We start from the raw sequence: 212,771 nt of genomic DNA on the forward strand, positions 1-212,771 counted from the left end.
TTATGCCATTTATCCCACCTGGAATTTGGATCCAGCCCACTGTCGCTAACATTGTTTTATTCCTATTTGGGGGTTTCCAGCTCCACTACTGTGCCCCCATCTTTTTCTTTTCTCCATCAAGGGGATAGTTCTAGCATCTCAGCCTGTCCACAGCCTGAGAGGTGTGTGTGTACCCACCTAGACTATTGTTTAGCTGGGAAGAAGCTCAAGAATTGGAACTTTACTAAGGTTCCTGGGGCTCCTGGGTGGGTGATCCACCCCTTACTTTGTGAAAGGAGCCTGACTGGTCCTGGAGGGGTGGACGGTTCAACAAAACAGGATGTGAACTATGGCAGATTAACATCCGAGAACTTCATTTACAAGGCAGGAAACAGATCTCGCTCCCTCTCTGTCCCTTCTGAGCCCCAGCCCCCTACCCAGCTGTCTTGACCCACCTCCTCCACCCAGGGAAGGGAGAGGCTTGGAAGACCTAGGGGAGAAAAGGCAACGGGGGAGATTCGGTCAGATCCAGGACTAGCACCTCCCAGACCGCTCTTCTGGGCTCCAACATCTCCTCCCCAGCCTCCTGCCTCTGGAATCCTCTAGCTTCAAATGCCAGCCCCCTGGCCATCCAGCCCTTTGAAATTGCTTTCTTTTAAACCTTCTGTCTCTCTGTGGACCCAGAGCCCTGCAAAATCCCAAACCAAGCACCCTCAGGGCAACACCAATGGAGAAGGAGCCATTGCTCTTCTCCAGGGCAAGGAGGCAGCTGCACGGACTGGCCCTCAGAAGGCCCGGGCCCTGTCCCTGCTCCTACTCCGGGCAGCTCATCTCTCTTGCCTGGACCTCAGCTTTCGCTTTGGTCTAAAGACATTAACATCGGAGGCTTGTAGCAAGAGGCCAGGATGGGAGAGGCCCATGCCCCCTATGAAGTGGCCTGTCTATGGACTCCAGGCCCTCTGCCCAACCAGGGGCTCTGGGCTTGGGTTTGGCTTTGGGTCAGGATGGGGCAATGTGTCTTAGCAACTTCCTTATCCGTAGCCCCACCTGCCTCTCCACTCTGTGTCACTCAGTACCCCCGGTCCTGAGCATGGAAAAGGCTGTATTTTGACCAGTTTTGCTCACTGACTTACAGGCAGAGTCACACAGGGAGATGTGCTCGAAGCTTTTCGTAAATGGTCCTCAAGTCTTTTCTTCTTGTGGAGGATTGTGGCTTGAATGCCGTGATTCAAGGTTCTGAGTACCTGGGACCAAGGGCAGTATAACACCAGTGGAGTGAGGTGGCTGGGGGTATGGACTCCAGGACGGGCCAGACCTAAAGTAGAATCCTGGTCCTAGAGCCCAGGGCTGGGGCTAAGGTGAGGCAAGTGAGGTGAATAACACAAGTCTATTGAACCTGTTGCCATTAAAATATATATATATGGCTGAGTGGCATGAGGGATCTTAGTTCCCTGACCAAGGATCGAACCCAAGTCCCCTGCATTGGAAGTGCAGAGTTTTAACTGCTGGACCACGAAGGAAGTCTGAACCTGTTGCTGTTTTGTCCATCAGAGATTTTTAAATTTTGATTTCAAAATATTGCATTAAAATATTGTCTGTCTTGGTTACCGAGTTTGGCGGAAAGTCAAAAGGTTTGTGTCCTAGGCTGCGGTTTGCCTCCCTCACCATAGTCCCAGCCCTGCTCTGTGACCTTGAGCTTTCTCAAGGTCACTTTCTGGGCTGTACGTTTTTCAGTGGAGTTGCCCACTTCACGTGGTTGTGGTGAGGACTCTGCACTCGGCTTGGTTCCTGGAGAATAGTGATTATGCCTTTCACATGACAACTACTAAGAATGATAGCCAGAGCTTTTCCTCTGGCAGGTTAGGCACACCCCCACCCCCCAACCCCCCCCACCCCCGCCCCGCCCCGCCCGCCCGCCAACCCCGCCCAGGAGTCAGCCCTCCGCCCTGCCCTTTGCCTCAGGCCTTCCTACCAAAACCACTTTTTAACAGGGCAGGGGACAAGGGATTTGGGCAATATGGGACAAGGGATTTAGGCGATATGGGCCGATATGGGCCAAGCTTGGGTGCTAATATCTTTCTGCAAACAGATGGGCCGGACAATTTGGACAGTTTGTGGGTTTCAAGGTCATGCTGCTGTCAATCACTTTTGTTGGTTCAGCTCAAAACCCCATGGAGCTCCTGAGACCAGAAAGAGAACATATTCTTTCTTTTCCTCTGTTCTTCTCTCCCTCCCTCCTATCTTCCTCTCTTCTCTTACCCTTGCCCCCCTCTCCTTCTCTTTCCCTCCCTTCCTCCTTCCTTCCTCCCCGTAAATCCTGCACACCGGAGCGCCATGCTCCCTGCTGGCGGTGTCACCAGGGCAAGATGGGATGGACTCTCGTGCCTCAATCTCACAGAGTGCAACGACGCCCATCAACCTAAATTTGTCTCCAAAGATTATTTCCCAATTGTGAATTCACATTTTTAAATTGCTTGCATTCAGTTCTAGGAACCTGTATAAAAAGCCAACCTAGATTTTTTTTCCCGTTTAATGATGATTTCAAGCATCAAAGTGTTTCCCAAGTAAAAAGAAATGCAGGCGAAAGACGGTTTTGGTTCAGAAGGATGAATGCAAGAGAGGGTTTTTGATTGGAGACACAGACCTGTGTGTCTGTCACCAGGCCCACCTTGGCGCCCGAGTTGCTGGTCTGCTTGCTGTCATGCACATGTGCTTGCTCTGGGCCCGGAGATCTGTGGGTCTAAGTTGGGAAGCTTGGATGAATGAGTCAAAGAGTAAGCCATCTCCTGCTGGACCCAGGGAACTCCCAGGACTCAATCAGTGGTGGCCTTTGAGCACTGCTTTCTCTTCAGGCTTCTAGAAGCTCCCTGCCAGGCAGAGCTCAGACATCAATCACCACTGGCTTGTTGCTACCATCCCTGCTAAACATCTTGTACAATTGTCAGACTCCAGAACCCCATCTCCTTTCTTCTGGCTGAGAAGATTGTTAGTTACCTGGTTTGATCAGAGTAGGGGGTGGCAGGGAGAGAACCAGTGGGGTTTGGGCTCTAGTTTAAAAATCTGGAAAGAGGCTGAAGTCAGTGGGGATTCAGTGTGAAAAGAAAGCTGGACCTACCAGCCAAGAAGTCTGTTCTGGTCCTGGCTTAGCCCCGGCTTCTCTGGCGGGAGCAGACATGTCCTCAGCCCCCTCCCAGTTTTGTGAGCCCTGTTTCAAAGTCGTAGTACCCCAGGACCCCGCTTGCTCCCACCTCCTGCCTAGTGCACATGAACACAGGCATTGCCTTCCTCCCACCTCCAAGGGAACTTCTGAGAATTTCAAGCTGACTGGGTGGGGGTCCAGACCAGCCACCTCTCAGAGGCTCAGGAGGACAGTACACATGGGCCTCTTTGTCTGGTTGACTCTCGGGTGGGGTTTGGCCAAGAAACCCAACCTGGAGGCGGAAAGGCGGAATGTTCCCAAATGCCAACCACCAGGGAAATGAGCAAAACCAGGTCACATCCCTGGTGAGGGCCAGTGTGGTGAGTGCTAGCGTGGCATTCTTTGGCACATGATCAGGAGCTGTCCCCATATCTGCCCCTCTTTAATTGAGAGGTGGCTTTTGGGGGGCAGACTCTGGGACACACAGTGGACCAATCACTGGCTTGGGGCCGACTCACTGAGTGAAGTCGGGCCCCTTCGACATCTCTTTTCCACCTGGGAAGTGGGGAGGATGGTGGAGGAGGGAGGTTAGCAGATGAGCCCTAAGGCCCCTGCAGACTGGAACCTTGGAGGGGGAGGCTCTGCCCTGGGTTGTGAAGGATGATCAAGGACCCCAGTTGTGCCTCGAGGTTCCCCCCAGCTCAGGCTCTGTGTGAGCGAGGACAGGCGTGTAGCCAACATGACAGGATACCTGAGAAGGCAGAATCGGACTGGAATCGGACCTGGGGCTTTGTGCAGGCTCAAATAATTCATGAGGAGGGAAGGACCAAGCTAGGGGAGGGAAGGAGGCCAGGATGGAAGGGCTAGGCTCCTCCTTGGCCTCCTGCTTAGACCTGCCAGCGGGTGGCGGTGTAGGACAAGGAGTCGAGCAACTCTGCTGCATGCTTGAGCCTGGCCCTGGACCACCAGCGGCTGGGGGACTCCAGGAGAGGGGGAAGGCGTGCTCCTGGTGCATGGATCACAGCCCCGACCAGCCCCCCAAGTCCCGTCCGACCCGCTGCAGAGGCAAGAAGTAATCAGATAGACGAAAGAGATTTCCTGCCGCGTTTTCTGGCCAAGTCCGTGTTTCCCCACCTTGGCCCCGTCCTTGGTAAAGCTGGCCTGGAGGGGCCACTGACCAGTGGGGCATCTTGCTCATTGCCGTGGCAGATAGAGCCTAATTTGGGATCTTTTAGGCGATTCTGTGTCCTGATGTGTACCCTCCTATCCATTGTGGATTTCAGAGCAAGAGAGAGGGCTCCATTCAAAATATCTTGACCTTCTTGGTGCATCTGGACACAAAGCCTCCTTGGAGCATCCTGCCCTCATCCCTCGACCTCCCTCTGACATTCAGTTGTCCCTCTTCAGTGTGCTTTATTGATAAGAAAATCATCCGCATTCCCCTGTTCTTTGAAAGTGCCGGAGTCTGCTAATCACAGGAGACACGTGCTTCACTGTCATCGTTACCGAAGTTCGCTTGAGAAAACATCTGGGGTGTGTCGGGGTCCTGACTCACAGATGAGGACACTGACACAGGGTCGCACAGAACACTCTCAGCGGAGCTGGGCGTCACGCCCTGGAATGACCACGAGCTCAGTGACCAGGCCCCTTGGGCTGGGGCGCTGTTCCCGGGGCTCAGAAGGCTGCAGGTGGGGATGCTTGTCTGGTGCATGGGGCGGGAGGGGGACTTTAGACCCTTAGGATGGGGTAGGGGTCCATCAGGGCCCCACTGATCCAGATTCCCGAGGGGGTTGGTTAGTGTGTGCGGCATTTTTATGGAATTAGCTTCTAAGGAGCTGCAGTGCTGGCCTGTGTTGAGGCTGGGGAGGCTGTTCAAGAAACTCCCTCAGATCTGTAGTCACAGACTCACTGTGTCTCTGCCAAGGCTGATGGACGACCCCGCCAGGTACTTGGCCTGGGTAGGGGTGGGGGGCAGGAACCACAGTGGATGTTCATACCGTGGGGCGTTCCACAGGCCCCTAGCTCTGGGCCCTGGGATCTTAGACCCATGATCCGGGGCCACTTTCCCTTCTAGAGGAGGAGACAGGCAGTGAATAAGGGCTCATTGCTTTGCTGAGAATAAAACAGGTTGGTGTGGGTTTAGCTGGGGGCTACCCCTGGTGGCTCAGAGGGTAAAGAATCTACCTGAGACGAGGGAGACTGGGGTTCTGTTGCTGGGTTGGGAAAGTCCCCTGGAGGAGGGCATGGCAACTAACTCCAGTATTCTTGCCTGGAGAATCCCCATGGACAGAGGAGCCTGGTGGGCTGCACTCCATAGGGTCACGAAGAGTTGGACACACACACACTCCAGGGAAGGCCTTTTGAATGGGAGACTTGTTCATATCTTTTTTTTTTTTTTTTTTTTTGTCCACACCACACAACTTACAGAATCTTTAGTTCCCTGACCAGGGATTGAACCTGGACCTGAGTCCTAACCGCTGGACTATCAGGGAATTCCCATAGGGGATATCTTACCCTTTTTTACTTTTTAAACTAATTCCTGATTTTATTTTCTTTTTGGCTGTGTCATGGGTCTCCTGGGGGTCTCCTGGGGTCCCCAACCAGGGATTGAACCTGGGCCCTGGCAGTAAAAGCCGGGAACACTAACCACGAGCCTACCAGGGAACTGCCTGAGGGGGTTGAGGGGACTTGGCGTTTGAGCTAAGATCTAAATGACAAGAAGGGGTGGGCAGGTGACAAGCTGTGGAGAAGGGATTGTGGGGAGAAGCAGGAACCTGATACAATTCTCCAGACAGATGATGGGGACCTGGAGATGAATCAGGATGTTTTTGGAAGTAACACTGACAGGCTTGTTGATGGATCGGGTGCAGGAGTGGAGGAAGCGGAGTCGTGACGGTTTTTGTCTTCAGCCTCTGGGTGGTCTCAAGTATGAGATGGGGGAAATGGAGGGCGAATCGAGTTTGGTGGGGAAAACAGAACCCAGAATTCTGTCCCGGCTGTGCTGGTTTGAGATGAATGGCTGACGCTTGAGTGGAGACGCCTGGCCCGGGGCGAGGGGCCTGGGGAGTCGCAGTTGGATAAACGAGCGTGGGATTCCAGGGAGAGATCCAGGTTGAAGGTCAGTGCTGGGACCCCTCAGACTAGTCAGGGGATTTTAAAGCTTGAGAGTTTGCCTGAGGTCTTATAGGCGCTGGTCGAGATGTTGTGGAGAAAGTCAGGGCCCTTAGAGAGCCTGAGGCTGATTCTCACACTGGTTTACCGGTTTTCAAATAAAGGCACAAGAGGAGGTTGACAAATAGCTCTTTTAATTTAAAGTAGATCGGTATCTAATTTGTGGGGAGAAACCAGAGGACCTGCAGAAAGATGGAGGTGCGAAGGGCCCCAGTCTGGGTGCTTTCAGCCCTGGAGGGCATTGTCTTTCAGGAGGTGGGAGGGGTGACCTTCCCAGGTCAGTGTTGGTGGAGGCGTCTTAGCCCTGAAGAGGTGAGGGCCCGCTCCAAGTAAGGAGCTTGGGCTCTTCCTGTCCTCAGGGGTCCCAGAGAGACAGTACTGCCATGGAGAGACATCAGGCATCCCCCAAAAGAAAACTTAAACCTCATGTTTGGAACACGAAATGAGGGCTTTCAAAGCATGATACTGTCACACTTTGTACAGCAAATACATGGGTTGTTTTTAATACTTGAGGACAGAGCCTTAGTCTGGAGCCTATAAAATCTGCCTTGAAACTCGAGTTTCTCTTATCAGGCTGGGGCTTGAGAAGCGAGGTAGAGTCCTGCTGGAAGAGGGGAGTCCCTAAGTGAGGGGTTGCTGGGGCTAAGGGGAGCGAGTATGGCTAACTCTAAAGGGGGGCTCTTGGTAAAAATAAGTCATCTAAGACCCGAATCCAAGGTCCTGGCTGAGGCAGAACCCACAGAACGATGGGGGAGTGTCTTGTGTGAGTTGGGGCAAGGCAGGCGAGTCCTTCAGAGAATTTTCTACTGCATCAGACAGGCTTTAAGGGTGGGTGTAGTTGCCCATCCTCAGGGTCCCCTGGCGCACGGCACACTCTTCCCGGTGGGCTTTGAAGGCTCTCTGGCGATCGGCCTCAGTGGGGAAGGTCGCGAGATGGGGGCCCACCTGTGGACAGAGGGAGAGCCGGTCAGCGGGCATGAGTGCTCCGGGGCTCCCCCGGGGACGCCCCATCCTTCCGTCTCTGATAATGAAAGTCACTGTCAGAGGGAACCAAGTGGAGGGGAAGTGCTGTCCTGGTGTTCCAGGGTGAAGTGGAGAGGACCCACCGTGGGACAGGGAGGGGTGTCAGAGCAGAGCTGCCCAGTGCCCGCATTTCTCCCTCTGTCTCGCTTGTTGCCAGGACGACATGCACTTGATAAATATCACCTGCCGATGATGGCGGTCACCAGGCAGTGGGACCTCTCAGTCAGCATCATCCTTCAAAGCTGATTCTCCACCATTAAAACCCAAAACGAACCGCTCTCTCCAAGGGGGGCCCGCCAGGCACAGTTGGGGCCCTGTCCGTCACTGTAAGACCATCTGACCTCCACCTGCATCCCCGCGGCTGACAGTTGGGCCAGAACCAGGGCCAGACCCGAGGTGTGGGGGCCTCTGCCGTTAAATTGTTGTGCAGCCAGTCTTTGGGCCAGTCTTTCCCTCTCGAGAAGTGGTGACCTGTCCCCTAGGTCTGCTGCAGCACCTCCAAATATATGAGAATCCCCCTCAAATGACACTTCTCTTCTAACAGAGGCACGGGGTGGAAAGGGTTCTTTCAGGCTTGGTTGTTTCAAGGTGTGCATGGTTCATTCATTCATTCAGGCCACACATGTTAACCACTGAGCACAGCTCTGTGCCAGGCACTGGCTCCCACAGTGAAGGAGGGGGACTCACTCTTCCTGGGCGGGGAAACGGTATGGGTGATGGCCACACAGCTGTTTCATGAGAGTCCGTGGAGTGCTTGGGGGCTGCGAAGAGCACAGAGAGATGGACTTGACCCTCCCCAGAGTCAGGGCCTCTCTGGGGAACACAGGGGGCTTATAGGAGGAACTGGGGGTTCCATGCTAAGGGGGCTGCCTGTGTGCTGGCCTTGGGGCCCCCCACAGCTCAGGGTCATGAGGGGACGTGGTGGTCCAGACGAAGGGTCCGCTGGAGCTGCTGAAGGCTCTGCCGTGACTTCAGGATAAGATGGGATCCACATGGCCAGCACGGCCACAGGCTCTCGTCAAGAGCCAGGCCAAGGGACCCCTCCCTGCAGGGGTTAGCTAAGACCACAGAGCTGCAGGCAGCCTTCCAGTGATAAAAGGTGAGAGAAAAGAGAAACGGAGAGAGGATGAAGAATTAAAAGGAAACAGAGGGAAGGCGGGCCTTCCCAGGTGGCTCCAGTGGTAAAGAACCCACCCGCCTATGCAGGAGACGTAAGAGACACCCGTTTTATCCCTGGGTCGGGAAGATCCCGTGGAGGAGGGCAGGGCAACCCACGCCAGTATTCTTGCCAGAGAATCCCATGGACAGAGGAGTCTGGTGGGGTTGCAAAATGCTGGACACGACTGGAGCAACTTAGCACGCACAGACACAGAGGGGAGGCGGGGAGGGACTTGCAGGGAACGTCTCTGTCCTTCGTGTCCCACACCCTGGTCCCCGGCAGGACTCACCGTGGCCTGGGGACCCACAGCCCCGGGGGGATGTCATGGCTCACCAGAGCTCGACCTCCTTGCAGACTCTGTCAGCCCCCCAGTCTCGGTCACAGGCTAGGGTGGGACACTTCAGGTCCAGGGAGACAGTGAGTCAGAGTGCATGCAGGGCCCAATGGCATCTGACTCCACTGTGTTCATTTTACAGGTGAGGAAACTGAGGCCCAGAGCAAAGTTGGTCCAGGGCCGGCCCCAAAGGAAATCAGGGACAGAGAAGCTCTGCCTTCGCACCCCCTCCCCCGACCCATGAACCCCTGGGTCCTAGCTTCTGGATTCCTTCTAGAATATTCTGCTATGGCTGCCACTCTGGCTGCGTCCAAACGGCACTGCAAAAACTTATTAGAAGCTGCTAAAAAAAAAAAAAGTCAAATGGTGATGAGTAGATTGAGTTAGCTATTCCAGGACATAAATCTGCATCCCTCATTCTCTGGGGGATGTGGGCCCTCTGGAGTCTCTGCAGAAAGCCATGACCCGCTCCTCTGGGAAAATATGTGCCCACGAGTCCTCAGGAACAAATAGTGCAGGAGAGTCATGGACACGCTTCCCCAGTCCCTCTGTGGACACTCGTGGTGGCATTTCCGGGAGCCGTCCCAGCTCCAGCCTCAGGCCTCCCGTTTCTGGGCCGTGCATCAGGGTTGTTCCCGGGCAGGGCCCAAGCCCAGGCCCAAAGCTCTGAGTCCCCCTGGGCGGGCCCTTCCCACCGTCACCGAAGGCCACTCAGGCCTAGGCTCAAGGCCTGGGGGTCAACTGATTTCCAGCAGCCACAGTCTTTCATACTTTTGGCTATACAATAGGTCTTTGTTGGTTATCCATCTTAAATATAGCAGTGTCTACATGACACTCCACAGTGCTGTTCTCAGCTCGGTCTCCAGTTTCAGGACACTTATCAAATGGCCTCACGGAAGGTATTGAGAAGAGAGAAGTTCCAATACTTCATGCAGGACAGAAGTAGCCGTAAACAAAAGGCCTTTTCCAGGGTCCATCCTGCATCCCCTCTGGCACGGGACAGGGGCTTGTAAACAGTGACATGTGTCTCCTGACACCCGTGCTTCCCAGAAGGCAGCTAGAGACACTCAGTAAGACCTCCTGGGCAGCCCGGCCGATGGAGAGGTCGGGCTGGCTTCCGTGGCCATCTGTGGCATCCAGAGCGGCAATAGTCCTGAGCCGGGGGCCAGCCGCCAGCCGTTCCTCACTGGAAGCACAGCTCTAAAGGACCATGCACCCCTCTGGCTCTCGTAAGGGACTGAATGGTGACCTCCCGGCCAAAGGCACATCCACGTTCTAACCCGGGGACCTGTGACTATGATCACTATTTGTGAAAGGGGGCTTTGTAGATATGATTACAGATCTTGAGATGAGAATTATCCCGAGTATTCAGGTGGGCTCTGAATCCAGTGACAGGCATCCTTGTAAGAGACAGAAGTCACAGGGAGAGGGGACGGCCATGTGAAGACAGAGCCGTAGGCTGGAGTGATGAGGCCAGAACTCGGGAACGCCAAGAGCTGCCAGTGACTGCTGGGGCGTGATGCTGATGGTGAGTGGTGCTGGTGGTGGGTGGTGAGTGGTATTGATGGTGGGTGATGTTGATGGTGGGTGGTGAGTGGTATTAATGGTGGGTGGTGCTGATGGTGGGGGGTACTGGTGGTGGGTGGTGCTGATGGTGAGGGGTACTGATGCTGGGTGGTGCTGATGGTGGGTGGTGCTGATGGTAGGTGGTGAGTGGTATTGATGGTGGGTGGTGTTGATGGTGAGTGGTGTTGATGGTGGGTGGTGCTGATGGTGGGTGGTGCTGATGGTGGGTGGTTCTGATGGTGGGTGCTGAGTGGTACTGATGGTGAGTGGTGCTGATGGTGGGTGGTGAGTGGTATTGATGGTGGGTGGTACTGATGGTGAGTGGTATTGATGGTGGGTGGTGCTGACAGTGGGTGATGTGGTTGTGTGCCGTGCTAGTGGCAGGAGGCTTGGAACGCTGGTCTCCTGAGTAGATGTCAGGGGGACCCAGGTCCTAGGTGCTGCTCAGCTTAGAGGTAACCAGGTTAACATTAGCACACAAACAAAAGAGAAGCCCAGGGGAAGCTCTCTTTTTCCTTCCTTGGAAACTTTATCAGGGAAGAAACATTCACTCATCCACCCATCTAAAAAGTATTTATTGCGCACCTATGTGCCAAGGACGTGCTCTGGTGTTCCTGCTGCCACGTGGCCCTGGTTTTCTACAGGGGCGTCTGGGGCACAAGAGGTTCGCCCCAGTGACTGACAACACACTCTGACACCTACTGTGTTCTCAGCAGCAGTGGGCTGACATGTGGGAGGCAGGCATTTAGTATGTGGTCCCTGCTGTTGAAGGATTCCCATTCCTGCTGGACTTTCTTCTCGGAGTTAAGTCACTCATGGGAGGGATGACTTCAGTCTTCCATGGGAGGGACCCAGGGGGGCACAGGTGAGAGTCCAGCCCTAGAACCCTGTAAGGTGGGGTTTGCACCTGCCCTGTTCCCCAGTGACCTGCAGTGCCTGGCATGGGGCCTGGCATTCAGGACATGTTGAAACAAAGTTGAAAAGACCGAACAAATGAGTGGATGAGTGAAGGAAGGAAGTGGGCGAAACTCACCGGGCTTCAGATGGTCAGGGAGGGCTTCTCAGGCCAGGTGGGACTTGATTACGGCCTGGGAGGATTGGGATGAGAGGGTGGGCCGGGGAACACAGCAGGGGAAATGGTGCCAGCAGAGGGGGAAAGTGACAATCAAAGCAGATGCTTAGTGGCTGGGGCTGGGGACTCTCCAGAGAGCTCACTCGAGCAGAAGCTTACTCCCCCGCCCTCATGGGACTGTTCTTTAGAAAGAGAAGTGAAAGTCACTCAGTTGTACCCAACACTTTGTGACCCCATGGACTGTAACCCACCAGGCTTCTCTGTCCATGGAATTTTCTAGGCAAGAATGCTGGAGTGGGTTGCCATTCCCCTTTTCAGGGGATCTCCCCGACCCAGGGATCGAACCCAGGTCTCCTGCATTGCAGGCAGATTCTTTACTGTCTGAACCACCAGGGGAATCCATGAGACAGAAGGAGAAGAGAAGGGGCCTGTTCTGTACCCATGAAGTCCCCAGCTCCTGAAGCAGAATACGGAAGTCCACGGAGAGGGGCGTTTCGGCTTTCAGAACACCAAGAGGCAAGTGCCCCTCCACAGAATGTGCCCTGGAGACCAGCGACTAGGACCTTGGGCCCATGGCTGTTTCGGTAACAGACCTGCTGTTTGCCAGGCCCGGTGCTCTTATTTAACACAAGCCTCAGAGCATCCACTGTTGTCTCCATCTTACAGATGGGGAGCCAGGGGCCCCAGAAGGTTAGGTCACTCGCCCCAGGTCTCACAGAACCCCAGAGCCGTGGGGTCATCCCGGCCCCAGATCCTCACCGAGAAACTCCACTCTCTTAACAAATGCCCAGGAAATGAGTCAAGGGAAAGGCCCTGCTAGAAACCAGGCGGCTCCCGCCCGGCTGCACGCTCTCTCCTCTGAAAATAGCAGCTCCGCCAGAGATGAGGGTCCTAATCACAAGTCAGGCCTCAAGCATGTGTGGTCACGACCCTGCAGACCCCTGGAGTCAAAGGATGAAGAGCCATGGAGCAAAGAATTCCTTCGGAGATGCTTCTAAATTAAGCCATCTGCAGTCTGTCTCCGCCTGGAGCTAAGAAACTGTAATGGCTTTGGCAGGAGACAGCTCTGCTGAATGGAGCTGAGTCGCTCTCAGGTCAATGCAGGTAAATAAGAGGCGAGTGCCACTGGCCTGCCAGCAGCCCTGGGAGCAGGATGGGCAGGTTGGCGAAGGTGCTGGTCCTGTTTGAATGGGGAGCATCTCAATACATTGCTCAAATAAGGACCAGGTGCCTGCACTACACAGGACATCCTGGGGACGTGCTGGTGAATAAGGCCGACCCACACGGACCCTGCGAGATGGCACAAGAGGCGGCTGCTAAACGCACTGTACATGTCATCATTTAATGGCAATTAGTAGCGCTGTGGACTGGGGAATTCTAAGTCCATCTAGGGGCAGGAAGGTCTTTCTAGAGAGGATGAGGGAACTATCCAGGAGAAAAGGAAGGCAAAGATGTTCTAGACGAGAGGGACCAGCCCAAACCCTGAGCAAACGTGGCCAAATGGGAGAGAATGAAAGCCAGTGAGTGTGGCTGGGGGACACAGAGACGAGGCCGGGGAGGTGAGCAATTATCACTATCAATCCTTAAAAAAAAGATTTGTTAGGGACCGCAATCCCCTGCCTGGATGATACCCTTTGCCTCTCTGCAACCAGATTGGAATAAAAGATTCCCAGAAACCTAGGGTTGGAAGAGACCTCAGAGATCAGTATCTCCAACTCTCCCATTATACAGATGAAAAAGCCAAGGCGCAGAGATGGGAAGTGATTCTCTCAGGGTCTCCGTGGTCCTGGGCAGAGCTGACACCAGGAGCCACTCCATCACCATTTCCTGAGGTCCCTGCCCCTGTCACTGTGGTCCCCATTCTGCCCCAGGGGATCTGGATTCCTGGATCCCATTTCCCAATTCATGTGAAAGCCTCTGTGCTTTTCTCGTCTGCTTTGCATCCGATTGATATCTTTAATTGTGCCTTTGACGTTCATTAATTTTGCTCTTGACTTTGTGGTTTCCTTCTTTGAAGTCTCTCTGTTGTTCTGTTTCCAGCATCTAGAGTTGTCTGCTTAGCTGTAATTGCCTTTTAATCTTTCTTTTTTCCCCTAATATTAACATTTATATAACATAGCATTGGCAACTATGTTTCCCGCTAAATTTTCTTTTATCTCATCTCACAAGTTTTGAGAATATTTATTTTTGTTTGATTCTCTTTTCATCTAATCTCCATCAAATTTCGTTTGGATTTCTTCTTTTGTCCTGAGGTTATTTATAAATAGGGTTTTACATTTCCAGGCAATTTTGTTAGTTACGTCTGTGACTGATTTTCTAATTTAATTTCTTTGGTGCCAAAGTGATCTGTGTGAATCAGATAGATTCTTTGGTGTTTGTTGAGTTCTTATGCTTGTGTGAAAAGTCTGATCCACTTTGGATGGAAAGTCACTGTGTGGAATAAACTGGTGCCATTATAGAGAAGATGCCCACGTGACCTGGGTTAGGGGATAAGGTGTGACCATTGCCCCTTCATCTGCATGCTCATTATTTCTCTTATTGAATAGTTACTGAGTACCCACTGTGTGCCAGGTGCTAGGAGTCAGGGAGAATTCAGATAGCCTCTGCTATCACGGAGCCAGGAAACTAGCAATAAAAATAGTCACCCAACTGCTTATTTGCTTATAGTCATGCTATTAAAAGAAGTATAGTGACTTCCCTGGTGGTCCAGTGGCTAAGACTCCATGCTCGCAGTGAAGGGGGCCCAGGTTCTATCCCTGATCGGGGAACTAGATCTCACATGCTGTAACTCAGATGCAACTAAGAAAGAAAGGAACATAATATGATGCCATTTACATGAAAAATTTTAAACCTACAAAATGATCCCCTGTGCTGTTCAAGCCTGTGCATGAATCTAGTTAAATAGAAAGAAATTGGGGGAAAGAATATGCCCAGAAGTCCTGCCTGGCCTCCCCTGTGGGAGAGAGATGGGAGGACAGGGAAGCAGAGAGAGCTCCGGTTTTATCTGTTCCCTTTTTGTCGTCTTAAGATGAAAACACTAGGGATGATTTTCAAACGGCATTTTGGAGAAGGAACTTAGGGCCAGAAGTTTCTCCCTCCACACACCCACAGTTTAGAGACTTATTTGTTGGTGATTTGTGTTGGATTCCATTTGAATCCTGAGTCTGGTCTCCAGGGTCATTACCAGTGGTGTGTGACTTTGGCCTGAGCTCCCAGTGGGAGGGGGCTAATCCTTGGGAATGATCTAGAGATTTTGATCACCACTGTTGAGTTCAAAAACTGAGCAGCTTTCCCACAATCCCTCTCACCCTGACACATCCTCCTAAAAGGGGCAGGGGGGCCCAGACTGCTTTCCCAAACCCCTCTCATGAGCCACACAATGATTCCCCAACTGGACACTAAAATCTCCAGTGCCCAGTCTGGGGGCCAAGAAGTCCGGGTAGAATCTGAGAAAAAATAGCTGAGTTAACAACAACAGAAAAAAAAATCTCCCCAAGAACTAAAAAAAAAAAAAAAAAAGACAGCTATAGAGATTTTAGTTTAGTTTTTTTTTTTGTTTTTTTTTTTAAGTGACAGCCGCTCAGGTGACTGGGAGAGAGATTTCACTTTAAAAGATTGAGAGGCTGTCTCCTCTAATGAGAGGTACTTGAAAATTATGGATCAGTCCCAGGTCAGTAATTTCTGTCAAGCTCGGGCAGCTGGAGGTCAGAGGCCCCGTAGAACACAAATCCATGTAGGATGTCGCTGGTGGAAGCGGTGGGTCCTGGACTCTGATGGAGCAGGTCTGCAGTGTGAGTAATTAACAAAGGCGGAAGTCTCTCCTGAGACATCTGGTCCCCTAAATTGTTATTCTACTACAGCTCTAATTTCTCTGTGGTCCAAAAATAGATGGAGCAAGGACACAGGGCCTGACCCGCTCTGCTGACACATGCTGTGTTTTCAGAGAACAGCCAAACCTGGGCTTAGAAAACAAACTTCCTGCCTGCCTGCAACATCTAACGTGGGACCGTGGGGAACCGTGTCAGGTGAAGGGGGAGGGGGCAAGGAGTCGGGACAGGGCATCTTCACTGACAATGGAGGAGACTGATTCTCAGGATGGTTAAGACACTGGCTCAAGGAGACCCAGCTTCTACGTGGCAAAGCTGGACCCGGGAACCAGGTTTCTGCTCCACAGACTGTGAAGTTCTTGAGACTCACTGGGGCAGAAGGAAAGACAGTCACGCACTTGTCTTTGAGCAGGAGAACCGATTTGCTATTTCCAGAAGCCAAACAAAATCTCTAGATCATTCCCAAGGATTAGCTAAGGCTAGTCGGCAGCAGTTGAGATCAAAATTGAACAGTGAATCTGTTTGCCAGATGCTGGTAGATAAATCATAGGGCAACCCCAAGGCAGGGTGTTTGAATTTTCTGAAAAACTCTGGGTTGGTGCCCATCTCTGCTCCTTCCATGTCTAAGTTTAATAGGCTCCAGGTAAGTGAAGCTCCAATACTTATAGCCACCTGATCCGAAGAGTCGACTCATTGGGAAAGACCATGATGCTGGGAAAGATTGAAGGCAAAAAGAGAAGGGGGCGGCAGAAATGGTTAGATAGCGTCACCAACTCACTGGACATGAATTTGAGCAAATTCCAGGAGAAGATCCCCTGGAGGGGGGCATGGCAACCCACTCCAGTATTCTTTCTTGGAGAATCCCATGGACAGAGGAGCCTGGCGGGCTACAGTCCAGGGTCACAGTCAGACACGACTGAGTGCCTGAACAACAACAACAACAAAAGTGGAGTCACAGTATCTCACCGGGGAGGCTGAGGACACCCCGGGCACCCCCTCATCTGAGGCCGTTTCTTGGGGCCCCATTATCCCCCTGTTCAGGGCTCCAAAGACAGAATCTGGGCGATGAGCACTCATCCGACTCCAGTGGGCTGCTTTCCCCCAGTTTTTAAAATAGCTTTATTGAGGTATAAGGGCTTTCCTGGAGGCTCAGCAGTAAAGAAGCCGCCTGCAACACAGCAGATGCAGACACAGCTTCGATCCCTGGATTGGGAAGATCCCCCTGGAGAAGGAATGGCAACCCACTCCAGTATTCTTGCTTGGGAAATCCCATGGACAGAGGACCCCATGGGCTACAGTCCATGGGGTGGCAAAAAGCTGGACATAACTTAGTGATTGAACAACAATAACAATTGAGATATAATGCATACACCGTAAAATTCACTCCAAGTATATAAATCTTTGCTGTTCACCTGAAACTAACATGACCTTGCAAATCAACTATACTCAAATATAAAGTAAAAATTAATTTAAAATTTTTTAAAGAAAAAAATAATGTTTTCTCCCAAAGAAGTGTATACATCAATGATTTTTAGTATATTCATAGGGCTATGCAACCACCAGCACAATGTAAGTTTAGAATATTTTCATAATTCTGGAAAGAAACCTTGGGCCCCTAGGAATTGCACACCACTTTTCCCTCCCTCCAGCCCCTGCAACAACAAATCTCCTCTTTGTCTCTAGGCATTTGCCCATTCTGGACATTCCCTGATGACCAAGTCATACAGTACATGGTCTTTGGTGATCAGCTTCTCTCATTCAGCTAACATCCTCAAGCTTCCCCTATGCGGTAGCGTGGCAGTTTATTCAAATGGCCCCTCTAAGGCAGTGATGGCAAGTAGGCAGCGCTCCCCATCATGATGTGGCCACATTCGGTCATAACATATTCTCAGGCTAAATAGAGGCTCCTGAAAAAGTGTGCTGTGATTGATTAGCAAGGTCTGCCACGGGCACGGGAGGGAGAGTGCGCCATGGATTTGCTCTAAGAGATCAAAACAGGGTCTCCCATGGTGACAAGGAGGCAGCACAAAGACTCAGAGCCCCGGGAGAAGACAGCCCTGTGTTCACCTGCCCTGAACTGTCTCTCTCCCTCTCGGGGCGACCTTGGGGCACCCTCACCCGGGATGGCCAGTGGGTAGGGCAGCAGGAGGGGAGAACACGGAGAACGGAAGAGAGGAGACAGAGGGACCAGCAGGAGGCTGGCGAAGGAGCCAGCAGGGACTCCCCAGAGTCTTGTTATTTACAGAGTGGGCCCCCCGCCCCGCCTTGGGCGTAGGTGCAGGAGACCAATAAGTACTAACACACGCTCCACAGTCATCCCACAGGGGATATCCCACAGGGGACAGCGATACGTGCCACTTAGAGATATTGCTTCTGCTTTTCAAAACCATTAAACCTTCATTTAGGATGCAGAGCAGAGGCCAGAATCGTGCTGGTCGTGGCTTTCCATGGGGCCTGTAAGTAGAGTAAGTTTCCAGTGATAAAGCCTTGAGTGTGGTTCTGAACTGTGCTCAGCGCCACATCTGCCCCAGCCTGCCCTTTTGTCCGGCACTCACGGGCTGGGCCAGCGCCCGCAGGCTCTGGGAGTCTGCCTGCCTCGGGGTGCCTCTGCAGAAGTTCCGTCCGGGAGGCCTGGAAGCCACCGAACCATCCGGTCATGTTGGCTCTGCTTCCTGCCTTCTCTTTGAAAGTCCCCAGGAGAAGGGTGTCAGGCCGGGAGCTGGTGTGTGGGGGCCAAATGCAACTCGGGCAGAGAAAGCCCCTTTTCCTCATCTCCACTGGAGCCCCCTACACACACACACACATGCACGCACACCCCAGGATGCAAATGATAACCGCAGAGCCATCACTTGTGAAGCTTGACAGAAAATAATGAGAAACACTAAATCTTTTATAAGGTCAACACTCGCCTTAGCCGAGCAGCTGTCAAACAAGAAAAGAATTTAGCGCCGGAGCCACGAAACTTCCATCGGCTCATTAAGCCCAACAGGGCCCGGGCCTGGCGTGGCGGAGGAGATGCGGGGCCTTTCCGTTTTGTGTCAGTAATTTGCGGCGGAGGAGGAAGAAGAAACAGCCCGCGCCAAAGGGGCCTGGGGGGTGGCTGGGGAATCGTTAGGACGCCGGGAGCGGCCCCGGCTCCTAATTGGAAGCATTGGGCATTATCAACGGAGGATTTGCCTCAGTTCCCTGACAGCTCGTGGGCCCAAAATGATCGCCCACTTGTCAGTGTAAAAGACCATTAAAAACAAACCATTTTGATTTAATTGGAGGCGGTGCACCGTGGGGCCAGGTGAGGCTGCTTGGTAGCCTGGCTCCCCCCAAGCTGCCGCCCCTCTCTCTCGGTGATGGGGCTGGGAGTGGGGGTGGGGTGGAGGTGGGGGCTGGAGGCGAGCGTTTTCCAGACTTTTCTTCACCTTTCAAAAACTGTCTGAGAAAGGACTGAATGGGAGACGGAAAGAGCTTCACAGTGGCGGCGAGGGCTGTTTTCAATGGGGTTGTCAGCATGCACCGTGACAAGCAGAGCTGCCAGGAAGTGGGGGGGTCTCCCCTTGCCTTTTCAGAGCTCAGATGATGGGCGTCTGCTTGGCACTCTTCTTCTGGGAGGTGGCCCAGAGGCGTCTGGCTGGAGTGGGGTCAGCCTGCGGGGGTGGAGGGCTATCCCAGCTGGACAGGTTCACCCACCCACCCCACTTAGACCTGTCAGGATGCGGATGGTCACGGTGGAGCTCTAACCTGCAGTGGACAGCGGAACTTCCTTTACTTTAAGTGACTTTTGTTTTAAACTCAAGCGAAGGAGGGAGTTAGGGGAGGAGGCGATGTGCTGATGGAGAACCTTTGTGAACAGGGCAGGCCCCAGAGACGCGGGTGCTCACCCTATGGAGGCCGTGGCGGTGAGGATGCCTGGTTGAGAACTGCTCATCGTCTCAGAAAGAGGAGGCCGCTGGCGGCAGATACTGACCTAAACTCCCAATGGGTCCTCCCATCAGCGCAGGGGCCTCCAAGCACACGGAGCATCTATCCGCTTGTAGCTTTCTGAGTCAGAGGGTAGACTCCCCGATGCCCGGGACTGCGCTTTCCATGTGGATACTCGGTATTGTGTGCACTGTGGGTACTTGATAAATATTAATTGGTGCCTGCCAGATCTCAGAGAGGGCTATATATTTGTGTATTAATCTCACCCCCCCTACCCCGGCCCCGCAAGCAGGGATCTCATTTGCTGCCTACTGCTTCCCTGCCAAGACAACATGAGCAGACCACACAGTGCTGGAGAGCATCTTCCCGAGGGCGAGGGGGGGGGGGTCGCGCCAGCCCATCTCTTCATAAACTTCTACTGTTCATCGTGATGAAGGATCAAGCTGGGAGGAGACACCAGATCCCTGGCGAGCACTGAATTCCAGAGCTTCCAATTTTGCTGCTGAGTTTAGGCAATGGGGATTCCTTAATTACTTTCTCTGGAAATTTACCTGACAGTGCTTTCCCAGGTAGCGGCAAGGTGGTTATCCAGGCGCATGGTTCCTCGGTTGACAGATTCTTTGATTTTGTGCTTGGTTGCAAATTAAGTCCTTTGCTGAGCTGTCCATGCAGTGCCCGTCAGCACTTTATCGCTTATTCATACTGGTTGTTGAACAACTCCTGTTGCCAGGGAAGCTGGGAACATACTCAGATGTGTGGTGTCCATGGCTCATCGGGGTGGGGTACAGGCTTGGTGTTGTCTTTCCCCTTTTTTCTTTTTAGAATAATAAGCTGGAAAAGTCTTCCAGTATCTTTTAAGAAGGAACAGACTCTGTGGTTGAGAAGGCTGATCCTGTTAAGTTACAAATAGGAATATTAGAGTTAAGGATTGTCAACTGGACAGCAAGGACATTGATGCCATATTCCAGACACTGTTCCTGGGAAATGTCAAAGGGCAGGGGACCTTACTTGACTGCTAGGGGTGCCCTGTGGACATTCAACAAATCCTGGCTGGATTATTGGATGGACAGAGGGATGGATGGATAGATGGATGGATGGTTGGATGGATGGATGGATGAATGAATGGGCAGATGGGTGGATGAATGGATGGTTGGATGGATGGATGGATAGATGGATGATTGGACTGATGGATGGATTGTTGGACTGATGGATGGATGGGTTAGGAGCCTGAGATAAGGCAACAGAGTCCTTAGACATGCCTCTGAGATTCAAATATCCTTAAAGATCCTCTCCATCTTCTTCAGCTAAACCTCTAAGGAGAAGGGGGTTTTTATTTTCTTCAATATTTGTACCCACAGTTTTGTTCAGAAATATGTAGAAAGGCAGTTCCAGTTGACAAATCCCCTGTGACGGTGGCCAAAGAAGAGAATGTAAGTTGAGTGGCAGGCATCATGGCATTCAGGTGACCCATGGTCCCTGCAACACAGGGTCTCACCTTCCAACATTCAGAACTCTGCCTGGAGGAACAGTCCAGAACCAGGACATCAGTGACAAAACAGTATCTTACTCCAGGTATTTGCAGGGCTGTTACTTAGAAGGGGAAGCAGGTGGCTCCAGAGGGTTCCAAAAGGAGAGACACGACCTGGAGGTGGAAGGAGGTAGAAGTGGGCAGAACGTCAAGTGGACCTGAAAAAGAAGCTGCTGTGGACTGAATTGGTTCCCTCTAAAATGCATGTGTGAAGCCCTGCCCCACAGGGTGATGGTATTTGGAGGTGGTTAAGTTTAGATGAGGTCATGAGGATGGGACCCCCATGATGAGATTAGTGCCCTTTTAGGAAGAGATGCTGGAGTGCTTGCTTTCCCACTCTTTGCTGTGTGAGGTCACAGTGAGAAGGTGGCTGTCCATAAGCCAAGAAGAGAGGCTCACCAGATCCTGTCCATGCTGGCACCTTGATTTCTAACTTCCAACCTCCAGAAATAAATATCCATTGCTTAAACCACCCAGCCTACGGTATTTTTGTAGTAGTGTTCCGAGCAGATTAAGACAGACCTCCGGGGACTTCTCTGGAGGTCCAGTGGTTAGGATTCATGCTTCTACTGCAGGGGGCACAGGTTTGATCTCTGGTCAGGGAACTAAGAACCTGCATACTGGGCAACATCACCAAAAAATAAAAAATAAAAGACAGACATTCATAAACCTTACGGCTAGTTAACTAACAACAGCCTGCCTCCAAGGGGACGTTCCTTTTGAACCCCTGGACTGCTTTATGTCAAACACATGAAAGGGCACTGCCTGGCTTGGTAAATATGCACTTTGAACACATCTGTGTAGGAGGAGATGATATTGACCCAGGGAGCTGGGGAGCTGCTTACTGAAAATGCAGGCTGGGCAGCTACCCCAGACCCACTGGATTGGGGGCCCTGCGGGGGGGCAGGGGGTGGACCTGGAATCTACATTTTAAACCTCTCAGAGGACTCCAGGCACAGCCAAGTTTGAGAACTGTTCTTCTAGAAGAGCAGATGGCAAAACCCTGTCCGGCCCAGAGATGCCACTGCTCCATGACCTTGCCCCAGCCAGGCCCTTGCCACATGCTTTACGTGCACAGTTGCATCTGATTCTGCTGTGATCCCCGCTTTACAGATGCAGAGGCAGGCTGGGTTCTGGAGCACCAGCGTAGTTTCCAAGCCCCATGGGTTCAGCCCTGTTACTGGGCTCTGTCTCTGCCTTGCACCGTTTGATACAACAAGCTTGAACCCCTGATCAATGGGCTCTTTCCTCTTTAGCCTTGGGGCCAAGCTGGAATTTAAAAAGTGCGCAGGGGGGCTGTCAAGGTCTAAAGGCAATCAGGGCAGTGGGAAGTTTTGTTTATATTGAGGGCTTCAGTCAGCCAGAGCAGGGCCAGCCATGACCCTCTGGACACCTATAAACACCTGAGTTCCTGACTACCCTTCACTTTCATTCCCAGGTCCTGCGTTTGGTCCTCACTCGTCCCTGACCCCAGTTGCAGGTCCTTAGTATTTATCAGCCCTTCCAGGGCCTGAGGCCTGGAGGTAGCAGGCCAGAGGGCTCAGCCACCATCCGCCACCTTTTAACAGCGGCCACTGAAGCCTCCAAGCTTCGATTTCCTCATCTCTGAGACACATGACTTATCCCTGTCACGTAGGGTTGCTGTGAGCATCCACACGACACAAGACCGTCCTTCAGAGCACGCAGGGGAGCCCCTCGGCAGCTCTTGGAATGTGCGAGCTGTTGCTGAGGGCTTTCTGCTGTCCTCTGGGAGCCCCATCTTCTTGGATGTCCTTTCCGCCATGCCTCCAGCCAGTGGACTTTGGTCAAACTACCCACATTGTCTGCACCGCGGAGACATCATCTCCCAGGACCCCTTTGAGCAGAGGAAGGGGAGGGGCAGAGAAAACATCGCTGTTGTGTCACTTCCTCCCCGACGCGTTGTGTGCTCTGATGTCCATGAACTTGGCACCTCCCAGGGTAACCAGGGAGGCTGTGTTTTTTGCTTGCGGCTCATGGATACGAGGACACCAGCCTCTGCATCCATCCTGCCTGACAAACTTCAGTTTGAATGAACCCCGAATTATCTGAGTAGGTGATTTGATCTACGACACCCTCCTGCTGGCCATATGCCAGGCGTCTAGGACCCCCGTTACGCCCGCAGCCTTGGTGCCAAGTGACAGAAGCTGACAAGTGGGGATGTGCAGAATTGAGGGATCCGTGGGAGATGGGGAAGGAGTCCTTCCAGAGGGGGCAGATGTTAACCTGAACGTGTTCTCAAACCCAGGGAGATTCTCTTTAGATCGCGGAGGATGGATTCTCTTACGGATGAGCTGGAAGAAGAAACCGGGGACCTGGAAAGTCTTATCAACTCCCAAAACTCAACATGAGATTCTAGCCATCTCCAGAGATTAGACGTATATACCTGATGTCAAAACAGGCTGGTCTTAGTCTATTTTCCAGCTGATTTTCAACACGAAATGGCAACCATCTTACGGAGAAACCTGAATGAACTTTTCGGCCAACCCAATATTTTGGCCACCCAGTGGGGGAGGGCGGAAGTGCCTCCTGGATTAAATTGCAAATTCCCGGGTGCTGGAAAGATTACAGGGGCAGCCAGGCTCGGGGGCGGGGGGATCCCCAGGTTTCAGGGCTGTTTCTGGTGTGCTGGCCAGCTCCCGCCTCCCCTACGACGCCTGCCACCTCCCTCCATGACCCGGGTGTGCCCAGACTTCGAGATTTCTCCAGCAGCACCAGAAATGTTGCCTCTGTCTCCTCTAGCCTGCCCCTGCCTCACCGTCCTCCCCTTTTCCACTTCTCCGCAGGCTCAGAGCTTCGGCTCACCGCGATTTGAGCAGCACTGTCACCTCGTGACCAGGTGCCTAAAAATTCTGCCTCTCTGAGGTGCCGGATTATGCAAAACCAATTAAGCCCCTGCCTTTATTGCTTCGGCGAGTCAGCCTTCCCGCATGCTGATCTGATTTATGATGGAGCAGGAGGTGGAATCTGAATTTAGGGAAGACATGTCAAGAGCATCAGGGCCTCTGAATCATTCTTCCCCTTGCCCCATCTCCCTGTGTGTGACATATTCCATCCCTGCTCTCAGTGCCCTACACGGCACCCTGAGATGATTCTTATTCCAACGCGACAGCGAGGCAGCGTTCTTAAAATACATCCCTGGTGCAGGGGCCTCGGGGAGGCCAGTCCACCTGGAGTCTGCCCTTCTTGGGTCAGCAAGGAGTGACTTCGGGTCTGGAGACGGTGCGGGCCCTCTGGAAAGAGGGCGGCTGCGGGGTGGACGGGCTGAGAGGCCGCCCTGGGGCTTTAACAGAGAGTTAACCTTCCAGCCTGCTATGATTTGTAAGAGAGCTTAAAGGTGGGAAAGAAAATCCTTTTCTTAGATTCAGCAGCTTCCACTAATCAGCTGCATCTCTGGGTGTCACTGCTTGGCTGACTGCTGAATTTTTTTTTTTTTTCCCTTCCTTGCTGTCTTCTGTTCTATTAGGGAGTCAGGGGCCCAGGAGACCCGAGGCAGGGTTAGTCTTCCACAAAGAGAGAAGTCTGATCCCAGCGTTCAGAGCACACGAGCTTGTAAATCAAACTGTTAGCTTAATAGCTTGGGCCATTATTCTAAAGCAGTGGGCCTGAAACCGAAAGCCAAATGAAAATATAGTCAATTTGTTCATACTTTAGTGATTGAATGACTATGTAATGTCGGCGGGGTATCGGGGCTGTAGCGGGCTTGGTGGGGGAGAGGCGGAGGGTTCAGGTTGGAGCGGAGACCCCTAGATGCTTGGGCAAATCCCCCTCTAGAGTGGATCTTGGCAATTATAACTCAGACGGGCATACAGGTCCAGACTCCACAAGTCAGCCACCTTCTTGGCTGGAGGAGAGTGCCGGCCTCTGACCTTCAGGCCTGATGGAAATCGCTTAGGGGAGACCAGGCTTCGCCGGCAACTCTGGGAGCGCTCCGAGAGCCGTGGAGAGGAATAGAGCTGAGAGGGGCTTGAGCAGAGGGACAGGCACCCCGGGAAGGACGTAGAGTCCCCGCCTTTTAAAAACACTTAAAAAATTATTTTATTATTCCCATTGCTATTTTATTTATTTTCATTTTTTTGGCCTTGCCATGTGGCGGGATCTTAGTTCCTTGACCAGAGATCAAACCCGTGCCCCCTGCATTGGAAGCGAGGAGTCTTAACCACTAGCCCACCAGGGAAGTCCCTAAAAAACATTAAAAAAAACCTAACTGGCTTTGTAAAAGTTACATGTACTCACTGTAAAAACGGAAACTGCAGGAAAGAGAGTCTGAGAAAATCAAACAGCCTCCAGCTCACCCCAGGAATTACTGCTGCTGCCACTTGGGGCCCCCCCTCCCGGACATCTGTTCTGGAGCACCGACCCCACGTGACGGATGGGTGCCTCCATTCAGAGGGTCACATAAGACAGGTTCTTTCCCCCAATAATATGTAGGCCAAGCAGTACTAAACCAGGGAAGTATGATTAAAATGCCAGTAAGTAGAGGGTAAAGTCAATATTTTCAATGGTGGACTTCCCCGGTGGTCCAGTGATAAGAATCCACCTGCCAAGGCAGGGGACACGGGGTTCGATCCTTGACCCGGGAGGACCCCACATGTCACAGGGCAGCCGAGCCCAGGCACTGCAGCTACGGAGCCCACAAGTGCTTTAGAGCCCGCGCTCGGAAACAAAAAAAGACAGCAGGGCGAGAAGCCCATTCACTGCAACCAGAGAGTCGCCCCCCACCCTGGTCGCCACACACAACGGCGAAGACCCAGCACAGCCAAACATAAATAAAATGCATTAAAATGTTTTCAGTGGCTGTGTAATATCGTGATGCTGTACATTGTCTCTGTAATATCTGTGTAATGTGTCGCAGCATATACTTAAGCCAGTACTTGGCCTGTGATGTCTCCAGCCTTTCACCATCGCTGTCAAGACCACCATAAATATAGGGGGCACCCCACTCCTTCGTCTTTGGTCCTTTATCATTAGTAGTCTTTTTGTAAAAGGGGATAAAACCGTCTGCTTTTCTTGATTTAATACCAGGAGACCAGAGAATATATGGTTCAGATTGGGTCGCTTTTGAGAGCAGAGGGGCACTTATTAATAATTCTGCCTCCTAACCGGCCCCAGGGAGGGCTGTCCTGGGGAGCCAGACCCCCTCCCTGCCCAGGGACACCCAGGGAGGCTTCCACAAAAGGCCGGAGAACAGGCTGGGCCAACTGGAGTGTGCACGGTGTTGGAGGTTTTGTTATGGGGGGTCATCCCCACCCCCAGACTTGGGGCTTTGCCAACTCAGGTTGACATCCCCCCAGCATTTCAGACTGAGAGAATTGGACGCCCAGGGCTGGAACGTCTCCGAATTTCCCCATCTAGCCGTCCACCTGCACAGTTACCTGTCTCCACCAGCCGTCTGTCCACCTTACTCTTCGCCTGTCGCCAGCAGCCCGATGGAGGCATGCTGTCAGCGCTGAGAACAGGGTCTGACACTCAGGGATGAAGTTTGTAAATGAATGAGTGAGTGGACGAGTGAGTGGGTGAGTGGGTGATCACCAGGACCATCCTCGCGGCAGCTGCCATTTTTGGCGGCTTGATACGGGTCGGTGCTCTGCTAAACACTGGGCACGTGTTCCCATCAAACACTCCCAGCAGCTCTGCCGACAGGCACAGGCCCATTTTACAGAAGAGGAAGCAGGACCTTGGACAGGTCAAGCCACACGCCAGGTCAGGAGTGGTGGGGTCACCACCCGGCGCAGGTCTAGCCGACCCTGGAGTCATGCACGCACAAACATACCACACCGCCCCCGTCTCCTGCTCTGCTGGCCCCCAGTGCACCTCGTGGAGGGCAGAGACAGCCCGGCCAGCAGGAACAGAAGGTGCAGGCCCCAAGCCCAGTGGTGCCCCCACTCAGGGACGAGGCGATGAATTCTTGTCCCTTCCCGAGAATGAGGGCCTGTCCCAGTTCACCCCAGCTTGGGGTCTGCACGCTCCACGAGCCCCATGCTTCCTGCCATGTGGCTGCTTGGTCCTGGAAGCTGGGGTTGGAAGAGACCCTTAAGAACCAGGGCCCCACCACCCCATTTTCAGGTGGGGAAACTGAGGCCCAGGAAGGGCCAGCCACTGGCCCAGGCCCGGGGGCTGGCTGGCGGCTCGTCGTGAGCATCCTGGCAGAGAGGCCACTCGCCAGCTGTCGGCCGACCCTCCCTCTGGGCACTGGCTGTCGCGTGGCGACTGCTGGCTGCACAGCCCAGGAGGAAGCCCTGGAACTCGTGTGTCTGGAAAGGGAGCCCCACCGAGGGGTGCTTCTGCTCTGCTCCCTCCCGCGGTCCCTCCGGGCTCAGACAGGAGGGGCCCTGAGTGGCACTGGTGGGGACGGTTGGGTGGAAAGCCAGCTCGCTCCGTACTGACCCGGCCCGGGAGCGCCCGCGCCCTGCCTGCTGCTTTTCCGTGTGAAAGGTGTTTAATTATTTCTGACAGAGTTCAGCGTCGACATCTGTTCGCGAGCGGGGAGAGTCCATTTAGGTTATCCATCACCGTGACAGATTCCACTTTTTTGGAAGCGCCTTTTCCTTTCATAATGGGGCCGGGTGGGGAAGGGGGGCAGGCGGATCAGCACAGACACGAGGCACAAAGACCTTCCCAGGGCCCCGACAACAACCAGCACCCCCTCCCCGCCCCAAGGGAGGAGCAGCTCTAGCCACGACTGGGTCCTGACCCTGTGGGTCCAGACCCTGCCGGTGGCTGCTGGGCTGGCGGGCACTGGGACGTTTAAGTTGGGAAGGGGGTCTCACAGGGCCTGTGAAAGGCTATTCGATTCTGTCCTCCTGGGCGGCACTGGCCATCCAATCATCCGATGCTTCACTCATTCTTCCCACAAACACTTACTGGTCACCTGTTGGGTGGCTCAGTGGTAAAGAACCCACCTGCCAATGCAGGAGATGGAGGAGACCCAGGTTCAGTTTCTTGGTGGGGAAGATCCCCTGGAGGGGGAAATGGCAACCCAGTCCAGTGCTCTTGCCTGGGAAATCCCATGGACAGAGGAGCTTGGTGGACTACAGTCCATGAGGTCCCAAAAGAGTCAGATACAACTGAGGAACTAACATTGAAAGTGTTAGTCACTGCTGGGTGTCAGGCCCCATGCTGGGCTCCTGGGACCCAGCGGGGACGCAATGGACGTGTCCTTGTGGGCTCACACTTTACTGGGGAAGATGGACATTGAACAACGAGTGGCCGTTAACAAATGAATTGCAGTGCAGCTAAGCGCCTCAAGGGGGCAGAAAAGAGCCCAGTGGTATCAAAGAGGGGACCTACCCGGGCGGGACTGGAAAGGATAGTGTCCTCAGGAGGCATCACTGCCCAGCCACCCAGAGAAGAGGCCCTGGACCAGGCAGGAACCCCTTTCTCTCAGGGCAAGTTCCTTCCCCTCTCTGAGCCTCAGTCTCCTCATCTGTAGAATGGGACCTTTGCATCTATGAGATAATGCATGTCTGGCACTTGGGACACAGTAGGAGCTCAGGAAGTACTTTTCACTGGTGGTATTTCCCAGCAAGGAGGGGGCTGAGTGTCTCGGCAGTGGCGGCAGCACCCTGGGGCTCTTGGAGCCTCTACGGGGCTGTCCTGGCTGGTGTCCAAGGACCAGCCCTGCTGAGATTCCTGTGGCTGAACTTCCAGAGCCCATGAGCCTCCCTGGGGAAGATGAGAAAACACCCTGTAAGCCCAGGTGCTTGTGTTTTATTCTACTTCGTGTTATTTCAATGGCACTGTGGGTGCCCTTGAACTTGGGCCTGGCCTGGGTTCCAGGTCCAGCCGCTTGAAAATGAACACCATCTCTGCCAGTCCTCCGCAGAAATCAGGTAATGATGCTATGTGGAATAATATGTGTAAATGACTCAGCATGAACACAGGGCTGGCATCACAGGTGGGTGGCCCTGTTCCTAACAGGTTTTTACAACAACAGTCTTAAGATCAGAAGAGACCTGTGCTCAGTTGAGTCAAATCCCCTCTCTTAGACTCATTGGAAAAGACCCTGATGCTGGGAAAGACTGAAAGTAGGAGAAGGGGGCAACAGAGGATGAGATGGTTGGATGGAATCATCGACTCAATGGACATGAGTTTGATCAAACTCCAGGAGCTGGTGATCGTCAGGGAAGCCTGGAGCGTTGCAGTCCATAGGAGAGTAGAGAGTCGGATATAACTGAGCGACTGAACAAGGAGAAGAAATAGAACTCATTTATTTCTGGATTTCTGCTCCTGCTCTGGGCCAGGCTGTGGGGGTACCTGCGGGTGAGACAGGCCTCCTGACACAGAGGACTCTGTGTTACTTGGGTGGGGCGTGTTGGACAGGGAGAGGGGCCCTTTCCTTGCTCCAGCAGGGTCAGGGGAGACCACCTGAGCCCTTTGTCCATTGCTTTGGGACCTATGTGTGTGCTTAGGTACTCAGTCGTGTCTGACTCTTTGCGGCCCCCTGGACTGTAGCTCGCTAGGCTCACCAGTCTGTGGAATTCTCCAGACGAGAATACCGCAGTGGGTAACCATTCCCTTCTCCGGGGATCTTCCTGACCCAGAGATCAAATCCAGGTCTCCTGCATTTGCTGGCGGCTTCTGTACCATCTGAGCCACCAGGGAAACCCCTGGGAACTATAGGTAGATTTAAAAGCAGAGACGAGGGGCTGAGAGGGGCTGGGGGTTGGCATTGTAGAGCAGAGTGCCAGCAGTTTATCTCGTGCCCAGGGGCCTATGGGTCCCATCCCTCCCTGGGCAGGGTCCCCAGGATGTCTGTCCCCCCGCCCCACCACGGACATCAAACATCAGGAAAATCAAAAAAAGAAGAGTGAGAGGAAAGGCGACAGAAAGAGGGGCCAGAAAGGAGGCTACGGGCCAAACGCCTGAGTGTGGAGATGGGGCAGGAGGGATGAGGGCGAAAAGAAGGAGCCTGGGGGAGGCGAGGGGTGCTGCCCAGGCTGGACGGGGAGCGGCAGTGGGCCCGCAGCACACCCCGCTCCCCTGCGCTGCGCGTGGCCCTGCCCGTGTGTGCGGCGACGGCCCAGACTGACGGGCGGCGGGGCGAATGGCCACTGACATATGCTGATGGCGGCCACTTGGGCAGGACATGGGCGCCGCATCAAGGGCGGCAGGCAGGCCTCGCTGGCAGCCTGTTCGGTTGCATTAGGCTCAGGAAGGCACGGCCCCCTTCATTGTCTACACCGCAGTTTAACTCAAACAAGCGGCTGGGCCTGGTCTGGCCAGGAACGCGGCTTTGTGTGGCTGTCTCCCTGGGGCCAGGCGCGTCCCTGGTGGCGCTTAGGAAGGGTTCCAACATGTTAGCTCTTGGTAGCATTGCTGTTGCTGTTGCGCCAGTCGAGGGGCAGAAGCCCTCAGAAGCCCCTGCCTAGAGGACAGGTAAAGAACAGAAAGCAGGGCATCCGCTAGGTGCGGGGCAGGGGCGATGGGGGCGGGACTGACCTTCTGGAAGTGAGGCATGTGCCAGAGGGCGTCCAGCCCCACGGGCGGCTTGTACTTCCTCAGCTGACTGCTCCGGGTCTCATAGAGCTTCCCAAGGATCACCTGCAGGGCAGAGAAAGGCTGAGGCCCGGTGGTGACTGGCTCCTGCAGAGGCCGGAGCCACAACGACAGGGCTGGAGGGCCTGGGGCCAAGATTCCTGCTGGGGCAGCCCCATGGGGCCCTTTCCCCCTGGTTCCCACCCTTCTCCCAGTCTGATTTCAGGGGACCAGGTGGACTCGGGGAGGGGACCATGGGGTGCAGAGAGCGTGCTGTTTTGGTTTCTAGTTCGACCCTAGAACTCTCTGGGTTCTGGAAGGCAGCTGCCTCAAGGGCAGGGACGTGTCCTCCTTAGCTCAGACAGCCCTGGTGGTTACCAGGGATGCCACCAGGTCTGAACGAATGAATGATTTGACGGGGCTGTTGCCATTTCTGGGAAGCAGGTCCTCAGCACGGTCTGCTCGTGGAAGAGAAAGGAGGACTCCTTTGAGAGGAGGAATTAGAGGGCTCAGTGGAGAGCCCTCGAGGTCTCTGCGGGTGCGATTTCAGAGCTGCAGAGGCAGTCCAGCTCCTCCTTAGCTGCACGCCCCGTACCCACAAACAGATGCTGTGAGCCTATGGTTAGGGACCCATAGCTCATGGGGTCTGCTGTGGACTGAACTATGTCCTCTCCAAATCCATAGGGTGAAGCCCTAGCCCCCAGTGGGGACTGTATTTGGAGCTGGGCCTTTAAGGAGGTGATTAAGGCTCAGTGACATCAGAGGATGGGGCTGTAATCCAATAGGACAGATGTCCTTATACGAAGCGGAAGAGACACCAGGGGTGTCCATACAGGAAAGGCCCTGTGAGGACGGGGTGAGAAGGCGGCCGTCTTCAGGCCGAGGAGAGAGGCCTCCAGGGCAACCGAGGCTGCCACCTCCACCTTGGACTTCCAGCCTCTAGGATTTCTGTGGTTTAAGCCACCCAGTCATACGTTGTCACGGTCACTCCAGCAGACTCACCCAAGGTCCCCGGCCCCCAGTTGCAGGATCAGAGGGGACTCTGATTCAATGTGTGCCCCTGGGGAACTCCATGCACAGTCAGACCTTAGTTCACAGCTGTGACCTTGTCAGAACTCAAAACCTCCTAGGGGAGTTAGCAGACAAATAGGGGGCTCTTGTTTATACCTAGAGCTAGAGAGTTGGAATTCTACACCTGGAGTGGGTGAGCTGGACGATGCGCTGGTACCCAAGTGACCCAAAGAGCATGGGCCACTGCAGAAAGGGGCATGAGAGGGCGACACAGGTCAGATGGTGCAGCCAACAAATAAAAGCTGACCTGAATTTAGCTGAAGACACCACCACCCTATTGAATCCCTTTTATTTTACTTTTTCTTAAAGATAGCATCTCTTTATTTTATTGATTTATTTTTTGGCCAAGCCATGTGACACATGGGATCTTAGTTCCCTAACTAGGGATCAAACCAGGGTCCCCTGCATTGGGGACATGGAGCCCTAACCACTGGGCTGGCAGGGAGCCCCTTTTATTGACTTATTTTGTTACCCAATTATATTAATTTTATTTAATGTGTCTGTGGATAACTTCCAAGCCCCTTGGATCAACTCTCCCCTCTGCTTCCTAGAACAGCAGCTTTGAAACTTCATCTCAAACCAAAGCTGAGAGGCTGCCTCACTAGGGCTTAGTGAGCCGGGCTTCAGAATTAGGAGGATGAAAGTGAGTCTTAGTGCCTTTCTCAACCTCAGTTTCCGCTGCAGAAAATGGGGTACAGATGCCTAGCAAACAGGTTCTTATAGGATTTGCTGAGTTAGCTTTGGGCAGAGTGTCTGGTCCTTGACGATTGCTCACTAAATGGAAGCCAGTTTCCAAGAATTTCGTTTGGGGTCATCACCATCCAAAACCCAGCACATCCTGAGCTGCTAAGAGACCAGTTTCTCCTAAGATGGGAGCAATCTGACCTTGTAAATCAACCATCTCATCAACCCTAACAGCCTGTGTGTCAGCCCCTCCGTGTTTTGAGGGTCTGGGTATTCGTAGCCCTTTGATAGAAAGCATCACAGTCACAGAGAATCTTGGAACAGAAGAACTCTGTGGTTGGTTTGACAAGTGCTTTTTGAGTGCTTACTATGTCCTGTGAAAGTGTTAGTCACTCAGTCGTGTCTGACTCTGCAACCCTGTGGACTATAGCCTGCCAGGCTCCTCTGTCCATGAAATTCTCCAGGCAAGAATATTGGAGTGGGTGGCTGTTTCCTTCTCCAGGGGACCTCCCGACCCAGCGATCAAACTCGGGTCTCCTGAATTGCAGGTGGATTCTTTACCCTCTGAGCCACCAGGAAAGCCCCCTTCTATGTCCTGGGAAGCCCTGACTATGTGCTGGCCCCATTCAACCCGACCCCCTTTTTTGCCCATCAAGGTCATTGAGACCCCAGTTTGGATGGCATCACTGACTCAATGGACATGAGTTTGAGCAAACTCCGGGAGACAGTGAAAGACAAGGAAACCTGGTGTACTACGGTCTACGGGGTTGCAAAAAGTCAGACACGACTGAGAGGCTGAACAACCATCACAGCGGCGAGCCACTCAAAGCCACAGCCCCCTGAGCTGCACCAGTCCCTGACCAGTGCTTGGGGTGGAGCCGCTGATAGTGGGTGATTACAGGCCAATGCTTTGGCCAACCGATGTGAAGAGCTGACCCCTGGAAAAGACCCTGATGCTGGGAAAGATTGAAGGCGGGAGGAGAAGGGGACGACAGAGGATGAGATGGTTGGATGGCATCATCAACGTGGGGGACATGAGTTTGAGCAAGCTCCAGGAGTTGGTGATGGACAGGGAAGCCTGGCATGCTGCAGTCTATGGGGTCCCAGACTGAGTGACATGACTGAGTGACTGAACTGAACTGAACAGGGTTCTCTGTTGAAACAGGAGGGGCACTGGCTACGAGACTGTCTCTAGATTCAGGAGATGTGTCCTCGGAGGCTCCGGATTCCATGGACCTGTGGCCCTCTGAGTTGTTGTGAAATAGCTGCTAATTAAGAACATGACTCTGGCCTGGAGCTCTCAGTATGAAGTAGCAGCATGTAACGGTAATGCTCCCTTGGAAAAAACTGGTCGTTACCATAGTGAGCTCTCTCTTGAGCTATTAATGAATAAACTAGTCACGGACTGCTTTTAAATTATTACTACAGAGACTTCCCTGGTGGCACACTGGGTAAAAATCCACCTGCCAGTGCAAGGGATACGGGTTCGATCCCTGGTCCGGGAAGATTCTACATGCCAAGGAGCAACTAAGCCCGCATGCCACAACTACTGAGGCTGTGTGGGGCAACTGCTGAAGCCCGCATGCCTACAAGAGAAGCCCCCACAATGAGAAGCCCGTGCACCACAACCAAGAGGAGCCCCCACTCACGGCGGCAACAGAATGCCCACGTGCAGCGATGGAGACTCGTGCAGCCAAAACTAGAATTAATTAATTAATTAAAAATATGTTATTGCAGTGCTCTGCTCTAAGTGGTTGTCTCTGACTTCCGACTCTCCCCACCGCTGAGAACAGCCCAGAGGGGCCTTAGGTGGAAATCAGTCTTCCTCTCTAGGGGCTTAAGCCAAAGTTGAACCTGGTCATCACCAAGACCCTTTCAGCACAGCACTGAGCAACTCGATCGCCCAGTCAACACCCTGCCTCGCCCACCAGCAACAAGCATGCACAGGGGGGCAGCCTCAGGCCTTGCCCCTCCACAAGCCTCCCCTTCCCTCCCCTCCCCTTCTGCAGTCAGCATGGTGTTTCCCCGCAAGCCTCCCCTTCCCTCCCCTCCCCTGCAGGGAGCATGGTGTTTACCTTTTGCTTTTTCTCCAGTTTAATGGCTTTCTGGGTGGCCTTCTGCTCCTGCACCCACAGCTGCTGGTACCGATGCTGCAGCAGATCAAAGAAGGGGGTGGAAGGCCTGTGGGGAAGAAGGCAGACGGGTTTGAGGTCCAGGAAGGGCCAGAGACCCCCCTCTCCTCAGAGGCTGCCTGCATGACTGTCAGGCCTGCGGGGAAGAGTGCCCTCCCCAAGGCTGTGAGAGCCTCTTTCTGGCTTTCTGCAGCCATGGAAGAAACGGGTGCCTTCTGTAAATCATTCAATAAATGCTTACTGCCCACCAATCAAGTGCTGGGCCTTATATGGTGACAGACTCTATCCTCGACCAGATTTAAGACAGACTCCTCAGACCCCTCCTTTCCATCAGGACTTGTCCTTGGGACCTATCTTTGGCTGGATGAAGTCAGCCTTAGCAGAGAACCTTGCTAAGCCAGTCCCCTCACCCCTCATGTCTCATCACCTTGGCTTGCCTTTACCAAGAGTCCTGTTAAGGCATTTTTGTGAGAATCCCCTACCTACCCTTGAAGTCTCCCCTTCGTAACTTGCCTTCCACTCTGCTCCTTGGGTAGAAGTTCCCATTCGTGTTGTATTAAGAACTGAGTCCAGCTCTATCCTGAGGTCACTTTCCCCTTTGAAATAGTACTGAATGAAATCTGTCTTTATTGCCTTCAGCCTCTGCTCTGATTCTCATTGGCAGGGGTCTCCAGCCAAGGTGCACATACCCTGCGTACAGCATTTTGCATACCCCACTCCTCACAACACTGTGAAGTGGGTATTATTAATACTATCACTCATCCTGCAGCTGAGGGGGTCAGGTCCCAGAAGAGTGGGAGCAGGGCTGTGTGTGAGGCTCTCTCAAGGCAACCTACTGGGTGATGAGGGAAAGAACTTTCCAGAAGAACCAAAGCTAATAAGACGCAGGAGGAAGGACAGAATTGAGGGGAAGAGCATCGTTACCTTGTGACTCCTAATGAAATAATGGATTTAGGTAATGAGCGATGATGAGGTAGAAGGCTGACGGGAACTTTACAATGGATGGCTCAGGCTGCAGCAGCTGAACCACAGGATCAATTTGTTCTTATTGTGATAAATGTGCAAAACATAAAGTTTACCCAAGCAATCAATCTTACCATCACTGAAAGTGACAGACATGGGACCAGGAATGATTTTTATTTATTTGGCTGCGCTGGGTCTTAGTTGCAGCATGTGGGATCTTCATTGCAGCATGTGGGGGTCTTCACTGCAGCATGTGGGGTCTTCACTGCAGCATGTGGGGTCTTCACTGCAGCATGTGGGGTCTTCTGAGGCAGCGTGTGGATTCTCTAGTTGTGGCAGGCGGGTTCAGTAGTTGCGGCAGGCGGGCTTTGTTGCTCTGCAGCACGTGGGATCTTAATTCCCCGACCGGGGATCGAACCCTCGCCCCCTGCATTGGAAGTGCAGAGTTTTAACCACTGAGCCTCCAGGGAAACCCCCTGGCTTCGTGTTTTATACAGCCTTCATGGTGGTATTTAAAGTCTTGGAAATTGTTGTCGGCCCTTAAAAATCGGGAGATTTTACATTTTAAAAGAAAACCAGCTTTCCCAGATTGTCCTGAAGATGTATATGTTCTGATCACATAGGTCTGCCTTCCTATGTGGCAACAGTTGGCTGGAGCTGAGTATCAGGTGTCATTTAGCCCAAGTCCTCTCTCTTCCCTACTGCCCTCTACTGCCTGCTGGGCCCCTCCAAGCGTTGGATTTTGTGGCCCCAGAAACAGACACAGAGCTGGACTGGACCCTAAACACCCACCCCCATCTCTCCCACCCTCCAGGCGGACTTCTCTGGGACCAGGCTGACCTGGGACTCCTTTCGAGTGGCGCTTCCTCGGCTTTGAAATGCCACTCGAGCTCAGAGTTCTCTTTCCAGAGTAGCCTGCAGCGCATCTACAAACAGTGGCTCTTTGTTTTCTGGTTCCTTTACCCCTGCGGTGACTTTTATTACTTAATTATTACACACCCCATGCTTCTGAGCAGCCTAATTTATAGCCGTGCTTTCTAATGACACGAGATGCGTAATCTCGCAAGATCTACCCCAAGAGGCCTTTCACAACAGAAAAGCTATCTTTCCAGCAGCCTCCTCTGCCCACAGCACCGCAAACCCACCCTCACGGCCCTCCCACAGCCTCGCTGACCGTCTTTGTGTCCTGTTTCGGCCAGCGGTTCTTATTGCTGGAAAGAGGCAGGGGCGGGGCGTCGGAGCAGAAGAGCTGACAAAGCTTGTAAGTTACAACAGCCCAGTCCCGACTGCCTGCTGGTGGAGGTCCAGCAGATTTTGCCCATTTTTGTTCTGGCTCATTCAATCGGATCACAAGCGGGAGAGGCTTGTCGGACATGGCGAAAACCCAGGATTTAAATTGTATCACGTCATCTCTTGCTTAAAATGCCCTCAGCAGCCTCCCATTTCTTAGATTCAATCTAGATTCCTTGCCAGAATCTGGCAAAGCCTCCCCTCCCCAAACTCCTCTCAGACCCTCAGCAACTCCTTTGCCTACAGGTCTCAGCTTTCGGGTCACCTCCTCAGAGGGCTTGCCCCTGACCAGTCCATCTTCCAACGGCCCTTGCCTGGTGCCCTCCCCTGCAGAAGCCCCCTTGCTAATTTGTCACTGGTCTATAACTGCTCTCGGCCATCGAGTACCAATGCCAGCAGGAATGGTTTGCTCTCCGTAATTATGCATTGTTGAAAAGGAGGGGGCGAGAAGAAGGGAATTAGTCAAAGAAAGAAAGATTAGGTGAACATTTTAGGAAATAAACTCTTCATAAGTCAGGGTAGTGTAAATCAAGCTATATGTGAGTTGTAATAAAATTGAGAGTAAATTGATAGAAATTATAATCTGGGAAAGGAAGGATAGTCTTTCTAACAAATGGCAGGGGAACAACTGGGCACCATGGACAAAACCAAAGAGAAACCTCTTGGCCCAAGTCTCATACTTTATACAAGAATTAACTCAAAACGGAGCATAGAGTTAAATGTGAAACTGTGAAACTTTTTGAAGAAAACATAGGAGACGTTGTTTGGGACCTAGGGCTTGGCTAGGTGATGCGTTCTCAGGCTTGACACCGAAAGCATGATCCAGCAAAGAAAAAAAAAAAAAGGTAAATTGAACTTCCTCTAAATTAAGAACTTTTGCTCGTGGAAAGAGCCTCTTGAGAATATGACAAGGTAAACCATTACTAGGAGAAAATATTTGCAAACCATGTACCTGACAAAGGACTCCTATTTCGACTATATATAAAACTCACAAAACTCAACAATAAAACAAAATGAAAACAAAAAATGACTGTATTAGAAAAAGGACAAAACACGAAGAGACAGAGGGTATATGGATGGCAAATAAGTACAGGAAAAAATAGTAACATCCTTCGCCACTGGAGAAATGTAAATTGAGAGCTGGATGACATGTCCCTTCACACCTATTGGTGCAGCTAAAATAAGAAATACGTAGTGACAGTGGGCCTTCCCTGGCGGCTCAGATGCTAAAGAATCTGCCTGCAAATGCAGGAGACCTGGGTTTGATCCCTGGATCAGGAAGATTCCCTGGAGAAAGGAATGGCTACCCACTCCAGTATTCTCACCTGGGAAATCCCATGACGGAGCAGCCTGGTGGGCTACAGTCCATGGGGTTGCAAAGACATAACTGAGCGACTAACCACAGTGATAATGCTCAGTGCTGGCAAGGACACAGAGAAACTAAACCTCGTACACATTGTTGGAGAGAGCGTAACATGGCATCGTTGCTCTGGAAAATGGTTTGCTAGTTTCTTGAAAAACTAAACCTACACTTACCATCGGAGCCCAGCAATTATGCTCCTGGGCATTTATTCCTGAAAAATGGAAACTTAGGTCTACACAGACACCTACACACCCATGTTCATAGCTGGAATACCTGTAATATCCCCAAACTGGGAACAACCAAAACACCCTTCAGTGGGTGAATAAACTATGGTCCATCCATACTATGGAATATCATTCTATAGTAAAAAACGAAAGGACGATTGATACAGCAACAGCTTGGATGATGTCAAGGCTGTTATGCTCATGGAAAAAGGCCAGTTTCACAAGGTCACATACTGTATGATTTCATGTACATACCTTTCCTGGAATGTCCCAGGGATCAGGGAATGGCGGGGAGAGGGGTCATTACACAGGTGTGTGAAGGGGTGTCTTTGAGGTGATAGAACAGTTCTCCATCTTGATTTGTAACACAAATTTACACACGTGATAAAATGCATGGACGCCAAATACGCAGACACAAACTGCTTGTAAAACTGGTGAAATCTGAAGGAAATCTGCGTATTGTATCAACGTCAGTTTTTTAGGGTTTTTTTTTTTTATGCTTTTTCAAATTTACTTAATTTGGCCGTGTCGGGTCTTAGACCCTTCATCGCATCGCGCAGGAGCTCTTCTGGAGCACGGATTCTCCAGTTGTGGCGCACGGGCTCAGGGCTGCGTGGGCTCAGTAATTGTGGCTAGTGGGCTTAGTTGCCTTGCGGCATGTGGGTTCTTAGTTCCCAGACCAGGAATCGAACCTGTGTCCTCAGCATCAAAAGGCGGATTCTTCACCACTGGGCCATCAGGGAAGTCCCAAGTTTTTAGTTTTGATATTGCACTATAGTTACATAGGATTTTATCACAGGGATAACAGAGTGAAGAGTAAACAGCAGCTCTCTGTACTATTTTTACAACTTCCCGTGGCTTTATAATTATTTCCAAGTAAAATATTTTCTCAAAATGCAATCGAGCATGCATGAACTAGCTTTCCAACTTCATAGAAAAAATATTACAATATTACTGTCATACAAAGAGGTGATCAAAGAGCTTGGAGCCAAAAAATGTGGGGGGAAAATGAATATAGGGTGTGGCAGGAAATTAATTTTTTAAAAATGTGTTATTTTTCTGGATTTTGTGGCTTATGATATTTGTCAGCTTATTTAAAATTTTAATTTGTTCTGATTCTTTTTCTCATTCTAATTAAGTATTCAGTTTTATGCCTAAATTTGTATTCAGGATGTTGAACTTTTTTTCTTAAAGAGAACCCCCAAATATGAATACGTTCCTGGTCCCATGAAACATGGAGCTGCCCTTGTGTGAAGGTAAAATGTTTCTTTTAATTATAAGAGAGTATTAGGTATAACTTCATGCTAATAATGTAAAACCAAAACAAAATAGGTGATTTATCCAGGAAAATTTAAAAGACCAAAGTTGACTGAAGCGCATATGTAAAACCTTAATAGAGCCACGGGTACTAGACCAAGGTATGTTCACGTGTGTGACCTCCTAGCCTTGTTGAGAACAGTATTCCAGGGCTTTCCAGAAGTTTTTACAAAAAAGCTTCCCACATCGTGCTATGATCCCAAATCGAGAGAAGGAAAATGTCTTGGTTAGTGTCACCTAGAAGAGCAAATGAAATTCTACTTGAGGGTGTGATGGATTTAGGAGTCTGGGATTGACATATAGACACTGCTAGGTATAAAAGAGATAACCTACTGTACAGCACAGGGGACCCGCTTAGCTCTGTGGTGACCTAAGTGGAAAGGAAACCCAAGAAAGAGGGGATATATGTGTGTGCGTGCTATGTCACTTCAGCCATGTCTGACTTTTTGCAACCCGATGGACTGTAGCACACCAGCTCCTCCGTCCATGGGATTCTCCAGGCAAGAACACTGGAGTGGGTTGCCAAGGCATCCTCCAGGGGATCTTCCCGACTCAGGGATCGAACCTGCGTCTCCTGCAGCTCCTGCATTGCCAGTGGATTCTTTCCCACTGAACCACCAGGAAAGCCAGGATATATGTATACCTGTAGCTGATTCATTTTGCCCTCAGCTAGGAACTGACACAACATTGTAAAGCAGCTACACTCCAACTTAAAAAAAAAGGGGAGGGGCCTAAAGACATGAAATAAAGTTATGCTTGAAAACTAACAAAAAAAAGGAGTACTAAGTGAAATATTACTCGATCAAATCGGGCAATGTACTAATACCAGAAGGCCCTCCTGTAATGCCCTCCACCCATGCTGGAGGCGAGGAGTGGGGAGCCAAGGAGGGGTCCCAGAGGGTAGCTCACCCCTGCCCCTTCCCGCTGGGCCTCCGAGGCGGGGAGGAAAGAGACTCCTTCCAGTGCAGCCGGAAGTTGCAATGCGAGGATTACACTAGGCTGGACACATTAACCAGTGCACTGACCTGGCCTTTTGTAATTGCAAGTGAGCAGAAGAGCCTCGGATGGCTGAGACTTCATTCAGGAAAGGCTGGGAAAGCAGCTGACCCTCAGAGCAGCTGTGAATAAGGCGAGGACGCTCATGTTCCAAAGTCCCTTGCCCCTCCCACTTGCGCACATTTATCAGGAAATATTATCAAGCTGCTAGAAAGAATGAAGCGGCCATACGAGTAATGACTCAGGAAGATCTCCAAGACGTAGGTCAAGTATCAAGAAAGAAGCTGGGGAGAAAGAGCCATACTTGCGTAAGTGCATCAACGCAGGTGTGAAGGGTGGTGAAGGACCGGAAGGAAGGCTGCAGAGGACGGTGCTGGGGGAGGGGGGCAGACGTGGTGGGCGGGGCAAGGGGCTCCTCCCCTCCAGTCTACTTACTGGTTTTATGTCACTCTTGAAAAGTGAAAGTAAAGTCGCTCAGTCGTGTCTGGCTCTTTGCGACCCCATGGACTGTAGCTCACCAGGCTCCTCCGTCCATCGGATTTTCCAGGCGAGAGTCCTGGAGTGGGTTGCCATTTCCTTCTCCAGGGGATCTTCCTGACCCAGGGATCAAACCCAGGTCTCCCGCATTGTAGGTAGACGCCTTACCATCTGAGCCACCATGTGCCTCTTATGCAACAACGAAAGCAAAAGAAGAAACCCACATCTGAGAGGTCATGGGACTCGGCGGGGGCCAAGGTCAGGGACAGGGTGATGGATCTAGGTCAGAACTGGATGCAAGTTCCTCCTCCCCTGCCCCCGCCATGCACAGCTCTGCCAACATCACACCGGAACTAGTCAGGCTGTTTGCTTTTTGCCTCTTTCATCATAATCAGATGGGGGTGGTCGGGCCTTCTGGGCACCGCTGTTTGAAGCGAAGTTTCAGCGTTTCCCTGTGTACTCGGCCCTTGAAGGATGCACCTTTTTTCTTGGCATTTAAAAGAATGAATCGATTTATTTTTGGTTGCTCTGGGTCTTTGTTGCTGCACGTGGGCTCTCTCTAGCTGTGGTGAGCGGGGGCTACTCTTCGTTGAGGCGCAAGAGCTTCTCATTGCTTTGGCTTCTCTTGTTGAGAAGCACAGGCTTTAGCAGTTGCATCACCTGGGCTCTGTCGCTGGGGTGCACAGGCTTAGTTGCTCCGTGGCACGTGGAATCTTCCCAGACCAGAGATCAAACCTGTGTCTCCTGCATTTGCAGGCAGACTCCTGTCCACTGTACCACCGGGGAGGTCCAGCATGGATGCACCTTAACAGCCATTTTTCTTATTTTTTTCCACAACTATCTTTTTTTCCTTTTGCTGCTACATTAAAACATGTTCAGGGTTGTCTTTTTTGTTTTAAAATAAACGTAGTTCTTTACAGTAAAGGAGACGTTTTTTCCACCTCAGAATGAATGATTTTTGCCACAGGCCGAGAGCCCCTGTGGTCACAATTACAGCCAGCCAAACTGCAGCTCTCTTTTGAGGAGCTGGAAGGGGTTCACTCAGAAGATCTCAATTATTTATCCTCACTAAATGAGACGGGAAAGGTGGGAGTGGGGAGGCTGAAGCCCAGAGAGGTCAAATGGCTGGCCCAGGGTCACACAGCACACTCGGCAGCCTAGCCTGGACCCCCACCCCCACCCACACCCACACCCCTCAGGCTACACTGTCTTCAGCCAAGAGAATGCAAACCCACTTCCAAACAGGCTCACGGGGCTGCCGGCTAGCGGACTGCAGATAGAGGCCAAATCCAGGGACCTGGCTACACTCCGGCCAAGACCCGCCTTTCCAACCACATGAGTCTGATGCTGTCCCTGTCAGCACCTGACCTGGCTTCTCTTTGCCCTTTGGGGTATTGGGCACAGTCTCCCAAGGCCCTGGCCTCGGGCTGCCGCCTCTGTACCCATGTCCCCCCCAGGAGCCTCCCCACCTTCCTCAGGTCACTCCATCCCATCCTTTAGGTGTTGGTCTCAATGAGATGCCCCACCCCTACCCCCAGGTCCCTCCCTGAGACCTCCCTTAGCATTGCCAACTTTGCCTTCCTAGCTGCTCTTTGCACTTAGGAAAGTTTTGTTTTTTACAAAAATATTTTCAGTGATCAACGGATGGATTCAGTGTCTGCCTTCCTGATTAAGCTCTGAGCCCCATGTGGCAGGGACTGTGGCTGGATTGTTCACTGTGCATCCGGGCTGGGACAGTCTGCACTTTGTAAAAATGCTGAATGGCCCCAGAAGCCTTTAAAGATCGTCTTCCTGAGACACTGACCTCCTCAACGCCCAGGAGGGAGGTCTGTGGCAGAAATGAGCTTTTCCTTAGGGAGTCCAGTGACGAGACAGGGGTGGCCTGAGTCCTACAGAAGGGGTGCAGGCGCTGAGGCCTCTCCATGGACCTCTTTACTCCTCTCCCCCTCTGTCTCGGGGGCTCAGGTATTGAAGCTGGCATGTCAGAGTGAATCCTGGCTCTGGAAAGGGGCAGCAGTGGCAGTTCCTCCCCGCCCCCCCAAGAACAGAGGGTGCAGTCAGGAGGGGTGATACAGGGGAAGAGGTCCCGTCCCAGGGATGAATTAGGGGACCCATGAAGCAGAAGATGAGGCTGAACACGGGTCCTCTGAGAGCCCAGTAAACCAGGGAAACCTGGGACCCTCAGAGCCATTCATTATGAATCTTGAGAAGCACGTTCGAAAGTGATTCGGTCTTCCATGTGGTGACTTTAAAAAACAGTCACAACCGAAAAGCTGAGCGTTATGTTTTATTTGGTGGGAACTCTTAGGACTTCAAGTCCGGGAGACAGCATCTTAAGTAACCCTGAGAGAACTGCTCCTAAGAGGCGAGGGGACGAAGCAGGTCATACAGGTTTTAAACAAAGGGCAGGTAGGCTGAACATCAGATGGTTATTGTTAACTAAAGGAAATAGATATCTCAAGTCAAGGAATTGAGTGCTTTTCTATGTGTGAGAAGATGCAAAACTCCGGGCTTGCTGAATTCATTCCTTTCATATGCATCTCAGCTCTCTGGGGCCAGAATCCTGCGTTCTTCACATCCTGAGCTTCCTTGAGGCTCACTGTAGGGAGTGGCTGCAGTCTGATGGCTGGCAGACGGCAGGTACGCTTCCCCTTTCTCAGTGCCCTTGGGGCTCAGGGGCTCGTATTGGAGCTGCAATCGCTGATGACTGTGGCATCCTTGTTTACTGATACAGCAGGAAATACTTCATTTCTCACATGTGATGCTGGAAGGGTTCCCCCAGTGTACTGGAGGCTTGGGGATGGAGGTTGGGGGCACTTAGAGGCAATTTGGAGCCCAGAGAGAGAGAAGAAGCAGGCTGGGCATGAATAAGCATCTGTGGAGAGGCCAGAAGGAATCAGAGCAGGTCCACACCAGCGCTGAGGAGCTTGGTCAGGGCAGGGGTCCTCCTGGAGGCAGGGGAAGGGACTGGCTACAAAGGGGCATGTGGGGGGCCGGTTCTGGGGTGATGGAAACATGCTATGGCTTCATCGGGTGCCCAGTTACATAAACTTGTCAAGATTCATCAAATTAAACATAGACCACATGATTATCTGTAAATTGTACCTCAATAAAGTTGGTGCAAAGAACTGACTCATTGGGAAAGACCCTGAGGCTGGGAAAGATTGAAGGCAGGAGGAGAAGGGGACGACAGAGGATGAAATAGTTGGATGGCATCACTGACTCAATGGACATGAGTTTGAGCAAAATCTGGGAGAGAGTGAAGGACAGGGAAGCCTGGTATGCCGCAGTCCATGGGGTTGAAAGGAGTTGGACACAACTGAGCGACTGAAAAGTTGTTGGAATCTTCCCTGGTGGTTCAGATGGTAAAGAATCCGCCTGCAGTGCAGGAGACCCCGGTTCAGTCCCTGGGTTGAGGAGATCCCCTGGAGAAGGGAATGGTAACCCACTGCTTTATCCTTGCCTGCTGAATTCCATGGATAGAATTCCATGTAGCCTGACAGGCTATAGTCCACAGGGCCACAAAGAGTCGGACAAGACTGAGTAACTAACACTTTCACTTTCAAAATTGTTTTAAAAGCAAAAACTGAGAAGGCTGAGGAAGTGGGCGTCATCACAGAAAGTCTTTGCCATAGTACTAGGGAGCTATGGATGGTTTCTGAGCAAGGGGAGAGAGCATGGTGACAGTCACCCTTTGGAGCAGTTGCCAGCGGTGGCGGAGTGAATTAGTGGAAAGGAAGGGAGTAGGATTTGAGGATCCAAGGCCATTTCAGGGGGAGGAAAGATAGAGCAGGAGGGCTACACACCTTGCGAATGAGACCTCGACTCTGCTCACTTACTCACATGTCCATCCATCCACCTGGCACACCCAGGAGCATTAACCGGCTCCTCGTGATGGGCCAGGCTCTGTGAGATGTGGGGACGTGTTCTCTGCACCCTGGGGTTTCGGGGCCTGCTGCAGAAGTGCTGAGATCCCCCACTGCTCACACTTCTGTCTGCTTCCTGGATCCTTAAGACAATATCTCTAGAAACAGATACTAACACCCTCTTTTCACAGAGGACAAATCTGAGGCCCAGAGAAGTTCACTGTCTTGCCTAAGACCACGCAGCCCCTGGCTGATATGTTGGCACTTGCCTGGGAGGTCCGTGAGCATATCCACCCTGCGGCTCCTTCCCCCTGCAGAGCAGAGAGCTAATTGCCAGTGCACACACGGCAGTAGGCGCTCAGAGGAGAGAATGGTTAATTGAGCAAGGGCACGGAACACTGAGGGCTTCCCAGGTGGCGCTAGTGGTAAAGAACCTGCCTGCCAATGCGGGAGACATAAGAGATGCAAGTTCGATCCCTGGGTTGGGAAGGTCCCCTGGAGAAGGAAATGGCAACCCACTCCAGTATTCCTGCCTGGAGAATCCCATGGACGGAGGGAACCTGGCGGGGTACAATCTTTAGGGTCTCAAAGAGTCAGACACAACGAAAGCAACGTAGCATGCATGAAAAAAGTCTCCTCTGAGCTTTTCGGCGGGTCTAAGGGGATGAGCAGGAGGTGACTGGGTGGAGAAATGAGTAAGGAGACTCCAGAAAGAGGGCTCGGTGTGAACGAAGACAAGGCATTGGGCCTGGCTGGCACCACACCTCACAGCCCTAGAGAGGCCTGATGGGCACTGGAGAGTAACAGGCATTCAAAACTGCCTCCTGGTTTTTAATGAGCACTTCCTACACCAAGCCCGCTGGCTGCACTTCCAACTGCAGTCCCCCTGCCTCTTCCATAACCTTGAAAGGGAGGGTTAACACGCCTGCCTTCAGGTGTGGAAAATGACATGCAGAGAAATCAAGCAAATGGCCCGAGGTTTGCTCACAGACATGGGGCGGCTGGGGGGCGGAGCCAGCGCCCCATCCGGATTCCCCAGCTCTGAAGACCCCGGGGTCGTGACAGTTAGGCTCTAAGTGATCCGTGCCAGCGAGGGCGCCACGAAGGGCTTCAACAAATTATTTGCTGATAACCTGGCAGGACCCTCTTGGAAAAGATCCTCACCAGCCTGGCGTTCACGCTGACAACAAAACCGTGTCAAAACCCAGTCTGGTCAAGTGGAAAATGGGGACTAAAATGAAATGAAATCAGCAGCTACTCGGGGTAGGGAGAAACCTCAAATTAGTTGCATCCGGCCCATCTTCCGCTACTACTTTGCGATTGATAACCCCCAGACCAGGGGTTGATCTCCCATGGAGGCACCTGGGGACAAGCAAGGGGAATGGAAATTACCATTTGCAAACATTAGACTGACACTTTGTGCGTGTGGGGGCAGAGAGGGCTGACAGCTCTGATTTGCCGCCTGTGGCTCCTCTCTGCTGAGGAGGGCTCTAGTGGATTAGAGGGGGCCCCTTTCATGGCAAACCCATCTTCATCTTCGCTGCTCATTAAAACTTTGTGGAGCTGGAGAAGTTGGCGGAAGGGAGGAAGCTGTAGGAAGCTTCTGAGGGACACGAGGTACACATTTGTTGAAAGGTGTTTGAGAAGGGAGCCTTGGGTCTGACAAACCGGATTTTAGTGCGGCTCTCCGTTCACAGTGGGCTAAAATAATTGGTCATCAGTGACTACTAATTCGGTTTAGTAGCCAGAGGCAATTTTTTTCTTCCTAGAAAATCAATGACAGCACGGAGGTCTGTTCAACGTGATTCCGCTCGAGACGGGTCCTTATTTGGCGCTTGATGCTTCTTCCAGTGGAGACAGCTATTTTGTTAAAATAAAATTAAAATCCATCTCTAATGTGCCAGCGGTCTGCTGCTCCCAGGGGTGGGCAAGGAGAGGCCCTGGCCCTGGTCACGACACAGCCGCGGGGACTCGGGAGTGGATGGTGGCTTCTGGAATGGGCCACACGTTCCCGGCTGGGTGTGAGGTTCAGAACATGCCGTGGTCCTTTGGAGGGTCTGGTTTTGGAGGAGGGGAGAGGCTGAGGGGCTGGGCATCTCTTGGCAGCTCTAAATCAAAACCCAGCCCGCTAGGGACAGCCAACTGCGGCACCATCTGAGGAGGCTCAAATTCTGTCCCACCTCCACATTGGATGTGTTCTAGGGCGGCACCGGGCAGTGAGGGGCCTCCCTTCTCAGCCTCACCTGAGGCTTCCTGAATGGGCCCATCTGTGTGGGCAGGTGGCCTCAGGGACCATGACTGGGCATTTGGCTGCTGCCTAAAGGGTACCACTGTTTCTTATAATAAGGGATTCTGGTTAACATGGCTTCAGTTCAGTTCAGTCTCTCAGTCGTGTCCGACTCTTTGTGACCCCAAGAATCACAGCACGCCAGGCCTCCCTGTCCATCACCAACTCCCACAGGCTACCAAAGCCCAGCTAAAGCCTTTTTCTTTCTTTCTTTCTTTCTTTCTTTTTTTTTTTTGCAATTGAAATTTTTTTTTTAAGGTCATTGGAGATTCACATGCAATTGTTAAGAAATAATAGAGAGAGGGAGAGGGGGAAGATATGCAGAGAAGCCTCAGTACCCCATACCCTGCTTCCCCCAGTGGTGACATCTGATAAAACTAAAGAATAGAGTCAAAACCAGGATGCTGACAGTGGATAATTCACCCATCTTCCTCTCATGGACCACACGCTTGTGGTGAAGGGGCTGGCGTAACTCAATGAAGCTATGAGCCACACTGGGCAGGATGGGTCGTAGTGAAGAGTTCTGATGAAACGCGGTGCACTGGAGGAGGGAACGCAGCCCACTCCAGTATTCTTGCCTCACGGACACCATGGACAGTATGAAAGGCAAAGTAACTCACACTCACTGGTGTGTTTGCTTGTATATAATTTCATGAGTCTATGGACTCACCATCACAGTCAAAATGCAGAACGGCTCCATCACCTCAAGGATGCTTACTGTTATGCTCTTATAACATCACCCATGTTCCTCCTACGCGGCACCCACGGGCCTAGGATGTGTTGTTTTCATCCTTACGAGAGGCTAAGAATCCATATTCCCAATGCAGGGGCCCAGGTGTGATCCCTGGTCAGGGGACTAGGTCCCATGTGCCACAAAGATCCCGCATCCCGCAACTAAAGCCCAATGCAGCCAAATGAATGAATGAATGAATAAAAAGAACCCTAGCAGATAGGAACTACTATTATCTCATCTTATCAATAAAGAAACTGATCGATACAGAACTATCAATACTGCTATTGAACTATCAATAAAGCATTCAATGAGGGCTTCCCTGGTGGCTCAGTGGTAAAGAATCCACCTGCCAACGCAGGAGACACAGGTTCAATCTCTGGTCTGGGATGATCTCACATGCCGCAGAGCAACTAAGCCCGTGCCGCAACCACTGAACCTGTGCACTCCAGAGCCCGGGAACGGCAACTACTGAATCCCATGTGCCCTGCAGCCCGGGTTCCACAGCAAGAGAAGTCCCTGCCAGTGAGACGCCTGTGCACCACAGTAAGAGAGTAACCCCCACTTGCCACAAAAAAGAAAAGCCCGCTCAGCAAACAAGACTCCGCACAGCCAAAAATAAATAAATAAATAATTCATTTAAAAAAAGCTTAGTGAGATGAAAAACTTGCTTGGGATCGATATCAGGCAATATTGCACTATGTGATTGCAAACAGACAGCCCATGATGTGATCACTCACCTAGATCTAGCCAGACATCTTGGGGTGTGATGTCAAGTGGGCCTTAGGAAGCATCACTATGGACAAAGCTAGTGGAGGTGATGGAATTCCAGTTGAGCTATTTCAAATCTTAAAAGATGATGCTGTTAAAATGCTGCACTCAATATGCCAGCAAATTTGAAAAACTCAGCAGTGGCCACAGGACTGGAAAAGGTCAGTTTTCATTCCAATTCCAAAGAAGGACAATGCCAAAGAATGCTCAAACTACCACACAATTGCAACTCACTTCACATGTTAGCAAAGTAATGCTCAAAATTCTCCAAGCCAGACTTCAACACTGTGTGAACTGAGAACTTCCAGATGTTCAAGCTGGATTTAGAAAAGGCAGAGGAACCAGAGATCAAATTGCCAACATCTGTTGGATCATAGAAAAAGCAAGAGAATTCCAGAAAAACATCTCCTTATGCTTCATTGACTATGCCAAAGCCTGCGATGGTATGGATCTCAACAAACTGTGGAAAATTCTTAAAAATTCTTCTCCAACACCACAGTTCAAAAGCATCGATTCTTCAGTGCTCAGCTTTCTTCACAGTCCAACCCTCACATCCATACATGACCACTGGAAAAACCATAGCCTTGACTAGATGGACTTTAGTCAGCAAAGTAATGTCTCTGCTTTTGAATATACTATCTAGGTTGGTCATAACTTTTCTTCCAAGGAGTAAGCGTCTTTTAATTTCATGGCTGCAATCACCATCTGCAGTGATTTTGGAGCCCCCCCCCCAATAGTCTGACAGTTTCCCCATCTATTTCTCATGAAGTGATGGGACCAGATGCCATGATCTTCGTTTTCTAAATGTTGAACTTTAAGCCAACTTTTTCACTCTCCTCTTTCACCTTCATCAAGAGGCTTTTTAGTTCCTCTTCACTTTCTGCCATAAGGGTGGGGTCATCTGCATATCTGAGGTTATTGATATTTCTCCCGGCAATCTTGATTCCAGCTTGTGCTTCTTCCAGCCCAGTGTTTCTCATGATGTACTCTGCATAGAAGTTAAATAAGCAGGGTGACAATATACAGCTTTGACGTACTCCTTTTTCTATTTGGAACCAGTGTGTTGTTCCATGTTCAGTTCTAACTGTTGCTTCCTGACCTTCATATAGGTTTCTCAAGAGGCAGGTCAGGTGGTCTGGTATTCCCATCTGTCTAAGAATTTTCCACAGTTTATTGTGATCCACACAGTCAAAGGCTTTGGCATAGTCAATAAAGCAGAAATAGATGTTTTTCTGGAACTCTTGCTTTTTCCATGATCCAGCGGATGTTGGTAATTTGGTTCCTCTGCCTTTTCTAAAACCAGCTTGAACATCTGGAAGTTCACGGTTCATGTATTGCTGAAGCCTGGCTTGGAGAATTTTGAGCATTACTTTGCTAGCGTCTGAAATGAGTGCAATTGTGTAGTTTGGGCATTCTTTGGCATTGCCTTTCTTTGGGATTGGAGGTGGAATGAAAACTGACCTTTTCCAGTCCTGTGGCCACTGCTGAGTTTTCCAAATTTGCTGGCATATTGAGTGCAGCACTTTCACAGCATCATCTTTCAGGAGTTGAAATAGCTCAACGGGAATGCCATCATCTCCATTAGCTTTGTTCGTAGTGATGTTTTCTAAGGCCCACTTGACTTCACATTCCAGGATGTCTGGCTCTAGGTGAGTGATCACACCATCGTGATTATCTGGGTCGTGAAGATCTTTTTTGTACAGTTCTTCTGTGTATTCTTGCCACCTCTTCTTAATATCTTCTGCTTCTGTTAGGTCCATACAATTTCTGTCCTTTATTGAGCCCATCTTTGCGTGAAATGTTCCCTTGGTATCTCTAATTTTCTTGAGGAGATCTCTAGTCTTTCCCATTCTGTTATTTTCCTCTATTTCTTTGCATTGATCGCTGAAGAAGGCTTTCTTATCTCTTCTTGCTATTCTTTGGAACTCTGCATTCAGATGCGTATATCTTTCCTTTTCTCCTCTGCTTTTCGCTTCTCTTCTTTTCACAGCTATTTGTAAGGCCTCCCCAAACAGCCATTTTGCTTTTTTGCATTTCTTTTCCATGAGAATGGTCTTGATCCCTGTCTCCTGTACAATGTCATGAACCTCAGTGCATAGTTCATCAGGCACTCTATCTATCAGATCTAGTCCCTTAAATCTATTTCTCACTTCCACTGTATAATCATAAGGGATTTGATTTAGGTCATACATGAATGGTCTAGTGGTTTTCCCTATTTTCTTCAATTTAAGTCTGAATTTGGCAATAAGGAGCTCATGATCTGAGCCACAGTTAGCTCCCGGTCTTGCTTTTGCTGACTGTATATAATCAAAGAATATAATCAATCTGATTTTGGTGTTGACCATCTGGTGATGTCCATGTGTAGAGTCTTCTCTTGTGTTGTTGGAAGATGGTGTTTGCTATGACCAGTGCGTTCTCTTGGCAAAATTCTATTAGCCTTTGCCCTGCTTCATTCCGCATTCCAAGGCCAAATTTGCCTGTTATTCCAGGTGTTTCTTGACTTCCTACTTTGCATTGCAGTCCCTTATAATGAAAAGGACATCTTTTTTGGGTGTTAGTTCTAAAAGGTCTTGTAGGTCTTCACAGAACCGTTCAACTTCAGCTTCTTCAGAGTTACTGGTTGGGACACAGATTTGGATTACTGTGATATTGAATGGTTTGCCTTGGAAACGAATGGAGATCATTCTGTCGTTTTTGAGATTGCATCCAAGTACTGCATTTCGGACTCTTTTGTTGACCATGATGGCTACTCCATTTCTTCTAAAGATTCCTGCCCGCAGTAGTAGATATAGTGGTCATCTGAGTTAAATTCACCCATTCCAGTCCATTTTAGTTTGCTGATTCCTAGAATGTCGACGTTCACTCTTGCCATCTCCTGTTTGACCACTTTCAATTTGCCTTGATTCATGAACCTAACATTCTAGGTTCCTATGCAATATTGCTCTTTACAGCATCAGACCTTGCTTCTATCACCAGTCACATCCACACCTGGGTATTGTTTTTGCTTTGGCTCCATCACTGGTCTCATCACCTCATGGCAAATAGATGGGGAAACAATGGAAACAGTGACAGACTTAATTTTCCTCGGCTCCAAAATCACTACAGATGGTGACTGCAACCATGAAATTAAAATATGCTTACTCCTTGGAAGAAAACCCTTGACAACCTAGATAGCATATTAAAAAGCAGAGACATTACTTTGCTGACAAACATCTGTCTAGTCAAGCTATGGTTTTTCCAGTAGTTATGTGTGGATGTGAGAGTTGGAAGGCTGAGCACCGAAGAAGTGATGCTCTTGAACTGTGGTGTTGGAGAAGACTTTTGAGAGTCCCTTGGACTGCAAGGAGACCAAACCAGTCAGTCCTGAAGGAAATCAACTCTGAATATTCATTGGAAGGACTGATGCTGAAGCAGAAACTCCAATCCTTTGGCCACCTGATACAAAGAGCCAACTCATTGGAAAAGACCCTCATGCTGGGAAAGACTGAAGGCAGGAGGAGAAGGGGCCAACAGAGGATGAGATGGTTGGATGGCCTCACTGACTCAATGGGCATGAGTTTGAGCAAAGTCTGAGAGATGGTGAAGGACAGGGGGCCCTGGTGTGTTGCAGTCCATGGGGTCACAGTCGGACGTGGCTGAGCCACTGAATGACAACAGGCACGTCTGGCCTGCAGACATGCTTAGTTTGGTCTTCATGTTTAAAAATTCTTGTTACCAATATATGCATTTTTAAGCCAGAAGGAAAAGCTCACATTAAAATCCCAGTGTCTGGCTTTCCTTAAGGAGGCATCAGATCATCTGATGACAGTGGACTCACATTCTCAACTGTCAGTAACTGGCTGGAGTTTGATGCAGTCCCCACCGCTCCCTATTGCCTTAACACAGGGCCAGCTTCGCCCTCGGGCCAGCCAGGCCTCTGCAGGCATGTGATGCTGTAGCCCCAGCTCCACGTCTCTTAAATAACAAAATTGCTTGATATTTTCTCTATCTTCCAAGAGCCCAAAGAACTTACTGATGAACTTGCACCATTGTTCTGACACAGCAGGAGGTAGAATTGGTCTCACTTAACATATGGGGAAATGGAGGCCCACGGAGATGGTAAATAATGAGCTCAAAGTCAATGAAGGAGCAGGAGAGCTGTGTTGAGTCTAGCGTTCAGGCTTCGAGGCCAGCTGTTCATCCTCTTTCTGCCTTCATCTCTGCTCCTGCCATAAAGAGGGTGCTGGGAGGGGCAGGCTGGGAGAAGAGAGGAAACCTCCCTATAGGAGGAAGGGGATGATGAGGCCTCTAGAGGAAAACAACGGCCAACTTGATCATTGGCCCGAGAGCATGGTGCCTGGGCCCCAGGACACTCCTAGAGACTCATCAAAAATGTTCTGCTGCTGCTGCTAAGTCACTTCAGTCATGTCCAACTCTGTGTGACCCCATAGACGGCAGCTCACCAGGCTCCCCTGTCCCTGGGATTCTCCAGGCAAGAACACTGGAGTGGTTGCCATTTCCTTCTCCAATGCATCAAAGCAAAAAGTGAAAATGAAGTCGCTCAGTCATTTCCAACTCTTCGAGACCCCATGGACTGCAGCCAACCAGGCTCGTCCATTCATGGGATTTTCCAGGCAAGAGTACTGGAGTGGGGTGCCATCGCCTTCTCTAAAAAATGTTCTAATTCCTTTTAAAATCAGAAGGGGAAAATAAAAGTAACACAGCCTGGGTTATATTCATCTTTATACCAACAAAGCCATAAAAAACTTTAAATTATTATTATTTTTTTTAATGGAGGAAGGGACTCATGAAGGCAAGAGTGCCCAAAGCCCGTAGAAGTCCTGCCCTAGAGCCAGACGCTGCATTTAATACTGTCTCTCCTCCCCTCTGTCTTCCCAGGTGGCTCAGTGGTAAAGAATCTGCCTGCCAATGCAGGAGACGTGGGCTGGATTCCCGGGTCGGGAACAGCCCTTGGAGAAGAAAATGACAACCCACTCCAGTGTTCTTGCCTGGGAAATCCATGGACAGAGGAGCCCAGCAGGCTACAGTCCATGGGGTCGCAAAGAGTCGGACACAACTAAGCGGCTAAATGACTCCCCTCTCATCCGGCTGAGGCCAGAGATTCTCTGTCTTGTGGATAAATAGGAATCATCCAGAGAGCTTATTGACAGAAGGGCAATGCCTGGGTCCCACTATCAAACAGTCTGACTCGCCCAGCTTGGGCTGGGACCCAGGCCTCTACATTGTTCCTGGGGTGAACGCCCTGCCCCCTGTGGGATGCTGACCATGTGGTCCTTGGCACTCTTTGGGGGGTCTACCACTCTAAGCCTCTTCCTTGCAGAGGCCCCTCCAGCCTAGCAGCCACCAGCACCTTGCCTGGGGTGGGCTGGCCATCCGCTCTGGTCCCAAGGGATGCCCGCAGCCTCTTTGTCCCCTCTCAACCCTACCGCCTTTTTCTTAATTGTCCCCGCTTGGCCTGCGGGCCTGTCTTTTCTAACTAGCCTGGAGGAAGGGGCGGTAATTGAGGTACAGCCTCTCTCCCTGGCAGGACTCTTAGAGTTAATTAGAGGAGAGGACCTCTGGGCTGGCAGTTATTTTTTAATTGTTTGTGGGTCCAACATAAAAGCTAATGACAGAGGAGGGAGGCTTAGTTAGCAGCACACTCCTGACTTCTAAATTTGTCTAAGAGGTCATTTGCAATTTGTTAACATTTTTCACGAGGGTGAATTCAATTAGCAGTCCCTGCACCGGTGCTCAGCAGAGAGTGACAGGATTGGCAGAGAAGCTGGGCCAGGCTTCCAGGAAGCTTCTCCCAGCCTTGAGCGCCTGAGCTGGAAACTCGGGAGCTCTCCCCACACCCCGCCCCCCAACACTGCACACCCCACTCCTGACCCAGCCAGCTGTGATTTGAGCCCCTCTGGAGAGAAAAGGCTCAACACAGCCAAATGGAGGAAATCACCTCTAGACAAGGGGTCCCCAAACTCCAGAATCTGACGCCTGATGATCTGTGGTGGAGTTGATGGAATCATCCCGAAAACATCCTCCTGACCCCACAATCAGTCCATGGAAAAACTGTCCTCCACAAAAGTGATCCCTGGTGCCAGAGAAGGTTGGGGACTGCCACTCTAGACTCCTAGGGAATCTGTGTGCAGGGGGATCTTGGCATCTGGGGAAACAGGTGAGCACCAGATAGGGGATCCCCACTAGGGAGTATGAGGCTGGTAGCGAGAGCACGGGCAGAAAGATCAGGCCTGATAGGGACAAAATAGGTAATTAAATAGTTAATCCCACTAGGGAATAGCAAATAGAAAAATGTAGGAGACCCCTATAAGTTAATGATCCTCGAGAAAGCAGGGTTGCTTAACCACAAAGTCAAGCAGGCTTGCTTAGCAGCAAAACCATGCAACAGAAGCACCGGCCCTGCTCCCAAACAATGAAAGAGTGGAGGTGTGAGACCTACATCCCACCCAGGGAGCTCAGTGAGTCAGTAACCCCTCAAACGTGTTCTTTGTCTCCTAAGACATGTTCTTTGCAGCATGCCCCCCAAACAATAAAACAATAGAAAAAAAGGCCTGCAACCTGCCCAATGGTGTCATCAGGATAATGCCCCCCCGACAAAAAAAACACACACAGGCTCTGCGCGCATAGAAAACAATCCTTTATGAGGACGTGACTTTTCAAAATGACAGACCCTCACTGTATGTACCGAGACCTGAACATATCTTTTCCAAAGTGCTATGACAGTCCCGGCCTGACCATCCAGGGAGGGGCGAGTAAAGTCCCCTGCCCTAACTGGAAGAGGAACTGGTGATGGAAATGTACATCTACTCAAGAGAGGCTTCTCCCCCTCCCCACTTCTTTGATTAGAAAACTGTGGCCCACTTAGTTAAGTTCTCAGGGCACGGGCATTTCTCGCCCACTCTCGTGGAAGCTTCACAGGCATGCTGTTCTAATGAATCACTTCTTATCTACCACTTTGCTTTCGCTGAGTTCTCTGCCCTGAGACATAAAGGCCTAGGGTACCGGAGGTCTTTGGAGCCCCTGAAATGACGCCAATCGGTTTCAGATCCACTGGGGTGTCTGTAAGCTGAGGGCGTCCCGCTTTGGTGTGGAAACTCTGCTTGTGGACCATGACCCCAAAGAATTCCACATTTCCTCATCATCATGGGAGAAGTGAGAAGCAAGCTGGGTGTCAAGTGGTGGGAAAGGGATGAGTCCACCGAAGGTGATTTGGACAGCGGACCTGGGGACTTATGCAAACATGCAGAGTGAAAAAGCAAGTCGCCATGCAACGAGATTTGAATGGTTTGCCTGCCTATGTGCTGAGTCACTTCAGTCATGTCTGGCTCTCTTTTCGAGCCTATGGACTGCAACCTGCCAGGCTCTTCTGTCCCTGGGATTCTCCAGGCAAGGATACTGGAGTGGGTCGCCATTTCCTTCCGCAGAGGATCTTCCCGACCCAGGAATGGAACCCACGTCTCTTACGTCTCCTGCATTGGCAGGTGGATTCTTCACTACTAGCGCTACCTTGAAACCATACTAAATAATATGCATTATTTATGAACATTTAAGGGTATAGCAAATATGTGAACACCTGGGGGGAAAGCCTGTTCCAGCCTCAGGATGGTCCTCAGGGGACAAAGGGGAGAGTGTGGGATTAGGAGAGTTGAGGAGGGGCTTCCACTTGTATTTGCTTTATTTCTTTAATAATGATAGTAATAGCAAAGGTTCAGGGACTTCTCTGTTGGACCAGCAGTTTAAAAGCTGCTTTTCAATTAAAGGGACTCGGGTTCAATCCCTGGTTGAGGAGCTAAGATCTCACACGCCTCGGGGCAACTAAGCCCGGTGCAACGAAAATACGGAGCCAGTGTGCTCTGAAGTCTGAGTGCCACAGCCAGAGAAGTCTGCACGCAGGACGGAGAGCCCGCGCTGCAGTGGAGAGCCAGTGCAGCCGAGAATGAGGACAATGAAGATCGGAAGCAAAAATGGCCAAGTGGGGCATGTGGTAACTTGGAGCCTGGCAGTGAGTTATGTAGCTGCTGAATTTCTCTATTTCTTTTTTTGGAGAACTTCCTCAAAAACAAAAAAAAGAAAAAGTTGGCAGAAATAGATGTCTGATTGTTAGGAAAGCATTTACACCCATCACATGTTGGCTGATTCCAACTCTTGACTGATTACAAAGCACTTTTATATTTTTCATTGAAACATAACCTGTAGCAAGATGCCAGGGGAAGCCATTATAAAATAATAATGTTGAAGGTGGTTTTCTCAAAGTAAAAGCGTTAGTCACTCAGTCATATCCAACTCTTTGTGACCCCCAGGGACTGTAGCCCGCAAAAAGCCTCTGTCCATGGGATTCTCCAGGTAACAATACTGGAGCGGGCTACCATTCCCTTTTTCTACATGGAGCGCTCCAGACCAGGAGATTGAACTTGCATCTCCTGCATTGCAGGCAGATTCTTTAACCATCTGAGCCACCAGTTTTTCTCAAAAGCCAGTATCTAAAATGCAAACCTTTCTGACTTTGTTTTAAGATGCTTTGGTGATTATAGTGGGTTGAGTGGTGGGTGGCCCCCCAAAAAGATATGTCCTAATTCTAAGCCCCAGTACCCAGGAATGTGACCTTATTTGGAAAAGGAGTCTTTGAAGAGGTCATTCATTAAAGACCTTGAGATCAGACCACCCTGCTTTCCTTGGGTGAGGCCTGTATTGCATGACAAGTGTTTCTATTTGAGACAAAGGAGAAGACACAGACACACAGAAGGAGGCCACGTGAGCAGAGATTGGTGAGAAGCAGCCAGAAGCCGAGGACACTGGGGCCACCAGGAGCTGGAAGAGACAAAGGGCTTGCCCTAGAGCCTTCGGAGGGGGCACAGCCCTGTGACACCCCGACTTTGGACCTCTGGGCTCCACATTAAAAAAGAATAATTTCACATATTTCAAGCCAGTGAGTTTGTGGTCATTGTTACAGAAACCCAGAAATAACAGCTGAAGCTCAGGGCCCAGCAAGCTGTGTCCAAGAAAGGGTTGGTTGTCTCCTGAGCTCTCCAGCCTTAGGGGTGGATCACCGTCATGCCATCAAGCTGTCTATTCTCTTTTAAATATTGGCATTTGGGGATATCCCTGGTGGTCCAGTGGCTAAGACTCTGTGCTCCCAATGCAGGGGGCCCGGGTTCAATCCCTCGTCAGGTAACTAGATGCCACACGGCTCAACTGAAGATCCTGTATGCCACAACTAAGACTCCTGTGTAGTCAGATAAAATTTTTTTTTTCAAGAAATATTGGCATTTTGCCTTATTTATTTATTTGGCTGCATCAGGTCCAGTTGCAGGTATGCGGGATCTTCAGTTGCAGCATGTGGGATCTAGTTCCCTGACCAGGGATAGAACCCGGGTGCTCTACTTTGGGAGCTGGAAATCTTAGCCACTGGACTACCAGGGAGGTGCCTGTCTATTCTCTCTTATGCAGTCAGTCAGCCAGCATTTATCAAGCACCTGCCACATCCCAGGCGCTGGAGGTAGTGGTGAGCAAAATCAGGTATGGCCCAAAGCCCCCTGGGCCCTCGGTCTTCCTCTGCTCCCCTCCCCTCTGCCCACCCAGAAGCAGAATGTGCTGGCTGCATGGCCATTTTGCGCAATCGTTGCCTGCTTCATTGTGTGTCTTCCCTCCTTCCTCTCTGTGTCCCAAATACCCAGTGTGACACGCCGCACGGGTGGGCACTAAACGAACCTGCAGTGCAGGGTGGAGGTAACAACGTGGCCTTTGAGATCATACCCCACTGTGACCACTTTCTGGCCACGCAATCCTGGACAAATGTGTCTGGGCCTTGGGGATAAGAGAGTCTTATCTGTAATATGGGGATAAGAGAGTCACTATTTGGGAATTCCCTGGAGGTCCAGTGGTTAGGACTCAGCGCTTTCACTTGTCAAGGTCTGGGGTCAATCCCTGGTTAGGGACCTAAGATCCTTCAGGCTTTGCAGTGTGGCCAGGAAAAAAAAAAAAAGTCATTACTTACAGGGCTGCTCTGAGGGTCACATAAGAGGAGGCACCTGGCCTCATAGGAGCTGCAGAACCAGAAGCTGGCATTACTACTCATCAGAATTGGTGCAGGGCACCAGGAGTTTCGGCATGAATGTCTGGCCACCTCCACGTGGCCTGCAAAGGGGCCTGAGCTGAGCCCTGAACTGGTCCTTAGCATTCAATGAATTCTTGGGCTTCCGGTTCCAGCAAGGAGCAAGGACAGGAATGATGCGTCGGGCTTGAGGCCTGGTTCTTGCTGTGGCCCCAGGCGGTGCTGGCTGTCTCCCCCATAGTACCAGCTTCTCCACACCTGTGTCGAGGTAACACTGCGCCATGAGAGGGGCAGAGCAGCTGCCCCCCAGCCACCCCTCTAATTATGTCAAGGCTGGAGGCGTGCAGAGATCCTCCGCCAGGCCGGGCACCGAGCCCACTTCCCACGCTTCGCCCACCGACCTGGGAGGGTGAGGCCCGGCTCTGAAAAAATCAAAGCAGGAGCTGAAGCCTGTGAGGTGCGACTGGGGAGGCCCCGAGGGGGAGCGGCCCAGCTTCGTTAGCGCTGACCCCGGCACGGAGCCGCTTCTGATGGATGAGGTTTGGGCGGGACAGGCCCCTGGGGGACAGCGGTCCTATCCATTATGGGCCCATCAGCGCCTCCTGGAGCCCTCTCTGCTCCGAATGCCGGGAGCCTCGGGCCGGGAATAAATCTTTGTCTGGGCCACAGGAGAGAGGCGAGGGGAAAAAAGGCAAAGCATGAAAAATGTCTCCTTCGGGCCCTGGCAACAAAGCCGCCTTGGAGGAAGGAGCGAGTGAGCGGGAGTCTGGGGAGATGGGAGGCGATGGAGCAAGAGGAGTCGGGCAGGGGGTCCCCCGAGAGGCTGGACTTCCAGGAGAGGAGGAGGGACAGAGTACGATCCTCAGATCACAAGGTCCCGGGCTATCGCTGCCCGCCTGGGCCCCTCTTTAGCAGAACTCCCTCCAGGTCAGGCCCAGGTTCTGAGCAGGAGGCACCCCTGTCGGGTTCAGTGTGGGGTGTCCCTGGCCCGAGGCGGGCTGTGATGAGCCAGCCAACACCTCCACCTTCTGAGAATCTTTTCCGGCCACTGAGTGTGAAGGTCCTGGAGTGAACACTCACCACCTGCGGAGGGACACAACCTCCCCCTCCACGCCTTAGTTCTTCGTGGGTGAATTTGTGCCGGGTTTCAGTGAGGATGAACTGAGTTATTCTGTGGAAAGCCAGCCCCCAGCGAGTGGTCCTCGGCCTCAGCTGGTGTTCAGAGACGCCATCCTGCTCTAAGGACTCCCCTCCATGCCTGGAGGGCTGCCTCTGCCTCCTGAAGAATTCAGCCCGCTGCAGACAGGGACTGTGGCTCAGAAGGAAACGTGGCACAAATCCTGCTGCAGCCACTGACCGGCTATGTGGCCTTGGACAAGTGAGTCTCTGGGCCTCAGTTTCCACGTCTGTAAAATGGGGACAATGGTCCAAACTTGACAGAATTGTGAGGATTTAATGAGACGATGCATGTAAAGCACTCAACATTATATCCATTGGCTGCTTAGTGAGGGCTCTGCAAATGTTAGCCACTGGGACTGCCCCCCAGACACACATACATATGCTGGTCCTCGTTTTATTTTCTGAAACCCCTCAGAGCAAAGCCCCTCCACTGTCCTCATAGCAGGGTCTCAGGATATTGAGGACCGTCTAAATCTTTTCTCAGGCAGCTGTGGAAGACCATTTCCTGCCATATTCTCTGACACAGTGATCTCCTTGCCCTTGTCCCAGGCTGATGTCTCCTGTCTGGACACTCTACTGGTTATAGGCCTTCCTCTGAATCTGTGATGGCTTACATTTTAAAATGATGCTACAAGAGTGACCTGAGTGGCAGAAGAGAATAGGAAGGTCACCTCCCTCATTCTGGACCTGCTACCTCTATTAATGCGGCCAAGAAACACATTTGGTCTTTGAGGATGCGTCATTGCAATGTGGATTCATAACATCCACCATAGGGGAAGAGAGCAGAGTCTGCTAAATCAGGGGTTTTCAAACTCTGGGATCTAATGCTTGATGATCTGATAAAAACAATAATAGAAATAAAGTACACAATAAATGTAATTTGTCTGAATCATCCTGAAACCGTCCCCTACACCCCAGTCTCTGGAAAAATGATCTTCCACAAAACCCGTCCCTGGTGCCAAAATTTTGGGGACCACTGTTGGCTAAATGATACAGGAATCTCTGGTTTTACCGTCTCATCTCTGTATCTCAGATCAACTTCCTCCTCACTGTGAATAATGTCTCAAAGCCTTAAAAGGCCCTGGACCGCATTTCTCCAGCAAATATTTACTGAGAGCCTACTATGTTCCAGGTTCCGACGAGAGAGTGGTGGACAAAACTGACAAGGTCCGTGCCCTCCAGGACCTGAGCACCTGATGAAGAAGTAGAAGACTATTTAACCACAGTTGCAGTCAGCATTGGGGAGCAGATTGGTGGGGGGCAGGTTGCCCGGTAGGATGACCCGGTCAGCCCAGCTCCCCGGCACCGGGGTCCTTGTGAGGTCCACGTGCTCCCCCTTGTGGTCAGCCTGGTTTCACTCTGCTGAGTTTTGGCCAGCGATAACACCCAGAACCGGTCTTCCCTTTCAAAACCTGTCTCAGATCCCTAGGACAGATGCTTGGGAAGAGGCTTATTATTATTTTATAGGAGTTTGGGTGGGTGGCTTGGATTTCGGCCTTTGGCTCTGGGAGAAACAAAATAACCCAGAGTGATTGATGGGCCCCTTGTAAATTTGTAAAATAAATCAGCTTGGCAGAGAGATTCAAAAAAACCTGTCAGGCAGCGAACATTTTTTGAACAGCCCGTGAAACTGCCTCCATCCTTCACATTTGTCAGTGTCAGGCTGATGATACATCTGATAGCTGGGCGCGCAGCCGCCGCGGACGGGAGGGTGGGCTGGCAGCGCTCCCCATCTTTCTCGTGTTTCTTGTTTTCCCGTGGTCTGAACACTTTCAGCACCTGGATTGGAGGGAGTCTAGGCTAGACTAATTGGTGGATGAGGTAAGAGTTCCACCCAAGTTGCTGCTGGCTTCATAGTCAGACTTCAATGTGGCCATGTGCTCGTACACTCATTCAGCCAGTATTTACTGAGGGCTTTTCAGTAAAGGCACTGGGGTCGGCACCAGGGATGCTGGGGCGGGAGGGGCAAAACAGACCTGGAGCATCCCGTGTAGGGCAGTTCTGGATGCCCCATCACAGAGCTCGTTTACTGGGACGTGGGCGAAGGCGAAGGCGAAGGGGAAGGGAAGTGAGATTCTCAAAGGGACATTCACTGGGCTCTTACGATGCTTCCCAGGTGGCACAGTGGTCAAGAATCCTCCTGCCAACGCAGGAGACCCAGGAGACTCAGTTTCGATCCTTGGGTCGGGAAGATCCCCCAGAGTAGGAAATGGCAACCCACTCCAGTATTCTTGCCTGGAAAATCATATGGAGAGAGGAGCTTGAAGGGCTACAGTCCATAGGCTCACAAAATAGTCAGACGTGACCAAGTGATGAGTGCGCACACACACACACAGATTATGTTTAAAGCTTTAAGAAAAATCCAGACAAGATGGTCTTCCTCATATATCCTCTGTCTCAGCACACCCCTCGTGCAGGAACAGCATCTCTACCCATGTCAGCTCCATCCTTATGTTTGCTGGGGAGGCAGCTCACTGCCATGGTCAGCATCACAGGTGGTGGGGCCAGACCAACCTCCATCCCACCACAGAGCAGCGGGGGCAAATGGCTTCTCCTCTTTGGCCCTCTGTCTCTTCTTCTGGGTGACGGGGATATAAGAGCTGTACTCACTGAGCTGTTCAGTTATTCAAGGAGAGAAGGCCTCTGCGGCGCTCAGCAATGCCGGGCACGGAGTGGTAACAATAATACTAGTTGCCATTGTTAGTTCAAAGCAGGGTCTACCCATCTTCCACCTGCTCATGTCAGATACTGGCGTGCAGGGGGCTGTTTGCTCATTGACTGAATGATGGATACCCCACTAGCATCCATGAAGGCAGAGCTCTGGGCACCCAGAATCTGCCCAGAGCGCCAGCTGCTGCCCAGCTCTCCCCTTCCCCCACAGCCATCCTTGTCTTATCATAATTGAAAATGTTGGACCAATTAGGAGCAGTAACAATTAAGATGTGCCGAGGGCATGTGAACATTTGCAAACACTTATTAAGATGCATCAATAATTAAGCCCTTCTTTAATGGTTACATTTCTGGCCTCCAGATGTATCTGTTTATCTTTTAATGGACCTGGGGTCACAGCGTGCTTTGAGATCTGTGTTATGACCTTACACGTAATGAGAATTTAAAATTCGTTTGGATTCTGAGTTTGACAGTGAAACAGCAGAGCAAGGATCCCCAGGCTTCTTTCCAGCTGCCTGATCCTAGAGGTTCGCTCTTCAAAGCCCGCCAGCTAGCCAGGGTGCAAATCCAGGCTCTGCCATTGTGCAGCCTTAGGGAGTGCCCAAATCCCCCCTTTCCAGCTTCCCAGGTGGCTCAGTGGTAAAGAATCGGCCTGCCCATGCAGGAGACACGAGAGACTGGGGTTCGATCCCTGCATCAGGAAGATCCCCTGGAGGAGGAAATGGCAACCCACCCCAGTATTCTTGCCTGGAGAAGCCCATGAACAGAGGAGCCTGGCGGGCTGCAGCGCATGGGGTCGCAAAGAGTTGGACACGACTGAGCACATACGCGCAAAGTGAAGAGAATGCTTCCTGCCTCGTAGGATTCATCAGTGGTTATCTGTGCAGGTAGCTGCCACGTTTAAGTTCAGTTCACAGCAGCTTCTGTTCATGGTGGCTCCTATTATCATCAGAGGATAAAAAAAGAGGAAGCAGGTAGCTGAATAGTCAAGATGACCTGTCTACACCAACAGCTGCAAACTCAATGCCTCCTGAGACCAGATGGGTCACGAAAATGAAAGAAGCCAGGCTGGGTGCAGGCTAGGATAGACAGAAGGGCACCCGTGGATTCTGCCCAGCGGGCGCTGCTGCTCAGTCCCTGCCTCCGGGGAGTGTAGGCAGGAGTGCAGACCCAGGATGCCTGGGCTTCTGGCTTTTCCTTGGTGGCTCAGTGGTAAAGAATCTGCCTGCAACGCAGAAGACCCGGGTTCAGTCCCTGGGTGGGGAAGATCCCCCGGAGAAGCAAATGGACACCCACTCCAGTATTCTTGCTTGGAAAATTCCATGGACAGAGGAGCCTAGTGGGCTATATAGTCCATGGGGTTGCAAAGAGTTGGACACAACTTAGCTACTATACTGCCTGTTTTCATATGAGATCTCCTGATTTTATTTTTATAAGTGATTCAAACTTTTCTGGCTGAGCTCTGCAGCATGTGGGATCTTCCAGCAGGGATCATACCTGTGCCCCCTGCATTGGCAGCATGGAGTCTTAACCACTGGATCGCCAGGGAAGTCCTGAAATTTTGATTTTTTAAATCACTGCCTGGGCCAAACGAACACCTCTGCAGGTTGATTTGGCCTCCACCCCTACTCTTGATCACGTGTCTTCATGGGCATCCTTTGCCAGATAATTGCTTAGATGTCCACTTCCTTCTAGCCGGAGGCTCAAGGATTGAAATGTACCTTTCTGATTTAGGGACAATCTGTAACAAATTGGTGTGGACTGGAAACCAAATCAGCTAACTGGAAAGGAAGTAATTGAATAGTCCCAGATTCAGATTTTGACTCCGTCTGGTGTTGAGAGGCCGAATGAGCGGGTGGGTGGAGGTGCACAAGGCCACTCAGGTCCAGTTATTTTGTCCATCGTGAAATGTATAAAAGGCCAGAGGATTTGATACTGGGGGAGGCAGGGGGCAGAACTGTGATCAGAGTGTTCTCTCACTTGGCGGTTAAATCTACAAACACAGCATCCCTAGCTTAGAGTAGGCCTCTCGTGTGTTCAGTCTGAAGTGGAACTTTATTTTTTAACATATTTGTACTTGTGAATAATCAGTAGTCATTTCTTTCTTTGCTTCTTTCCTTATTGGATCAAATCACCCCGACCACTCCTCGGGTAGTTGAGTGTAATCGGATTTGGTTTCTAACAGGCTTTTAAAGTAAAGAAATAAATACAATCAAGGCTTGTAAAAGGTGATCATTAGAGAATGGGCCTCGGTCCCATAACTTTAAAGTACTAGCCCCATTACGAGAGGGGGCGATGATTTTGTAACTGTTCTTGCACGGATGTTGGAAGGTTGAGGGGCTTCGTGGGCAGGTCGGGCGTTGCAGTAAAAGCTTTTCCAGCAGCCATTTAACCTCCATTTATGAAGAAATAAAATGAAATTGATGCCGATTTGGGCCTGCTTTGGGGGGTATTTTTGTTCCATAAAAGCCCTTTTGCTTGCAATTTGCTGAGCTGCCCTGTCACATCAGAAAGGGCCGCTGTTGATAAAGATAAAGCTTTATGGCCACGATATTTGCTGCTAACAGCAACCTAATGCAGCATTTTCATTTTTGTGCAATTAATGTTAACGTCTGCTACGAAAATTGTCATTAAATACCATTTTAAAATCCATTCAATTTGCATATGCAAAGCCCATTTACCATCACAGAAGATATAGCCGGCACTTCATCACGTCCTTTCCCTGGAATTGTAGCCACTCAGTTTTATAGCGATTTAAGATTTTTATATTGAAAGCTCGATGGTAATGGATGTTCTTTCTGAGCCCGGCTGACTTAAGCTTTTCCATTGTACGTAGAGCCACACAGCACCGGGACCGGACGCTATGGGAGGTCGCACTGTACCCGAAGAAAGAGCCCTGGATGGGGAGTGCTGGCCGGCCGAGATCTGACTTGGGTCTGGTCACACCCTGCCGTGTGACCTTGTGAAAATTTCTTCACCTATCTGAACTTCTGTTTTCCTGTTTCAAAGAAGGGCTTCGAACCAAATGATTGCTAAGGTGCTGTGTTTTAATATCTCATTTTTTTAAAATAAAATTTTCAGCTGCACCCCCACAGCATGCAAGATCTTAGTTCCCTGACCAGGGATCAAAACCATGCACCCTGCGAAGAAAGCACAACGTCTCACCCCCTGAGCCACCAGGGAGGCGCCTTGTATTTCTAAATGAAAGCACACCAGTTAGGAGTCCAGGCCAAGCCTTTCCGTGAAAAAGTTGTGTGAACTTAGGGAGGTCAGCTCATCTCTCCGTGGCTCAGCTGGGTGAGTAACCCTGCCTGCTTCCTGCACGGTGTTTGATTTACAATGTTGTGCTGGTTCCTCCTGTATGGCAAAGCGATTCAGTTGTGCATATATAACATATATATATTCTTTTCCATAATCTTTCCCATTACGGTTTATTACAGGATATCGACTATAGTTCCCTGGGCTATGCAATAAGACATTGATGTCTATCTGTTCTATGTGTATCTGTAATCCCAAACTCCTAATTTATGCCTCCTCTATCCCCTCTCCCCTTTGGTAACCATAGGTTTGCTTTCTATGTCTGGGAGTCTGTTTCTGTCTTATAAATAAGTCCATTTGTATCATATTTTAGATTCCACATATAAGTGATATCATATATTTGTCTTTCTCTGCCTGACTTATTCACTTAGTATGATAATCCATAGGTCTATCCACGTTGCTGCAAATTGCATTATTTCATTCTTTTTTTATTGCTGAGTAATATTCCCTTGTGTGTATGTATATACCTGAGTTGGGAAGATCCCTTGGAGAAGGGAATGGCAACCCACTCCACTATTCTTGCCTGGAGAACTCCATGGACATAGGAGCCTGGCAGGCTACAGTCCATGGGGTCGCAGAGAGTCAGACAGGACTGAGCGACTCACGCTAACATACACACATGCCGCGTCTTCTCAATCCATTCATCTGTCCATGGACCACTTCCAGATTGCTTCCAGATCTTGGCTAAACAGCGCTGCTACGGAACACTAGGCTGCACAGGGTTTTAATGATGATGGGATGGAACTGACATAGAAGCAGAATGTACCCTGAGAATCCCAGAATGCTGGTTACTGCTGTAACATCCTATTTACAGATGAAGGAACAGAAGTCCTAGAAGGAAAGAGGGTTGGGAATGAAGGCGTGACTAAATGCCCGGGCGACTCCTGGCTGGGGCTCCCCCTGGACACCATGCTGTCTTCAAGACACTGGTGACCAAAATGGGCCAGGCTAGTGACCACACAGCAGGGACTCTGCACTGCACCTTGCCTTGCCTTCAGAGACTGACTTGGGTGTTTTTTCAAAACGGGAAGAAGGATGATGTACAGATAATTAGTCAATCTGGCCCACGAGTGACTCTCCAGTGTGTCTCTAGCACCACATTCCAGGCCTTGAGGGCTGATGAACAGAAATGCATTTCCACTGAGAGAGAGTGGTGTGTACTCTTTGAGGCCAGAGAGATGGGAAAGCTTACCAAAGAGAGGATGCTGCATTGAGCTTTGATGAACAAGTAGGTTTTACCAGGTAGGATGGTGAGAAAAGGCAGAGGGAAAAGCATAAAAGTATGGTGGTGGACACTGTGGGAAACACGTCAGCTAAAAAAATAAATGTAGAATTGCCATGTGGTCCAGCAATTCCACCTGTGGGTATATATGCAAAAGAATCGAAAGCAGGGACTCAAGCAGATACTTGCACACCCACATTCATAGCAGCACTATTCACAATAGCCAAAAGGTGGAAGCAACCCAAATGACTATTCTGAAAGGACAAACAAAATGTGACGTAGTTTGGACTGTTATTTAGCCTTAAGAAGGAAAGGAATTCTGATCCATACTATAGCACAGATGACTCTCAAGTACATCATGCTAGGTGAGACACGCCAGACACAAAAGGACAAACACATATTACGGGTTAGGAAACTCTGCTGTGCTGGACAATTGCTGATTTTGCCTGCCGTTCTGTTCTGTCCTCATCCTTCTGGGTCAGAACCCCTCTTTCCACATCTTTTCCACCATCAGCCCATATAGATTGTGGAGACTGATTCCAAGCAAGCTCCCTCCAACGAGGGGCCAGGGGTCAGGGCTGACCAATCAGAGCCTCAGAATCCCCTGGCCTCAGTAATTGGTGCAGAGGGAAGACACGGTGACCCAGGCCTGGGCAATCAGTGTATTTTTTGATTTCTACTCGCCCCTGCGGTTGGGTCAGGAACAAGCACGGTACTGAAGTCTGACCAAAGAATCTTAACCTCAAGGCTTTTATAGTTCCTTTCCACTGAGGTCACTAAAAGCATAGGACCTAAGGATGCGGCTGTCCCTGGCCACTTTGCCAAGTGAGGAAGAAGCTTATCAGAGACTGGAGCCAAAACTGGTAAGCACAGCCAAGTCATGGAGAGACAAACAAGACATTGCCTGATTGCCTAGATCCAGCTATGCCTGAAGCTCTTCCCTTTCACTCATGTGAGCCAATAAATTCCCCATTAAAAAAAAAATCCAAGTTGTTTGAGTTGAGACTTGATTACATGCAACCACATTCTTTTATAGAATGTCACACATTCCAGAGTTGGGATGTGGGTCACATGTCTGCCTCTGAGCCGATCACCGTGAAGGTGGTTTGTGAAATACGCTGATTTCCATTGGCCTGGATCACTCACCCCTCCCTGGAGTCCAGAGTCCCACTCCCGCACTGTTCCTGACCATGAGCGCCCTATCACCGCCACAGTGAGGGGATGGAGCCTTGGGTACCAGCCGTCTTACCGTGCCCGGATCCCGAACGTCATATTTGGCGGGAGGGAGGGCGGCTCCTTCTTGAGGCGCCTGTCGTCCTGGTCACTGATGCGGATGTCGTTGAGCTGACGGTAGTGCACATTCTCCCGGGCAGTGACCAGGCCAGCCTTCACGGCCCCTCTGTTCATGGCAATATAATTCCGGGTCAGCTCGTGGGGGCAAGTCGGCTGCTGTTTAAACACGTTCCAGTGTCCAATTGCTGAGGGCGGGGAGAGACAGAGCCCGGGGCCACCAAAGTCAGTCAGGGAAGGAAAGCAATCGTGGCGTCTCTCTGGGAGGAAACTGGGGCACAAATGTCTTTCATTAACCCAGAACCGGTGGAGGGACAACCCTGCTCAGCTCCCCGGAAAGGGAGGGGCCAGGATCCCCAGATTCTAGATGGTGCCTGAGCATCCCTCACGGAGCTGGGCTTGCCTGTCCTTGACCCCCTCTGGGGCTTCCCTGGTGGCTCAGGGGTAAAGAATCTGCCTGCCAGTGCAGGAGATGCAGGTTCCACCCTTGTGTCTTCTTTTAGAAGATCCCCTGGAGAAGAAATGGTGACCCACTCCAGTACTCTTGCCTGGGAAATCCCACGGACAGAGGAGCCTGGCAGGCTGCAGTCCATGGGGTTACAAAGGGTCAGACATGACTTAGCGACTAAGCAACAGCAGCCGCAGGCCTCCTTTGAGCGATCAGAGGGCTGGTCCTGACCCTGTCCATGCTTGCAACTCAGAAGGTGCAGAGGACAGACAGTCTCCTGCCTGGGGACAAGGCTCCACACGGTCAGGGACCCTTGCTATTTCTCTGACACATTAGACCTGGACCCTGTGTGGTCCTGTCCTTTTCAGCTAAGCTGATTTGGAATCATGCTGCAGGGCAGACCCCTGACTCTTTTCCTGGAGCGTGGCCAGCTGCCATGTGGCCTGGTTAGAGGGCTCAAGTTCCTCTGGTGACCAAGGACGCTTGCTCACCTTCGGGGACCCCTCCATCCAGCCCCCGGATGTAGAGTCCATAATTGAAATTAATTCCGGGCAGACTGCAGCTTCTTTCCCGGGGCTTCCCGAGCTCAGCCTGTTGGGGAAGGACAGAGGGCACAGGTCAGGAGTGGGATCTCAGACCCAGGGTGTTACACTGAAATCAGTGGCCCCAGGACCTGTGGACGATCTCAGCGTGACTCGGGTGTGGACTGCCGACGCCCCTGAGACAAGTGCTAAGCGCTGTTGGGCATTGAGACACACCTTGGGGAAGTCTGCCGCTGGGCTCCTGCTCAGGGCCGGGTGAGGAGAGCAGAGTCAGGAGGACCCTGGTGGTAGCGGGAGGTTGGGACCCAGGCCCCAAAGAAGGAGGTAAGCATTGATGAGGCAGGAGAGGGCGGCACAGTCCCACGCCGAGCAGCCGCACTTGGGGTCCAGCCCAGATCCGCCCGCCTAGAGCTACACGTGATGTTTCATGGAGACGGATGGAAAGGCCTGGTTCACGGAGACTCCACTGGGGCCACAGCCCGAGGGAGGGGCATCTTCCTCCCTAACCCTCCACTCCTAGCTGGACCCTCCAATCCTTGTCCCTGGAGCTGCCTGAGGGTGGGGCTGCGGTGACAAGGCCCACTGTCACCCTCCCAGCGGTGGGACAGCCATTCTCACTCTGCGTCTCGGGTCAACTCCTCCTTGACCCCACAGAAGGGGTCTGCGGGGATGAAATTGCTCTGTGATCAGCCACATTGATTTCCCTATTGTACAGGTAGGGCAGCTGAGAACCAGAGCGGCAGGACCATGATCCTCAGCTCCTAAAGGACAGGGCCAGGTGTGACGTGCAGGCGCATTTGGCCTCGGGGTGAAGCTCTTTTTTTTTTTAAATGAATTATTTATTTCTTTTTGACTGTGCTGGGTCTTCACTGGTGCGTGGGCTTTTCTCTAGTTGCAGAGACCAGGCTTCTCATTGTCAGGACTGTTGTTGCGGAGCACGGGCTCTAGGGCACACGGGCTTGGAAGTTGTGATCCACGGGCTTAGGTGTTCCGAAGCATGTGGGATGTTCCCAGACCAGGGATCGAACCTGTGTCTCCTGCACTGGCAGACACATTCTTCGCCACGGAATCACCAGGTAATCCTGGGGTAAAGATCCCTCTTAAGCACGACGCTTGTGCTGCCCCTCTGTAGACGAGCAGCTAGCTCCCTGGGCGCAGGGGTCCTTACAGTGCTTAGAACGTTGCCGCTCTTTGTCAGTGGGCACCTGCTGAGGTCTGGGTTCTCCATCCACTTCTCTTACTTAGGCCTCACGGCTGCCCTGTGAGGCAGCCCATTGCTGTCCCCATTTCTCAGACAGGGAAGCTGAGGCACAGAGAGGTCAGACAGGTGGCATGAAGCCACACGGGAAGAAGTGGCAGAGCTGGGGTTTGAACCCAGGCTGTGTTCTCCAGCCCACATTCAGATCCGCCTGCTAAAGATATACCAACCAGGGGTGCCTGGCTCCTGGTGCCATCAGGCCTGGGGGCTGGGGACTTTATGAGCTGGGTGGGTGCAGCTGCTCCTCCCACCCCGCGGGCCCCAGGCTCCCAGTTGCAGGGTGTTAAACCCCCAGGACATCACTGCTCCAGCCTCACCAGACTGTCCGGAGGCTCTGCTCTCACCCTTTCTCCTGTCCCCTGTCAGTCTCTGTCCCCAAAGCTCGGGCTCCCAGAGACCTGGGCGCACAAAAGTGGATGGTCCAGGACCACCCGTAATGGCTCGTCACCGCCTCTGGAATAACCCCCTCCCTTAGCCCGGCAGTCTGGGCCCTGTACTTTCCAACCCCGCCCACCTCTGCAAGTTTGCCCCCAGTTCCCCAACGTGACCCTCAGACTTGGGCACAGCAGACCACTCCCCACCCTGAAGGGTCTGCAGGCATCCCAGTCGCGTTCACTCCTGCCTGCCTTCCCTTTCCCGGTTCTTATTCTTCAAACTCACTGGACCCTCCGGCTCACAGTTTCTTCTCCCTCCTCTGGCTCCAGTAACTCTCCTATATGTTGTGTTCATTTGGATAAGCTTCGAACTTAAGTGACCTCAGTTTCTAGGAAAGCACATGCAGGCCAGCCTGCCTGGATTATAAATCCCTACGCATCTAGAACCATGGCTTCTATCAGTTTCTTTTTCCCGGTAGCACATAATGAATGCTCACTAAATGCCTGAGATTAAAAACTGCCTCCTCTGGGAAGCCCTCCTGGGTTGCCCTCAGTGCAGACAAACTTCCTTGTCTATGGCCCCATAGGGCCCTGAGCTCACATTTAGGGTGGTCCAGCGGTTAAAGATTCTGTGCTTCCAATGCAGAGGGCATGGGTTCAATTCCTCGTCAGGGAACTAAGGTCCACCATGCAGCATGGTCAAAAAAACAACAACCATAAAACAAAAACAAGAAAGAGAATTACACACTAGAAACAGTAGAACTGCTTCAGCGGGGACGGGCTATGACAGTATGGGACTTGGTGGACAAGTCAGTCACAGAGGACCACATATTGTATGATTTTACTTCATGAAATGTCCTGAATAGGCCAATCCATAGAAACAGAAAGTGTGTTAGTGTCTCTGCCTACGGCTGAGATGCGGAAGGGAATAGAATGATTTAGGGGTGACGGTTAAGGGGTATGAGACTTCTTTCGGGGGTAATGAAAATATTTTGAAACTGATTGTGGCGCTGGTTGCCCAGTCCTGTGTATATGCTGAAAGCCATTGGATCGTATACTTTAAACGGGTGAATTGTATAGTATGTGAATTATAGCTCAATAAAGCCATTAAAGATTACAAAGTAGTGTAATTGGGTTATTAATTGTGTGGTGATCAGTTTAATGTCTCTCTCCCTTGGCAGACTGTCCGCTCAGTCTTTCTTCTTTCCTTCTCTCTCTCTATCCCTCCCTCCCTTCTTTCCTTTTCTTTCAAGGTTGATTGTTTTAAAAATAGACTTTATTTTTAGAGCAGTCTTGGGCTTACAGAAAAAGTGAGCAGAGATTCTCAACACACCCCACAGAGACTATTTATTTTCACCCCTGATTTTCAAAGAGATCAGCAGAGAATAGATACCAGTGAAGAGGGGTTGATCGAGTGAATGCATGAATGAGCTGCCCCTTTGGAGACACTATCAGTTCTTTGCTACCCACCGCCTCGCCATTTTTCTCCTTCTCCCTTCCCATCTCGGATCCCAGGCCTCGACCTTCCTCGAGAACTAGGAGCTCTGAGTTTCAGGTGGGGGCCTCAGCTGGGTGGTTTGTGTTGATTTCCTTCTACATGAGTCACTCCAGCCGTAGACAAAGCCCTGGCTCCTCATTTGTTTATGAAAATGATCTGCCCTCTCCAGTGCCGGCAAGGGAAGTTAATTAAAACGTGACTTCTCCGGGAGAGGCCCCGCCTCCCTCCCCGCAGGTGCGGGTGGGCCGACTTCCAGCTGGCAGACTCCGTGGCTGCCACTGGGCAAGGGGCGGTGGAGAAGGAGGCGGGGGGTGGGGGGGGAAGCGAGTGACACCATTTCCATGCTTTTTAGTGACGGTTGCCCAGGAACCAACAAGCGGCCAAAAACACTGAAGCTTTGGGCTGCAAAAATCATCCCAATGGGAAAGTCACTCGTTCGTTCCCTGCACAAATATTTATTTTGCATTTCCTCTGCACCAGGCTCTGTGCCAGGAGTTGCAAGGTAAACAAACTGCCCCCTGCCCTTATGAAATTCATTATCTTGCTAAAAGGACAAACTGAACAGGTAATGACAACCAAGGGCATCAGAGGGTTTGATAGCGGAGCATAGACTGCCTCTAGCTCTGAAAATGTGTGAGTCTATAGAGTGAGAGAAGGTATTTGCAATACATACATCTGACAAAGAGCTGTTAGCCATCATATATAAAGAGCTGCTACAGATGAATAAGAAAAAGGCTGCTGAGGCTGCTAAGTCGCTTCAGTCGTGTCCGACTCTGTGAGACCCCATAGAAGGCAGCCCACCAAGCTCCACTGTCCCTGGGATTCTCCAGGCAAGAACAGTGGAGTGGGTTGCCATTTCCTTCTCCAATGCATGAAAGTGAAAAGTGAAAGTGAAGTCACTCAGTCCTGTCTGACCCTCAGTGACCCCATGGACTGCAGTCTTCCAGGCTCCTCCGTCCATGGGATATTCCAGGCAAGAGTACTGGAGTGGGGTGCCATTGCCTTCTCCAAGAAAAAGGCAGGCAATCCTATAGAAAGACAAGAAAAGACTTGAATAGGCCCTTTATTAAGAGGATGCCAATGTGGCCAGGACCCCTAAGCCAAGGTGCTCAGCCTCTGAGGATTGCAAAATAGAAGCTCAGTGTTACTGGTAAAGGTGTGAAGTAACAAGAACACTCAGGTAGTTGGTAGGAGTATAATACGGTACAAGCACCACAGAGAGCTGTTCAGCAATACCCATTAAAGCTAAGCATATACCTACCAATAATCCAACAATCCCCTCCTGGACACCCAACGGGGATGTGTGCCCATGTCCACCCAAACAGATGTCTGAGAATGCTCACAGCAGCTTGATTTGTCATAGCCAACCACCAAAATGGCCATCCCAGCTGGATAAAAAAGTGGTGATGGATTCTTTCCATAGAATACTCCATAGCTGTGGTTCTTAACTGGGGGCAGTTTTGCCCTCCCAGAGGACATTTGCCCGTGTCTGGAGACATTTGTGGTTGTCACAGCCAAGGAGTCAGTCCTGCCCTCTGTCCAGTGGGTGAAGGCCAGAGATGCTGGCCAACATCCCAAGATGCACAAGACAGCCCCCACCCCCAACAACAGAGAGTCATCTGGCCCCCACGCCAGTGGGCTGAGGAACTGCCCACAGCAACAGGGATGAAAGATCAGCTCCACACAACCACACGTGGTTCTCACTCAAAGCGTGGGGTGAAAGGAGCCGGACACACAAGTTACACACTGCTTCACGTGGATGAGGTTCAAACACAGCACCACTAATGTCTGGTTTTAGAAGCCAGGAGGGTGGGTACCTCTGGGGCAGGGACACTGGCTGTAGGCAGCACATGGAGGCTTGGCGGTGTTGGTCCTGCTGCCCACCTGGCGTGGGTGCCCTACGAGGTCCTGTCCACTTCCCTCCTGCAAAGCCCGTTCGTCTGTGATAGTGGCCACATGTGGCAAGAGCAGTGGGTTCCTGATATCACCTTCATGCTTGAAATCCTACCCTTGGCAACTTAGTCCTTTAGATTCATGCTGTGTGTCTCAGAGCCCTTGCACTCACATAGAAACACCCTAGCTGTTGTGCAGTCGCTCAGTCACGTCCGACTCTTTGTGATCCCATGGACTGCAGCACGCCAGGCCTCCCTGTCCTTCACCATCTTCCGGAGTTTGCTCAAACTCATGTCCATCGAGTCGGTGATGCCATCCAACCATCTCATTGTTTGCTGCGCCCTTCTCCTCCTGGCCTCAATCTTTCCCGGCATCAGGGTCTTTTCCCCTAGGGAAATACCGCAGAGAAGCAGCGTATTCACCCACTACCAGCTAAGCTGCCCAATGAGATGGGCTAACTGGGCCCGCCCTGGTGCTACCACCGCCAACCACACAACATCGTAGTCGTGGTGACCGTAGGCCAGGCTCCATGGGGGCGCTTACCCCTTGTACCACTAACAGTTAAGGCAGCCCTGCAAACTATACAGCTTTTCAGGTGGGAAAGGGAGGCCTGGACAGCTGGACTTGTTTGCCCAAAGCTTCACCACTAATGAGAGGCCACAGCTGGATCTGAACCCACGTTGGACTCCACGTCTTTGCTGCCCCCTGGGATTTAGCATCAATTGCCCGGGATCCTCCATTGTCTTTTCCTGTGCACAAAGTCAGCTCCACAGACTGGATTTTGCTCATGTTTGCATGAAGGCCTCTACACACACACAGGACATGAGTAGCCTTCTGTCCAGGAGAGCCCTGGGCACAGGCACCATTTGCTGTATAGGCAAGGGGTGATGGGAAAAGCCATCATTTCAGTGACCTGGACACAGGACACCTAAGTCATGCCTGGGTCAGAGCTGGACAGGAAAGAAGATCCAGCTCTTGGGTAGGCATTTTTGGGGAGAGCCGATCTAAAAACTATTCCAGTGGGGCAGCCAGGGAGAACAGGAGTGCTGCCGGTCCTTTGAGAGGCTCCCCAGAAGCAGTAAAAGGACCAGCCAGAGGTGGGTTGGCCTGGCACCAACTCTGGGCCTCCCTCCCCAGTTTGTCCAGAGGGGCTTTCTAGAAGCCTACAGAGAAAAGCTGCCTGGTAGAAGGGTCTGTGGTTCCCTGGGCAACTCAGAGGACTGGTTAAGGACTGACAAACTGGTGCCCAGACGAGCTCCTGACTCTGAACTTCCAGACGCAGGCAAAAAGGTTGTGAACCCGCTGAGACGTGGTCACAAGTCAGCTCTGATTGGACACTTGGGTAAACCAGGCGCTGTTCGCATTCAGCCCAGAATAGGGCGAGAGCGCTCAGCTGGGACGTTCAAAGGTCCTGGGGCAAATGCACAGATGTTGGGCCATGTGAAGGCGGAGAGCACCTGCCCACACAGGGGTCCCCAGAGACCACCTTGTTCTCTTTATAACAGAAGTAAAGGAAACAACAAATTAGAGGGAATATTTACTGAGCACCAGCTACATGCAAGGCTCAAGTTATACCCTGTGACCTTGCTTATCAAGCCCTGTTAGTGAGCACTTCCTGTGTCCTGAGAGCTTGTTGCACTTCACCCCAAACTCTCCCAACCCCACTGGGAGGTTGTTCTCCCATTTGATGGGTGGGAAAACTGAAACTTAAAGAGGTTCCTACTTGCCCAAAGGCACCCAGGTGGAAGTGTGCAAAGTCGCTTCAGTCGTGTCTGACTCTGTGAGACCCCATGGACTGTGGCCTGCCAGGCTCCTCTGTCCATGGGATTCTCCAGGCAGAAATACTGGAGTGGGTTGCCGTACCGCCTTCCTGACCCAGGGATCAAACCTGTGTCTCTTGCGTCCACCTGCATTGGCAGGTGGGTTCTTTACCACTAGCGCCACCTGGGAAGCCCAGTAAAGGGGAGAGCTGCAGTTGACCTCAGCCCTCTGATATCACACTTCTGCGCTCACCCTCAGCAGCCCCTCACAACCACTCTGTAAGGGAGGTCACATTGTCCCCATTGGACAGATGGGGAAATCGAGGCTCAGAAAGGGATGGGATGGCAGACTCCTTTCACTTTCCACCGCCTTCCCCGCACCGCCCCGCGACACTAAGCCCTTCTTGTATTTCTCATTCTTATGGCTGACTTCGAAGACATCGCAAGCGCGACACTCAAGGTCTTTTCAGAGGCACAACTTCACTTTGCACAGCGCGGAACTGTGAAATACGGGCAGCTGTTCGGATCCGGGCTACTAGCAGCAACCCCTTGTCCTTGTGGTGGTTAGACTCAAGAGGCGAATGTGGGAGACGAATCCCCGCCCTGAGTCTGGCCGCCCTGCCCTTCTCAGCCGTTTCAAACTGCGCCTTTCTCGGAGTTTGCTCTGTCACAGAGTGGTTTGGCTGGAATACAGCTCTGGGTGACAGCTGTCCCCATCAGCAGACAGCTTCATTAAACCTCATTAAGATGTCACCGCTCGCTGCCTTGTTTCTCGTCTCCCAGCTCTAATTAAAACCATCTCGCTCCCCGTCCCAGGGGGTCTTGGGATTCTCTGGTCTCCTTCTTGCATGGCCGCTCCCCTCTGCTCCCCAACATCAAGGCACGCTGAGATCCAGGCCGGGCAGGCAGCCCCTGGCCAGGAAGCCCCCTCGGAGCGGCCTGTTGCCAGCCTCGGGACTGCTGGGGCTTTCTGGAGCCAAGTGCAGGTGGCAAGCACTGCCGGCAGGCTGCTTCTGGAGTCACCGGAGGCCCAGGAAGGAAGTACCAGGGGACAACTTCAAAAGAAGTGACTGGCCTTATAACCCGAGTGTGACGATTCTCCACCCCGTACGCTCTTAAAAAATCCTTAACTTGCCCCCATTTCTCACCTCTTACCAAGAGGTAAAAATGGGTGAAACTAACTGGCTCTGCTTCTTGGACGGTCTAAACTGGATCTCGCCCTGCACAAACGAGCTGGGGGTCATTTCCAAGACGGGTTTTCTGCCTGGGAGCTCAATGCCTGAGTTCCAGACCAGTCTTAGGTGCTCATCTGTGAGGACCGAGCCCCCTAGGCGAGTCACTCCCACCTCCTGGCAGCCACAGAACCCTGTGACTCATTAACCCTCTAGTCCAGAGTCTCAACTCAATGAACGCTGTTCGACAGTTGAGAAGCCTCCGCTCGCTTTCCCGCATCCTATTAAAGCGTAGTTCTGTGAAATCCCACGGTTATTGCCTGGTAGTTATTAAATAAATATCTGTATACGGCTCTGCCCACACCCGCGCATGCACACACATCCCGTCCTGCTCACGGAAGGGGAGTTCATTATTGTAAAACAACTTAAGATCCTCGAATGAAAAGCACAATATAAATGCAAATTGTGATCACGATTAGCATAGAGGATATTTATTTATTTCCATAATGAGAACTTCAGATAAACAATCATGTGAAATAAGGTGCATTATGCATCAAAGGACCCCGGCGTCATCTCAGAAGCCGGGTTCTTTGAACCGTGTGTGTATTGTGTGAGCAGCAGTCGAACATCGCGTTAACGCTACTAAAAAGCCACACACCAGAAGACCGCATCCATATATGATCAAAGGCATCTAAAAAAACGTTAAGTGAAAAAAAAATCAGTGGGATTCAAAAATTTGCATATACTATTGTTACAAACCCACAGAAAAGAATTCATTGAAAAAAAATAACCGGAAGTAAACATAAGAAGGTGTGTGTGAGGGTATGTCCTTAGAAATGGGGCCTTTGGGTGGGAGGCTAAGGGTGGGGGCTGGGTACTGAGAGTTTATTTTTATAATTAAAAAGGCAGAGTTAAAGCCAGTTTCTCTTTTCTGTGTTCCCTCCCGCCAAGCATCAGAGTTAGAGTTCTTCTCCTGGGTCATCACCACTCTGCTGCACATGTGTAGTGGGGCTTTCCCAGGCTTTCCCTGGCTTTCCCAGGTCAGGGGAGGAAAGGAGGGGAGAGGGGAGCCCCAGGCCCACAGGAAGATGTGGAAAGCCAACGTATTAAGGTCACAGAGCTGAGACCTTGCTCTGCCAGTTCCTGTGTGACCTTGGGCAAGTCACTTGGCTTCTCTGGTCCCCATCACTCACCTGTAAAACCTCCCTGACTGAGGACTGGAGCCCAATAAGCCAGTGGCCTCCATTACTGCTGTCACTGTTGGTGTTACTGGGTCAGCTCACCAGCTCAGGTCAAGGTGGGGTGGCCCGGGCAATGCAGACACCTCTTCAGGCCCCACTGAACCTGCCCAGCCACCCCATGGGCCCCTGCCTGGTTCCCATGCCCCGGGGCCACCTGTGTTTTGCTGCCTGGGGGGGTTCCTCCATCCTCCACCCCCCGGGGCAGCCCCGGCTCCCTTGGTGCTGCCAGAACCATCACTGCAGCTGATGTATGGCCCTTGGTGTGCGAGGCGGCCACGGGGATAGGGCCCCGGCGTGTCCTCCCCTCCCCCCTCGACAGCTTGAAACCAGGTCCTTCATTTGCATTTACATGATCTCGCTGTGCAGCTTATGAGATCGAGAGATTTATTTGCTACTTAGCTTGATGTTTGATTACACTCGGAGAAGGCAGCGAGCAGCAAAGTGCACGGATGCCTCGCTCTGAGCCCACGGCCTCGGGGGGCCAGTAACTCAATAGCGGGTTTAGGTGGATGAGGGGGAAACGCTGTGCGTTTTAAAAAAGGCAAACATGAGAGGTTGGAAGGAACAAACACCATGATTTGGATTTTTTTTCTTTTAAAGCAATGAAAATTGACTAGGTATCCTCTGAGATTATGAGCAGACCTGAGCCACATTCAGGAGGCAGCTCACTGTCCTGGGAGAACTTCCTCCTGGGCAGCATCAGAAGCTCCCACAAGAGATGCTGCCTCTGCTGTCGGGAGGTGGCGGGGACGGACTCCCGCTTACAAGGACGGCTCTCGAACCGGAATGTCTGGGTCAACAGGGGCTCTGTCAGTTACACCTGTGTGGTCTTGACACAGTCTCTCAACCTGCCTGCACCCCAAGTTCCCTATCTGTAGAGTGGGGGAAACAACACCCCATTTTAGGTCTGCGGCTGAGACAAGCAGACGAGACGCTCTCGCCACCATGGTGGATAAGGAGCGGGTACCTGATGAATGAAGCTGTTACGGGCACAACTGGCCATTCTCTGCAGACACAGGGGTAAAGCTAAATGCCCCGGTGGAGAGAAATCACCGGGCATAGGGCTTTGCTAAGTGTTACTCTCCTGTTCTGTGATTTATCCGCCGTGTAGGGTTTAATCCCAGACTCCCAGCAGTCCACTCTGGGAGCGCACAGCTGGGGCGAGCTCCAGGAAGGCAGACTTGTTTCCCTAATGGTCTGAGCTGGGCGTAATTAGGAGCAGCGATCTGCTGCTACCAGCATATTGCTCATCACATCCCAGCTCCAGACAGAAATCATTCTTCACCTTACTGGGACTTTACAGTTTGGTGCTAAAAACAAGTTTGGGGGCTCCCCTGGTGGTCCAGTGGTTAAGACTCTGCTCCCCCTGCAGGAGGCACCGGTTGGATCCCTGGTTGGGGCACTAAGATGCCTTATGCTGCTGCTGCTGATGCTAAGTCACTTCAGTTGTGTCCGACTCTGTGCGACCCCATAGATGGCAGCCCACCAGGCTCCACCGTCCCTGGGATTCTCCAGGCAAGAACACTGGAGTGGGTTGCCATTTCCTTCTCCAACGCATGAAAGTGAAAAGTGAAAGTGAAGTCACTCAGTCGTGTCCAACTCTTTGTGACCCCATGGACTGCAGCCCACCAGGCTCCTCCGTCCATGGGATTTTCCATGCAAGAGTACTGGAGTGGGGTGCCATTGCCTTATGTTGCAGGGCTTAGCAAAAAAATACCCCAAAAACAAAAACCCACAGAACAACAAGAACAAAACAAAACAAAATCCCCACAAGTTTGAGGCCAAATGCACAGGTTGGAATTCTGGATTCTCAGCTCTGTGTGGCCTTGAACAAGTTGTTGAACTTCTGAGCCCCCATTTCCTTACTGATACAATAGTTACAATGGGAATACCCAGCTCGGGAAGGTTATTGGAACCTTTCATAATGTGGGGGGAGTTCTTAGTAGAGGGCCAAGAAAGTTCTCAGTAAGAAGCAGTCATACAGACTCCTCTGGTGGTTCAGTGGTTAAGAATTGGCTTAGCAATGCAGGGGAAACAAGTTGGATCCCTGGCCCAGGAAGACCTCACATGCTGCAGGGCAACAAGCCTGCATGCCACAGCCACTGAGTCCTCTCTCTAGAGCCCGTGGTCCACAACCAGAGAAGCCCCTGCATGGAGAAGCCTGCATCCCACAACGAACAGCGGCCCCCATTTGCTGCAACTAGAGAAAGCCGGGGTGAAGCAACGAAGACCCAGCACAGCCAAAATAAGTAATTTTTTTAAAAAAGAAGAAGTAGTCATACTAGCTGGTGGACGTCATTAGCCTACCCACTGGGTGGAATTATCAGTGACTTTGTCTCTATTTGAACAGAAAACTAGCTACGAAATTGATAAGTCCCTTGACGGTGCCTCAAAAAAATTAAACGTAGAATTGCCATGTGTTCCAGCAATTCTGCTCCTAGATATAAGCCCAAAGGATCTGACAACAGGTGTTCAGACTAATATACGTGTCTACAGTAGCATTATTCTCAAGAGCTGAAAGACGGAAGCCACCCAAGCACGCAGCACCAGGTAATGGGAAAAGTGTGGTCTATCCATACATATATGGTAGAATGGTCCTCACATATGCATGAACCTTGAAAACACAGGTTGAGGGAGAGAAGTCAGACAACAAAGACCACATAACGTGGGGTTTCATTTACAGGAAACATCCAGAATAGGTAAGTCCACAGAGACAGAAAGCAGGTAAGTGATTGCTGGGGATGGGGGAGCAGAGAACGGCAGTGATCGCTTCATGGCTGTGGGATCTCCTTCTGGGGTGATGAACACATCCTGGAATGAAACAGAAGGCGTGAGTGCGCAGCATCGTAAAGGTGTTAGATGCCACTGAATCATACAGCAAAGAAATCGGCAATAGCTAATTTTATATAAATTTTGTCTCAATAAAAAGAAAAATTAATATGTCCATGCTGGGCTGGATGAAGCACAAGCCGGAATCAGGATTGCTGGGAGAAATATCAATAACCTCAGATATGCAGATGACACCACCCTTATGGCAGAAAATGAAGAAGAGCTAAAGAGCCTCTTGATGAAAGTGAAAGAGGGGAGTGAAAAAGTTGGCTTAAAGCTCAACATTCAGAAACTAAGATCATGGCATCTGGTCCCATCACTTCATGACAAATAGATGGGGAAAACAGTAGAAACAGTGTCAGACTTTATTTTTTGGGGGTCCAAAATCACTGCAGATGGTGACTGCAGCCATGAAATTAAAAGACGCTTACTCCTTGGAAGGAAAGTTATGACCACCCTCAACAGCATATTAAAAAGCAGAGGCATTACTTGGTCAACAAAGGTCCGTCCAGTCAAGGCTATGGTTTTTCCAGTGGTCATGTATGGATGTGAGAGTTGGACTATAAAGAAAGCTGAGTACTGAAGAACTGATGCTTTTGAACTGTGGTGTTGGAAAAGACTCTTGAGAGTCCCTTGGACTGCAAGGAGATCCAACCAGTCCATCCTATAGGAGATCAGTCCTAAGTGTTCATTGGACGGACTAATGTTGAAGCTGAAACTCCAATACTTTGGCCACCTGATGCAAAGAGCTGACTCATTGGAAAAGACCCTGATACTGGGAAGGATTGAGGGCAGGAAGAGAAGAGGACGACAGAGGATGGGATGGTTAGATGGCATCCCTGACTCAATGGACATGAGTGTGAGTAAACTCTGGGAGTTGATGATGGACAGGGAGGCCTGGTGTGCTGCAGTCCATGGGGTCGCAAAGAGTCAGACATGACTGAGCAACTGAACTGAACTGAATATGTCCACAGGAAGGTTATGCCATGCCTCTTATCTGGACAGTTTAGGACGTCCCTCTCTCTCTCTTCAGGATGGGAAAGGAAAGAAGTGCAAATGAAGGGTCACTGTCTCACTGTGGGATCATTGACCATGTGGTTGAAAACCTCGCGCAGCTTCAAGGAGGTGAGACTGGGTGGAAATGGATGCCGGGACTAGGGGACCGAATCCCACCCCGATTGCGTGTCTCTGATGGGAGACAGGGAGCTGGGGCAGATCCGTCTGTTAGGTGCATCTTAGAGCTCCAAGAATACTTCTGTTTGAAGGCCAACCCGAGGACCAGTGAAACTGGTTGGGCTCTGTTTCTCGAGGTATACCTTCACTTTGGGCCCTTAGCCACAGTCGGCAGAAGGAGCAGTGGGGGGGAGAAGGAACGCTAGGCTGCGGGTTTGGAGGCCTGGACACTCATGCCTAGCTCCTCTCCCCTCCTTCTGAGGCCCCATCTCGCCTGTTCCTGGGACCCTGGAGGATGTCAGAGAGGAGGTCAGACAACCTCAGGTGGATGTACACCCGGAATACAGAGCCTGTGTCCTGAGCCGGCCAGGCGGCCGCTGGGAGACATGTTCTATTTATGGGGGGCTCCATGTCAGTCTTCTTTGGAAGAAAGGGTTCTTCCATTTTAAGAAAAACACGAAATCGCTCAACTAAGGCCATACAGAGGTCCTCTCCTGGTGCAGACGGGTGGGATCGGGATCCAGGCTCTAATCCTTCTGCACCCCTTTGAGAGTCACCTCCTCAACCATCCCCACCTCAGCAAATAATGACAGGATTTAGACAAGACGACTGAGGAAAGGTGCCCAGGGGTGCCCAGCACACAGCAGGGGTGCCCACCAGCCGGGAAGGGCTCCCCCCTTTGCCCTTTGCTGCGCACATGCCCCTGGCTTAGTAAAGGAAGAAACGCCTCTGGGTCGGCTTTGATGTGGCACCAAGGAGGGACGGAGCCAGTTTCCAGATGGTGGAGAAGAAACAGAAAAAGAGTCCGCCTCTACTTTCTCACACCTGAAGGCGTAAGAAATAAATGGCATCTTCGTTTGGTCATTCGGTCAGTTCAGCTGCTAAGGGTCAAAGCCAATGGTCTGTGGAGAAACCAGATTTAAGAAAGAGGCTCCCTACCAAATGGAAAAAAAAAAAAAGGAAAGAAAGAAAGAAAAAGCAAAAGCAGAGAATGATCTATGTACTTTTCAAAACTTAAAACAGAAATCAAAGGAAAATGGAACTGTTTTAAGTTTTGACAGCTGCAGGGATCATTCTGTTTGGTTACTCTATTTATGTTTTCATTTTCTTTATAGATTCATTGAAAATCGCATCATGTAATAGGGAAGAAAAATGTTCCGTGTTTTCTCCCCCCACCCCCATAAACCCTTGTTCTTTCCCAAGAACAGATGAAAACGCCAGCTCCAGTGACTTTTGTTTTGATGTATATTTCATAATATCTCATTGATTGTAAGTTTTATTTCCATGTCAATAAAAAAACCCAGTATTGTAATAAGTGAGACGGAGTTTAACACAAAATGGCAGCTGACCTGTTAGCACAGCAGATCGCAGGAGTGGAGGAAGGGGTTCTGAAACGAAGCCGGTTAATAAGGACGGCTGTTGATTCCAGCACAAAGCTGGGCGGCTGGAGAACAAGGTCCCACCTCAGCCCCGTCTTTGCAGCCTTGGGGCTGTTTTCTGGTGGGTTCTGGGTTTCCAGTTTATAGGAGAGGTCAGGCTGGCCTTAAGCAATGCTCTTTTATATAGCAGAGGTGGCGGAGGCCGCTTACAGGGCATAGGGCACCATGCTTGGCACTTGGGAGTTTTCAGAGATGGGTGATGACCTAGTTGTAGAGGAAGGAAAAAGACATGGCCACGGAGAAGCATTAACCACAAGCTCTGTTGGTGGGGCTTGGACAGGAGTGAGAGAGGGAAGAGGAATTATGAAGACTGTCCGGGGGCTTATGGCCAAGGGGCCACAGTCCAGAAAGGGAAGGGCAGGGGAACGCCGGGGTGGAGGGGGCTGGGAGAGGGGCTCAGGTGTCCACGTGAAGTTGCTCTGAGCAGGGCAGGGAGTCTCTGGGTCTGAGATCTCAAAGGTCAGCTGAGGCGTGGGGGTCTTATGACCAGGAGGCTGTATCTTATCAATGATCAGACATTGGTGTAGTATCAAGGGAACTGAAAAATGGGCAGGTCGCCAGTGGCTAAAAATCTGCCTGTTTGGGCTAGATTGGGGCTTCCCTGGTGGCTCAGGCGGTAAAGAATCTGCCTGCAATGCAGGAGACCAGGGTTTGACCCCTGGGGCGGGAAGATTCCCTGGAGAAGGGAATGGCAACCTACTCCAGTATTCTTGCCTGAGAAATCCCATGGACAGAGGAGTCTGGTGGGCTACAGTTCATGGGGTCGCACAAAGTCGGACATGACTGAGCGCCTAACACTTTCACTTTAGAGCTAGGTCCTCCAGGAAATTGAGCTATTAGGGAAAAGGCAGAAAAGCCAGCCTTGCCCCACTGTGAGCCCACAGGAAGGTAGGAGTTTCTGGATCCAGTGGGCGCAGTGAAACTGGCAGTTTGCTGCCTTGCGACCGTGGCAGGTGTGCGGCAGCCAAGAAGGACAGGCTAACGGGGAGGGCCAACCTAGGAAGGCAGCCTGGAGGAGGTTTCCTCCTCATTCCTGGGCCTCCAGTGTTCCTGTCTGTAAAATGAGGAAGCAGAGCTAGCTGATCTCCGGGCCACTCCAGCTCTAGCATTCTCTTTTTGGAGCAAGTTCCGAGTCTACATCACCTAGACCCATGTCATCTGATTCTTTTGTTCGGGAAGGCAGAGCGCACAGTGGGCACACTTTGGGGTCACGTCAGCCTGATTTGGGTGCCACTGTCCAATCTCCCGTTTGCCACCTCCTCTCTGAACACCACCCAATTCATAGGCTTTTTGTGAGCAGAGACTGTTCAATGTCCCTCCCATAACAAGCCTCACTAAAAGTCAGCAGTAGGCTTGAGTGGCAATTGTTAGTAGAGAGAGTGGATGCTATTCTTGACACCTCTGTTAGCAGCATCTAAGCCTGGGGACCTGCCCACCTGCACTCACCCAGAACAACCAGAGCAAAGTCAACTGGGCTGCCCTGGGATGGACCTCCACCCCTTCCTCTCAGACCCAACCTGCCTGCCACTCTGAGGCCCACCCCCCCCCCCGGGTTTGTAGGAAATCCTCTGAACCCGAGCAGCACCATATACAATGGATAGAAAGAATTTGGAGAATGGGATGATGAAAACCGTGGATCAGCCAAACCAAGCCCCATCCTCCAACGCCCTCCCCCTCATGTCTACATTCACAACTGAAAATTGGAACGGCCAAGGCTCTGTGGTTGGGAGGGGCTGGGGAACAGACCATGGGAGAGAAGATCTGAGCTGAGCAATATTAACTGCTCAGGATGAGAGACTGTGTGATAAATGATTTAATGGGTGGCTTCAAAGATGGAATAGGGCTGCATAACTCAGGTGAGGATTTCAAATATATGGCATAATTGCTACATGTGAAGTCTGTTTGTACTTAAGCTTTTAGTCCTGGAAATTACCAAGCTCTGTGCTGCTCCTACGATTAATCATTAAAGAATTAAGAGTGAGAATACCCATTATTGTAAAAGACTCGAGTGAAGATGGTCTTGATCCAACTTATAAAATAGACAGATTTGGTGCAACTGAATAATTTTCCTCTTCTCTGCACAAAATCAGGAATGCTAGTCATACGCAGCGGCTGGGGTGAATGCTTACAAACTGGTAGAGACCAGCCGATAATTACCAAAATGAGGAAGAAAAAAAAAAGAACAGCATTTTGTAATGAATGACAAGCTGCTGAGCGGAAATCTAATTTGGTCTAATTAAGCAGCCTTTTGTGAGGATTTGTCTTTAGATGAAAAGAGGGAGCCAAGGAGATCTAAATGCAAATGAACTCCATCCTTTTGGTTTTAAAGGGCTAGGCTGAGATGAGTGCCTTCACGCCCAGCCCTCTTCTTCATTAGGTTCCTAGTCCTCTCCTTGTCACCTCGAGCCTGCACCAGGCCCCACCTGCCTCGGAGGAGCCTCACATTTCCTGTCCCTCGCCTCTCATATCTTTTCAAACAGGGTGCCTCATGTCGACAGAGCTGTCAGGGAGCTTTTGCTTATTCAGGAGCAAATTTTATTTTGCCCAAAGTAATAAAAGCCAATGGGGTTTTGCTTATTAGAGGAATCTGCTGCTATTCTCTGAGGGTGCATCTTCTGAAGTCTGGAGGGTTGAATGCACACCCAACACCATTGGCACTGACAGAGAGACTGGCGGAAAACCAACCCTGCAGCTCAACCTGCAAGGTAGACCAGATATCTGCCTGAGTGTCCCTGGCTGCTATCTGTTTGATGCTGGGGTGCCCACCTCTCTAGTCAATCACAGGATCAATCATCTGACCAGGTGGGTTCTCTTTGGCCCACAGAGAATTACAACACACATCTATCTTGCCCTACACAGAGATGCTGGCACAAGCCCCTCAGCCTCATGCAGATACTTCAGGGATAAGCAGAGGGCAAATGCTTGCTTGCTGTTCCTGCATTCACAAGATAGTTCTCAGGTTCAACAGTTCACTAGAAGGACCCCCAGAGCTCAGAAGAGCCGCTCTACTCATGGCTGTGGTTTCTTTCAGCAGAAGGAGCTAGACTAGAATCAGTAAAGGGAAGAGGCGCATGAGACAGGGTCCATGAGAGACCACTTGTCCCCTCCTGGTGTTAGGAGATGGAGCCTTTGGAAGGTGACAAGGTCTTAAGGGTGGAGCCCCCATAAATGGGATTAGTGCCCTTATAAGAAGAGACCAGAGAGCCAAATATCTATAAACCAAGAAACATACCCTGCTGACTCCCAGAACTATGAGAAGTGTTTGCTGTTTAAGCCTCCAGGCCTTGTTCTAGTAGCCCCAGCTGACAAGTACAAGCAGCCGCTGTGGGCTGAACAATTACTATGTGCCTGCTGTCTTGGTCAAGGGCCAGCACTTGATGCCTGCCGATTCCTTGACCCTTCCTGACCTGACCTTCCATTTAAACTGTGCTTAGCCTCTCCTCCTCGCCTCCCCTGCTCTCTGCTTTTCCAAAACACTTATCACCAACTCTGTGGGTTTTTTAAAAAATTCCTTTGGCCACACTGTGGCAGGCGGGATCTTAGTTCCCCAGCCAGGGATGGCACCCCTGCCCCTTGCAGGGGAAGCACAGAGTCCAAACCACTGGATTGCCAGGGAAATCGCACCAACGCTGTTTTACTGATAAAGTCTGGCCATCGCCTTTCTTCCCTCCCTAACATGGGAGCTTCATGAGGCAGGGATTATTTCTTGTGTTACTGTTGTTCCCTGCTCTGTCTTCATGCCTAGAATAATTCTTCACACATAGTAGACATTCGAGAAATCTTTGTTGAACAGGGATTGAATGAATGAATTCTCATCATAATATATGAAGCAGGTCTCCTCTTGTCCCAGTGTTACAGATGCTAAGTTACACTGAAGGACAGGGAAGCCTGGCATGCTGCAGTCCACGGGGTCGAAAAGAGTTGGACACAACTTAGTGACTAAACAACAACTGAACAAGGCTACGTGCATGTCCAGGGTCACTCAGCTAATTGCCAGAGGCAGAGCTGGGAGACCAGGGTACCTGACTACGTGGCCTCTGACCCCTCTGTCTGTGTCTCAAATCACTCTCTTCTTTTTCTTCTAAGAACACCAGTTATTGGTCTAGAGTTTCACCCTAAATCCAGTATGGTGTCATCTAGAGATCCTTAACCTGACTACACCTGCAAAGACCTATTTCCAAATAAGGTCACATTCACAGGCACCAGGAGTTAGGACTTGGACATGTCTTTCGAGGACATATCCTGTTAACAGCATGACATAGCGGTACCATCCAACCATCCATGCTGGCTAGCAAAGGGGGGCACTATCATTGCCCAGGCTGGAGCTAACAGCAGGTCATGGGGCTCCCCTCGGTGCTCAGTGCTGCATCAAATGAGCTAGACTTAACATAAATCAAGACTATAGTGACGCACCACCTCACACTGGTCAGAATGGCCATCATTTAAAAGTCTACAAATAACAAATATTGGAGAGGGTGTGGAGGAAAGGAACCCTACTCTGTTGGGAATGTAAGTTGGTGCAGCCACTATGGAGAACAGTATGGAAGTTCCTCAGAAAACTAAAAATAGAATTACCCTAGGAACCCACACCAGAGAAGACAATGACAACCCACTCCAGTACTCTTGCCTGGAAAATCCCATGGAGGGAGGAGCCTGGTAGGCTGCAGTCCATGGGGTCACTAAGAGTTGGACACGACTGAGCTTTTCACTTTCATGCATTGGAGAAGGAAATGGCAACCCACTCCAGTGTTCTTGCCTTGCGAATCCCAGGGATGGGGGAGCCTGGTGGGCTGCTGTTGATCCATGAGGTCGCACAGAGTCGGCATGACTGAAGCGACTTAGCAGCAGCAGCAGAATCCCGCACTCCTATTCCTGGGCATATCTCCAGACAAAACTACAATTTGAAAAGATAGACGCATCTCAACGTTCATAGCAGTGCTAGTCATAATAGCCAATACCTGGAAGCAATCTGAATGCTCATCAACAACTGACGGACGAAGAAGATGTGGGGTATATATACAATGGAGTGTGCGTGTGTGCGCACATGTGCTTAGTTGCTTCAGTCGTGTCTGGCTCTGGGACCCCATGGACTTTAGCCCGCCAGGCCCCTCTGTCCATGGGATTCTCCAGGCAAGAATACTGGAGTGGGTTGCCATGCCTTCCTCCAGGAGATCTTCCCTGCCCAGGGATTGAACCCATGTCTCTTAAGTCTCCCGCGTAGGCAGGCACATTCTTTACCTCTAGCACCACCTGGGAAGCCCCATTCAATGGAATACTACTCAGCTATTAAAAAGAACGAAATAATGCCGTTTGCAGCAACAAGGATGCAACTAGAGAAGTAAGTCAGAAAGCCAAATACCATACGATATCACTTCCAGGTGGAATCTACAACGCGACAGAAATGACCCTATTACAAAACAGAAACAGACTCTCAGACACAGAGACCAGGCTCACGGTGGCCACAGGGGAGTGGTTGGGAGACAGACGGAGTTTGGGGTGAGCAGATGGAAGCTTTCATATATGGACTGGATAAACAACAAGCTCCTACCATATAGCACAGGGAACCATATTCCGTATCCTATGATAAATCATAATGGAAAAGAATATTGAAAATCATGTATACCTATATAACCGAATCACTTTGCTGTACTGCAGAAATTAACACAACATCGTACATCAACCATACTTCAGTTAAAAAAAAAAAGATGAGCAAGACCCCCATTTCTTGGGACTGACCTCATGTGTGAATCCCTGACTATAGCTCATGAGAAAATGAGAGATCAGAGCTTGACCGGCTAGTGGCAAATAAGCTAAATTCTGGGGCCTGGAGACCAAAAGAAGCTACCCCAGGGGAGACATTCTGGGGAAGATTTCTCAGATCATGTGGTTTCTGATGTAGAAAGGGAGGGGAGAGGCTGCTTGGAGAAGGCAATGGCACCCACTCCAGTACTCTGGCCTGGAAAATCCCATGGACGGAGGAGCCTGGTGGGCTGCAGTCCATGGGGTTGCTGGGAGTCGGACACAACTGAGCGACTTCACTTTCACTTTTCACTTTCATGCATTGGAGAAGGAAATGGCAACCCACTCCAGTGTTCTTGCCTGGAGAATCCCAGGGACCGGGGAGCCTGGTGGGCTGCCGTCTATGGGGTCTCACAGAGTCGGACACGACTGAAGCGACTTAGCTTAGCAAGGGAGGGGTGAGTGGATTCTTCTAGCCGTGACACATGATGGGCATTCCTGGTGACCAGGCAGGAGATAAGACACCTGCACAATCTCTGGGCACAAAGGAGGCTGGCCGGAGTGTCATGAGGGAAGGGAAACAGGCTGTGGGGACTCCCAGGAGGGAGCGGGGCTCATCTGCCCACCAGGCAGACCTCCAGGGAGAGGCGGCGCTGGAGAAGGACTTGGAATGTCGAAGAGAGACATGCAGGGCAGCGTGCGCCGTGACGGCAAAGGGCACGAACAGGAAACAAGGGCGCGTAGAAGCGCTATCCCAGGGCGTTTGTCTTTCTCTGCCTGACTTACTGCACTCAGGAATCGCTTACATAGGGAATCTTTAAAAATGGTACAGATGAACTTCTTTACAAAAAAGAAATAGAGTCACAGATGCAGAAAACAAACTTATGGAGAAAGTGAAAGTCGTTCAGTCGTGTCCGACTCTTTGTGACGCCATGGACTACACGGTCCATGGAATTCTCCAGGCCAGAATACTGGAGTGGGTGGCCTTTCCCTCCTCCAGGGCACCTTCCCAACCCAGGGATCGAACCCAGGTCTCCCACGTTGCAGGTGGATTCTTTACCATCTGAGTTACAAGGGAAATCAAAAACTTCTGGTGACTGGAGGGAAATGGGAGTGCGGAGAGGGATAAATTGGGTTATTGGGGTAGGCATCTATACACTGCTATATATAAAGTAGACAACTAATAAGGACCTACTGGATAGCATAGGAAACTCTCCTCTAAACTCTACTCTAAACTCAGGAATGACCTATATGGGAAAAAAATCTTACAAAGAGTGGATACACATATATGTATAACTGATTTACTTTGCTGTACACCTGAAACTAACGTAACATTGGAAATCAACTATACATCAATAAAAATTAAAGGGGAAAAAAGAGAGAGAGAAGGGCAGCAGAAAATGGTCCAGCCGCCCTGGGGAAAGATGGGTAGTGGGGCCAGAGCTGCCAGGCTGTCTTCTTTATGGAGTCATGGATGGCTGGGAGTCAAGGGTGGAGGGGATGACCAGTCCTGTGGTTTAGGAAAGTGGTGCCACTGGTGGGTAGGGCAGAGAGCAGGAGATGAGGGCTCCCCAGGAGTCTGGCTCTGCACTCCAGCGGGGCTCAGGGGAGGAGACAAGACCAGAACCCAGAGGGCAGCTGTCAGGACCTTCCGGACTCAGTGTCAAGGGGAGACTTTCGAGTTCTTCCCTCCCACGTGTCTCCAAAGCTGAGTCAATGCAGAGAAAGCTGCCAGCTGCATTGCATACGGCTTCTGTATGCTTCCTGCCCCTAAACTAGCCTTTCTCCTCGCCCACCTTCCCTTAATTTCTCCAGCGACTGTAAGTACTGAGGAGGTTCAAAGTGGACTATCTGCTCAGCCTCCAAGTGGTCCTCCTCCCCACCCCTCAGCTGGGAGACTGAAGCCAGCCTGGGGCCCATGATGTTCCCTCTGTAGACGAGCCTTAGAACAAAATTTAAATCCACGCCCTGGCCTAGATTTTTCAATTCCCCACAACACATGCTTCCAGCCAGGCTGGGCTATCCCCAAAACTTTGGAAATCTGATTGTCCTTTTCAGAATATCAGAAAAGTCTGATTTTTTTTTGTGTGTGTGCTTTGAGGTTTGCAAGATCTTAGTGCCCCAACCAGGGATTGAACCTGAGCCCCCAGCAGCGGAAGGGCCAAGTCCTAACCACTGGGCAACCAGGGAAGTCCCAGAAAACTAATTCTTAAAGGCCAGGGACAAGCTACAAAGCAGAGTTCCAATGTTTTCTTGAAAGCTGAAAATGCAACTCTTTCCCCTGCTGAAGACCACAGGCTCAATGAATGCTGCCAGCTGGTAGCAAAAGTCTTCTTGTACCAAATCACTCCCTTTCCAACAATAAAATAGTTAACATTTTCTGTCTAAAATGATGTGCTTTCTTGATGTAAAACCAGCTCAGAAGGATGGAGCATCTTTACCATTCTACACCCCAGAATTCCCCTTAGAAATCAAATATAATCCTCTTTAAGAAGCTTTAAATAATTTTGAGCTTTCTTATTGACTTATTAAAATGCAGCTTAAAACACGTCTTCAATGCAATCCTTTTACAAGGGTCAGGGATAGAAAATTTGAAGAAATATGATTAGCAGATCAGTTGGAAAGACTTAAGTACTCAGCTGCAAGTTTGAGTATTTCAGAGAAAACTTTGGAACCCCTCACCAAGCTGCCCTGGGACAGGATCGCTCTCCGCCTGCCTCCCTCCTTTCTGCCCGCAGGTCCAGGCTTCACTAACTTGGTGATGCCCTACGGGTTCTCTGCAGAGAAAAATCTGCTGCCACCACCCGACTCATGTTTCCCCTGCAATGCATCCCCAGGAGCTTCGTCTGTGAGCTTTCCTCTGGTCCTAATGACCGAACTTTCTCAGAAACCCCTTTGTTAAGAGCTTCAAAGGGCTTAGAACATTCCAAGGGTGGTCTTTGATCCCTGGCATCCTCAAGCGATAGGAGCCAGCGGTGTCCTGACTCACTGTGAACCATCCCATGTCACTGAACTCATCCCGCGTCACTGGAGTCCTGCTCTGTCCTGGGATGGATGGAGTCAGAGGCGCAGTTCAGGAATTTTCATGTTTAAGTGAATGAATGGGTGAATAATGAACAAGTGAATCAATGAATCCACAAGGCTTTCCTAAGTGTATAGCTGCCCAATAGAAAGGCATACAGGGACTTGCCTGGTGGCCCAGTGGATAGGAATCCACCGGCCAGTGCAGATGACATGGGTTTGATCCCTCATCTGGGAAAATTACACACGCCGTGGAGCAACTAAGTCCATGAAGCACAACCACTGAGCCTGCCCGCCTACAGCCCAAGCTCCGAAACAAGAGGCACCGCAAGGAAGAGCCCCTGCTCACCGCGACTAGAGAAAGCCCGTGCCCAGCAACGCAGACCAAGGGTAGCCAAAAAAGAATAAATAAATCAATGTTTTTAAAAAAGGAAAGTCACACAGAACAGGGACTAGGAAAAGCACCGTCTTTCAGGGGAAGGCTTCCATCGGACCACATGTACCCCCTGCTTAAATCAGACATCGATCTTAAAAAATGCACATTGAATCTTGCCTTGAATCAAGCAAGGCTTCTGTAAATGCAAATCCTTGCAAGAGACAAATCCCAATTACTTGACAGTTTGTGACACCTGCAGGGCACCTGCATTACACATCCAGGGCAGGCGATAGAGACCAGGGTTTGTCAGAAGAGGAGCTGACCTCACCGATAGGATGTCTGGCTCCAGAGATCTGAGAGGGTCAGCGCCAGCTCCTGCCACAACTAGGACCCGCGTACCAGCACCAGGGAAGGCTTCTAGGATGCTTCCACGGATTGTTTGATTTCATACATCTAGTTTGGCCTAGAGCAGCCCTCTCTGGAGATCAAAGCAGTCCATCCTAAAGGAAATCAGTCCTGAATATTCATTGGAATGACTGATGCTGAAGCCTCAATACTTTGGCCATCTGATCTGAAGAGCCCACTCATTGGAAAATATCCTGACGCTGGGAAAGATGAGGGCAGGGGGAGAAGGGGGCAACAGAGGATGAGATGGTTGCATAGCATCATCAACTCAATGGTCATGAGATTGAGCAAACTCCGGGAGATAGTGAAGGACAGGGAAGCCTGATGTGCTGCAGTTCATGGGGCTGCAAAGAATTAGACACAGCTTAGCAACTGAACAACAAGACCTCTCTGGATACAAGAAGTTATCCCGATGGGTGTGCGGTTTGGTGGGTCAATGAGCAGGTGTGGGAGCCATGATTACCTGCCTGGGCTAAAGCCCAAGCTCTGGTACCAGCTGATCAACCTTGAGCAAGTGACTTCACCCTCTGAGGAGTCTGACTCAGTCTCCCCAGTGGTAAAATGGAGATGCCAAATAGTAACTGCCTCCAGGGATTATTATGAGAATCAGAGATGATGCCCATCCAGCATGAATCCTGAAAAGTGGCTGGTTTTGTGGGTTCAAACCAGAAAAACCCTGGCCCTTTGATACTGTTTACCCCAATACTGCCTAGTACCTGTGATCCCCAAACAGTAAAGGGGGCCGTTACTGGTATGCTTGTGTTCACACTGGCCAGCACCATGAACACAGTAATCAAATCTAAGGATGTCCAAGGGCAGGTCACATTGGGACACACACTGTAGCTTGGTGGTTTCATTTTACAATAAAGAGTCTTGTAAATAATTTCCTAAGTAACCGGTCCATCTCATCACAGAAACCTCCCTGAGTGAGTGAGTGTAATCACTCAACATAAATTTGCAGACAGGGGGGTGCCAGGCGTTGTGCTCGGTGCTGGGGATACTAAATGAGAGACAAAATTCTTGCCCATCCCACCGCCCCCCTCACCCAAAAGACTTGTAATTTCCTGAAGGATAGAAAGAAAGGAGCAGGTCATAGGAGCCATGATAGGGGTCTGCTCAGGTGCTGGGCTCTCCTGCTAGATTTAGCAAATAAAAATTACAGGCGTGCACGTGTGCTTAGTCACGTCCAGCTCTTTGTGATCCCGTGGACTATAGCCCGCCAGGCTCCTCTGTCCATGGGATTTTTCAGGGAAGAATACTGGAGCGGGTTGCATGTCCTCCTCCAGGGGCTCTTCCTGACTCGGGGGTTGAACCTGTCTATGTTGCATCTCCTCCGCTGATAGGCAGATTCCTTACCACTGTGCCATCTGGGAAGCCTCAAAAATGCAGGACACCTAGTTAAATCCATTTCAGATAAACAATGAATAACTTTTTTGATATAAGCGTGTCCCAGATATTCCATGCAGCATATACTTATCATTGCACAGGGCAATCTTATTATTCATTGGATATCTGAAATTCAAATTTAACTGGACATCCTATATTCTAGCTGGTGGCCCAAGCCACATAAAAATCCCATTTCACCCTCAGAGGAGGGCCAAAGGCTGTTGTCATCCTCATCAGAAATCATTTTGACTTGAGTGATGACCCCGGCATATTAAGTGACGGGTCCACATACGTCATAGTCCATTTGGGCTGAGATGACAGAATGCCATTACTTGGGCAGCTTAAACAACACGTATCTATTTCTCCCAGTTTTGAAGGCTGGGAAGCCAAAGATCAAAGCCTGGCAGATTGCATGTCTGTTGAGAACCCGTTTCTGGCTTCAGATGGCTAACTTTTCATTGTGTCCTCATATGACAGAAGAGGAGAGGGAGCCACCTGGGGTCCCCATCACAAGGGCACCAATTCCATTCGTGAGGTCTCGTCCTTCATGAGCTAATCACCTCCCAAAGGCCGCCACTGCCTAACACCATCACCTGGGGGATTAGGTTTCAACATGTGAATTTTGGGAGAGGGGTTTTAACGTACAAATATGGGTGCATTCAGTCCACTGCAATGCATCCTTCAGGTGAAAATTACACTACCCTTGAAACAGCACGGTGGCACCGTTGGTAAAGAATCTGCCTGCCAATGCAGGAGACACTAGAGATGAGGGTTCAATCCCTGGGTTGGGAAGATCCCCTGGAGGAGGAAATAGCAATCCACTCCAGAATTCTTGCCTGGAAAATTCCATGAACAGAGGGGCCTGGCAGTCTACAGTCCATGGAGTCACAAAGAGTCAGACATGACTGAGCTCACACACACACGCATAAAACAGAATGCCCCTGCACAGAAAGCCTGTTACAGCTGTGTTAGCTAAACCCCAGGGCTGGCCAGGTTTCCCGTCACCAGCCTTCCTGATTATGTTTATAGCACAATGTAAAAATATCCCTAAGTGGAAGAAGCATGAGATGCCAAGAGGTGACGTTAGAAGTCTGTGCAGGACCTGAAGGCATGGCCCTTGACTTTTGTTGTTCAGCCGCTGAATTGTGTCCAACTCTTTGCAAGCCTGTGGATTGCAGCACCCCAGCTTCCCTGTCCTTCACCATCTCTCAGACTTTGCTCAAATTTATGTCCATTGAGTCGGTGATGCGATCCAACCATCTCATCCTCTGTCATCCCCTTCTCCTCCCGCCTTCAATCTTTCCCAGCATCAGGATCTTTTCCAATGAGAGGGCTCTTCACATCAGGTGGCCAAAGTATTAGAGCTTCAGGATCAGTCTTTCCAGTGAGTATTCAGGGTTGATTTCTTTTAGGATGGACTGGTTTGATCTCCTTGCTGTCCAAGGGACTCTCAAGAGTCTTCTCCAGCACCACAATTTGAGAGCATCAGTTCTTTGGCACTCAGCCTTCTTTATGGTCCAACTCTCACATGACTACTGGAAAAACCATAGGTTTGACTATATAGACCATTGTTGGCAAAGTGATGTCTCTGCTTTTTAATATGCTGTCTAGGTTGGTCATAGCTTTTATGGACTTGGGGCCCATAAAAAAGATAGAAAGAAGGGGTTGGGCCTCACTTTAGGGGCCAGGAAGCCCCTCGGGCAGACCGGGTGCTCCTGACAGTGGCGATTTCTGCCCTGGGGCTCTGTTACCTGCCTGGCCTCAGACTCCCAGGGAGCTGGGTTTGTAGCCACATCCTCCAGATTACTTTGTGAGACCTTCCCAATTTCTGCCTCTTGTCCAGTGTTATTTCCTGGCAGGTTTTGGGTGACAGTCGCCGAGGCCAAATCCTTCAAGGCCCATGACTTTCCTAACCAAGAGAGCGCTCTCACTGCTTCCCAGACACTCTGAGTTGTGTACACAAGGCTGACTCCTTTATCAGGTCCTGGGGCGCCGTGACCAGGGTTCGTGGGACTTTGATGTCTCTTCCAAGCAGAAGGAAAAAGTAAACATATCTGTTCGTAAAATATAATTTTTAATCTAAAATACATGGGCTCATGAAGACAAAAGTACCCAGCGCCCGTGACCTTTAGACCATGTACGACCCAGTTTGTATGTCTGTGGTCACTCACAGAATACTCAAAGCATTGGACTTGCTTGGGAAAGGGCCCAGATTTCTTTCTCAAGCAGGAATAAGTGAGGGGACTTTCCTGGGGGTCCTGTGGTTAAGAAACTGCCTTGCAATGTGGCGCACATGGATTCAATCCCTGATAGGGAACTAAGATCCCACGTGCCTCACGGCCACTAAACCTGTGCGCGGCAGCTAGAGAAAGTCCACAGGCCCCAGCAAAGACCCAGCACAGTGAAAAAAAAGAAGAAGGAATAAGCAGCCAGATTTCAGGGCGCTGCTGCCCAAGAGGCAACACACTTCAAGCAGGAAGAACACAGAGATGGAAGGGCACTGGGCTCCACCCCCGCCCGCGACAGCGACTGCCACTCACGTGCTGAGGGAGGGTCGGCAGTCAGGCTCTGCAGTCATTTTGACCTGGGCTCTCATCCCACCTCCATTGCTGACCAGCTCGGGGCCTGGAGTAGGGGGCGTTCTTACGGAACCTCAGCTCCCTCATCTGTAAAATGGGGAGATCAAGAGACCATACCCCTCAGGGCTGCTGTTAACAACTGGGGAGAGACTGTCTGCAAGGCCTCAGAATCAGGCTGCGCACTTAGAAAATGCTCGGCAAATGATACCTGTTACCACTGTAATATTACTACTGCACACTGAGACATCTTTGAAAAAAATCTCTTTAAAAACGAGGGAGGACATCCCTGGTGGTCCAGTGGTGAAGACTCCTAGCTTCCACTGCAGGGGTGCGAGTGCAATCCCTGGTCAAGGAAAGTAAGCTTCCACATGCTACAAGACGTGGTCAAAAAGTTTAAAAAAATAAAGACGGAGCAACTGGTAGAATCTGAAAAAGGCTGGTGGATGGAACCAGTGTCAGTTTCCCGGCTGTGGTATTTCACTAGTTATTTAAGATGTCACCATTGAGGGAAGCTGGGTGAAGGGTGCTAGGGGCCTCTATGTATTGTTTTTGCAAACTTCCTTGGAGTCTATAATTATTTCAAAATTAAAAGTTAAAAAAAAAAGATGCAGCCAAGGAGATCCCCCTCATGAAAGACAACATCAACGCCAACAAAGGGCGAATGGACTTTGCAAATTACTCATTTTCTGGGAAACACGGATGCGCCCATGTGTCCCCTCACGTCCTCCCCCCACCCCCGACCCCGTTCAGCTGCCGTGGTATTTTCCTTCATTATGCCAGCGCCTCAGAAGTAAACCTCTCTAATTTTCTACACCGCAGCTATTTATTTAAATGCTAACTCGCATTATGAAGTGATAATCCACACGCGCAGGAGATAATTTATGAAGCATTTAAATTAAGAGGAGCAGCTAATTGAGAGCATGTGTCTTATAAGCCTTGCTAACACCAGAAAACTACAAATTAGGGGGATGCAAGATATTTCTATCTTGCTTTTATCTTCTCTTGGAAGGCGCTTGGAGGAAAAAGGCTTCCGTGACTGCACTTGTGGCCCCACAGCCCCTCTGGTGGGGGGCGTCCCTGCCCTGGCACTCTCGGGCTGTGCAGAGACCACCTTCTCCCCAGGCAGGGTCTGCATTTTCCCCACCACCCTTTTGCTAACAAGGGAGCTTTCTTTTTTTTTCCCTTTGAAGCTTCTCTGCTGGATCACAAAGATGCAAAGTGGCAAAGACTGGTATTTACTAGGCATTTACGCCTGATTGGAGAAAGCGAGGAAATCTGGGGAAGGGGAAAATCCAAAGAAAATAGGATGTGTTTTATAATTATTTCAGTTCTTTCATTTTAAAAGGGACTGCCTGGGTTTGTGCACAGTGGCTGAGAGTTCAACTGGGGCAGAGGGGCGCTGTGTGTGCAGGCGTGTTCCTTCACTTTCCCCACGTGAGCACCTACTATGTGAAAGGGTCTCCCCTCGTGGTTCAGTGGTAAAGAATCCATCTGCCAGTGCAAGAGACACAGGTTCAATCCTGGGTTGGAAATCCCCTGGAGTAGGAAATGGCAACCCACTCCAGTATTCTTACCTGGAAAAACCCCATGGACAGAGGAGCCTGGCGAGTTACAGTCCGCTGGGTCACAAAGAGTCGGACTCAGTGACTAAACAATTACTATGTGAAAGACACTAGGGGAAGAGCCACGAGTGAAAGAGACATCCTAGTCCCAAGTCACGTGATGTTTACATTCTAACCAGAAAGGCAGGATGAAGTGATTAATTACCCTGTGCAGGTGTTGAGGGGAAGGGCTGCTGTGCCCTGGTCCAGGGTGGTCAGGGAAGGCTTCCTGGGAGAAAGACATTTGAGTTGGGACCTGAAGGGTGAGGAATAGCCGGGTGAGAATGAACTTAGCAAGGGCAGGAACTGGTGGGGAAGGAGACATAAGACTCCCAGTGTCCCCTGTCCCAGGGAGGCATGACCTGAAATATGTAGAGAGGATCTTACTAAGTGAAGTAAGTCAGACAGAAAAAGACAAATACCATATGATATCACTTATATGTGAGATCTTTAAAAATGATACAAATGAACTTATTTACAAAATATACAGTTAGGGAATTTGGGGTGGATGTGTACACACTGCTATATTTAAAAAGGATGATTTACAAGGACCTACTGTATAGCATAGGGTGTCCAGTGTTATGTGGCAGCCCAGATGGTAGGGGAGTTTGGAGGAGAATGGATACATGCGTATGTATGTCAGAGTCCCTTCGCTGTTCACCTGGAGCTATCACAGCATCGTTCATCGACTATACTCCAATACAAAAGAAAAAGTCTTTCAAAATAGATACAGACTCACACACACAGAAAACAAACTTATGGTTACCAAAAGGCAAGAGGGTGGAGAGGGATAAACTGTGAATTTGGGCTTAACAGGCGAACACCACTATATATTAAATAGATAAGCAAGGTCCTATTGTATAGCACAGGGAATTATATTCAATATCTGTAATAACTTATAACGGAAAAGAATCTGAAAAAGAATCTATGTAAATAAAAAATATGTATAAAATATATATGTAAAGATATAAATCTGAATCACTTTGAAACACTATGGATCAACTACACTTCAGTTTAAAAATGCTAATGTTTGCGTCCCAGCCCTAAATATTCTGCAATCAAAGAATCTTTGTAACCTAAGTTACAATCCCCTTACTTGTGGGTTTTGCAAATTCAAATAGTATTCATATCAGATAGTCACAGATCAAGGCAAATATGAATGTTCTTTTTTTTAATGTAAAAGCTGATTCTACAGATTTTTTTATTGAAGTATAATTGATCTACAACGTTGCGTTAATTACTGCTGTTCAGCAAAGTGATTCAGTTATACACATAACCTTTTTAAAAATACATTCTTTTCCATTATGGTTTATTTCAGGATATTGAATGTCGTTCCTTGTGCTATACAATAGGGCTTGAATAATAGCTTGCCTCTGCTAATCCCAAACTCCTATTCCATCCCTCCTCAGCCCTCACCCCTTGGCAAGCACCTCCGCTCTATGTCTGTGATTCTGTTTGTTTCATAGACAGGTTTACTTGTCACACAGGAAGGTTCTGAGGTTTCTGCGGACAATTCTTCCTGCCCAGTTCATCTGGTGCCTCTTTTTGAGTCAATTTTTTTTTCTTTCGTTTTTATGTTGCCTCATGCCTTCACCCAGTTCACCCTGTTTGTTTCTAAAAACTAACTGCCAGGATCAGTGGTTAGAGAAGCTGTCTATTCTGTTCTAGGGCCCAGCAGCAGGATTTGACAAAATTGGGGGGCTTTTCAGAAAGTCCATTATGGGTAGTCTATAAAATAGTTCTTGCTTATTGTAGAAATCCAATGGTCAGATGTGTATAAAGCCAATGTAAACAGTCTTCTTGCCCACATCCCACCCACTCAAGACTCCAGGTTAACAGCTGCGCGTGTCCTTCTAGGACTTTCTCACTTAAACATATGCACATATGTTAACATTTATACAAAGAGAGGGATTTTGCCCTACATCAGTGGAATTTGCAAGGTGCCTCTCTCCCTCCAGCACAGCTTATTGGTATAACTTTTGCTTCATGTCTGACTCTGTGACCCCATGGACTGTAGCTCCCCAGACTCCTTTGTCCATGGGATTTTCCAGGCAAGAATACTGGAGTGGGGTGCCACTTCCTCCTCCAGGGGAGCGGAACTGAAACCTCAGTTCCGCCTCTTCCTGCGCTGTTAACCTGGGTAAGCCACTGAACCTTTCCAAGCCTCGGTTTCCTCATCTGCAAAATGGGGGACATCAAGAGAGCTCATGGGAAAACATTCACAGAGACTGAGCTTGGGGCCCAGCCCCAGGGCACACATTCAGTTAATGGCAGCTGTCCATATCCTATCTGTTGATCAGAAAAGTAACACATTTTCTTTCAACATGAAATTATAAAATGTGTGTGAAGGTTTTAGGTACCATTTCCTGACATAGATACCATTTCCTGATAGCTCAGCTGGAAAAGAATCCGCCTGCAATGCAGGAGACCCTGGTTTGATTCCTGGGTCAGGAAGATCCGCTGGACAAGGGATAGGCTACCCACTCCAGTCTTCTTGGGCTTCCCTTGTGGCTCAGCTGGTAAAGAATCTGCCTACAACGCGGGAGACCTGGGTTCTATCCCTGGGTTGGGAAGATCCCCTGGAGAAGGTAACAGCTACCCACTCCAGCATTCTGGCCTGGAGAATTCAGTCCATGGGGTCTCAAACAGTCGGACACAACTGAGTGGCTTTCACCTTCACTTTTCCTTACAAACACCTGACAGTTTCTCTTGTTAATAGATAAAACCGTCTTCCGTATGGAGATGTTACCTGTGAGGTTTTATTTGGATTTAGGTAAATCCACCTCTTTCCATGATTCCCATCTCAGCCCCTCTGCCCAATGCCACCCCCTACTGCTGCCAAAATTAGGAAGTCCCACAGTTAGGGATTCCTAGCTCAGGGTCTCTTGGAGTAGAATTCACTCTGTGCATCTAAGATGCTTGTGCATCCAAGGCTAAGTTCATGCCCTTTGAGGCCAAGCCAGGTAAGGTTTTGCCTCTTCCCACAGGCAGGTCACAGGGACACACCTGTCCTCAGGCTGACTTCAAGTTTCCCTCCAGGGATCACATTTCACATTTCTGTCTGCCGCCAGTCACAGCGACCCCTCCCTCCTTCTTTGGATCGTTAGACTGGTGCCCCCTTTGCTCCCGTGTCACTGGGGCTCTTCCACTGAAGCCAGGCCCACTCTTCTCCTGGGAGTAACCTCCAGCATGTGGGGGATGCCTGGGAAAGCCGCCTTCTTCAGGTTACCCAGGTGGGCGGCCCAGGTGGACACAGCCTCCAACCTCATCCAGCGACCCGTTCCAGTTTCCAACCATGCAGATGGGCCTGGGTCTTTGTGCAGCACTGGAAACACCTAGCACCTAGTGGGTGCTCAGAAACTCACAGTGTGCTCCACATTTTTAAACACCTGTTCTTTTTTTTATTGGAGTATAAAACCTGAAGTTCCAATACTTTGACCACCTCATTCGAAGAGCTGACTCATTGGAAAAGACTCTGATGATGGGAAAGATTGAGGGCAAAAGGCGAAGGGGATGACAGAGGATGAGATGATTGGATGGCATCACTGACTCAATGGACATGAGTCTGAGCAAACTCTGGGAGATGGTGAAGGACAGGGAAGCCTGGCGTGCTGCAGTCCAAGGGGTCACAAAGAGTTGGACACGACTTAGCGACTAAACAATAATTGCTTTACAATGTTGGGTTAGTTTCTGCTGTGCAACAAAGTGAATCACCTGTGTGTATACATATTTCCCTCCCAGTCGAGCCTCCCTCCTGCCTCCCCCCGCCTCCATCCCACCCCTCAACCGAGCTGATCTCCTTGTGCCGTCCAGCAGCTTCCCACCAGCTATCGAATTTCACGTGTGGCGGTGTATGCATGCCAGTGCCACTCTCCCGATTCACCCCACCCTCCTTGGGCACTGTTCTGTGTCTTCCCGTCCCGCAGAGAGGGCTGGCTAGCAGGTTGAGGGAGGGGATGGTGAAGTCAGGGAATACGAAAGAAGCATATAAGCAGTCTGTGCATGGAAAAGGCAGCTGCCCTGGAGAAAGATGGAAGGTGGTACTCAGATGATGCGTGCCCAAGAGCCAGCGGCCAGTCCTCAAGCAAGGCAATCTGCAGTGGCTGTGCCCTCTCTAAATGTGAAGACCCTGTGGCCCAGCAACTGCTTGGTTAAGTTTTAACCTACAGAAGACTTCCCTGGTGGTCCAGTGGTTAAGACTCTGCCTGGGGATATAAATACTTGCGCTTAGTGACAAACGTGGTCTTGCAGTGTGATTTGATAATGTTGAAAACCTCAACAGGATGGTGGGGGATCCAGGGCTGATGTGGGCTGCAGATCTGATGGTCCATCCACGGAACGAGATGCTAAGCTTTGAAAAAGGAGGAAGTGGTACACCCACTGCTATGGAAAGATGTCCCACTTCTGATGGAGATGAAAAGAAAACCCACTGGTGGGAAAGCCAAACAAACCAACAGGAACGCTTGCATGCACTTGAACGTTTTCTGGAGTAACTCAGAAGACATGCCCCGCAGAGATCACTCCCAGGGAATGGGGCTGGGTTTCTTCTCCTTGTCCCAGGGGAACCCATTCCTTTCCTGTTGAGCCAAGAATGAGATTTGTATCCAACTGCTGCTGCTGCTAAGTCGCTTCAGTCATGTCCAACTCTGTGCAACCCCATAGATGGCAGCCCACAAGTCTCCCCCGTCCCTGGGATTCTCCAGGCAAGAACAGTGGAGTGGGTTGCCATTTCCTTCTCCAGTGCATGAAAGTGAAAAGTGAAAGTGAAGTTGCTTAGTCATGTCCGACTCTTCTCGACCGCATGGACTGCAGCCTACCAGGCTCCTCTGTCCACGCGATTTGCCAGGCAAGAGTACTGGAGTGGGGTGCCATTGCCTTCTCCTACCAAGGCCACACACTAAAGCAATTGGCTCCCTCCGGGACCTGAGACTCTGGCTGTGTGACAGTGACTAATTGCTACCTCTCTGAGCCTCTTTCTTCAATAAATAGATGTCAGGTGCCTACTGTGGGCCAGGGACCATAGAGTCCTCTCTGGGTTTCCCTGACCCCTCCTCCTTAACATTTGCAGAGAAAACCAGGAGGACCCTTGGGGCTTTTAAAAAATGCTTCTTGCTTTCTCAAGGACGTCGACTCCAGAGCAGATGGGGGAAATCGCAGGCGCTGTGACTGGGCTGAAGCGGTGCCACCGGGTCCACGCAGGAAGCCTGCCTCTTTAACAAAGCATGGCCGACACCACCGGTAATTGCCTTGTTACGGCCATCGGTGTCATCGTTCACCAGCAGGTCCGGGGAAGGGCCCCGGGGAGCAGTTCTACCTTTGCTAAACCAATAGCCCCCAAGACAACCTCCTGCAGTCTTCCCTTTGCTGTCCCTGCAGAATAAATCCTCTGGTGCTCTTTGCTGAATGATCATGAAGACATGATTAAAGCTCCAGATTTATAGCTTCCCTGGGCTTGAGAAATCAAGCTGCTCCCACTGCTAGGGCTGCCCCCCTCAGCTGCTGGGGACCGGTGAGCGGCAAAATGGAAGTGGTCCCCGAGCCAGAGGCAAGGCCGCCGAGGCAGATGCAATTAACACGTTAGCCGAATAGTAGCAGCGGCACAAATGGGAGGGGCCATGGGGTCTCTGACTCTGAAAGCACGCCCTGAACCAAACCACACATCTTCTGGATTTTGTCTGACCCGGAAGCACCTGGCTCTTCACTCAGCCTTGGCTCACCTGCGCTATCTATAAGCATCCTCCTCACATAGTCACTTTTTAAGCGTCACCCTTGAAAAGTGTGTGTGGCCTGTTCCTTTTGGAAGAACATGTCTGATCGGGAGTGAAGATTTCTACAGCTGTCAGAGCACACGTGTCAGGGTATCACTGCTATCAGAGGCCATCACTCAGTGCTATCATGTGCCAGGCATGAGGCTGAGCATTTTATGTTAAAGAACCTTCATTTTTTTTCCTATTAAAAAAAAAATTTACTGGAGTATAGTTGATTTACAATGTTGTGTTAGTTTCTGCTAACAAAGTGAATCAGTTATCCATAGACATATATCCACTCTTCTCAGACTCTTTCCCCACATAGGCCGTTACAGAGTATTGAGCAGAGTTTCCTGTGCCTTACAGTAGCTCCTTATTCAGTTGCTCAGTCATGTCCAACTCTTTTCAACCCCATGGACTGCAGCACGCCAGCCTTCCCTGTCCATCACCAACTCCCAGAGCTTACTTAAACTCATGTCCATCAAGTTGGTGATGCCATCCAACCATCTCATCCTCTGTCGTCCCCTTTTCCTCCTGCCTTCAATCTTTCCCATCATCAGGGTCTTTTCCAATGAGTCAGCTCTTCACATCAGGTGGCTGAAGTATTGGAGCTTCAGCTTCAGCATCAGTCCTTCCAATGGGTATTTAGGACTGATTTCCTTTAGGATGGACTGGTTGGATCTCCTTGCAGTCCAAGGGACTCTCAAGAATCTTCTCCAACACCGCAGCTCAAAAGCATCAATTCTGCAGTGCTCAGCTTTCTTTATAGTCCAACTCTCACATCCATACGTGACGACTGGAAAAACCATAGCTTTGACTATACAGACCTTTTTTGGCAAAGTAATGTCTCTGCTTTTTAATATGCTGTCTAGGTTGGTCATAACTTTTCTTCCAAGGAGCAAGCATCTTTTAATTTCATGCCTGCAGTCACCATCTGCAGCGATTTTGGAGTCCAAAAAAAATAAAAAATAAAAATGAAATAAGGTCCTTTTTACTATCTACTTCATATATTTGAATTGTGGTACTGGAGAAAACTCTTGAGAGTCCCTTGGACTACAAGGAGATCAAACCAATCAATCATAAAGGAAATCAATCCTGGATATTCATTGGAAGGACTGAGGCTAAAGCTGAAGTTCCAATAGCTTGGCCACCGAATGCAACGAGTCCACTCATTGGAAAAGACCCTGATGAAGGGAAATATTTAAGGCAAAAGGAGAAAGGGTAGACTAAGGATGAGATGGTTAGATAGCATCACCAACTTAATGAACATGAGTTTGAGCAAACTCTGGGAGAGAGCAAAGGACAGGGAAGCCTGGTGTGCTGCAGTCCGTGAGGTCCCGAAGAGTCGGACATGACTTCAAATGAACAACAGTGTGTGTGTGTCTACCTCATATATTTTTAAATTAAAAAGAACTTTTTTAACTGAAGCTCACATAATATGAAATTGACTGCTTTAAAGTGTAAAATCTGTGTCATTTAGTACATTCACCATGTTATACAACCGTTGCCTCTGTGGAGCACCGAAACCTGTTCATCATCCAGAGAAGATCAGCACCATTAAGCATTCACTACCCCCAGCTCCTCAGCCCCAGGCACCTGCAAATCTACTTTTAGCCTCTATGGATTGATCTCTTCCAGAGATTTCATATAAATGGAATCAAACAATATGTGCCCTTTTGTGTCTGGTTTCTTTCACTTAGCATCATGTTTCTGAGGTTCGTCCACCTCAGGAGTCAGGATTTCCTCATGTGCATGGTTGTATAATATTCCATTGTCTGGAGAGACTACATTTTATTCATCCCTTCATCCATCGATGGGTGGTCATATGATTTTGACGTGGGTGCTGTCATCATTTCCATTCTACAGAGGAGGAAACGGGGGTGTTTGAAAGGTCAAGCTGCTTACCCGAGGCCCCCAAACTCATGAAGTGAAGGAGCCCAGGTGTGGTCAGGCAGTCGGACCATTGAGCTGGCCAAGAACCAGGAGAGGAATCAGGCCAAGAGCAGTGGCAGGGGGAGCAAACACAGGAAACAGGACATGGTGAGTTTTCTGCAGCAGAAAAGCTCTTCGGGTAACCTTGAAGGGGGTGGTCAGGAGCGTCCCTGGCAGGCTCAGTGGTCAGGAATCCGCCTGCCAATGCAGGAGCCGCGGGTTCTATCCCCGATCTGGGAGGATCCCACACGCCTGGGATCAACTAAGTCAATGTGCCACAACTATTGAGCCTGCGCTCTAGACCCTGGAAGCCCACGCGCCTCAGCTAGTGAAGCCCGCGCTGAGAGTCCTTGCTTTGCATCATGAGAAGCCTCTGCAATGAGAAGACCCCCGCACCACGACTAGAGGAAAACTCACAGGCAGCAACAGAGACCCGGCATAGCCAAAAATAAATCCATAAATAAATTTTTAAAAACTTGATAAATAAAGGAATTGGTCAGTAACTGTATGGTTTATGAAGCCTTACAGGGTATTTGGCGCAATGTACTGAATGATAATTTAAGACCGGGATGATCAAGAGTAGTTTCTTAATGTCTCCAGCACACACACACACACACACACACACACACACACACACACACACACACACAACCATCCATCCATCCGTCCAGGCTGGACTGGATGCAGGGGGATAAATTACACAATTCCAGGGTGTAAGCTACGCTGCTACTGAGAACACAAGTCACAGCTTACCTGATTATCTTTCCATTTTTACCCCCAAGGCAAGTTTTCCTCCAGGATCTGGTCTGGTTATCAAATCTGTGAGTGTCTTCACCCCTGGTCGTGCTTGGGGGAAAGAGTGTGACTTCAAAAGGGCTCAATCATTTCATGAGTTTGTTCCCAATACTTTTATCTCCTTGTACACATCTCCATTCTTTTTCAGCAACAGCTTACTTGGAAAAGCAGCTGCTAGGTATCGTGAAAGACATAACCCAAAGAAGGCTTCCTCTCTGAATTTTCCGCAGTGTCTGTCTACATCTGCGCTGCCAAAGACAACAGCCACTAGTCACAAATGCTATTTAGGTTTATTTATTTTTTAAAAAAACTTTTTATTTTATATTGGAGTACCCTGGAGAAGGAAAGGGCAACCCACTCCAGTGTTCATGCCTGGGAGATCCTATGGACAGAGAGGCCTGGCGGGCTATAGTCCGTGGGGTCACAAAGAGTCAGACACGACTCCTTGACTAAACAGTGATGACAGCTGATTAGCTATGACAGTTTCAGGTGAACAGCAAAGGGACTCAGCCATACATACACAAATATCAATTCTCCCCTGCAAACTCCTCTCCCGTCCAGGCTGCCACATAACGCTGAGCACAGTTCCCTGTGCTATACAGGAAGTCCTTGTTGGTTATCCATTTTAACTATTTAGGTTTTTGGAAACAATTGCAAATGTAGTATTTGGTTGCACGAGGCAGATCTCAAGTGCTCAGTATGCCCCTGAGATGGTGGTGACGCTGTCAGATGGAGCAGAAACAGGTGGCTTCCGTCACCGACGAAATCTCCATGAAGAGGGTTGCGCTGGTCTGTACAGTGCCAGATCACTGGGCAATGGTCTCCATGTCACTCTGACCTGTGTAGACCTGACCTTCAAAAGGAAATACACGTTTTCTTTATCGGAGTCACGATTATTGATAGGATACTCCTTTGCTTCCGAGGGAAGGGGAAGTGGATAGATTACACAGGGCTGGGAAGATTCAGCCCAGGTGCCCTACGTGGAGGAAAGGAGGTGGGCAAGTTGGGATCCGATGAGCTGTCCATGCCCCCCTGCCAGATACAAGCAGGTGGACAGGCCTGCTGATAAGGAAGACATCAAATCCCCGGAAAAGTGGCAGCAGCTATAAACACCACTTGGCGCAACGCAGGCCCGCTGAGGGCCCGGCCGGCACGAACACGTCTGGCTCCAGGACTATGGGATCCTTCTTGATGTTCTGATTTAAGGCCTGGCAGGGCTTTCACTGCGGTGTCCCCTGATCTCACACACGCAGCGAGGCCCCGCTCTGAGTCGGAAGGAGGCCCGCAGCTCAAGCCCAGTGCTTCCCTGCTGCTCTGAGCTGCCGCGAAAATGGGGCCATAAAACACGACGAGGAAGGCAAGGGCCTCAGGAAGGAAGGGACCGGGGCTGTTAGGCTCCTAACTGTGCCGGGGAGAGCTGGGCCTGGGGATCCTGGAGGCCGGGCTCGTGACGTTGGATGCACAGATGAGTTTAAGGAAGGGAACAGAAGGATGTTCTTGGAGCTGGGGTTACCCGAGGTGGACTCCAAAGACAAACATGCCCACTTCTTTATGCTCCTTCCCTGTGTGTGCGTTTCCCTTCCCTTCCTCTCTCTGCTTCCCTGGGAGCAGGCGGCAGCCGTTTGTTTTCGCCTGCCAGTGGAGGCTTGAAATATTACAAAGGTGGCGTGTGGAACGCTCCCCGCGGCCCTGGCCCGATGGCACGCGCGCAGACATAAAAAGCAAATATCATCAGTAACCCGTCGCCAGAAACCCAGCAACAAGCCGAGAGTTTTTCTCCCTGCCGGGGCTGTTAGCGGCGATGTATTTCTCCCTGCACTAAGCACCATCTTTCCCAAGGCTGCATTACAATGATTTATAAACCCCATTTCTGGGGAAAACGAATAGATCAAAGCGAGGAGAAAGAAAGGGAGACATGAGCAGCTGGAGGAAGATATTGAAGCATGAAACAAAAACACAAATGAAAAACTAGGCGGTGACACAACTGAGCAATTCCTCGCTGCACTCGTATCAGAGAAAAATAATAGTGAAATCTTGATTTTAATCCTTTCTTTCCCTTTGATGAGATGCAGCCTCCTGTCAGTTACTGGGGTTCTGAGCCACTGGAGGGCTTATGCGGGAAGAGGCTGCCCAGCGTCACAGTGGGCAGAGGGCTCTGCCAGGGGATGCTCTGATCTCAGCTACACCCTCGCCTCCCTCACCTTCAGGGGGAGACCATCCTAGGGGCTCGGTTGGCTCCTGAGTAAACAGAGGGCTGCCCTTTGTGGCAGGTCATGGCATGTGGTCAGGGCATGACCTCTTTAAGATCTCCACCAGCCTCTTCCAATTCGCTGTTGCCTAGACCGAACAGTTTCTTTGACCTGCTGTCGTCCCATGATGACCAGAGGGAGCAGACAGACCTGAGGTCTGGCGCGGCAGCAGGGCTACTGCGATGGACGCCTGTCTGGAAATCTCAGCTAGGCTTTGCTTCTGAGCTCCCGGCCATCCATGTGCAGGAGAGACGTGGAGTCAGCTGAGGAGGGCATGGCCAGGCACAGGCATACGGGCTGGGCAAAGCACAGGAGACGGCAGGGTGGGGGTGAGGCCAGGCTGGCTGGAGGAGGTGCCCTTGGAAATGTGTCTTGAAGGAAGGACACCCGCTACTGTGGACAGGTTCTGTCCCCAGTCATCTGCCCGAGGCAGCCTTCCTGGCCCCTGTCCAGCTGTTTGCCACAAGAAACACACGTTTTTACTTAATCCTTCATGGTCTGTTTCTCCTCCATTAAAATTATCATGAGCGAGGCACGTGGTCTCTCTCATCCACCGTCATCTCCCTAGAGCCTAGGCTGGTGCCTGACACGTAGTAGATGCTTCATAAAAAGGCAGTGAATGGGACATTCCTGGTGAACATAATTCAGGGAGCTCAGGTTTGATCCCTGGTTGGGGAAGTAAGATCCTGCATGCCCTGCAGTGCAGCCAAAAAAAAAAGAGAGGGAGACAGGGTATGAATGAATGAATGAATGGAGTGTACAAACGAATGGACGAGTGGTTAGGTGTGTGAATGAATGAATGAGTGTGCGTATGAATGAATGAATGATTGAGTGAATGAATGAATGAATGAATATGAATGCGCGATGAGTGTGTGTGCAAGTTAATGAGTGTGAATAAATGCGTGAGTGGATGAATGCATCGGCACTCACTTTCTCATTCAGTCCCCACAGCAATGCTCCCGGGTATGTATGATTACCCCCATTTTTACAGATGGGAAAACCAAGAGCGGTTATGTAATTTGTTCAAGGGCACACAGCTAGTAGGTGGCTGGGGCAGGATGAGAGCTGGGGGTATGTGGACCCAAAGCTCACACACTGGCCACCACATTCCGTGGCCTCCCCAAATCCTCAAGTTAGAACTTCATGCCTTACACTGACAAGGTCGTCTTGTTGGGAACTGAGTGGGGGAAGATTATGGAGGATTTGTCCTTATTTTTAAGGTTGAGAAGCCCTCGCAAAGTACTAACGGGCTCTGCTGCAGTGACAGAGGACATTGCCAGGAGCCAGATTCCATCCATCCCTAAGGAGGCCTAAGCAAGATCCAGAGCAGGTCTGCAAGTAGAATAAGAAGGCTGCCCCCTCCTGTATGAGATACGGCAGCAGTTCTTCCTGCAGGCTAATTTTTCCACTTCTTTTTCAAAGGCCAACGCGATGAAATGAAGTCTACCCAGGACCGTAACCAGAGGATACTGTGCGTGGCGTGTCATGACGTTTGGGGTCCTCGCGGCCCTTGGGTGCTCTAAGTGACCAAGCACCTCTGATTGAAGGGGGCTTTGAAAGGGGGACCTTGGTGTGTGACTCGGGTGGGGAGAACGGCCTTCAGCCAGGGGTTGGTTGAGGTCAACAGGTTGTCCTTGGGCCCTGGAGTACGTGGCCAGTCCACCCTGCAGCCTGGACCGTCCGTGACTCGTCTGCCTTGTCAGCTCAACGGTGAGGATAGCACTGGCCCTGGCTACACCTGTGGGCATGTCCACTCACCTATAAAGCCAATGTCAGGATCCCCTGACGGCCCAGTGGTTCAGAATCTACCTGCCAAGGCAGGGGACACAGGCTCGATCCCTGGTCTGGGAAGATCCCACGTGCTGTGGGGCAACTAAGCTCAAAGAGCCACGGCTACTGAGCCCAGGCACCTACAGCCTGTTACCGCAGGGAGACGCCCTCACACCGCAGCTGGCGTAGCCCCTGCACGCCGCAACTAAAGAAAGCCCCCAAGCAGCAACAGACCCAGCACAGCCAAACACCAGTAAGAAACTAAGCAAATAAATAAATACCTTATGTATAAAAAAACCCAGTGTGTCCATCGCAAAATTAAGAGCACTTATTTGCTTTTCCGATGGAGTCTTCAGTTCTATCAACAGAAAAGGATTCACCACCCCATTCCTCTCTAAAGGGTGTTGTATCACATTATCCCACCCAATCGGTAAAAAGAAAAAAAGGTGATTTGGGGGCAGCTTCTCCAGAACATAGCTGCCAGGAGGGTATGTGGAGACACTGATTCTACCATCTGTTCCCTTCCACTGCAGGCAGCAAAAACCCCAGGAATATGTGAATACTTCTGATGGAAAAATAAGCTTAGTTCCACTTTGCTCATGTTGGTTAGAAAAACCAAAGTTTCACCCTCAAAGTTGAAAGCAAGCAAACTGTCTCACACTGGTTGTTTAATATTTTAGAGAGCACTCGAGCTCCTGGCATGACAAGTTACTGTGTTTTCTGCCTGATCTGATTTTTAAATAGACGAGTTACAAACCTCCTGAAAATTGGAGTTTATAATTGAAATATTGATAAACTCTTTCCCGTAAAGAAGCTACTAGATACTGCAGTAATAACTAGGAAACAGGCAAAAAATAATAAGAATGCTTTTCTCTGCTTAGCCAAGAAATACAGTGGCAGAGTTTATTGCTTACAAAACACAGCTGCCTTTCCTCAAATTGGATAGGAAAAAAATGAACCCTGATAAATTATGATGCCCCTAAATTCCAAAGATTGTACATCAATAATTGGAGGAGGCAACCATCATCTTTCTGGGCAGCCTACTTATTAGGACCATAATTTATTATTATTATGCTTTTGTGGAAATACACAGGCTGATAAAATTCAAATCCATTAAAACAAATGTCCTCCTTTCTCTGAATCAGTAAGAGACACTGCTTCCAAAGGAAGTATTGTAAATTAGAAAAGCAAATGATTCCTATATACTCAGAAGTGAGACACTGAAAGATAATTGAAGGCGGAAACACTCACTCTTATCCAGACTTTCTGAATCTTAGCCTGGAATTCAGGAATTGCCACCACAGTGGGCAGCAAGATGCAGGATTGGGTACCACTATCTGATGCTTCTGGCCCCAGCCTCCAGACTGAAGTCCTTTTTATGAAATGTTTCTGGTTTTTTTTTTTTTAATGAATTTTTTCAGGTGCGATTTTAACTAGCATGAGGCACATCTCAATGTTTCATTTGGAATGATTTTTGGAAATCACTGAGTTTCTCCCTTCCTCTTACTGAGGAGAAGCTGGAACTCACCGAGGGCATGCTGGAGAGAGTCCCAGTCAAGCATCAGGCCAGGCCCAGGCGTATCTAGCCTCCCTGCCACGATGCTTGACCAAAGAAAAGTCGAGTAGTTTGTGGTAACTGAGCACCCTGTGGTAACTGAGCGCCCAGCACGAATCCAACCTGGCATCACTAAGGGCTTTCGCAGGCATGCTCACTGTGTCCGACTCTCTGTGACTCCATGGACTGTAGTTCACCAGGTTCCTCTATCCATGGAATTTTCCAGGCAAGAATACTAGAGCGGGTTGCCATTTCATCCTCTGGGGGACCTGCCCAAGGCAGGACTGAACCAGCATCTCCTGCATTGGCAGGCAGATTCTTTACCCCTAATTTACCTGGGAAGCCAACTGCTTTTTAGGCATCATCTTATCAGAAATGCCTCTTGGAGTAAAAGAATTTGGGAGAAAGGGCCAAGAGGGCATCTGGTCTACCCTGCCACTCAGACCCGATAACTGTTCCTTGTGAAGTCCGTGGCACTTTAATCATCTGGCGTTTAGTTCCCATGACAAGGCACCCCTTCTGTATTAGGCAGCCCTATCCATCGAGCCTTAGTCGCCCGGCTGAGACCATACCTGGTAAGAATCCAATGTTGGTAGCATTTAAATTCTTCCTTCCTCTGGAGTGAATCAGAAAAGCTGTCTCCATTTCTATGGAACAATTCTTCAAAGACTTGAAAATTATCGAATTTAACCTTGGCCCCTTCTTCTCTTTTGACTGGTCCTCCCATGGCTTCTGATGGCTCACCACCTTTTCCCTTTTTCTTCATGCCCAGTGTACTCCAGGTGGCCAGAACAGAGGAAGAAAGTGCTGGACAGGTATTGCCTATGCGTAACGTCAGTGCGCAGGCCAATACCACTTGGCCGCTTTAAGACTGTTCTGGGGAACAAGCTTGAATTTTCGCTCAGGCTCCCAAAGAAGTAGCGTCAAAGCTCTCATCAAGACAGAAGCAGCAGGGGCTTCCCTGGTGGTTCGGTGGTAAAGAATCCACCTGCCAGTGCAGGAGACATGGGTTCAATCCCCGGTCCGGGAGGATCCCACATGCAACTAACAGCAACTAAGCGCATAAGCCACAGCTACCGAGCCGGTCACCGCAGTGACTGAAGCCCACTCACGCTAGAGCCTGTGCTCCGCAGCCAGGGAAGCCGCTGCAGTGAGGAGTGCACGCAGCACAGTGAGTAGCCCCCGCTCGCTGCACCTCGGGGAGTGCCCAGCACAGCCACAAAGGCCCAGCACAGCCAAATACGTTACTTATAATTACTAACAATTATTAATGTATATTCTTACTTATCCAGAAAACTATACATCACTGAATACCACAGGACTTCTTGCCCTTCCTGTGAGCATTAAAACCGCTAGCACCAAAAGACCACAGTTTGTGTCAGACCCATGGCCCACATCCACAAGTCTAAGCCAAATTCACCATCTTTCTGCAGACCTGCTCCCACTCTGGAATTTCCTATTTCACTTAGATGTACCATCATTGACTTGGGTGTCCAAACCAAAATTTGATATCCACCTTCAGCTTCTTTCCCTTGCCCTCCACCCTCAATCAGGGAACTCCTAAGTAACTCCCCAAGCCATCCCCACGGCTACTGACTTAGCCTAAGACCTGCCGCCTCTCCCCTGCACAGCTGCAGTGGCCTCCCCCGGGTCTCCTGGCCTCTGGTTTATGGAATTTCTGCAGCCAGGTGGTCTTGCAAAAAAATCAGTTCCTCTCATTTCACTTCTTTATCTCGAACTTTCTAAAGTGTAGGGCCAGAACTAAGATCTCCAGGCCGGCAGCGTGGTGTAATGGTTTGAGCGCAGGCCTGGACAGCCACCGTTACTAGCTGTGTGGATGGCTATTTGGGGGGTTGTTATGCTCAGCTCTGCTTTGGCCGCATGGGGTCTTCATTGCAGCACGTGCGCCTCTCTGGTTGTGGCACGCTGGCTCTAGAGTGTGGGAGCTAGGCAGTTGTGGTGCACGGGCTTAGTGGGACTTCATGGGATCTTAGTTACCCCACTAGGGATCAAACCCTGGCCCCCTGCATTGGGAGCGTGGAGTCTTATCCACTAAACTATCAGGTAAGTCCTTGGATGCAAGATATGAATGAATCACGCCTCCATTTCCTCATTTGTAGAAGGGGACTCATTTCACAGAAGCTTAGGACTTGATGGGAGCTAGTGTTGTCAATGTTTTCATTATTCACAGTCTAGGCCCACATCCAGCATATGCCCACATTTTACAGTCATCTCTCCCAAATTCCACACTCCCAGGCCCCACCTGTTTTCCCTAGCAGCTCTCCCACACAGCATCCTTCTTGTCTCCCTGATTCTCCAGGTGCTGTTTCCTTTACCTGGAATATCCACCCCCAACTCATTTGCCTACCAAACTCTTAAGCATCCTCCAAAACTCAGGCATCAAATTTAAAAATATTGACAATAGCAAGCGTGAGTGAGAATATGGAGTACCCAGAACTCTCATCCACTGCTGGTGAGGATGCAGAATGGCGTGGCTCTTTTGGGAAACCACATGAAGTGTCAATTGCTCAGTCATGTCTGACTCTCTGCGACCCCGTGGGCTATAGCCCCTGAGGCTCCTCTGTCCACAGAATCCTCCAGGCAAGAATACTGGACTGGGTTGCCATTTCCTTCTCCAAGAAACTCACAAGTGTACTTATATAACCCAGCTCCCACTCCTATGTATTTACCCAAGAGAAATAAAAACATATGCCTATGCAAAAACATGTGTGTGGCTATTCATCACACAATTAGTCACAGCAGTGCCAAACTGGCCGCAACCCAAACATGCATCAGCCGGAGAAGGAATAAACAAACTGTGGTACATCCATACGATGGAAAACCACTTGGCAGTAAAAGAGAAGGAAGCACAGATGCATGCTACAAACGGATGAATCACAAATGCGTTTTGCTAACGTCAAGCACCAAAGACTGAACCGTGTGGTCCCTTTCATACAAAATTCTAGGGAAAACAGAACTCTATTGGCAGAAAGCAATCTGCGATTGCCTGGGGCCAGGAAGAGGAAAGGAGACGAAGTGTGAAGGAGCACAGGGGAGCTTTTAAGGGAAGGAAAACGGTCCCACATCTTAACCGTAAGGGAGGTCATATGACTGCACACAGCTACCAGAATCCACCAAACTGGATGCTTAAAATGCGTGAATTTTATCGATGACAAGAATACCTAAGTGACAAAGAGAGAAAACTATTAAAACAAACCCCCAGACTGTCCCCCTAATAAAAAGGCCCCCCTTCTCTGATTACCCCCTCCAGCTGTCCTGTCCTGGTTCACGTCCCATTTGTTGGACTTTTCCCATGACCTTGGCATTAGTCAGACAGGTCTGTCTCCCGATCTGCCAAGAGGTGAGGGCCTGGGATCCTTCATTCACCTCTGTCCCCCACTGTGCCTTGTCACCAGGAGACAAGTTTCAAGAACTCTGCCAAGTGCTTACTGTCTTGCTGCTGCTAAGTCACTTCAGTCGAGTCCGACTCTGTGTGACCCCATAGACGCTAGCCCACCAGGCTCCGCCATCCCTGGGATTCTCCAGGCAAGAACCCTGGAGTGGGTTGCCATTTCCTTCTCCAATGCATGAAAGTGAAAAGTGAAAGTGAAGTCGCTCAATCGTATCCGACCTTCAGCGACCCCATGGACTGCAGCCCACCAGGCTCCTCCGTCCATGGGATTTTCCAGGCAAGAGTACTGGAGTGGGGTGCCATTGCCTTCTCCAGCTTACTGTCTTACACGTCCCCAATTGAGCCTGACAGCCACCCCAGGTGGCAGGTAGGACTGTCTCAGCTTTACAAAAAGATAGAGGTGGGACTTCCCTGGTGGTCCAGTGGCTAAGACTCTGCGCTCCCAATGCAGGGACCTAGGTTCAATCCCTAGTTGGGGAACAATATCCATATGCCGCGATTAAGACCCAGCACAGCCAAATAAATAATTTTTTAAAAAAGAAGGAGGCTTAGAGACGTTGAAAGGTTGATTAAATACTTGCCCAACGTCAGGCAGCTAGAAGAGGTGGGGCTGAACTTCAAAACCAGGTCTGTCTGTCTGTCTGAGTCAAAGCTCTGCCTTAAATGCAACATTGCGCTGCCTGATGCAAGGCATGCGAGCGAGAAAGTTGTCAAGAAGGATGCATTATACTGAGTTCAGTTGAATGCAGGGCCTTCCGCTCTTCCCCTACTCAGTCTTTCCAGGGTCATGCTGAGTTTTTGTTGCACGTATAGTGTTGTGTGTGTTCTTGATCCACTAAAATCTGAGCTTTTTCTCTTTCCTCATTTCTGAATTAAACCAAAAACCTAAATGAGCCCTCTGCCCAGGAGACCAGTATTACCTTGCAAACAGCTAGCACCTCCAAGTTGTCATCTAATTAAGCCGCCCTCCCAAACCAAGCACATAACAGTTTCCCCACGTTAACAATGGCAGCCTCCCCTGGCGGCCCCTCATTGCCTTATACAGTGTCTGGCTGTAAAACCAATAAGCCCACGGCCGTGGAAACTGCACTCCTAAAGTTGGTCTTTCCCTTCAGCGGAGATCCTTTGAACGCTGGGCATTTTTATGAAGAAACATTCCAGGGCCGGGCACTGAATGGAAGGGGCAGGTGGATTCTTTCATCAGCCCCATTTTCTGGTGTGTTCTCACTTTCAGCATTCTAGAAATCTGCTCTTTCGACATATACGTTGCACAGGGTGTTTGAAGTCCTTGTGTTCGCTGCTGTCAGCAGCTTAGTGTGAGTTTAAGGGGAGGGGGAGCTTGGAGCACACGCAGGGAGGGCTCGCTGGGTGCAGCGGGCATGCCATCCTGGGCAGACCAGAGCCACGTCTGCACCCTGCTTTGTGTGGGGTGGAGGGAGAGGTCACTCTCGCCAGGGAGCGGGAGAGGTTATCTCCTTGTGTGGGGGGATGGTGGTGGGGGTGGAATAAGTCCTCTGCGGCTTCGCAGGTGAGCTGCTCCCAACAATTGACCAGGCTTGAAGCTGGAATGAGAGTGTGCGTGGCTCAGTCATTCAGCCACGTCCGACTCGCTTGCAACCCCATGGACTGTAGCCCACCAGGCTGCTTTGTCCATGGAGTTCTCCAGGCAAAAATACTGCTGTGGGTTGCCATTTCCTCCTCCAGGGGATCTTTCTTATCTGGGGATCAAACCAGCGTTTCCTGTGTCTCCTGCTTTTGCCAGAAAATTCTTTACCACTGAGCTACCTGGGAAGCCCTGGAATGAGATAATATGGCTTTTTTCCCCTTGGGAGGGGTCCCCTGAAATAGAAAAGGATCAATTAATCTGACCTAGTTTGCTCTCTGCATCCCTGCAATAGAGGCAAGGCACTAACTGATAGAGGCGGACCACCTTCAGCCGTGTTCCACAACAGATTTCAATCGTTAGTTGATTTTTTAAAATATTTATTTAGCCGTGTCGGGTCCTGGTTGTGGCATGCGGGGTCTTAGTTGCGGTCTGTGGGATCTAGTTCGCCATCCAGAGATGGGACCCAGTCCCCCTGCACTGGGAGTCCAGAGTCTTAGCCACTGGACCACCAGGGAAGTCCCCCCTTTGCTGATTTTAAGGGGGAAAAACACAAATTGCCGAATCAGCGACAGAGTGTCGATTCTGGCTCGAGTTTGTGTACTGGCTCCCCTATTTTACCGACTCTGAGACTTTGGGGGCTGGTCATCTGCACTGCTGGAGCCTCTATAAAGCGGGAGAACTAATTCCTATGTCACGAGGCTGCTGAAAGGTCAGCCTGAACGAGGTGATGCCCATACATCTTTCAGCACACTCCCCGACACAGAGCAGAGCCCTCAGTCAACTGCAGGATAAACCTTTTGGTGCAATTCCACGTCTAGTTGCAAGAGAAAAGAGCCAAACAGCTGCTCATATGGCCACTGTGTAGGTCAAGTTGACGAGTTCTCACAGTGCCCGGGGACAAACCTAGGTCTTGAGGAAAGGCTCCGCTACGACGATCATTCACAGCAATTAAGTCAGAAAGGACCTTTGTGGTTAGCATCTCCATGTAAGGGCTGACAATATTTGCCTCTCACTTCTTGTTCAGTGGGGACAGTTTCAATTTGGGAGGAAGAAAAAGTTCTGCAGATGGATGGTGACTGTTGGACAATAACGGGAATGTATTTCACGTACTTAAAAATGGGTAAGATGGGGACTTCCCTCGTGGTCCCGTGGCTAAGACTTTATGTTCTCAAATGCAGGGGTTCGATCCCTGGATTGGGAAGATACCCTGGAGAAGGGAAAGGCTACCCACTCCAGTATTCTGGCCTGGAGAATTCCATGGACTCTATAGTCCCTGGGGTTGAAAAGAGTCTGACACGACTGAGCGACTTTCACCTTCACAGGTTCAATCGGACTGGGGGACTAGATCCACACGTCACAACTGAGAGCGCTGTGTGCCGAAGCGAAGGTCCACCGCAGCCAAACGAATAAACGCACGCATGTTTTTAAATGGGCAGGATGGTAAACGCTAAGAGTATTTCATCACAATTTGCTAAGGACCAAAAAAGCAAGGACTTGCAAAAGTCAGTTTTTCACCAGCAGCAACAAGTGATTTCCAACACACGTCCCAGTGGGTTCAAACTGTGAAGCTTTTCAGGGGTCCACAGCCAGGACCACCGGCAGGGTGGCCTTCCCGGGGGTGAGATGGGGCGCGACCCCTGAGGACAGCGGGTTGGGTCTGGGGCGTGGCCGTGCCGCGTGTGCACTGCCGCCTCATTTCCCTCTCTTTCAGCTTTCCTGGCACAAATCCAGCCCATAATTAGGAAGATCCTCCAAGGAGAGCGAATACTTCCTGCCCAAATGACAAGCTGTGGATTAGGCTGATATCTTTCCAGATGTGGCATTTGTGTCTCTGGCAATGCTGCAGGTGGCTCTGTGCTTACAGGCCGGAAAGCTCCATCTGAGCGCCTTATCCCCACAAATACCTTCTTCCTCTGCTCCCTCTGATGCCCAGGGCTTTCATTTTCAAGCTGATTTCCCTCAGAGCCACAGGCTCCCCTCAACTCTGTCATAAATAGACAACAGGAGGGGGCAGGGTGTCTTCAGAACCCAAAGAGGGGCCCGGTGGGGCCCTTCCCCCAGGTGGGCTTCCCAGCTCTCCTCCCAGGGTCTTCCAGGCATTTTACAGAGAAACCCTGAGGCCTGCTGTCGTCTATCCAGGGCCCAGCGCAGAGCTGACCCTCGATAAATGGCTGTTGATTCAATGTTGAGTGGATATGATGGGGAAGGGGCCCAGAACTGCCACTGACTTCATGCAGTGTTGTGGGTGCAAAATTCATCCTTTGCACACCCAAATGGGTGGCGTTCAAGTGCCAGTATCTACCATTCGAGCACGTCCAGGGGCCCCACGAATGTAACCTGGAGTCTTGTTCTCCAGGTAATACTCTGATTTGACCCTTATAGACTCGTCTAAGTGACAATAACTGACATTTTGATAACATGATACTCCAAAATGAGCACCGCTGCCTCACGAAGCTCCCCAAGGCGATCTGTTTCATGTAAGAAAGACAAAGGCCTATTTTACTTTACTTTGTTTATTGTTATTATTTTTCTCGCTGCACAGCCTGCAAGGTCTTAGTTTGCCAACCAGGGGTTGAACCCGTGCCTCTTGCTGTGAAAGTGTGGCATCTGAACCTCTGGACCGCCAGGGGAATTCCCAACAGGGGCCTATTTTAAACTGAAAGATTTCTTTTTATGAACATGAATGTCCATCAACAAATGAGTGGAGGACCTCCCTGGTGGCCCCGTGGTGAAGAGTCCACCTGCCAAGGCGCGGAACACGAGTTCGATCCCTAATCGGGGAAGATTCCATATGCTGAGGGCAGCTAAAGCCTGTGCTCCGCAACCACCAAGTCCTCGTGCCCGCAGCCTGTGCTCCGCACCAACAGCAACACTGCAGTGAGAAGCCTGAGCCCTGCCACTGGAGAAAGCCTGCGTGCAGTGGCCAAGGCCCAGGGCAACCGGGAGTGAGTGAATAATTTTAAAAACAATACTAATTTTTAAAAAACAAATGAATAAGTGGATAAGTAAACTGTAGTTCATTCCTACAATGGAGTAGTACTCAGCCATTAAAGGAATGGAGTACCAATATATGGCATGACAAACCTAGACAGCATATTAAAAAGCAGAGACATGATCTTGCCAACAAAGGTCCCCATAGTCAAAGCTGTGGTTTTTCCAGTAGTCATGTAAGGATGTGACAGATGGACCATAAAGAAAGCTGAGCACCGAAGAATTGACGCTTCTGAACTGTGGTGTTGGAGAAGACTCTTAAGTCCCTTGGACTGCAAGGAGATCCAACTATCCTTGGATCTATCCTAAAGGAAATCAACCCTGAATATTCATTGGAAGGACTGATGCTGAAGCTGAAACTCCAGTACTTTGGCCACCTGATGTGGAGAGCCGAATCATTAGAAAAGACCCTGATGCTGGGAAAGACTGAAGGTGGGAGGAGAAGCGGATGATAGAAGATGAGATGGTTGGATGGTATCACCAACTCGATGGACCTGAGTCTGAGCAAGCTCCAGGTGATGGTGATGGACAGGGAAGCCTGGCGTGCTGCAGTCCGTGGGGTCACAAAGAGTCGGACATGACTGAGCAACTGAACAACATTATGTAGATGAACCTGGAAAACACTATGCCAAGCAAAAGAAGCCAGAATAGGCAAGTGCACAGACAGCAAGCAGATGAGAGGTTATCAGGAGATGAGGGGAGAAGGGAGTGGAGATTGACTGCCTGGTGGGTACAAGGAGGTGGTGGTTGAAAAACATTACGAATACACTAAATGTGACTGAGTTAAATCCTTCAGATGGTTAATTATATGTATTTCACATCAATGAAAAAACATTCAAGTACAAAATAGTCTAAGATAAGGTTTAATATGCAAAATGAAATGAGGCAGCGCAAACTGTAACACAGATTTTTTTTTATCTCATTTGAATAAATTTTCTGCTAAAGATGTTTCCTTGCTTTTGGTGTGGATCATTTTTTAAGTTTTTATTCAATTTGTTACAAACTGCTTCTGTTTTATGTTCTTGGGGGGTTTTTTGGCCACTGGGAGTGTGGGATCTTAACTCCTCCACCAGGGATCAAACCCACACTCCCTGCATTGGAAGGTGAAGCCTTAACCAGAGGACCAGCAGCAAAGTCCCTGGATAAATTCTGCCAGTTGCAATCCTGACAAGATGGAAATACTGTGCTGTCCGGGTAAGGATGCTTTCACGATCCATTCTACTTGTAATTTCTCATTCCACGTCTGGCTTCACATCTAGCTGGCTAGCAAGCTGCCTAAGAAAGATCGGGGGTTCTTTTCCACCTTACTCCCTGTATTCCTAGCACCTAAGTTGGCTCCTGGCACATAGCAAATGGCAAATAATTGTGTGCTGAGCAAATGAATGATCCCAGCAACAGAATTTCACTCAGCCTGGGTGAGCAGTAGAGGGGACTCTGGGTCATCTCTTCTCAACCTGGGATGCACACACCCCTCACCTGGGACCTCGTTAGAGACGCAGATTCTGATTCATCGGCCTGGGACAGGAGCTGACATTCTGTTTCCAAGTGCCCAGGGATAAGGACGCTGCTGGTCCACCAGTCACATCTGGAGGAGTGGGAGTCCAGGCATGCCAGACCCCAAGCCTTGTCACTGAAGAAACAGTGCAGGTTTCCAGGTCAGACACCTGGGCGGTTTGCCTCCCCAGACCTCACTGCTCACTAGTCCTCCCGGCACGGAGGCGCCGGAGCACTTCCTGGTTACCCCTGGGGAGGGTGATTAAGGCAATTGGCAACTTTTTCCCATGATTCCATGGTAGGCTGTCATTTCGAGGAAAATACGTCCAACTCAATTCCCAACACTCGGTGTTGGATGTCTTCTTATGTGTAGGGGGGGGAGCAGGGAAGAGTCTGTGGCCCTCCCCCAGAGAAACCTGCTGCTCTTCTGCCTTTGTGTTTCTGAGCATGTAAACTCAGCTGGAATCACAGCTAATAAACAGGTCATCTTGTATTTCCAAAATAAAAACATACCGTCTTTCAGCGGAATAGCAACTGTACATTAAAAAGCTGTCAACTTCACTACAATTTCCCTGAACCCTGCACTGCAGAGAGATACCTTGTCACTCAGAGTTGAGCGCAGCTTTACTGAAATACCTCCTTGTCTGCGTAAATAATGAGTAGAATTGCATAAGAATACCTGGTCCCCAGCCTCCTTTCCCCCTGCTCCCAAAGAAACCTGCAAATAGCAGATTTATGGGGTGAGGTGCTCAACATTTCACTCTGAAAACAAAAGCATGTGGTCCCACCAAACCCAGTGTTGTGTATTTAGGGTGTAGAGGAGGGAGTGGGGGGTGAAGGGGCAAGGAGAGAAGGGTGATGGTGATGGACATGGTGGTCTTTGCCAGCTTCCAATCAAGGAGTCAAACTGTCACTCAACAGCTATTTTGAGAACACACACAGGCTTGCATCAAAAGTGCCATATCCGGGAGATATTTGCTGAGGAAGAATGACCCAGACCTCACAAAGTGGCAGCCCACACAGCCTGCAGGTTTCAAGACCTAGATTCAAGAACCACTCTACCACCTGCCAACTGTGGGATTTTAAAGTCCCTTCACCTCTCTAAGCCTCAGATGTCAGACTCTCAAATGACAACAAGAATAATGATGGCCTCATGCAGTGAAAGCAAATGAGATGATGAATACAAAGATACTTTAAATCCTCAAGTATAATCTAATTGCTAATCATTATTATCAGTAGCTACAGAGATCAAATTGCCAACATCCACTGGATCATCAAAAAAGCAAGAGAGTTCCAGAAAAACACCTGTTTCTGCTTTATTGACTATGCCAAAGACTTTGACTGTGTAGATCACAATAAACTGTGGAAAATTCTGAAAGAGATGGGAATACCAGACCACTTGACCTGCCTCTTGAGAAATCTGTATGCAGGTCAGGAAGCAACAGTTAGAACTGGACATGGAACAACAGACTGGGGCCAAATAGGAAAAGGAGCATGTCAAGGTTGTATATTGTCACCCTGCTTATTTAACTTATATGCAGAGTACATCATGAGAAACACTGGGCTGGAAAAAGCACAAGCTGGAATCAAGTTTGCCAGGAGAAATATCAATAACCTCAGATATGCAAATGACATCACCCTTATGGCAGAAAGTGAAGAGGAGCTAAAAAGCCTCTTGATGAAAGTGAAAGAGGAGAGTGAAAAAGTTGGCTTAAAGCTCAACATTCAGAAAACGAAGATCATGGCATCTAGTCCCATTACTTCACAGGAAATAGATGGGGAAACAGTGTAAACAGTGTCAGACTTTATTTTGGGGGGCTCCAAAATCACTGCAGATGGTGATTGGAGCCATGAAATTAAAAGATGCTTGCTCCTTGGAAGAAAAGTTATGACCAACCTAGATAGCATATTCAAAAGCAGAGACATTACTTTGCCAACAAAGGTCCGTCTAGTCAAGGCTATGGTTTTCCCTGTGGTCATGTATGGATGTGAGAGTTGGACTGTGAAGAAAGCTGAGCGCCAAAGAATTGATGCTTTTGGACTGTGGTGTTGGAGAAGACTCTTGAGAGTCCCTTGGACTGCAAGGAGATCCAATCAGTCCATCCTAAAGGAGATCAGTCTGGGATTTCTTTGGAAGGAATGATGCTAAAGCTGAAACTCCAGTACTTTGGCCACCTCATGCGAAGAGTTGACTTATTGGAAAAGACCCTGATGCTGGGAGGGATTGGGGGCAGGAGGACATGGGGGTGACAGAAGATGAGATGGCTGGATGGCATCACGGACTCAATGGACATGAGTGTGAGTAAGCTCCGGGAGTTGGTGATGGACAGGGAGGCCTAGCGTGCTGCGATTCATGGGGTCGCAGAGTCGGACATGACTGTGTGACTGAACTGAACTGAACTGATGCAAGAATGCACATTAAAACTACTGCCTGGCCCATAGAAAGAACCCAGGAAATGTGAGCTCTTATTATTGTTACTGCTGCTCTGGGTGATGATAGTGACAGTCCCCACTGATGGTAATGATAGTGACAAAATTGAGGATGATGTTGTCACTAATAATGATGATGATGGTGGTGATGCTGATGATGGTGTTGATGATGATGACGGGAGTGGTGCTGATGTTGACAACGGTGCTGATGTTGACGATGGTGTTGATATGGATGATGGTGCTGATGTTGACAATGGCGTTGATGGTGATGATAAGTGTTGATGTTGATGATGATGATGGTGATGATAGTGAGATGCTCCATTCTTCCTGAGTGGTGATCTAGATTGCTGCATCATAGGATCAAGGACCAAGAGAGATGCCAGCTCTAGATATGCAGATTAGGGCATGTTACCCAGACTGAGAGTTGGAACTGTAACAAAACTGATTTAGATGAGCTTGAATTGGAAAGACTGAATCAGACCATAAAGAGTGGAATCTCTCAGCCCAGAGCTCAGATGTGGAGGAAGGAAGAAGATGTTCCAGCTGCCTATATGGGTTTAATCAGGGCACTTCCTGGAGGAGGGGAGCCAAAACCAGTGATTTAAGCAGTTGACAGAATAGAGAATGGTGATCCCACATGCCCCCATCCAGAAGTCCCTTGTTGGCTTAGCAGTTGCCACCTGCATCCTCCAGGTCTTTGAAGCCTAGGGTTGGACTCAGTGCTGACAATCATTACATTCAACTTCTTCCTTAGCCTTTATTTAAGATTATTGACCATACCTCCCTGACCCTGCAAAACAAAGGGGAACTTGGAGATCCTTTTTTCCCTAAAGGTCTACAATGCAGTGGCAATTACATTCTCCTAAAATACACATATATGTATACCAAATGGTATGCAGAGCCCATGTGTTCCAGCTCATCAGAGCTGACAGTTAAACATTCAGAAATTTTGCAAGTCATTAATAAAATTAAATTATATAAGGCTACAATTAAATGAGATATAGAAGGAAATGGCAACCCACTCCAGTATTCTTACCTGGAAAATCTTATAGACAGAGGAGCCTGGCAGGCTACAGTCCTGGGGCCACAACAGTCAGACACGACTAAGCAACTAACAACAATTAAAAACAAAGGCAATTAAAAAAAAAAAAAAGCAATGAATACCTAAAACTCATCACTTTCTAATTACTTTACTGCATTTTATTATTACATTTTATGATTATCTTGAGATTTATTTACCTCTATCACATCTATATAGTGAAAATACTGTACACTCATTTCCCCCTTTAGGGTGATCTTTCTAAATTTGATCATATGCCTTTTACGGGCTTCCCACTGCCCTCATACAAAATCCAGAGACTCCTATCATGGCATCCAAGAATCCTTCCTCCAGATCCACTTCTTACCACGCTCTGCCTTGAATTTCCACCTGCGGGTGCTGACTGTCAGGCTCCCCAGGTGACACTAGTGGTAAGGAATCCGCCTGCCAGTGCAGATCCCTGGGTTGGGAAGATCCCCCTCGAAGAGGAAATAGCAATCCACTCATGTATTCTTGCTGGAAAATCCCATGGATAGAGGAGCTTGGTGGGCTGAAGTCCATGGGATTGCAAAGAGTTTGACACGCCTGAGTGTCTGATCACACACACACATGCTGACTGCCTTTCTGGCCCACATGGTCTCAGCCCACGCTGTTACCTACCCTCTAGAGGCTAGAAGTACATCAGTTCAGTTCAGTCGCTCAGTCATGTCCAACACTTTGTAACCCCATGGACTGCAGCATGCCAGGCCTCCCTGTCCATCACCAATTCCTGGAGCTTACTCAAATTTATGTCCATTAAGTTGGTGATGCCATCCAACTATCTCATCCTCTGTCATCCCCTTCTCCTCCTGCCCTCAATCTTTCCCAGCATCAGGCTCTTTTCCAGTGAGTCAGTTTATCGCATCAGGTGGCCAAAGTATTGGAGTTTCAGCTTCAGCATCAGTCCTTCCAATGAATATTCAGGACTGATTTCCTTTAGGATGGACTGGTTGGATCTCCTTGCAGTCCAAGGAACTCCCAAGAGTCTTCTCTAGCACCACAGTTCAAAAGCATCAATTCTTTTGCGCTCAGCTTTCTTTATAGTCCAACTCTCACATCCATACATGACTAATGGAAAAACCATACCTTTGACTCAGTTCAGTTCAGTTCAGTTGCTCAGTCATGTCCGACTCTTTGCGACCCCATGAATCGCAGCACACCAGGCCTCCCTGTCCATCACCATCTCCCGGAGTTCACTCAGACTCACGTCCATCAAGTCCGTGATGCCATCCGGCCATCTCATCCTGGGTCGTCCCCTTCTCCTCCTGCCCCCAATCCTTCCCAGCATCAGAGTCTTTTCCAATGAGTCAACTCTTCGCATGAGGTGGCCAAAGTACTGGAACTTCAGCTTTAGCATCATTCCTTCCAAAGAAATCTCAGGGCTGATCTCCTTCAGAATGGACTGGTTGGATCTCCTTGCAGTCCAAGGGACTCTCAAGAGTCTGCTCCAACACCACAGTTCAAACGCATCAATTCTTCAGCACTCAGCCTTCTTCACAGTCCAACTCTCACATCCATACACGACCACAGGAAAAACCATAGCCTTGACTAGCCAGACCTTAGTCGGCAAAGTAACATCTCTGCTTTTGAATATACTATCTAGGTTGGTCATAACTTTTCTTCCAAGGAGTAAGCGTCTTTTAATTTCATGGCTGCAGTCACCATCTGCAGTGATTTTGGAGCTCCTCAAAATTAAGTCTGACACTGTTTCTGCTGTTTCCCCATCTATTTCCCATGAGGTGATGGGACCAGATGCCATGATCTTTGTTTTCTGAATGTTGAGCTTTAAGCCAACTTTTTCACTCTCCTCTTTCACTTTCATCAAGAGGCTTTTTAGCTCCTCTTCACTTTCTGCCATAAGGGTGGAGTCATCTGCATATCTGAGGTTATTGATATTTCTCCCGGCAATCTTGATTCCAGCTTGTGTTTCTTCCAGTCCAGCGTTTCTCATGATGTACTGTGCATAGAAGTTAAATGAGCAGGGTGACAATATATAGCCTTGACGTACTCCTTTTCCTATTTGGCCCCAGTCTGTTGTTCCATGTCCAGTTCTAACTGTTGCTTCCTGACCTGCATACAGATTTCTCAAGAGGCAGGTCGAGTGGTCTGGTATTCCCATCTCTTGAAGAATTTTCCACAGTTTATTGTGATCCACACAGTCAAAGGCTTTGGCATAGTCAATAAAGCAGAAACAGGTGTTTTTCTGGAACTCTCTTGCTTTTTCCATGATCCAGTGGATGCTGGCAATTTGATCTCTGGTTCCTCTGCCTCTTCTAAAACCAGCTTGAACATCAAGAAGTTCATGGTTCACGTATTGCTGAAGTCTGGCTTGGAGAATTTTGAGCATTACTTTACTAGCATGTGAGATGAGTGCAATTGTGTGGTAGTTTGAGCATTCTTTGGCATTGCCTTTCTTTGGGATTAGAATGAAAACTGACCTTTTCCAGTCCTGTGGCCACTGCTGAGTTTTCCAAACTTGCTGGCATATTGAGTGCAGCACTTTCACTGTGTCATCTTTCAGGATTTGAAACAGCTCAACTGGAATTCCATCACCTCCACTAGCTTTGTTCGTAGTGATGCTTTCTAAGGCCCACTTGACTTTACATTCCAAGATGTCTGGCCCTAGATTAGTGATCACATCATCATGATTATCTGGGTCATGAAGATCTTTTTTGTACAGTTCTTCCGTGTATTCTTGCCACCTCTTCTTAATATCTTCTGCTTCTGTTAGATCCATACCATTTCTGTCCTTTATCGAGCCCATCTTTGCCTGAAATGTTCCCTTGGTATCTCTAATTTTCTTGAAGAGATCTCTAGTCTTTCCCATTCTGTTGTTTTCCTCTATTTCTTTGCATTGATCACTGAAGAAGGCTTTCTTATCTCTTCTTGCTGTTCTTTGGAACTCTGCATTCAGATGCGTATATCTTTCCTTTTCTCCTTTGCTTTTCGCCTCTATTCTTTTCAGAGCTATTTGTAAGGCCTCCCCAGACAGCCATTTTGCTTTTTTGCATTTCTTTAGATGGACCTTAGTTGGCAAAATAATGTCTTTTCTTTTTTATATGCTGTCTAGGTTGATCATAGCTTATCTTCCAAAGACCAAGTGTCTTTTAATTTCATGGCTGCAGTCACCATCTGCAGTGATTTTGGAGCCCCCAAAAATAAAGTCTGACAGTGTTTCTACTGTTTTCCCATCTATTTCCCATGAAGTAATGGGACCAGATGCCATGATCTTCGTTTTCTGAATGTTGAGCTTGAAGCCAACTTTTTCACTCTCTTCTTGCACTTTCATCAAGAGGCCTTTTAGTTCCTCTTCACTTTCTGCCATAAGGGTGGTGTCATCTGCATATCTGAGGTTATTGATATTTCTCCTGGCAATCTTGATTTCAGCTTGTGCTTCTTCCAGCCCAGCGTTTCTCATGATGTACTCTGCATAGAAGTTAAATAAGCAGGGTGACAATATACAGCCTTGACATATTCCTTTGCTGATTTGGCCCCAGTCTGTTGTTCCATGTCCAGTTCTAACTGTTGCTTCTTGACCTGCATATAGATTTCTCAGGCGTCTGGTCAGGTGATCTAGTATTCCCATCTCTCTAAGAATTTTCCACAGTTTGCTGTGATCCACACAGTCAAAGGCTTTGTCATAGTCAATAAAGCAGAAATAGATGTTTCTCTGGAACACTCTTGCTTTTTTGATGATCCAATGGATGTTGGCAATTTGATCTCTGGTTCCTCTGCCTTTTCTAAATCCAGCTTGAACATCTGGAAGCTCATGGTTCACATACTGTTGAAGCCTGGCTTGGAGAATTTTGAGCATTACTTTGCTAGCGTCTGAAATGAGTGCAATTGTGCAGTAGTTTGAGCATTCTTTGGCATTGCCTTTCTTTGGGATTGGAATGAACTCTGACCTTTTCCAGTCCTGTGGCCACTGCTGAGTTTTCCAAACTTGCTGGCATATTGAGTGCAGCACTTTCACAGCATCATCGTTCAGGATTTGACATAGCTCCACTGCAGTTCCATCACTGCCACTAGCTTTGTTCGCAGTGATGCCTCCTAAGGCCCACTGGACTTCGCCCTCCAGGATGTCTGGCTCTAGGAGTACGGTGTGATCAACCAGCGAGCAGTGTGTGACCAGTTAAAGGAGCACTCAGAAAGTCAGCCCAGCTGCCGGGGAGATGCTGATCAGAGAAGTTTTCATGATAACAGGCCTTTTCGTCTTTTTCATTTAATTTCTTCGGCTGGGTCAGGTCTTAACTGCAGCACGCACACTCTCCCGTTGCGACACATGAGCTCTAGTTGTGGCGTGGGTTTAGCTGCTCCACAGCATGTGGCATCTTAGTTCCTCAATCAGGGATCTAACCTGTGGACCCCTGCATTGCAAGGCAGATTCTTAACCACTGGGCCACCAGGAGAGTCCCTCAGTTTTTTTATGTATCTGGTGTTTTGAATAAGTATTACCGGCACATGGCACAAAATTCGGAAGAAGATATAAAGGGTGTAAAATGAAGAGGAAGTCTTCCTCCCATATCCGTCTCCCAAGAATCCCTCTCTCTCTCCTGCCCCCCGAGAGGCCACCTCTACAGGCAGATCTCATTCTACTGCGCGGTGCTGAGACTGGGGCTCTTTTGGGGGGTGGACTTGAAGGCTTACAACCACCTTGTGTTGAGCTAGTCTATCAGTGTCTTTTTCCAGCTGTGCTTTTCTCACTTCATGTCTCCGTGTCATCTTGGTAATTTCCACAACATTTCAAATTTTCCGTTAGTATTATATTTGTTACCGTGATCTGTGATTAGGGATCTTTGATGTTATTACTGCAAAAAGACTATAACTCGCTGAAGGGTCAGATGATGTTCAGCATATTTTTGGAATGAAGTATTTTTAAATTAAGATACGTACATTTTTTTTTTGTGGCAACATGCATGGACCTAGAGATGATCATACTAACAAAGTAAGCCAGAGAAAGACAAATATATGATGTTGCTTATATGTGGTATCTTAAAAGAGAAAAGATACAAACGAACGTATTTACAAAACAGAAATAGACCCACAGATATAAAAAACAAACTTATGGTTATCCAGGGGGAAAGGGGATGGGGGAGGGATAAAACTGGGAGTTTGGGATTAACATAGACACACTACTATATATAAAAAATATATATATAACAAGGACCTACTATATCCACAGGGAGCTATACTCAATCTTTTGTAGTAACCTATAAGAGAAAAGAATCTGAAAATATATGATATACACACATATATACATATATATATACCTATATCTGAGTCACTTCGCTGTACACCTGAAACACAACACTGTTAACCAACTGTACTTCACTTTATATATACATAATAAAAGAGATATAGAATATACGTCAATAAAAGAAATATATATTTCAATAAAAGAAATATAGAATGATGGAAATAAAAAGGTGGTGATCAGACTTCCCTGCTGGCTCAGGGGTAAAGAACCTGCCTGCCAGTGCAGGAGACACAGGTTCAATCCCTGATCGGGGAAGACCCCACGCGCTGCAGAGAAACCAAGTTCCTTGTCTCAGCTATTGAGCCTGTGATCTAGAGCCTGGCAGCTGCAACTACTGAGCCCTTGCGCCCTCGAGCCCGTGCTCCACAGTGAGAGGAGGCACTGCGCTGAGAAGCCCACGTGTTAGAGCTAGAAAGCAGCCCCTCCTGCTGCAACTAGAGAAAACTCCCCCCAGCAGCAAAGACCCAGCACAGTCATAAAGAAAGAAAGAAAGAAACTACATTTAAAAAGATGGTGACTGACGTCTTTAAAAAGTTGTATTCTTTTCTGGGTGTTCTTTCTATAGCAATCAGTCTGCATATATCTTCATGCCATGAAAAAAGAAGTAGAGGGGCAAATTCTTTTTTGATGCAAGAACAAGAAATGCTCCTTTAATAGACTCGGACCAACTGACCAACTCAGCTTTATTTGGTCCAACCCTGCTACACTGCATTGAATAGTGTCCCTTAGAAAGACATGTCCTCAGAGCTTGTGAGCATGACCTTACCTGGAAAATGGGTCTTTACAGATGTAATTAAATGAAGGCTCTTGAGATGAGATTTAGGGGGTGGGGCCTAAATCGAATGAAAAGTGTCCTTACAAGAAAAGACTAGGAAGAGACTGCCCTGATGGCTCAGTGGCTGAGACTGTGCTCCCAATGCAAGGGGCCCAGGTTCAATCCCTGGTCATGGAATTAGTTTCCATAGGCTGCAACTACAGATCCCACATGCTACAGCTGAGCCCTGGCACAGCCAAATAAGTACATAAATAAATATCTTTTTAAAGACTAGGAAAAGACAGACACAGAGGAGAAGGTCATGTGACCATGGAGGCTAAGACTGATATGATTGGGTCACAAACCAAGTCATATAATACCTGAGCCACCAGAGGCTGCAAGGATTCTCAGAGCAACACTGTAACTTCCGACCTCTGGTCTCCAGAACTGTGAGGGAATCTACCTCTGTCGTCTCAAGCCATCCAGGGTGAGACAGCTCGTTTTGGTAGCTGGAGGAAATGAACACACCCAGCGAATCCATAACCAGACTCTCCTCTCTTCACTGCCTGGCTTCTCTCTGGGAATGAGCACTTGCTGCTGATGAGTGGGTGACCCCAAACCTCACAGTCCACTTGTTGTACAAATACCCTCTAGTAACAAAAAAACTCAGGTTCCCCTGCATAAAAACCCCACTTGATGGAATCTATGCCAAGGTGAAGACTCTCTTCCTTTTTCCATCTGTCTTATAGACAGTGGGTGCTAATGAAGTCATCAGTTGAAATCACCAAGTATTTAGGGGATAGAAATGAACCAGGAGGGCCCTGGGGTGCCCTCAAGGTATTGACAGGTCAGGTCATGCTGGGCTCCATTAAATAACGATATTAATTGAATTCTGCCATCTTGGCGGAAACACGTGCTTGATGGGATCAATGTTAAATCTGCTCGAGTGCAGTGAACTTATCTCTCTAAACAGCACTCGGTGTCCTTGGGGTTCCTCCAGCTTCACTGGCCACTCACCCCAAGGGGGTCAAGGCTTTCATAAACAAACTGTCCTCTTGGATTTGAGAAGGGGAATATGCTGAAAAGGGATTCAGATTCATTTTTATTTTGTGCAAAGCGAACACAGGCAAACCCCTCTTCCTAGAATAGTGTCATTTATTGACAACTGGACATAAAATTTCAGACCACTAATTAGCCTGTGCCTCCAGGTGACTTAGTCGTAAAGAATCTGCCTGCAATGCAGAAGAGTCGGGTTCCATCCCTGGGTTGGGAAGATCCCCCAGAGAAGGAAACGGCAGCTCACTGCAGTATTCTTGCCTGAGAATCCCATGGACAGAGGAGCCTGGCGGGCTACAGTCCATGGGGTCACAGAGAGCTGGACACGACTCAGTGATGGAACAATGACCACGATGGACGTGCTTGGTGAGTGCTCACATTATGCAGAGCGGTGATGCGTCAGGAGGGGTCTTCGAGCAGATATTTGAAAAATCTCTCTCTCTCTCTCGCAGGACCCCAAAATGGGAGTGACGGCATTAAGTTAATAAATAAAATGAGTGGGCAATCTCGTGGTGACATTTTCATTAGCCTGCTCTCTTTCTGTCTCATTAGCCTTCATGGGGAGAGGAAGGATTGTTTTAATTAGCAGGGTTGAGAAGTCGGCCTCGGTTGCCTGCCCCCCTGCTGTTCCCAGGATTACCCTGTCAGCTGATAAATACAATACAAATCATTACAGCCCACAGTGCCACCTCAGAAGGCGACAGCAGAGAGCGGATCCACCCCAGTCTGGGGTAAGTGCCCTGGAACAATGTTCTTTCACTAGAGCATTCAAGCATAAATCAAGCGTAATATTGGGCTTTATCAAACAGCTCAATATCCTCTCACAGGAAAGCTCTTTCTAGTTTGGGACCAGCCATGTGTTCCTCTTTTCCCCTTTTGTGCCCCGGGCTGCCCAGACAGAGGCACATCTGACAAAACGGCCATGCTCAATGGGATCAAGGCTGCAAAGTCCCCCACTGGATTTACTCGTTAGATGCTCAAACCAAAAGGCTGACCAGAAACATTCCCCAGGCCCCCATCAGACTCATATATGCATTCCCACTGCTTTTAGGGACTTAGGGGCTTGATAACACTCATGCTGATATTGATTGCATTTCGTTGATGCCAAGTTCTACACTATTTTGCTTCTCCACGAGGTCAAATTGCAGATTCATAGCTTTCAGCCACCTGTGCACACAGCTATGTTTTCTTTCACGGAGAACAGTCTGTCTTTAAATCTTAAAATGAAAGCGTCTTGATATTGAATTGAAAAATAAATCTAGACGCTCATAGACATGCCAAGATTACTATTTACCAGGAGACAGTATCCCAGGCTCTCATTAAACCATTTATTTATTCACTCGTGCAACAAACATTTATTGAGCACCTACTTTATGCCGAGTACTGCAGGCGCTGGGGATGAAAAGATGAATTCCTGCTGGCAAGGAATGGGCCCACAAGAATAGACATTTTAAATACATGTGCTAAGAGCAAGGCCAGAAAGTGAAGAGGAGCTAAAAAGCCTCTTGATGAAAGTGAAAGAGGAGAGTGAAAAAGTTGGCTTAAAGCTCAACATTCAGAAAACGAAGATCATGGCATCTGGTCCCATCACTTCATGAGAAATAGATGGGGAAACAGCAGAAACAGTGTCAGACTTAATTTTGGGGGGCTCCAAAATCACTGCAGATGGTGACTGCAGCCATGAAATTAAAAGACGCTTACTCCTTGGAAGAAAAGTTATGACCAACCTAGATAGTATATTCAAAAGCAGAGACATTACTTTGCCGACTAAGGTCCGGCTAGTCAAGGCTATGGTTTTTCCTGTGGTCGTGTATGGATGTGAGAGTTGGACTGTGAAGAAGGCTGAGTGCCAAAGAATGGATGCTTTTGAACTGTGGTGTTGGAGAAGACTCTTGAGGGTCCCTTGGACTGCAAGGAGATCCAACCAGTCCATTCTGAAGGAGATCAGCCCTGAGATTTCTTTGGAAGGAATGATGCTAAAGCTGAAGTTCCAGTACTTTGGCCACCTCATGCGAAGAGTTGACTCATTGGAAAAGACTCTGATGCTGGGAAGGATTGGGGGCAGGAGGAGAAGGGGACGACCCAGGATGAGATGGCCGGATGGCATCACTGACTCGATGGACGTGAGTCTGAGTGAACTCCGGGAGATGGTGATGGACAGGGAGGCCTGGTGTGCTGCGATTCATGGGGTTGCAAAGAGTCGGACACGACTGAGCGACTGAACTGAACTGAACTGAAGAGCGAGGCCAGAAATGCACTCAGGATATTTCGGAGGCAAGGGCGGGGTGAGCAGACAAAACATCTCAGGATGGGGATAGAGTCTGAAAAGCTTCTCGACGGCAAGGACTTGGAGCTGGCAGAGGAAAAGCCACAGGAGAACTGGAGGCAGGGGGAGACAGAGAAGCAGCCCCCCAGGCAGCAGCAAGGAGACGTGCCCACAGGCGGGCACCAACTAGTTCTCGGCATCTCGGGGTATCCATCCTCATGGAGGTAATAAGGCAAGACTCTCTGATCTTTCCTTCTTCATGTGTCAACACACCCATCTGCCTGCTCATAGCATAGTATCTACCCGTGCTCAGAGCCTTTCCGGAGCCCTGGGTAGTTTTCATAAATAATTTCACCTGGAGTTTATAAATGTTGTCTCTAAGAGAGTTGGTCTGGTAGGAGCTTACTAGGTCACGACCAGAAGAAGAACAAGATCTCTACTCAGTTCAGCTCAGTTCAGTCACTCAGGCATGTCCGACTCTGCAATCCCATGGACTGCAGAACGCCAGGCCCCCCTGGTTCATCACCAACTCCCAGAATTCACTCAAACTCATGTCCATCGAGTCGGTGATGCCATCCAACCATCTCATCCTCTGTCGCCCCCTTCTCCTCCCACATTCAATCTTTCCCAGCAACAGGGTCTTTTCAAATGAGTCACCTCTTCACATCAGTTGGCCAAAGTATTGGAGTTTCAGCTTCAACATCAGTCCTTCCAATGAACACCCAGGACTGATCTTTAGGATGGACTGGCTGGATCTCCTTGCTGTCCAAGGGACTCTCAAGAGTCTTCTCCAACACCACAGTTTAAAAGCATCAATTCTTCAGTGCTCAGCCTTCTTCACAGTCCAACTCTCACATCCATACATGACCACTGGAAAAACCATAGCCTTGACTAGACGGACCTTTGTTGGCAACTGCTACTAGATAAAAATGACTTAAAAATATGTTGCCTCCTCCTTCTGACACACTAACTGAGACCCCAGGTGCCTCAAATGAGAGAACAAATCCTGTTGAGATTTTTCCACTATCTTGGAAGTCTGGAAGGAAGAAGGTTTTCTTCAGATCACAGCAAGGAAGGAATTTTCAAAGGGTAACTCCAGTCATGGGTGGGGGTGGGGGGAAGTGGAGATACTCTTTGCTGTGTTTAACTTATGGGTAGATGCTAAGGTAATCTCTGAAGCTCTTTTTTATATGAGTGTATTTGTTTATTTTCCAGCTGTGTTGGGGCTCCACCGCTACCTGGGCTTTCCTCTCCTTGCCGAGAGGGGGGCTCCTCCCCTCCGCCACAGCGTGTGCGCTTCTCATGCACGGGCTTCTCTTGTTGGGGAGCACAGGCTCTGGAGCACAGGTTCAGTACTTGTGGTGCTCAGGCTTAGTTGCTCCGAGACATGTGGGATCTTCCCAGATTAGGGAAGATCCCTATGTCTCCTGCATTGGCTGGTGGATTCTTTACCACTGAGGCACCAAGGATGCCTTCTCAAGTTCTGTTTAAAAGATAAACATAACTATCTTTAGGCTATGATATGGATTACTCCTTCACAACATATCATGAGATGTAATGCCTGCGAAATCTTAGGAAAAAGAAACAAGATTGGTCCCAAACGGTGGACTGAGCGTGTATATCTACCTTCCTACTCTCCTAAAAGATCATGAAAGGATAAAGAAAGTATGTTACACAAGGAAAAACCCAAAATAGTGTAGGAAAACAAGAAAGAACTCTATCAAGGGACCAGGACTTTTGAGAAAATTCCAAATGGTCAAAATCAGACAGGATTAGAAATACAGACAGCAAAACCAGAGGAAACCATCACCAGAAACAAGTGTGGGAAATGATACGGTAGAGTCAGGGAGTGTTCAGGAGAAGGTCAAGTCCAGATCAAACACACAGGAAAGGAATGTCTCTGGAGCACTAGTCAGGGCCTATCTGAGGAGCTGTTTTTGGAACAAGCAGGTTGGCTCAGCCTTTCCGTTTCCAAGGTTCCACTAGGCAGACAGCAACGGCAACACCTGTGCCCAGACTGAAGCAGTGAGTGTGGGGAGGAGGACGGAAGGCTCCTTATTCCCCAAAGTAGGGTCTCGCCCAGAAGAAAAACCACCAGTTCATCCCAATATATCCAACTCTTCCCCAGCAATCACCAGAGGTAGGCCACAAGAAAGAGACAAAACTTGCGTGTACGAGTATTTAAGGAATAGGAAATATAAATGTTCTGCACAACGAAGAGGAGCCAAATAGCTGAGAAAAAACATTACCAAGAAAGAAGGGAGACAAACAAAACTCACACTTGAGAAAATGGAGTTAATAAAGCAAATAGAAGATGCTTGTTAAGAATTGTGATTCACTCCCTAAGAGATATCAAAGGACAACATATCTATTTTTTCTTGAAAAAAAAAAAAAAAAAACTAGTATAGCCAAAGAAAAAATTCAAACTCTTGAAAATGAGAAGGGGAAAAAAAATAATACATGCAAAGTCACCCAGCTTGTCATTCATTCATCCCTTCAACTAACAGCCATTTATTGAGCACCTGTTATAGGCCAGGCCCTGTACAAGCTTCTAAGAATATAGAGATTAAAAGGAGCAATCTCTGGCCCAAGGACTACAGCACATCAAGGTGATTCCCACCATGAAACTGTGCACAAAGAACACACAGGCAGTGTTCAGGTCACAGAGGGAGTCAGAGAAGAAAAGGTACTCTTTGGATTGAGACTTTGGGGATGAGAGTGCACTTTTTCTAGCCCGCGAAAAGAGTAAAGAAGCTGTTCCAGGCACAGAGAGCAGCCTGTGCAATTAGAGTTAATATTATTGGAGCATAAACATGGAGAAGAGTCCTAAAGCGCCAATACTTTGGCCACCTGATGGGAAGAGCCAATTCACTGGAAATGACCCTGATGCTGGGAAAGACGGAGGGCAGGAGCACAAGGTGGCGTGACAGAGGATGAGATGGTTGCATGGTATCACTGACTCAATGGACGTGGGTTTGAGCAAGCTCTGGGAGATAGTGAAGGGCAGGGAAGCCTGGTGTGCTGCAGTCCATGGGGTCACAGAGTCAGCCAAACAAAACAAGAACAAAAAACAAACAAGCGAAACCCGGGCCACCAGTGCCTGTGACCCCTGTTTGCTGCAACACCTCCCGTAGCCTGTCAGCAGACGCCTCTAAGCCCCCAGTACACTCACTCATTCATTTTCTTCTATAGTCATCTGTTCGTTTATTCGAGAGACCGTACAGAGTGCCCATGATGTGCCAAATGCTGGCTAAGAACCTGAACTAAAGCAATGAAAAAGACACAGTCCTTGCCTAGATTCACTCACAAGTCACTGCAGGTAGAGTGCAGGTAGAGTCCCCAGAAAGGGACAATTTCCACAGAGTATAAAGTGAGAGAGACGCACAGAAAGCACTGGCGATAAAGAATCACTTTCCAGGAGAAGCTTCTTAAACTGAGTCTTAAAGAACGTGTAGGAGCAGCAAGCGGTACGGCGAACAGGCAGAGGGTAGGAATGTGGGGACTTACAGGAGGAGACACAGATGGGGATGTGCAGGGAGCTGTAGGTGGGGATATAACCGAAGTCAGGTCCAGAGAGTACCCAGAAACCTACTGATCATCAGACACTTACCAAGAGATAGATATCTGCCCACAAGAAGCACCCAAAAGCAAACCTGTGACCTTCCCACCAAACTCCTCACACTTCCTTCCCCCTCATCCCCGTGCACTCACGCATCGCGCATCACGAAGTCCCGCGAGGTCTGCGTCCCAATCTCCCTCCGATGTGCCCACCCGTCTCCATCTCCTCCATCCTCATTCAAGGACTCTCTCTCACCTGCATGACTTCATAAGCGTCCCAGTGGATCTCCCTGTGGTCACCCTGGGTGCTCTGCAGTCCATTCTCCACACTGTAGCCAGAAGGGCCTTTCCAATGCCAATCCAACACACCCTTCCACCTCCAGTCCCGATCACTGCTTCACTGCTCAACAGCCTTCACTGGCTCCCCATTTGATGTCGTTCAGTCACTAAGTTAGTGGACTGCAGCACGCCAGCCTTCCCTGTCCTTCACTATCTCCCAGAGTTAGCTCAAACTCATGTCCATTGAGTTGGTGATGCCCTCCAACCATCTCATCCTCTGTCGTCCCCTTCTCCTCCTGCCCTCACTCTTTCCCAGCATCAGGGTCTTTTCAAATGAGTCAGTTGTTTGCATCAGGTGGCCAGAGTATTGGAGCTTCAGCTTCAACATCAGTCCTTCCAATGAACACCCAGGACTGATCTCCTTTAGGAGGGACTGGTTGGATCTCCTTGCAGTCCAAGGGACTTGCAAGAGTCTTCTCCAACACCACAGTTCAAAAGCATCAATTCTTCAGTCCTCAGCTTTCTTTATAGTCCAACTCCCACATCCATACATGACTACTGGAAAAACCATACAGATTGTTAGTGATCCACATTAGTTGTGCTTAAGGATTAAATACCAATAATGAGGCAAAAATACCATAGATGGCATAAGATCACCATGATAGTCCTATGAATGGTGTCCACGCCACACTGGAGAAGAGACGACAGAGTTCTACATGCTTGCCACACCCACCAACATACCAGCCTGTCAAGTCCAACACAAAGGAGGCCCCTCTACTGATGGTCATATTATCCTTACCACAATTCATGGACCAGGGACTAGAACTCAGGCCCAAAGGTGTTACATGTTGAAGTCCTAACCTCAGGACCTCAGAATGTGACCTGATTTGACCATAGGGTCATTGCAAAGGTAATTAGTTAAAATGAGATCATAATGAACCTAGGGTGGGCCCCTAATCCAAAATGACTGATGTCCTGAGAGAAAAGGGAAATTAGGAGAATTCCCTGGAGGCCCAGCAGTTGAGACTCTATGCTTTCACGGCTGTGAACCCAGGTTCAACTGCCGGTCAGGGAACTAAGACCCGAAAAGTCAATGGGCATGACCGAAAAGGGGGCATGGATTTAGAAATAGACACGCATGCAGGGGGAATGCTGTGTAGACATGGAGATGGCCTACTTTAAGAGAAAGAATCCTATAACAGATCCTTCCCAAGTGGCCCTCAGAAAGAACCAGCCTCTGATTTTTGATCCAAGGTTTCAAGGCTGAGCTGACACCTTGATCCCGGATTTCCAACCTCCAGACTGTGAGGCAATGAATTTCTGCTTTTAAGCCACCTCAGTCGCGGTCATGTTTTGCCCTACCAGCCCTGGTCATCCAAAGCAGAGGGCAAGATCACTAGACCCAATAATGACCAGAGAGGTCATGATGGAGCAGATGGGATTGGGGCTGGGCTCCAGAGGAAAGGGCAAAGGTACAGAAAAGCAGAGCTCTCACGTTGGGAAGAGAGCAGTGGACAGGCTGGGAGGCATCTTACGCCCACGTGCAAGAGTCAGAACTCCTCATGCTCCGAGCAGTCGGTCCTGAGCTGCCCAAACCGGGTTGAGGCTGGCCCACGTGTGTCTTAACACCTACTCTCCCCAGCCTGGCACTAACTCCACTGCAGGCTTTATGTATTGATAAATTCATTGTCTTATTAGGGAGTGTCTTCTTTATATTTAGATTAATGACCACATAATGATCACCTGGGTGGATTTAGATGATGTCATTTTAAGAAATTATGGCTTAGATCCATCTTCTCTCTCCCCTTTCCCTCTGCCCTGCCTGAATTATTCCTGCGGAAGAAACCAATTAATAGCAGCTTGACTGCTGTAATGCAGGCTGCTGTACAATGTAGCGATGCCTAATGGAGTTTTAATTTCCCCGCAGTGAGTCAATATTTGCTTTAAGAAAGAAAAATGTCGCCATAAACCACTGCCCCCAATGAATTTGGTAGCACAGAGGGTGAGAGAGGCTTCTTCTTTAGGTACACAGTGATGGAGCCTGGATCTGGGGGTCCGGGGGGTCCACTCTTCACAGATAGGGTTGCTTATGGTTTCTCGTTCTCTCCTTCAGACAATGGCGGTTATTAAATATTTTGCTTTGCAAATGTAAATAACTGTCAGAGATTCACCCACAGTTTAAAGAGTCTGAAACAAACTCATTATAACAGAGAAGAGGAACAATTTATTCCAGCCGATTAATAGCTTGAGGGGCGCAGGGAGGGAAACAGAACATGAGATGTGCCTGTTTGAAGATGTTATGGGTGTTTTCTTATTTCCCCCCAGCTAGGGTTGCAGGTGGAAACCCAATCCTACTTTTTAAAAAATGGATTAGACTTTTCAGGATCATGCAAGGAAATAAAGTTTTGCGACTCCTCTCTCTCATAATAAGTCTGTCCAAAAATGATGGTGCTCATTCTGTTGAAAGATAGTTTCATTTCCTCCTCAAAATTGGCATGAAAAATTTGCCTTGCCAAATGAACATTGTATACTGAACTTGTCAAATCCTTTCTCCTGACACAAATAAAAGATAACATTGGGTGGCAGCATGTAAAACAGCTCTGACAAGACAGCAAAGGGAAACAAAGAAATATGCATATTCTGATGCTCTCGGTTTTAGAAGCTGGGCTGGGGAGGGGTGGGGGGAAGCGGGTAGCAGCAGAATGACTGGCCAGCTTTGAATGCTTCAGGTAACAATTGAACAAGTCACTTTCATGTCGATGTTCAATGGTATAATGACCCTGCTTCCAATTAGCCAAAACATGACAAAATCCTAACTTTTATAGCGGCACAAACTGCCGGGGAGAAGATGGACGGAGTGACAGGACTCCTCATCCAGAGGTTCATGGGTGGACTGCATGGCTGCAATTACTAGTTCCGACGTAGTGGGAAAGTATTCCTGGTGTGTTTAAAAATAAATAAGGTAAATGATCACCCTTTCATTAGATCTGTACTCATATCATATAAGTGCCTTTTTCTTCCTATTAAAATTGTTGATTGAAGGCCGTTAGCTGTTTATCAGCTCGAAATTACATTTCTGCTCTCTTCGGGGCTGCCGCCCATTCAAAATCACACTTGGCGCCTAGTTAGTAACAAGAAAAGACTCCTAAAACTGCAATTGCAGGGGGGGAAAGAAAAACACATGAGCAAGAAACCCAGATTGCACCTTCACGTCCCCAAAGGCATCACGCTTCTTTGTTCTGCTAAGAAAAATTAACCTCAATCTCAGCTCCGGGTCCCTAGATTGATTATCATAGTCATTTAAATACTGTAATCTCATTTTCAGCATTGGGATAAAGAAAGGGAGGGGGGACCCTGGGAGGGTGGAAGCAAGGCTGGAGAGAGAAAGAAGGAGGCGGGGAGGGGATGGGAAAGCAGAATAAATTATCTGACAAAGGGAAGCTGGGGCCTTTCTGCTCACAGAGCCTATTTCGGATCCTTCCACTTGATTGGAAAAGTTGATGAAGTTTAAATGAAGCAGAATTAGAACCTCAGGCCGCTGAGTATTGACGGGGCAGCACGAGAATGTGCAATTGAATAGCCCTGGGTTTCGGCAGAAGACAAGGGAAGGGCCTAAATGGCGTAATCTTCAATCGAATCGAACAGCCACTCGGACAAGGCAGGGTAATGAGTGAGGGCCAGCCCGGGCCTGTTGGTTAAAGGAATTAATCCGCCCTGCCGCCCGCCCGAGCCAGGCTTTGATGCCCATTGTGTGGGACCCTGTCCCAGTCTATCTAAATGCTAACGAACCGCGGGGGTGAGCAGGGCTGTGCTTTTCTTTGCTGGCGCTAATCTGATGACAATTTGCTCTCTCTGATTAGGGGGGCGGGGAGGGAACGGCGGTGGGTGGGAGAGGAGGAGGGGAGGCCTGCCCGTTGAAAGGGGGGCCATTCTGGTGAGCCCCAGCCCCCCACCCCCCAGAGCTCCTAGCTCCCTGGCCCGCAGACGCACACGTTTAGAGTAACATAAACTCCAGGCGTCCGTGGGAAACCAAGTGTCCATGCCCCTGTTCTCTCTCTGTCTTGTCTCTTCTTGAGACCATATGTGCGCGCTAGCGTGCTCAGTGGCGTCCGACTGTTGCGTGATCCTCACGGACTGTAGCCCACCAGCCTGCTCTGTCCGTGGGATTTTCCTGGCAAAAATACTGGAGTGGGTTGCCATGCTGAAAGGGCAGGCTTTACCTTAAGCCACCCAGCATCAGTCCCTCCTTCCCTTCTTCCTATCACACCCCCTCCAGACTTTCCCTCCAAACACACCCAAGCTCATGGCATCCAGTCTCTCACCCTGTCTGGTCATCTTCTACATCTAAAATGCTCAGCTTTCTCCTCTCAGTTCCCTGAGTCCCGCTTGGTCATCCAGAAGCTCCAACAGGCTTTTCTGGACCACTCCAGGCCACGGGGCCTCCTCCTGTTTTGTCTGTCTTGTAGGTCTGAGTCACACGGGCCCTATAGGTTTCAGCCTTAGAAGTGCAGCAACTTCTAAGGAGTGTGTGTGTGTGTGTGTGTGTGTGTGTGTGCGTCTGGTGTGGCAAACGTGCCCAAGTAGACTGTAAGCTCCTTGAGAACAGAAAACACACCTGGGTCTGACGTTGACCTTTCAGACAGGTATAGGTGTAGATGGGGGCTTCCCAGGTGGCACTAGTGGTAAAGAACCCGCCTGCCAATGCAGGAGATGCAAGAAAGGCGAGGTCAGTCCCTGGGTCGGGAAGATCTCCTGGAGAAGGGTATGGAAACCCAGTCCAGTATTCTTGTCTAGAGAATCCCATGGACAGAGGAGCCTGATGGGCTATGGTCCATAGGGCCACAGAGAGTTGGACATGACTGAAGCGACTTAGCATGCACGCACACACAGATGTAGATGGATTAGATTTTTCTCTCTCATAGATCGAGTTGAGATCATAGACCCAAAAGTCTGGCACTTAGCAGATATTTAACAATGAGGGCTGTGGATGTCACCAAGTTCTTTTGATTAGTCCAGTGGTTGGAACCTCAGGCTACAGAGTCCCAGACCTCTCAAAGCCTGGCACCCCCACCAATGTGCTGGATGACTGTGGGCAACTTGTGAAACCGCTCTGAGACTCAGCTTTCCCACCTGTAAAATGGGAATGATGGTAATCCCACATTTTTAGAATTGTGGCCAAGATTTTAGGGAGGTGATGCCTAAGAAGGGCCAGCAGACAGTGCCTGGTACACAGTGGGCTCCACGAAGTACAACTGCTGTCAGCTGCCTCAGGAGAGCATCAGCTGGCCAAACAGGTCACCAGCCAGGAACTGTCTGGAAACCCAGACTCTAGGCCTCCACCTCCACACACACTCCCTCTCCAGGAGAAGTCAGGCCCACGAGAGTCCTGCCAGGTGATCCTGGGAGGACCTGCCACCAGAGGACCGCGCTACTGTCAAAGCAAAGATGGAGGTTTCAGAAACACCAGACAGACACTTTCCTTTTAGAAGGGGAGTTTCTGAAAGACTTGCTTAAACCTCCAGATTTATGCCCACCGCATGCCTACAAAGAGAGCAAAGTCTTAAGTGACAGTTTATAAAGGTTTTGGAGGCAGACACGAAGCCCGGCGTTCAGTCCTAAGAGATCCCTCAGAATCGCCCCAACAGGCTCACTCAAATGATGTGGGGAAAATTCAGAGCATGACGGACCAGGGGGCTTGTTTAACTTGCAAAAAGTAAACAAATCCCAGGCACTAACCCTAAACCATCACGTTGCTCATCCCACCCACGGTGCTCCAAACATGCAGCCTGGCAGGGTCCCAGGCTACAATGACCACATCTGTCCCAGCAGAGAAGGGCTCGTGACGAGTCCTCCAGTCCACCTACAGCATCCCGCAGCCAGGCATGGGTCCCTCTGCCCCCAGGAGCACTGGGGGTGGGCGTGGGGGGAGGCTGGCACTTAGACCTACTGTTGATGTCTGGATTTGTCTCTCACCTTCTGTTCTCAGTCTTGTTTATCCTACTTGCTTTGGCCCCTGCAGCTCTCAGATCCAACCGGGAGCCCCACTTTATCTGGCCTCACTCCCCATCCAGGCTCCCCTCAGCTTTTGCTTCCCTGCAGCTTTCTGAGTTCCAAGTTTCTCCTTGCCCTGGAGGCATGAAACCACTTATTTTGTCTGGAACAGTCTCTACCCACCACCCACCCAAACACAGACACACCCACACTCTGGCCAGCACCCAGTAACTGTCCACTCCACTCATTCCAGGAGGTTGGGATGAGATGTCGCGTCCCTGGGCTTGGACTTTAGCCTCCTGACACTGCAACCGCCACCACGGTGCTTATCCCTAGGGAAGAGGGAGTTGCCCTATTGTCTGCCTTCACCAGGGGCTTCCCAAATGGCACTAGTGGTACAGAAGCTTGCCAAGTGCAGGAGACCTAAGAGATGAGGGTTCCATCCCTGGGTCGGGAAGATCCCCTGGAGGAAGGCATGGCAACCCACTCCAGTATTCTTGTCTGGTGAATCCCATGGACAGAGAAGCTTGGTGGGCTACAGTCCATAGGGTCGCAAAGAGTCAGACACGACTGAAGCGACTTAGCACACACGCACGCACTGTCTTCACCAGGGCTGTGCGCTGCCTTCAGACAGGAACTCAGGCTCTCCTGTCCACAGAGGTCCCTCCAGGCCCAGCATGTTGCCTGGCACCCAATAGCTCCTTGATAAACATTTTGCAAAATGTCAAAAGAGCAAATGAAAGGTAGGCTCCAGATGGTTCTCAGGGAGAAAGCCATTCAGGTGTGCAGAAACCAAGGCTTTGGGACATTCCAGGGACTTGCCCAAGGTTTCTGGGCAAGAGTGTGCAGGAAACTGAGAGCTCATGACTGTGGCTCTGGGGCCTGGAGTGTCTGGTCCAGAGGAAGTATGTAGTACTGAATGAATGGATGATGGATGGATGATGGATGGATGGGTGAATGGATGATTGGATGGATGGGTGGGTGGATGGATGGATGGATGGATGGGTGGGTGGATGATGGATGGATGGATGGATGGATGATGGATGGATGGGTGGATGGATGATTGGATGGATGGGTGGGTGGATGGATGGATGAATGGATGGGTGGATGGGTGGATGGGTAGATGGGTGGATGGATGAATGGAAGGATGAGTGAATGGATGGATGGGTGGATGGATGGGTGGATGGATGGATGGGTGGATGGGTGGATGGATGGATGGGTAGATGGGTGGATGATGGATGGATGGGTGGATGGATGGATGGGTGGATGAGTGAATGGATGGATGGGTGGATGGATAGATGGGTGGATGGGTGGAAGGATGGGTGGATGGATGGGTGGATGGATAGATGGATAGATGGGTGGATGGATGGGTGGATGGATAGATGGATAGATGGGTGGATGGATGGATGGATGGGTGGGTAAATGGGTGGATGGGTAGATGGGTGGATGGGTAGATGGGTAGATGGGTGGATGGATGATGGATGGATGGGTGTGTGGATGGATGGATGGATGGGTGGATGGATGGATGGGTGGATGAGTGAATGGATGGATGATGGATGGATGGATGGGTAGATGGGTGGTTGGATGGATGGATGGATGGGTGGATGGATGAATGGATGGATGGATGGATAGATGGATGATGGCTGGATGGATGGGTGAGTGGATGGATGGATAATGGATGGATGGATGGATGGGTGGGTAGATGGATGGATGAATGGATGGGTGGATGGATGGATGGATGGGTGGATGGATGAATGGATGGATGGATGGATAGATGGATGATGGCTGGATGGATGGGTGAGTGGATGGATGGATAATGGATGGATGGATGGATGGGTGGGTAGACGGATGGATGAATGGATGGGTGGATGGATGGATGGATGGATGGATGGGTGGATGGGTGGATGGATAGATGGGTAGATGGGTGGATGGGTAGACGGGCGGATGGGTAGATGGGTGGATGGATGATGAATGGATGGGTGGGTGGATGGATGGATGGATGGGTAGGTGGATGGATGGATGGGCGGATGAGTGGATGATTGGATGGGTGGGTGGATGGATGATGGATGCATGTGTGGGTTGATGGATGGATGGATGGATGGATGGATGGATGGTGGATGGATGGGTGGATGATGGATGGACGGGTGGATGGAGGGATGGATGGGTGGATGGATGGATGGATGGGTGGAAGGATGGATGGGTGGAAGGATGGATGGGTGGATGGATAGATGGATGGATGGGTGGCTGGATGGATGGGTGGCTGGATGGGTGGATGGATGGGTGGATGGATGGGTGGATGGACGGGTGGATGGATGATGGATGGATGACACATAGCCTGAAGAGGAACTGAGGATGCTCAACTCTGACAAATCAGTGCATTTTCCCCCCTTCCACCTCCCCATGAACATGCCCTCCTTTTTCCCAGAAAGTTTCCCTCAGTCCAAATTTGATTCACCCTGAAACTAATGAAGCTTAGACTTCAGGGCCCTTCTTTGCACATGGCTCCTTCCAAGGCCTTGGATCTCATTTCCAACATCATTTTTAGTTTTATACTATTTCTTTTTCACTTCTTAATTAATTATTATTATTATTTTTTTTTTTGCCTCACCATGCAAGTTGCAGGATCGTAGTTCTCAGACCACAGACTGAAACTGGATCCCTGCCTTGAAAGCACTGAGCCCTAAACCACTGGACCACCAGGGAAGTCCCTGTACTCTGTTATTTAAAAAGAGATCCCCGAATTGCATACGATGCAGGCCACACAATACCTACCTTTCTCTACCCCTGCCCCCATCTTACCTCTCCTGGCTCGTCTTGGTGTCGAGATTCAGCTCAAGTCATCCAGTCTAGGAGACCTTCCCTCACACCCCTCCATCCGGGCACAGCTGCCCTCAGGCACTAAACACAAATCCATCCAGACAGAGTGCTTGCTCAGTCACTCAGTCATGTCCAACTCTTTGTGACCCCATGGACTGTAGCCCATCAGGCTCTCCTGTCCATGGGATTCTCCCAACAAGAATGCTGGAGTGGGTTGCCATTTCCTCCTCCAGGGGATCTTCCCAAGCCAGGGATCAAACCTGTGTCTCCTGCAATGGTAGGCAGATTCTTTACCACTGAATCACCTGGGAAGCCCAGCCAGGCTTTGCTGTTTATTTTAATGCCTGTTTCTCTCTATGAGAAGCTCTGTGACAGCAAGGCCCATAACCAGATTGGTTTACACCCCTCCCCCACCCCCGTATCCTTGGTGCCTAGCTCTGTGTCTGATACACATGCAGTTAATTCTGTTAATTCAAGCACGGAGTGAAGGCTGCACCTACTCTTATCCATTTCAGACCCTTGCTCGGGCCAGCTCCTCCCCAGGTGCCCCCTCCTCTCCTGTCCAGCCACTGGCATCCAACCCAGCCCGCAGCCCCAGCCCAGGTGCACAGGCTCTCAGAGCTGCCCTGGGTGCTCCAATACTGCTCTGCCTTCACCCTCAGATACACCTCTCAGCGCCCCTCCTTCCGCCTCTAATAACTTTTAGGAGTCGTTTTAATGCACCAAGTCTAGCTCTCCCTGACTGGACCATAAACTCCTTAGAAACGAATCCTTAAACCTTTCCTGTTTCCACCAGTGCCTTGTGCATTATAGGTGTGCAATAAATATTTGCTCATTGACAGATGGGTTCACTGACAGCTTCAAGCACACACCAAAACGAATGTTTTAAAGTCAGTGTCTCTGTTCTTAAAGATCTGTGGGATACCACGGGGATGCATGAAGGCAGCTCTTAAACGGGACCATTAGGACAGCATTTTAGGCGGCAATATGGCCAAACTGACTAGGGTCCAGCAAAACTCACCCAAAAAGCTGCCAGCAAAGTTTCCATTTCCCTTAACTGCAACTCTCTGGCCATAAGATCGCCTCTCTCCGTGGCTTTTGGGGTGCCCGCATCTTTGTGAGAGGTCGCGGCCTCTGAGCTTTGGCCAGCTAGCTGGGCTTTTTCTCTGATGTGGCTAGAGAGCTTGGACGTTGTGCCATTGGTTCCAAAGGGCCAGCCACCTGGCAGTGATGTGGCCTCTCATGAATGTTTTACCTCTAAATCAAAGCGCTTCTGAGTCTTCACTTTCATTCTTCTGGACAAACACAAAAGGTTTTGATCCACACAAAGAAATTCATCTTGTTCGCTTCTGGGTTCATTGGCCTCCCCACCACCCCCCGCCCACTCCCCACCAATATGTATTGTTTGGTTCATATAAAAGATCAAAAAAATCCCTTTTTTGGGCTCATTATGTGTTTTCTACAATGCTCTTGGTTAGCTATTCTCCCCCGTGTGCCCTTCATGTTGACCTTTCTGCTCACTGACCCATGTCAGTCAGTTTCTTGACCAAACCCTGATGGGCCTTTAAACTGTTGGGTGGAAAAATACAGCTGTTTTCTTTATAAAGCACGTTGACCTGCTCCCCTGAAATGTTGTCGGTAGTGCCACAACAAGAGCGTATGGGCTGGGCTGCAGCTCCGGTCCACCAGGAGTTTAATTTCCGATGAACCAAATCAATTCCATTTTAAATCTTAAATGAGTCTATGGCTGAGAAAAACGCAACCGACACAAGCCGGTGGCAGGCGACGCGCCAGGGAGACAGAGCCTGTGCGCAGTGGCCAGTGGCCACTCGACAAACTGCCCCACGCTAACCAGTTGAGCTGATGAATTACCGGGCCACATCTGCGGATGGCTGGAGATGCTTTTTTTTTTTCACTCCAGCGTGGGTGAGGCTGGAGATAGACAAGCCCTGACGGAAACCAGCAAACAAATGGAACCTGTAACGAAGGGAAAGGAGATGGAGCCAAAGAGGGGGGTTTGAGAGACTTCCCTGGTGGTCCAGTGGCTGGAATGTTGCCTTCCAATGCAGGGGGTGTGGGTTCAATCCTTGGTCAGAGAGCTAAGATCCCACATGCCTCATGGCCAAGAAACCAAAGCATAAAACAGAAACCACATTGTAATAAATTCCGTAAAGACTTTAAAAGTGGTCCAAATTTTTTTTTTAATCTTTAAATTAAAAAAAGAAAGCAAGGGATTTTAAATGGCCATAAAAGTTCCAACGGTTCTCATGGTCCGGGAGCTAAGATCTTGCAAGACGTGCCACATGGCCAATAAATAAAACTTTTTAAAAATTAAAAGAAATTATACGGCCATAAAATGAATGGAGTTGGGGGACAGAAGCAATTAAACTAAAGCATCGCATTTCTATCTTCTTTGTGTTAAATTTTCAAGAGACCCTGGACCACAGATGAACTAAATAATGAATCCCCACATGTTGATGTTTTCTGGTTCAGGGTTTTAGAGAAACCCTGCCTCAGCACTATTGGTACTTGGGGAGATGATTTCTTTCTTAGGGTGGTGGGGGCGGGCATCCTGTGCATTGTTGGACGGCACCCCTGGCTCCTAGCCACTAGCAGCGCCCTTTCCAGTTCGGACAACCAAAAGCCTTCTTCTGACATGGCTGGATGTTCTTTGGGGAGCCAGACTGCCCCCCGAGGTTGAGAACCACTGGTCTGCTTCTAGAGTGCCATAACCTCTTCTGTAAGATAGTGTCTTGTTCAAATCTGTCTTCCTTACATCCTTGAGAAGCAAACAAGGTAAGTATTGGCACTCATACTTTACAAATGAGGAAACAGGCTCAGACATTAAGCCATTTGCCCAAGAACCTTCAAGAGAGCTAGAAGTAGGATTGTCTTCATCCTTAGCCAGGGCGCACCCATCTGTTCCAGGATACACGGCTTTACGATACATCCGATAGGGTGGGCAATGGTATTTTCCAAAAAAAGAGCACAAAAGGGGAAAAGAGTAAGCCCCTGAGTGGATCTGTTTCATGATACATTCGTAGTTCAGACTAAGGACATTTACTGAAGGTCGATTAATGAGAATAAGGTTGTTTTGAGGAACTTAAGTGTTGGAAGCAGGATGATGGAAAATAACCAAAGTGCCCCCTTATTCAGTGCCCTCCTGAGCCTGGCCCAGCCGTGTCATCTCATTTGTCTCTGTTCAGTCACTAAATTATGTCCAGCTGTTTGCAGCCCCATGAACTGCAGCATGCCAGGCTTCCCTATCCTTCACTATCTCCCGGAGTTTGCCCAAACTCATGTCCACTGAGTCAACCATACCATCCTACCGTCTCCCCGTTCTCCTCCTGCCCTTAATCATTCCCAGCATCAGGGTCTTTTCTAATGAGTCATCTCATCGAATCCTCATGACTCCCCCACGGCTGATGCTAACTATAACATCCCATTTTACAGGGAGGAAACTGAGGCTCAAAGGTAAGTAACCTCACACATGGCACAGCAAGAAAGCGGCTGAGACAGAACCCGCCCTGGGATCGGCCTGGCTCTAGCCTGCCATCCACACCGCCTTCCTCTCCAGTGTGGCGGCTGCAGTTTTATTCCAGCTTGAGCAGCCAACTTATAGCTGCATCTCTTGTGATCATACAAAAACACAAGCTGTAGCCGGGAATTGTTTTCACAGTCCTTGTTCACACAAATTCTGGTGTTTGAAAGGAGTCAGGTGGCAATTTCTCTAAAGTTGAATTGTTACCAACAGTCAACAAATGCTCGCATCTCTTTTTTCTTTACAAATATTTAATACAAGTCAGGCAAGAAGCACACAACACTCACAATATCTGCTAAAACCCACCAAAATGCAGTACAATTGTGACCGTACCTTGGCTTGTTTTTGCCCAGCCAGCCAGAGGGTCCTGGAGTGACGGCCCAGCAGAGGACCCTAGGGTTTCACAGAGCCAGGTCCCCAGGGCTGGACGATGGCTCTGCACACTGGCCTCCAGGAACGGAATCACCCAGTCTCAAAAGTCCAGCCAGGTCTGAGCTTGCTTCCAACCCCCTCAGTCTGTGACTCATTCACTTCAGGGCCAGCACAAACAAAACAAACCAACTCAAATCATACCTGACAAGTTAGGGTCTCCATATAGAACACGTTTAATTGAGTTGCCTTCCCATTATACTTTTTAAACAGTTAAAGGTGCATTTTCGGGGTTTTTATAAGGTGCATTTTCTTAACAAGCAGTTTGAGTGAGACACTTTATGAGAACGCATGCTGCTAGAAAGAGATGGCCGATTTGAGAACCACTGCGATAGGAAACAGGGGCTTGAAATTTCCACAGGGCCAGTCCTAAATCGAGAAAACTCTGTCTTTCAAATACAGGAAAAACGGCCTAAATTCTATGAGTGAGCAGCACTTGAGCCTGGAAGTTTCTGGAAGGTGCTGGAAACGACTGCTGACTTGTCCATACGGGACTCAGAATTCTTCCTAAAGGAACAGCCTTACTGCCAGCGATCTGAGCGTTTAGAAAGGGGCTGGGTTCATCCTGGGGAACCCAAAGTCCTGAAGTTTGAGAGCCAAAGGCCTCCTGTAGAGGGACAAAGAGGAAGGCAGGTCTCAAGCAGAGCTGCCTCCCCCCACCAAACCTGCACCCCTACCATGACGGTAAAAAGCCTGAGAGGGGGCAAGTCTGCTTTCTGAAACAGCCATAGGGCTGGGCTCTGCTACAGCCCCTGCTCGCTCACCCTGCTCACTAAAGGATGTGCCTGGGTGCCAGGAAGCCAGAAGTTTTGATTTAAAAGAAGAGAAAAGAAAAAAAGGACTGAGAGAGAAAGAATTCCAGGGATGAATGAGCCCACAGCTTTCCCTGGGAAAATAAAAGCTTCCCACCAGCTGGCTGAGACTGTCATTAGGACGGTGGTGGAATTTCAGCCCCTTCCCCATGCTGTATTTTCCCCAGTTACTCTGTAAATTGAATGTAAAAGCATCTGAACAATCAGAGGCACATTGTCTTCAGTGCAGAAGCGGAATGTAACATTGTCACGCTTTCCTCGAACATGAAAAAGACACTGACCCGCACGGGGATGTTCCCCCGACTGTGGGTCTGCCCATCTTGTTTGCATCTGTCTCTACCTACACGTTGACGTCCACCAGCATCAATACTTCTTAGAGACGTTACGTTCCTAGTGTGGCTGCCTAATTTTGTCAAGCATCCAGTTTGAACACACTGGCTCTAAATAAATGCTTCCTCGTGATGACGATGACTACGATCCCAGCAGTGGTGCCAAGGCTGAGGACCTAGAACTCAGTTGGGGTTGGGGTGGAAATCTGTGAACACTCAGGATCTGAGGAGGGTGGAATCAAACAGCCCTAGAATGCTTGGTTTCTCCTAGTCTCCACCTCCACCCCAGGACCAGAATCTACCTTTTCACCCTTCAAGGTCCAGTTTCAGGACTTTTCCTTTATAAAGCCTCTCAAGTCCTGCTCAGGGTTTCCTCCTCCCAAATCTGAACCCTTTCAGGTAGTGCAGAAACTTGAAACTGACAAGGGGTGACCTATGACATTGTCTGTCTTATTATTATCTGTGTATCACACACAATAGTAACACACACACACATAAATATACATGTGTTACACACGTATATACACATATACCAAGCAAACCAAAGAGACCTCGCCTGCCTCTCCAGAGTGACAGAAGATTCAAGATTGTCAGTGAAGCAAACCAAACAGTCTCTCCCCATAATCGTATTGACAGGATATCAGCTGAGTCCGGCTGGCGGGAAGGGTGTATACACAGATATACACATACACATATATACAATACACCCACATGTATATATATGCCATAAATATGAAATACACATATATATGTGCACAGAGGTGCCTGGCGAGCTACATATGGAATGTATGGGGTTGCAAGAGAGTTGGACGTGACTCAGCGACTAAACAACAACAATAATTTTATATATATATTTATATATATATTCCATCTCTGTAGCTGAATAATTAACTCCTTGCAGGCAAAAGCTGAGCTCTGAATTTGCCTCTATGCCTTCAACAGAGCTTAGCATGGTGCTGAATACTTCATAAACATTCAGTGAATATTTCTTGACTCTGAACAAATCCCAAGAAATTAGTAGAGTTCACTCTGAAAGTCATGTTGAGTGAAACAATAATGGAATCAGACTCATTGGTGAACATCTTTTGACTGCCTGTGCTACAGATACATAACCAATCTGGGTCGTCACTTATTAGCTAATCATGCATTGTGGCCAAAAAGAGCTCAGGACTGGAGGCCAGGTGATGTAAGTCTCACCCCACTTTGGTGAGCAGGTCAGGGTAGCGCCTTGGGCAAGTCTCTTCCCTCCTCTGAGCCTTAAGATCCTCAAAAAAAAGAATTGGACTAGATGGCTGTAAGCCTCCTTCCAGCCCCCAAATGATGTGATTCTGTAACTCTATCTTACAAACGCATGCACTTCTTATTTGTGACATAAACCCCCACAGAAAAACAAAGTCAGTGATAAATTATGAAAAAATCGGGTGCCGTGATCATTTGCACTCTCTAAGGATGCTCAATTCAATAAATTCCATCCCTGTACCGCGCCTGCCTCTCTAGGGCAACGGAAGATTCAAGGCTGTCAGCGAAGCAAACCAAACAGTCTCTCCCCATAATTGTATTGACAGGATATCAGCTGAGTTCGGCTGGCAGGAAGGGCGAACCCTGACAGGTTCTGTGAAGGAGCCTTCAAGGCTATTGGAGCAGGATCCTATGTTGAGTCACAGAGTTCTGGCGGAATGAGAATCAAGGAGGGAGAAGCTGGCTTCTTTCTCTATTTAATTTTATTCTTCCCAGAGAATCACATTTGAAGGAAAACTGGCTCACATCACTTTATACAATAGAATAGGAGCCCTTTCTAGTGGAAAATATTTACATCTTCTTGGGGGCCACAGGAAAACACGGGGTTGATTCAACCAGCCCCACTCAATAGCCAGTTGGCTTGGTTTTAAATGAGGCAAACAGTTGCTGAGCATTTGCTGATAAAATATCTCTTGGATGTCTGAGGTTTTCACTTTTCACTTGGTTACGGTGGCATCTTGCAGACACATTCTTGAATAGCTGATATGTGTGCGTCCCCGTAAATTCCATGGGTGTGAAACAGCACCGTTGTGTTTGTTCAAGGCAATGTGTCTGCATTTTAAATGAAAAAAAAGCCCTGATCCTATTCACTGGAGAAAACAATCTGAGCAATAACACCCCCAGTTTCGGGGGAGTAAATGACTATAGCTATGGTGTTACATTCTCCCAATATAGATACAGCCTTCAGGTTCAGAGTGAGACAAAACCCAAATATATCTCAGTTCCAATCATCCTCCGGGCAGAGGGCACTCCTGCCTCTGCTGCACACAGTGAGAAAGCGCACAGAAAGGAGGGTCTGAAAATCTGCGTTCGTGAAACTGACATGCCACAGGGAAGAAATCCATAAGCCATGCCTCAACAGAAAGTTCAGTAATATATTATTTTTGAAAAGATTTTTTTTTAAGGCTCCACCATTTTGGATACTTTCAATCTTCTCCTTTCCTTGAGAGCTGAAACCCTCCCTCCCCAAGTTTTTTCATAATTTAAATTTTCTTTAAAATACAGGAAGCTGTTTGGAGTTTGAAGTGGTAAGAGGAGAGCTGTGCTGGGAGCCAGTGAACGTCGCTTCTATCCTGAGTCCTGCCAGAACCTTGCACAGAGAGCCCACCACGCAGCCTCAGCACACCCAGGAGAAGGTAACAGTCAAGGTTACTCCTTGGGCTCAGGGTTTCTGCAGCTTTGACTTAGGTCAGGTTTTGATAGAAAATCTGGCAGCAGAGGTCAGTATTGAAATGTGGGCAAAATCTTAACTGCTTCTGAAAGTACCTTCAGTTCAGTTCAGTTCAGTTCAGTTCAGTCGCTCTGTCGTGTCCGACTCTTCGCGACCCCATGGACTGCAGCACACCAGGCCTCCCTGTCCATCACCAACTCCTGGAGTTTACTCCTACTCATGTCCATCCAGTCGGTGATGCCATCCAACCATCTCATCCTCTATCTGTACCTTAGGGCCCATTAAAAACTGGAGGGAGGAAAGAAAGAAGTCCAGCTGCCCCGAGACAAGCTGGGCACAGTCACCAGGACGCCCCCTGCCGCTCGAGCCCCGTCCCTGCTGGCTCTGTGTCTCAGGCCCTGAAGACAGAACCGCCACCCGTAGGCCACTGACTCCTGTACATTTTCCAGCCCAAAGCTCAGGTTCAGGAATTGGGACTGAATGTCTGGAAGCTGTGCAGCTAGCGCCATCCAGAGGCCAAATGCTGTCCTTCTGGATACGCAGTACAAGCAAAAGGGAAAAGGTACAGGATTTTTTACCTAGAGATGTATGCTTGTTGCTGTTGCATGTTGCTTGTTGCTTGTTGCTGTTGTTCAGCTGTTGCTAAGCTGTGTCCAACTTTTTTGCAATCCCATGGACTGTAGCCTGCCAGGCTCCTCTGTCCCTGGGATTTCCCAGGTAAGAATACTGGAGTGGGCTGCCATTTCCTTCTCCAGGGGATCTTCCTTCGTTCCTAGGGAGGGAACCTTTGTCTCCTGCTTGGCAGGTGGATTCTTTGTCACTGAGCCACCTGGGAATACATGTCATACACATGCATATTGTATATACATACATGCGTACGCACATATATGCAAAACATACGTGTATGTGTGTGTGTGCATGCTAAGTCATTTCAGTCGTGTCCAGCTCTTTGTGACCTATGGACTGTGGCTTGCTATTCTTCTCTGTCCATAAAATTCTCCAGGCAAGAATACTGGAGTAGACTGCCATGCCCTCCTCCAGGGGATCTTCCCAAGCCAGGGACTGAACCTGTTTCCTACATCTGCCTGCATTGGCAGGCGGGCTCTTTACCACAGTGCCCCCTGTATATCTACACATATACCTGTATTATATATGTGTCTCTATGTATATATGGTAGCTTGGGACGGGTATCACACACTATTAATTCGCCATAGAGAATAACTCCATCATGTTGTCTGTCCATTTTGTACTGAAGTAGGAAGGTGTTGGCCCATCAGTAACTGCTTGAGTGAAAGCAATGATCAGAGGCGGGGATGTTGATGTTCTCTTGATCCCAGAATGTCTGATCTTGATCTCATCTGTGGGAGGCACCTGTCCTCTGAGAGTGACTATTCTCACTCTCAGGTGAAGAACTTTGCTTCACTTTGGGTGGCCAAAGAAGGGGAGCATATTAGATGGATGAATGTCCAGTGAAACAAGCCAGCTTCTCCCAGCTGCTGGCCCAGGAACATAACGATAGTTTGAAGAAGGCAAGAGGAGAAAGTCAAGGTTTTCAAAGGAGCCAATTAACTCAGCTCATCTTACTACGATGTTAAGATAGCCTAGGTTCCCTGTACCAAAAACAAACAAACAAACAACAACCAAAACCTCTGGGCTCTGAGCAGCTCCTGGCGTTCAGATAAATAATTGCTACTGAATCCACGGTTATCACCTGCGCCTTCCACCTCCGGCGTCTGGGGAGCTGCGCGCATTTTTAAAGGCACACTGCCCTCCAGTGGCGTAAGGTAAAATTGCATGACCTGCTTTCCTAGCGCCAAATTTCAACTTGACTTTCCTGGCGCCCTCATCCCGGGAAGGCGCGTGGATGCCGCGGCGTTGGGTGATCACTAGTCTGCAAACGTGACTAACGCGAGCGGGCTTGCGATCAAAGGGGAGGCGAACTCTTTGGAAACTGCGCCTCCCTCTCGCCGTTGCCTGTGGGCCCCCTATGGCAGAGAGTTCTGCGCTTTTTGGCGGTGGGTGTGGGGACGATGCTTCGGGTCGTAATTTTGCATAAGAGTATGACCGGGTGGAAATTAACACGGAAGTGATGCTTTCAGGATAGATACAGAACCCTCGTACACAATAGCAGCCCAGGCGTGCAGGAGGATTGAGGGAGGAGGCCTGCGCCCTGGGAGGGCTGGCAGGTGGTAAGGACAACCAGTCTGTCACCCCTTGGGTTCATTCTGGGCGAATACATAGGCGAACAGCAGCCGCCAACGTGGAGGGCTTACCGCGCGCGTGTCGGCGGTCCCGCAGGGATTACCTTATGCGATCTGCCCGATCACTCCCTTGAAAGAGTTCCATTTTCGACCCACTTTGAGGATGAGGAAACTAAGGCTCAGCGAGACTACGCGGCCTGCCACTGACCTCACCAAGGCCGAGGGACGGGGGGGTTCCAGGTCTGTCTGAACCAGAGCTGGAGCTTCCAACGCCACGCTCGGGCGGGAGCGGTGGGACCCGGGCAAAACAGGTGGAAACCCGCGACCCCGCGGATGTCCAGTGAGGGGACGAGCGCAAAGGGGCCGGTGGGTGTGGGGCGGGCCTCACCTTGACGATGAGCGGGTTCTGAAACATGGAATCCCGCACGACCCCCAGCCTCTCGTTCTCCATGCCCGGCCGGATGTCGGCCACGGTCAGGGGCCGCCGCGGGGGTGGGCAGATCTGGCTGACGGTGCGGCGGACCGGCGGCTTCTTCTTCTTCCATCGCGTGAGGTCCTGGCAGGAGTTCCTAGCCTCTGGCATCCTGGGGGGTGGCTGGGAGTCGGCCGGCCCGCTGGATTCAGCGCGCTTTCCAGCTTGGGGGAGGGCAGCCGCGGAGCTCTGAGCAGGTGAGCCCCCAATCCCGGGACGCACCACCTAGGCCCCGGGGTAGGCTCGGACGCCGGGCTCCATCCGGAGGGAGGCGTGCCCACCTCGCGCTCCCCCACCTCCTTGCGAGGAGAGCTAAGACCCACAAAAACCCCTCTGTAGGTTTATGAGAGCGTCTTCTGGGAGCCTCGCTATGGATTTGAAAAGGGGAGAAAATCATGACCACCCCTTAAGGAAAAATGGAACCGCCCGTCTCCGTGGCGACGGGACGCCAACGGCGCTGCAACAGAGCAGGTTGATTGACTTACAGGAAACTTACTGGCGGCCACCTAATTGGACCTGTTTCTGACTTTTCTTACTCGAGGAAAACTCAGGAATCACCACTGGGCTATGAATCTACGTGAAGTCTACACAGATTTTAAAAGCGACGGATTTCTAGAGGACCACTTACACCTGATTTCCAAGTTAAAACACTCCCCTCCACTCTCCACCCCATCCCATTTTTCCCAGCGCCCCTCCCCTGTCTCCATCCCACCCCCCCCCCCCCCGCCCCGTTCCCTCGACACACACACACACCCACACACACACACACACACACACAACCCCAGGGCAGGCTGCTATGCGTTTCAGGATGAAATAGAAATTTGCATTCTAGGACTGATGTTACCGCTAATCTCAAATTAGTCGCCTTCTTGAGTCCTCTGTTTTCTTCTGTGAAATGGGTAGTGAGGAAAGTCTAGAGTTGAATGAAATCAATGGTACCCAACTTTGTGCAACAGAATAAAGAGAAGTTGAAAAATACAGACTCACTGAATCACAATATCTGGAAATGGGTTCTAGGAATCTGCATTTTAATACTCCTTCCCTTTCGGATTTTTCCCCTTTTTTTAAGTTCAAAGCTACAGAAACTTTGAAAGAAGAGTGCAATGAAAATCTGTGTAGACTTCACCTAGATTCATTCAGTTCAGTCGCTCAGTCACGCCCGATTCTTTGTGACCCCATGGACTGCAGTACTCCCGGCTTCCCTGTCCATCATCAGCTCCCAGGGCTTGCTCAGACTCGTGTCCTTTGAGTTGGTGATGCCATACAACCATCTTGTCCTCTGTCATCCCCTTCTCCTCCTGCCTTCAATCTTGCCCAGCATCAGGGTCTTTTCCAGTGAATCAGTTCTTTTCATCAGGTGGCCAAAGTACTGGAGTTTCAGCTTCAGCATCAGTCCTTCCAATGAATATTCAGCACTGATTTCCTTTAGGATTGACTGGTTAGATATCCTTGCAGTCCAAGGGACTCTCAAGAGTCTTCTCCAACACCACAGTTCAAAAGCATCGATTCTTTGGCACTCAGCTGTCTTTATGGTTCAACTCGCACATCCATATGTGACTACTGGAAAAACCATAGCTTTGACTGGATGGACCTTTGTTGGCAAAGTAATGCCTCTTACATTTTAATATGCTGTCTAGGTTGGTCATAGCTTTTCTTTCAAGGAGCAAGCGTCTTCTAATTTCATGGCTGCAGTCACCATCTGCAAGGCCTAGATTCACTGGTCCTTAGTATTTGCCTATTTTCTTTCACACACACATACTGCTGAATCATTTTGAAAATATCTGCAGATAGTATCATGCATTTGTGCTAAGTCGCTCAGTTGTGTCCGATTCTTTGCGACCCAATGGACTGTAGCCCACCAGGCTCCTCTGTCCATGGGGCAAGAATACTGGAGCAGGTTGCCATGCCCTCCTCCAGGGGGACAGTATCATATTTGACCTTAAATACATGTATCTGCCAAGAATAAGGACGTTCTCTTATAGAATGCTGTTATGTCTATGGATTTTAATGTGATACAGTGGTAGCTCAGAGGGTAAAGAATCTGACTGCAATGCCGGAGACTTGTGTTTGTTCGATCTCTGGATCAGGAAGATCCCCTGGAGAAGGGAATAGCAACCCACTCCAGAATTCATGCCCATCCATGGCTAGACCATGGGGTTGAAAGCAGTTGGACATGAGTGAGCGACTAACACACTATGCAGTCCGTGTGCAAAGTTGGGAATCTGCACTTTTTAAGAGCTTCCTAGTAACTGCTGCACTGTTTTGGGAACCACTAGCCTGGATGTTTGGTCTGCCTTCTAGTTTCAGCCTTCTGTGGGGTCATTCACTCATCATTATCACCTGCATTAAATGTGCAAGTATCTACAAGGCTCTGGGTAAGGGGTTCACCACAGAGTTAGTTGCACAGACAACAAACCTGCCCTCAGGCCTTTCCCACCAACAGTGGACAACACCAGCACTGCATTTCCAGGGCAAGCCGGAATCCCAGCTGCTCATCCAAGGCCTGGAACAGCCTTCGAGCATGGTGTGTATGTATGATTCAGGCTTACGGTTTCTCTAGTCTACTTTGCTTTCAGGTTTTCACATATATGTACATTATGCACTTAAAAAAATATTTGTTTGGCTGTGCCAGGTCTTAGTCATGGCACTGGAATCTTTAGTTACAGTACGTGGAATCTCTAGCTGCTGGCATGTGAACTCTTAGTTGCAGCATGTGGGATCTACTTCCCTATGGATGGAACCAGAGCCCCCTGCGTTGGAAGTGCAGTTTTTAGTGCCTGGACCACAAAGGAAGTCCCTCCTGTTCATTTTTTAATCAAAGCTGCTTGGCAGCTCAAACAGAGAAGGTCAAATGGTACAGCAAGGGCTAGGCTCCTGGAGTAATGGAAGGATCACAGGTTTTAATCCTAGCTGGGGGCAATATAAGTCCACTGGGACAAGTTACACGAAGCTCTAGCTTTCTCAGCCCCAAGGTAAGGCTGATATCACCTAATAAAGATTCCTACAACAGGGGGTTGTTATAGGATTCAATGAGAAGTCTCGTCGCTGGTGTGATTATGCTCACTGTGTAATAAGGCTAAAAAGTTTGCGTGGCATGCATTCTGTCTTTGACTTGACCTGCTTAAAACTTTATTTTTAATCATGAACTATGTTTCTTCAGGACACAGCGGAAATGGAAGAATCGGAATAGATATTCGAGGCTTCTTCTAGCTCTAACTTTCACAGAAGTTCAACGTGCATCAGACCCTGCACCGGTTCACCGCTGCCAAGCCCTGAGGTCACCTCCCACCACTCTCCCCTGGTTTTCACGGTGCCCCCGCTGCCCTGGCCTTCCTTCAGTTCCTCCAGCAACCAAGCTCAGGGACTCCGGATTTCTTCCCAGCCTGGAACACTCTACCATCTCGATTTTCGTTCATCTTTTTCGTTTCAAACTCAACTGTCACTCGTCAAAGAGTCTTCTAACCTAGCACTCACTGACCCCAGTCGTTCTCCATCACATTGCCCTGTTTTCTTCTCCTTGGAGGGGGATCTGAATTATTTTGGTTGATCTGTTTGTTCTCTGGCTTCCTCGGGTAACCTTCACCTTCTTGTTCACTCCTGGACTGTAGCTCAGTTCAGTTCAGTCGCTCAGTCAAGTCTGACTCTTTGTGACCCCATGAATTGCCAGGCCTCCCTGTCCATCACTAAAGCCTGGGGTTCACTCAGACTCAGGTCCATCGAGTCAGTGATGCCATCCAGCCATCTCATTCTCGGTTGTCCCCTTCTCCTCCTGGCCCCAATCCCTCCCAGCATCAGAGTCTTTTCCAATGAGTCAACTCTTCGCATGAGGTGGCCAAGGTACTGGAGTTTCAGCTTTAGCATCATTCCTTCCAAAGAAATCCCAGGACTGATCTCCTTTAGGATGGACTGGTTGAATCTCCTTGCAGTCCAAGTGACTCTCAAGAGTCTTCTCCAACACCACAGTTCAATGTAGATGGACCTCAGCAAAAAACCGTTGAATACATGGCAGTGTAGGCATGAACCAGCAAGTCGGCGGAAGAGCTCTGGCGTCCCACTTTCTCCCCTGCCCTGCGTGTGCGTGCCTGCTTGCCCTGTGCATGCATGCTAAGTCGCTTCAGTTGTGTCCGACTCTGAGACCCTATGGACCGTATCCCGCCAGGCTCCTCTGTCCATGGCAATTCTCCAGGCAAGAATACTGGTGGGTGGCCATGCCTTCCTCCAGGGAATCTTCCCCAACCCAGGGATCGAACCGTTGTCTCTAGAGTCTCCCTCATCTCCTGCATTGGAGGGCAGGTTCTTTACCAAGAGCGCCACCTGGGAAGCCCCTCCCCTGACCCACCCAACTCCCAAAGATCGCAGTAGAAAACAAAACACGCAGAAAACAACGGCCTAAGAATCACAGATGGTGACTGCAGCCAGGAGATTAAAAGACGCTTACTCCTTGGAAGAAAATTTATGGCCAATCTAGATAGCATATTGCAAAGCAGAGACATTACTTGGCCAACAAAGGTCCGTCTACTCAAGGCCATGGTTTTTCCAGGGGTCATGTATGGATGTGAGAGTTGGACTGTGAAGAAAGCTGAGCGCCGAAGAATTGATGCTTTTGAACTGTGGTGTTGGAGAAGACTCTTGAGAGTCCCTTGGACTGCAAGGAGATCCAACCAGTCCATTCTGAAGGAGATCAACCCTAGGATTTCTTTGGCAGGAATGATGCTAAAGCTGAAGCTCCAGTAGTTTGGGCACCTCATGCGAAGAGTTGACTCATTGAAAAAGACTTTGATGCTGGGAGGGATTGGGGGCAGGAGGAGAAGGGGACGACAGAGGATGAGATGGCTGGATGGCATCACTGACTCGATGGACGTGAGTCTGAGTGAACTCCGGGAGTTGGTGATGGACAGGGAGGCCTGGCGTGCTGCGATTCATGGGGTCGCAAAGAGTCGGACACGACTGAGCCACTGAACTGAACTGAACTGAAGAATCACAGCCTGGAGCAGGCCAGCATGCTGTCATGGCAACGCGTTGCTGGAGGGCGGGACGGAAGTGACGCACGGCGATATCCGCTTCCACGACACCGGCACTTCCGGATTGGAAGGCAAGGGGACGACGCGTTTGGCCCGTAGGTGAGAGTGCTTTTCAGTTGTTCCGGTTTTTTTCCCCCAGTGATCGTATCTGAACCGAGCTGTTTATGGCCGCTTGTCCTCATCTCCGCAGAGGCCTGCGTTGGACCCAGGTCCCCAGGGATGGACGTGGTGCCTGTTTTCTCGCAGCCGCTCCAGGCCCTTCCACGCGGGAACTTTCGTTTTTTGTTTTTTTCCTTCCTATCAGCCCCGGAATGCCCATCCCGGGGCCGAGCGGGGTCTTCATGGAACCCCAGAGTGGGGAAGGAATCCAGGACCAGGCTTGGGCACGTCCCTGCAGGGCAGGAAGTGGTCTATTCCGAATATAAATAGGGATAAATGCATATCCAGGGAACCGTTTGGGAAACAAACAGGACGAGGAGACCGCAGCCCTTGGGTGGCCGGTTACGTCCCTCCGGAGCTAAGTGCCATCGGGGAAACAGCTGGATTGTTGAGAAACCCTGTAAGGAGGAAGCGGGACCCAGGAGGAATTAGAGGAAGTGATTTTCAAACTTAAGACTAGTTATAGAAAGGTAACGCAGAGGGGAAAGCATTCCTGGGAGAATGAGATGCTTTTGTAAATCCCCTGATAAAGATACATGGTATATTCTGGGGACTTAAAGAAGACAGGATGTCTGAAACCCACAGAAAAATGAGAGGTGGAGAGGTGGTCTTGGAGCAGACTAAATCATAAAGGGAATGGTAGATCTGTAAGGATTTGGGATTCTGTCTTAAGAATCATGGAGAGGCCATTAAAAAAAAAGGGGGGGGGGGTTTAGTGGGAAGTGACCCTGTATATAAAAGGTTGTGCTGAGTTCAAGAAACCAGAAGGAGCAACATACAAGGTATTTACCAAAAAGAAAGAAAGAAACAGATGGAAGGTAAACGAATATTTAAAAGAATTATCTGCTCTGTTCATTGTTATTAAGAGAGCTTGAGAGAATTCTCTGGTAGTCCAGTGGTTAGGACACCATGCTTGCACTGCAGGGGACACAGGTTTGATCCCTGATCAGGGTGGCTCAGCTGGTAAAGAGTCCACATGCAATGTGGGAGACCTGGGTTCAATTCCTGGGTTGGGAAGATCCCCTGGAGAAGGAAAAAGGCTACGCACTCCAGTATTCTGGCCTGGAGAATTCCATGGGTTGTATAATTCATGGGATCACAAGAGTTGGACGGGACTGAGCGACTTTCACTTTCAGGGAAGTAAGATCCCACAAGTTGTGTGGTTTGGCAAAAAAAAAAAAAAAAAAGAAATTTTGCTGTGAAGGGGAGGAAAGAGAATAGCTAGGTGGGACTTTGGGTTTGGAGGATAGTGGCATCCTTGTTTTTTGTTTTAAGTTAGAAAATAGTCTGAAGATTGTTGGACTTTGCTGGAAGGGATCCAGTGCAGGAGGCAGAAGGGGAGAGACTGGGTAGCTGATGGGTCACCGTCTCTCTGAGGAGGAGGAGGAGGAGGTTGGGACGCAGCACACAGGGAAGAAATGGTCTCTGACAGAAGAAACACTTCCTTTGCAGCAGCAAGAGGGGAGGAGAACAGGGAAATGCAGGCAAACATGTTAGATTTGGGGGGGACATATTTCTTAGCTAATGTGTGTAAGGGTGTGAGGTCAGAGGCAAGTTAATCTACTTCAGGTCGGGGTGAAGGATGAAATTTTGTAGCTTGTTGAGAGTTTGTGTGTGCTAAATCATTTCAGTCGTGTCCAACTCTTGTGACCCCATGGACTGTACCCTGCCAGGCTCCTCTATCCATGGGATTCTCCAGGCAAGAATACTGGAGTGGGTTGCCATGCCCTCCTCCAGGGGATCTTCCCAACCCAGGGATCGAACCGGTATCTCTTATATCTCCTGCATTGGTAGGTGGGTTCTTTACCACTAGCGCCACCTGGGAAGATTTGAAATAACCATTTCAAGAAGAGTAGGCAAGTGAGCCTTCCGGACACTGTTGTTCTCAGAAAATGTAAGAACACAAGCCACATGTGTCATTTAAAATTTCCTACGTTAAAAAAACATAAAAAGGAAAGAAAATTAGGAATGCACATACTGAACAATATCCAAACCATCATTTCATCGTGAAAGCAGTAAACAACAGTATGGGGGAGCTATTTCTCTGTCTGTTCCAAGTCTTTGAAATGCAGTGTGTATTTACGCTTAGACGCAGTTTGGCCTAACCACGTTTAAGCACTCAGCAGCTCGTGCGGCTCGTGGCTGCCGTATTGGACAGCGCAGAACTAGAGAGACAGGGCTCAGCTGCTGGTCACTGCTTGGGTCCCAGCTGTAGTCAGCAGCCAAGGGCTTAAAGCAGTGCCCATCTGCCCAGTTGTGAGTTTTTTCCTCCGAATGTTCTTAACAGTTCCAGGGCAACCAAAGAGAAGGCATTAATTCATTCTCAAAATGTATTTATTGGATTTCTCCTGTGAACCAGGCACTGTGCTAGACGCTGGGGTCTGGTGGTGGAAGAGACAGCCAAAGCCCGCTGGGCCTTCTCTGAACAGGCCATCGAGTTGTGGCCGTTACACTGCTTACAGCTGAGGTCTCAGAGAGTCAGAGATGGGTGTCCATGTATCTCTGAGTGACGCCAGGAAGAGAGGCCTCCACCAAAGCTGGTGCCTCCGTTGAAGGTATAATCGTGAGGCTGGGGATTTGGCTTTTAGTCTGATCAGTCCACATGTTTGTCATTCCCGGACCTTCCAGCTACACAATTCTTTTTTTTTCTAATTTATTTATATTTGGCTGCTGCAGGGGCTTTCTCTAGTTGTGGCGAGCAGGGGCTGCTCCTGGGTGCGGGGCACAGGCTTCTCACCGGGGGGCTTCTCTTGTTGCAGAGCAGAGCACAGGCTCTAGAGTGCAGGCCCAGTTGCTCCGCAGTGTGTGGGTTCTTCCTGGACCGGGGATTGAGTTCAGGTCCGCTGCCTTGGTGGGGGGACTCTTACCCTCTGGACCACCAGGAAAGCCCCACAACTCTTACAGCTTCCTTACTACCTGGGAAAAGTAGGCGCCTTCTGTAGAAAATGTGCTCAGCGTTCCGAATTGAAAGACCATTGATACAGAGAGATCTCCAGAATCTGTTGTTAAATGAAAATCGCAAAATGCAGATCATAAAATACAGACACCGTGTGAGGGGCTTCCCAGGTGGCGCCAGTGATAAAAACCCCGCCTGCCAACGCTGGAGACAGAGGAGATGCAGGCTGGATTCCTGGGTGGGGAAGATCCCCTGGAGGCGGGGACGACAGTCCAGTCCAGTGTTCTTGCCTGGAGAATCCCATGGATGGAGGAGCCTGGCGGGCTACAGTCCAGAGGGTCACAAAGAGCCAGACACAACCAAAGTGACTTAGCACTCACGCACCTTCTGTGTGAGAAAGGAGGAGGGATATGCATAGATTACTCTGATGTTTGAACCGTGTAAACATATTTCCTACTTACAGAGAAGTAAAATCTTAAAAATTGAAACCCAGAAGCGGTACAGAGCAAGGAAAGTTATGACATGTTTGTAAAATTATATTTTCAACCCTGTCTTTTGTGAAGTGGGCTTCCCTGGTGGCTCAGAGGTTAAAGCGTCTGCCTCCAATTCGGGAGACCCGGTTTTGATCCCTGGGTTGGGAAGATCCCCTGGAGAAGGAAATGGTAACCCACTCTGGTATTCTTGCCTGGAGAATCCCATGGACAGAGAAGCCTGGTAGGCTACAGTCCACGGGGTCGCAAAGAGTCGGACACGACTGAGCGACTTTAACTTCACCTTCACCTTCTGTGAAGTACATTTCTGTTCCTGTACTCAACCTCCAGAGTGCACGTGCTCTGTATAAGAAATGACTTGGGGGCCTTATTAAACTTCATTCCAACTGACTGCAGAACTTGGGCTCTTCTTTGACCCACTAATAAGGCCCATTCAGCCTCTTTCTCAAAGAGATAATCTTTTAGTTTGAGGTCAGTGGTTGCCTGCTGTCCTCGCTGTGAACCACAGCTGGGCTAAATGCTGTAAAAGAGAAGTAGTTTGCTGTGAAAGTATATTGTCTGGGGAATAGACAAAGCCCAAGGGATCAGGAAAACTTTCTTTTCTGTCTTTCTCTTTTGTAGATACTTAGTACATTTATATCCTTCATTTGCTTGTTTTTAACACAAGTGAAAGCAGCCTTTGCCCTTGTTCTGCCCCTTGCTTTATAAAGTGAACTATTTAAGGCATTCAAGTAAGCATAGACAAAAATATAACAAACACCCATGTACTCATCACTCCAGTTAAGAAATAAAAGACTACAGGGGCTTCCCTGGCAGTCCAGTGGTTAAGACTCTGCACTCCCACTGCAGGGACCAAGGGTGGATCCCTGGTTACAGAACTGAAATCCCACGTGCAGTCGTAGGGCGTGGCTTAAAAAAAAAAGGAAGAGAAAGAAAACTTTACAGATATGACAATTAGGATTGTCCCTAATCCCTGATTTGCCAGTTTACTGTGTTTATAGTTTTGCCACATATATATCCATTCAGAAAAGGTACATGAAACTGTTTTTGTGTTTTAAATGTAACATATATGGTTGTTATTTAGTCTGACTCTTTGCAAACCCATGGACCTTAGCCCACCAGGCTCCTCTGTCCATGGGATTTCCCAGGCAAGGATACTGGGTGGGTTGCCATTCCCTTCTCCAGGGGATCTTCCTGACCCAAGGATCAAACCTGCGTCTCTTGCTTAGCAAGTGGATTCTTTACCACTGAGCCACCTGGGAACCATAATGTGTATATTTTTTTACTGTAGTATACATGGTATCATAATGCATATGTTCTTTTAAAGTTTTCTTGAAGAAGCGATGTTCAAGCCAAGCTCTGAAAGATAAAAGGAGGCAGGAGGCAGGGAGGGGTGGGAGGCAGTGGAGAGCATCCTGGAGAGAGGAAATCGTGTTTCATCAGACTTTGAGCCAAGGAGAGGATTGGAGCATGTTTGGGGAGCCAAAGAAAGAAAAAGAAAAGGGCATGTTTGGCTGGAACACAAAAGAGAGGTGAAGAGGAGGGAGAACAAGGGCCTGATCACGCCACAGCATTGTTCTCAGCTAACTGGTTCTTTTTCCTATATCATAAAGGCAGTGGAAGCAGACAAGAGAATTATAGTGAGCTTGCTGTGCATTTGGAATAATAGGAAATTTGTAATCATGACTCCAGGCTTATCATTTGTCATGCAGTTTCATCTTTCTGTGATTTTGTTTTCTTTCCTCTGAGGCTAACGTATAAAATGCTCTGCAAAAATAAACTGTGTTGTTAAGTTCCCCTACAGGAGTAAAATGGAAGGAAAATCAAGCCGCTTGGAAACCCAAACTCCTGTTTTCGTGAAGAAAAAGGCTAAGCATTCTAAACATAAGGACAGACACCGGAGGCATTCCCAGGAGAGTTTCAGAGCCGCCCCCCTGGCAAGTGAGCAGCGCGACATAACGGAGAGTAAGAAAAAGAGAAAGGACAGACAGCGTCTCGTTTCCTCTCCTTTGAAGAAATCAGAAATCTGCGATGAGACCGAAATGGCCACACCTAAACCCAAAAAGAAGAAAAAGAGAAGAAAAAGTGCTTTGGGAGTCGACGAGGAAACAGGTGTTGCGTATGTCCTGGTGGATAAAGAAAATATTGAGAACACACCAAAGAATTTCAGGAGTGATGTGGATGTCGTTTACGTTGATGCAAGCAAGGAGCAGAAGTCGACAGAACAGCCTGAAGTAGATGAACCCCATTCAGTTCCCAAGCCACGTGAAAACACATCCGAGGAACTGCACGGTGAAGTTCAGAAGAAGAAGAAGAAGAAGAAGAAGAAGCATAAAAAACGTCAGAGGGAAGTTGAATCCTGGGACGCTGTCCAGGAAAGTCGGGGTGCAAGCATTGCCCTGCCCAGGGCTGCCTCCCAGGACAAGAAACCGCAGCCTCAAGTGGACCAAGAGGATGGAATCGTGCGACTCTCAGTGTCTGCAGGTCACAGCAAGTCCAGGAAAAGGAAGAGGAAGCATCCAGATCCCCCAGAATTCGAGGCCTTGGCTGCACCCGAGAGGGCTGAGCGCGTGTACTTGGAGGGATCCCGAGTGGCAGACGAGGTCGAGACTGCAGGAGCCAGTGAGGACTCCAGCGGCCTCAAGAAAAAGTCTAAGAAAAGGAAGCGAAGATCTCTTGAGAGCACCGTGGAGCCTGGTGATTTTTCAGTGCCCAGGAGGAACTCTGAGGACACGCCTCTTGATTCCCTGGAAGGTACCTTGGTTGAAGAAAGTGCGAAACCCAGGCCACACGAGAATCCCCAGGCCTGTTCCAAAAAGGTGCAGAGGTAACATGATGGTGTACGTCTTGTGTGTGAACCCTGCCTGTGACCTCTTTGTTCAGCCCAGCTATAGTGAGTGGTAGAAATCGTAAAGAGGTGGACCATCCGGGTATAGAGTGACGGGCAGAACTAACTGCGGAACTTGGCAGGGACCTTCCTTTCTTCGTGGATATAATGAGGCAGTTAGATTCTGTTTTCATTGAGAACTATTTTTTTTTTTTTAACTTTTTCTTTTGTATTCAGTTCAGTCTCTCACTCGTGTCCAACTCTTTGCGACCCCATGAACCACATCACGCCAGGCCTTCCTGTCTATCACCAACTCCCGGAGTCCACCCAAACCCATGTCCATCGAGTCGGTGATGCCATCCAACCATCTCACCTTCTGTCGTGCCCTTCTCCTCCTGCTCTCAATCTTTCCCAGCATCAGGGTCTTTTCAAATGAGTTAGCTTTTCACATCAGGTGGCCAAAGTATTGGGAGTTTCAGCTTCAACATCAGTCCCTCCAGTGAACACCCAGGACTGATCTCCTTTAGGATGGACCAATTGGATCTCCTTGCAATCCAAGGGATTCTCAAGAGTCTTCTCCAACACCACAGTTCAAAAGCATCAATTCTTCAGCGCTCAGCTTTCTCATAGTCCAACTCTCACATCCATACATGACCACTGGAAAAACCATAGCCTTGACTAGACGGACCTTTGTTGGCAAAGTAATGTCTCTGCTTTTAAATATGCTGTCTAAGTTGGTCATAACTTTCCTTCCAAGGAGTAAGCGTCTTTTAATTTCATGGCTGCAGTCACCATCTGCAGTGATTTTGGAGCCCAGAAAAATAGTCAGCTGCTGTTTCCACTGTTTCCCCATCTATTTACCATGAAGTGATGGGACCGGATGCCATGATCTAGTTTTCTGAATGTTGAGCTTTAAGCCAACTTTTTCACTCTCCTCTTTAACTTTCATCAAGAGGCTCTTTAGTTCTTCCCTTTCTGCTGTAAGGGTGGTGTCATCTGCATATCTGAGGTTATTGATATTTCTCTCAGCAGTCTTGATTCCAGCTTGTGTTTCCTCCAGCCCGGTATATCTCATGATGTACTCTGCATACAAGTTAAATAAACAAGGTAACAATATACAGCCTTGATGTACTCCTTTTCCTATTTGGAACCAGTCTGTTTGTTGTTCCGTGTCCAGTTCTAACTGTTGCTTCTTGACCTGCATACAGGTTTCTCAAGAGGCAGGTCAGGTGGTCTGGTAAGCCCATCTCTTTCAGAATTTTCCACAGTTTATTGTGATCCACACAGTCAAAGGCTTTGGCATAGTCAATAAAGCAGAAATAGATGTTTTTCTGGAACTCTCTTGCTTTTTCCATGATCCAGCGGATGTTTGCAATTTGATCTCTGGTTCCTCTGCCTTTTCTAAAACCAGCTTGAATATCTGGAAGTTCACGGTTCATGTATTGCTGAAGCCTGGCTTGGAGAATTTTGAGCATTACTTTACTAGCATGTGAGATGAGTGCAATTGTGCGATAGTTTGAGCATTCTTTGGTATTGTCTTTCTTTGGGATTGGAATGAAAACTGACCTTTTCCAGTCCTGTGGCCACTGCTGAGTTTTCCAAACTTGCTGGCATATTGAGTGCAGCACTTTCACAGCGTCATCTTTCAGGATTTGAAATAGCTCCACTGGAATTCCATCACCTCCACTAGCTTTGTTCGTAGTGATGCTTCTTAAGGCCCACTTGACTTCACATTCCAGGATGTCTGGCTCTAGGTGAGTGATCACACCATCATGATTATCTGGGTCGTGAAGATCTTTTTTGTACAGTTCTTCCGTGTATTCTTGCTGCCTCTTCTTAATATCTTCTGCTTCTGTTAGGTCCCTACCATTTATTTTGTATTGGGTATAGCCAATTAACAATGTTGTGATAGTTTCAGGTGAACAGTGAAGGGACTCAGCCCTTACATATACATGTATTCATTCTCCCCCAAATTACATGCCCCTCTCCCCCACCAGCCCGCCACCTCCAGGCTGCCACGTAACACTGGGCAGAGTTCCTTGTGCTATACAGTGGGTCCTTGTTGTTTATCCATTTTAAATACAACAGTGTGTACATGTCCATCCCAACCCAATAACTATTCCTTCCTCCCATCTGCCCCCCTCCCCCCCGCCCCGCCACCACAACCCTAAGTTCCTTCTTTAAGTCTCTGAGTCTCTGGCTCTGAAATTCTATGCATAAGTTTAAAAGGCATTTTAAGGCCCCCAAATTACCTTTGTCTATATGCCCATAGATAGGAGAAAGGATTAGAGAACTTAGAATGTTACTGGAGCAGGAAGAAAACTTGAATTAGGGTTCTCCTAATAAAAGAAGTTTAGATATTGTTATTTACATAGTTATCGTTTAAATGTGCTGGCTGATGAATAAATGCAGGAGTTTTCTTAAACCACTTTATCTGAGTTCCTGGCTCTTGGGACAGGTTTCCTCCCCATTTCCTTACCACTGACGTTCTTCTCTTTGCTGACTAGAAGATTGTCCTGGCTTGAAGCAGTTTCATACAGAAGCTGAATGGCCTGGGGCCCAGCTCACGCCATCCTCTGTGTCATCTCATCAGGACAGTTTAGATCGCTCATAGCGAGGCAGGAGTGTTCTGGGCCGTGGTTCTTGTGTTGAGCTGTGAGCCTGTGAAGACTGTTGACCCTTTGCTCAGACAAGCTCGTACAGCTTCGGTTTCGTCTTGTTTCAGTCACCTGAGCAGCTAGCTGATACAGTTGACTAAGAGTGGCTTTGGACAGCTGATTGAAAGTTTCTGGGGATGAATTAATGATCAAGACATAGAAAACTGTTTCTTTATACTGCAAAGGGGAGAAAATATGGCTGTTGTTAATTGCACTGAAATACTGAACTGAACTGAACTGAGTGGTAACTATGAAGACCCTAAATATTGACTTACCTAATTAACCATTTTTATAGAATGTAACTCATTGAAAGAGTCCCAGAGGTGTCTTGAAAATCCATGAGCGTAGAAGAGGGCCTGGTTTATTAGGAAGTCAATATCTGAAACAAGAAAGTTGAGAAACACTAATATAAGAAGCAGTACCTTGTGGAAATAGGGCTTAGGGCTGCGTGTTTACCTTCTTGTCAGCCCCAAAGGTGTATCAAATTGGTAAAGCTGTTCAATACATTAAAGAGTTCAGACATCATGGACTGAATCAACTGCAGGATCCCTGCAAGCTCTAATGTTGTCACCGTGTAAATGAGAGTCATTGTAAGAAAAGAATCTGAAAGCCACTGGGCATGTGACCCATCGAGGTTAATCAACCCAGTTTTTCTCCTTAGGTCAGAACCTACAAATGAAGACGAAAGCAATTTGGCTAAAGGTTCCGAAGCTAAATATTTATCTGAAGATTCGCGAGATTCCAACGATCCGGAGGTGGACTTGGAGTCTGCAGTGAAGCAGCTGCAGGAATTCATCCCCGACATCAAGGACAGGGCTGCCACCACAATCAAGCGGATGTACCGAGATGATCTGGGGCGGTTTAAAGAATTCAAAGCCCAGGGTGAGCTTGTGGACTGAGCTTGAATGTCGGTCAGATTTCTTTGCTACTAATATGTGTGTAAATTGCCCTGACCTCCTTTGTGCACAAGTTCCGCTTTATAGGTTTACAGGAAGCATCCCTTAGCTGCTTTCAGCTTCATCTCCTCCCAGAACCATCATCTGTGCTATAAAATTAGCAAAATGAAGTGCAATGGTTTTCCTCTTTTTTGACGCAAGTTTTGTTACGGGAGGTGAGGGAAGAACAAGGCTGAAAGAACCAGGTGAACACAGATTAAGCCTGGAAGATGTGGGGAAAGAGGTTAAGTGCCTAAGAGGCTGGGAAGGATGTACCAGTGAGATTAAACAAAAATAACTCGTTTCAAATATCATTGGCTTTGATGAGATGTAATTTCCAGGGTGTTAATTGGAGGGTGAGCTGGTGGTAGTTGCCATGGTTTCAAGCATCACCCGGCTTGGTCTCCTCCTTGATTTCACTGTTACAAAAACCTCTCAAAAAGCCTATTGGATTTCAGAATGAACTGCAAGCGTAGGGCTTCGTACTGCAAGTGAGTGGTATTTACTCATGGCTATCTGCCATGTGACACCCAGTGCTACTGGTTATTGAAAAAAGTGAAAAGGGGGCCGGTAGCCTTATAGAATTCATCATGTTGATAAGATTAGTTTTTTTTTTTAAATAGACAAACTAAGCAAGAACAATTCACTGAGCAATATGTATAGAAGGACGCCATTTTATTTCTGTATTCTATGTTGAAATTTTTATGAGTATGTATTTTATAAAAAGGTTTTAAAAATAAGTCTGGGACCTCCCTGGCGGTCCAGTGGTTAAGCCTCCTCACTTCCACTGCAGGGGGCACAGGTTCAATGCCTGGTTAGGAACTAAGATCCCACATGCCACGTGGCTTGGCCAAAAAATAAATAAGTCTAAGAATGGGAAGGTGTACTGTGTAACGCAGTCAGTAATAATGAGACTTAAGTGCTTGGAGTTATGACAAGGAATAGAACGTGAATCGCAGTGACCTTGACCCCTCCATCCCCCAAGGTCCACACACAGAATTTACATCGTGTTCACGTAGTGCAAGCCAATTGGCAGCACTGCTTTAGCGGACTGGGTGGCAGAGGAGAGTGAAGAGGGCTTCCTTTAAACTTCTGTTTCAATAGTTTGAATTTTTAATGTATATTACTCTTAATATTTCTTTAAAATAACTCTGTAAGAAGGGATTGATGCCAAAGCAGAGGTCACAGTGGAGTAGGGTGACCAGGGAGACTTGGGGAGGACAGTGTGGCTTGAGCTGAACTCTAGGGGAGCCGATGTCCAGGGCCCAGGCAGGGGCTGCTCCCTGACACGAGGGAGGGGCTGACAGACACTGTGTCATAAGTTGCTAAAGACTTAACATTGGTTTGCTCTCATTCACTGTTGACAGTTGTGTGCCTTTTTCTCCCACCCCCACCGCCCCCCAATCCTAGGTGTCACTATTAAATTTGGCAAGTTTTCCGTGAAGGAAAATAAGCAGTTGGAGAAGAATGTGCAAGAATTCCTGTCCCTGACGGGAATCGAGAACGCAGACAAGCTGCTGTACACAGACAGATACCCGGAGGAGAAGTCTGTGATCACTGACTTAAAGAGGAAATATGCGTTCAGAGTGCACATTGGTAAGTTTAGAACTGCGGGCTCTTTGAGCCTCCACAGCCTTCCAACCGTATATGGATAATCTCGCTGATCACTGAGCACAGGGTCTGGCCCACCCACTGCAGCAGCGCATGTTGGCTGCTGTGTTAACAGTCCTTTTACTGCCAGCCTGTACTTCCAGGGGTTTGGAGCGTGTTCACTAGTGCGTTGACAGATGTTGTAGCAAATGATCAGCTTCCAGGTTTCCTGCATGCTTCTGCTTCAGTCCTCTCCGACTCTGTGCTGCTTGGTAACAGTTACACTTTTGGTTTTTCTCACAGACCTGTACTGTGTTTTTGGTTTTGTTTTTGTTTTTTTGCATATACTGCAAAAAGCGCATCCCTCTGTGTGCCAGCATCTCCCAGGGTCTTTAAGTAGAGCCATGTGTGTGCTTTGAGCTGGGACCCTCGTCTTGGAGGTATCCTTGGAAAGTCAGAGAAGGTCATGAAGCAGTATAGGTTTGGACTGAAAAAAAATCTCTTGTGACCCCCCTGGTGGTCCAATGACTAAGACTTGGCGCTCCTAATTCAAGGGACCTGGGTTTGATCCCTGGTCAGGGAACTAGACCCCACATGCTGCAACTGAAAGAATTTCCATGCCACGACTAAGACCTGGTGGAGACAAATAAATAATAATAGTAAATCTCTCTTGAATTTAAAGAGGAGAATTTCTTAGGTTTTTGTCTGGAATGCACAAAGGAAAGCAGAACAGTCAGCCCCTGCTAGGGGACCATTTCATCTTTGGAGTGGAAAAGCAGGAAAAAGCTTATTGGCTTGGAGAAGTTCTTTGTTTTATCTTACAGAGAACTGCTGGCATGTGTCCTCCACCTCAGCTTCCCCTTCTCCCAATTCAGTGCCTTTGCCTCATGAGGTTCTTTTCATGAATTTAGGAGACCAGAAGCCAGAGAGCCTCCATACTGAGCATGTAGTTTTCAGAGACCATCAAGGAAATGGGATTTTGTATCAATATATCTGCTCCCCAAGACAGCTTCCTGCAGGACATAGGAAATCCTGGCCTCCACCTGGGGTCTAGGATCGCTCATGTAGTAAAAAGGGGCTCTTCTGGGTTTCTTTTATAATTGCAGCTGCATTCCCTGCCATACTCCCGGTGTCCCTCTGACCACCTCTGTTCTGGCTTCAGGTAAGGGCATTGCCCGGCCCTGGAAACTTGTATATTATCGAGCAAAGAAGATGTTCGATGTCAACAATTACAAAGGCAGGTAAGAAAAAACAGGAGCAGGACATTTTTCTCTGGTCTTTGTGATAATATAAGTCAAAGGGTCCACAACAAGATGGTGAAGATTCTTGTGTGCGAAACGAGGTGTGTTGCCATGTGTGTGTCTCCAAGGACCCTTTCAGGCGTCACCTCGTGAGTAAGTCTTCCTCAGTATCTCTCTCTAAACCCCTAGTTTGTCTACTTTTGTCTTAGCACGCGCCACACGCTGCCTCTTACTGTTCCTCATGAGGTTTTCTCGGTGGCCTCCCAAGCTGTAAGCTCCTTGGGAGCCCAGACGCTCTTTCTCAGTGCCGCGTGCCTGCAGCGCTGAGCTCAGTGCTTTGGGTTTCCAGTGAATATTGGAAGGTGGAGCTGAGCACGAGTAGGAGGTCATCCCCGCGTGATGCAGTTGCATCAGTGCAGAGAGTTTCATGGGGCGATGGCCAGTCTTTCCTCTCTTTTTTTCCTAAATAAAATACCCAATTATGGTCTGTTTCTAACACTCCAAATAAAACAAATGTAGATTGAGCCTCGGTTGTGGGTAAGCACTCTGCTTCAGGACAAAGGGATGAGCAGAAAAGCGTCAGTTCCCGCCCATGAGGTTCCAGATAGCCACCAAGGGCTCAAGCACTGGTCCCACCTCCAGGAGGCAGACAGTGTGAACCTATCAGGGCCATTGGGTCCTCCTTAGCGCCATGATTCTAAACCAAGACATATGTGCAATCAGATCTTAACACAGATAGGACCTGGGTTTCTTTTTTGAAACTTTGGCCAAAAGAAAGAAAGCTGAAGTAGAGGAAAGGTGTTCCACGGGGACTGAAACCTGTCCCGCCACCCCTTCCCCAAGCCCCAGTGTCACAGCTGTGGACAGAACTTTAAGAAAATTCACCAGAGATGGCATGTTCAGTGGGACTTAAGAGAACACTTTTGCTAAATCAGTGTTGACAAATGAGGTAACCTAGGTGTGGGAATGACGTTTTTAGAATAATGGAAGTCTGTCATTCTGATCAGAAAGTTCACTGGTGCCGTATTTATGTTGTGGTGGCCATGTGCCCTATGAATGTTTTACAGTTTAAGGGATTCTTAAGTGAAAAAGCCACAGGAAGTCAAAAATCAAAGAACTGAAAGGCTCCAGGAGCCGCAGAGGTCAGAACATTTGTTTCCTCATTTTCGTCTGCTCAGTGGCTCAGCACCTCTTTTCTGTGGCTGCAAAGGTGCTCTTAAGTCATTTTTTAAATCTCAGTAAGACCCTGCCTGCCCTGGGAAGGAGACTGCTGGCAAACTTGATTCTGAGTGGTGAAGGATTGCCATTCAATGCCATTGAACCATTCTCTGCATTTTAGATACATTTCTGAGAAGGCTGGAATCTTAACTGTCCTGAGATAGTAGTGGGTCACTATCGCTAGAGATGGTTAGTATTTTATAAAGGCTGCTTTCGTGTTGTAGTAGTCATAACATCAACCACCACTTCCCCCACCCCATCCATAAGGAATTGTAGAATGTCATAAAGATGGCTTTTTCTTCACTTAAACATTTTAGGTGTTTGATCTCAAAAATCTCTTTATAGTGCATTTTAGTTCTTTTCTTGAATATCTTTGCTTTTATGTGGGATTCATACACCTGAACTTCCTTAAACTGACAGATTTGTGCTAAGCCACCTGTCACGTCTTTACTGAGTGTCTATTATGTGTCAAGCACCACGGGTACCGCAGCGTAGAAAGTCCACAGGGGCCCCGCCCTCCAAGGACGTCCCTCCAGAGCTGTCTGTCTCGGGACCACCACCCTCACGTGGCCGTGGAGCACTCAAGCCATGGTCAGTCCAAGCCTTGCTGTTCTGAAGAATGAAATACACACTGGATTTAGAAGGCCTAGTATGGAGAAGAAGTGGAGTGAAAGTCACTCAGTGATATCCGACTCTCTGCGTCCTAGTGTGTGGAACTCTCCAGCCCAGAACACTGGAGTGGACAGCCTTCCCTTCTCCAGGGGATCTTCCCAACCCAGGGATCGAACCCAGATCTCCTGCGTTGCAGGCAGATTCTTTACCCGCTGAGCCACAAGGGAAGCCCCAGTGTGGAGAAGGGAATATTCATACTTGGAGGTTCTGATTACATGTTGAAATGGCTGCAGGTTTAATACATTCAGTTCAGTTCAGTCACTCAGTCGTGTCCCGACTCTTTGCGAACCCATGGACTGCAGCACGCCAGGCTTCCCTGTCCATCACCAACTCCCGGAGTTTACTCAAACTTTAATACATTGGGTTAAATAAAATGTGTTATTAAATTAACTCATCTAAAACCAAATAAAATTAATTCTCACACAACCCCTAGAAATTTCTAAGTGACACAGTTGACTCAGACAACATTTCCATTGGCCAGTGGTGGTGTGGAGGAAGTCAGGCAAACCAGGGAACCACAGTACCCAGCTGGAAGTAGTGACAGGGGCAGCGATGGGATAGCAGGGCACCGCCAGCCCTGAGGGCCAAGGAAAGCCTCGCTGAAGGCACACCATTTCAACTGTATCTGAAGAGCTGCCAGGAGCTTTCCAGGGGGTTGCGTGGAAGGGAGAGGAGGGCTTCCCATCACGGGTCTAGAGGCCGAGGTGACTGGTGGAGCTGAACTGTGGAGAGTGCTGGCCTTTGCAGGCATAGTCAAAAAGTCCAGGTTTTATAGTTCGGAGCCTTTATGGGTCTGGCTGGAGAACAGTGAGATCCATGTGCCCTGGCCTCTGCGTAAGTGAGCCAGGCCTCTGGCCAGGGACCGTGGTGACCGATTTATAGAATGCCCGCAGGTGAGATGGGCTTCCGCCTGCAGTGCGAGAGACCTGGGTTCGATCCCTGGGTGGGGAAGATCCCCTGGAGAAGGGAAAGGCCACCCACTCCAGTATTCTGGCCTGGAGAATTCCATGGACTGTACAGTCCATGGGGTCACAAAGAGTCAGACACAGCTGAGTGACTTTCACTTCACTATCATGGGTGAGATGCCAAGGCAGGAAGGGGCGGGGCTCTGCTCCCTGGTAGCTGGTATCCTGATGGCCCACCCCACTCAGCTGCTTCCAGCACCGCAGAGTGCCCAGTGAGGAAACAGGTTTTAAGCTTATGGTTCCTGCTCGGCTGTGACCTGTTTTCTCTTCCTCTTAGGTACAGCAAAGGAGATACCGAGAAGCTGAAGATATACCAGTCCCTGCACGGGAACGACTGGAAGAAGATCGGCGAGATGGTGTCTCGGAGCAGCCTCTCCGTGGCCCTGAAGTTCTCCCAGATCAGCGGCCGTAAGTCGTGGTCCCTGGTGCCCACCCGGGTGAACAACCCAGCCCAGAATGACCCAGGGCCCGGGCATCACTGCCCACCTGTCTGCTGAGAGAGCCATCACTTTTTCAGCCATTCCCTGACTGATTTCATTTCTTCGTGGATCTGGTTGAAACCACACAACCCTTACTCACCAGACTGATTTCTGTGCTGCACTGAACTCAGTTCAGCAGCTTCCAGCCTAACTGTGACTGCCAGATAAACTGAGCCCCGAGGAAGCTGGCGGACAGGAGAGCCTGGGCCGCCGAGGTCTGTTCCCCAAGGTGGCCCGGGAGGCCAGGAAGCCAGGGGACAGGAGAGCCTGGGCCGCCGAGGTCTGTTCCCCGAGGTGGCCCGGGAGGCCAGGAAGCCGGCGGACAGGAGAGCCTGGGCTGCCGAGGTCTGTTCCCCGAGGTGGCCCGGGAGGCCGTCGCAGGGAGGGCCTGTCAGGTGTGGGTGCTTCCCACAGCCAGGGTCGGCCGTCTCCGGTCTCTTTTCCTTTCTCGTGTCTCTTTCATTAAAAGCTGCCTTGTTTGTACTCTCCACATTAAAAAAAGTCCCCAGTTAGCTTCAAGAGACAGTCCTTAGTGGATGTTGGCATTAGCCCTGAGGCTAAATCAGTGTTGGATTTCCAGTAAATATTTGAAGGCGGAGCTGAGCGTGAGTGTGAGGTCACTCCAGCGCGATTCAGTTGCATCAGTGCAGAGAGTTTCATGGGGCGATGGCCAGTCTCCTGCCCTGCAGGCAGAACGGGGCAGTGGGTCCCAGCCAGGCGTCTGCGTGTCTGCGTGCAGTAGAGCCTGAGGGGGTTGGAGACCAGGGCTTCTGTGCCACCAGTGCCAGCCAAGCCTCAGCGCGGCCAATTCTGCCAGTTTCCAGGAAGTAAAGCAACCAACTGAATTTGCGTGCACATGTGAAATCACAATATCTTTGGGGAATTTTACCTTTTTTTCCTTGGGACTCTGTTGACTTCCATCCTAATTGTTATTGGGGAAATAGTAGCAGTAACACTCTGAGGCCAAATCAAAGGTAGGTGTAGCCTGCCGGTTTGTGGCCTCGTCCTGAGCATGTGAGCAGCTAGACGAGAAGAGTGAACTGTGGGTGCCCTGGCGCCTGCAGTGATGATTGGCTGTCGGGGTTCTCAGAGCCTTCGTCGTCACGTGCTGCAGCGGCCTCACTGCGCCGTGACCTCCACTCCAGGAACTCCTGTGGGGAGTTACGCGTATAACGTGGGAGACCTTTGGCTGCTTTTTTTCCCACTAAATGTTTAGGGAACTCATGCTGCCTGCAGGAGAGATTGCTCTTAGAAACAGAAAGAATGAATGGCTTTTTCAAAGTTAAAAACAAAAAATAGATTGCTTTAAGAAAGGGTGAGGTTTTGGGGGGTTTTTTTTGGCCATTGGTTGTATGTGTGTGCACGCATGTACGTGTATACACACCCTTGGTTCTTAAAAAGAATCTATGGGCACTTTCATAGTTTCGTCTTGATTTGCCTGTAAACTGTTTGTGTAATTCAGATGTTGTCCGTTATCTTTTGGAAAGAGGCTGATATATCTTTTTGTTTCTAAAGACTTTGTTTTTCCAGAGCAGTTTTGGGGTCACGGTTAAAGTGAGAGGATGGTACAGAGCTTTCCTGTATGCCCCCACCCCTCACACGCACAGCCTCCCCCACCATCAGAAATCCCCCAGCAGAGTGGCCCATGTGTTACAATCCATGAACCGACGGTGGCACGTCTCAACCCTCCGGAGTCCACAGTCGACGACAGGAACCTCTCTAGCTATTGTGTGGGTTTGGACCGATGTCCATGACACATCTCCATCATTCTCGTCATGTTTTTAATACTGTGTTTGAAAGCAAATAGATTAGCAGCTTGAAGACCATCCTTTTATGTCAACAGAAATTAATCATGGTGCTTGGAGCAAGACGGAAACCCAGAAACTAATCAAGGCTGTTGAAGAAGTGATCCTGAAGAAAATGTCTCCCCAGGAGCTAAATGAGATGGATTCTAAACTGCAGCTGAACCCTGAAGGCCGTCTGTCGATTGTTCGGGAGAAGCTCTACAAAGGCATATCCTGGGTAGAAGTGGAGGCTAGAGTGGAAACCAGGAATTGGATGCAGTGTAAAAGTAAGTGGTAAGTTTGAGGCTTCTTACCTAAATCTCAACAAGGTGCCGACCTCCCCCTTCTCGGCAGTTTCTAGTGAGTGGGTGAGCTGAGGAGGTCACTAAGAATACCTGTAACTACCATGTGGAAAGCCTTGCAGGTCAAGAGGAATCCTCTCTGATCCTCGTCTCCAGCAACTTCGATGTCAGTGTCTGATGTAAGGTGGCACTTAGCCAACCCTGATTCATCGTGTAGCTACTTCATAAATAACTTGAACCTTTTTCACTCTTTTCATTATTTTAATTGAAGTATACTTGATTTACAGCATTGTATTAGTTTCAGAGATATAGCTAAGTGATTCAGTTATATAGAGAGAATTTTTCAAATTCTTTTCCAATATTTACAGGATACTGAGTACAGTTCTCTGTGCTTGGACCTTGTGTGTCTGTTTCATACCTAGTAGTTTATATCTGCTACTCCCCATCGCCTAATTTGTCCCTCCCCTGCTGACCTTTTGGTTACCAAACTTTGTTTTCTATGTCTGTTTCATAAATAGAACTTGAATCTTCTTAATATTAAATATTGTATTTAATATTATGAATATTGTATTGACTTCTGGTTTTTTCACTCTGTCCCTTTCTTCATAAAACAAGGTTGTTACCTATTTATAGCATGAAAAAAAAAGTACAAAACTAACATTCAGGAGAGAAATCACAAGCCTAATGATCAGAAATAGCTCTCCCTCTTTATTTTTTCTTTCTTTGGTTTTGGTTTTTTTTTTTTTTTTAACTGGCTTTCTCTTTCGCATTCAGACTCCCCTTTGCCGAAGCAGGGCGGTCATGCGTTCAGCCTGGAAGTTTTCAGGTGCATCCGTGGAAGTGGTTTCAGTCCAGCTCTGGCTGCATACTCTTTGCCTGGGGTGGTATTTCTCAGCCCTGGAAAGTCTGAGCTGAACTTTCAGCTGCAACATGATAGCTTGCAGCAGTGGTCCTGCAGCTCACGCCCCAGGCCTCCTACACGAAGGGGGCTCCATCGACGTGACTATTAAAGAAGAATGGACTCCAGAGTGGGCATGTTGTGCATTAAAAGCAAACTCCTGGATTATACTGTGTACCGTGTGTATACCTTGCAGCTCTGCTGTAGGGTACGTCTTTATTTTTCTAGGAGACTGTCCTCAGGACATAAACTCCAAAGAACAGATTAAGTTTTAGGTGAGGAAACGGGTACTGTGGAGGAATCAGAGACCTCTCTACCTCTGGTATCTTAGACTTAAAGAAGTGGGGGGGCTTCCCTGGCTGTCCGCTGGTCTCAGACTGCACTTCCACTGCAGGGGCCAAAGGTCCAGTCCCTGGTCGGAGAAGCTCTGCTTGCTGCAGGTTGTGGCCAAACAAAAAGCAATGAGACTTCCTGGTGTCCTGTGGTTGGGACTCCATGCCTTCACTGGGTTAGGCCTGGGTTTGATCCCTGCTCGGGGAGCTATGATCCTGCAAGTCGTGTGGCCAAGAAAAAGAGTTGGGTGATAAGCCTTAGAGATGAGACGCCAGTGTCTTAGAAAGGAAACCACCAAGAGGGGCCATGCCTCAGAATCAGTGTAACTAAATAACATGCAGGGTGTCTTTTAATTGGAAGAAAATGTAGAAAACTGGAACACTGAACATCGATTTACGTCATGAAACACTGAAGTGGCATCAGGTGGTACATTTCAAAACAGGGGACATGGGCAGCTGACCAGGAAGTGTCGGTTTCCGCGTATGAATCATGTATCTTCTCTCTTTTTTCTTCTTCTTCTTTTCTTCTCAGGAAAGCAAATGTCACAGCTTGTGACCATCAGATTGTGACAAATTTCACTGTTTAAGAGAAGCACTTTTTAAATATTTTTAATTAGGTTCCTGCTTTCATTAGGAGCCTTTGAGCCTTAGAGGAATCATTGAATCATTTATCACTTTACTCAATGTGTCTTATTTGGTATTTCAGCAGCTCAAAGGTAATAACAGCCATGTTCCTGTTTTATAAGCAAGCAAAAATAAATTGAGTCTACATAGCACCCTTTAGCACCAGCAAGCAGGCTTATTTTTTCTTTCTTCCTTTGTTTAACTGTTTATCATTAAAATTTTATGACACGCTAACTTAGAACTCCTTGTATCCATCATCCAGTTTCAATAAATAATCAACAGCTTTCTATCACTTTACTTGTACTTTCCCACTTAAAAACAACTATATTCTTGATGGTGGTAAATGCTAGCAGTGATGGGTTGCAAAAGTTAGAAAGTAGTTCTGAATAAGGACAATTTTTTTTTAATTTTTCCAAATATTTCTTTAATTTTCTCTGTGACTTGAGGGGAGGTGAGCCAGGGCTGGGGGCTACGTCAGTGCTGGAGCGTGTGACGCCTCGGGACTGGGTTGCTGCTCCGTCGCTAAGTCATGTCCATCTGTGCAACCCCATGGACTACGGCACGCTGGTTTCCTCTGTCCTCCTGTGTCTCCCAGAGTTTTCTCACTCATGTCCATTGAGTTGGTGATGCCATCCAGGCATCTCTTGCTCTGTCACCCCCTTCTCTTGCCCTCAGTCCTTCCCAGCATCAGGGTCTTTTCCAATGAGTCAGCTCTTCCAGTCAGGTGGAGCTTCAGCATCAGTCCTTCTAATGAATATTCAGGGTTCATTTCCTTTAGGATTGACTGGTTTGATCTCCTTGCTGTCCAAGGGACTCTCAAGAGTCTTCTCCAGTATCACAATTGAAAAGCATCGAATCTTCGGTGCTCAGGTTCCTTATGGAACTTAGGTACTTTCATCCTGGAGGAAGCACCACTGAGATACCACCTTGCAGCCTGAACAACAACCTGAATAAGGACAATTTCAATGAGGAAAACAAAGGACATCTTCATGGAAACTTGACCCTGAAAGTAAACTGTTTTTCTTTTAACACAGGACAGAAATTCTAACCAAGAGGATGACGAACGGTCGGGATGTGTACCGAGGAGTGAACGCTCTGCAGGCCAAGATCAATCTGATTGAAAGGTACAGAAATAGACAGCAACACTGTTTTACCTGTTTTTCTCTCTAGGCAAAGAGTAGTTAACCAAGCCTGTGGGTCTAATGGACCTGGGCTTGTGTCAAAGGAGGGGCGCCGAAGAGCAGAAGAAGCCTCTGGATTCTGGGCACCCTGTGCAGCTTCCTTCATCCTGTTCTCTGTCAGGGATGCCGCTGCTCCTTCCTTGGTGGACTTCCTCGTTCTCCACGCTGGCCTGGCTGGGATCCCGCCCCCCTTTAGTTCTCTACCAGAGGGACTAGCAGAGACAAGGAGGGCCTCTCAAGTCAGGCGGGCCTGGGTTCCAGTGAGGGTGCATCATGTTGGTGGTCCCAACAGCGACCCGAGCTCTCAGTCCATCTCCTGGTCTGCAGAATAGACACAGTCCCGCCAGCTTCATCAGATAGTGTCGAGGGTGAATGGATTCGTGGGTACGAGGCCTTAACCCAGTGTCTGCCGCATAGTCAGTGCTGAGTATACAGTCACTACTCCTGTGTGTCTGCGTTGAATGGTGAGCTTGTGTTTGTTTTTTTTAATTGAAGTATGAAAGGAAGTGAAAGTGAAGTCGCTCAGTCGTGTCCAACTCTTTGTGACCCCTTGGACTGTAGCTCACCAGGCTCCTCCGTCCATGGGATCTTCCAGGCAAGAATACTGGAGTAGGTTGCCATTTCCTTCTCCAGGAGATGTTCCCGACCCAGGGATTGAACCCAGGTCTTCCGCATTGTAGGCAGACGCTTTACCGTCTGAGTCACCAGGGAAGTCTTAAGTTGATTTAATTTCTGCTGTACAGCAAAGTGACTTAGTTATACATATATATGTATATTTCTATATATACAATATACTTTTTCATATTTCATTCTTTTCCATGATGGTTTATCATAGGATATTGAACATTAACTGTGAAGTTAATGTTTTTTACCTTGAGGAGGCAACATGGCTTGGTGGGAGGTGCAGAGGGCTCAGGAGGAGGAGAGGAGGCTTTTTGGTCTGGAGTTCACGTACCCCGTGACCTTGGGCTAACGGTGGGTTTGCCTGCCTGTGTTACCCACTGGGCCTGGGTAACACAGGGAGCTGGAATAGAGGTGGACACGCTGAGGCCTTCCAGCTCTTAATTTCTGTGAGTCCATGAAGATGGCCATCATGCTGAATTTTGGCTTGAAAACTTAATTTTTATTTTTTTCTCATAGGTTGTACGAAATAAATGTGCAAGATGTTAATGAAATAGACTGGGAAGATCTTGCTAGCATCATAGGGTAAGGCCATTTGTTTAATATTAAGCCAATGAAAAGATAAGAGGTGACTTCTAATAAATGACTGGCTATCAGACTTCAAAGAACAGGACTGAAGTTCACGCCGCTTATGTTACTCACCTTATGAATTATATTTATGAACCTTATGAAATGTAGTGCATTGGTGAACCGCCCCTGCCCCGCCTTAGTACCAGACCAGGTTAATCATACCATCCCTCCCTCTACTCCAGCCCCCATCTCCACCCCCAGGACACCTGAGAAGAGTGGATGAAGCGTGTGTGGAGTCCCTTAAAGAACTCACCAGTTACGGCTGGCGGGAGGAACCCACGTGGTCCTCACCCATCACCAGCCTCCTGCCATCTGCCACGTTGCCTCTGTCATCCCTCCCTCCCTGTGCCCCTCCTGCTCCCCGTTCCAAGGGAATAGAATTGTTTCCATCAACCACTTGAGAGTTAGTGGTGGACAACATGTGCTCAGCAAGGATGGTACCCTGCATCAGCCGGCACAGTGATCACGCCCGGGGCGTCTGCGTGGGTGCAGTGCTCTTCTCTAACACACGGCCCCACGCGGATTTCACCCGTTGTCCCAGAAATGCCCTTGGAAGCACGTTCCCCCATCTTAGGATCCAACCCAGGATCTGTCTCCTTAGCGTCACCTAATCCGCAAAATCCTCCTGCCTTTGTCTTTCTTTGTTTTTGTCATTGCAGTGTCGTTGATTTGTTTCACCCGTACAACAAAGCGATTCAGTTTTGTGTATGTGTGTGTGTGTGTGTGTGTGTGTGTTTTCAGATTCTTTTCCATTTCAAAAAAATTGTATTTATTTTGGCTACACTAAGTCTTTGTTGTGGCACTGCCCCTCCGCACGTGGGATCTTAATTCTCTGACCAGGGGTCGAACCCACGCCCCCTGCGTTGGAAGGCAGGTTCTTCACCACTGGGCCACCAGGGAAGTCCCTCACATTCTGTTCCATTATTACAAGATGTTGAATATAGTTCCCTGGGCTGTACACGAGGTCCTTGTTGTTTATTTGTTTATACACAGCAGCATGTATCTGTTAACCCCTTTGTCTTAAATGATGTTGAAACTATGGGAGAACACAGGCTAGTCGTCCTGTAGGGCTTGCCCCAGCTGAAGCTTGTCGGAGGCTCCCTCATGGCTAGATTTGAGTTTTACATTTTACATGGGAGTCCTTCATGGGCGGGGCTGTGTCTCTCTCACCAGGTCCCACCTTGTCCTGAGGCTTGTGGTTCTGACATCGACCCCTGGGCTCTGCCTCATTTCCCCTTGTAGAAAAGTGACAGTTTCTCTCTTGGTGGTAGGAAACAGCTGCGGGGAGATATTTTGAGACCCCCTCAGGTTCCTCTTCCTCTCCAGGCCTCGCTGTGCTGCTCATTTGCATTTCTCACCTGAGGAGTGCCATTTCACTCTCATCCGCTGTCACTCTCTGCCTTTGTTGCTACGGTCCTTGCATTTTCAGCCAGTGAAGGAGAGGCCACCCCTCCTAAGATAGAAGTCGCTGCTGGCCCAACAGGTAAAGCTGACCGGCATAGCCCTGTGCCTCTAAGCCCAGCAGATTGGCAGGCACTGTGGGGCTCAGGGTTGGTGGGCTTTGGGAAGCGGGGCATCGAGGGACCTTCTGGCCTTTAGGTTTGAACGGTGGAGCAGGGAGCAGGGCTCCCGCAGCCTGGCTGCCTTTCAGAAGCGTGGCTGCTGATGTGAGGTTGTCATCGATCCATTAGGAAGGGTGTATACTGGTTCTAGTGGTTAGTTATTTATATCTCAGGATTATGGACAAAGCATAGTCCATAAAGCATCAGTTCAGTTCAGTCGCTCAGTCTTGTCTGACTCTTTGCGACTCCACGGACTGCAGCACTCCAGGCCTCCCTGTCCATCACCAACTCCCGGAGTTTGCCCAAACTCCTGTCCATTGAGTTGGTGATGCCATCCAACCATCTCATCCTCTGTCATCCTCTTCTCCTCCCGCCTTCAGTCTTTCCCAGCATCAGGGTCTTTTCAAATGAGTCAGTTCTTTGCATCAGGTGGCCAAAGTATTGGAGTTTCAAACCATAAGGCATAGTGGTTAGTTATTTACATCTCAGAATTATGGACAAAGCACAATCAGTTTTGGTTGTTTGTTTTTACTTGGCCTTGAAATCATTTAGTGGCAGGCCCTGTAAAGAGTCACACACGCCCGCAGTTCCAAACTCTCTCCGTTCTTTCTAGCTCATCTCAGCAGCACGCCATCTGTTCTTCAGTCGATGGGTCCCTAAGGGGGAGGTGTCGGGCTTTGAAGGAAGGGGATCCTGCTGTGCACCCCACCAACTCACACCCCAAAAAGTATTCACGTGGACACATCTCTCCCTTTGCCATATCAAACCACTTTTGAGAAACCCTGACTTTTCCAATAAATGTTTGGGTATCTTGCAACATTGCCTCAAATCACATTTCTTAAAGTGGATTTTTAGTGATTTTAAGTAGAATTATATACTTAAATATTGAATGTTCTAGTTAAAATTTGGAAATCTCAGGACTTCCCTAGAGGTGCGGTGGTTAAGAGTCTGCACTGCCAATGCAGGGGGCGTGGGTTTGATCCTTGGTCGGGGAACTAAGATCCTACATGCTGTGCAGCATGGCCAAAAAATTAAAAAGAAGAAAAAAGGGATTTAGGAATCTCAAAGCTATAAAATAGACATCATGGCATCCAGTCAAATACTGTTGGAAGTAGAACGTTCTCAAAGTTTTAATAATAAATTAAAACAGTGAAAATAATTAAATTGAAAGTTTGGTCCCCTCAGGTTCTTGAAGCCTCCCTCATGAACTATTTAGGCAGGATTTTAAAGACAGCATCCCTGCCTAATGAGATGTAACACCCACTTCACTGGAAACTGTTACTTCCTGAAGCCCAAGCTTTGATCGGCAGAGCAGTCTGGCACAGGGCACTGTGGGAAGAAGGATGGTTTTCCGGATGCCCTAGAACTTGGCCTCTGCAGTCAGACGGACCGGGCGTCAAATCCTGGGACTCTGCTTGGTATTTAGCCGGCCTTCGTCAGGTGGACCCCTTGCTTGTCTCTGCACCACCATTCCTCATTTGTGGGATGGTTGAACGCGTCCATAATCAGGACTGAAGGGGACAGTGCGTGGGCCATAGAGTGTGCTCGGCAAGCCGCCTGCCACAAAGTGGCATAAAGAGCCCAGCTGTCTTCCACATGTGTAGCAGATCAAATTATTCCCGCTGATCATATAACATCTAGATTAGCTAACTTTCAAAACAAATTATGTCACACTTTTATGGTTTAAGGGGGAAGACATGCCCAGGAGGGCTTCCCTTGTGGCTCAGCTAGTAAAGAATCCACCTGCAATGCAGGAGACCTGGGTTCCATTCCTGGGCTGGGAAGATCCCCTGGAGAAGGGAAACGCTACCCACTCCAGTATTCTGGCCTGGAGAATTCCCTGGACTGTATAGTCTGTGGGGTGGCAAAGAGTCGGACACGACTGAGTGACTTTCACTTTCACATGCCCAGGAAGTGACATTAGCGAATTTTCAATTAAAAAAAAAAGTTTTTAAGATTTGGTTGTTTCCATCCTGCTTATTGTAAGTGGAAAATGAATTTGACTCACCAGCACACCGTAAGTGTCCACGTTCTTTAGCTTTGCAAAATTAAAAATCCAGACCCCTGCCTTTGCATTGTGATAAATATATAGTTATCCTAACCGTAGTAGTTAAAGTGCAGGACTTGTGAATAATGCCATTTGTAGCCACATAGATGGACCTAGAGATTATCGTAGTCAAGTGCAATAAGTCAAAGAGAGACAAATATCATGTGATATCACTTACATGTGGAATCTAAAAAAATGATACAAATGAACTTATTTACGAACAGAAACAGACTCATGGACACAGAAAACAGATTTATGGTTACCGAAGGAGAATAGGAAGGGGTGAGGGGATGAATTAGGAGTTGGGATTAACATACATATACAACTATGTAAAGTAAACGACAAGGCCCTACTGTATAGCACCGGGAACTATGCGCCATATCCTGTACTAATCTATAATGGAAAAAATCTGAGGAAAGAATGTGTGTGACTGTGTGTGACTGAACCACTTTGCTGCACACTTGAAACTTAACATTATAAATTAACTTTAATTTAAAAAAAAATCTGATAGCCAAAAAAGTGTAGAATTTGTAATGGACCCAAGCGACGTCCCAGCCCTTCCCCTTCGCAGCTATAAAACCTTGGCTGGCTCTCTGTGCCCTGGTTTCCCCATCTCCAAAGTGAGGGCTCAGAGTCGGAGCCCCCTCGCAGAGCGATGGTGAGGCTTGTGGCTGCTCCGTGGCGAGCTCAGAGAGCCAGGCTGATGACACGTAAGCATCAGCCTGTGTACACTAGTGTTACAGCTTGTCTTCCTTTCTGGTAGTTTATTCTAGTTTGGACAGAATTCATCTTACTGTCCTGCTGTTTTTCTTCCTTTCGTATGTGTGTGCTTAAGTGAACAGTAGCTTTTCATATGTCTTATTTTTCTCACACATGTGTAGACACGAGGATTAAGAAAGCTACTTGTGTATGTAGACCACCCCTTAATCAGCGCGTTTAGTACACAGGACTGAAATGAGTTATTTTGAACTGCCACTAACTTTTTGACACCTTTTCCTTTCTAAAGGGATGTTCCCCCGTCTTACGTCCAAACTAAGTTTTATAAACTGAAAGCTACCTGCGTTCCCTTTTGGCAGAAGAAGACTTTCCCAGGTCAGTGTTTTTAGTAATTGAATAGTTAAAAACAGCACATGTGGGCACACATTGGTCGTGTGACCTTGGGCAGGTGACTTCTGGGAACCTCGGATTCGTCAAATTGAAAACTGACAAATTATAATCCCTACCTGCGGTGTCTCTGGCAGCTCAGTGGTAAAGAACCTGCCTGCCAATGTAGGAGACGTGGGTTCAATCCTTGGGTTACGAAGATCCCCTGGAGAAGGAAAGGGCAACCAATTCCAGTATTCTTGCCTGGAGAATCACACGGACAGAGGAGCCTAGCAAGCTACAGTCCATGGGGTCGCAAAGAGTCAGGCACAACCAAGCAAGTGAACACACACACATGCAACCCCCACCTTTGTTTGAATGTACTAGAAGAGCTGACAGACTTGTAAAATGTGGTCGCCAGGGTGCTGGGCACTTAGCAAGCACTTGACGTGTAACTGCGAGTGATCCTGGGTTGCACACACCGTACACTCACACACGCTCACACCACGTGCCTGCACACACACTGTTTCACAGACAACCGGATGTGCCCAGCTCTTTCTCTGCAGCCTTTTGTGAGTGATTTGCGAGGAAGCAGTGTACTGTAAAGTACACAAAAGCAAAATCACTTGCAGAGGATGCGTGCATGTGACAAGGTACACCAGACACGGGAGCTAACTTACACAGTTGGAGATGCAAACACATATTCGTATTTTGAGAGTTCTCAGCTGGAAGGTTGCTATGTTGGGGACTTACCCTGGGTTTCACTGCAGATACAGTGCATCCTAATGTCTAGGCGGGGTCCAGAGGCTAGATTTTTCTCTAACAAACTTACAGCAGAGACGCCAATACCCTGCCCAGCATCAGGGTTTGGGAACTGCTGGCTTGACTGATACTCTGCTCTGTAGTGTGTGACAAATTGCTTCCTGCATTCAGCAGACCCCACTTCCTGGGTTTGAAGCTGACTTTACCCTCCTGACTCCCTGACTTTGGGCAAGTTACATAATGTCTTTATGCCTCATTTGAAAAATGGGTGAACAATAGCGCCTACCTCTCAAAGGATTTTTTAGCAGGTTGAACGAGGGACTGTGAGTGAACCAGTAAGAGCTGGGTCTTGGCACACAGTAAAGCCAGTAGCGATACATTGTCATCATAAGCACCCTCTGTCCTTGACTTTGAAAAGAGGCATTGTCAGACCATCTCAAGATTCAATCTCTTTTCTTCAGAGATCATAGACTACCTGTATGAGACTAGTCTACCGCTGCTTAAAGAGAGGTTGGAGAAGAAGATGGAGAAAAAAGGGACTGAGATCCAGGCTCCGGCAGCCCCTAAGCCCGTCTTCCTGTTTCGAGACATCTTTTATTATGATGACGACGACAGTGAGGGAGAAGACAGAGATGAAAAAAGTTAAGCAGCTGTTACTCTCTCTTGTCCATTTTTCTAGGTTTGGTTTTATTTATAGATGTCAATAAAGATATTTTCACTAATGATTTTACTAAAGAAGGGTCTGAAAATGATAACTTACATTCTGGAGCATTTAAACATTGGTTCACATTTCATATTCAAGTCTGTCTGAATGTGAAAAGAAAGGTGAGTTTATGGGTTGATTTAATATTTCTGTGCCATTATGTCAAGAAGATCCCTTGGAGAAGGGAATGGCAACCCACTCCAATATTCTTGCCTAAGAAATCCCATGGGCAGAGGAGCCTGGCGGGCTACAGTCTTTGGGATTGCAGAGTCGGACACGCCCGAGTGACTAGCACTTTGACTTTTGAATGGTTTTCACAAAACAGCAGAGCAAGGTCCCAGATCCTTCTGTTGGCAACAAGGTAGTCACGTCGGAAGAACATTTTCTTTCTTTTTTTTTTTGGCTGCACTGTGCAACTTTTGGGGTCTTAGTTTCCTGACCAGGTACTGAACCCAGGCCCTAGGCAATGAAAGCACAGAATCCCAACCACTGGACCACCACGGAATTCCTCCAGTGAACATTTTCATGGTATGGATTCAACTATGTGTCCACTCGGCAAAGAAAGAATGTCAACAGTTTTGTCAGTGCCTGCCGTTTTGCTTTCTGCTTTTCAGTTGTTTAGACATATGTTCTGTGTGTGTGTTAGGAAAGTGGTACAGGGAGGTTTGTGTTTCCACAGCCCAGTTTCAGTTCCCGTGTGCCCGTCACGGTGGGTGTATCTCATCTTCCTGTGTGTGGTTCTAGTGTTGAAGATAGGTGTTGTCCATAAAAGTGGCCCATTTCAAAGCCAGTCACAGAATTCACCTGCTGTTTAACTGGAAAAAACAAACCAGCCAGCAGTCTCTTCCACTGCTTCTGGAAAAAACTGCCTCCGTTAAGACGTACTGACAGATGCTGTCTGGATCTCGGTCACAACCCATACCCGATGGAAGCTGAAAGGTAATTTTAACATTGGGCTAGTCCATCGATCTGGAAAGCAAACCGCTCTAGATATTTCAAACAGAATTTAGTATAGGGATTTAGGTTATGAAATTGTTCACAGGACAAAGGGGCAAACGGGAGACAGGCTGAACTGCCCAGCGATAGGGAAGCGAGGGGAAGCGGCTGCAGCCCCGAGCGGCCCAGGTGAACACGCCCTGATGCTGACTGCAGACTCTGGGCTGCCTGCTGCTGCAGGAGCCTGCGCGCCTGTGTCTGCTCAGAACACAACGGCTTCTGCCCCCCTCCTCGCCTAGCCTCCCACGAGTGCCTCCCATGGGCGGCCCCTTAGCAGAACCCTGCTGGCGAGGGGAGTCGAGTTCCCAGGCTTCTAGCCTCGTCTGTACAGGGGAGAGCATAGAAAAGGAGGTGTGTGTGAACAGCATTCCATGCCATGATGTCCCCCTCTGTACCGAGATGCGACACCCCCTCCCCTGAGTATTCTCTGACGCTGTTTATATAGCACCATGATGTGCAATGTTGGCTAACTCATCCCCAGAGCTAGACATTCTCCCAAACTTGCCATCATGGGAGAAGGAAGAATACAGAGAACGAGTTTAGGAGTCCTCAGTTCAGTTCAGTTCACTTCAGTCGCTCAGTCGTGTCCGACTCTTTGCAACCCCGTGAACTGCAGCACACCAGGCCTCCCTGTCCATCACCAACTCCCTGAGTTTACCCAAACTCATGTCCATTGAGTCAGTGATGCCATCCAGCCATCTCATCCTCTGTCGTCCCCTTCTGCTGCCCTCAATCTTTCCCAGCATCAGGGTCTTTTCAAATGAGTCAGCTCTTCGCATCAAGTGGCCAAAGTATTGGGAGTTTCAGCTTCAACGTCAGTCCTTCCAATGAACACCCAGGACTGATCTCCTTTAGGATGGACTGGTTGGATCTCCTTGCAGTCCAAGGGACTCAAGAGTCTTCTCCAACACCACATTTCAAAAGCCATCAATTCTTCAGCACTCAGCTTTCTTTACAGTATATCCCCAGACCTATCACCATGTTGTACACACAATAGACCCTCAATAAATATTCAGGAAACAAGTGAGGATTTTCTATTTAACAAGCATTTTGCCCTAGTCACCTCTTTCTGTCTGTCAAACATACCAATATTCATGCTGATGGGAATATGACTTCCCTTGTGGTTCAGCTGGTAAAGAATCAGCATGCAGTGTGGGAGACCTGGGTTCTATTCCTGGGTTGGGAAGATTCCCTGGAGAAGGGAAAGGCTCCAGTATTCTGACCTGGAGAATTCCATGGACTGTATAGTCCTTGGGGTTGCAAAGAGTTGGACACACTGAGCACTTTCACTTTTGGAGGACAATGTGGTAGAATACATCAGAGCCTTCAGAATGTACGTATTCTGAGTGTCTAAACAGGTCCTCCGGGCAGGATGCCTTCAGGGAAACCGAGAAAGCCAGGTGGGATGTCCACTGTGCAGCAGACAAAGAATGTGAACCAATGTAGGGGCCAAAGCCAGTTCTGCTGTGTCTTCCGGAAACTGCAAAGCCAAGCACGGTGCCTGGCATGGAGTGCCACCCAAGACCACCTTTGCCCCCTAGGTAGTGGTGGGACTGGAATCTTATACTGCAAAGAAGGACAAGGAGGCACCTCTGACCCCTCCCTGCAGCAGGCCTCTGAAGCAACCCAGGAAGTCCCAGAGAGAGGAAGAGAAAGGATGAAGGAAGCAGAGTCAGGGTGGAGCAACACCAGAAGGTCGGGATCTGCTGTGTCTGTCTTTGAAGAAGAAGAGGCCACCAGCCAAGGAATACAGGAGGCCTCTAGGAACTGGGAAAGGTGAGGAAGTGAATTCTTCCCCAGCATGCTAAGGGGGAAGACAGCCGTGATGACACCTTGATTTCAGAGACCCATGTCAGACTTCCGACCTGCAGAACTATAACATAATCATTTGCATCATTTAAAGCTACTAAGTGTGCAGCAATTTGTGATGGCAGCAACAGGAAACTCCTGCCCTGCCAGCGCTCTCCCCTGCACTGGAAACCCCGCAGCTTCAGAGGCACAGGCTCTACATGCCAGGCTTCAAGGCCACCAGTGCTCCATGCGCTGACTCAGGCCCTGCAGGGCTGTGGGTAATTGGGAAGAGGTTCCAGTCAGCCCTTGGGGAGGCCAGAGTTCTACCCTGGGCCCCAGTGGGGAACAGGCCTGCCAGCTGCTACACGTGGAAAAGAGCACTTGTGCTTTGGAGTCTGAAGGGCCTGAATCCAAATCCTGAATTGGCCCTTTACTAAGTGCGTGAGTGTGGACAAGACACTTAATCTTTTGCTGCCTTAGTTTCCTTCTGTGTAAAATGGGGAGAGTGGTACATGCCTTAGAAGATTGTTAGGTTAAATAAGTTCACACAGGTAAAGTGCTTAGAACAGTGCCTGACACCTAATAAATGCTCCAAAAAATGTGGGAAAAAAAAAAGAATGTACATATTCTGTGATCCAGCAACTGTACTTCTAGGACCTAAAGAGAAAATAGAACAAGTGTAAAAGACTGGCAGATTTACAATATGAAACCTAGAAATGAGTGTTTCTTATAGGAAATTCACTGTATTATGGTATATTCCTCGAATCAAATACTGTTCAGTCTCTAAGTCGTGTCCAGCTCTTTGTGACCCCACGGACTGCAGCATGCCAGGCTTCCCTGACCTTCACTATCTCCCAGAGTTTGCTCAGAACTCCTGTCCATTGAGAATGGAATATTAGGCAGTAATTAAAAATGATGATAGATTTGATTAACATAAAAGGTGAACAGTATTATCATCTAAAATACTGAATGAAGTACTTCCTGTATTTAGTTCAGAAAGGTACATATATTTTCTTAATTTTGTTACCAGTAAAAGAAAATTGTGTAAGTACAGATGCATTAGAATGTGTAAGTAAGTAAAGTCGCTCAGTCATGTCCGACTCTGCGACCCCATGGACTGTAGCCTACCAGGCTCCTCCCTCCATGGGATTCTCCAGGCAAGAGTACTGGAGTGGGTTGCCATTGCCTTCTCCAGGGGATCTTCCCTACCCAGGGATTGAACCCAGGTCTCCTGCATTCCAGGCAGGCACTTTAACCTCTGAGCCAATGAAACCCGAAGTGCTGACAGTGGTTCTCTCCGGGCAGTGGGATTGTTGAGTTTTGGGGCTAGAACTCTCAATCTGCAAATGCCAGAAAATCAGACTCAGGTAGACCAAAGGGATTTGGAAACTCTCAAGACTGGAAGTCCAGAGGGAGAGGATGGGTCCAGTTACTCAGCATCCTCAAAAACGTGTGCTTTTGCTGATTCTAGGCTCTCCCTTCTCCAGAGTCCACTTCATCTTCAGTCCACACAAGGGGGGCCCCTTTTGCCCCAAGGATGTCTTCATGGAGCCTCATGTTATAGCATTCTTATTATTTAAATAGAGGGTGCCATTCAAAGAAGAGAACAAGAGCTGTTGCTCAAATCCTGGCTTTTGTTCCCAGCACCCAAATTAGAGCTTGTGCCCAACTCTGAGCCATCACCGCAGCCAGGAAAACAGGATGGTCTTCAACCTACCTGGGTCCTTTCTGGAGCTCAGCATGCCTGTGTGACTGAAAGGGTAAACGGCCCAATGGAAAACCAGGGTCTCAATATAGCAGAAGAGGTGAATGGACTCAGAGAAAGCAACCCACACATGCAGGAGTGTGGGTAATTACCTGTGTTGTGGATTTGACCCGATAAACTGGGACACTTTGTGAAAGTTTAGTTTTTTAATTTTTTCTCATCCCTAGCTCCATGCCCCTCCACCCTCCCAAAAAAAATCTTACCTTTGCCAAACATCCTTTTTACATATAAAGATCCCAAAATCTGGAAGACAGAGACGGGACGGCTAGACTGTATTTGTCAAATGCAGGTCTGAGAGGAGAGAAAAGGGAAAACCCAGAGTTTGGTTTGAATGTGTAGACTGTAGGATCAACAGGGACTATTTGAGGAGACCCCTGTCCACAGCATGGAGAGAAGAGACGAAAAAGCCGCACTGGAGTGATGGGTTGGTATGTTAACTCCACCAGGGTGAAAGTGGGACCGTGAAAAGAACAACCCCATTCAGAGTGAGAAAAAGGGCAGAAGAGGAAACCTGTACTACTCTGAGGAGTAGACTCAGAAATTGAACAGAGTTGTAAAGAGAAAATGACCTAACACAAGACATTAGAACAAATAAAACTTTTAATAGTCCTGACTGCATTTATTTGCATTCTTGACCCTGTTCTTGGCCACTGAGCACTTTCAATAAGCATAACTTTTAGCTGTTTATCTTAATTTGTAGACTTCATTGTCTAACGAAGAGGTCCAGGACCACAGCACAAAGGAGGTAAACAATGAGTGTCGTTGCAGGAGCAGGGCATCTGTTCTCCTCGGAACACTACTTTCAGTTCAACGAACATCGTCGGCCACATGTGCTGTGAGCCAGGCACTGTTAGGAGCTAAAGATGCAAGAGGGAACCACACAGACTTGGTGCCTGTTTTCCTGGAGGCCACACAACCTAGCACTTCCTGAACACGTTTTCAAATTCACCTCCTGAAATACACGCCACAGTTTTAATTCTTCAACCTCATCAAATAATCCATTGATCCATCAGCCCACTCCTAGCCTATCCAGGGCTTCATCGTGACAATCCTTCCCTTCTTAACAAGACCTGGGTGAGCCCTTCCATCTGCCTTCTACTTGCACCACAAGAGCCAAGTATTCCTAGAAGAAAATCACACAACTGAGCTGGTTGAATGCCTGTAAACCTTGAAAGGACCCAGTGTTATCAGCAGCCCTCTGACAGGCTTGCATCAGCTATTCTATATATTCAGCACTCCCACGTCCCTCCTCTGTTCTTTCCACGGTTCAGTGAGAAAATTGAAGCCATTCTCCATCAACTCCCTCTCCCCTGCACCAACCAGTCAACCGCGCCTTCATCTATGCTCATTCCTCCTACTGCAAGCCGAGTCCCTCCACCCGAGCCCTTCAGTCTCTCCTCTGTCTTAGAGATTTCGAACTTTTGCTGATTTTTCTAAATTGTCAGTTTCATCATCTATTCTGGAGGAGAAGCGGATGACATCGGATGAGATGGTTGAATGGCATCACCGACTCAATGGACATGAGTTTGAGCATACTCTGGGAGATGATGAAGGACAGGGAAGCCTGGCATGCTGCAATCCCTGGGGTGGCAAAGAGTCGCACACGACTTGGTGACTGAATAACACCAACCTATCCAGAACCTATTCTGGATCCTTCAGGCCACCTTTGATTCTACGTATACAGAATCAAATAGCACTTTCTGCTACGCTCCTCCCACTGCCCTCAACTTCTAATTGTTCATGTTCCTAGAGGCTCTGGGAGGCTCTTCACAGTCTCCCAATGCCTTGAAATAACATCTATAGGTTGATGGCTCTGAAATGTATAGTTAGAGGTCAGATTCTCCCACAAACCCCAAGCTACAATTTATCTGCCTACCTGCCATCTCCACTTAAGCATCTTACACCTCACTTTGACTTGTTACAAACAACTTTCTAGTTGTCTACACACACCTCAGAGTCTCACCTGCTCCCAGACTTTCTGCTGGGAGCAGACATTGCTGCTGGTGGTGTCACTGTTCACTCCACTGCTCCAGTCAGAAACCTAGGAGTCATCTGTCCTTGCTGGGTGCACCTTCCCCGAGTACCTCCACAGTCAGTCCATTAGCAAGCCCCATCAATTCTGCCTCTGAAAACACCTGCACCTGAGGTGTGCCTCCACCAGCTACCTTAATCTTAGGCATCACCCTCTTTGTATGAAGTATACTGACCTCCCTGCATTCACTAGTGGTCCTTTTTCAAGCTAGACTCTCCACAGCTGAAAAATTGATCATGTCATCACTCTGTTTAGAACATTTGAAATGATTTCTCACTGCACTTTTGGATAATTTTCAAAATCTATGTTGTCTACAAAGGTTCTGCACAATCTTATCTTTCCAGGCTCCCATTCCTCTCGCTCCACAAAAAAATAAATAAAATAAAAATTTAAGGAAACCCATCAGTACAATTCACCATGTTAATGAGGAATAAAAGCTACATGTGGGGCCAAAAAATAAGGAAATTGTACTTGATAAATTCCAGATCCAACCAATAAGAATAGAAGGCAACCACCTCAAACTGGTAAAGGTTATCTGCAAAAACCTGCAGCCAACATTATTCTTAAAGGCAACACACTGAAATGTTTCACTTTGAGATAAAGAAAGAGAGGGATGCCTACACTCAACTCTTCTCAGCCTTAGCCAGTCAGTGCTGTCAGGGAAGTAAAGGAAGTGAAAGCTACATGGATTGGGAATGAAGGTCTAAAACGGCCATTATCCATAGATGATTTGAGTGTGAGCTCAGGAAATCCGAAAGACTCTATAAAGGATGCATTGGAATTAATGTGTTAACCAAAGTTACTAGAGACAAGGTCAATATATAAAAATCAATTCCATCTCTATACCAGTGATAAACAAAATTTTAAATTTTATGGAACTATTAAATTCCTATGCTGCCATAAAAAAAATCATCCCAAGGTGCGTGGCCTAAAACCACACAAATTATTATTTTATTGTCCTGTGGGTCAGAAGTCTTGTATGGGTGTAATGAGGCTGAGATCAGGATGTCAGCAGGACTGGAGGCTTTCTTGTCTGGAGGCTCTTGGAGGGAGTCTGGCTCCTGCTCCTCTGGCTCATTGAAAGAATATAGTTCTTGGTGGTTGTGGAGCTGTTTTCTTGCTGGCTGTAAGCTAAAGGCTTAGACCATAACCACAATCTCCAGGGAGGCAGTGTGGTGTACTGATTAAGCACATGGCCTGGACAACTACGGTTACTAGCTATGTAGATGCAAGATATGAATGAACCATGCCTCCCTTCCCTCACTTGTAGAAGGGGACCTACCTTACAGAAGCTTAGGACTTAATGAGAGCTAGTGTTGTCAGTGCTTTCATTATTAACAATCTAGGCCCACATCCAGCGTATGCCCACATTTTGCAGTCATCTCCTCTCCCAAATTCCACACTCCCAGAAAGTGAAGAAAGTGAAAGCCACTCAGTCATATCTGACTCTTTGCGACCCCATGGACTATACAGTCCATGGAATTCTCCAGGGCAGAATACTGGAGTGGGTAGCCTTTCCCTTCTCCAGGGGATTTTCCCAACCCAGGGATTGAACCCAGGCCTCCCTCATTGCAGGCGATTTCTTTACCAGCTGAGCCACAAGTGAAGCCCAAGAATACTGGAATGGGTAGCCTATCCCTTCTCCAGCGGATCTTCCCAACTCAGGAATCGAACTGGGGTCTCCTGCATCACAGGCGGATTCTTTACCAACTGAGCAACAGGGAAGCTTCCACACTCCCAGTCCCCAATGTTTTTCTCTAGCAGCTCTCACACACAGCATCCTTCCTGTCCCTGATTCTCCAGGTGCTATTTCCTTTACCTGGAATATCCTCCCCACCTCATTTGCTTACCAAACTCTGAAGCATCCTCCAAAGCTCAGGCATCAGGACTTTCCTGCTGGTTCAGTGATGAAGACTGCCCATGATAGGGGACATACGTTCAATCCCTGGTCCAGGAAGATGCCACATGCCTCAGAGCAACTAAGTCCACGTGCCACGACTACTGAACCCCAGTGCTGCAACTACTGAAGCCCAAATGACTACAGCCCATGCTCCCCAAGAAAAGCCACTGCAATGAGAAGCCCGTGCCACACAATGAAGAGTAACCCCTGCTCGCTGCATATAAACTCTACTTGGCATGGGACCAACCTCAGATAGAGAAGAGCCATAATTTATATACACGTACCTGCTCAGGTGCATTAAACCTCAACAGCTTCCATGAAAGAATTTACTTTTAAAAAAATAACATTTCCATTTCTGGTTGTGCTGGGTCTTCTTGCGGTATGTGGGCCTCCCGTTTCAGTGGCTTCTCTTGTTGAGGTGCACGGGCTCTAGGCGCACAGGCTCTAGGCGCACGGGCTACAGTAGTTATGGCACACAGGCTTAGTTGCTCCACAGAATGAGGAGTCTTCCTTGACCAGTAATCAAACGTGTGTCCCCTGAATCGGCAGGCAGACTCCCATCCTCTGTACCACCAGGGAAGTCCGAGAATTTACTTTATTTCCTTTTGAACTTTTTGTATTGGGGTATGACTGATTAACAATATTGCCATAGTTTCAGGTGAACAGCGAAGGGGAAGAATTTACTTTTAAGAGGAGAAATTATGTACTTTTAAAGTCATATGTAGGAGAAGGCAATGGCACCCCCCTCCAGTACTCTTGCCTGGAAAATCCCAAGGACAGAGGAGCCTGGTAGGCTGCGGTCCATGGAGTCGCTAAGAGTCAGACACAGCTGAGCGACTTCCCTTTCACTTTTCACTCTCATGCATTGGGGAAGGAAATGGCAACCCACTCCAGTGTTCTTGCCTGGAGAATCCTAGGGACAGGGGAGACTGGTGGGCTGCCGTCTATGGGGTCGCACAGAGTCAGACACGACTGAAGCGACTTAGCAGCAGCAGCAGTCATATGTATTTGTATTCATATCAACTATCCTGCAGTATTATAAACCCACTGTGAAAGCCACAACGTTCTGTTTTGGTACTTAAAATTATATTTTTAGAATGAAAACTATCAAGAGAGTAACATGTGACTTCAACAAAAGTATTATTTTTATTGTATTATAGGCCACTAGCTTGATTTGGCAAAATTTTGTAACTTGGTAAAGTTATTTGTACTTCCAAAGGTCTTTATTTAGTACATTGTCCCTATGAGCTGAATGGGCTTTCCGGGTGGCTCAGGAGTAAAGAATCTGCCTGCTAGTGCAGGAGATTCAGGTTCGATCCCTGAGTCAGGAAGATCCACTGGAGAAGGAAATGGCAACCCACTTTAGTATTTTCGCCTGGGAAGTCCTATGGACGGAGGAGCCTGGTGGGCTATAATTCCTGGGGGCACAAGAGTCAGACACAACTTAGTGACCAAGCCACCACCACTGTGGGCTGGATAAGTCAGCTGAAAAAGCAAAGTTATTACTGGAGTTTTGTAGCACTGCAAACTTACACAGAAGGATGGCTGTTCTCATCCTTCAGCATCTCACATTTTCTTAGCTTAAAAAATTGTACGTGTCAACACCATGCTTTTGTGATTTCTAACACATGGTATATCAGGCTGTTGGAATATAATTATTTTTAGACTTGTGACCATAAAGGACCTTTTTTACATGAAGAGCTGTACATTATTTGAAATTACCCAAATGATGTCTTGATTTGAGGCACAAATCCTAGGTACTTATAGCTTTTAGTAATATGGTGCCACTGTGAGAAGAGGGCTGGGGAGAAAAATGATTAATACAAAGTAATTATTAAGTGAATTTCACCACAGTTTATATTTATGGGAAATTTTTATATTGGATGCCAAAGGGCAGGTGCAATCTGGAAAACAATCTAGCAAATATAATTTGTTACATGTTTTGTATCAGATAATTATCAACCGCTACAAACTCTGGTGGCTCAGATGGTAAAGAATCAGTCTGCCAATGCAGGAGACTCGGGTTTGATCCCTGGGCTGGGAAGATCCCCTGGAGTAGGTTATGGCAACCCACTCCAGTATTCTTGCCTGGAGAATTCCATGGATAGAGGAGCCTGGCGAGCTACAGTTCATGAGGTTGAAGAGTCGGACAAGACTGGAGTGATTTAGCATGCACACACAACTGAAAAATCAACCCTTCTAACATCTGTAAGAGAGCAGGAAACAAGGGCAGTATGCCACCTGAAAGACTGGAGGGATAGAGGCAAATACAAAGAACAACAATTTACAGAAACCCACAAATGAAAACTGCCATGGGAACCAGTGCTACTTAAGAACATCTGAACTACAACTGAGGCTTCCCTGGTGGCTCAGGGACTTTCCTGGTAACTCAGCTGGTAAAGAATCTGCCTGCAATGCAGGAGACCCTGGTTCAATCCCTGGGTCGGGAAGATCCGGTCGAGAAGGGATAGACTACCCACTCCAGTATTCTGGTGGCTAAACTGGTAAAGAATCCGCCTGCAATGCAGGAGACCTGGGTTCGATTCCTGGGTTGGGAAGATCCCCTGGAGAAAAACGTCTACCCACTCCAGTGTTCTTGCCTGGAGAATTCTATGGACTATCCATGGGGCCGCAAAGAGTCAGACACGACTGAGCGACTTTCACTTTCACTGGTGGCTCAGACGGTAAAAAAAATCTGCCTGCAATGCAGGAGATCCAGGTTACTGTGGACAACTTGGAGGGTTAACAACTCTAGGAGCACTGACTCACAGAGAAGGGCCCCGCTTCCCCTCCCCACCCCCCGCCAATTTTATGAGTTTTACCTCCAGGAATTTGATGAGGTTCCCACAGTACCAAAGAAAATTCCCCTTGTTCTTTCAGTAGGAAGAGAAGAAGAAATGCACCAGAGCATTCTGTTCTCAACAAAACCTACCTTCAGGACAACCTAGCAGGCAGAGTATTATCAGAGCCTAACTGACCTGGGGGAAGGGAAAGACCCAGCTCCTGCAGTTCTAGCTACCCACTCCAACCGAAACAGGGAGAAAAAAAAATTAAAAACACTGTGGGGAAAAAAAGGGAAAACACTTGTGAAATTCACAGTTCAGTGGTAGATCAGTAAAAGATTTGGACCTAATCACAGGACTATACAACAATGCCTCCCGCCACACCTCACCACCATTTCCAAAAGCCTATTTATAACGCTTACTTTTACATAGTACATTCTGTCCCACAATCAAGAACAATTTACAGGGAGGTCCCTTGTCCAGTGGTGAGAACTCTACTCTTCCACTGCAAGGGGCACAGATTCAATTCTGGTTGGGGAGCTAAGATTCCCCATGTCCCCCTCTGCAGCCAAAAAAATAACAAAACCAACAAACAACAACAACAAAACCCAAAGGCATACCATGAGGTGAAACCACAATTTGAAGAGACAGAGCAAGCATCAGAGCAAGCATCCCTAGACATGGGAGGGTTTTCAGACCGTAAAGATAAGCACTATAATTACTATGCTAAGAGCTCTAATGGATAAAGCAGACAGCATGCAAGAAAAGATACAGAAGCAGAGACTTGGAAATCCTAAGAAAGAACCAAAAAAAAAAAAAAAAGAAGCTAGAGATAAAAAAACATTGTAACAGACATAAATACCCCTAATGGGCTTACTGGATTTCCCTGATGGCTCAGCAGGTGAAGAATCTGCCTGCAATGCAGAAGACACAGGAAATGCGAGTTTGATCCCTGGGTTGGGAGGATTCCCTGGAAAAGGAAATGGCACCCACTCCAGTATTCTTGCCTGAAAAATCCCATGAACAGAGGAGCCTGGTGGGCTACGGTCCATGGGGTTACAGAGAATCAGACATGACTGAGTGACTAAGCACGCAAGCAATGGGCTTAAGAAAAGAATCTGAGCTTGAGGATATCTCAGGACAAACAACCAAAGCTAAGAGCAAAAGGAACAAAGACTGAAAAACAAAACAGTGAATCCAAGGACTGAGGGACAACCACAAAACCTGTAACATACGCGTACTAGGAGTACAAGAAGAAAGACGAGAATGGAAGAAATATTTGGAACAGAAAGGATGGAAAATTTTCCCAAATTAATGTCAGACACCAAATTTCAGGCCCAGGCAGCTCAGAGACCACCAGGTAGGATAAATGTCCCTAAACTACAACTAGGCGTGTGTGTGTGTGTGTGTGTGTGTGTGTGTGTGCTCAGTTGTGTCTGACTCTTTGGGACCCCACAGACTGTAGCCCGCCAGGCTCCTCTTCCATGGGATTTTTCCGGCAAGAATGCTGGAGTGGGTTGACATTTCCTCCTCCAAGGGATTTGTCCCTACCCAGGGATCGATCCTGCGTCTCCTGCATCTCCGGCATTGGCAGGCGAATTCCTTACCACTACGACTAGATAAGGGAGGCCCCACAACTACAGCTACAACCACAAACACAACTGGGAAGCCCTGCAACTAGGCAGAGCATGCTCAAAGTGCAGAAAACCAAAGACAAACTCCTGAAAGGAGAACAATGAAACACTTAATTCTCTGTGTCCTACTTAAAGTGAGAAACTCAAAGCCCTCCCATTCAGATAAGGCACAACGCAAGGATGTCCGCTGTCACCACTTCTTTTCAGCCTCATTCTGGAAGTCCTTGCTAATGCATTAAGGACAGAAAGGGAAAAAAATGTGAACAGATTGTGAAGGAAGAAATAAAACCGACTCTTTAGACAGGTGAAATTATAATCTATGTAGAAAATCCAAAGTAATTGAAAAAAAAAGAATAAGTGATTTTAGTAAGGTAGCTGGACCTAGGTTAATTAATTATTGACATTATTAACTGGGGGATTTTTGCAGAAACTAATGCCTATGGCCTCTGATTTGTTATGTAAGTGAATACTGAAACATCTCCGATAAATAATGTTCAAGTTAAAAAAAGATGTATTAATATATCTCTGATCAGTTCAGTTCAGTCACTCAGTCCTGTCCAACTCTTTGCGACCCCATGAATCGCAGCACGGCAGGCCTCCCTGTCCATCACCAACTCCCGGAGTTCACTCAAATTTACATCCATCGAGTCGGTGATGCCATCCAGCCATCTCATCCTCTGTCGTCCCCTTCTCCTCCTGCCCCCAATCCCTCCCAGCATCAGAGTCTTTTTCAATGAGTCAACTCTTCGCATGAGGTGCCCAAACTACTGGAGCTTCAGCTTTAGCATCATTCCTTCCAAAGAAGTCTCAGGGCTGATCTCCTTCAGAATGGACTGGTTGGATCTCCTTGCAGTCCAAGGGACCCTCAAGAGTCTTCTCCAACACCACAGTTCAAAAGCATCAATTCTTCAGCACTCAACCTTCTTCACAGTCCAACTCTCACATCCATACATGACTACTGGAAAAACCATAGCCTTGACTAGACGGACTTTAGTCGGCAAAGTAATGTCTCTGCTTTTGAATATGCTATCTAGGTTGGTCATAACTTTTCTTCCAAGGAGTAAGCATCTTTTAATTTCATGGCTGCAGTCACCATCTGCAGTGATTTTGGAGCCCAAAAGAGAAAGTCTGACTCTGTTTCCACTGTTTCCCCATCTATTTCCCATGAAGTGATGGGACCAGATGCCATGATCGTCATTTTCTGAATGTTGAGCTTAAGGCCAACTTTTTCACTCTCCTCTTTCACTTTCATCAAGAGGCTTTCTAGATCCTCTTCACTTTCTGCCATAAGGGTGGTGTCATCTGTATATCTGAGGTTATTGATATTTCTCCTGGCAACCTTGATTCCAGCTTGTGTTTCTTCCAGTCCAGCATTTCTCATGATGTACTCTGCATATAAGTTAAATAAGCAGGGTGACAAGATACAGCCTTGATGTACTCCTTTTCCTATTTGGAACCAGTCTGTTGTTCCATGTCCAGTTCTAACTGTTGCTTCTTGACCTGCATACAGATTTCTCAAGAGGCAGGTTAGGTGGTCTGGTATTCCCATCTCTTGAAGAATTTTCCACAGTTTATTGTGATCCACACAGTCAAAGGCTTTGGCATAGTCAATAAAGCAGAAATAGATGTTTTTCTGGGACTCTCTTCCTTTTTCCATGATCCAGCGGATGTTTGCAATTTGATCTCTGGTCCCTCCGCCTTCTCTAAAACCAGCTTGAACATCAGGAAGTTCACGGTTCACATATTGCTGAAGCCTGGCTTGGAGAATTTTGAGCATTACTTTACTAGCATGTGAGATGAGTGCCATTGTGCAGTAGTTTGAGCATTCTTTGGCATTGCCTTTCTTTGGGATTGGAATGAAAACTGATCTTTTCCAGTCCTGTGGCCACTGCTGAGTCTTCCAAATTTGCTGGCATATTGAGTGCAGCACTTTCACAGCATCATCTTTCAGGATTTGAAATAGCTCCACTGGAATTCCATCACCTCCACTAGCTTTGTTCGTAGTGATACTTTCTAAGGCCCACTTGACTTCACATTCCAGGATGTCTGGCTCTAGGTGAGTGATCACACCATCGTGATTATCTGGGTCGTGAAGATCTTTTTAGTACAGTTCTTCTGTGTATTCTTGCCACCTCTTCTTAATATCTTTTGCTTCTGTTAGGTCCAGACCATTTCTGTCCTTTATTGAGCCCATCTTTGCATGAAATGTTCCCTTGGTATCTCTAATTTTCTTGAAGAGATCTCTAGTCTTTCCCATTCTGTTCTTTTCCTCTATTTCTTTGCATTGATCCCTGAAGAAGGCTTTCTTATCTCTTCTTGCTGTTCTTTGGAACTCTGCATTCAGATGCTTATATCTTTCCTTTTCTCCTTTGCTTTTCACTTCTCTTCTTTTCACAGCTATTTGTAAGGCCTCTCCAGACAGCCATTTTGCTTTTTTGCATTTCTTTTCCATGGGGATGGTCTTGAACCCTGTCTCCCGTACAATGTCATAAACCTCATTCCATAGTTCATCAGGCACTCTATCTATCAGATCTAGGCCCTTAAATCTATTTCTCACTTCCACTGTATAATCATAAGGGATTTGATTTAGGTCATACCTGAATGGTCTAGTGATTTTTCCCTACTTTCTTTAATTTTTCCTATTTGGAACCAGTCTATTGTTCCATGTCCAGTTCTAACTGTTGCTTCCTGACCTGCATACAGGTTTCTCAAGAGACAGGTCAGATGGTCTGGTATTCCCATCTCTTGAAGAATTTTCCACAGTGTATTGTGATCCACACAGTAAAAGGCTTTGGCATAGTCAAAACCCACTGCTGAGTTTTACAAATTTGCTGGCATATTGAGTGCAGCACTTTCACAGCATCATCTCTCAGGATTTGAAATAGCTCAACTTGAATTCCATCACCTCCACTAGCTTTGGTCAATAATGTGTTAATATACAAAAGTCAACTGCTTTCCTATACACCACCAATGAAAACATGGAATTTGAATTATAAATACAACAGCATTTACATTGTTCTTCTTTAGTCACTAAGTCGTGTCCAACTCTTTTGCGACCCTGTGGACTCTAGCCCACCAGGCTCCTCTGTCCATGGGATTATCCAGGCAAGACTATTGAACTGCGTTTCTATTTCCTTCTCTGGGGCGGGGGGGTCTCCCTGACCCAGGGATCAAACCTGTGTCACCTGCATTGCAGGCGGATTCTTTACCACTGAGCCACCAGGGAAGCTCAAAGTTTACATAAGCACCCCCCCACCCCGAGTGAAACGCTTACATATAAATCTAACAAAATATGTACAAGTTTGATGCCAATACAACTACAAAGCTTTGACAAGAGCTACCAAAGAAGAACAAAATAAATGGAGAGACGTTCCATTTTCATGGACAGGAAGACTCATAGTATCAAGGTGTCTGTTCTTCTCAACTTAAGCTATGGAATCAAGCCACAAAATAATTTTTTGGCTATTGACAAACTGACTGTAAAGTTTGTATGGAGAAGGAAAAGATCCAGAGTAGCCAACTCAATATTGAAGGTGAAGAAGTCAGAAGAAGTCAGAAGAATGATGTTACCCAACTTCAAGACTATTATAAAGCTATTCAAGACAGTGTGGTATTCGTGAAAGAATAGACGAGTAGATCTATGGAACAGAATATAGAGCCCAGTTGCAGATCCCCTTAGATGATCTGACCCCAGTCTACTGATCACTGATAAAGTAAAAATAATCTCTTCAGCAAATGGTGCTGGAACAACTGGACAACCACATCCATTAAAGAAACAATGAAGATAGTCACACACCTTATACCCTTAACAAAAATGAACTAGAAATGGATCAGAGATATACATGTAAAATGCCAGAACTATAAGACTCCTGGTGATAACAGGAGAAAACCTAGATGACCTTCGGCATGCCTATACTTTGTAGATACAACATCGAAGTTAGGATCCATGAAGAAAATAATTGATAAGCTAGACTTTATTAAAATTAGAAACTTGTGCTTTGTGAAAGATAATTTCAAGATAATCAGAAGAGAAGCTACAGACTTGGAACAAATATTTGCAAAATAGATACCTTACAGAGGACTGTTATCCAAAACATACAAAGAACTCATAACACTCAACATTAAGAAAACAAACAACCCAACAACCCAAAACATACAAAGAACAGTTAAAACTTAACATTAAGAAAACAAACTACACTTCACCGAGATAGATATATGGACTGTAAATTAGTATATGAAGAAATGTTCCATATCATGTCATCAAAAAATACAAATTAAAACAATAATGAGATACTCTTATACACCTATAAGAGTGGCCAAAATCTGGGACACTGACAGCACCAAATGGTACTGCTACTTTAGAAAACCATTTGGTGATTCCTTGTAAAACTAAATATACGTTTACTGTTGGATCCAGCAATGGTGCCCTAGATATTTATCCAAATGAACTGAAAACTTGTATTTACATAAAAACCTGCACATGGATGTCTACCGCAGCTTTATTCATAATTGCCTAAACTTGGAAGCAACCAAGATGCCCTTCAGTGGGTGAATGGATAACTAAACTGTGGTACATGCAGACAACAGAATATTAATTAGTGCTAAAAAGGAATTAAAGTGAAAGTTGCTGAGTTGTGTCTGACTCTTTGGAACCCTGTGGACTATACAGTCCATAGAATTCTCCAGGCCAGAATACTGGAGTAGGTAGCCTTTCCTTTCTCCAGGAGATCTTCCCAACGCAGGAATCAAACCAAAGTCTCCCACATTGCAGGTGGATTCTTTACCAGCTGAGCCACAAGAGAAGCTCTCAAAAAAGAAATGAGCTATGAAGCCATGAAATGGTGCAAAGGAACGTGAAATACACATTATTAAGTGAAAGAAGCCAATCAGAAAAGGCTACATACTGTGTGGCTCCAATGCTGAAGGCAAAACTATGGAGACAGTAAAAGAATGAGTGGTTGCCAGGGATGAGACTAGGGAGGGATGAACAGGCAGTGCACAGAGGATTCTTAGGGCAGTGAAAGTGCTCTTGACATGGTAAGGACTGATACATGTCATTATACATTTGTCTAAATCCATAGAATGTACATATCAGGAGTGAATCCTAATGCAAACAGTGGACTCTGGGTGTCATGACATGTCAATGTAGGCTCATCACTTGTAACAAATGTACTACATACACTGAGGGGGGATGTTGATAGTGGGGGATGCTATGCATATGAGGGAGGGTTATGTGTGTGTCCTTAGTCACTAACTCATGTCTGACGCTTTGTGACCCCATGGACTGTAGCCCATCAGGCTCCTCTGTCTGTGGGACTTTCCAGGCAAGAATACTGGAGTAGTGGATTGCCGTTTCCACCTCCAAGGAATCTTCCTGACCCAGGAATTGAACCTGTGTCTTCGCATCCTCTGCACTGGCATGTGGATTCTTTACCACTAGCCATCTGCGAAGCCCCATGGCGGGTAGGGCAGCAAGTGAATATTTCAGAAATCTCTGTACCTTCCTCTGAATTTTGCTCTGAACCTAAAACTGCTGAAAAAATAAAGTCCCTTTTAACCTTATGGTCAAAGGGCTCATGCAGTCAGTTCAAAAGAAGAGACACTAATTCCCAATCTTTAGGTGAAAAGACATTCTGCATCATTAGTTTTTAGGGAAATACAAATGAGGCACACCTTTAATCCACTGGTATGACTGAAATTTTAAAGATTCATAATAGGAATAGTATTGACAAGATTGTGGAGCAAATGGAAATCTTATACTTTGCTTATAGTAATTTAATATGGTAAAATCACCTTGGAAAATGGATTGTAATTTCTCAAAATTAAAGACACACCTACTCTGTAATCCAGCAATTTCTCCCCTGCATATTTATCCAAGTTAAATGGGCTTCCCAGATGGCTCAGTGGTAAAGTATCCACCTGCCAAGGCATGAAACATGGATTTGACCCCTGGGTCAGGGAGATCCCCTGGAAAAGGAAATGGCAACACACTCCAGCATTCTTGCCTGGGAAACCCCAAGGACAGAGGAGGCTGGTGGGTTACAGTCCATGGGGTCACAAAGCAGCTGGATACAACTTAGTAATTAAAAAACAACCACAGAAATGAAAACATATGTCAGTTTGAAGACTTCTACAGTAATGTTCATAACAGCTTTATTAATAATAGTGGAAAACATGAAACTATCCAATATCCATCATTAGATGACTAAAAACAACCAAATTGTGGTGTATTCATTGAATGACATCCTTCTTTGCAATAAAAATGAATTCCTGAACATGCAAAACATTTGGGAACAGCACACACTTCATTTTGAACAAAAGCAGATGGTTAAAAGAGTACATTATTCCATCAACAGAGTTCTAGAATAGTCTAAAATGAATATATGGTGACAGATATGTTAATAGAAATTAGATCAATCATTGGGTGAATGGGAAGATTTACTGCCAAGTATCCCAAGAGCAATTTTCTGGCAGGAAGAAACTGTTTTATATTTTGATTAGAGATGGTTACAGGATATTACAGAGTTGCTAAAATTCCTCAACCATACACCTACAATCTGAATTTACTGTGTATAATTGTATATAAAGTTGACAAAAAATCATGGAATATGAGGCAAAATTGAAGGTTAATGATGCTGAAGGAGATCAACCCTGGGATTTCTTTGGAAGGAATGATGCTGAAGCTGAAACTCCAGTACTTTGGCCACCTCATGCGAAGAGTTGACTCATTGGAAAAGTCTCTGATGCTGGGAGGGATTGGGGGCAGGAGAGGAAGGGGACGACAGAGGATGAGATGGCTGAATGGCATCACTGACTTGATGGACGCGAGTCTGAGTGAACTCCGGGAGTTGGCGATGGACAGGGAGGCCTGGCGTGCTGCGATTCATGGGGTCGCAGAGAGTCGGACATGACTGAGCGACTGAACTGAATGATGAAATCAATAGAAATTATTATGACAGTTTAGTAATTCATTAAGAACAGATCAATTTTAAACAGAAATAATGAGTAACATGTTGTTACTGGATTGCTGTTAATCCAAACGATGAGTAATGAGTCAAATGATCAAACTGGAAAAAGTACCGAAATTTTGACATAAAATACTGACATATAAAACTCACAATATATGTCTAAAAATGAGAAAATCTGTAACAACCTAGTAGTAGTAATGTGTTATCTGTTCCAAGTATTTAATGTCAATCATTACACCAGAAACTTTTATGTGCTCTAAATTTTATACATTGTATATGAAAAAAAGCTTGATAGAAAATTTTTTAAACTTGATAATCCTAAAAATTTGCACATTATCAAGTGAAATATTAACTTGAAACTTTTATAAACTCAATAACATTTTATCAACCTTATTAGAAAAAAGACTGAATTATCTTTGTGTTCCCTGTGTAATAATCTTCAACCTCATTGTTGAGGTTAAAGGGTATGAGGTCCAAATACACAACTTTTAGTGAATTGTTTGCAGCTTACATGTTTGTCTCAAAATTTTTAGTATCTGTGGGTTTTGTCCATTTAAAACATTTGCAGTTTGTGGCATTCATTTTACATAAACATTAAAGACACACCCTTCAAGTTGTCTAGACTTTGGGCTCTAACTCCTGAACATAGCTTGGATCAATGGGTCTCTGAGTGTAAAAAGCAAAGTTGTGGGAGACCACCTTCAGTCTAATTTCATAAAGTTTAAAAACATTCAAAACTTAATATAGTTACAGATTAAAGACAACCGTGGTAAAATGATAAGGAAATGCCTACAGTGGGCTCAGAGGCAGGATGACTTTATGGCTTTAGTGGGCAGTAGGCACTTTTTGCCTTTCATGGGCACTTTTCTCCT

The 212,771-nt window shown here is 48.7% G+C and overlaps 2 protein-coding genes and 1 non-coding gene across 8 annotated transcripts; 2 read left to right on the forward strand and 1 right to left on the reverse strand.

Annotated features, from left to right (window-relative positions):
- Nucleotides 1-6,402: 6,402 nt before the first annotated feature.
- Nucleotides 6,403-158,566, reverse strand: CFAP77 (cilia and flagella associated protein 77). Its single transcript, XM_069579988.1, has 6 exons — nucleotides 158,267-158,566; nucleotides 69,046-69,145; nucleotides 68,066-68,294; nucleotides 34,036-34,141; nucleotides 30,170-30,271; nucleotides 6,403-7,234 (listed from the first exon to the last, which is right to left on the reverse strand). Exons 1-6 carry the CDS (start codon nucleotides 158,459-158,461, stop codon nucleotides 7,112-7,114), a joined length of 855 nt encoding a protein of 284 aa, XP_069436089.1. The 5' UTR covers nucleotides 158,462-158,566; the 3' UTR covers nucleotides 6,403-7,111.
- TRNAG-CCC (transfer RNA glycine (anticodon CCC)) lies at nucleotides 116,709-116,780 on the forward strand. The gene has a single exon. It is a non-coding gene; the product is annotated as a tRNA-Gly (tRNA).
- A 4,815-nt stretch (nucleotides 158,567-163,381) lies between the features above and the next one.
- TTF1 (transcription termination factor 1) lies at nucleotides 163,382-192,062 on the forward strand. 6 transcript variants are annotated; one of them, XM_069579992.1, is made up of 11 exons: nucleotides 163,382-163,470; nucleotides 168,711-169,744; nucleotides 173,063-173,283; nucleotides 174,747-174,932; nucleotides 176,089-176,167; nucleotides 179,300-179,430; nucleotides 181,345-181,579; nucleotides 184,476-184,565; nucleotides 185,763-185,828; nucleotides 190,489-190,574; nucleotides 191,789-192,062. In XM_069579992.1, the coding sequence occupies exons 2-11, from the start codon at nucleotides 168,729-168,731 to the stop codon at nucleotides 191,971-191,973; spliced, it is 2,295 nt and encodes a 764-aa protein (XP_069436093.1). In that variant the 5' UTR covers nucleotides 163,382-163,470; nucleotides 168,711-168,728; the 3' UTR covers nucleotides 191,974-192,062. The 6 variants fall into 6 exon arrangements, 4 of the variants coding, with proteins under 4 accessions (XP_069436093.1, XP_069436094.1, XP_069436090.1 ...); XR_011255080.1 differs by having other exon boundaries at nucleotides 163,406-163,470; nucleotides 181,345-181,572; XM_069579989.1 differs by having other exon boundaries at nucleotides 163,427-163,470; nucleotides 168,722-169,744.
- Nucleotides 192,063-212,771: the final 20,709 nt, after the last annotated feature.

This window comes from Ovis canadensis, chromosome 3 (assembly GCF_042477335.2).
Source record: "Ovis canadensis isolate MfBH-ARS-UI-01 breed Bighorn chromosome 3, ARS-UI_OviCan_v2, whole genome shotgun sequence".
Lineage (NCBI taxonomy): Eukaryota > Metazoa > Chordata > Mammalia > Artiodactyla > Bovidae > Ovis > Ovis canadensis.

Excerpts from the sequence above, each read along its gene's own strand:
- CFAP77 (XM_069579988.1), bottom strand. The coding sequence starts at position 158,461 with ATGCCAGAGGCTAGGAACTCCTGCCAGGACCTCACGCGATGGAAGAAG. Across the intron at positions 34,142-68,065 it reads ACGTTCGGGATCCGGGCACG|GCCTTCCACCCCCTTCTTTG; the intron begins GTAAGACGGCTG and ends TCTTCCCCACAG. Across the intron at positions 7,235-30,169 it reads ACATGCCTCACTTCCAGAAG|GTGGGCCCCCATCTCGCGAC; the intron begins GTCAGTCCCGCC and ends CTCTGTCCACAG.
- TTF1 (XM_069579992.1), top strand. The coding sequence starts at position 168,729 with ATGGAAGGAAAATCAAGCCGCTTGGAAACCCAAACTCCTGTTTTCGTG. Across the intron at positions 174,933-176,088 it reads TGCGTTCAGAGTGCACATTG|GTAAGGGCATTGCCCGGCCC; the intron begins GTAAGTTTAGAA and ends TTCTGGCTTCAG. Across the intron at positions 190,575-191,788 it reads GCAGAAGAAGACTTTCCCAG|AGATCATAGACTACCTGTAT; the intron begins GTCAGTGTTTTT and ends TCTTTTCTTCAG.